The 259,378-nt window shown below is 52.2% G+C and overlaps 2 protein-coding genes across 2 annotated transcripts; both read right to left on the bottom strand.

Annotated features, from left to right (window-relative positions):
* Nucleotides 1-7,284: 7,284 nt before the first annotated feature.
* On the bottom strand, nt 7,285-35,262 carry VSTM2L (V-set and transmembrane domain containing 2 like). Its single transcript, XM_062202352.1, has 4 exons — nt 35,142-35,262; nt 15,715-15,884; nt 14,127-14,177; nt 7,285-7,557 (listed from the first exon to the last, which is right to left on the bottom strand). The coding sequence occupies exons 1-4, from the start codon at nt 35,260-35,262 to the stop codon at nt 7,285-7,287; spliced, it is 615 nt and encodes a 204-aa protein (XP_062058336.1).
* Nucleotides 35,263-58,542: 23,280 nt separating this feature from the next.
* Nucleotides 58,543-226,948, bottom strand: CTNNBL1 (catenin beta like 1). Its single transcript, XM_062204184.1, has 16 exons — nt 226,805-226,948; nt 187,168-187,356; nt 183,220-183,326; nt 171,574-171,713; nt 160,749-160,846; nt 153,187-153,280; nt 150,502-150,593; nt 140,324-140,396; nt 140,031-140,089; nt 138,571-138,719; nt 114,146-114,327; nt 81,602-81,699; nt 79,374-79,454; nt 65,097-65,234; nt 64,805-64,877; nt 58,543-58,756 (listed from the first exon to the last, which is right to left on the bottom strand). The coding sequence occupies exons 1-16, from the start codon at nt 226,832-226,834 to the stop codon at nt 58,668-58,670; spliced, it is 1,692 nt and encodes a 563-aa protein (XP_062060168.1). The 5' UTR covers nt 226,835-226,948; the 3' UTR covers nt 58,543-58,667.
* Between the last annotated feature and the right edge of the window lie 32,430 nt (nt 226,949-259,378).

The following is a 259,378-nucleotide window of genomic DNA, read 5'->3' as shown; positions in this document are numbered from 1 at the left end:
CACAGTACAGAGGGTTGAGACACGGAGAGATAATGTACTGAATAGCTAAGCTTTTGCTGTGTGGTTTTATGAATTCAGTATGATCCTAAGTAAAAATAACAATTGAATTTTTGTAACTAGATTATTCTAGTTCACATAGAAAAGCAAAGAAAAATTCAAGCAAGTTCTGGAACCAGATTAAACAAAGAGAGGAGCGAGAAAACAGCCTTGGGCTGTATTAAAGTACATTATAAAACTATAATAATTAAAGCACATGGAAGCGACTAGAAATGAGGTCAGAGAACAGAAGAGAGAGTCGAGTCATCATGATGGGGAGGGGGTAGGGATCTAACAATGGCAGCATTTCAAATCAGGGGGGCAAATAAATAGTTTTGAAGACAACACATTAAAAAATTAAATATTGGGAAAAATTTAAATTAGGGCTTTATCTCATAACCTTAAAGCTAAGTTCCTGAAAGGTCAAATTTATATTTAGACAAATGAAAGATAACACAAGTGTGATAAAATAAAAGATGAATAGATAAACCATTTAACTAAAACATTTAACCTGGAAGAGAAAAAAAACACCAAAACAAAGTCAAAAGAAAAAAAAAAGGCTGGGAAAAATATTTGCAATTCATCTCAGAGGGAGCTCCTATAAATCAATAGGATGACAACCAACAAGCCAATAGAAAAATAGGCAAAAGTTATGAGCTGTCAGTTCAGAGAAAAGGGAGCATAAATGGTTCTTAAACAGGCAAGAAGATGCCCTGTTTCCCTCATAAGAGAAATGCAAATTGTACCCAGTAGACGGACCAGGATCCACACGCTGGATCCTGGGGCTGGGGCCACTGGGGACCTGGGGGTCAGGTGCCTGTGCTCAGACACAGTTTGTAGGAGTGCAAATGGTCCTCCTCCTCGTGGAGAGTCCCTTGGCGATAGTCACCAAAATGGAAAATGCACAAACCCTTTGACCTGGCAATATATTTGTCCTCCAGACACATTTGCATACGCATGTGCTGATTGATAACCTAGAGACCCCCTGCAGCCCCATTGTTAGTAACACAAGACTGGAAACAACCTGGATGTTCATTTTGGGGGTTGGTGAATAAATCTTTTTCTTTAAGATTTATTTATTTATTTGAAAGGCAAGAGTTACAGAGAGGCAGAGGCAGAGAGAGAAAGAAACAGAGAGAGAGAGAGAGAGAGAGAGAGGTCGTCCATCCCATGGTTCACTCCCCAAATGGCCGCAGCTGGGCCAATCTGGTGCCAGGAGCCAGGAGCTTCTTCCAGGTCTCCCATGCAGGTGCAGGGGCCCAAGGACTTGGGCCATCTTCTACTGCTTTCCTGGGCCATAGCAGAGAGCTGAATCAGAAGTGGAGCAGCCAGGACTCAAACCAGTGCCCATATGAGATGCTGGCATTGCAGGCAGCGGCTTTACTTGGTACACCACAGCACCGGCTCCGTGAATCAATCTTGGCTTGTCTCTATAATGGGATATACTATAGCCATTGAAAAAAATCCACATGGGACCATTGCCAAGATAGCCACATGCCACATCATGTTTCCATCAACAGTGGACTACGAACCTAGGACAGCAGTGGTTCCATAGGATTATACCAGGGCATGGGGCGTGTACATTGTGGTCCTGCTGATATGCCTGGGAAGCAGCAGATGATGGCCTAAGTACTTGGGTTCCTGCTACTCACGTGAGAGATCCAGATGGAGTCTCTGCCTCCTGGCTTTAGATTGGTCCAGCCTGGCCCTGGCTATTGCGGGCATTTGGGGAGTGAAGCAGTGGATGAAAGATCTCTTCTCTCTCTCTCTCTCTCTCTCTCTCTGTGTGTGTGTGTGTGTGTGTGTCTGCCTCTCTGCCTTTCAAATATATAAATATTTAAAAGTAAAACAAGGATGACAGCATGGCTAAAAAAACCCATCACCTGGTGACATTGTAGTCACCATAGGGCCTGGGGTCACACATTACTCATTGTGTGGCTGCCGGTGTGCACTGCCTGTTGTGTAAAAGTTTAGCACATGGCTGGCACCGTGGCTCACTGGGCTAATCCTCCGCCTGCGGCACCGGCACCCCCAGGTTCTAATCCCGGTCGGGACGCCGGTTCTGTCCTGGTTGCTCCTCTTCCAGTCCAGCTCTCTGCTGTGGCCTGGGAGTGCAGTGGAGGATGGCCCAGGTGCTTGGGCCCTGCACCCGCATGGGAGACCAGGAGAAGCATCTGGCTCCTGGCTTTGGATCGTTGCAGCACACCGGCCGTAGAAGCCATTTGCGGGGTGAACCAACAGAAGAAAGACTTTCTCTCTGTCTCTCTCTCTCTCACTATCTAACTCTGCCTGTCAAAAAAAAAAAAAAAAAGTTTAGCACACACAATTACAGCACATCAGACTGGATCGTGCTGGTGAACAACCACGTTACAGGCTTGTGCATTTCCGGTACCGTAAATCACTAGCATGTACTCCTCCTACTTACCTGAAAGAGCTTAGCCCCCAGCACAGCGCCATGCCAGGCCAGCAGCAGCCTCGGGCACTCACGGATGCCCTGCTGAGTGCAGCAAGAGGCCCCGGGGAGGGCCCGGCCTGCACCGCTGGGTTTGGTTCCGCACACTCTGACACTGGCACACCCACCAAGGCGCTACTCAGAGCACCTCCCTGCCATCCGGGGCCGTGTGGCCGTACACTGTTCCCTCAGGGTCGCTGTTTGTTCCCCAGATGCTGGCACTGGGGAAACTGGAGGTCAACAGGGGCCTGGACAGCTAAAGCCACAAGTGCCTCCCGTCCTCGGGTTATCCCGTGCTGGGCACAGAGTGGGAAGCAGCCTTCAACGACCTTGGGGAAGCACCAAGGGCTTTCTGAGCCTTCAGGGTAGGGCCTGGGGTCCTTGTTTTGGCACCGTCCTCCCCCAGCCTCATGTGTCTCTAAGGACCCCTCCCCACCTTCTCAAGCCTTGTGGGGTGGAGCACAGCTTGTGGCTGAGGCCGGAACTCCTGCGTCCTGCTTTGTGCCTGGTGAGGCAGGTGCACACTGGGCGGTGGCTGGAGGCGCCCTGGTTCTTTAAACAGCTTTACTGAGGTGTAGTCCACGGCCCGTGTCATGCACTCTGAGCACACTCTCAGCCGCTGATGGGAGACAGGCACAGCTGTGCGACCATCGCCACGATCTCTGAACACTTCCGTCACCCCCAGGAGAAACCCATGGGCAGTCCCCTCCCACCCCCCTCCCCCCCAGGCTCAGACAGCCCCCATCTGATTCCAGTCTCTCTGGAGTGGCCAATTCTGGGCATTTCACACAAACGGAATCAATCAGGGTGTGGCCTTTCCAGTCTGTCACTTAGCACAAGGTCCAGAAGTGGGCAATATCCGGGCCGTATCAGGCGCATGGAATCGTTTGGCACGGTCCTGCCAAGGCAACCACAGGCAGGACTGGAAATTCAATAAATCTACAGCAGGCTAATATTTAAGTTGATCATTTTGTGTGGCCCGCGAATGATGCTATAAATATCCACACGGTCCTTGGCAGAAGAAAGGCTCCCCACTCCTGGAGCCCACAGCAGAACGGCATTACTCTGTATCACCAAAGAAGATCACAGTGTCCGACTATGCCACATTTTCTTAGCCATTCACTGATTGATACGTATTTTGAGTTGTTTCCAATTTGGGTTGGGGCTATTATGAAAAAATGTTATATGAATAATCATGAACAAGTTTTTTCTTTAAATACTTTTTTAAAAAAATGTTTGAAATTTTATTTGGGAGGGAAGGAGGGAGAGAGAGAGAGCGCGAGCAAGCGAGCTACCATCTCATCCATTGGTTCATTCCCCAAATGACTGTAACAGCTAGGGCTGGACCAGTGCCAAAGCCAGGAGCTAGAAATTCAATGCAGGTCTCCCATGTGGATGGCAGGGACCCAATCAGTTGTGCCAGCACTGTCCCAAGAGGACCACAGGTTGTAGATCACCCAGCCCTGGGACACGTGGATTTGCAACCAGTCCAGAGCCCTGCCTGCTCCCCAGCTGCCCATCCTGGTTCAGTTCTGCCTGCAGGCATCCACCCACCCCCAGCCGGCCAGCGCCCCATCCTCCTGCCTTCCTTCTCCCTCTCACCCACCCAGCCTCCAGCCTCCAACTCGCTCTTTTCTGAACCTCAGTGACTTCCTCTGACAACTGAGGGTGCAACACCCACCCTGGGGTTGCCATGGTGACTGGCGCAGGGCCTGGGGGCACAATTTCCAGTTCCTGCATGGTGCCTGTGGTTTCTACAGGTGCACAAAGGAAGGACCAGCTGCCCACAGTGGCTACAATGGCTTGATCTGAGAGCCCTGGCAGATTCCCAGCAGGTCATGGAAGGTGGAACCCTTGGCTGGGATGAACCAAGGGGGACCCAGAGCCCAGGGTTTGGGAAGGAAGCGGGGGGTCCAAGCCTGATAGAGCAAACAGACTTTAAGGCTAAGGGAGGTAGAGTTCAGCAGCTGTGTGACCTTGGGCAAGCTATTTAATGTCTCTGAGCCTATTTCTTCAACTGTAGTAAGGAAATGGTGCTATCACAGGAGAAAGCAAGATTGCAAAGTAAGGACCCAGACCTCTGGCCTGCAAGGACCTAGCAAACCCGCAAGTCCCTTGCTCATGCACCCCGGGAAACACCCCTGTGCTCTGTGCTCTGTGCCGGTTGCTACGGGCACCCAGGCGAGAACACACTCCTAGTTCTTGTCCGCAGCAGGACGGATAAGGAAGTGGGTGAGCTGCGGGATGGCCACACAGCAGACTATGACATAGCCACGCAAGTCAACAATGACAGGCACAGGCAGCAGGAGAGAGGATGCTCTCACAGTCACAGAGGGGATGCTGCATGAAAAGTAGATACTGCATGACTGCACGCATACACGGCTTAAAACCAGTCAAAACTCAAATCTATTATTTAAAATGACACACATCTAGGTAGCAAGACCGTATGAAATATTAAGAACGTGATGATTGGAATGGGCACTTGGGGCAGGGGTTAAGATGCCACTTGGAGCACCTGCATCCCGTATTGGAGTATTGGAGTCTGAATCCTGGCTCCGCTCTGGTTCCAGTTTCCTGCTGATGCGCAGTGCGGGAGGCAGCTGTGATGTTTATCCTTGTACTCAAGTGCTTGGGTCCCTGCACTCACATGGGAGACCCAGAGTGAGTTCCTGGCTCCCGGATTCCTCCTGACCCAGCCCCAGCTGCTGGAGACATTTTTGAGGAGTGAACAAGTACATAAGCAATCTCTCTCTTCCTCTCCCTGTCTTTGAAATAAATAAATAACAATAATTTTTAGGGTCCTGCATCGTGGCACAGTGGGTTAAACAGTCACACGCAGTGCTGGCATCCCATATCTGAGCTCCAGTTCGAGCCTTGGCTGCTCCTCTTCCAATCCAGCTCCCTGCTAATGTGCCTGGGAAAGCAGTGGAGGACGGCCCAAGTGCTTGGGCCCCTGCACCCAAGTGGGAGGCCTGGAAAAAACTCCTGGCTCCTGGCTTCTACTTGGCCCTGGCCTGGCCATCGTGGCCATTTGGAGAGTGAATCAGTGGATGGGAGATCTTTTTCTCTGTCTCTGTCTTTCATTCAAATCAATAAAGCAAATCTTAAAACACAATCTTTAGAAATTATCTGTATCTTTTTCTTTTTAAAAAAAATTTATTTATTTATTTGAAAGCCAGAGTTACACAGAGCGAGAAGGAGAGGCAGAGAGAGAGAGAGAGAGGTCTTCCATCACTGGTTCACTCCCCAGTTGGCCGCAATGGCCAAAGTTGTACCGATCCGAAGCCAGGAGCCAGGAGCTTCTTCCAGGTCTCCCACATGGGTGCAGGGGCCCAAGGACTTGGGCCATCTTCTACTGCTTTCCCAGGCCATAGCAGAGAGCTGGATTGGAAGTAGAGCAGCCGGGATGAGAACCGGCACCCATATGAGATGCCGGCACTGCAGGCGGCGGCTTTACCTGCTACGCCACAGCGCAGGCCCCATCTGTATCTTTCCAAGTAAGGAGACGCTTACCGTAACAGTCAGGATATGGTTGCCTCCTAGGGTGGGGTATGACCAGGAAGACACGGGGCTGGGCTTCCTGTCCTGGGTGCTATGCTTGGTAGGTGGTGGCCACAGGGCGCTGGTTTTCTAATGGCTCACAGAACTGCAGGCCTGCTTTCCACACTCTTCTGCACATGCGATGCCTTCAGAGCCAGAGACTCCAAGTGCCTGGTGAGTGGAGTGGACTGGACAGAGCCGCTTTGCTCGTGCCCCTCTCCCTGCACCCTCACCAACTCTCGGGCGCAGGTGCCAGGCTGGTGAAACTGTGCTGCACCAGCCAAGGCCTCCCCCACCTTGCCTGGCCCTGCCACACCCCAGGAAAACACTGCCCAGAGGGTGTTGAAACCGCTTTATTCAGGTTGGCTGGTAGTCACAATTGGATCATTTATACAGGGACACCCACTCACCCCTAGGCAAAGCCCCCTCCCCCATGCCCCACTCCACCGCTGGGGGCAGCCCAGTAGAAATATTTACAAATCAGTAGGGGTAGGTGTTCCCCACAGGGAACGGAGGGGACTGTTGGAGGGGAAGCTCTTGGCTCCCAACAGCCCCAGGCCCTCGGCTGGGCTTGGCATGGGTCCCAGGAGGGGCTGGGACATTGGGGGCTGGCAGAGGGGGGCTCCCAATGGAGCCTCAAAGACCCTCCCAGGGGTCCTGCTGGTGCAAATCTCTGCATGGAGCCGGGGGTCGACGATGCCTGGTTCCCCCTCCCTGGGGGGAGGGTTCTGAGAGCAAGCTGTAGGGGGCCGAGCAGGACGCCCCGGCAGGCTCTCCTCCCAGGGCCCCTGGGAGTGACCCTGCTAAGGGGCCACCATTCCCAGCTCTCCACCAGGGGAGGGACCCTAGTTCTGCTTGGAAGATTCAAGTCCAAACTGGGGAGGGGTCACTCCCAGGTCCAAGAGGGAGATGGCAGGAAGGAGGAAGCGTGGCTGGGAGGCCCCTGCTCAGGACAGGACGGGGGACAAGCAGGCAAAGCCAAACACCAGACTCCACAGACGCTGGCGACAGAAAGGGGGGCAGCCTGGGCTCCGGCAGGGTCCCCGCCCCAGCGCTCAGGGCGGCTGTCCCCTGGAGCCCAGGGCCACCTTCTCGCAGCTGAGCCGGGTCACTGCAGGGGTGTGAAGGGTGGGGGTGGGGGGCTTACATGCTGAGCAAGGGTGGTGGGCAGAGGGCAGGCTGGGGGCTGGGGAGGCGGCTGGCTGGCCGCAGGCAGTCCTTTCCCCACGGTCCAGCAGGGCCGGCCGGGCATCAGGCTAGAGGCTGCAGGCCTCCTGGTCCACCGAGCGCTTCCTCAGCTCCTTGCCTGGCTTGGGGGGGGGTGGGGCAGGCGCGGCTGGAGGGGCTTCGGGCAGGTGCAGGACCGAGTTCTCTCCCGGCTGCACCCGCAGGTATGCCTTGACCTTGTGGTGCCGGGCCTTGCCATCGCTGAAGTCGATGACCCGACACTCGTAGGTGCCTTCGTCCGTGGGCTTCACCCGGGACAGGCGCAGCTTGTGCGAGATGTTGCTGCCCACGACCTTGACCACCTGGGGGCGACAGAAAAACCATGACCTGTCCGCCTGGGCGGTGTGGGGTCCTGTGGGCCCGGGGCCACGCCCACGAGGGCGCACACCTGAATGTCTCCATGAGCCTCAGTCACACAGCAAAGGGGAAGCTGCCTGAGAACAGGACCATGCCCGGGACCCCCGTGCAGCTGTCAAAAAACCTCCTGGCAAAACTCCGCCCAGAAAAAGTCTCTGCTGTGTGTGGAGTTGAAACACCGGGAGCGGAGGGGCGGTTTAGCACAGAGTTAAGACACCAAATAGGACGCCTGTACATATCCCGTATCTAAGTGCCTGTGTTTGAGCCCAGCTCCGGCTCCCAGCTCCAGCTTCCTGCTAGCAGTGCTCTGGAAGGCAGCAGTGGGCGGGCCAGGTAGTCGGGCTGCCGCCACCCATGCGGAAGACCGGACGGAGTTCTGGGCTCCTGGCTTCAGCCCGGCCCAGGCTGGCTCTGGTGGACATTTAGGGAGGGAACCAGTGGATGGAAGACCCTCCCCAGCCCCCGCCACCTCTCCTCTCTGTCTCTCTGCCTTTCAAAGCAATAAATGTTTAAAAATGAAATAAGCAGGGATGGAGGAGGAAGGGGTGTCCACCCTCCCTAGAGACGCCCGACCCCACCTCCCGCAGAGAGCAGAGATCAAGCCTCATTTCTGGGATCCCAGCTTTACCCCAGGATCCTCCCACCCTCCGGCTCTACCGGCTCCCAGCCCCGCGCTCTACTGGCAGGGCCGCCAGCTTTCCTGTTTCTGCGGCCCCCAATGCCCAGAGCAGGAAGCCCAGCTTTGGGTCAGGTGGGACGGCCTGCTGGTCCCCCTGCCCCACGCGAGGGCGGGGATGAGGGGAGCAGGGGCCGCGGGAGGGCGCTGTAGGCCTGCCCGGGCCCAGCAGGACCACCAGTCGGCTCACCAGGCTGCCCGGGCTCCCCCCGGCCAGCTTGTCATCAGCTCCCTGGTGTGGCGCTCTTCTGACCCCACGGCCTCTGCTTAGGCTTCTGGGGCTGCCCGGGGGCTCGTCCCCGTCTCCCCTGCTGACGCCCACTCATGATCTCAACTCCCTGTCCATTCCCGCTGGCGGAGCGTTTCGAGCCACCCATCTGTTGACTTGGTTTGGGTTTCTCCCCCTCCCTAAACCGTAAGCTCGGCGAGAGCAGGGACCGGATCGATGTCGCCGTGCAGAGCTCAGCGCCCGGTAAACCACAACCGACAGGCGTCAAGGATCGCACTCGCCTCACTTCCTTCTTTCTCCAGCGGCAGACGCTTTCTCGTCATGGGTCACAGACACGTGAGGATGCCCACTTTACAGACAGTGACACGGAGACTCCAGAAGGAAAAGCCACCCAGCCAGGGGCGGGCACTCAACCTCCAAACGCTGAGACAGGCCCACAGAGGGTCCCCAGAGCTGCCGGGCCTCAGCAGGGCTCCTAAGGCTCTCGCTGGGGATTGGATAGGTGAGCAGCAGTGGGAGCCTGGCCCATTCTCTCGCACACCAAGCCTGCCACGCTGATCCTCATCTCCCAAGTGGCGGGAAAACAGGGGCTTATGGGTACAGCAAGAGGCACCAAGGTGGGCCATGGGCAGAATTTCCCAGTGCCACCAGCCTCTCTTGGCGTGGGGGCCGTGAACGCGGTGGCCCCTCCCCAGTGCCAGGCCTGGCTGCAGCCCACCCCTTCCTGCCTGCCAACTCCATCACCTCGGAGCAAGGGTGCGGAGCTGTCCCGCGGTCCTGCCGGGGAGGCGGGAGATGCCGCGGCAAGTGCGCAGCGGGAGCGAATCACCTCAACATCTGCTTCCCTCACGGATATTAATTATCCTTCATTTGTCAGCCCTACAAGGCGCTAATGGAGTAATAATGTGCAGCGGCTCGCGGGGAGGGGGCCACTGAGCCCGGGACCCCCTCCCTCCCAGCAGACACAGGTGGCTTCAGAAATAAGGGCTCCTCCCCCTCAGAGAGGAGGAGGGGACAGGGAGCCTGGAGCAGGCGCTGGAGGCTGGCACCGCCCCCCCCCCAAATCTCCTGTGCCCCAGCTTTGGCTTTCTCTGGCTGCATTCACCCATTCATTCGAGGAAAGTTTCCCGCGTGCCTAGGGCCGGCTGTGGACCCCCGCAATGCCCACCAGTCTAACAGAGAAGCCGCACGGAGGACAAGGGCGCAAGGTGACAGTCTCCTCCAGCCCCCATCTGCAGAGGGCAATCAATCAACCCCAAGGCAGCAGGAGCGGGGCTGATGCGGGTGTCGCTGGGGCTCTGCTCACCCAGAGATGTTGGGCGGACGCTGCTAGGCCCCCCACGGGCTGGGTACGGAAGCCGAGGATCAGAGAGGTGACGGGATTTTCCCAAGGCCGCCCAGCTGGTGACAGACACCAGGCCTTCGCCACGGTGGGCAGAAACTCCAGGCCTGCCTTCCCAGCCCCCACGGTGGGCGGCGGGAGCAGCCTGCCGGGTCTCAGCGTTCACAGGCTGCATGGCCAGCCCTGGCCCAGCCCTGCAGTGCGGCTGGAGAGGCCGGGGAGGGAGCCCCGGGGCGGCCCGGCGGTAAATCATCATCACCTGCGGCTCAGCATCGACAGGCCTTCGCGGTGCAATTAAGCACCTAATTACGCTGAAAGAGACAAGGCCAAGTCCTCGGCACGACCAGGCTCGGCCTCCTCCCGCTCACCCCACCCCCACCCCCGGCTCAGACCCTTCCAGGCGCAGCAGGGACACCCCTAGGCCCAGCTCTTTCCTCCCAGCCATGCCCACCTGTGCCCATCCTGGCCTCCTGGCTGAGATGCAGCCCCGGGAGCAGGGGTCACATGGTCCCTGCCCTGCAGCTCCCTGGCGGGTGCTCCACCCCTCCCCACCAAGGCAGGGCTCTCCAGACCTGGGTCCCAGATGGCCTAACCTGCCCGGCCACACCTTGCCCGCTCACTGTCCCTGTTTTCCTTCCTCTCCGGCTTAGCCCGTCCCAGAATGCCACGGGTCTTGCTCAGAACATCCTTGGGCCCCTCCCTCTTGTCTCCAGAATCCAGACTCCCCACACTGGCCCAGACAGGGTCCTGGCCTCTTTTGTCTAGGCAGTGAGCCCAACCTCCTCCCAAAACCACTCTGGCCCTTTCCTGGCCATTCCTCTGCGACAGACAGCTCATTCAAAACACCCCTGACTCCCTACAGACCCCTCACCACCTCCACCACAATCCGTGCTCTCGCTGCAGATGGCACCTCCTCCAGGAAGCCTGCCGGCCCCCAGGCTAGCTTGAGTCCCCTCTTAGCAGCTCTCAGAGACCAGGGCAGCTTTCATTTTGATGGTCACGGTTGTCATATTTCTATTTATCATGGTGACCACTGGATTAATGCGCACCTTGCACACTGGACTGTGTGTGACCTTGACCCTCCCAATGTGTCTTCTGCTTAGGGTGATCCCAGCCACCACCTGGTGGTGATGGAGTCCCCAGGAAAGGGGAACATGTGTGGAAATTCTCACCTTATCTTAAAATTGGGCCTTTGGGGATCATCTCTACTTGGAAATGGATTAAAGGAAATTGACCCAAATTCTAGCTCAAAAGACTTCAGTTAGATGTCAAAGAAAAGCTTCCAGGGGCTGACGCTGTGGCACAGTGGTGCAACTTGTAACGCTGCCACTTGTGACACTGGCATCCCACACAGGAGCACTGGTTCACTTCTCATCCAGCTCTCTGCTGTGGCCTGGGAAAGCAGAGGACGATGGCCCAAGTACTTGGGCCCCTACACCTGCATGGGAGACCAAGAAGAAGCTTCTGGCTCCTGGCTCCTGGCTTTGGATCATCCCAGCTCTGGCCGTTTCAGCCATCTGGGGAGTGAACCAGCGGAGGGAAGATCTCTGCCTCTCTGTAACTCTGCCTTTCAAATAAATAAATATTTTTTTGACACGCAGAGTGGACAGTGAGAGAGAGAGAGAGACAGAGAGAAAGGTCTTCCTTTGCCGTTGGTTCAGCCTCCAATGGCCGCCGTGGCCAGCGCGCTGCGGCTGGCGCACCACGCTGATCTGAAGCCAGGAGCCAGGTGCTTCTCCTGGTCTCCCATGAGGTGCAGGGCCCAAGCACTTTGGGCCATCCTCCACTGCACTCCCGGGCCATAGCAGAGAGCTGGCCTGGAAGAGGGGCAACCAGGACAGAATCTGGCACCCCAACCTGGTGTGCCGGTGCTGCTAGGTGGAGAATTAGCCTGTTGAGCCACGGCGCCGGCCGAAAATAAATAAATCTTAAAAAAAAAAAGACATGGGAATATTTGGCCTGGATCCCTGCCTGCTCAGTGACCCCCTGTGGTTACACAACCTGGATCCTTCAGGTCCCAAGGTCCCTAGCTGGGACCTTGTGTACATACATGTACATGTGTGTGCACATATATACATACCTGTGCACATACATGTACATGCATGGGCTCCGCATCACAGTGTATGTGACGTGGTGTGAGTGTATGTGTGTGATGTGGTCTGGGTCTATGTGTGTGTGTGTGTGTGAAAGTCACTTGATAAATATTTACTGGGCACCCACTTTTTGCCAGGCTCTGTGCTGGGCCCTGGGAATGCAACAGTGAACCACGCACAGTCCCAGCTCCCCGGCTCCCCACCTTGGGGGAAGACAGACAGGAAGCAGACTCACAGAGGGGTAACCACAGACGGAAACAGAGCCGGCGGGGAGAAGCAAGGGGCACTGGCCGAGCACAGGGCCCGGGTGGCTCCCTGAGCCGAGCTCTGCAGGAAGAGAGAGGGGAGCCGGTGCTGACCAGTTCTGGTGCAGAGGGCATGGCCTGTGCAGAGGCCTGGGGGCGGGAAGGACCGGGAAGCTGAAAGGCCGCCAAGGTTGGCAGGAACAGGGCAGTGGGGCTGGCCGTGGCTGCCCCACCTCTAAAATGGACGAAGGCTTGGCCCCTCCTGTAGAGGTGGCTGGGATGAAATGAGTGGGTGCAACAGAAGGGAAAATGCCACGGAGAGAAGTCTGAACCCTCTCAGACGGCCGGACCCAGGCGTGCCTCTGCTCACAGATGTTGGCCGGTTCTGCGTCTGTGTCTTTAAGAGCAGGCCTTTGTGTGGTGCTGTCTGCAGGAGCAGCTGGGCCCAGGACTGTGCATTTCCTACCCCGGCCCCGCAGCGCCCCTGCTGGCTGGAGAGGGAATGCACCGCGTGGGGGAGTTCCAACACAATCACGCCAAGCCCATTGGTTTCTTTAACTAATTAGCATGGGCGCGTTCCCCTCAAGTAGGGCCCAGCAGCCTCAACTTCAAATCCTCAAGTCAATTAGATTGTTCCCTCCTTTCCTGAGCTGCTCCTTAACCCCCAACAAAATCATGGGAGACAGTCGGGAGGAAGGGGGAGGTGTGGATTCATACAGGTCTCCGCCTGCCAGCGCTTCACCAATGGGTGTTTGGGCACGAGATGGGGCCCCAGACGTGGCTTGCGCTCGGCAGAGCATGGCGGTGTGGAGTGGACTGGCGGGAGCTGGAGCTGGAAATGGCTTGAGTTTCCAGACCCCGCCTGCATCCGGGCCAGGCAGCGCCCAGGGCGCTCTGAAGGCAGGTGCTTGTCCTCTTCTTGCTGGCGCGGCCAGAGCAGCCCTACCTTGGCCCTTCGCCCCCACGTCCCCCTGTGCCCACTCGCTATACCATGGCCTCTCGTTTGGTTTCTCTGTATCTAACTGGCCATGGCATCCTGAGTTCACCCACAAAGGCTTGAAAAATCTGTGCAAGAACCAAGCAGAGAAAAGCAAGTTTGGAGAGGTCACACCCCCCCGCCCCATCCTCTAACACGTGCACATCTGTGCCCCCAAGGGCACCCGCGTTTTCCCAGGGAGTTGCTGCAGCTCCCGACGTCAGCCCCACGCACAAGTCCAGCCTGCTCCCCGGGCCATGGCTATCCCCAGGTCGGCCCCCTCTCCTCCGTCTTCCCTCCACCATTGCCTCCTTTCTCAGTCCTGCCTGCCTCTCACAGGCCCGGCTTTGGGTGTCCGATCCCCCCAAAGCCATCACTCCCAGAGCACTGCTGGGCCCCAGCAGTAGGCCGGAGACAGGCCCCAGCAACACCCTTCACCCTTGGGGTGACCTCTGGCAAGGCTTCGAACCCCTGAGCCCCTTGTGCCCCACCTGGAGAACGGGTGACTGCTCGGCCTTCCAGGAGTCACGCACCCAAAGCTCCAGCCAGTCCTGAAGGCCCCACCCTGGCAGCCAGGTCACCAGAGCAACCCTGAGACGCCGGAGCAGTCAGCCATGATGAGCCAGAAAAAGCCGGCTCAGCTCCACTGATTTTGTTCCTTCCCCAAATAAAAAATGCTGCACGAGAGGCAGGACGCGCTGGGGCGCACACAGCCTCGGCCGACAGCAGGGAGCGCGTCTTCCCTCCCTGTGTCATTCTTTGCGCCCGTCATTCAATGAACTTGAAAAATCTCTGGCTTTTAAAACACAGAGCCAGACCATTTCCCCTTCGCCTTTTCTCCTCCTCCGTCTTCTGGCCCAAGTTGCCTGCTGCCCTGGACCAAAACCAATTTTTTTAAGTGACAGCTGCATCCTCCATTAGCGCCCGGGCAAGCAGTCATTATCAAAACTCACACTTATCTTGGTGGCGTCCTGTGCTGCGTCTTCCTGCTGAGATGCCTTTAGCTAGTGGGAGCGGGAGGGGCAGAGAGAGCAGAGACAAGGTGTTAGCAGGGTGGGGGTGGGGCGGGGACCTGGCAGGAGCTGAGGCTCCAACTACAGATGTGATGGGGGCGGTGGGGAAGGGGGAGGCGGAGGGGTCTGGGGTTAGGCCCCTCCGCTCTCTGTGTCCACTCAGAGGACGGTGGGGGTGGGGACAGGGTCAGAGCACAAGACTAAAAGAGATACCTGGAAAACCGTCTGCTCCTGCTACGCCTTGAGCCGCCTAAGGGGACCTTATATGAACAGGAGAAAAGGTAAGAGCCTGCTGGGTGTGTTCTAGGAGTGTCTGTCTATGAATGTTTGTGCTATCCGGTGTTCACACACACACACGTGAACGTGTGTTTGGGGAAGATGCCGTGGGAACCCTGCCCATGTACCACGCCCTTGCAAGCTGACCTTGGCGTTATCCTATCACAAACACCTGCGACTCTTTCTCCAGCCATTGGAGGTCTCTGAGGCTGTGCGTGGCTGGCTGGCCACCCCCAAGAGCCAGACAGGCTGCTGTGTCCTTGTGCGCGGGAGCACAGGGGAATGTGGGGGCCGCCTGCTGCGTGCACATGGAGGTGTGCAACTCCCCGTGTTCATAGATTGCTGAGGCGCAGGCGTGTCCCGTGTGTACAAATGCCCGCGTCTTAGATGGAGTCCCCAAAACCTGACTTTGAGGCAACGATTCAGGAGCAAATGGGTTATCTGGGAGGAGATTCCAGGAAATAGGAGTGGGGAAATGTGAGTGGAAAGGGCGGGCGTGAGTCCTGGGAGGTCTTTGCTACCCAGCAGTTAGCACTGCCGGCAGGTGCAGCTCAGTCCCGCTCCACGCTGGGCGCTGCTGGGAGAGAGAGAGGAGCACTCCTCCGTTTTGCCAGCAGAGGGACTGGGAGCTGGGGTGTTTATCCTCGCACCCTGTCTGTGTGGGGTTGGGGGCTGCTCCCCGGCTCCTCCCACCTGCCCTGCTGGCCAGCAGACACTGCTGTGTGGAGAAACCCTCAGGCAGAGTTGTGGGCAGGGGCATGGCGGGCAGGCAGGGCACACGCAGCATCCACGGTAGCAGGTGTGTCCACGTGAGCAGGTACACGTGGAGAGCTGAGCACCGGTGCAGCGGCTGGGGTGCTGGGGGCCTGTTTGTGAGTGAACTTGGGAATGAACTGAGCAACCACGTTGCCCTTATCTTCAGGGCCCTATACAAAACCACTGTCCGTGCAGCTTACGGGTTGGGGAGAGTGAGTCCCGAGACCCATGCTGCTGCGTAGCCTGGAGCCAGCTTCTGCCCCTCTGGCCTCAGTTTCCCCACCTGTACCCCCAAGGGGAAGGCCATTCTTGCAGCAGTTCCAGGAGCTCAGCCTCCACTCGGGGTGGTGCCTTATTCCCCATCATCAGCTGAACCCCTTACCCCAGGAGGAAGAGGAGATGGGGGCCGCAGAGGCCGCAGAGGACAGATGGAGGGGCAGAGACACCTGCCCGGGCCAGCACTTCCCCAGCCCCTCAGCATCTCCCAGGGGCATACCTGGTTGGAGGCCCAGGCCTGCTTGTCGGTCCAGTCCCGATGGCTCCGCACATACCACCACTGGATCTCAAGCGAGTAGGAGGGGGAGCCGCTGCCACGAAACGAGCAGGCCAGCTCCACGTCCTCGCCCGTCCGCGCCGTCATGTCATGGGGTGTCTCTGTAAACAGGGCTGTGGGAAGGACAGAGGAGTCATGGCCAGGGCCCGGGAACAGAAGGATCCCCGTGCAGAGCTCTGGCCAGGGGGGCAGGGGGAGGGGGCGCTGCGAGCAGTGGGCTGGAGGGAGGGGCAGCTCCCCAGGGAGCCAGGCGGGCACCTGGGGAGCTGGTGAAGCCAGGAGAGGGCCTGTGGCAGAGAGGCAGCTGGCAGGAGATCCCGGGCCCCAGTGCCACACCAACAGCCGGGCCTCTGCGGGGGATGCCGGAGTGGAGGCGGCTGGATTGGCATGGAAGCCTGGTGGCCAGGGAGGGGGCTGCCAGTTTCATCAATTCGTCTAGATTCTTCCAGTCGCTGCCCCCTCAGCGCCCCACCCCCACCTCTGGATTATTCTCAGCCCCAGGACACAGCAGCCGGAGGCATCTTGGCCCAGAACCCTCCCAACACACCCCAGTTGTTGGACCCAGGCTCCAGGTGGGGCTGCAGGACCTTCTGCCCCATCAACTTCCGGTCTGACCTGTGAGCAGGCCCCCACCGCCCGCCCGTCCACCGCCTGTGGCAGTTCTGGAACAGGAGCACAGAGCTCCTGTGTGGATGGGCGCTCCAGGTGAGTGGGGTGGAGTTAGAGTTCCCTGTCCGCTCAGGGCACCCAGGCTTTCCCCAACTCCCAGAGCAGGTGTCTCCAGGATCCCCAGAGGAGCCCTGCCCCACCCGCATGTCCCCTCCATGCCGCCAGGTGACCAAGAAAACAAGTCCCCCCCGACACACACTGTGGGCCTGGCCCCGCCCTACCTTGCTCTGTCTCTGTCTCCACCCTCCCAGCAGAGGGAGACTGTCTCCCCGGGAAACAGCGGGGGAAACCGCAGGCAGGCTCGGCTCGCTCGCCCAGGGACTGCTCTCAGCTCCACCTCCCCACCCCTCCCTTCACAACCTGGTGGCCCTGCCCAGAGCAGCAACATGCTGACCCCAGCCCCAGGGGCCTTTCCTGCCCCTTCTCTCCCTGCTCAGCTAAGCTCAGGACAGGACGACAGGCAGTCCTGGGCTGGGGAGGTGGTCCCTGCCTCGTCCCCTTCCCCTGAGAGCCTGAGGGCTCTGGGTGCTGGGCACTGGGTGTGGGGGAGCTCCCCTGGGGGCTCTGCCCTTCCTGCTCTGCTCAGGGGTTCCGTGTGCAGCCTCACCTGAGCAGCAGGTGCCTGGACTCCAGAGAATGAAGCATCCCTGAGCCCCAAGGTCAAAGGTTTACACAGCATCTCCCGAGGGCTCCCCATGTCCCGGGCAGTTTGGAAGGGCCAGACCCTCTCAGGCCCCCAGAGCCTGCTTGGTGAGAACGAGTCTGAGCTGTTGGAGCTGAGCCTGCCTGCCTGTGTGTGTGCGTGTGTATATGTGTGTGCATGTGTATATGTGTGTGCATGGGTATATGTGTGTATGTGTGCGTGTGTATATGTGTGTGTGCGTGTGTATATGTGTGTGCGTGTGCGTGTGTATATGTGTGTGCGTGTGTATATGTGTGTGCATGGGTATATGTGTGTATGTGTGCGTGTGTATATGTGTGTGTGCGTGTGTATATGTGTGTGCGTGTGCGTGTGTATATGTGTGTGCATGTGTATATGTGTGGGTGCATGTGTATGTGTGTGCCTGTGTATATGTGTGTGCATATATATGTGTGTGTGCGTGTGTATATGTGTGTGTGGGTGCATGTGTATATGTGTGTGTGGGTGTGCATGGGGGGCCTTCACACAGCCAGCCAGGGCCTGGGCCTGTCTTGCCCCCACTGGGCAGGAGGCAAATCCCGGCTCCCCACCCCACCCCACACCTGGGCATCCTCGGCTCCCCCACTCCTCCCTCCCTCTCCAGCACCCCGCCCAGCAGACCCTGAAGGTGCACCTGCCAAGGATTTCCGGAACCCAGTCCCTTCTCCCCATGGGGCCCAGCCGCCATCACCTGTCACCTGGAACAGTGCGGGGACCACCTCACTGTCATGCTCCACACTGCCTCCTCCACCATCTAGTCTCAAAACATCAGCCAGGTGCACGTGGGCCAGACAAGCCTGTCCTGTGCCTTCTCTACCCAAAATGCTTCCCGTGCTGTCCTTTTGCCCAGAGAAAAGCCCAGGCTCGGGAGGCGGGCGAGGCCCTCCTTGTCAGGCTGCTCGGCTCTGGGGTCAGCTGGGACTCAGCTCCCTAGTCCCACCTCCTTGCTGGTCCTAGAGTAGTGGACCTGTGGAGTGGAGTGGAGTGGAGTGGAGTGGAGTGGAGACCTGACCTCAGGACCATGGCACTCACTGCTCCCTCCACCTGGCACACTCTCCCCTAGGTTCCCACATGGCTCCCTCCTGCCCGTACTCCAGGACTCTGCTCAGACTTCGCCTCTTCAGTGGGGCTTGCGCTGCCACCCTCGCCTGCCCACGCGGTCAGCGCGGCCACAGAACGCTCTGGAATGAGCACAGGGGTGGACATCTGAGCTGAGGCAGCAGCCACCTGTGTTGCTGAGTGCTTGCAATGGGACTGAGGACTTGAGCTTTTAATTCTATTTCATTTTAACTCATTTAAACATCAATGAAAATAGCCACTTGTAGGTAGCGGCATATCGAATATACTTATTGTGTGTTTATTGTCTGCCCGCCCTTCCGGAACCCGAGGGACGCTGCCTGACTTGTCCATTGATTGATCCCCAGCCACCAGAGCTGGCCTGGCCGAGGGCGGATGTGCAGTAAGAACTTTGTGAATGAATGAATGGGTGCATGAGTGAACAGATGGGTGGGCAGTGGTGCAGAGGCGCAGGTGCCAAGGGGGCCTCACCCCGTGTGTCCTGGGCCAGGCCCAGCCCTTAGAGCCTTCTCTGATGTCTGCTTGACAACTTGAGCAGAGCCCGGCGGGGCCATGGAGAAGCTGGGTCACCAGGAGCAGCCAGGAGGCGATCAGAGTGAGTCCTTTGCCCAGGACACCAGGTTCCACATTGATGCCTGTCCCTCTGCCCAGCGCCTTTGCAAAGTGGGGATGGAGGAGAGCGGTGAGGCCCCTCATTGGATCCGAGGTGACAAAGCAGTGCAACCCCGCTGGCGAGAGACAGTGAGGAGCAGAGGACCGTGACCTCCTCCAAGTGCCATTGCCTGAGCCACAGAAACCAGAGCGCTCACCCCCGCTAAAGCGGGTGGGCAGGGCCCTGCTCAGCCCAGGTCAGCAGAGCCAGGCTGGGTGCGGGGCTCAACATTGCACCTCCACACACACAGACACATGGGCCAGCTGGGGACCACGCCTGGCGGCAGGGGCACAGGAAAGTTTGTTTGGGTCCCTTGGTGGCAGGAAGGGCAGAGTGAGCTGCGCTTGGTGGAGGCTCTGCCAGGGTGAAGTGGGGAGGGGCTCAGCCTCCCTGGGCACAGACCCCACCCGGACACGGGGCCACAAGCTCCTCTCACTCCTGCAGGAAGCAAGGCTCGGAGCAGGCAGTGCTGGGTCAGTGGGCCCGGCCCCAGGCCCCGCCAACCCCAGGCAGACCGGAGCCTGGAGGCTGATGCGGCCACTGGTGGCACTGCCCAGCGGAAACAGAACGGGAGCCACGCTGCGTGCCAGGCTCCCGTGGAATATTCTGTTCTCTGGCAGTCACGTGAGACAGAGTAAAAAAAAAAACCTGGTGAAATTAATCTTAATAATGTATTTTCTTTAACCCATGATATCAAAAAATTATCATTTCAAGATGTAACAAGAATTCTAACGAGACATTTTACATTCTTTTTTGTGTTGAGTCTTGGAATCCAGAGTGTCTTGTACGAGCTCACAGCACGCCTCCGTTTGGACCAGCCACACCCCCAGTGCACAGGGCCACCCCGCCAGGCGTCCTAGCAGGCCGTAAACGGTGGCAGCCTCGGGTCCCAGTGGCTCAGAAGAGGCAGCCGCGGCTCGGCTCTGGATCTGAACCCAGACCTGACTCCCAAGTTCGTGCTCTTCCCGGGAGACTCAGGTCCCTTTTGTTTGCAGAGCTTTTTCTAAGAGGAACAGTCCCAAGTGGGCACCCAGGGTCAGCCAGCAAGGCAGTCATGTGACACATGTGAGTGCAAAGGCCTGGACAGGCCCAGGCAATCAAGGAAGGCTTCCAGCAGGAGGCGTTGCCCCCACTTCAGCTCTAGGGCACAGGGAAGGGCTTTGTTCAAAGCTGGGCTTTGGGTGGGACACAGGGAGAGAATCAGGCCCCGTGGGAGGCGGGGGAGTTGGCTGTGGGTGCAGCCGCTGGCCAGGAGAAAAGCACACCCGGCAGCGGGAACGGCGTGAGCACAGGCGGGAAGGAGACAAGAGAACTTGTCCACTCTATTTATTGCGTCCCTACTGCATGCCAGCCACACAGACAGGGTCTTGAATACTCTCAGATCCCCTCCCATCTGACAGGTGAAGAAGGGGAGGCTCAGAAAAGAGTCACCCAGAGCTGGATCTGAACCCAGGTCTGAGCAGCAGCCCCAGGGCTGTGGTCCCCCACCAGGACTTGGTCTGAGTTATCAGGCCAAGGTCAGCCACAGGGCACCGCCCTTCTGCACCCCTCTCCCACAGGTCCTCTCACCTCCACCGCGAGCGGGCAGCTCTGGTTCCCTCTAACTCTGAGCTAGGATGCCACTTCAACACCCGGAACCGGAAGGCCGGCGCTGCCTGTTCGCATGGTGGCGGTGGTGGTGATGAGGATGAGAAATGCGGGCAGTCTGCTTGGTGCTGGCCAGTGTCCAGCCCTTAGCCCCCATTTCCTCGTGCTGCTGCCGTAACGCTGGGAGGGACGTGTGACCAACACTGTCCCCGCTCTTCAGATGGCAAGCTGAACCCCAAAGAGGCTTAGTGACTTGCCCGAGACCACAGAGTAGATTACGGTTAAACTGAACCCCAACTCCAGAGGCGTCTACAGCAGGAGCCCCTCTCTTCTGGACCATCCCCGGGCAGCCCTCGCTCCAGCCCCCATCCCCACGTCAGCATCACCGCTGAGCGTGGGCCACAAAACCCGCCTCTGACTTCCTCTGCCCTTGAACTCTCCCTGCCTGCTCAGGTAACCGCACAGCTGGTCCCCAAGGAGCGCAGAGTAATTAGCGACTTTGGAGAAGGAGGCCGTCTCCTCTCCAGCCCCAGGGCTTGAGCCGGGCTGGGCTTATGCAGAAGACAATTAAACTCAAGTCCACAAATTAGGATTCCCTGGAGAGGGGAGGAGACGGGGGCTTGATTGAATGCAACACCTTCTTTCCTTCTGCTTTTAACTGGGAGCGATGTATTAATTAATCCCGGCCGGGATCCGCCCATCAGCTGCAGGGAACCAACCGCTCTGTGGCCCCCGACCTGAGTCACCGGGTTTAGTTCCTGGGAAAGGCAGGAGGTGACCTGGGGACCTCCCCTGCCGGACGAAGGGGCACAGGCGAGCAGGCAGGATTAGGCCCCTGCTGCTGGCCCTCACGACCAGCAGCTGCCCAAGCCCACCTGGCCCACCTGGGCCCAGCCAAGGGGACAGACCCCCAGCCCGGCAGCCAGGCAGACTGAGGGATCCCCTTGTAAAACACAGTGAGCTGGGACAGCACACAGAGGCCGATGGTGTCGGGAGGGGCCGCGGCTGCTACCGAGGCTCCGTCCTTTGCATTGGAGGCCCCCAGTGCACCAGCAAGTCCACGTGCCCAGACCCTGCAGGGCTGGGGTCGCGGCCTCTTACTACAGGCAGGGAGGCTGAGGCTCAGAGACCTGTGTTGTGGGCCACACGGCAAGCTGGGGCAAGAGCTGGGACTCAACCTCGGGACCCCAGTGTCCAAACTCTTCCCCCGATGACACAGACAGAGCAAGGGGTGGCCACGGTCCCCTGAGCCTTTGCCAGCAGCTGCAGTGCCCAGGCCCAGAATAGAAGGAAGACGAAGACGAAGCCTCATTTCACCCTCTCCGAGCTTGGTGAGGAGGGACTGTGATGAGCCCCATTTCACAGAGGGCGCACCAAGGCTCAGAGAGGGAGCACACACAGTGCCTGTAGTCATACAGCATTTCAACCCCAGAGCCTGCTGCAAAGGTTTCCTAAGCCCCTCCCATGTCAGCTCTAAGAAGCCTAGCCCAGGCTGAATAGCAGGCCTAAGAAGGGGTTGCTCCTGCATTTCACGGGCTGCAGATCACTTGCCTGCAAATCTCCCTGGCTCCTGAAGTCAAGACACACAAAAGCTCCATGGGACGCAACCCCAGAGACCCGGGCCAGGGACCCCCAGGACCCAGGAAGGCTGGCTGTGTAAGGGCCTGCAGCAGAGGCCTCTCCTCCCCGGGGACGCGCCCGAAGCAGGTGCTGGGCGTTCTCTCCGGCTCCTCCCGGGCAGCCCCTGCCAGGCTGCCTGCAGCAAGGGCGAGCGAGGGTGCTTCGTTTTGGAACAGGCGAGTGCAAGTGGACAAGCAAGAGAGGAAGGCATTTTGTTGAAAAGCTTGAGGAACCCAGCGAGCCCTGGTGGCGAGATGAGTGCCTGCGTGGGCACCGGGGGGTCAAGTCCTCCCTGCAAGAAGAAACAGAAGCGATCCGTCCTGACGGAACCACTGCCTGGGCCCCGAGTCAGGCCCCACACAATGCATCGCCCAGGGAGGGTCAGACAAACACACCAACAACATCTGAGACTAGGCCTGGACCGCCATGGCCAGTTGCTCAGCGTGTGCGCTATTCACATGGCCATGAATCCGAGTGCCCCCTAGAGTTGTGCAGGACAAGCTGCATCTAGGATCCCTGGAGGGAGGTGCACGTTCTGGACGACCCAGGGGAAAGACAGGCCCCTGTCTTCCTGGAGAGCCGGGGAGCCTTCTAACTGGAGGGGCACGCTTGGATTCGAAGGCTGCCTGGGGTCTACACAGGAACCGGGAAAGGGAAGGGCATCCGGGAGCGTGGGTTTCCTACATGCAGCTTCCGGGGGCCAGCGACCCCGTCTCCAGGGGACCCCTGCCCAGCTGTCGTATTATTTACTTCATATGTATTTTCAAAGCAGCTTTCTCTTTTTACTTAAATAAATCCAGCTTAAAAGGAGATTTTTATGACGGCCATAAACAGAAAATCAGCATCACTTGCCATAAACGGAGGCCAGCTGTAAAAATAAACACCATGAAACCCCAGCAGCATTGGGAATTCTAGCTGGGGAAGGGGCCAGCCCAGGGGACCGGGCTGCAAAGTCCTTTTTCTCTCGTTGACAAAGGAGCCTGGCGAGGGAGGGGCGGGCGTGTGGTGCAGAGCAGAGATTTGTCTCCGAGGGTGACCGGAAGGGGCTTGGCATGCAGGCTTCCTGCAGGCACTGGTGCGATCCCACCTCTCAGGCTTTGCTCCTGCTGAGCCAAACCCAGAGGACCTTCCTGCCAGGCACCTGTCAGCTGCCCACAGCCTCTTCCGGTCCGGCTCTGGGGGCGGGTCCTGGCTCACTCACCCTAAGGTTCCCCAGGCTTTGCTCAGGGAGTGGGGACCAACAGTTACTTGAGGGACAAGGAGAGCCAAGGGCATGCGCCACGCTACTCGGAGAGCGAACGAACAGAGACGAATGAATGAGTCCCTTGCAGTCCGCGCGGCCCACACCAGGCAAGCAGTTTCCTGAGGCATCAACTGGCACTCCAGAAAAATGGGGAAAAAAATGTTACTTCTGTAGTAAAGCAAACACGAATGTATGCCGGAACTGAATACAGGATTCATGAATTGTGAATGACATCGGAGCCAGCAAGGCAACATCGCCCCTGGCGGGAGCTGGGCTCCCTGCTGGAGGGGGGCGGACACCCCCGTCAGGAGCCTCCTGTCCTGGCCAATCCCAGGCCTCACTCGCTCCCGCAGCACAGGCTCCTCCCCAGGGCACAGGAAGTGTTGGTGTGCAGGCTGAAGCCGGGAGGAGACCTGGAGGCAAGGGAGAGCCTGGGGGAGGGGGGAGCCCAAGGTTTAGGGTGGGGGCGGGGATGCAAATTGCTGCTCTCTCCGGAGAGAGCTGTGTGGCTTTCTGTGAGTGACTGCACTTCTCTGAGCTGCACTTCCCACCTGGGTCACCTGTGAGAGACTTATCTGGGCGATTACGTGAACTAACGCAGGTGCAAAGTCTGCTTCCGTGTACAGGATGCTACAGACCCACAGTGCGCACTGGTGAGAGCCGCTCATTGCTGAATTATATGTATTTATTTTTTATTATTTATTTAGTTTGAGAGAGGGGGAAATTTCCTATCCACTGATTCACTCTCCAAACGCCCACAACAGCCAAAGCTGGCCCAGGTCAAAGTTGGGAGCCAGGAACCCAGACGGGTCTCCCATGTGGGTGGCAGAGACCCAAGCACTCGAACTGTTGCCTACCTCCCAGGGAGTGCATTAGCAGGAAGCTGGACTTGGGAGCACAGCCAGGGCTCGAACCCAGGCATTCCAAGCGGCATCTTAACCGCTATGCTGGGCCGCTGCTGTGGTATAAAGGGCAAGCCTCTGCCTGCAGTGTCAGATCCAATATGGTTGCTGGTTCGAGTCCCGGCTACTCCACTTCCAATCCATCTCCCTGCTAATGCGCCTGAGAAAGCAGTGGAGGGTGGCCCAAGTAGGGGCGCCTGCACTCACACGCGAGACCCGGAAGAAGCTCCTGGCTCCTGGCTTTGGCCTGGCCCCTCTCTGGCCATTATGACCATTTGGAAAGTGAACCAGTGGCTGGAAGACTCTCTCTCTCTCTCTCTCTCTCTCTCTCTCTCTCTCATTCTGCCTTTCAAATAAACAAATGTTAAAATAAAACAAAAATGAACGTGTCAGTGCATTCACAATGTTGTGGGGCCACCATCCTTGTCTGGTCCCCCCCCCCTTTTTTTTTTGACAGGCAGAGTTAGACAGTGAGAGAGAAAGAGAGACAGAGAGAAAGGTCTTCCTTCTGTTGGTTCACCCCACCAAATGGCCGCTACGGCCGGTGCGCTGCGCTGATCCGAAGCCAGGAGCCAGGTGCTTCTCCTGGTCTCCCATGCGGGTGCAGAGCCCAAGCACTTGGGCCATCCTCCACTGCCTTCCTGGGCCACAGCAGAGAGCTGGAATGGAAGAGGAGCAACCGGGACAGAATCCGGCACCCCACCCAGGACTAGAACCCAGGGTGCTGGCACCGCAGGCAGAGGATTAGCCTAGTGAGCCGCAGTGCTGGCCTGGTCCCTGTTTTCATCACCCCCAAAGGAGACCTGGTCCCCAGGAAGCAGTCACCCGGCACTGCCCCAGCCCCAGCCCCAGCCCCAGCACCAGCACCAGCCCCAGCCCCAGCCCCAGCGCCCGCAGCCAGGAACCTGCACTGTGTCTGCAGCTTGGCCACTCTGGCCAGCTGGTGTGAATGGAGCCGCGTCATCTGTAGGCTTCTTCCGCTTCGCACGCTGTTTTTGAGGCTCGCCCACTCCCGTTGTAGTGCCCGTCAGTGTTGTCTGAGTTTCCACCGGTCGGCACTTCTTAACACAGTAAAATACCCTGCCTAATCCCCACCCCCACCAGGGAGGCGGGAGGCGGCACTGCCTGCTCCCGGGAGAGCAGGAGACTGGGGCCCCCTACCAGGCAGTGTGGCCGCAGCAGGGGCAGGTGGTGCAGTGCCTCCCGAGGCCACTGGTACAGCGGTGGAATTACAAAGATAGGCAGGCTTAAGGAGAGCCAAAGCATCCTGGTGCTGGCACGATGCTGGGAGTTGAGCCGGTTTCCCCGGTGGAATTCCCGCCTCCTCTTCCCCTCACAGCTGGACCATGGGAGCAGGGGGGAGTGGAGAGAGAAAGGCAAGCGTGGAACATGCAGGGAGCCAGGACCAGGCAGGGGCTGGTGCGGCAAGCCGTGGGCGGCCGGGGCCAGGCAACATGAGCACCCTGATGTCTGTGTAGATGTCAGCTCCCGTCACCCTCCTGCACACTGCAGGGCCAGCGGGTGGGCCCCGGAACTCAGGGCTGCTGAGGGGTCAGAGAGGCCGGGGTGTGAGCGTCTGACCCCGAGCTCAGGCAGGGCCCCATCCCTGTGCCGGCAGAGCCAGAGAGGAAGGGAGTGGGGGAACCCCAGCCCAGGAAGGAGGAGGACGAAGAGGACTGAGGGGTGGGAGAGGCCCTCAGGCTGCAGCCAGGGAGGGCCAGGCAGAGAGCACAGCGCAGGCTGTGCAGGGCTGAGCCGCAGGAGAGGAGAGTGCGGCGGGCGCCCCATGCTCCTCTGGAGAGAGACTGCGGCCCCACCCCTGCCAGGACCTGGCTTGTGTCAAACTGCCCATGCCCAGTGGTGTCTGGGAAACCTGGGGCTCCAGATTCAGGCTGCCCTGGGTTCGAATCCCAGCGCCCTTCGTGGTGGGCAGACCTCTGAGCCTTGATTTCCTCATCTGTAAAATGGGGTTGTGGGGATCCACCAGGATCACACTCGCCTGTCTAGGCCCCAGGGCGCATGATTGTGATGGAGGGAATTAGGCTGCTAGCCATACCACCTCTACTCCAATTCCTCCCCCTGCGTGGCTCCCCTCCCCCTTCTCCCTGCAGGTGAGACTAGCCTGGCCCCAGCTTTCCAAACACAAGAACTATCCTAGAACCGGAGAGCTGAAGGGGTTCTGCCCACCCCCAGGGCCTTTGCACTTACCCTTGTTCCCTGTGCCAGGAAGGACATTGGTGCACTGAGCGGGATGGCAGCAGCGCGGGGTTGGGGGGCTCAGGCACCCCACTGCGGGGTCCAGGGGCACTGCCTGACAGCCTGGGGGCCCTGCCTGGGGCGGCCTCCCCATCCCTGCAGCGGCCAGCCTGCCCCTCCCCCGCAGGGAGGCCATTAGCACACCTTTGTTGGGAGCTATTTCCACCACCAGGCACTCCAGTCGCCGGGCCTCCATTAGGGACCCTTTCCCGGGGCTGATGACAGGCGGCAAACAGCTCCCCAGCGAGCCGGCCATAATTGCTGCTGCCTCGGAGGCCGGAAATGATTTTTTTAAACCTCACAAAGCAAAGCAGACACCCTGCCGTCTGCTCGCAGCCTGCCCCTGCCAGCCGCCACCCGCCGCCCGCCGGGAAGCAAGCAGGATTCGGAGGGGATTCAGGCGAGACCCCCCAGCCCAGGAGACACCCTTATAGTGCCGGCCTGGGGGAAAAGCAGCCCAGGCTCTGCTCCCTTGCTCTGGACAGGGTGTGGGGCCCAACCCTTGCCCCGCTAAGCCTCAGTGGCAAGGCCAGCCCGCGGAGGCGTGCCCAGGGGCCTTCCCCACGAAGCTGTGACCCTAGGGAGAGAGCCGGGGGGGGGGGGCCGACAGCCCCTTCCAGGAAGCAGCCCCTCCCCCCAGTCCTGCTGGAGCGCCCCCTTCCCACTCGCCACGGCTGCACCACGCATCACCAGCCTGACCACGCCCCCGCTCTGCTCAGAAAGCTTCCAGGGCCGCCTCTGCCCCGGGCATGCAGCCTTGGCAGCTCCAGCTGCAGCCGGCTTTTCTGAACACCCATACACACTCTCCAAAGGAGGCCCCTGCCAGAGCTGGCAGCCGGGCGTGGCTCGGTACTGGTCTCTAAAGTCCCCCCTCTAAGCCTTGGCAGATTTTGGCTACAGACCCAGAAGGAGCCTCTCTCCCCCAGGAAGTCTTCCCTGACTGCACCAGGGCACAGTGACGGCTTAGGATGGCTCCCTGGTCTGCACCCTGCCCTCTGGGCTCCTGTCTCTGTCTTCCTATTCTCCCTTCTGTTCCCTGGTCCCTGAGATGCTCACCAAGGACTTGCTGGGAGAAGGGAAAGGAGCACTGTTCCCAAGGCTGTCCAGGGGTCCCCGGGGGGGAGAAGGGCTCCAGGATCCACACGTGGCTCAGCCAGACTCGCCCGTGTCCAAGGGCCAGCCCGGACTCCCCTCTGCCTCGCTTTCCCCTGGGGCACTGTGACCATGCAGGCAAAGCCGGGGGGGCAGTTTTCCAAGGAGCCAGCCATGCTTTCCACGAGGAGCCGCTGCTCTCTGCGAGCTGCAGGGCCCTGCCCACTCCACGCGTGGCCATGCGTGCATCCATTCAGTAGGCACTTACTGAGGGTCTGCTCTCTCACAGTGGTCTTGGATGTCACCCGAGGAAGGGGCACGCAGGGACAGGGCGAGGCAGAGTGGGGGAGGCCAACAGACAGGAAGAAAGAGAGGAAAAGAGGCAGAGAAAGATCCAGAGAGGGAGGTAGACCCGGGCAGAGAATGACCCGGGGGAAGGGCGGGCAGAGCCCTGGCCACAGACCAGCACTGCTGGCCGAAGGTGAGAGCGCTGAGCCAGGTCTCTTTCCTGGGCCCGGCCCCAATCTCACCTTTCTGATGTTCCCAGAGCCTCCAAACTTCCCGAGACACAAGTCTGGAGGGGCTGGAGCGGGGTACAGATGGCACTGAAGCAAAGACCACAAACACAGGGTACCAGCTGGGCCCCTAGTCTGGGCAGTTCAAGGACCACCCAGACTCCTCCCAGCCCGCCAGACTGGAACCACACGCAGGCACTCACCCAGGCAGGGACATGCAAGGACCCCATCCATGCGCCCAGGGTCCCACCTCTCCTCACCAACAGTGCTGGGCATAGATCCAGGAGCCCGGATGCTCAGATCCATGCTCTTTCAAGCATCACAACCCCCAAGAGAATCCAACCAAGACAAGGCACTGGCCCCAAACAAAGCAGCAGCCCACACACCAGGCTCAGGGCACAAGGACAGGAACTGGAGCTCTGGGGGCCCACAAGCTGGGCTCCAACCCAGCCTTGCCCTTTGACATCCGTGCATCCTCAGACAAGCCACATCCCCCCCCCCCCAGGACTCAGTGTGGCTGTCTGCAAAATGGGTGTGTCCCTTTCATCGGGTGGGTGAGGAGTAAATGAGAGGAGGAGAGGGAAGTGACAGACACAGAGAAAAAGCCGGAAGGACACTGGGTAGGTTCCCAGACCCCCGAGGGCCCCGGAGTTAACAGGCACACATGCTGGATGGAATTCACCATCTGCTCTGCCTCATCCTCACCTGCTGATCACAGGACAAAAGGTGGAAGAGGCTCAGCGCTTAGGGGAACTTGGCACCATTCAGGTGAGGAAACTGAGGCCCGGAGCCACCCAGCAAGGCAGGGAGTGGGGGCAAAGTCCTTGAACTCCAGGCTGAGGTCACAAGGGAGCCACCCTCACACAGCACAGGGGACTGAGAGGGATCCGTCCTCATCACGCCCCCTCGTGGCCCACCCAGGCCCTTGCACTGGTGTCTGCTGCCTTGTGAATGCGCTGTGCTAACGCCCATTGTGTTCTGGCTTTGCTGCCCACTCCGCCGGTCTTCGCCCCTTCGCCCCTTCGGGAAATAAGGCAGACAGCCCCTCTGTTACCTCCTCCAGTTGATAACTGTTGGGCCCAGCTCACAGACCTTTGCTGATGGGGAGCCCACGAGTGGGTGCCCCAGGGGTGAGGGACCTCTTCCGGGCCGAAGGTTGCCCAGCTTTGTTATGCTCACGTGTTCTTAACGGGTTGAATTGTCTCCCCCCTGCACTGGCAACGCCAGGGGCCCTAACAGCCTGGCCCCTGGCAGGTGCTCAGCGGGCATCAGTGACGGAGCTCCAACACAGGACAGCAGCCCCCACTAGGAGGCACTTCCCAGAACAGAACCTGAGTGTGTGTGGGGGCACCCCAGGGCTAGTGGTTTCCACACGGGGATCCCTGGGAGTGCCTGGGCACCACCCACACGAGTAGGTCCTCAGTGGCTTCTATCAGCTACCCTACGGCTTCAGGCGGCCCAGTTGTCATGTGGTCAGCAGCTCTGTCAGGGAAGCCACAGCGCTGATGTGCCGGCTCCACTTTCCTAGTGCATACAGCAAGTGCATACTGTGAACGGGGAGGGCACTTGTCGGCGTCTGCCTGAGCTCACCTCTCAGGCAGGACCCGATCTTGCTGAGGCCCTGTGTGTGGTGCGGAAGAGATAAAACTGAGGCTGGCGGGGCTGAGACCTAGGAACTCCCCCAACGCTGGCTTCGAGGAGCCAGAGGGGGACCTGGAGCAGCCTCCCACCCCTGCCTCACCTCCCAGCAGTACCGCGGAGGCTGCTGGGATGGGCTCTGGATCCCAGGGTCACCGACTGGTGGGGGGATGAATTTCTTCCCCTTTTCTGATGGAGGAGACTCCCTGGGGGTCGAGGAAGGAGGGCACTGCCCTTGAACCCCATTACCCTCACGGCCACAGGGTCTCACACACACCCCAAGGCGCCGGGCCCGGGGCCGCTCATCGAAAGGTGACCTCAGCCTTGCCCATCCCGGGACGTCCTTGCTGTGGCCACAGGGACAAGGAGGGGCTCCAACGCTGGGATTACTTATTTATTTATTTCTTTTTACTATAAACATGGATTCCTGACAAAATTATTTGAATGTTTAAAAATATATTAACTTGGAGTGAACAACAGTTTAGGCATTTGACCCACGCCTGGTCCTCCTGGCCACCCATCCTTTCCTTCACTCCCTGCCGGCTCCCTGGGCTGGGCACTGCGCTGGAGCCCGGACGCAAGGGAAGCCGCCTCCATGTCCAGGAGCGCCAACAGTGCGCTGTTTCAGGCTGCCCTGCCCCTCTTCCTGGCACCTGCCCCTCCCCTGCATGCCCCGTCACTATTCTCACGTGCAGGATTCGGCCCTGGGCATCCTCCCAGGTGGACAGCATGGGAGTCAGCGTGCTCCCTCCACCACGAGGCCAGGTCCTGAGGCCTCGCCCTAGCGTGCGACCTCAGGCCTCCCCCCACTTCTTCTCGGGCACCGAAGCTTTACAAGCCCCGGTGCTGGAGCCCGCGGCTGCCAGGTGTGTGGCCGTGAGCAGCCGCTTAGCCTCTGCAAGGCTCGTTCTTGTCATCTGTACTGGGGGCCTGGGGAAGGCCCCCACCCCCCGCTCAGGGCTCCTGTAAGAATCAAATGAGACCAGGAAGGTCCTTCTGTGACACCCAATAAACATCTGCTTCCAGAAGTCTGCCTCTCCGCGCCCAGAATGGGACCATGTGACCCCACAGCCAGGGCACAGCCCCCCGCCGGCTTGGGGCAGATCCCCCTGGCCCCGGGCTCCAGTCCTTCTGTGTATAAGGAGGTGGGGAGGGACAGGGTGTGCGGGACCCTGATGGCTCCTCCCTGGGGCTCCATCTCCTGTCCTGGCGCCAGGTGGGCCAGAGGGGACACTCGCCTGGCTCCCACCGCCTTGCCTGTTCCTTTGCCACAGGGAGACTTCGTCTATCACCCCTTGCCGTCACGGTGGCAGCAGCCCAGTGCCCTGCATCCAGCTGGCTGCCCGCGGCTCCCCTTGTTTGGGGGAAAGGCTGTGGGAGCAGCCGGTGGGCAAGATGTCACAGCCAATTGGCGTGAAGGACTTGGGGGCGACGGTGCGTGAGGGCCAGTTCCCCGCAGGAGGAGGGCGCCACAGCCCCAGGCACAGCGTCCATGGGCATAATTGACAGAATAATCGCGGAGCCCGAGACCAAAGCCAGTGCACTTTCACCATCACAACCTTTGGAAGACAGGACTCAATTTTCTCAGTGCTCCAGCAACCAAACCAGCGGCTTATTGATGGTGAGATACTAGCAGTCCAGTGAGGAACACGAGGAAGCCAGAGTCATTTTTCAGTGCACAGACTGCTTGCCAAATGGCCCAGTGCCGCCCCCCTCCTCCCACCGTGCCCCACTGCTCCCTGCTGGTCACAGACCACAGACAGAACCTCAGGACAGGGAATCACTCAATGGATGAAGCGCTCGGCCAAGCCAGGGCCTTTGTCTGCATTGGGGTGTATTAATAATTGAAGGTGTTAGCCTGGTGCCTGTGTGTGTGCATGTGTGTGTGTGCATGCTGGCTGCAACGTGAGGTTTCCTGGGGCTCCTCGCAGGATCCAATACACTTGCCCCGATGTGGAACTCTCCCTCCCAGGCGAAGTCAAACCAGGGCAGCCCCTAGACCCCGACAATTCTCTGCCCCCACCCCTCCAATCAGGCACGGCTGAATGAGGAGCTTATTAAACTGTAGGTTCTGGATCCTATTAAGAACCACCTGGGCCAGCAGATTTGGGAGAACCCTGAGGCCTGCACAGTTAGAAATTCCATAGTGGTGGGTGGCGCTCTGAGGCTGGGGGTCTGCAAAGCTCCTCACAAAAGACCCTGCCTCCTGGATCCCTGCCCTGGTCCAGCTCTGGAAAGAGCACTGGATAAGGAGTCCGGCCCAGCAGCCTGCTCCTAACTGGCAAGATGCTGTCACTTCATGAGCTGAGGGCTGCTCTCAGTGGAGCCCCCGGTGCTTTGTGGGTCCTCTGGGGAGAAGGAAGGGAGCAGGGTGGGCTAAGGGTAGGTAGGGGAAGAAGTTTTGTCAGGTCACTGGGCCAGTCTGCCTCCAAGCCGTTCTGCAGGAAGCAGACCCAGAGCTGCCGGAGATACCTTCTTTCTGAACGCCCGGCTCCCTACACACTCTGTGGCCTTGGGTAAATCGCTGGTGCCCCCTGAGCCTGCTTCCTCGTGTGGCCCACACCAGCCTTGCGTGAGGGATGCCAGCCAGAGGCAGTTACCATGGGCCAGGGGCTTGAGCACACAGTAGGTGCTTCCTATATCTCGGCTCCCTTTCCCCCCACCTCTGCTCAGCTCCCGGCAGGGAGCTAACCTTTTCTGATAAGGGAAAAGAAATATTAATACAGAAAGAATCCACTACCATTTATGTAACACCTACTGTGTGCAGGTGCTGGCTACCACCCTGCCCCCCCAGTGCCCGGCACCTCTTGAGAACCAGCACCGTTCACTCCTCATTCACTCCTCACACCTGGACAAAGCTTCTGAGTGGGTCAACTGAAGGTGGAGGAAGAGGGGCAGGGAGACCCACGTCTTTGCCGACCCGTCTGGCTGCGGGCTCTCCCTCTGCCCAGCCCGGGCCAGGCAGGCAGGAGGCACTACGCCGGCGGCTGTGCTGAGCTCAGACGGAGCTGGGGTGGCGACCAGCCTCCAAGCGGCTGGCTCAGTGGGCCCCTCCCCAGCCCGCCACCCCCGCCCCCAGACACACAGACACCTTCCTGACCTGGCCACATTTCCTGAATCAGCTGAGGACGCATGGAGCTCAGGAATAATGAAACGATCAGGCTCCAATCTGCTAAACAGCAATTTCTGAGCCTTTTCAGCACACACAGCTTTTATCAAATTGGTATTCTCCTCCTGAACACAAATGGCTTATTAGACATGACCCACTTATTCGCCGCGTCTCACTATCATTAATAACAGTTTCTCTTTGTGATTAAGTGAGTGGCTCCAAACCCTTCCTGTGGTGGCAGGCACTTGGCCCGGCACAGGGGCAGCTGTGGGGGCCCCTCGGCAGCTACAACTTGGTGACTTGAATCCAGCAATGTCAGGCGAAGGCAGCCTGGACCCTGCAGGGCAGCACCGCCTGTCGGTTCTTAAGAGACAGAGGGAGCCCGGGATGAGGGACTCATTTGCTCTGGGCCACACAGGGGGTCTAGGAGAGAAGCCAGGATGCCCCTGCAGCCAGCCCCTCCCCTGGGCCTTGGTTGGCCCTCTCCAGGATGCCCAGGGGAGAGAACAGCTGGTGGGGGGGAGCTGGCCCCCTCTGCATACCTGGCACCAGGGGGCAGGCGGGGACTGTCACACAGAGGGCAGACCCTACTTCCTTGGGAGCGACAGAGTGGCACCCAAATCCTGGGTCTGGTGCTCGAGGGATGGGTGACTGCAGAGCCCCAGTCCTTGTACCTCTCAGGCTGCAAACTCAGGGAAGTCCTTCCTTGGAGAAGCCTGCCAGTGTTCAAGTTCCAGCTACTCCAAGGAACCCAGCGGACCGGGCGAGGAGGTGGGGAGGGAGGAATTCGTAGTTTTCCTTTGAATGGGAGGGAACCTGACAGGGAGACGAATGTCCTGGAAGAAGCACTGTCTTCGCCCCACAGCCCCTGGGCCCTGTCCTGACCCGGCCGCTCTTTCACCGTGACCTTGGGCAGCTCCCTTCACCTGCCTGAACCTCAGTTTCCCCAGCTATAAGTTGAATAACTCTCCGTGTTCACCACTACTCCAGCCACGCCGGGAGAAGCGAGGTGCACAAATGATTCTTCGAGCAGTGCCGCTGGGTGCAGTGAGGCAGAGGGTGCAGGGGGTCGCAGTTCACCAAAAGCGGAGACCCTAGGATGGCTTTGGAAGCCCCCTTCTCCCTGCGAGCAATCCACTTGTCCGTCATGCTCCAGCAAACCTCCCTGTCTATCACACACCCCTCACTCTTTCCTGTTGGAATAAATCACCCAGGCTAGTGCAGCCCCCCTGCCCCCAGCAGGCAGCATTGGTGCCACAGCTTCCCCCGCGAGACTGGGAGCCCACGCAGGCAAGGCATGGCTGGAACAAGGGTTCTTAGGTTTCGTCTGTGCCCCAGTGCCCACTGCGGGGCCTGTCAGGGAGCAGGGGGAGCCCCCACAGCTGCCAGCCTCAGACGATGCAACTCTGCTGCCAACTTGGGCTCCTATGGGGAGAGGAGCTTCTAACAGGAGCCCCGTGCTGGGCATGCATGCTGGCTCCCAGCTCCCACGGTGGCTGGAATGGACACCTCCCACATTTCAGTCCCTTTGGGCCAGCGATGCAGATGGGGGTACCCAAAGGAAAGGTAGCAGGGGTTTCCTGCCCACCTCTGGAAGCAACATTCCTCTGCCACCCCCCGCTTGGGCTGGAAACAGCACCCCAACTATCCCAGTGCCTCGGAGTGGCTCCCACTGACTCCCTCCCTGCCTGGCGCTGGGGTGAGGAAGCCGCAGCTCCAGGCTGCCAGTTCTCAAGAGGCAGGGTCTCCTACTCCCCAGGCCCTTCCCAGCAATCTCGGGGCAGGGTGGGGAAGGAGGCGGCAAGGGCAGCTGTGGGGTTAAACCCACAGATGGGCAGAGAGGAGTAGGCGAGCAAAGTGTGTTCACAAGTGAGTGTGAGCGCGCGCCTGAGTGCCAGCAGGCAGGGCGAGAGCCCACGACGCACTGCTTGATGCGTGTGTGCAGTGGGCATAGGTGTGAGTGCTGGTGAGTGAGGAGGGGACCCGAGGCGTGTGCAGATGCAAGCCAGGAGTTGTGAGTGTGAGAAAGCCGCGAGTGTGGCTCTGCGCCTTTCCCGGTGGCAAATGGCTGTGCCGCGTGGAGGTGCGTGGATGGGTGAGTGTGTGTGAGGGGCTTCTCCGATGCGGGAGTGGGGGTGCACCCCGGGAGCCCCCTCCTCTGCAGGCCTGGCTCGGGTGCCAGGGTGGGTCTGTGGCCCCAGCAGGGGGCGCCCCGAGAGGTCAGCCTTAGCCAGCAAGGGTTCAAGCCTCAGGGCGGCCAAGTTGGAGCAGCGCGGCCCGGGGTGGGGTTGGGTGGGGAAGTCCGCGGGGGGGGGAGGCGACCGAACTCACCGTGGCCGGAGACGTGGTTGTCCCAGGGCGCGCGGCCGGCGGCTCGTGTGGCGCCACCGAGTTGCAGGAAAAGTGCCAGGTAGTGAAGGGCGCCCAGCGCCACCGCGAGCGGGGCCCCCATGGTGCGCGCTCGGGCCGGGGGCGCCGCCGCCTCACATTGGGGCTCGGGAGACCGCAGAGCCCGCGCCCGCCGTCCCCTGCCCTGGGTGGCCTGGCTGCCCGGCTCCCGCTGCGGCTCCTGGTGCGTGGCCCCCGCCCAGCCCCGGCCCCAGCCCTCGGCCGATCCGGCCCGGCCCCGGCTGCGGGCAGCGAGCGCACGCCCCGCCGGCCGCCTCCGACTGCGGGACTCTTCCCTTCCGCGGAAGGCCACGCCGCTCGCGCCGCCGCCGCACCCTCCCGCCCGCCTGGAGCAGGCGGCGGCGGAGGGATCCGCCGCTTGATTTATCATCAAAGTTTTGCCCAGGCTGGGATTTTTAAAGCGGTACCCGCAACTTTCCGCCGCCCGAGAGCGGGGGTGGGGCAACGTGGTGTGGAGGAAGCCACCCTGGGGACCAGCTCCACGCGGAGCATAATCCAGCCCGCTCGGAAACAGATAAATACTGGGCAGGGACAGGGCACAAGGCAGTGCACCTGCTGCCACACTTGGCGCGCCCCGAGGGGAGCCCCAACTTTGCTATCAGGGTGGTGCCGGGCTCCAGGGGGTGGGGGGCTGGAGGTGAGGGGGAGGAACCCGGTTATATGGCTCTGCCACAGCCTTTGTGATCATGTCCCTGTCTGAACCTCAAGGTCTTCATCTGAGAAATGGGGACAGCAGTAGCTGCCTCCAGGGGGCGTGGTGAGGCTTTGAGAAGTCGTGTATGCAAAGCGCTTACCATGAAGCGGCTTATGCGGCAGCAGCTCAGTAATTGTTGTTGTTGCTCCTTTCTCTGGGACTCAGTTTTGGCGTCTGCGTAATGGAAGCAGGGCAGGCCAGCTGACGAGGCTCCTGCTAGCTGAGATGCTTGGCCCCGCACGGGAGGGGGGAATGGAGCCACTCCAAGAGCAGGAATCCAACGAGATCCTCTGATTCTTTCCCTGACGTTTTACCCGGGCTGTTGGGACGACCCTCAGTACAGACAGAAGGCTAGACCTGCGGCCCCATTTAAAAGATGCTGCAACACCTCAATCAGACCATTAGCCTGTCTAAAGTCCACGGCTCGCGGCCCCCGACGCCCGGGCAGCGGCCCTCCTGCTGCCTTCCCTTGCCCTCCTGAAGGCCTAGTTCCCGATGAGGCCTTGTCCGCCGCGGGTTCAGTGCTAGCAGGCGGACAGCGCCAGCTGACGCCCAGCTTGTCGGTACCGCGGAGAGCGGCCCAGCCTGCTCTGTGTGGCAGAGTTCAGCACCACGGACAGATCACCGTGGTTCCAGTGTCTCACTTCGCGGTCTGAGAATGAGGTTAAAGCCGAGGGGCATGTCCGCTGCTCTGCTTTCTCTTGTTATTTGTTTATTTATTTTGAAAGACAGAAACAACACCCAATCACCCGCTCACTCTCCAAATGCCTACAGTAACAGTCGGGGTTGGTCCAGGCCAAAGCCAGGAGCCTGAAACTCAATCCAGGCCTCTCAGATAGGTGGCAGAGACGAGGTACTTGAGCCATCGCTTGCTGCCTCTCAGGTGTGTGTTAGTAGGAGGCCAGAGCCGGGCGTAGAGCAGGTCCTGCAGGCCCTCTGGTAGGCGATGTGGGCACCTTAGCTATGGTGCCCAGTGGCTGCCCCTCCTTCGCTATCTTCACTCGGCTCTTGCGCCTCCCTCCTTCCATTATTATGACAGGCAGCACACTGGATGGGGCCCATGATCGCCAGCATCACTCCAGGCCCTTCCAAACTAAGGACAATTCCCCAGCGTCGCGCTTACACAAGCCGCGTTTCAGCACCGCGGACAGATCCTGCTGGGCCGAGACGGTTTCTGCCTCACTAGCTTCTCTTCACTCTTCCCACACAGCAGCGGTACTTAGGTTATTCCAAGCTGGTCAGGTGCCTTGGACCCTATGCAAGCATTTTCTCACTCATTAATTCACCTGAGCCTCACTCCCAACAAAATGAGCACCGTCACTCCCAGGAAAGAGAGGAAGAGCTGATGCTCTGAGCTCACCCAGCAGCACCGAGCCTGGGAAGGACTCAGCCCCAGCTGCAGGTGGTAGGGGAGCCAGGGGTCAAACCCAGAGCTTTCTTCTCTTAAACCACAGGATGGAGTGAGTGTGGCCAAGACAAGGGTTACGGAGTAAACAAGGGGCTGCGTGGGGGCTGCACAGGGAGTGGGTCAGACTGCACTGCCACTGGCATGGCTGACCTCCAGGAATCTTCTCTCCCCACATTTGGAACAAGGTTAAACCTAGTAACTTCTAAGATCCTTTCAAGGACAGACCTCCAGGGACTGGAAGGCTTCGAAACATCTCATGACGTAACAACTCTTCTCAAAACCCTCCAGGGCCGGTGCTGTGGCTCACTAGGCTAATCCTCCACCTGCGGCGCCGGCACATTGGGTTCTAGTCCCGGTTGGGGTGCTGGATTCTGTCCTGGTTGCCCCTCTTCCAGGCCAGCTCTCTGCTGTGGCCTGGGAGTGCAGTAGAGGATGGCCCAAGTCCTTGGGCCCTACACCCCGTGGGAGACCAGGAGAAGCACCTGGCTCCTGCCTTCAGATCAGCGAGATGCGCCGGCCGTGGCGGCCATTGGAGGGTGAACCAACGGCAAAGGAAGACCTTTCTCTCTCTCTCTCTCTCTCTCACTGTGCACTCTGCCTGTCAAAAAAAAAAAAACCCTCCAATGGCCACGTTTATTTGAGAAACCCCAACTCCTTTACCTTGCACTCAAGGTCTCAGCCTCTCCTCCTGCACACACTCTGTTCCAGTCACTGTTCCCTCCCTGGGTGTGCCTTAGCTTCGCAATGTCATGGCCCTGCCCAGTGCATCCCCTGCGCTTGATGCCTGCTTTCCCCTCTGTCTAGATGTAGCTCCTATTGTCACCCACAGGTGGAAACACCTACTACCTTCTCCCATTTTCTGAGCCCCTGTTGGCCCATGACTGTGTATGCAGCACTGAGCTACAAATATAATCATTCCACTTCATCCTCAGAGCAGCCAGGTCATAGGGTAGCATGGTGTGACTATAAATGTGGGCTCTGGGGCCACAATGCCCGAGTTTTGGCTCCTGCCACATGGTAGCCATGTTCTGGTCTTGGTTTCTTTGTTTGTAAATAAGGACAATAGTACTTCTCTCACAACATTACTGTGAGGATTAAAGGAGTTGCTACCTGGAAAGCATTTTTTTTACAGAAAGCTCTTTTTTAAAAAATATTTTATTTATTTATTTGAGAGGTAGAGTTACAGACAGTGAGAGGGAGATTCAGAGAGAAAGGTCTTCCTTCCGTTGGTTCACTCCCCAGATGGCTGCAACAGCTGGAGCTCCACCAATCCAAAGCCAGGAGCCAGGTGCTTCTTCCTGGTATCCCATACAGCTGCAGGGGCCCTGCTTTCCCAGGCCATAGCAGAGAGCTGGATTGGAAATGGAGCAGCAGTGACTAGAACTGGCGCCCATATGGGATGCTGGCACTGCAGGCGGAGGATTAACCTACTGTGTCACGGAGCCAGCCCTGGAAAGCATTTAAAACAGTGTCTGACACATAGTAAATACCTGCTACTGCTGACCATGGCTGCTGTTAGTCTACAGATAAGCAACAGGCTCAGAAAGGTTAAGTGTCTTACCCAAAGTCACACAGCAAGGCAGTGGTAGAGCAGCTGCATGTTTGATTCCAGAGCCTGTGGTCCCATGTAACACCTGTGCATCTCTACTTCTGCCAATCTTCTTTCCAGACCCAGAGATGGGGAGTGACTTCCTCTGAGCCCACAGCTAATCATGACAAACTAGATTCAGGCCTGTCTCACAGCTCAGGGACCTCCCACTGTACCACACTGCCCCATTTGTAGTTGCTGCAACACAGCTCACAATTGCGTCCTCCATCTCAACTAATCCACACAGTTCCCGAGATCCATGGTGTTGCCTCCCTTCTCTTACAGAAGAGGAAGCCAAAGCTCAGAGAGGTGAGGTAACCTGCACGAGGCTGCCCAGGGAGGTAGGCCAGAGCTGGATGTGAAAGGACAAATCACCAGCCTGTGTAACTCTGTCTCTCATCTGTAAATGGCAGGCAGTGTGGAAATGGAGAGCCCAGGTGAGGCAGAGGGTAGCCAGAGACAACCCAGGAGGCAGCCTCCTGGAATTCACAAGGGTGGGTGAGCGTCACGCCTTTTGCTCCGGGCCTGCTCTGGGACAGGTGGTCTCCCATCCCCTCTAGCCAAGCATCTGGCAATCGTGTGGATGCCAGGAGGTAGATATCCCTGCCGTTTCCACTACACAAGTGAGGCTCAGAAAGGGACATCCTGTCAAATGCTTTAGTTGGAAAGATGCCCTTCTAAAATTTTTTTTATTTATTCATTTTTATTTTATTTGAAAGACAGATCTTTCACCCACTGGGAATGCCCAAATGCCTACAACAGCCAGGGCTGGGTCAGGCTGAAGCCAGGAGCCTGGGACTCAGTTTCAGTCTCCACGTGGATGGCAGGGACCCAGAAACTTGAGGCGCCGTCTGCTGCCACCAGGGTGCACATTAGCAGGAAGCTGGGTTGCTAGTGGAGGAGCTGGGACTCAAACCAGGTGCCAAACACCCACACCCAAAGAGGATTTTTGTTCCTTAAAGATTTATTCATTTATTTGAAAGTCAGAGTTATAGAGAGATATTTTCCATCTGCTGGTTCATTCCCTAGATGGCCCCGATGGCTGGGACTGGACCAAGCTGAAGCCAGAAGCCAGGAAATTCTTCCGGTTCTCCCACGTGGGTGGCAGGGCTCCAAATACTCAGGCCATCTTCCACTGCTTTTCTAAGTACATTGGCAGGGAGCTGGATCAGCAGTGGAGCAGCTGGGATTATAACCAGCACCCATAATGGTGGCCATTTGGGGAGTAAACAAGTATATGCAAGATCTAACTCTTTCTGTCTCTGTGTCTGTCTGTCTCTCTCTGTGTGTCTGTCTCTCTCTCTGTGTGTGTGTAACTATGCCTTTCAAACAAATAAATCTTAAAAAAATAAAGTGTTCCCCAAGGGGATGGCATTGTGGTGCAGCGGGGTTCAACCGCCACTTTCAGTGCCTGCCTCCCACACTGGAATGCCGGTTCGAGTCCCAGATGCTCTACTCTCCATCCAGCCCCCGCTAATGCTCTCATTTGTGATGCCTGGGATGATGGCCCCAGTACTTGGACCCCTGCCACCTGCATGGGAGATGAGGCTGGAGCTCCAGGTTCCTGGTTTCATCCTGGCCCAGCCCTGGCCATTGAAGCCATTTGGGGAGTGAGCCAGTAGATGGAAGATCTCTCCATCGCTGTCTTTCCCTATCACTCTGCCTTTCAAATAAATATAAATAAATCTTTTTTAAAACGTGCCCCGCCCCCAGCAGAAAATGTTGTGTTGCCTCTTGTGCCTGAGCTAAGCTCCCAGAAGAGCCTGCCCCTTCCTCGGACTCGGGGCGGCCGCACTCGCTCCCCTCCTGGAGAGGTGTCACTTGAGCGCCATGGCTCTGTCAGTGGTAACAGCCGTAAGATTTGTCCTTTTAATCCAGAATCAATAACAAATTTCATTTAAAAATAAATTAAACCAGGCATTGGAAATCATTTACCGTGTGGGCCGGGGCCTGTACAGCGCCGTCTAAATGGCTTCCTTTCGCTCATCTATCAATGCCAAGAGGGGGAAACTCCTAAGCTGCCTGATTCATGAGAAACTGCTTAAATGTATCAGGCTCTAACAATGAGCAACGTAAGCTGCGCTCGCAGCTTTTAACACACCAGTAACATGTGGAGCGAGCCTTCGCGAGTGCTTATCGGAGACCCCACGGTCCCCGGCTTCGAGGGAGCCCATTTATAAAGGGGAACAATGGCTTTCGTATGTAGCCGCCTAATTTCCAGCATGCATTACTGAGCTCCAAGGAGCAATGGAATTCTATTAAAGTCTTATCTGCCACGGGAAGGTATGAAACCGGCAGGGAAACCCAGGCTTGGCATAGACACGGCCGGAGAGCCGCGCTGCTGACCCCAGGAGGTGGGCGAAGCAGCCCAGAGGGAGAGGCGGAGGGCAGGCAGGGCCCCGGATGTGTGAAAAATATGTGTTTTAATAGAGCTCCGGTTTCCAGCGATTACGTTTACATCAGCGAATAAAACTTGGCGATAAAACATCGAAGCTACGTCTCCGACAGCATTTCCTTTTACGGCCTGGTGTATTTCACTCATTATAACAGGAGGCAGGGAGTGCGGAGTGTCCCTATTTCTCCCCCTTTAATTAAATTTCCTAAATTACTGCCCAAGATTTGGATACAGCTCCACAAATGGCCATCGAGGCTCGCGCCCCATCGCTGCGGCGGCCCGGGCTGCACCAGATTCCAGCATTATTAAAGTGAAGCACTGTGCCACTCCCTGCCTCTGGTTTGCAAGAATAAATGCAGGCCGGCGCCGTGGCTCAACAGGCTAATCCTCCACCTAGCAGCGCCGGCACACCGAGTTCTAGTCCCGGTTGGGGCACCGGATTCTGTCCCGGTTGCCCCTCTTCCAGGCCAGCTCTCTGCTGTGGCCCAGGAGTGCAGTGGAGGATGGCCCAAGTCCTTGGGCCCTGCACCCCATGGGAGACCAGGAGAAGCACCTGGCTCCTGCCTTCGGATCAGTGTGGTGCGCCAGCCGCAGCGGCCATTGGAGGGTGAACCAACGGCAAAAGGAAGACCTTCTCTCTTCTCTCTCTCTCACTATCCACTCTGCCTGTCAAAAAATAAATAAATAAATGCAGTGGGCCCAGGGGCAGAGAGAGACCTGTGCTCCCAGACTGGCTTGGCCACCAGCTCACTGTGTGACCTGGGGTGAGTTGCTGCCCCTCTCTGAGCCCCACAACTTTCCCTCCCCACCAGACTTCCTTCTGGGAGCTCCTAGGGCTGATCAGGTGCTGGCTCAGGTCTGAGACTCGAACATGATTGTTTTGGGGGTCAGGTCCTGGAATGGACATCAGGCTTTTGAAAAATCCCCCAGGGGGCCCCAGGGTACAGCGAGGTCTGGACACAGAGTTGTCAGTCTTCAGAGAGATTCAGAATCTCTGGGGAGACTGTGCCTGCGCCCAGGCCCCTTCCCAGGGTGTGGGGGAGGGGTCCCTTTCAGTCTGGTCCCGGGGCAGGGGCACCTGGGCTCTACCCACGCCCCACGCATCTCAGGCCACGGTGAGGATTCCAACAGGTTCCTTGAGTGGGGCCCAGGCAGCCTCCTGGGGTGAGGTAGCCCCTGCCCCAGCTGCCTGCTGGGGGCAGGGCAGGAACTCTGCTCTGATGACTCACTCCGTAACTGGTTCCCTGGGGGCTGGGCAGGAGCAGGAGCCGTGTGTGGCTTCTACAGTCAGACTACACACCTGTCACACGGACCTGCAGCCCCCGGCCACTTGCTCCAGCACTGATGCACACCCAGGTCCTCTCGCTGGGCAGACACAGTCTTCAGCAGCCCTCTGCCTCCTCCAGTGCTCCCAGGCCTCCCGGGCGGGCCTTGTGCAGGCCGAGGGCCATGCCTAGGCCTGGAGCCAGGGGCAGTGCGGGTGTCTTCCTGCCTCACCCCTGCCTCTGCCAGGCTATTAACCCATGGAGACCCAGACGGCCCCCCAGAGATTTTTCTTTGAGATTCCAGCCTAGAAGGACAATGAGGAGGGAAGACACCATCTAGAATCCAAAATTTATTTATTTAAATCTTGTTTTATTTGAAAGGCAGAGTGACAAAGAGTAAGACTCAGAGAGAAAGTGAGTGAGCGAGATCTTCCATCTACTGATTCACTTCCCAAATGACCCCAACAGCTGGACCAAGCTGAGGCCAGGAGCCTGGAACTCTGTCAGGGTCTCCCGTGTGGAGCTCAGGGGCCCAAGCACTTGGACCATCTTCTGCCGCTTTCTCAGGCGCACTAGCAGGGAGTTGGATCAGAAGCGGAGCAGTCGTCGGGACTTGAACAGATGCCCCTAAGGGACACTGGCATCGCAGGTGGCAGCTTAACCTGCTGCACCACCACACCAGCCCCAGTCCCATGTTTTTGAATTTTGATTTCTTTTTACTTTATTTGAAAAGCAAAGAGAGAGACAGAGAGACAGAGATCTCTCCTCCCAAACACCTGCAATATAGGACGAAGCCAGGGGCCCTAACTCAATTAGGGCCTCCTATGTGGGCAGCAGGGACTCGGCCATCAGCTGGTGCCACCCAGGGTGTCCATTAGCAGGAAGCTGGACTCGGAAGCAGAGCCAGGACTTGAGCTCAGGGGCTCGGCTATGGGATGCCCACCATTCCAAGCGGCGTCTTAACCATTGCACCAAATAACTGCCCCCTGGAGCACGTGGTTGACGAGATATTTTACCTTCCTTTTTACATACTGAGTCATCAAAGCCTGCTGTGGGTTTCACACTTGTGGCCCAGGTCTACACAGTCCACCCTATTTCCAGGGCTCAGCAGCCACACATGGCTGTGACTGCCATAATGGAGGGGGCAGTGCTGACCACTCTAAGGGCAGACCTGGGGCTAGGATGCCACGGAGCCCACAAGCATGAACATCTTCTGAGCACTTGCTTTGAGCTGGGCACCAAGATTTATTTCAGGGCCCAGCATGGTGGCACAGTGGGTTAAGCCACTCCTGCAATGCATCCCTTCTCAGAGCACCAGTTCAAGTCCCAGCTGCTCCACTTCCAGACCCGCTCCCTGATAATGCAATCTGGGAAGGCAGCGGAGGATGGTTCACGTGCTTGGGTCCCTGCCACCCACATGAGAGACCCGGGTGGGGTTCCAGGTATAGCCTGGAACTTCAGCCTGGCCCAGCCCCCAGCTGTTGCAACCATTTGGGGAGTGAACCAGCAGATGGAAGATTCCTCTGTGTGTGTGTATATGTGTGTGTCTTTCCCTCTATGTCACTCTGCCTTTCAAATAAATATATAAAACAATAAATAAAATGGGAGGGTACAACCCGATCAGGACTCAATCAAGAGCCTCTCCAGCTCAGTCCTCTTAGGTACGAGAAGGTAAGGAGATGGATGGAGACCCCGCCAGGCGCCCGGGACGCCGAGGCTCCCAGCACAGCCCACACACGCCGGCTAACATTCTCCCTTCTGAGTAAAGGCCTTTAAAACCAGGACTGGGGACAAGTGTGCATTTGACATTGGGGAGTGAACTAATGGATAGAAAATCCCTGTATCCATCTCTTTGTCTCTGTTTCTCTCTTGCAAATAAATAAAAATTAATAAATATCAAATCAAATCAGGGCTACCCGAGGAATGAAGCAATGACTTTCTAATGGTGGAATGTCAGGCAAGGTTGAGGGTGAGGACAAGGCTTGACCTACTTGATCCAGGGCCTGGGGCGGGGCAGGGCTTTCCCTTGAGAGGTCCTGGCTGGAGCCGAGGCCTCATCTGTCGGCCTGAGGCCCCCGCGTCCATGATCCACGGCAGGACCTGGACAATGGTGCTGGGAAATCACGCTGAAATGGCCCGAATCTGTTCCAGTCTTTAGTGGAAACTCGCCGAAGCCTGTCACTCAAGCCACAGCGACCCACAGAGGAGATATATTCCCCACTAAGCCGGGACCTTGCCAGCTGGGATCCCACATACTGCGCCCTTGGGCCTCCCCACCCCCAGGGGAGCAACCATGTCTGAGGCACTGCGGGCTCACCCGCTGGGCCCGGCCGCTGGCCCTGTGTGGCCTCGGGCATGTCTCTGGCCCTCTCTGGGCTCAGATTCCTTGCCTGAGAAATGTGCTCCTCCCCCTGGAGCCCAGGGTTGTCAGGGAGAGCAGCTGAGACAGAATCTAGGCACACGTTTAACAAATGGGCTCTGCACCTTCGACTTTAAATATGTCATCCCATTTAAGCTGTCCTCACGCGTGGGCTGTCATTCTCCCATTTTGCTGATGGACAAACTGATCCTGGAGGAGATTAAAGCGACTCGGCCAGAGTTGCACATTTGCTTATTCCCACCTACTTCTACCCCGTCCACTGTACTTTCCCTCCCATGCTCCCGGTACCCCGTACCCCAACCCCACCAGCCTGAGCTCTCTTTTTCCTAAGATTTACTTATTTATATATTTGTTTGAAAGGCAGAGCGTCAGAAAGGAGGTTGAGGAGAGAGAGAGAGAAAGAGAGACAGAGATCTTCCATTTGCTGGTTCACTTTCCAAATGCCTACAGCAGCCAGGACAAAGCCAGGAGCCTGGAACTCAACCTGGGTCTCCCACGTGGGTGCTAGGGGCCAAGATACTTGAACCATCACTTGCCACCTTCGCAGGCACATTAGCAGGGAACCAGATTGAAGTGGAGCAGCCGGGACTCGAACCCCTGCCCATATGGGATGCTGGCGTCGCAGGCAGCATCTTAACCCGCTGCACTCAGTGCTGGCCCTTGGCCTGTGGGGGTGACTCCCCACGCGTGTGGGGAGCTGCGTGCACCCTCATTGGAAGGCAGCAGGGGCAGGCTCGGATCCAGCCTCACCCTGTTGCACCTGCGCGATTCCAAGGATGCCGCTCGCCTGCCGGAGCCTCGGCCTCCTCTCCCGGGTGGAGACTGCCGTGAGAGCTTCCTTCCCGCCTCGAGGAAGTAAAGTGAGAGATTTTCGAGAAACACACAGTCAGCACCTGGCACACAGCACAGGCTCAGAGAACGCGAGCAGTTGATTTATTTGTCCTCACTCTAGAATAATCTATAGCTGTCAGGGACTCTGGATGTCATCTTGCTGCACTGTCTCAGTGTACAGGTAGGAAAAGTGGGGCCCAGGGAAGCGTAGAGACTTCTGTGGCCTCGTGTCCTGTGGACGGGCAGGACCGAGACTGGGTCCTGGGCCCCCTCCATCCTGTGCCCCTAGGGGCCCTGAGCAGCCACAGGAACGGGAAGCCCAGAAGGCCCACGCCCCCAAGGAGGCCACCTCTGGCCAAAGGCCCAGTGCGTGTCCTGCGAGTCCCCGCTTGGCCCCGGCCTCAGCTCCTGCCTCTGTGACTCCATCCCTGTGCTGCTGCCCTCAGCACTGAGGCCCCCACTGCTCGTGGGCAGCAGCTGTCTCCCGCCCACGCCTCCCCAGGGGCTGGAAAGGCCCAGCCGGGCACTCTAGAGGCAGCTGGCGCACTGCCTGGGTGCACGCTCTGTGCTGGCCTCAGAGCCCCACTCTGCCTCCTTGGGGCTGTGCGACCTGGAGTCCTTTCCCTCTCTGAGCCTCTGTTGCTTTATCCGTAGAGTGGGAGTAGGCCGAAGGTTGCTGTCAAGGTACACATCCGTCATTGTGGTGCCTGGCAACCTGGGCACCAGCTCGGTAGACAGGAGCAGGCAGGGTCTCAGCTGCAGCCCAACTCCCAGAGTCGGACTCAGTGTCTGTTCCCCAGCTGAGCCCTGCACATGTCTGGGGGAGCCCATGGGGTGAGGCTGGGCCCCCAGCTCCACCAACCAAGCACAGTAGGAAGGAGGCCACTGCCCACGACACGCGGCCTCTGCTGGCCTGGACAGGAGCCCGTCTGCTCTGCCCAGCCTTGGTCCCCCGCCCAGGCCTCTCCTGCCCGGCCCCAGAGGGATACTGCCTCGCTGGCCAGGGAAGGGGGCATCAGATGGGAGGGGCCTGCAGAGCACATGTGTTCACTCTGGGGAGGTCGTCAGTAGGTGGTGTCCCGCTGCGGCCAGCTCTGGCCTTCCCACCTCTCCTGAACACGCCCCACAGGTCTGGGCCTCCGCTGGGCTGCCCCATCTCGGGGAGGAGCCACTCACCCACCCATCCACCCCTGCCCTGCCCATGGCCCATCTCTCCACCTGCAGGGACCCCGCAGAGCCACAGGGCCTCCACCGATGCCAACGTGGCCGTGCTCCTGGCTTGAAACTCAGACCGGCTTGTTCCGCCAGCTCCATTGGCTTCCGTATGCCACCTGGGCTTCCTCACGTGACCTCACCTCCTACCGGCATCCTCCCACGCTTCCACTACTGGGTCTTCTGGAAGGTTCTAGAAGGTACCATGCTCTCTCCACTAGGAATCCCTCTGCCAGAGCTCAGCTCAGGGCCCCTCCGTAGCCTCCCTCTCCGGGTGTCCTCACGGTCCCTACCCCAAAGCCCTCACTATGGGCATCACCCCCCTCCAGCTGTGAGCCCACAGGTGGTCAGCCTGGCCATCTCACTCTCATGTCCGCAGAGCTGAGAACGTGGTCAGGCCTTAGTAAATCTTGCTGACTGAATGGAGCGGGGAAAGGAACGGACAGGTGAATCGCAGGGAGCAGAGGGTGGGCCCGAGGGACCTCAGCCCCGAGTTTCAGCCACAGGGGAGTCTGACCCCACAGCGACACTGGTTCCCTGTGTCACTCTGCTGTGCTGCATCCCTCTCTGGGCCTCAGTGTCCCCAGGAGAATGAGGGAGTGGGGTAGGGGGACCTCGACGGCTCCTCCTTACCCTGGGGTCTGTGACCTGGGGGATCCAAGGGCGGGCAGGTGACAGATCCAGCACTGGAGGCAGAGCTGGCTGGAGTCAGGTCAGAAGCACACAGGACGGATCTTGTCACAGCCACAGCCGTCCTGCCTCCTCGGGGGGAAGTGAGCTCACTGTTGCTGGAGGCATGTAAGTGGGTGCTGTAGAGGGCACGGCTGGGGTTGGACGCTGTAACCAAGCAAACAGCCTGGACCAGCACCACTCTCCAGGTCTGTCTCAGCTCTGTCCTGAGTAGCGCTGTGGCTTGGTGAATGGGTTCAGCCCTTCGAGTCTCAATCGCCTAACCTGGAAGATGGAGGTATGGGTTTCGAGGAAATGCACAGGCCAGGAGGGCCTTCCCCACCCCAGCCTGCACACCTGCACCAGAGTTCTGGCCACACCCAGGGTGGGTTGCCTGCTGCACCCGAGCCCAGCAGGGTCTGGCCCAGGGTCTCATGGAGCGTCCCACCTGGGATCCGCAGCCTTGACCGTCACTGCTCCCTGTAGAGCCGCCGCCTGTGAATCTCCTCCCCCACGAAGGGCGCCCCCATCCTTTCCACGCCTCCCAATCACAGCAAACTGCCTCATCAATCATGTTCTCTCTAATTAACTTCTAATTTACCTCTTTAGTCAAATCTGTTTACAATCAGAGACAAGAAAACACGCAGCAGCCCGTGGTACAGACGAGGGGACCAGCTCCTGGGACCAGCCCTGGGGGGCCGTGCAGGATCAATCAGCCTGGGTGGGAGCCCAGGACCCCCCGACCCTCCCAGGGAGGGCTGAGGGTGATGGAGGGCAGGGCCCGGGGAGTGACTTGGCTCAGTGCCCTGGACCCCAGCAGCGCAACATCCAGGGTCCCGCGCCAGCTCGACCTCCCCTGCCCTTCCCAGCCCCTTTGAGTCCTTCTCTGCCCTCCGGGAAGGTGCCACTCCAGGACAGACACCCAACTGGTTCCCCTCCCTCCCTCTATCTACCTATCTATCTACCTACCTACCTATCTAGAAAGCAGAGTTACAGAGAGGCACAGGCAGGCAGAGAGAGACAGAGATTTTTTTTTTTTTTCCTTTCTGAAAGAGAGATCTTACATCGCTGGTTCACTCCCCAAATGGCTGCAACAGCCATAGCTGGGCCCATCCAAAGCCAGGAGCCAGGAGGAGGTTCTTCCAGGTCTCGCACATGGATGCAGGAGTCCAAGCACTTGGGCCATTTTCTACTGCTTCCCCAGGCCATGGCAGAGAGCTGGATCAGAAGTGGAGCAGCCAGGAATCAAACCAGCGCCCATATGGAGTGCCGGCACTGCAGGCGGCGGCTTTAACCTGCTGCTGCACCACAGCACCGACCCCTCCCCTCCCTTTACTTTTAAATATTCATTTTATTTATTCAAAAGACAAAGTAATATAGAAATGGAGAGAGGGAGAGAGAGAGAGAGAGAGATCTTCCATCTGCTTTTTCACTCCCCACACGGGCCACAGTGGCCAGGGCTGGGCCAAGCTGCAGCCAGGAGGCAGGAACTGCATTGGGGTCTCCCACAGAGGTGGCAGGGGTCCAAGCACTGGGCCGCCTTCCACTGCTTTCCCAGGTGCGTCAGCAGGATTGGAAGCAGAGTAGCTGGAATTTGGAGTAGCACTCGATATGGGAGATTGCTGGCCATGCACGCAGGGGCTTAACCCACTGCATCACGACACTAGCCTCTCAACCTGCCCTTGCTGGCCGTGTGGCCTCAGGCAATGTCTGGACAACTCTGAGCCTCTATTTCCCCCTTTACACAGAGAGGGGTGACATGGCCTCCATCAGCTACCCGGCAGGGCAGTGAGCACTGCCCGTGTGCCTGCCAGCAGCCAGGCCCAGCCCCTCCTGCCTGGGCAGACCCTGAGCCTAGTGTGGAAGGAACACTGGCCTCAGTGACTTGCTTTTATGTTTTGTATTTTGGGTGTTTTTAGGTTTTTGATATTTGGAACTAATCTAAATGCCAATGCCGCCATTATGGCAGTGTGCATTTTCTAGAACAAAAACGCACGGTCACATGGCCACAAGACAAGTGCTGGAACTGGGAAATCCATGTGGCGCCATCACCACTGTCTCCTCTCAGCCTGCAAGCGCCTTAATCCCACTGCACCACTTCCTGGTCAGATGACCTTGACCAAGCCCTATCACTGCCCAGGCCCCCAGCTGCACCTGCTAGGGGGAGGGGTGGGTGGTCAAGGTCACCGTGCTACCCTGCAGGGGTGCTGTGTGAACTCAGCTGGTGCAGGGGAAGCCACGTGGGCTGGGTGGAGGCTGTGGTCTGGTCTCTGTTGTACAGGTGGGCGTGGAGGCCCAGGGACATGGCCACTCGTTCCAGATCACACACAGGAAGGCTGGAGTCGGAGCCCGTGGCCTTGGTGAGCAGAAGCCCAAGGTCATGATCAGGCCTTGTACTCTCCATTCAGAGAAGGGGATCCCACGGCACCCGGTCTCCCAGGCCCCTCGGCCCACGCGGAGGGAGCAAGCAGCCATGGAGCGGGGCAGGGAGGGACGGGGACTGTGAATGCACCGACAGCCAGGAGCCAGCGAAGTCACCTCCGAGGGTCAGTGCGGGGAGAGGGGAGGAGCTGCCACGGCGCTGAGGCAGCTGCCACAGAAGCCGTGCGCGCCCGGGGTCGGGCGCTGGGCGGGCGGTTGTGGCCACTGCTGGGATGTGGGCACCCTGCGTCGGGGCACCTGGTTCCAGTCCTGACCACCCTGCTTCTGACCCCACTTCTGGCTAATACGTGTCCTGGGAGGCAACAGCGGATGGCTCAGGTGCTTGGGTCCCTGCTACAGTGCAGGAAAGACCTGGATGCAGTTCCTGGTTCTTGGATTTGGCCTGGCTCAGCCTTGGCTGCTTTGGGCATTTGGGGAGTGAATTAGCAGAGGGGAGATCTCTCTCTCTCTCTCTCTCTCTCTCTCTTTAAAAACAACCTGAGGTCCATGCAGAGGGAGCCCGCGTCGGCCCCTGCCCGCCTCCTCACAGACTCCAGCTCAGCTCCCACTGGCCTGCGCCCTAGCTTCTCAACTCTTTCATCGGCCTGTTCAGTTTGCACCCCCTCTTCCCTCTTTCTGGAAACTTCCTCCAGCTCCTCCCACGGTTGCTTCCGGTCACTGTTCAAGGTCCCAGCTCAGAGAAGCCTTTCAGAAGACACACCCCCCTCTCTCTTTCCCGCTCTGTCTCCTTTGCTCTTGACCTCGTTACTTTGTTTATCTTCTGCCCCGCTCTTCTGTCTACCAGAAATGGCATCAGAGCTCTGGCGCTTCGCTAGGCTGTGGTGGCTGAGTGCCTGCCCCCTGCCCTGGCCGAGTTCCAGGAGGGCAGGTGCTCTGGCTGCTCCAACCATTGACTATGGCCGTCTCCCCAGAGCCCGCAGCCGGATGAACTTCACATCCCTGGTGCCGGTCCGTGGGGGAGCACGGAGAGGGGACCAGGCGCCCGCACCTGCTCACAGTCTGCCTGTGACACCATCGTGGACTCTCCCGGCGGGCAGGGGCGGCGGAGTCCAGCGTCCTGCACAGATGCTGCGAATGGGACGAAAACTCACAGACAGACCTCCGGCGGGCCGGCCAGCGGAGGGCCGGCGCCCATGGGAGGCAGCCCAGAGACCACGCCCAGCCCCCCACCCAGCCCCGGGAGCGCACACGTTTCCCGCCGTTGTTGGGATGCCCCTGCCATGGCCCGGAGGGCAGGTCTGGCTGCGAGCCTTGGCCTGGGGAGCGGGTCCTCCTTAGGATGGGGTGACGTGTCTTGTCCAGAGACCTCAGGAAATGACAGCGCTGGCGACGGGGTGGGCGCCACGGCTGCCTCGCTGCCTGGGTTGTGTTCGCTCCCTAACCTGTAGTTCTCTGCCTAGCCCGTGTTTCCTGATTCAGACTGCGCGGTTCGGTGTCCAGGGCGCCGCCCGGCTGCATGGGTCACGGGGTGGCCGCCTCTGACAGCTGTTTTCTCCCGGATTGAAAGAGGCTGCCAGGGACGGAGCGAGCTGAGAGGCGGCGGGAGGCGGGCTCTGGACTCGAGTCCACCTTAGCCGCAGACTTGCCCGTGCCCCGCGCCCGTCACTGGGCCCCGGTTTGCCCGTCTGTAAAGCAGGGGGAGTTGGCCCTCCTGATCTCTGAGCCGCGACCTTGAACTCAGAGTTGCCCGAGCACCTACTGCGCGCACAGGGCTGCGAGGGGGGCTGGGGCCGAGCGCAGGCAGCATCGCTCACCCGATGGCAGAGAGGCGCACTGAAGTCCAAGGTGGCGTTTTTATCGCTGTGTTCTTAATTGTAATGGCCATTTAATTAGATTAATGATAATTAATAACACTGATAACGTGCTGTCCTTTGTGTGGGATGAGGACACTGCAGGTCCACTGTGCCGAGGTGCGGCTGGGCGGGCCGGGCTCTGTCCCTCCTCTCCTCCCCCCTCCCCTCCACCCCACCCCCACTTTGTGCCCCCCATCACGTGTGCTCACTGATTCATGATCGCTTCCTGTCATCAGGTGTCCCTGTCAGAGAGCTGGGGAGCAGCCCAGTCATTCCTGGGCGCCCCAGACAGTTGAGGGAGTGGCCCCCAGAGGTGCCCGCTGCGTGCTGGGCGGAGGGGGCGCTAAGCGGGCAGATGGGGACCGACAGCGGGAGAGCTCGACGAGTGGACTGATGGACGACTGGTCTCTGGCGGGGCTGGGGAGAAAGGGCGCCCAAGCTAAGCCCTGCCCCCACCATGTTGGGCCCACTGCGACTCCATGGAGGCCCTCAGATTTGTCCCCAAGGTCAAGGACCCCATGGAAGTCAGCCCAGGGCTCCCCCGGTCAGCAGTGCAGCTGCCCCCGTCCGCCCACTGGGCCCCAAGCAGGAGAGGCTTCAGCTGGGCTCCTCTCGGGACCAGAACCTTCCAGGACCCCCTGGGCCTTCTAAACGGAGCGCAGGGCATGGCCTCCGTATTGCTGTCTTCCAAATCCCGCCCCCGCCCACCTCCCAGTCCACGCCCGCCCCTCTTCCCCCTGCTCCGGACACCCTGGAGTGGCACCTCCTCCAGCTGTCCTCTGGGCCTCTGCCCACTGCTCCTGCATTGTCCCCTCCCCTGCCATCTCCACACAGTACGAGCTCACTCGCCCCTGTGCCGCCTCCTCCAGGAAGCCCTGCCTGGTGCCCTGGAAGAACAAGCTGCCTGAGCTCCTGCTACGTCTCTGCCGGTGTCCTGACCCCTCGCCTGCCAGGAGGACACTCCGGGACCTTGTGTCCGCGCATGCTTCACTGACCGCTCTAGGGCTGGGAGCTCAAGGTGGCCCTCACTCAGAACATCCGGCTCCTTTTCCGAGCCTCAGTTTTCTCCTCTATAGAATGGGGATAATGGTAATGATGTGTGATGATGGTTCCTTAGCTTTGGGTCTGTAAGGAGGTCGCGCCCCCACCCCACCCCCCTGCCTTTGACTTTCTGGAAGCCTCTCCTGCCTTCTTCCCTGGGGAGGTTCTGCTCACAGCCTTGTGTTCCTGGTCCAAGGCCAGTGCCAGGGACCGCCCAGCCATAAGTCAGCTCAGGTGTTCCCTGGCCAGGGCCCGCCCGGCCATAAGTCAGCTCCGCGTCCCACTCAGAGCTGCTCCATCTGCTGAGAGCCAGGCAGGGGACCAGAAGAGACCCACGGGGGCCCAGGGTCTGCCCGACCGTGGCGGCGCTTCTCAGCCTCTGCCGCGCATCCCTTCACGCGGCTCAGTCATCCTGCCGCTCCCCGAACTTCCTGGGCGCATCCTCCCCCGCTGAGCACCCTCCCAGGCTTCTCTTCCCGTGTGGGAGAAAGTCTGGTCCTTCTTGTGGCCAGTGAGGCCTGGTGTGCTCTGACCCCTGCCCACCCCTGCAAACTCCTCTCCCACTCGGCTCGCTCACGCGTACATCTAGCTGCTCCTCAAGTGTGGGCAGCTCATTCCTGCCCCAGGGCCTTTGCACGTGCTATTTCCTCCGCCTCCCAACTTCCCTTGGCAGCTGTTCTCCTCAGTGCAGCTGCAGCTCCAACATGGCCTCCTGGAGAGGCCTCCCCTGGCCACTGAGACCACCGTAGACCCCTCCCACTCCGGCCAGTCTCATTTTCCTTACAGGCTCTTGGCGCCGTCTCCAGCAGCCCTGCTGGTTCACCGGTCACCCGTCCTCACAAGGCGGCAGGGCGGGGAAGCTGCCATCCTTGTGTGCTGCTCTAACCCCTGCGCAGGGCTGGGGCAGCGTGAGCTCTTGGGAGACGGCTACTGAGCACACGCTGAAGGACCCCACTGGGAGGGCGGGCCCACACGTGGCCCTGCAGGGCAGGTGTGGGCGGGTGCTCCCCGCTCTTAGCAGCCCCCAGGGGAGAAGCAGGCTCAGGGCGGGCTGGCTGGCCTGCAGGCAGCACATGTGCAGTTCCCAGGACCTCTGCTCACTGCCCTGGCCAATGGCCGGCTGTGTCTGCCTCAGTGTCCCCGGGGGGCTGCTGCTTCCCAGAGAGGCCGGCTCCACGGCAGCTGGCCTTGGACAAGCAGTAGGATCATCAGGGGATGGCGGGGAGTAGGCGGGCCCGAGGGAAGGATTGGCATGGACAGAACTGGGATGAGGGACGAGACTCGAGAGCTGGACTCGCTCTGCCTCCCAGCCCCTAAAGAGCGCAGGCCCAGCGCACCGCTCCCAAGGGACCTGCACTCCCATGTTTACTGGCCGATGGGAGGACGCCCTCGTGGGCTGGTCCAGCCGTTCACCTTGGAGACGCAGCGAGGTTGGCGCCTGAGGGGACTGGAAGATAAGGACAGGTGGTGTCGGTTGCCAGGGCCCCGCCCTCGCGTGCATGGCTCCCCGCAGGCCTCGGAAGCCTCTGGCCAGCGCTGTGGAGCACTTGCCCACTTCATAGAGGAACAAGTTCAGGGAGGGGAAGCGATTCGCCCAGGGTCCCACGGCCGGGGAGTAGCCGAGCTGGGCTTCTGCCCTGTGGCCATTGCCCAAGTGGGTCTGCCCGGCCAGCCTGGAGGTAGCCGCAGCAGGAGGGCCTGGCCAGCCTGTGTAGCCCGTTCTGGGCTGCGGCTTGTTCCCAAGGGGGCTGCAGTGAGGCGGGGAGGGAAGGCAGCCAGCCCAGGCCATGTCCTGTCACGGCTACTTAAGGAGCTGAGCTCATGTCGCCAGCTGGGCCGACTTCCTGGCCCTACACCCACGGGCAGGGGCAGCGGCAGGGGTCGGGGCGGGCCCGGTTCTCTGAGTTTGGAGGCGCGGTGGCACCACCTTGGGCAATTCCTTGAGTTTTCTGTGCTGCTTTTCGGGTTTGTAAAACTAGGCTAGACAGGGCGACCCTGGGGCAGGCTGCAGGGAGCACGGCCCTCCGTTGTTACCCGCACCTGGGGGGCTCTGGGCGACTTCCCATCCTGGTTCTTCCTTGCGTGATGACGTCAACAAGCCCCGCCCCACCGTGCTTCAGAAGACCTGGAGGCAGCTGCTGTGCCAGGGCAGAGGCCAGGGTCCGTCCCTGACTGGCGAGTGCATGGACCCAGGACTCAGGGCGACAGGGCACGCGGAGGGCCTGGTGGGGAGCACGGTTGTTGAGGGCTGGGCCACCGATCCCCATGGTCTTGGGTCAGGTCCGCCCTCAGGGCCTCTGGTTTCTCCCTGAAGAACTGGCCGCTCCGAGCTACACGTCCCCCAGCACGGTCCTCCGTGTTGAACGCCACTGCCCCAGGCCTCCTCCTCCACCTTGGACAGGGCAGGAGCTGGTGCGCCCACTTCCCAGCTGAGCAGAGTGAGGCCCCTGGTTTTCAGTGACAAGACACCCCCTCCCGGGCCCTGCTGGGGGGAGGGGGCTGAGGCTGCTCAGAGCCGAGGCAGGGCTGAGGGTGGGCGGGCAGATTTATTGCAGCCGTTCCTCTCCCCTGCAGCGCCTGCTTCTAATGAAATTTTACGGCAGGTGGAAATGATATGACTCCGCCAGCCCTAAAAGCACTTCTATTTATTCATTAAAGATATTTATATACTGAGCTGGGCTCTCGCCGGCCCCACCTGACTCCTGCTGGGCCAAGCTCCCCCAGCCCTCGGATCTGGGGGAGGCTCCGGGCCGGGGCGCTCCCCGCACAGGGCCTGGCGGGCTCCGTTCAGCACATCCCAGAGCCCCTGGTCCCCAGCCTGCGCCCCTGCCCACCCAAAGCACCCATCTCCTGCCGGGCCAGGCTCGCCCTGCCTCCTCGCCGGTGTCCCCGGGGCGTCCTGTGCAGAGCAGCTGAAGCCGTCTAATCAAAACTGTATCTCGGGGTGGGCACTGTGGCGCAGTGGTTAGGGCGCCGCCTCGGGATTCCCACATCCACATGGGAGGGCCTGGGTTCCAGTCCTGCCTCTGCTTTCAACCCAGCTTCCTGCTAACGCACACCCTGGGAGGCCGCAGGGGATGGCCCAAGTCCCTGCCACCCAGATGGTGGCCCAGATGGCTCCTAGCGGCTGGGCTGGACCAGGCTGAAGGCCCGGGCCCTCTGTCCCTGCGTTCTTGGGGTTTCCTGGATGGGGCCGCCTGGCTGAGGTCCTGGGAGCTGTGGCCAGGCCCAGCAGCCTGTGTCTACCCCAGGCACTGTAGCCAGTGGGTCAGGGAAGGGCCTCGCTTCCTGCGCTACTCTGCCAGAGGGTCTGCTTCTAGCACATTCTGTGCTCCCCTGGCCGCAGCCAAGCCCCCTGTCCCGGGTGGGAGGCAGTGTGGCTCTGAGGTTAGCGGGATTTGCTTAGGTCCCCCTCCCGACCGTGTCACTTTGGAAACCACCGACTCTCTCCATCCATGAAATGGGTTGATGAACGTGACAGCTTCGAGGCGGCACGCTGTGTGTGGGCATCTTCTTCCACACTCAGTGCCCAGATGCAAAGGGCGGAGCGGACGCCCCGTTCACCTGTGTGCTCCCTCTGTGCAGTGAGGGTAGTGGCAGGTGACGCTCGGCTCGCCGTGACGGGCAGAGGGCACGCGACAGTGTGTGTGACAGCAAGGAAGGCGGCTGCTCCGACCCGGCCATCCTGCCCGGGACCTGAAGCTCCTGCTTGTGGCCTTGCTGTGCCAGCCCAGGAGGACCTCGGTGGCGATGTCCTAGCCAGAGGTGGCCTCGGCGCCTGTTCACGCGATCTGCTACGTCACGGGGCAGCCTCGCGTCAGGGTTCGTTGGCGGGAGGGCCGGGGCGACGCCTCGTGTTTGATGGACGTGGAGGGAAAAGTGAGGCGCGGACCACGGAGCCCCGGGCGCCATCTTTCTGGGGAAAAGACTTTTGTTCACTTGGGCACACCTGGGCTTCCGCGCATTAGCCGCAGCTCTTCTGGGGAGAGGCGCCGGGGGCCAGGGCGGGGGGCAGGGGGCTTGTGCGCCCCCCCACCCTCCCGTACCTCCTGGAGTTTACGCCAAGGGCAAGCGCTACCCAATCAAGAGAAAGGTGACTGCAGGAACACGCCATTTTCCCTGGCCCAGATAACGAAGGCCCACCGCTGTGATACCAACCACTTCCCGTGTGCGCCACAGAACAAGACAGATTGAAAAAACGTGGGTCTGCTCGGAGCTCCAGTGTTGGGTAAGAAAATCCAATCAAGAAGCCCTGCCTTTAGGAACTGAGTCTGTCTCCCCTGTTGACACTAAATTGGCGCTCTCTGTAATGGCAGAAGATGCCACCTGGCACGGGGGCCACCGTGGGGACTGAAGGCTGCCTCCCGGCTTCCCTGACAATGCGTTCCCCCCCCCCCCCCGATAAAGGAGGCATGCAGCCTGCATGCAAATCTCCCTAAATTAGACACGGCCGTCTTGCTGCCCCGGAATCCAGGCACGCGGGCCAGCACGAGCGGAGAAGCAGGCGGCGGAGAACAGGGGCGCGGAGACCCGTGTTAGAGAGAAAGGAATTCTGCCCCTCTGGGGCGCTCAGCGCTGGCACCGCTCGGCTGTGGCCTCGGGGGTGGTCCTGGGGGAGAGCTCGTGGACCACCAGAGTGGGCAGACACAAGTCCAGCCCAGGCCAAGGCAAGGAGGGGCGGGCCACTGGGGGAGGCAGCCGGGGCCACACCCCAGGGGCCCAGGCGGGTAAGGTTGGGAACCAGCTCTCTGCGGCCTTGGGACGTGCGCAGTTGAAATGACAGCAGAGGCTGCTGCTCACCTCTGCCGTCTGCCCCGTGCCTCCGCTCCTGGAACGAAGCCTCTGGAGGGCTCAGACCCAAGGGATCACAGCCTATGTTCCCCTGAGCCCTTGCCACCAAGTCAGTGGAAGGGGGGCCCCTTCCTCATTTGAGAGACAAAGGCGAGTCCCAACCTGCACTCTCAGCTCTTAGGAGGTGCAGCAGGGCCAGGGCAGCGGCCACAGCTGAAAGGCGCTGGGTGGCCCACAGCTGGCCCCACCCTGCCCCCCTGTGCTGCCTTATGGCGAAGCCTGGGCTCCGCAGACCGCCGCTGAGAGCGGCAGGGGGCGGCAGTGGCTGCCTCGGGGGCCGGCGTTACCTGGCGGAAAACCAGAAACATCTGGGAAGGAAACAAAGGTGAAGGCCTGACCGTCTCCCGAGGTCCACTCTTCGCTCCAAGTCTGCGACACACTCCCTTCCTGTGAATTCATCAAGCCACTGACGGCCAGGCGAGCGGGTGGACGCCTGGTGTGGCCAGTGGCCATGACTGTCCCCATGGTAGAGGCAGCACGCTGGGGGCAGTGCGTGGGGACTGTAGCGCAGACAGAGCTTGCTCTGAATGTAGGCTCTGCCACTTCTCGGCCTCAGTCTACCCTTCCGGAAACTGGGGTTAACAAGGGTGGCAGGGCTGTGGTGTGGCAAGAAGGCTGTACAGTCGGAGACGCAGCGGCGCCACCTCCTGACCTCTCACGGGCCCTGTGGCTGAGCCTCAGCTGCTGGGTCTCCCGGGGAGCCCTGAGCCCTGCTGGGAGGGTGTGGGGAGGCTCTGCACAAAGGACGCTGGGCCAGGAATTCCAAAACTAGCTTTATTCTGTCCAAAAGCCAACAGCGCTGGGTAAAACCAGCTCCAGGGAGGGCAGCCAGCGCCGCCATCCAGGTCCAGGTCCAGGTGCCGGTGCCGGTGCCGAGTTCTAGAAGTTCTCCAGCAGGCCCAGGATGCGCTTCTGCTCGCTCTCCCGGAACTCCGGGCTCCGGCCGTCGCCGATGTTCTCCGCGTACTCTAGGGAATAAGGACAGGGTTAGGTGGGCCCCAGGTGACCAGGTCCCCCCAGGACTAGCTTCCAGCGAAGCACACACTGTGGTAGTGGCCCTGGGGCTCTGCCTGTGGCAGCTGGGCCCGGGTTGCCCGTCCCACACTGCTCCTGTTCCTCCCCCAGGCACGCCCCTGCTCAGCGCACTCACAGCGGACACTTCCTGCCCCACCGTCCAGGCCCCACCTAAGTCCACGTTGGAATGCAGCCCCCAGCGCAGCAGGACCGTGGGGTGGGGCCCTTGGGAGCCAGGTGGGCACCTTCACAGGAGAGGACAGGCCACAGGCCCTCGTGGGTCACTCTGATCTTGGACAGTGGGCACTGGGTACTTCGTTAGGGCAGCAGGAGGGGACCTACAGGCGCCCCTGGGCAGGCAGCGTTCTGCTGGGCCGGTGGTTGAGTGCGGACCCTGCCTGGCAGCGCCACAGAGGCAGGGTCCAGGCCCAGCCAGGACCCCGTACCCGGGAGTATGGAGACTTGGGTTCCTGCACACTCAGAGGCAATGGGGACAGAGTAACGGCCAAGCAGGTGAGGCCGTGCTGGAGGGTGACCGCCACCGAGTGAGGAGGCCACCCAGTGAGGAGACGGCGTGCGCACCTGGAGGGGGGGCGCAGCAGCCCCGCCTGCAGGTGTCCGGGCACCAAGTCCTTAGGGAAGGGCGGCCGGGATGGCCGGGGGCCACCCAGTCTTGTCCCGAGTCCCCAGCTCTCAGAACTTTCCCCGGCGGGGCCTGATGACTGGCTGGGGTCCCCAGTGAAGCACAGAGTCAGGCCCCTGCCCAGGTCTAACAACCGGGCCTCGTGGCCCTCCACGCCCTGCAGCCTGCGCCCACTCTGTTTCTGCTCCTATTCGGAGCAAGCCTTGGCGGTGCCGGCTACCTCTGGTTATTGTAGCCGCGGCAGCGGTTTATAAATATTGATCAGTTCTTCCCAGAGGTCTCGGGAAAGAGTTCTCTTGGCTGTGCGTGTGGGAGGGAGGGAGAGCGTGCAGAGGAGAGGTGCTGGGTGCTGGGGGCGGGGGCGGGGAGATGGGGAAGGGGGAGGGAGGGGGTGGCAGGAGACCACGCACACAGCGGCCCCCTCTCCACCCCTGCATTTCTAGGCTCACAATGAAAGCTCTGATGGAGCTCCAAAGCAGGCAGTGGTGCTGAACGCGTACATACGAAAGCAAACTCGCCAGACAGCAGGTTTACCGCTCAGACACGGCAGACAGGCCCTTCTGTTTATGTGGGGTGGGGGAGGGTGCGCTGGGGCCGGGGGAAGGGCAGAGACCTGGACCAGCGCTCACAGGCAGGTTCTGACCCCCGGACCTGAGGCCTTACACGCTCACCCTTTCACAAGGCAGGAGGCCGAGGGGGTGGGGTGCTGGCCTCCCCTCCCCCCCGGGAACCCTGAAGACACAGACAGCCACAGGACCGCGGCTGGGGAAGGAAACTCCTCGGGTTCAGGGATCCCTTGGTGTGAAGGCTGCACCTCTGCCGGACACTGTACTGGGCTGCGTTCAGGTGAAACCCGCTCAAAGGCGAGGGAACCTGCCCTTGGCTCGCGACGCTAACGCTAACAGGGTCACAGCCTGTAGGCGTCTGAAGTCCGTCTGGTGGGAAAGCACTCGCCGACGCCCACCCACCCCACAGGGCCTCACGTGTCCCGCCTGGGCGCTGGACCGCAAGTTGCAGGTGTCCAGGGCTTACGCGGGCTGTGCACCTCTGCCCCGCTAACTCCTGGGTCAGTGCAAACACCCAGTGCGACAGCACAGGCGGGCGTTCATCGAGCCCTTGGCGCTTGACACCCGGGCCTCAGCTGCCTGCAGCAGCCTCTCCCAGCTTCAAGGTGAGGGAGATAGGCTTATAGAGGGGGCGGCTGCAGCGTGCAACCATGCAGGGCTCCAGGAGCGCCCTCTCGGGCCACGGCAGCGAGCCCGAGCCGTCTTGTGCCTTGCTGAAAACACCCAGGTGTCCCTAGAATCCCTCCGAGCCCACCGAGGCAGAGCCACAGGGTTAGCACACAGCCCTCTCTTTCCTGCTTCCAACCCCCACCCACCCAGGGCCACAGTGGCTGTGACCAGCTGGGAGTCGCACACACAGATGTGAGTCCTATGAGCTCCTGCAGCCCTGGCACCCAGAGGCAAAGCCTGGGTTACGGAGCCCACATCGGCTTGGAACACACGTTGAGGAGCTTCTCAGAGATTTCAAGCTGTAAAGAACGAGGCAAATCAAAGGGCCTGCATCGCTTTTACCCGCAGGGAGACCTTCGGGCCCAGCATCCCCCCCACTTTCCCCTGAGACAGCCTTGGGGCTCCCCGGCCTCTGCGGGGTCTCTGACAATATCCCCTGCAGACCAAAACATTTAAGGACGGGCCAGGGTTTCCACCATTAAGTCTTGACCCAAGTTTTCCCACTGAGACGCGTTCCCAGGTCGCGGTTCCTCTGCCGCAGCCTGGGAGACGCCCAGTGGGTGGAGATGTTTACACCTGCCCCAGGCTTCCCCGAGCCCCCTCAGGCAGCCATCACAGGCCAGGAGACAGCAGGCAGGCCGGGGGCTGCCAGGAATGAGTGAGTGACGGGCACAGGCTCGCACTTCTGATGGGCAGGTATGGGGACGGCTGCTACGGCTGAACTAAGTTTTGTGTCGCGTATATTTTACCACAATTTTCAACAGTGAAGAAGCGGCCACGTCTCCTGTGCAGCTTTAAATCTCGGCAGTTCTCACCGCGCCTTCTGCCTTCTGCTGCACCCTGCGGCCCGGGCCTGACTTCACACCGCCTCTGCGTGGTCGCTTACTTCGCCAGGGGCCTCCGAAGCGCACCCAGAGCCCTGTGGTACCGGCAGGTGCTCTGGAAAGGGGGACGCCCTGGATTCTCTCTCCTAACACCTCCGGCACGGTGAGAGCGCTCCTTCTCCACGTGGTCCGATCTGCCCCTCTCTGTGCGGTGTCTCTGGTCCTTGGACCACAGTTCCCTAAGAGGGGACCCGCGGCGTCGGGCCGGGGCAGCCTGTTCCGGGAAAGGCTGGACTTGGGGAGTGCCGAGTAAGCAGACTGCAGAAGGAGGGACTTTAATGAGCCATCAATTACTCTCAGCTCTCTTGGCACTCAACAGAAAAGGAGGGAGGGAAATCGTGAGAAAGGGGACTGAAACATCACGTGCGAGTCCCCTGCTGGGCTGGCCTCATCAGCGATTTCCTGAGACCTCAAGGGACCCATCAGCTGTCATCCTGCCAGCAAAACTGGGGAAATATGTAGGCCATAAAATCAAAGAAAAAAGTCTGCATCTAATTAGTATGTTAAAGAAAAAAAGGAAGCAACCCAAACCGAAAAACAAAATTAAAATCAAAGGGGACAGGCTGGTGAGCTGCTCGGCTGCCGAGCCTTTGTTTTTTCAGGTTTCTGATGGGAGGAAGGGGAAGGAGAACAGGAGGACTTCTAAGAGGAGGGCCACGGCACAGTGGGCCTCCGCCCTCCGCGGCCCCAGGCCCAGCGACAGGGCCGAGGGTGCCCACTGCCAGGGCTGCTCACGGAGGCGCAGCCAGTGGGCGGGGGGGGCCCTTCTGCCAGCCGCCGTCTGGACGGGATGCTTTTTACTGGCCTGGGTCACAGTGGGGCCGTGCCGACGTGAGCAGGGGCGTCCACCTGCCCAGCTTTCACTCTCCCTTCCATGCTAAGGATGCCACACACCCCAGACCACTGTCTGTCCTCACCTCGAGGGACAACATCCATGTCGGCTGTCCGACAAAGGGATGCAGGCCTGCCATGTACCCCACACCCCTGAACACTGCCCAGCGGCACCCCTGGTCCAGCCAGCGCCCCGGCCTCCTGCCCTGCTGTGGGGACGCCGCTTGTTCTCTGGACAGGGCTGGAGTCGGGACCGAGGCCACGGAATCCCCTGCCATGGTGGCGCCTGTCTCTGTCCCGGGACTGAGAGCGCTCCAGCGCAGGAGTCCTGCGTGAGGAAGGTGGGCTGGGCGCCTGCCCCACCGCCAGCCCCACATCTGCGTCCCCTGGGAGACCACACGTCCAGGAGGGCAGGGGTGTGCACCTGTCTCCCGGTACCGTGAGCCTCAGGCATTCTGCGAGGGCAGGGTTTAATTCTGCATGCTGGGAGATATTTATTGGGTCCCCACTGTGCGCCTGGCCTCGCTCCAGGTGCTGAGGGGATGTGGTGGCAAGCCAGACGCTGTCCCTACGCCACGCAGCTTCCATGCTAGTGTGTGAGACAGACAAAACGAGGAAACACACACAGAAATAAGAACAACTACAGCCCACAACCGGGGCTCGCATGGAAATAAACAGGGGCTGTGAGGGGAAGAGCAGATGGGGAGGAGAGGATTCGAGGCGGAGTTGGGAGGCAGGACCGGCGGGGCTCCCCACTGCACCGCTGAGAAGGGCGCCTGGGAGCGGTGCAAGGGCCTGTGTGCAGCTGAGTGGGCAGGGAGGCAACTGGCAAGAGGCCCCAAGCGGGGGACCGAGGACGGCCTGTGCAGGTGTCCACCTGCTCCCTCGCCCAGACACTCAGTCGACGAACATCGACTCAGCACCCACTATGTGCCAGGCACCTTAACAGGCTCTGGGAATAAACGAGACACGGGCTGGCTCACACAGGGCAGATCTGGACAGTCTCAGGCGTGCGTGCTCGAGTTTGAGGGAGAAAAACACCCACCTACTACGCGGCAGCGTCTCTGGAAATCGCCTCCCTCCCGGGAGAGCTCTGTTTTGATTACAGGGATGGAGGTGTGGGGACAAATGCACGCCAGTGGAGCTGAGAGCCGTGGAAAGTTCTAATTAAACACGTGGGTGGGAAAAGCGAATGCTGTTTAGAGGCCGGAGCTGCACGTCCACACTGCTGCCCCTCGGGGAGGAGGCGGGAGGCGGCTGAGCAGCCACGCATGCGACCGCGACACCGGGAGGGGCAGGAGCGCTCGGGCTGGGCCGGGTTCATCCACGGGCTCCCCCTTCCCTCCCCTCTTTCTTGAGGCGCAAACAACCAATGCTAAGAACTCCACCTCTAAAACGGGGTTACCACCTGCTGGAGGGGGTGCACACCCTCTGCCTTCACTCACACGGTCCCTGCTCTGGACCGCCCTGCTCCCACTCACAGCTTCCCACTAGGAAGCCAGGACTCTCCCAGCTATCATCTCATTTAACCTCCTGCCCATTCTGTGAGGTCATAGAGCAAGTGGGGTCTTGCCAGAGCACAAAGCCAGGACTTGGAGCCAGCACCCGACCCCAGCATCTCCCTTCACTCATTATGCGTGTTCTCTTCACACTTCAGCGCCCACCCATAAGGTAACCCTCTTGAGTGTGTCTAGCCCAAGCCTTCATCTTAGAAACAGGTAGAGCAAGGGCCAGAGAGGAAAACGGATGTGTGTGTGGTCACCCAGCCCGCCAGGCTCTGTGAACGCCGGTGTTCCCAGGACCGGGAAGCCCAGTACAGGCCCCAGCCAGCCTCATGTGCTGGTCTTGCTCCCCAGTCAGTCCCCAGGTGGCCTGGGGGCCCTGCCTTGAGACCGAGGCTTGCTGCCTGGGGGCCTCTCCGCAGCCACTGCAGCTGGGTCAGGTGCAGCCAAAGATCCAACAGCACCCGTGGGAGGGAAGGAGACACACGGAGTGGGCACCGTCCATGAGCCCTTCCTCCCCAGGTACGGGCGCAGCTGCCAGCGCTCACAGGGCTGGAGGCAGGGCAAGGGCCGCCACACCACTGCCACAAATTCCCCACTTTCTGGCCTATACAGCGCCAGCTACTTCTCACCACGCTCTTGTTTTTTTCTTCCACTATATGCAGGTTTGGAACTGGAACTTTTGTTTTGCTTTTTTTTAAACAACTATCTTGGAGCCCCAGGGCTTCCGTTTGTTAGGTGTTCAGGTTCTGGGACTGGAGAGGCAGTGGCAGAGAACGGACTTGGTCTTCAGCGTTCAGACTGAGATGACCTGGGCACACAGTGCAGGGGTCCCGACGGCGGCTCGGCAGCTCAGTCAGCCCCACACAGCTCCCCAGAGCCCCAGACACACGGGCACCCGGCTTACCCTTGATGATGTGCCTGACGATCTTGCTGGAGCTCCCTCGCATGTTTAGGATCTGGTGGACTCTCTGGCGGATCTAAGGGAGGGAAAGAATGGGGAGGGGAGGAGAGGGCATCATTTACCCTGATAGACGCCAGAGCACCGCGTCCTGAGTATGCACCCCACCCCTGCCCTGAACACACGGCCCGCGGAGAGCGAAGGGAGGCAAGGAGAGCGCTAGCCACGCCTCTCCCCGGAGCCCCCCACAGGTGCAGGGAGGCAGGGAGGCGGGCCCTGCGCAGGGGCGCCCTCCCACCTGGGGCACGTTGGCGTTGCAGATCTCGGCCATGATGTAGCAGATGTGCTGCAGCACGAAGAGCCCGGCGTCCAGGCGCCGCAGGTAGAACTCATCATCCATGTCGTTGTCGATGATCTCGCCCCGCCGGACCATGTCCTAGGCACCGAGGAACACGGGGTCAGAGCCACACGGTCAGGGGTGGGGGAGAGCGGGCCTCGGCCTGGCCACAACACACCCAAGAACAGCAACCGCAACCACACGAGAAGACCTCCTCGGGGCGCCGCGCCCACCCCTCCCGTTGCTCGAGGCCACCTCTCAGCTGCTCCTCGTCCTCCATGGACTGCAGTGGCCCCAGGAGTAAAGCTTAGGGCTCGTTGGCTTCTAGCCGCTGAGTCAGTGCCAGGTGGCCCCAGGAGTAAAGCTTAGGGCTCGTCGGCTTCTAGCCGCTGAGTCAGTGCCACAAAGCTCACTCAGCCGAGGGCCCCGGACCCGAGCTGCGTGTCTGCCTCTCCTCATTGTGGACTCTGGTGCGGGCCTCCAGCAACAACCTCCTCACCAGGGGTGGAGAGCCCCCCTTCCCTCCCAAAGCCACTTGGGTGCGGGGAAGAAAGGGCCTTTTTCCACCAGCCCGTGTTGGTGCCCGGGAGGGACCTGCGGCACGGGCACTGCCTGGTGTGCACGCGCCCCTCTGGTCTCGGCCGTCGGCCGCACCCCTTCCATTGCATCTCACGGGGGCCAAAGCCCCAGTGATGACGAAGTCTCCTTCCCAGTCCTTTGCAACCTCACACCTGGCAAGCTCCACCTCCCCCATCCACTCCTCTCTGGTGGGCTCTCTGTATTTTTAAAAAACAAGAAACAAGCTGTATTGAGACGCAGTTCCCACACGACTCACTCACCCGTGCAGGGTGCACAATTCAATGGCGGCTGGTGTGTCTGGAGTTGCACACTCCTCCCTGTGACCCATTTTACAATGTTTCCATCCCTCCAGCGCTCCGCCCCAATCCAGCGGTTATGAACCACTGCTGGGAGATCTCTCCCCCACTCAGGGCCCTGCCCCCCTCCCCCTAGGGACTCTGGGCCATCGCTCGAGGCCTCGCTGTTCCGAAGCTGCCCCCACCTTGGCGCCTCTGCTGACTGTGGAGGGCCAACACCTGCTCCTTTCCACGCCGAGCAGGGTCAGCCAGCCCCTCCCTAGCACCACCTCGCCTCACACCTCAGTCACCTGGCTCCAGCAGCCTTCGCTGCACGGCGGTGGATGCGGGCACTGGAGGCAGAGCCTGAATTTACGGTCCTCACACCCCAGCTCAGCAAACCTCACACAGCGGCAGGGAGCGAGAGAACAGAGATGGCTGTCAGCAGCCATCAGTACTCAGGACAGCAGCGGGCGGGACCCGGTCCGCACGAGCCGCGGAAGGGCCTCAGAAGGCTGGCGCTTTGTCCGCGCTGCTGGTGACAACAAGCCATTTAATTCGGCCGGCAGTTTTACGGCCACAGTTCCTTCTGACAGCTCGGGCTCCTGTCACTGACAGAGCCCTGGGGACCCTGCTCTCCACTCCCCCAAACTGAAGGGGCTGGTGGCCGTGGTCATCAATCCACAAGGAGAACCCCGCGGGGACCACGGAGCCGAAGACAGTGTGCGGCTCACTGCCCAGGGGGCCGCTCTCCAGCAACCGGAGGCTACTTTTCACCTCGATCCTAAAGGCCCTGTCTGCGCCACACAGCGAGGGCTGAGGACGGCCAGGCCCGGCCCTGCCCGCCACGCCACCACCACCAATTCCTAGCTTCATTTAGTAGCAAATTCCTCGGTCGTCTGGTACTGGCGCTGCCGCTCACGAGCTAGTCCTGGGGCACGGACTGGTGTCCGAGCGGTTAGAGAGCGGGCCTCTTCAGTATCTCATTTACTCATCATCACACTTCCTGCTCCGGAACTCCTCAGCGTTCAGCAGCCGGACTCTGAGCTGGCCTCACGCAGACAGCACCTGGTGCCAAGACTGCGTTTCTAGAATGGCACAGGGTGGAGTGGCAGCACTGGCCAATGTGAAGAGGGCAGGGCAGGGCAGGGATGGCAAACCCCACTGCACACGTTGCTCATCAGCCCAGCATCACCCCGTCACGAGACGCTAGAGCCCTGGGCGGGGCGTCCTGTGTCACCCACTTCTGCTGTGCTGCGGCGCTCAGAGCCCACTCTGCGCTAAGTGCCAAGTGGTAGGGGCAACAACCACCCCGAGTGCTGGGCCGAGGCTGGTGGAGGAGGAACATGGAGGTGAGGGTGAGCTCTGGTCTTGGTGCCCCGCACAGCTGGCTGTCTGGGGAAGTCACAGAGACAGGGGAGTGACAGGAAAGCAAGGAGACAGAGTAGGCCACAAGTTAAGAATAACCACAGGTGGCAAGTGATGACCGGGGTGGGCTGAAGTACCAGGGCGTCCTGGAAGGAGTGACTTTGGGCAAGGTTCCAACGCTCGTGATGGGCACAGACAGCAGAATCGGTGTCTTACGGGAGTGGACAGTACGTTGCCCCAAGCCTCATGGAAGAGGCCGCTTGTCCGCCACTTTTCTGCTCACCAGTCCACACAAACAGGCCTCCTCACTCCTCCCTCAGTCTCTAAGCTACAATCACAGAGCATTTCCTGCGACCCCAAGCAGACATGGCTTTTCAGTCCTGGATGTGTGCCTGTGGTCATGCACCTGCTGATCCAGCCGTGTGTCTCTTCCCTCTGCACGTCCTATGGAAGCAAGAGATGGGCTGTACTCATCTCCACACCTGAGAAATCACCTCACACCGCACTTGTTGCTGCCAAGTGGACTCTCGGAAAGCATTTGCCAAACAAAGAGTGAAAGGCAGGCAGGCAGAGGTTTAAGGCTATCTCATGAGCCATGTGTGCAAAGGCTCCATAAGCTTGGGGCAGAGGAGAAACATGAGGCAATGGAGAAGGACAGTGACTTGGAGGACTGGCTGATGGGAGAGCAGAACGCTGGCCAGAGACGGAAGATCCCATGGGCTGCAGACGGCAGGTCAACACTGCAGGAATAAGAAACGCAACGGTGCTGGGATGGACACATTGGCTTAAAGCTTCAGGAAGAGTGCATGGCAGGGAGGGCATAGCATCGGCGCAGGTGAGAGGCAGATCAGAGGAAAAGAGAAGAGAAAGGGGGAGCAGGGAGGGATGGACACGGGAGATGGGCGCCAGGAGTGGTGGAACTCGCTCGCTCACTCACTCACCACTCCATAAAGATTTCCTGAACACCTAGCTGTGCCGGGCGTCGAGCGACGTGCTGGGGCAGCAAAGATAAAGAAAACGGTCTACACAGTCAAGGAGCTTACGGTGTAAAACGGTTAACAGACACGAACAAGTCTAAACGTAATGATGGCTATGATATCTCAAACCACCCTGAGAGCTGTGGGAGGCAGGAGGGGAGGAACGGGAGTCCGGGCTCCAGAGGAAACGTAACGTCAGAGCTGGGACTTGAGGCAGGCCGACAGGCTGGAAGGCCATTGCAAGCAGAGTGCGAGAACGTGGAGAAAGGCGTGGGAAAGTCAACTCGGCCAGCGTGGCGAGAGCAACCGTGGAATGCCAGCATCTCCGATGGAAATGTCGGGAAGGCGGGACGGAGGGTTTTTGGCCTACGTGGTTTCAGCTGTCGGTGGGTCATGTCATCGTTGATTATCACATACCCTGTATGAGGTGGCCAGAATAAGCAAAGCTCCCTTCGCTTGTCCACTGAAGATAGCTACTTGTGGCACTGAGGGCTTCCTCTGCGCTGGCCATGGGCCATGCTCCACCTGCACGAACTCCCCCTCCCTTGTCTACACTGGGAGGCGGGATTCCCACCCCCGCTGCAGAGGGGGAGCTGGGCTCAGGCAGCGCAACCGTTCCCATGCCTGTGGGAAGCCACTGGGATTCAGACTCAGGTCTGCTCTTTTCACACCACCATGTTTGTGCGTGTAGATTTCTGAGGTGTCTGCGAATAAATGGACAAATAAGAGTGACAGAGAGGCTCAAGGTCGGGCTTGGCGAAATCAAGTTTCTCTAATCAGGTCAGGGTGCCCCTGGTGCTTCTTTCCTTCTTCACACTTTGCCCCATAATCTGATTTCCTCTAATAGCCAGGCGCACGCTGTACCCTTTGGATTCTCAATACTGTCATGGGCTCAAGAGAGCAAGGTCAAACTCCAGTTTCTCCTCTTTTGCCTCCAGCCTCCGAACTTCTCTGATACTGTTGAATCCGACATTCTACTTTTAGACACACGGCCACATGATTTGAAAGTGAAATTTCCAAATGTGACTACGGCTATCTCCTGGAAAGGCGTCGCCCTCGCTGCGCTGAACACGCTAGAGATGAAAGGGCGATTGGCTTCTGAAGACCCAGTCTCTGCCCTGCCAGTTTTAGAAGCGCCATAGAAACCAGCCAGCAGCGGGGCTGAGGGCTGTCAGGATGGCCCCTTATCTGGCCTGTTACCACTCGGTGGTGTGGAATATTTACTGCCGGGCGGATTCCAGGAGGCTGAGCACAAATGTGTACTCAGTGTTTAAGGGGAAAATAAAAGGAGCAGAGAGATTATCTATCACTCTGATGGAGACTAAGGAAGGGAGGCAGCCTGGGCACAGCTTGCGCAGGTGCCACCTCAAGCTGTGGTCTGTTTCCAAAGAAGATGGCCCGTCACCCTTTCCTCTCCACCGCGGCTTATGATCTACAGGCAGCGTCAGTGTACTACATGCGGATGAGTGAACTGTTGCCTCCCTTTCTCCGCTTCCAGGACGCCACATGAAAAGCCGGTCTGCAGACAGGGAGCTGATATGGCTCCCTGGACACCTGCACGTGATGAAATAGAACTTCGCACAGCAAGGTTCGAAGGGTGTGGGAAACAGCAAGATGGCTCTCGGCACCGCTCTGCTCATAATCACAAGCTGGGATTCAGTCTTTGGAGAAATGATATAGAAATTCGAAGCCTTAAGAAAATTCCTCATGAGGCCTGCATTATGGCGTGGTAGGTAAAGCCACCACCTGTGATGCCAGCATCCCGTAACGACACCTGTTCGTGTCCCAGCTGCTCCCCTTCTGATCCAATTCCCTGCTCATGTGCCTAGGAGAGCAGCAGAGGATGGCCCAAGTGCTTGGGCCTTTGCACCTGTGTGGGAGACCTGGCAGGAGCTCCTGGCTCCTGGCTTTGACCTGGCCAGCCCTGGCATTGTGGTCATCTGGGGAGTGAACCAGAGGATGGAAGATTCTGTCTCTCCCCCCTCTCTCTGTAACTTTCACAATAAATAAATAAATCTAAAAAAAAAAATCATCACACACTTCTCTCCACCTTCTTTCTCATAGAAGTTTCCAAAACACTGGAGGCGCCTGATCTAGAATCCTGCTGGTTATGCATGAGCGCTACTAGGTAGGACCTGGGTTTGCCCAGCTCACCAGGAGTAGACAACAAGTGTAGCCAGCCAGAGATCAGGCTGCGGTCCAGCCTCTGGAGTACACGGATGCCAAACGAACAGGTCACAAGTATCACATTCTAAAGGGCGTACCGACTGCCACGCCTTCCTTCTCTCTCTCAGGACTCACCGACGGCACAAGAGGCACGAAAATCAGACCCTGGGACCAGTCTGAGCCGTGCAGTATCCGTTTCAGAGCAGCTCCCGTGCCACTGCGGGACAGGCAGCTGGCACCTTGGCCGGGCCATTTCACCATGACTTGGGCATGTGGAGAAAGCGTGCTTCACGTGGGGTTAAAGAGAACGTCCAGGAGAGCAGTGACCTCCTTCTGTGCAGGACCTGTATCTCACTTGAGCTTCAGAGCAGGATCGTGGCGTGTGCTGGGCAGGAAGGCGGGTGGAGGGGCTGCCTGGCCCTGGGGCACTGGGAGCTCCCCGGCACCAGCACGTTTCACTGCCCACAGCAGGGCACCTGCACGAGCCTCGCCTGCTGGACACGGCCCGGGGACGGGTACGTACAGCAAACACCATTTTCAGATTTCACAGATGGCAAAGTCGAGGCAGATGTCAAACAGCTGTCAGTGAGTTTCGGGAGATCTGATTGGCAAATGATTCCTGAGTCCCAGGCCTTTGCCATTCGTCCCTTTGCTCTGGCACGACACGGGGGCGGGAGCAGAGTTAAGGAGAGGGAGATTTCCTGAGCCAGGCACTGTTCTGAGCACCGTCACGGGTTTCTCACTTTTCCACACGCGAACTCTGGGAGGTGAGATCCATCAGGACGCCCACTCTCCAGCTGGAAGCTGAGGCTAGAGACAGGACTCTGCCAAGGCTCATGGTGGACACAGGACAGAACCCCCCAGACCTGGCTCCAAATCCGTGCTCGCTCCCGTAGCTCAAAGAAACAGTCTTTGTTTTATGGGCTGTCCCAGTGTAGCAAAAGGATGGGCTCTTCCTCCTTGTGCCGTATTTGGGGCTAATGCAAACCAGCAGCATTACAGGCCCCGGGGCGTCATGGCTTACCTTTTCCTTAAAAATTGAAGAAACTTGCAAAATCTATAGCTGGAGCAGCAAACTCCACAAGCAATTTGGGAAAAAAAATTTTTTTAAAAGAGAGAGACCGTGTTAGGTTTGGCTTTGTTCATTGCATAAGAGAGGGTGAGAATGAAAACGTGGATGGTAATTCAGCACATTAAGCAGAACAGGCTGCGATTCACGGCAGCAGAAGCCGCTAAAATAACCAGACCCATCTCCAAAGGCAGCCACGGAGGTGGCACGTGGAGCCGAGCAGCCATTTCTGCAAGGCTGTGTGTTGCCCTCTCCCAGCCACGTCCTCACTTCACATGTGGCTGTCTCCAGCAGCACTAGCAACTCTCTGCCTTTCCAGGGATAGGTTGCTGGCCTCCCAGCGAGCACGGGATGCCGGGATGCCGGGATGCTGTTTCCAATCTGCCCGCCAGAAGGGGAAGAGGCTGCTGTGAAGCCAGTACCGCCCCCTGCTGCCTCGGTGAGAGGCGGCGTGAGTCAGCTAAACACAACGCCCAAGAGACCGCACAGTCCCTGCCTGCAGTCCCGGGTGGAAGTGCCCAGACACCGGAACAGGGCCTTCCTGGTGGAGAAGGCCCTACAAAGGCAAGGCTTGCTCAGCCAGGGAAACTAAGGCTGGAGAATCAGAGTGAGGAATTTTTCTTTTGAGAATGCATTGCTAATGATGGCAGCTCTGGTAAAAGACCTGGGGTCTCAGGCCAGAGCTCTGCCCACACGGGGGCCGGCGAGGCGAGCATGTGCCAGGTTTAACAAGCAGTCTCATTCTTCCTCAAAATGACCCTGTAATGTCCCTACTGTGACACACATTTCCCAGGTGAAGAGAGCGTGTATGCCACAGAGGGGACGTCTAACCTTGGGCTCATGTTCTTCGTAGGTACCAAGGTGCCTCCATCACAGGTGTGGCCTCATCTCTACTTTTACTTAACACCTCCTCCTCCCGCAAAACAGAGCGCCAGACAGCTCCTCTGATCTTTGGTAACAAATAAGCCAGTCCCCAGAGAACCGCAGCCCCCAGGAGAGCAGACAGCACGCACCCCCAGCAAGTGGCGATCTTGTCGGGAGGACAGACAGACAGTATCTGTCCTACCCATGAAGATCTACAGCTGCTGTGGAGGGAGAGACAGACAGAACGCGGGCCAGGAGGACTCACAACCACAGCCGCCCCTCCGGCCCAGTCACTATTCTAAGTGGCTTCTATACACTGACTTAGTTCATCCTCCCCACAGCCCCACGATAGGCGCTATCACCCCCATCCTTTTCTGACGAAGAAGCAGAAGCACGGAGCTCAGGTCACTGGCTGGGGAGCCAGCACCCAGCGGGCGGGAGGCGGGGCCAGGGTCTGCACCCTGTGGTCTGGCTCCTGAGCCCCTCCAGGTTGTCTCAGGGAAGGCTCCCGGCCGCAACTGATGGGGAAGCCCGCGGCGGCCCGCTGGCTCCGCGGCCGACACTTGGCGTGCATTCGCTGACGAATCTATGTGCCAAGACCCTGAGATACACAGCCAGCTGCAGGACAGGGATGCGGGAAGATGGCACTGAGAGGGGTTCCTGGCAGAGCAAACAGCAGCAGGCCGATGTCTAGAAAGCTTGAGAAGGCACGCGTTCAGGGAGTGCGGCTGCTGCAGACCGGCCTGCCCATCCCAGAGCAGCAGGTGGGAGCCAACCCCAGATCACACCCTGACGGTAAGGCAAAACCTGCGCTCCTGTGCTGGGGTACGGAGGTGGCAAAGATGAACTTTCATTCTGGAAAAATCTCTGGCTGCTGTGTAGGAAGTGAACTGGAGGGCATAGACCTAGAGATGGGAGATGAGCTAGTTGTGAGGGTGCTGCAGTAACATAACACGGGAAGGGGGCGAGAGCCTCCAGCGAAGCCAGGTGAAGGCCAGGCTTCTGACCGGGTCAAACGCGGGGGCGGGAGGCGGGGGATGGGCTGCCAGCTGGGCCTGGACACGCTGAGTCAGAAAAGCCTACGGGCCATGGGCAGGCGCCATGGGCAGGCGGCGGAGACAAGGAGCCTGCGGAGGTCTGGGAGGCCTGGCGCACAGCCCTGTCTCACCAGACCTCGCAACAGGCCTGTGAGGTGGGTGAGAGAGAGCCAGGCAAAACAGAGTGCCCCATGCACTGGGCAGGGGTGGGAACAGAACCCGCTGCGCTTGGGAAGGGGTGAGGAGAGAGCAGAGGGGGTGAGTGGGCACCTGGCCGAAACAGTGGGTGTCTAAGAGAAGAAAACCCTCTCCATCACTCTTGTTCTGGCAAATTCCCGTACTGGGAGGCGTGGCTTGACGAAGAGGGGAGAGGAGGGCTCGGTGGGATTCTGTTTTTTCAAGTGGCACAGCTTGCAGAAGGGCCAATGGTAGGCTCACACCTCTGCCGGCTGCACCCTGGCCCGCACTTGAGGGCCACGTGCCTCCCACACCCGTCCCTGCGCTCCACCCCCATTCATGCAGATCTTAAGGCGAGCGTCAAATGCCAAGGAAACGGCAGAGTTGAAGACGGCAAGTCCTGGGGACACTGTTTCATTACAGAGTCCATCTTTTTCTTTCCAGGATAAAGCCTGGAATGATTTAACTGTGGCAAAATTAGCATGCAATTTGTAAGTCATTACGGCGCAAAGTATGTGGTGGGAACACTTTATTGAATCAACCTGCTGAGTGCAATTTTCCCAGGAACTAAAAACGGAAACCCTCTCTCAAGGCTCGCTCTCCCCCTCTCTCAGAAAGCCCTGCCAGCACCTCTGTAATTCCACCTCGCCCCCGACGCTCAGGAGCCAGGCGCGCTCTGCACACTGAGCCACCAGGAGCTGGAAGGAGCCGACGAGCAGGCCGGCGGCTGCCCCACACTGGGACCTTGGTGTGTTCTGGCTGTGGTAGTTGTGGGAGCCCGGTGAAACCTGCAGAGACAGCAGCTGGGACATTCACCCAAGGCCGGGGCTGCGGCTCTCCAGAAGCCCCGGAAGCAGTGCCTGCCCTTTAAACGTTCAGGTCAAATCTTGCTAACCAGGAACCCCTGGGATACATCCACATGTGCTGTCGCCCTAGAATCGCACGGTCACGGAGCAGAACTGGAAGGCAGCGGGCCACGGCCCCAGATGTGGGAGTGTCTGCCCTAACAGACTCCTCCAGGTAGGGGCAGTTTTCCTTAGGGAATGTTGCTGCAGTTACGCCAAGGAGTCTACAAGGTGGGGCTGGACCACTTCCCACAATGAGGTCAATCACAGAGAATACAAGTTAGGGTTGGAAATGAGAGCAAAGGAGTCACGTGGGAAGCCCAGGGTGAGCCGTAAGTCCAGGGAGAGACACGAACTCACCGACTGCGGAGCAGCCCTTCATTTGCTGAGTGTCAGTCCCGAGACTATGATGAACAAGAAAGATTATGGTCCCAGAGACGGGGAGTAAACAAACGAATGGAGTAATTACAGGCTGGCAGGCAGCCGGGGAGGCGGGGCTTCACAGGAGGAGACGGCTGGGAGAGACTCGCAGCGGAGGAGGCGACAGCGAGAGAAGAGCCGAGGTGGAGGGGAGGAGCGGAGGCGAGGGCCACAGGCAGGGAGGGCCACAGGCAGGGAGGAGGTGTCCAGCAGTGGGCAAAAGCAGGGAAGGGGGCTGGCACTGTGGCATAGCAGGTAAAGCCGCCGCCTGCAGCGCCGGCAGCCCATATGGGCACCAGTTTGAGTCCTGGCTCCTCCACTTCCGGTCCAGCTCTCTGCTACAACCTGGGAAAGCAGTGGAAGATGGCCCAGCTCCTTGAGCCCCTGCACCCGCGTGGTAGACCTGGAAGAAGCGCCTGACTCCTGGCTTCAGATGGGCACAGCTCTGGCCATTGTGGCCATTTGGGGAGTAAACCAGCAGATGGAAGACCTCTCTCTCTCTCTCTCTCTCTCTGCCTCTATAACTCTGCCTTTCAAATAAATCAATCAATCTTTAAAAAAAAAAAAAAAAAGGCAGGGAAGGGCTGGCCTTGCAAACTCCTGCAGTGTTAGGGAGTTAGGACACTCTGTGTGTGTGTGTGTGTGTGTGTGTGGTTGCTAACAGTCCCGCAGAGGAAAGCAAAGGTTCTCTGACCATCACCTGTGTGCAAGGCCCTGTGTTGGAGCTTTTGCATATGACATTTGTCGTCAGTGAATTCTCCACCTATGTGATGTCTCAAAGTACACAACTGGGTGCACACCTCAAACACAGAATGCCAGAGGAAGAGCGTGCAGCAGGGCTGGGGCCAGTCCAGGCTTCTCCACGGCTGGATAATTAGGGGAAGGCTGGCTCCACAGCCCAGGGTCTCCCACACGCCCCCTCACCCAAGGAAGCCTCCTATCGTTCCTCTGCGGACTCTCCCCAGCCTGGGATGCCTGACGCATCTACCTTTTAAGGCTTAGCATGGGCGTGGACTCATCCACAGGACTGTTGGGGTGACACCTCCTGCTCCAGGAGCCGCAGTCGCAGCCCCCCTCCCGGGGCCCACCCTTTCACTGGCACTTCCACTGCTCAGCCCGGCCAGCGCTGGCCCAGTGCCTGCAGAGAGCCTAATCAACATTTGCTAATGACCAGTGAGCCTTGGTCAACTGCAAACCCTGGACACTTGGCCAGTGCCCAGGGAAGTCAGACGTGACAGGTGGGGGGGGGCTCTGGGACACCGAGAGTGTCAATACCTTTGTCTCGGCGGCAGACTTGGGCAAGTATGTGAGACACTTATTTGGTCTTGACCTGACACTCACTGTCATCAAAATGCCTGAGGAATAAGCATGTAGTTCAAATCAACAATTATTTGCCTAGATCCCGACTGGTGTAGGCCATTCAGATTTAATGGGCAGGAGACAGACTGACTGTGCCCGGAGAGAGGCGAGGAGGAGGTCGTGTTGTGCTGTCACCGTACAGCTGGGGTGCCGGCAGCAGACGCTGCTCACGAGCGCGCCCCTCACCCCTGCCGCCCTGGCTCTCTGCTCAGCACTAACGGCCTTGGAGCGTGTGCCAGTGCTCAGCAAAACGGCCTTGGCATCAAGGAGACGGCTGTTTGTCAGGGAATGGCGAGGCCCCAGTGCCGTGGCACACAGCGGCTCTGCATGTGGGGGCGGGGCAGCTGCAGCGCTGGCTCTCCATCAGGGCTAATGAATTTCACACCTTCAACGACGATAACAGATAATCTTGTGGGAAGCAGGCCAAGCTGCCACACAGCCACATGCGAGGATGCCCTACACGCCAACATCCAAGCACTCACCTAGGCTTCCTCAAAGACAGCCCAAGCTTCACACCAAACAAAGCAGCGCATGTGTTCTGCTAGGGTAGCTCCTCTGGGACTCAGAGGATGGCCTGGCTTGCTTTCTTTTTATTTGACAGGTAGAGTTATAGACAGTGAGAGAGAGATAGAGAGAAAGGTCTTCCTTCCATTGGTTCACTTCCCAAATGGCTGCTACGGCCGGCGCTGCACCGATCTGAAGCCAGGAGCCAGGTGCTTCCTCCTGGTCTCCCATGCGAGTGCAGGAGCCCAAGGACTTGGGCCATCCTCCACTGCCCTCCGGGGCCACAGCAGAGAGCTGGCCTGGAAGAGGAGCAACCAGGACTAGAACCTGGCGCCCATATGGGATGCCGGCACCGCAGGAGGAGGATTAACCAAGTGAGCCACGCGCCAGCCCCGGCCTGGCTTTCTTAACACAGTTACACAAGGAGAAGACACAGCCTAGCAGTTAGGATGCCGGTGTGCCTCACTGGAGCACCTGGGTTGAAGTCCTGGCTCCAGCCCCTGACTCCAGCTTCCTGCCAAGGCTGAGCCCGCAGGCAGTGGGGATGGCTCAAGCACTTGGGTTCCTGTCATTCATATGGGAGACCTGGATTGAGTTCCCAGCTCCTAGCTTCAGACCCAACCCAGTTGGGCATTTGGGCAGCAAACCAGAAGATAGGTGCTCCCTGCCTCCCAAATAAAAAAAATATATATATGAAGTTATAACAAGAATTCCAAAGGAAGCTAGGAAAATCTAGAAACAGCAGCAGCAGCAGCTTCTGCATACTGAGCAAGGTGCTTCATGCTCTTTGTGCTCAGTCTTCATAAGAATTGGCACAGAGAAGTGTTACTTGTCCCATTTTAGAGATGAGCAAACCAGAGCTTGGAGAGGTCAACTCGATCACGCACCATCTCCGAGCCGGAGGTGGCAGAGCAGGAGCTGAAAAGCCCAGGGTCTCTGACTGCCCGGCGTGGGGGAAGCCTCTCCAAGCTGTCACTCCCCTTTCTAGAAGGCACTGAGTCACAGGTCAACTTCTCACTGTGCATTTATTCTACTATCAAAAAAGCCAGCAGAGTCACCAAAGGATGTTCCATGGAACCTGAGGGAGAACACGAAGTGGTGAGGGCACCTAAGGGTCCATCTTGGCTGATACCAACTCACAGCTGAGATTCTGGGAGCGCGGCTGGCAGTGTGTCCACAAAAACCCTAGGTCCCCTGCCTCCTGGCACTCCTCCCCGTCTCCCTGGCGGACACCACGGGAGGTTCTAACCGCCTCATGGCTGCTCCCTTGCAAAGGCCAGGGGAATCCCAACCTGTCCCTAATTATTCAGACAAGAGAAAGAGGACGCCAGCCCTCAATCACTAAATGTGCATCCACACAAATTACTACACCGGGAAGAAGAAGAGACAGACATAATCAAAGAACAGAACAAACGGGGGTGGGACGGGAAACCTCAGAGCTGTGTGCGCAACCTGCTGGTGTCGGGTTGGAGTCTTTGCCTTTTATCTTGCAGCGAGATCGCTGTATGAAAGCAGAAAGTCCAGTCAATCAATCCAATCAACCAACAAACATCTGAGGACTCACTGGGTTTAGAGATCACAGGGAAATCACGAGACGGAAGCCCGCAGTCACCTCTCTCCTGCTGTTCCTAGAGGAAGGCAGAGTTTGGGAGAGGAACGGGGTGCAGGCAGCAGTCACCGCCCCGGCCCACGCTCTGGTCTCTCCCAGTGCAGAGGCCTGAGGCCACGCCTGGATGGGGCGGCACTGCAACGGGCTCTCCTACCACGGAGGCTTGAGGCCTCAAGTGTGTCTTTGAGGACAGAAGGTTGAAAAGAAAATGAAGCAACCTGGCCAACCACGGTCACAGGGAAATGAGGTTTCTCACGGACTTGGAAAAAGGCAAGAAAGAGATCACTTGGTAACGTGACCAAGATGGAAGAATGTCTCGTAGGGGATGGAACACAAATCAGACAGGAGAACTACAAATTAGACGTGGGAACTCACCCTGATAAGGGAGTGCAGGTGAGCAGGCCGCAGAGGCAAAACGGAAGTGGATGGGTGAAAAACGCAGGAGGTAGGAAGCACGCCTCCACAAGAGACAACACCCAGCCCCTGTCACTCCCCCTAGCAGCCGGCAGCACCAGCAGGCGAGTGCCAGAACCCCAGATGTGCCATGCACGCCCGCTTCCCTTCTCCAGGCCAGGCCCCGCCACAGCGCCTCAGCTTCTCTGCAGCTCTATGCCGTCATCACCCTTTCTTACAATGCTTCGCTCGGGCTACAGAGGCTGCAGCTGGGGGCACCAAGACACACTCTGCCAAGGTGGTACCAGGTCACAGCCCTGCTCTTTGGCCAGATTTGCTAAGAGAAGCTCTTGGTAAGGGTACTTGTGTGACCCACCCGGACTCCCAGGTCAGACTGGGTCAAGGCTACATAGCCTTCCTCCTGAAAGGCGGTTGCTGAGACCGTCACGTGTTCTGCTCTTATGACATGTTAGATGGCACAGGGCAGTAGATGGCATCTCTGCCTCCACCTATCCCGGCACGCAGACGGGAGGGACACGAGAGACCCAGATGGGGCATGAGTCAATCACTGGCAAAAGGCAGGCAGGGATACGTACGTGTTTTTCCCCTTCGATCTTCTTGTCGGCCACCTGCATGGCACCCAGATATTTAAAATGCAGCTCCATGAGTCTGTCAACCTGCAAGAGAGATTTTCACAGGCCTCAGTGAGAAGGAGAGAGAACACCAAGGCAAGGGAGCAGAGGAACGCCTACACCTCTGGTTGTCACTCCTCTGCCACTCAGACACTGGAAGGGCTTTAGCTCAGGGACACAGCAGGACTGACCGCAGGCTGGGGCAGAACCGTCGACGGACGGACGGCACCCCAACACGCCCTTCCCAGCCCTTCTGGGCCTCCCAGGAATTCAAGTGGTTAAAGACAAAGAAAGAAAGAAATAAAAATTCAAGACTCTTCTCGCACAGGGAAGGAGCTTGAAGTCACACACTTGATATTCACTTAGAACTTGATAGGAATTTCTTTCTTCAAACTGAAACCTTTCATGTTTGGATTCTGCCCCAGAGCTGATCTTTTTTTAAAAAACGCCGGAGTAAAATCTTTTTAGTTGCTTTTGAGTTAGAAGAGAGTGCAATGAGAAAAAGTCCTTCAGCAACTTAAAAAAAGGCCCTGACTTCTGCTGGGTGAGAGCTCAAGAGTCAATGTTAAGCTCAGCAAAATCAAGCTTCAGACACGGCCTGAGGAACACTAAGACTTCCCAGAGGCTGAAGGTCGCGTGCTGCCAGCTCAGACTTCCGACCTGCCTCTGGGCCAGGCGGGCGCCCCCGTGGCGGGCGGCAACTCTGGTCGTTTTTTTTTTTTTTTTTTTTTTTTTTTACCCAGGAGCTAAGATCGATTAATTGGGGTTGATGCGTCAACACAACAAGACAGTCCGAGAAGACTGGGCCCAAACCCCCTCTAGCTAGTTCAGTTTGCAAAGGACTTTCATGTCCATTATGTCTTAAAAACAAGTCTTAAAAACATAAGTCTTAAAAACAAACAAAAAACCTGATAAGTTAGGCAAAGAAGTTGCATAGCAACCCTCCACTTTAGAAATGAGGAAACCGAAGTGCAAGAAAGAAATTAGTGTAGGTCAAAAAGGGGCTTTGAGCCTTAATTTTATGCAACTGGAACTGTTTACTCCTGCCTAGAATGAAAAAATACAGACTAGGGCTGGCGTTGTGGCATAGCAGGAGCCACCGGCTGCAGTGCCAGCATCCCATATGGGCAGTGGTTTGAGTCCTAGCTGCTCCACTTCCAATCTAGCTCCCTGCTAGTGCACTTGGGAGAGCAGAGGAAGATGGCCCAAGTGCTTCCTGCACCCAGATGGGAGAACTGGAAGAAGCTCCAGGATATTGACTTCAAATTGGCCCAGCTCCGGCCATTGCAGCCTTTTGGGGAATGAACTAGCAGAAGGAAGACCTCTCTCTCTGCCTCTGCCTCTCTGTAACTCTGCTTTTCAAATAAATTAATAAATCTTTAAAAAAAAAATACACAGACTTTCTAGATTCAGCAGCCTGTGTTCAAATTCCAGCTCTGCTACTTTTTAGCGGTGTGACCTTGAACGAGTCACATAATGCCCCTAGGCCCTTAGGCCTCAATTCCTTATCTGTGAGTGGGAATAACAGGTACACAAGGATAAACCAGACAGTGCTGAGAGGCTACACACAACAATGACGGGCCGGCTACTCTACTACGCACTCCACAGCAGCCACTCAGAAAATGGTCACCCCCCTGACTGCTAAAATCTTACGGTCAGACACGCCGGATAACATCACAAATACCCATCCAATGTCCTTTAAGGCTCTTTCCAGCTGCCCCTGACCACGGTTTCCTTATCACCGTCCTATTTCCATCGCCACTGACTTTTCAGGATGGGTATTAATGTCCCCATTTTAAAGTCAGGGAACGAGAGGCTCGGAGCAGCACACGCATGGAAACTGGCAAAAGCACGTTCAGCTCCAGGGCCCCAATCCAAAGCCAAAGCTTCCGGTCCCTTGGCTCTGCTGTGCCTCCCCCCCCCCCACACTCAGGATCCTACCGTAACTGACCCCTCCCTGCAGCGCTCACTGACGTCACCCCCAGATCCTGCTGCCAGTGCCAAGGGGAAACCCACGGGAGAGGAGGAGCAGAGTAACTGGAGACGCTGCCCAGGTCCAGAGCAATGGCGTCTGGATGCAGAAGACATTCTAGGGCAGGGCACTCAACCCAGGGCCCCTCAGAGGGCACCGGGCCAAGAGCAGTCCTAGCGCCCCAGGGCCGGGGCCCACCCCGACCGTCCCCGTCACCCACCTTCTCGCTGTCGTTTTCAGTGAATTTATTCAGAAGCCGTGTTCGCTGCTGCCCCCGCAGGTTCCGCAGAAGCGAGGCCAGAATCGAGCAGACGTGCTCTGGGTTGGGGAAGAGAGAGGAGAACATGCTGAGATCAGAGCAGTAATCATTACCTCTCGTCAAGCCTGCTCTGGCTCTGCGGCAGGGGGAATGAATAGGCCTTCTGTGACCGCTGCTATTGATTAAGGAGACAAGAACCTAAATGGTGTCATTGGAAAACTGCACCCATCTCCGCACGTGGCTCGGGGAACATCGTCAAAAGGGATGGTGTCCTCAAGGACAGCCTGAGCAGGTGAATCAAAACCAAGTTTGAATTTCTATTCTGCCCAGGACTGACTGATTTCTATTGTCCAAACAGAATCTCACAGTAATCTTCCACTTACAGAAATAACCTGTGAATAGAATAAGGATACCGGCTACGACATGAGCAAATAACGTGTAGGACGAGCTCGGCCAAACTCCCTAATTCCCTTCTAACCTTCCCCAAGTAAATATCCTGGAATTAAGTAAGACTCATGATAGGGTCTCGGCATGGTGCGGCAACCCCACCCCCAGCCCCCGTTTAAAGGTGGCTGGACTGTAAGCACATCAAAACAGTGGCGATAACAACACTCTTGGAGTTCACATAACCCAGAAGCTTCTATTATGAAATACTATTCTTCTACCCTTGGAAAAGGAGGGTAACGGAAGGGTATATTACAGGCTTCAGTCATAAAGAGATTCTTTTCTGTGAAAAGAATTTTTTCAAAATCAAGAACGATGACCTTGAAAGAGAGGCGACAGAAGTCTACTCATCGAGAAATGGCAAAGTGTATTTTGAAATAAAAAGCTCACAGCACAGACAACAAATATTCTCTTTGAAAACGGAACAGCATCTTTATATGCCAAAGTTCCCTTGGGCTCTCCAGGTCCCCTGACTGCTGGGAGCACAGGAAGCGGTCCTAGCGCTCTGCCCGCCCCGTCTCCCAGCGCTGGAGAGGGTCCGTCCTCAGCCCGTATTTTCCCTCTAGGCTCAAGTTCCTGGTTACCTCATCTCGTCCCAGGCCCTGGAAAGCCATCTGCACTGAGGACTCCCCGACCTGAACCTGCCCTCTAGAGGCCGACTCCTGTGTTCAGCCGTCTGTCGCGTGCTCCACTTGGTTGTCTACCAGCTCCTTTAAACCGAGTGTGCCTAAAACCGAGCTCCACACTGGCAACCTGGTCCTCCAGTTTCTCGAGACAAAACCAGAGCAGATGTCCTTGGTTCTCCTCCTTCTCGTGCATCCCACAGGCAACCTGGTCAGTTTTACCTTAAAATTCCATCTGGTATCACGGCCTTCTGACTGGCCCCATCACCGCCACTGCTCTGGCCCACACCCCGTCAGCTCTTACTGACAGACTCAACAGCCTGCCAGTGAGGCTGCTTCCCGCCGCCCGCTGTGGCCTAGCCTCCACAGAGCGCTCAGTGCGACTCCTCAGGCTAACTAACACCTTAAACGCCCATCTCGTTACTAGCCCCCAATGGCTCTCTGACTCACTTAGTCGAAACGGTACTTCTCATGCCAGGCTGCGCCTGCCCCAGGGCCTTTGTGCTTGCTGTTGGCTCTGCCCCCAGTGCTCCTCGGCAGATGACCTGCATGGCTCACTCTCCCAGTCCAGCCTTACCTGACCCCACTTCTCCAGGACCACCCTGTTCAAAGACAGAATGCCCAAGAGTGGCTGGTCTCCAGTCTTATCTGCTTGGTTTTTCTCTTCACCACTTGTTACCTTCTAAAATACTGGATAATTCATTTATTTTGTTCTCACCTTCCTTTCCTTAGAATATCAGTTCCATGAAGGAAGACAAGGATGTTAGTTTGCTCTGATCATTATCATATCCCCAGTTTCATAACAGTATCTAACACATGCAGGTACTTTGGAATTTGCAAGAACAGAAGAGGCAGGCTGGACACAAGCTGTCAGTGCTGGTGGGTGAATGGATGTCTTACACATGCCTCCGGGCGGCTTGCACACTGCTGTATAAAGCCCCTATCCCAAATCCGGGGTACTGCTACCTCTGCATTGCTAGTATGTTCCCAAACTATTCAGTTACCAAATGGCCCTTAAAAGTTTTTGTTTTGGGGAGTAAATGGATGACTTTTTCTTACAGAGCTCCCAGTTTCAATAAAATTTCTCTAATAGTGGATTCAACCTTTTATGTGAAAAAATACAAAGTTTTTCTTAAAATATGCTGTGGACAGAGGTATTAATACCTTCTCAAGAGCCCAGGTTCACTCCCAATATCTTTCTTTCAGTTCCTGTGTAAAGCTGGGAACTAAGGGACACAGTCTCCATTTCCATTTGCTGTGATCACCTCCGGGGGTGCTGGGGGGTCGGGTGAGGGCTGAAGGTAGAGAGTGGAGAGAAAGGACCCTGCCCTCACAGGAAGGTCAAAACCCACCAGGAGCCCAGGGCAAGGACAGTGAACTCAGCTTAGAGGAGGGGAAGCAGGACAAGAAAGAGCCTTCTTTGATGCGCAGGTCAGGGAAGCGTCCTCTGACCTCTGCGTATGTTGAGGACAGATTCAAGGCAGGAGGAGAGGGGACAATATCAGTTCTGGATCCTTGGGCTAAGCAAGTAGGATGCAGCTCTGACGTCCCCATCTGGCGAACAGATGTGGACAGACCGTTAGAAGTGCAGCGAATTCCAACAAGCTCAGCTCGAAAACTTTGAATTTACTTGGCACGACAGCTGGGAACAAGCTCCAGGTACACATATGACAATCTGACAAACCACGGGGGAAGGAAAAAGCCATCAGAGCCAGAGTCCTTATGGATTATCCAAGCCAAGTCTCTCACCGGACAGACGGAAAAACCGAGACCCACAGGAAGTGACTTGTCCACACAGCTAACTGGTGGAAGAGGAAGAGTTCAAACTTCAGCTACTCAGCACGCACTCATGGGCCAGCAAGTGCTCTTTGCCCAGCAAGGGCTGGGTGCTCAGGGCCCAAATAAACCACACAGCATACCTCGCCTGACAGAGCTCCTCATTTAGTGGAGAAAACCCAGCAATGACAGGGCTGTGTGGCAAGTTTCTTTACTGCAGCAGGCACAGGGGACCAGGGGACCAGGGGATGAACACCTCACCTAAAATGATTCCCATGGAGGGTAGTGAAGAACTTAAGATCTCAAAAAGCAAAAAGAAGACCCAGAGCATCAGAGACGGAACATCCCAGGCAGGAGGAACATTTGCCAAGGCCAGTTTGGGTGGTGCTGCCCACACAGCAGGTAGGGAGGCCAGGTAGGCGAGGCTGAATCATGGAGAGAGGTGGATAAGGACCCACCAGGGACTCTTAAGTGGGGAGAGGCAAGATCAGATCTGAGTTTAGATCAGTCTCCTTAGCGGCTATATTCCTTTTAGCCATCAAGATTAAAAAACGCTTCTCTTTCCTGGTGACATTTCTGTACTTCCTTCTCAAGGTTCCTTCTTTGCACTGGCTGTTAGGAAACCCAAAGGTGAATTTGTTCTCAACTACAGGAAACAATTCTTCCCACTGCTTTATTAACGACTGCCTCCACCTCCCACAAATGGATCTTGAATTAAAGGCAACAGATGCACATGGTAAATGCCAGACTATACAAAATCGTATAAAATGCACTCAGTATATTCCTACAGAGCACCTACCTTTGTATTAATTTTTTCCCCATAATTCTCCCTTTACCCTGTTTTTCTCTCCCAAGGAAAACTCAAAGTATATACATTCTTACATTCTTAGGGGGAAAATCCACTATATATATATATGTATATATATATAATATATTATATATCTTAATACATCATTCCAAATCAGGACACACACACTTTATTTAAGTGGCTATCTAGTATTGTGCTGAAACTGTCTCCCATCATTTAACTAGCATCCTGTTCGTGAGTATTTTAGGAGGTTTCCAGTTTTGGGTATACTGTAGGGACCATCCCTGTTCATATTCTGGCATACTTCTACATGTATGTTCTTACAGCGGAGACCTAGAAGGCCATCAGTGGGTCAGAAGGAATTTACATACAGAATGTTGACGGACCCTGTCAAAATGTCTTCCAAAGCGTGTGCTGCTAACACTTCCACTCCTAGTCCTCACTCAGGCTCATAACCCCTGCTAGAAATCATGACTGCTAGATGAAACAAGAATCCTCTTAGAATGCTTTCGGTCTTGTTATGTGTAAGGTTAAGCATCTGTATTAGGGTTCCCCAGGGAAGCAGAACCAATACGACAGAGTCGGCCCTGCTTGTCTGTGATGTCTGTAGTACCTGTGGCTTCAACCTACTGCAGATAAGAAATATTTGGAAAAAAACATTTTGTACGGAACACGCACAGACTTTCCCCCTTGTCATTACCCCTGAACAACACCGCAGAACAACTACGTACCTGGCATTAGGCATTACAAGTAAGCTAGAGAGGACTTGAAGTGTACAGGAGGATGTGCAGAGATTATAAGCAAATGCCATACAGTTCACGGAACAGACTTGACATCAGCAGGTCTGGGTTTCTGTGGGGTCCTGGAACCAATTCCCCGTGCATATGGAGAGATGCCTGCACACGTGTCATACAGAAGGATATCACGAGGGACCGGCTCCCGTGACTTTGGAGGGTAAGGGCCCGAGGACCTGTCTGCAAGCGGAAGGCCCAGGAAGTCTAGAGAAGCAGGGGAGCCGACTCCGGGGCAGAGGGGCAGGAGCAGCTGACATCCCTGTTCAGGAAGAGGACACCCTCGCCCTTCTCCTGCTCTTGGCTCTCTCTGGGCCCTCACGGGGCGTGGGTGATGAGCCCACCTGCACCCTCTGGACTCAGCCTACTGATTCAAATGCTCAGCTCTTCTGGAAACAGCCTCCCCACTAACATCTTACCAGCTACCTGGGTAAGCTGGTCAAGCTGGGTAAGCTTGAGCCCGGTCAAGGCCACAGGCAATGTTAACTGCCACCCTGTGTTACTGACGGATTGTTTTGCTGTTTCTGTGAACTGCTGGACCTTATCCTTTGCCCAGTTCAATTTCTAAGAGGTCTTTGTAAATGAAATTAAGGATATTCCCTCTTTTCATGTATGTCTGAAATATTTTCCCTAGTATGATGAATTCTTATTTAAAGCTAAGATTTAGTGCCCCCACAACGTTTTGTTGTAAGCTGCTTCACGTTCCTACTTAAAGGTAAGTGGGGCAGAATAACAACTGTCACCATTTTTACTGTTAATCTACGACAGCAGGCTTGTTTGAGTCTCTACACCATTTTCTCATCGAATCCTCACAACGAAGTTATGAGAAGGCACTGGTCTCTCTTGCTTTACAAACATGGACTCCAAGGCTCAGAGAGGCTAGCTCGCCCTCTCAGGACCACATGCTGCAGCAAGCGATGGGAGTTTCTGTTTGCATCCAGGCCATCCGACTACAGACTGGAAGCTCTGTCGGGTGATATTTCCCACAGGAAACAGGCAGTCATCAATGCGGTTAAAGAAGGAGGGAGGATGGGAGCTGGGGTCTAGTCCTGGTTGCTCCTCTTCTAGTCCTGCTCTCTGCTGTGGCCCGGGAAGGCAGTGGAGGATGGCCAGGTGCTTGGGCCCTGCACCCGCATGGGAGACGAGGAGGAAGCACCTGGCTCTGTAGTGGCCACTTGGGGGGTGAACCAACAGAAGGAAGACCTTTCTCTCTGTCTCTCTCACTGTCTAACTCTATCTGTAAAAAAAAAAAAAAAAAAAAAAAGGAGGCAGAAGACACCAGCAGTTAAATGCCTGAAAACACGCCTCTCGGAGGCCCACTGTGCCCAGAGACAGGCACCGTGAGGATGTGCGTTTTTGAGAACTTAAGTTTTAATGAGAGTGAAAGGAAGCGCGAGGCCATATGGAATGAGACACGAGTTAACAGCCCCTCTTCTTCAGTTTACTGAATTAAGCCTTTCTAGAAGCGATTTCTGTCAGAGTTAAATAAAGAAGAGACCTTGGGTTTCAGGCAGTTCCACAAATACTGAACCAGAACGTCTCAATAATTTTCCTTTTAATCTGATTAGGATGGATAAGAAAGAGCCGCGAGAGAATGGGCTTTATACACTAAGATGGAGCCGTGGGGGTGCAGGGGAAGGGTACCGCGAGCTGTCATTTCCGGAGAGGAAAAGGTAATGTATGGAAGAACCATCATTTTTTGGCTCTAGACCATATTAGCATTCACTTCCACAGTTCACCCCCGCTCGGAGCAGGAGCTACCCTGATCGATTGCAGTGTTATACTAAGAGCAAATGACATTTACCTATTTGTTTGAGATTTTAGGTAAAGGATAGACTGTCAATTTCAGAAGCTGCCTAGGTGTGTTCCTTCTGCCTCTCTATCTGGCCTGCCACAGGTCACTGGTGCCTGCTACTAGGGAAACACTTCAGCCACCCCAAGTTTTATACGCACAGACACACACACCGAGTTTCATTAGCTACTAATAAATGTAGCTTCTTTAAGAACAGATTTCAGCCCAAGGTGGTGTCAATTTTTCACGCACCAAGGAGACGGGGAGAGCTGCCGGCACACAGAGCAGAGCAGATAACAGGTTTATCTGCTGGCCAGCGCCGCCGAGCTGCTCTGTCATCTCGACAGGATACAATGGAGGTGAAGGATGGCTCTGGAGCTGTCACTGCACAACGTGTGGGTGCGGTAGCTCCACGGCAGAGAACAGCGCACCTCTAAGGCAGGGCCCAGGAAGAGAAAGAGAGAGGGAGGGAGGGAGGAGGGGGATGGGGAGGAGGAGAGGGGGAGAGAGAGGGAGAGAGAGAGAGGGAGAGAGAGAGAGAGGGAGAGAGGGAGAGAGGGGGAGAGAGAGAGAGGGAGAGAGAGAGAGAGAAACACACACAAGGCTCCATAAGGAGAAGGCCAAGCAGATCTACATTTTTAAATCCCTAGGGAGGGAAGCAGGAGGGAGGGAGGAGGAGGGAGGGAGGGAGGTGTCTTGGCTGGGCGGGAGAGCAGTATTGAAGCTGCGCCAGCAGGAGTCCCTGCCTGCTGGGCGCCCAGCTCAACAGTCAGACACCCCGGCAGTCTCAGGCTCCAATTACCGAGGCTGCCTGGCAGGGTGGCCGCAGACCACCCTCCCCCCAGCTCAAGGCTCCTCAGGGCTCCTCCAGGGCCATTAGCGATGCCTTAGAGCCCTGTGTATGTGCGTGGGGGCTACAGGTTTGCTTCTCAGGGGGCAATGAGACTTTTGCAGCGTTCAGAGCTGGAAGAAAGTTAGAAATCTTTGGTTCCACTTGCCTGGGGTTCTGAGCAGAGGGACAACAGGCCTGAGGAGGGACCAGATCTGCCTCTGGGCCACTGCGGTCTGGACCTGTGGCTGCTGCCCCCCAAACCGTGACAGACCCTTCCGAGAAGTGAGGGCCTCCTGGGCACTTCATCCCACCCAGACACAGTCACCAATGCAACACCTGCCACCAGGCTTCACGGCGTTCTCATCTCCTGGTGATGGCTCCTTAGCTAAGAACTCCTGGGGGCCGGGGCAGGGTGTGTGTGCCCCGAATGAAAGCTCTTGCAGGGCTGCACAGACTGTGCCAGTCGCTCCAATTTTTGTAAAGAGTGAGAAGACCTACCGTGTCTCATCCTTAATCTTAACACAAGTGCAAGGTCTGCATCCCAACAGGTGTTTGGTTAACATCACCTCTCTGTGAGGAGCTGTATATCCACAAATGGTTCTCCGGGCTCCCATGCTGAGAAAGATGCACAGGGATTTGCCCCACAGCCACTCCGTGGATGAGTTAACCATGTGTGGGCCATGAGGCCCAGGCAGATGCGCATCCAAATGAGCACTCAGCGTCTGGCTAAAACACGGCATGGTGCTTGCTGTGTCTGTTTCCCTACTTGTAAAATGAGGCTGCCCCTCCCATCTGTGACATTCCTTTAATCAGCTGAGCTCTCTGCCCAGTCTGCGCCCACCCGACGGTGGTTGGAGAGCTGCTCTAGTGAAAAAGTGTACAGCAATTCTGCACCTGTCACAGATCCCCATATTGCGTCCTGATCACACGGCTCTGATGAGTGTGTTTCAGTCGGCCTTGGGCACCCTCACCAGCCCCTGCTGAGAAAAACAGGAAGCGAATCGCTTGACTTTCTCAGCTTGTAGGGCTGTTTTCTATAACTTGGGATTTGTTCTAACCCTAAAATGGAGCAAGGCCAACTTCACTTGACTCTCTAATCCCACAATAAATTAAAAGTAAGCGCGGGTGGGTGGCTGTCTATACAGCCACATAATACAAGATTCTGGGAGACCTGCAGACGGCTCTGAGGCAGGGAGTGGCTATTTACCAGTGAGCTAAGCAGAGATGGTCCTACCTTCTAATAAAAATAAATGAATTTGGCCATGATAATCATTTGCCGTTTGATCTTGCTGTAAGAACTGAAAATTACAACATGGGATCTGCAGAGAAAATGAAACATCGTTTTTCTTTCTTGACTTTCATAACCTCAGGACAGTTACACGGCATGAAGTGGTACCTGCATCAGCCATTCCTTTACTCAGAATTCTGAGTGCCTACTGTGCGCCAGGCAACGAAGCAGGTCCTGGGACCGAGGAGACGAAGGACAGCCCACTCTGGGGAAGCTCACCACCTTCCGCGCCAGGCTGCGGAAGAAACTCACCGAGTACACAGCTGACTGGCAGGCACGGAATATACACAGCACACAGGACGATGCCCCAGTGCGGCTGCAGGAGGAGGGGGAGGCCTACGGAGGGCCGGCCACACGGCAGGAGATTGGGAGGTCAGGACTGAGACAAACGGCATACATTTTCTCAGACTTCTGGGAGAGAGGCAGAGCTGGAAGCACCACGTTGGCAAGCAAACGGCTGTGAGCTGACAGCCTCACATTTCTGGTGGCAGAGTTGGTAGATGGACAGAAGCCAGGATTTGGGGTTCTCTGGGCACACTTAATTCTGGAAGGCAGGGATAAACGGAACACTACCTATCCTAACAAGTCTTCCAAGGTGGGGAGCGGTGGGAGAGTCGGGGACAGAAGGAAGGAGGAGTCAGGGCACACGGTACCATTCCCATATTTGATTTCCTCATCCTTCTGTGCTAAGAGAGGGCTCCAGAGCTGGGGGGTGTCCTACTGGGACCTCTGTTGAAGTCCGAGTCTGTTGGGCAGGGAAAGGCTACGTGCCCCAGAAAAGACGACAGGTGCCTGCAAGGCTGGGCTGCAGGAGGGGCCTCCAGGAAACCTTGGGCAGAAGGTTCATTCACCCATTCACCTAATAGATAAGGGAATCCTACAAGGCACAAGATACAGTGCTGGGGGGCGGAGACAATCAGACGTCGATTCTGCTTTCCAGACACCTCTGGTCTAGTAGGTCTGGAGTTACATGAGGGAGAATGGTAAGGAGTGAGGTGATGGGTCTGTTAGCAAGCTTGATCAGGTGATCACTGCGGAATGTATATCAAACATCAAGACGTATACCCTGGACACATACACCGTTTCTGTATGTCAATGACACCATCATGAGGCTAGTAAAAGTAAAGATATAAGGACAAGTGCTGCATTGCATCTGCTGCTTGGGATGTCCACATCCCACCCTGGAGCGCCGGTTCAAGTCCTGGCTCCTGAGATGCTGATCTAGTTTCTTGCTAATGTGCCTGAAAAGGCAGCAGGTGATGGTCCAAGTCCTCGAGTCCCTGCCACCCGCATGGGAGATCTAGATGGAGTTCCTGGCTCCTGGCTTTGGCCTGGATCAGTCCTCCCTGTTGAGGGCACTCTGGAAGTAAACCAGTACAGGGGAGGTTTGTGTTCTCTCTAAGGAAAAAACAAACAAACTTTAAAATAAAATCACATTACAGAAAGTGAATGGGGAAGGTGCAAGAAGGACTGATGGAGCAAACACTCTCCCAGGGAGGGCGGCGGGGAAGACTGGTGGGAAGCAGGCATTTGAGCGAAGCCTTGGGGAACAGGTGCAGGGAGCAGAGAAAATGAGAGCAAGGGTGTTCCAGCCAGAAGCTCCAGCAATTCAGCGGGAAAGCTCGGGGCATGGACAAAAAACTGGGAAGAGACCAGTGTGGCGGGGGGAAGAGAGAAAGAAAGGTAATGAGGTTGGAAAGGTGGGGTGCAGATCGTGGATAAACGTGAGCCTGGACTATGATGGACCCTAACCCCATCCTGATGGCATGGCATTTAAACACTGGCCCACCCAGCTTCGGAACCTGCACCTGCCTTCCAGTAGCCCGAATGGCTAAGACCTACATCCACACGGGTCAGCCAGAGGTCTATACTTAGGATGGAAATGGTCCCTGTACTTCAATCATCAGCCCCCTATCTTGACAAGATCTTACAGGGCCACTTTAAAATTCACGGCCACGTGGCAGAGCTGCCTTTGTTTCCATGGAACATCTAGAGTCAATAGCTCTTTTGTTTTAAGGAAATCTTACAGCCGGGTTCTGTTCTCGCTTCTAAAATTACAGCTGTCTCTGTTTTATTGCAGAACCTTGCTGTCCACCGACCCTCTGCTCCCACAGACGGGCAGAAGTCCTGGGTTCTGGTAGGATTCTGGATGCAAACAGGATGTTTAAAACACCCTAATTAGATCGATCTTGACTTCAGCAGTGGCGGCTGGAATACAGATTAATCTGTTCCATGCGTGGCACCAGCAGCTGAAGTAGCAGGAGGCCCTGTCAAATCAAGCTCTAACATTACACTCCTCTGCCTTTATTATTATTTTTTTCCCCTTTTTACGTTTCATTATAATGGACATCTGCCTAGCAGGGGATGTGGCAACCCAAGAAGAGTCACGCTTGTGTGCTCTGCCACTCCAGCTGAATACTGATGTGAGGCAAATCAAACACTCTTCGCAAGACAGATGGATCTGTGTGAGCCTCTATATATAGCCTCTTTAACACACGCACAGAATCCATGCATCCCAATTCGTCACAGCCATTGGCTGAGTACTGAATATGTGGTCTGCACTGGGGCTGGACACAGGGGACTTCAGGAGGAAACCGGAATTGCACACCTACTATGTGCCTATGGGTGCTGCACATGCATTACCTCAGTCAAACCTCACAACAGTCCTGCAAGACCCATTTTATTAGTCTCCCCATTTACAAATAAGAAACTAGAGATTCAGGCAGGAAAAGAGATTTGCCTCACAGGGTCTCACAGCTAGGAAGTGACCCAGTTAGTTCTACTAGAATAAGATGACCATCTCCTCCAAGAGTTAAACAAACTCAGCGGGGCAAATACATAAACAGACACTTTAACTTGATGACAATGCAAATAAAGTCACAAGAAAAGTTTCATTTGATGAAGCCTTCAAAATAAACGAAGCCCTGGGCGGAGGTTTAGGGAAGGTGACCTCGCACCATGCTGACCACGAGCACCCGCATGCTCCGGACAAGTCTCTCTTCAGTTATCACTGGGTCTCTACATCCTTGTCTGTAAAATGAGGGGCGGCCTCAGTCATCTATAGGGGCTCCCCTCAATTCGATTATAAGATGCTCAAAAAAGATGCGGACATCCACCGAGTGGCCCAGCAATCCAGCTTCTAGGTATTTGCCTAAGGGACCGTGAAAACGTGATGACAAACAGACTTGTTCTAGAACATTCATGGAGCTCGATTCATTGTGATCAAAACCTTGAAACAGCCTGTCAACAGGAAGAATGGGAAACACATGTATATGACGGAATACTACTCAGCAATAAAAAGGAACAAATCATTAATGCACGTGACAGCCATGGACAAACCGCACGAGCGGCACATGGAGGGAAAGCCTTCCCCCAGAGAGCACGCACTGTGTGAGTCCACTGACGGAGGCTCTAGATGAGGCTGACCTCATCTGCAGACCCCGAACAGTGCTCAGCTCCGTGAGGCAGGGGAGGGATCCGACTACCAAGGGGCATGCGGGAACGTTCTGGGACGATGGTCATGTTCTGTATCTTGAAGAGGCCGCATTTGTCTAAATCCATCCAATGGGACAAGCTGTGCGCTCGGCAGTGTTATCTAAATTATAAGATGCTACGTAAACGACATCTAGAGCTATCACTAATGATATGCATGCCAAAGTGCTTAAGGGTAAAGTATAATGCTGTCTGCAACTTTCTTCCTGCATCAAAAAATAAAATGGATGGATGAGAGAGGTGGATAGACAGCTATGTGGCAACACAAACGAAGCCCAAAGCTAACTGTAGAATCAAGGTGCTGGATAAGCGAGTACAGGTATATTGTACAGATCTATCACTGTTGAGTTCTTTCAACTTTTTTGTATGTTTGAAAAATTTCTTAAGAAAACATTAAGAAAGTAAGAGAAAAGTGAGATGTGAACTTAGAGCATCAACAATAGGATTTCTAAAGGCTATTTTTCCAAAAAGCAATTCTTGTATGCCTATTGTTTGAATGCCTTTTCCATTGAAATAGGTCCACTGAAATTCACTTAACCAGAAGTACAGCTAAAATCAGCCCATTATTTTCATTTCCAGCTGTGAAGAGACTCCACACACATTGCCTGAGCACCTACTAGGCGCAAGACAGTATGACAGAAGTTGAGTCTGGTTGACCCATTTATCTTCATGGCTCCCATGGGATTCTTCTCTCTCTTTTTCAGAATGTCCTAGCAGCACTGGGATTGGAAAGTGGTGAAGTGCTACCTTACCTAATTTACAGCGCTGAGTCTGCGGGAAGATGTGCCTCACAGCAAGAACAGGGCACTGTACTCAGGAACGGCTTCTTTGTGCTCCACCGCTTTTCCCCAAGAGCTCGGAAGGAAAGAGCCAGAATGACGACAGCACCCAACACCGCCTCACAGGGCTGGGGCTGAGAGCATGAGGTTCCTTGGTCGAGAGTTCATCCATCAGGGAAGGCCCATATCTCTGATGGGCTGAGGAGAGACCATGAGGCCTTAACTACCGCGTGTGAGCAGCAGCCTCCTGGGGAAGACAGCTCTGGGTTGCAGGTTTTGTCTCATTTTCTGTGTGCTGACTTGTCAGTGAGACCAATGTCATCACTCCGGGGGCCGCATGTGGCCTGGGGAGCACCAGGAAGAATGAGCTGGGTCCCAGTGACTTGAGGGACTCAGAGGAGGCCTGACCAAACCCCGCCCAACAGAGGTCTTCTGGATATCAACCGCAGCAGCTGTCAGTCACCTACCCAGTTCCATTCTCCTTCCAGAAACTGAACCATTTTATCAGAGGAGATCATGTGATCAGATTAAGAAATCTACCAGCCAACCCCAAATCAACAATTCCTTCCCTTATAGCTGGGTCTGACCATTGGCTCCCTCTGGGTCAAAGATCCAGGCTACACTGGTATTTGAGACTTCCAGGAGGGGACGTGTTCCTTTTCTGCAATTCCCTCTCCCCTTTTTGCCTTCCTGCTGTTTAGAAAATAGATGTAATAACTGGAGTTCTAGTGGCCACCTGGGACCACGAGGCAATCTTGAAAATAGAAGCCAGGCACCTTTATAGGTGCTTGGGGCACATTCAAAAGCAAGTGAATGTCCCTGGCTCCGTGATAAGGACGGCAGAGCAGAAAGACAGGAACAGCCCAGGCTCCTGACGATGCTGGGAAGCTGCCAGGCCAGTCCTGCCGCCCCCTGGACTGGGTTTACCCAAGAAAGGAATAAGTCCCCATGTGTTCTATTTTGTTTAAACCGCTGCTATTTCTTTTCTTTTCTTTTTAAAGGTTCATTTATCTATTTATTTTGAAAGTCATCAGAGAGAGAAGCAGAGACAGTGAGAGAGAGCTTGCATCTGCTGGTTCACTCCCCAGGTGGCCGCAACAGCTAGAACTGAGCCAGGCTGTCTCCCACGTGTGTGGCAGGGGCCTAAGCACTTGGGCCATCTTCCACTGCTTTCCCAGGCCATAGCAGGGAGCTGGATTGAAAGTGGAGCAGCTGAGACTCGAATCGATGCCCTTATAAGATGTTGATGTCACGGGCTGCGGCTTTAACCACTAAGCCACAACACCAGCCATAACCACTGCTATTTCTAGTTTCTTTTTTAAAAGATTTATTTATTTGAAAGTCAGAGCTATACAGAGAGAGGAGAGGTAGAGAGAGAGAGAGAGAGAGGTCTTCCATCTGCTGTTCACTCCCCAATTGGCCGCAACGGCCGGAGCTGCACCAATCCAAAGCCAGGAGCCAGGAGCCTCTTCCAGGTCTCCCACACGGGTACAGGGGCCCAAGGACTTGGCCCATCTTCTACTGCTTTCCCAGGCCATAGCAGAGAGCTTGATTGGAAGTGGAGCAGCCAGGTCTCCAACCGGCACCCATATGGGATGCTGGCGCTTCAGGCCAGGGCTTTAACCTGCTGCACCACAGCACCGGCCCCTCTAGTTTCTGATAGTAGCAATCAACTGTAATCCCTGGCTGACCTGCTCATCCAATGGGGCCTAAGAGAGACTGTGTCCTAGGAGCTCCCGTGTTTACTCCCAGCAAAGCTGAGTACACAGTCTGGCTCCTTTGTGGAAGCAGCCATACATTCCAGTGGGGGAAAGCCTAGGCCCAGAAGTTGCTGTTGGTGGCAAGGCACATTCCTGCCTTCCCACCCCACTGCCTCCAAGGGTATGCTAAGAACACTTTCCCATTATTAAGCATAGACTCTAGAGAACCTGGCTAAGTTATTACAATGATTTTTTAAATGAATCTGCATACTTGTATCAGCAGGAATAGCTGTCCGGGTTCAGCACTTTCACTTCCACGGATCCTCAGCCTGGCAGCGCTGACCCCTGCACCCCAGGGTTACGTTCAAGAGCTGGCATGAGACAAGTGTCCCACCGCCCTGACGGAGTCTCCTCACGGCGCCAGTCATGCACCAGGGCAGCTGGCTCACGTCAGCTTCCTACATCACGCCACCATTAGGATGCTGCCTCTCAAAATTCATTTGAACTGATTGTGGCCCTGACGCTCCTCCGGGGTTTGAAAGTGCATTGTACGGTTACCATGCCTCTCCCTCACCCCACCAACGAAACACGTAGTTCTTCGATCCTAAAATGAGACAAGCAGCCTGAATCTTTGTGCTTTTCTCTTGCACGGAGAGACCCTTTCGATAGCTAGCTCATGGTGATCTCCAAGGCGGGGAGAGCATGACTCGCTGCGGCCTGGACCCTTCACTCCAGGTGAAGCCTGCAAACCACACTGCTCCCACCGCCTCCTCATCACCCACCCCTGCTCTCCCACCTTCCCACTCTGCAAGCATCCACCCGCCCAGGCAGGACAGCTGATCACCACAGCCCTAGGGCAAGGGGGTGTTTTGCACGCCTTTCAAAGCTTGTGTTAGACAGATACAGTTTGGAGGAGGCCGGGGAGCCTGTTTCCAGGGCCTTCTGGGAACGGTCTCAACCCACCTCTTCACAACTTTCATCTTATTCAACAGTCCTGCCTCTGCGCTCTTCAAACCGCCGCTGTCTCCTCCTCCTGTTCTTTCCACATTAAGCAGCAAAGTCCCCTTTGAGCTGCCGCAGCCGCACCGACTGCGCAGCTCCACAAACACTTCCTCCTCCAGGCTTCGGGCTTCGGCTGATTTCCACAGAAACCAGAAAAGGCTGCCTGCAGACCCACGGTGGCCCTCTGTTCATTTTCTTGAAGTCTGACTTCTTAACCCCTCTTCCCTTCAGCCAGGCACGCGGCGCAGTGAAAAGATGCAAGGAATTTCAGGGCTGTACTGAGGCCTTTCATGTCTCGTTGGAGACTCACAAGCTAAACCCTCGTACAACCTCTCAGACAAAACCCCCTGGAAAACCACACAGGCATCCCTGTCGTGACCATGCGCCGGGATCACGTCCAGCAGCGCCCAGACCCGTCATAGGAGGGGTAAAGAAAAGCTAGTTAATGCTGATGAAGACTGATCCTTGCTCCACTTTACTAAGGGGATATAATCAATTATGTATATTAGCAAATCATTGAGTTCTTGGTCCTCATCATTTGCTCACATGCTAATATTTCTGCAGCCAGTGCGACCACTTCACAGTTGTACAAATAAAGGACACGGTCTGTGAGACCTACATGTCTTTCCCCAGTGGGTCTCAAGAGGGCAAAACATTTACGGGTGGTCTGTGCTGAGACCATGCTAGGTGCTTCCCATATTCACAATGTGTGACCACTCTGGGAGTGAACTGTTCTCCCCTTTTACAGATGGGAAAAACAAAAGGTCCAGAGTAATAACGTGCTTCACCCAAGTTTTCAGAGCTAGAAAGAGCCACAAACTGATGGATGATACCCAAGACCAGCTTTGCTTCTACTGCCCCAAATCTACCTTTCTAGTGGTGAGCCATATATATCAGCACCTAGCTTTCCAGAGTGCTGCTTAGAACTGCGCTGTGAGAAATAAGCAGAGAGCCCATTTTGAACAAAGCTATAAACTCAAACTCCAATGTCCCTTCGCTTTACCCAAAACCGATGGCTCTGGCAAAAGCTGACTTCAAAGCAATTTCTGTGAAACAAATCCTACTGTCCGCCACTATGGACTCCATGATGCATTCCCAAGAAAGGAATTCCCCAGCCTGCTTTGTCATAACTATTTGGCAAAGGGGACCGATGAGCAGCCAGAGGAGGCATGGCTGCAAAAAGGTAGTGGCAGGCCCCTGCTGGGAGCGGTGCCCTGGGACTCCACCAGCCTGGCCAGTCAGTGAGGCACCCGCATCGGGGCCACGGGAAGAATTCCTGCTCCCAGGAAGCCTCCAAAATCACCCTGGGAGCTCCCAGAAACTCCGTGTGGCAGAGTGGGGCACGCCGTGGCACAGGGAGCAGAAACAGAGACTTGAGTCTCTAGCACGATGCCAGTGAGCTCAGTAATAACCAGACACGCACTCCCTCTCTGGGACTCGGTTTCCCCAACTCTGTGCTGAACAGTCCTCCCTGATCTCAACACTGATAAAATTCTTCTCCCTCAGGCCGGCACCATGGCTTAACATGCTAATCCTCTGCCTTGCGGGGCCGGCACACCGGGTTCTAGTCCCGGTTGCCCCTCTTCCAGGCCAGCTCTCTGCTATGGCCCGGGAAGGCAGTGGAGGATGGCCCAAGTCCTTGGGCCCTGCACCTGCATGGGAGACCAGGAGAAGCACCTGGCTCCTGGCTTCGGATCAGCGCGATGAGCTGGCCGCAGCGGCCATTGGAGGGTGAACCAACGGCAAAAAGGAAGACCTTTCTCTCTGTCTCTCTCTCTCTCACTATCCACTCTGCCTGTCAAAAAAAAAAAAAAAAAAAAATTCTTCTCTCTCCTTCGGTAGTTCTCAATGGCACGCATGTATGTGTGTTTGTGTGTGTGTGTGTATGTGTAGGGGTAGTCCACTGTCAGAGACATGTTGCAAATCTGATGTGTGCTTGTCATGACCAGGGCTACTACAGGGCTACTACAGGCATCCAGTGGGACATGGCCATGGATGCACAAGACAGTCCCCCAGGCCCCACAGTGATGAATTGTCCAGTTCAAAATATCAATAGAGCCAAGGTTGGGAAACCCTGATCTAAGCTATTTCTGACATCTAATGATGAGAGGCTGAACTATCAATAGATTCTAAAGTTAACAAATGTATTCCAGTTAAAAAAATGCTTAAATCCATGGCTCCTGTTCATGTCAATTATTGATTTTGTAAATTAAAAATTCCAGATAGGAGTTAAAAAATACAGGATATGTACCTAAGTTTGTGTTAAAATATTCTAGGAAAACATGAAACAAGATTGGCAAAATGTTAATCACGAAAGCTAGACACATAACAGCTCCACATGTAATTTTCTCTACTTCTGTATATTTTTGAAGATTTCAATGGGAAAAAAGGTGTTTTTCCCTTCTGATTGAGTCCATTTAAAGAGCTATAAAAGTTAAGAGGGATTCCAACTTGCCCCATTCCAAGTGTAAGACTGGTCCTTGCCTGGCAGAGCTCACAGCTGAATGGAAACAGGCAAGGCACACAGGGTGCTGCTGGGAGCATAAGACATGGACTTGCCCTGGGACAGAAGGGGACAACCAGGAAGGGCTTCTGGGAGGAGGCAAGACTGAGGGGTGACATTAAAGGACATATAATCAGTCTCACAGAGAAGGGGGTGGCAAATGGGTACCCCAGTCAAGGAAAGCGTCAAATGTGAAGCCATGGAGGTGAAGCAAGAATAACACAGGGCACAAGCACAATGGCTCAGATTAGTTGGAAACAGGGCCAGAGCGGAGGTCACGCAGATGAGCTGAGATTTTCTCCTGGACCTCTATTAGGAGGGCTTTGAAGGAAGTGTGACCAGATGTGTGCTTCAGGGGCACTGAGGCGGCTTATCTGTCTTCCTAGACTGTGCAAGGGACAAAGGGTAGACTGAAGAGAGGCTTCCAACAGCGAGCTGGGAGAAGGTGGTGGTGAGCATCTGGGTGGGGCGGGGAGGAACTGCAGGAAAATCAAACTCAGGAGGCATCTGTTATGTTATTCACCGCTGACGTCATCAAGTGAACTCCAAAGCGGCGACAGAGGAAGGGAGCTTTGCCTTCGGAGACCAAAAGCGCCATCGACACAGGAGAAGCGACGCAAGATCCTGCAGCAGAAAATCAAGGAGCAGCCCTGCGGAGAAGAGGGTGAACGAGCGTCTCCCCAGGAGGGCACCAAGTGCCAAGGAATGGCGGCTGGGAAAGACAACAACCTGCGGGCCGCGGCTCCCTCTCAGTTCCTTTTTTGAAGGTTTTAGGTACACACAAGAACCACGACACTGGGGCCATGGCCACAAGCCAGCTTGGGCTGGTTTAGAAGGCTGTCCTCATCCAGGTCCTCTGCCCTCGGGGTCACCCTGACAAGTCTTGATGCAGATGGTCAGCAGTCTGCCTCCACGAGCTCGGGCTCAAAAACCAGACTGACACTGGACTGACCCTGTATCAGGTCTGACCGCACTTGCACGGGCCTCCCCAGTGCCCCAAACTCCAAAGCTTCCTGCTATGTTTCCCCACTCTTTTCCTGGAAGCTCCCCTATCTTATGCTTTAACATCTCATCATATGCTTTCCATAGCTCCTGCTCTCTTAGGAGGCTGCTTAGCACACTAGAGCACTACGTCAGCCTGATTCTAAGCCCGGCCCAAGCACAACTCGCCTTGCCAGTGTTCCTCTTATCTAATCCAGAACCTTCTCCAGGCCCCGACTGGGGAGTGAGAGTTCAGCATTGTTCCGGACTCCTTACTTGGCCACCTTAGAATAAACTTCCTCTCCACACACGACCATGGCTTCAATATTCTGACCCTCTGACGAGCACAGGCAATGGACTCATCTTGGTTTGGCAACAAGACCATGCCACTGGAATGCTTGCCACGCTCAGGGCTTTGTATCTGCCACTCTTCCTCCTGCCCTTACGCAGCTCCATTTCTTGTCCACTTGGGAAATTCCTATTCACTTTCAATCTTTCTAATCATTTCAGGGACGTTTTCCAAGGCTCAGCCCACGCAGCCTGGAACACAACTTCTTCCTCAGTACTTCCAGGTGCCACCTGTACCCTCACATGCAGTCGATTTTTTTGCCTGCTGTGTCCCCACAGAAAGGCGAGCATCTCTGGGGCAAGGCCGGGGGTGCTCCTCTGTGTCTCCCAGGGCCTACCTCTTGGCCTGGCATGACCAGGTGTTCGATAATATTGGCTGCAGAGCGGGAGAGTGAGTGCACTTACGGAAGAGGCCAGTTGGCTCTCCTTTGTGCCACCTTCCCGGCAGGGGTTTTCAGACACTTCCTAAATGACTCCCAGTTCTGGCTTAACTCCGTGAGCTGTGCCTTCTAAGTTATCAGGATGCGTTTGGATGTGGGCATCTTTCATCTTCAAGCTTAATCCAGAGCTCATTACTTTCAAAATGCTTTCTGTCGTTGGGGTCTTTTGACAGAGATAAGACCTGCTGGGAGTAGATATTTCCAGATCCACTTCTTAAATAAAATAAAGGCCATCTCCAAGGGACTCCCGGGTATGTGTGTGGAGGAGAGGGGAAGGCTGTCTTTGTTAAGCATTTACTAGACACCGCAATAAATCGGTGAGGCAGATATCAATACCCCCAAATTACAGATCCCTGCCACTCAAATAGAGGGCAGAGGACAGGCAGCAGGGTTTGGCTGGAAATCCGCCGCCTACAGCCTCTCCTCAGCCCCACTGAAGCAAAGTCTGCGTGTGACGGCCCCGGCGACCTGTCTGACGGCAGACTCTGAGCGGCACCTCTGGAGAGGAGGGCTCGGAAGGCCATGCGGCTAACTGAGCGGCACCTCTGGAGAGGAGGGCTCGGAAGGCCATGCGGCTAACTGAGCTGCCCAAGGGGACCCAGGTGCTGGGAGCTGGGAGTGGAACTCCAGTCTGTGTGTGCTTGCCTCATGATACTGCTCCTGAGATCCATGCCAGCTATGGCTTAGAAAAAACACTTCTAAGTTTTTTTTTTTTTTTTTTTTTTTACAGAGTGGACAGTGAGAGAGAGACAGAGAGAAAGGTCTTCCTTTTGCCGTTGGTTCACAATCCAATGGCCGCCACGGCTGGCACGCTGTGGGTGGTGGCTTTACCTGCTATGCCACAGCGGTGGCCCCACTTAATTTATTTTTTAAGGTTTATCTGAGGAGCTGGCACTGTGGCATAGTGGGTAAAGCCACTGCCTGTAGTGCTGGCATCCCATATGAGCACCAGTTCAAGTCCCAGCTGCTTCACTTCCAATCCAGCTCCCTGCTAATGTGCCTGGGAAAGCCGCAGAAAATGGCCCAAGTGCTTGGGCCTCTGTACCCATGTGGGAGATCCAGAAGAGGCTCTTGGCTCCTGGCTTCTGATCGGCCCAGCCCAGCTCTGGTTGTTGCAGCCATTTTGGGAATGAATCAGTGGATGGAAGACCTCTTTCTCTCTCTGCGTCTGCAACTCTGTCTTTTAAATAAATAAACAAATCTGAACTCTGCCTTTCGAATCAATAAATAAATCTTCAAAAAAATCTATTTGAAAACCAGAGAGACAGACAGACAGAGACAGAGACAGATTCTCCAACCATTGGTTCATTCCCCAAATGAACTGGGATAGCTGGGATGGGCCAGGCTGAGGCCAGGAGTCTGGAATTCCATCCAGGTCCCCCACCTGGGTACAGGGGCCCAAGTATTTGGGCCACCCACCAGTGCTTTCCCAGGGGCATCAGCAGAGAGCTGGATCGGAAGTGGAGCAGCTGAATGCTGGCATCACAGGAGGTCCAACCTGCTGAGCCACAGCATCAGCCCCAAATTTTCTAATTTTATTAGTATCAACAGCTAACATTACATAGTCACTGCCTTGGTGATTAAGTCCTTTGACTTTTTGTCTTTGAATGTCTCCTTGAGAGACACTTTAGGTTCTGGCAGGCGTTAATATGAGCTGTGTGCACAATCTGAGAAAATACGTACCTTCTTTGGGGCAGTTTCCTCTGTAATAAAACAAGCTAATGACACCCTACAGGGAGTTGACGTTAGCAATACTGATATCGCGAGTATACTGGAACAAGGCAAACAAAACGTGAGGCACCACTCCCGTCGCCATCAGCCACGGCACCCTCACCCTGGAGACGCGTGGTCAGGAAAATCAGCCTGTTAACTAGGCGAACAAACATTGTTTTCCAGAAGTTTGCCAGCCAGCAGGCATACTTAACACGGACATGATTTATTAGTAATCAATACATTTAGGAACATTGTAGGCATTTTTTTTTAGTGATTATCAAAATGATATGCTTAATTTATTTTACAGTAACCCTGCAGCAAATAGGGAATGAATTAACAATCATTTTCTTTCTACTGTGGAGCCAGGGACCAGGAAGAAAAGCAACAGAAAGAAAAAGAGTAAGGACTGTGGGAGAGGCAGTGCAGGCGACTGCCCTGGGGTCCGCGTGTAGAACTTTCCCGCAGACAAAGCACATCGGCCATACGTTATCTTACCCACTCCCCTTGACACATCACTGTCTCCAGCTTACAGGTGAGGCAACAGAGGTTCAGAGTGAGCCAAGGACTTGCCCAAGCCTCAGGGCCCAAGCATCAGTTTCAGCAAAACAAGGCTACAATTCCACAGGCAGCCCTGGGCTCCTTTTCTAGGAGGCTACTGGAGGGATCTAAAGATGCTGTTCTCACCAAGAGATGCTCAAGCTGCACAGTCACCCCCGTGACCTTTTCACAGCCGGGCTCGCCAGCCCCATCCCCAGGGGTGACCTGTGGTGCCCAACACCAACACGCAGGCCCTGTAACAGATGGCGCCTAACAGACCAAAGGGCTGCTTCTCTCAAAGCCCATACCTGGGAAAAAGCTCTGCTTGGGGCTCCTTTGTTTGGCTACCTGGAAAGAATGTTCAACATCTTTCCAACCTCCTCCTTATGCTAATTACAGCTCATCAGCATCTGGACACCCACAAGCAAAATCAATCTGGCTACAAACGCGAGCCAAAGACATCTTACTATTAAAAAAACCAACAAGTAGGGCTGCAACATGATTAAATACACAGAGCATCCCCCCAGCACCCTGCAGGCTGCTGCACAGGAACACCACAGCCAATCTGACAGGGTCCAGGAGGGTGGGCACTCACGACCACCTCACACACGTAACCCTTCTCTCCGTGAGCTGGGAAATAAGTACAGGTTGATTTGTAGCTCATCCCCTCCCACCATTACCTCTTCTGTCAGGTGCCTGCATCTAACACATTACATTATTTTAAAAATGGTTTCAGAAATGTCCATTTGAAAGTTCCCCTTCTCATGCTACAACCAAATGGATGTGGCCGCGTTGGCCTTCAGTTCACAAGTCATCTCCTTACGGTCCTCAAGCCCCAGGGCATTCACAGGACTTGGAAGAGCCAACATCATCACCCAGACACAGCTCACCTCTCTGGACTGCTGTCACCTCCACACCTCATCACTGACCTGGAAGTGGACGCTGTCTTCTGAAGACACAGCCTAGCTGCCTGCTCTACTAGAACACTCACCTGCGACAACGATGCCTAGGACACAGCGTGTACAAAACAGAAGTCACCAAATCGCAAGTACATCGCGATTCCATTTACATAAAACCACACACACACACACACACACATACACAACCTCTGAAGGTGTCCTGATGTTCTCAGTAATTAAAGGGAGGGGGGGCCCTGGGGATGCTTTTCACTTTCCCTCCAGCCTTGAACATGAATTTTGAATTTTCTACATTAGTTAATTTTGTTTATATTCAGAAAACGCAATAAGGTTGCTTTTAACAAGTCTTCCCAAATGATCCACCATGTTGAGAATCTTCTCTTGGCACAGTGAGAAAGTAAAAAGTACACTTACAAGGCTTGTGCTCTAAGCCTTCTGGCTGGGGTTCTCAACAAGGGCCAAGCAACAGCATCGGGAGCTTTTTAAAACAGAGATGTTCCAGGGCCTGCTATGGCTTGAGTGTGATTTGGTTTCCCAACTCATGCAGACCTTTGAACCCCAAAGTTGTTAAGTTAATGGTACCAAGAGGGTGGAGGCTTAATTCAATTAAGATGTTCAGAGGTGGGCTTGGGGGGAGGTTCTTAGGTCCCTGGGGGCGTATCCTCAGAAGGTAACTCTCCAGAAGGGCTCCCTACCGAACCTGCATTTGGGCCCCTCCTCCCTCCTTCCCCCCACCTTTCTCTTTCTCTGCCTCCTGTCTCACCATGCGTATGACTTGTCCTCTACATGCTCCATGTCCCACCACTGCCGCCCTCTTCAGAGGGGTTCTTGATCTTAAACTTGAACCCCGATACTGTGATCAGAACAGACTTCTTTCTATTCTAAGCAGGCTGTGCCAGGTGTTTCATTGTAGTAGTGCAGGTTAAGGAACAGAGGTTCCAGTCGCAGGGTTTCTGGAAGTGGGGCCCAGGCACATGCATTTTGTTAGCGTCCTTTGAGTGATACCCATGGATCAGGGTGGAAAACTACAGATTTACACCTCATTCTCAAGAGGGGGCCGAAGAGGGAGAACACAGGCCGGAGAGCTGGGGAAGCGTTCAGCTCAAGTCAGCTGCAAAGTAAGGGATAGGGAACGGCACTGAGCAGCGAGCGTGGAGGCCCCGAGCAGATGCACACCACGGGCAGACACACCCGAGGTCTGTAACCAGGGGTGAACAAACGCGACAGCGAAAAACATTCAAGACTGAGAGACGAAGTTTATTTATGCAGTAAAGGGGGCAAAACTATTGATAACCTAGAGACACTGAATGGGAAAAGACACCAAGCAGTTTAAGTCAGGCCCACTACAGCTGAGCAACCTTGATTTATGACTTAAAAAAAGCAAAAACAAAACAGAAGAGCACTGCCTGTGATCCAGGTTTTGCAAAGCACAGGAGAACGCTAGTTCAGTTCCTAGTGTGGCCGAGGACTCGTGGTATGACACGCAGTGTCCGGCTCTCTGAGCCTCAGTGTTCTCGCTGTCAAGTGTGGGGAATAACACTCAGCTCAGGGTTACGGTGAGGATGAGGAAATGAGACAACGCAGGGCAAGCCCACCCCAGTGCTAAGGACAGAAAAGGCCCCCCAACGGTAACATCAGGAAGTATATTCCAGTAGAGGTGCTGTGCTGAATTTTAATAAAACAGGGTCCCTGGTTAATTACTGTCCACTTCCTAAGTTATTTCCTCATTTGAGCACTACCTAAAAATGCTGGGGAAATAATCCAAAAGGGCCTGGCTATTTTTCCACTATTGCTTCTACACTGCTGGTATTTGTTTTACTTCTTACAAGGGAGATAATCGCACACTAAACTCTTTCTATAAAATTTAATCAAGATTATAAATGAAAACTAACAGAGTCATATTGACAAAATAACAAATGCATCAGTGGAAAATTCTATTTCCACAATAAGAATTCTGCGAATGCTGCCACTAAGGAGCCAAGACTCTACCTGGCAAAATGAAAAATGCAAAAGAAAAACAGGAGTGATAAATGTTTCTTCATCTTCCCCACCCAAGCCCTCAAAACCAAAATTGAATTTGTGCTAAATTAGCTGAAATAGTCAGAATAACTGAAACTAGTACTAGACCTATGGCTTGTAAAAATTTGGGGGGCAGTCTTCCTAGCATAACAATAGAATAACCATCGTAAGAGCAATGACTAAGCACATCTAATGAACGCTTACTAGGAGCCAGTACTGTCCTAAGCACTGTCCATTGATTAGCTCAGTTAATTAACCCTCACAACAGCTCTGCAGGGTCCTTCCAGGCCTGGCTTTGCTTAACTACGTAATCTCTCACTCCACGCTCTATTCACCGAGGACTGGTGCCAGGCTGGTCTCAGAGGACACTCCTGGGAAGCTCCGTAAAATGCAGCTCCACTTCATGCAGGCTGGTGGAAGGGGGAATCTGAGCACACTCCGGAAGATGGACTGCATTTTCAACCGGATCCCAGCTGATGCTGATGGGCAGCTAGTTTTTAGGCTCACTGCAGCCTGCGCCTCCTAACTTCCAGTTTATCTGTGCTGCCTTCTCCCCTGGACATCCTCTACCTGGCTAACTTCTGCCAAAGCTTTGGCTCTGGGGCCACATTTCTAAGGGGGGGCTGTTTGTAACCTGCACCTGCCCTGTCACCATCCAGGTTAGACAAGAAGTGCTCCTCAGTGCTTCCACAGTGCCTCCCAGTCCATCCACCTCTGTGCCTTGTAATATAAATGCAGGTTTCTATGACTGTCTCCCTAGCTGAGCGGTGAGCTCACTTACCCTCCACTTCTACCTTGTACTATAAATGCAGGTTTCTGTAACCCTCTAGCTGGGCTGTGAGCTTGTTCGCCTTCCAGCCACAACACCAAGCCTGCAACAAAGCAGGGCCCGGTGGTTTGTTTAACGAAAGAACGAGCCACGTCTCACTGACCTTCCTGCGGGGCTCCTATCTGAAGAGAAGCAGACCCTGTGTGAGGGCAGTCGAGAATGGGAGCTTCAGATGGGAACAGAAGGCTAGGCAGATGCCTTGTCCAAGAGGTAACGAATTTTAACAGGGCTGGCATGGCTGGCATCACAACTGAGGGGCCAGGCTAACCGGCCATCGCGATACGCAGCAGCTGTCCCGTGTCTCTGGTCGCTGTCGCTTAGACCCAGCCTGTCCACATTCAGAGTCCTGGTTCACAGCTGGACTTCACACCCACAGAAGCCGAGGAGCTGGCATCCTACATGTAAACAGGAAAACTGGGAGGAGCAGGGAGCCTGGGCTATTTTGGAAAGGAGGCTGACAGGCAGGAACTATATTACCATTTATTCAGTGTCTCTGTGCCAGAGGCCACGCAGGGTCTCACCATCATTATTCAGCGCACAACACTCAGAGAAAGCTTCTAACAGGCCTGTTTGATTGAGGGGGAATTCGAGGTCCGGAGAGAAGAAATAACTTGCCCGAGGCCACCAGCTGGCTTGTGGCAGACCCGGGATTTGAAACGAGGTCTCTCTGCCCACAAAGACAATCCTCCTGCGGCTCTGTGCTGCCTCTGGGTCACCAGCCAGAGGACCACAGGGACCACTACTCAGCGTCTCAAGAAGCTTCAGAAGCAAACCCAGGCACGAATTCTGCGTCGCTCACTTGCTAAAAGGATTTTGGAAACTGAGATTCATTTGTAAAAAGAAGAGAAAATGGCTAATTCATAAAGTATGGATCCCTGCAAGGCCCAAAGCTGTCGGTAGGTGTCCAATAAATGTGAGCTGGTCGTGAGCCGACCCTTCCCCCTTGCCCCCAAAGCTGCTTTCAGGATAGAAGCTACAGCCACCTTCTGTCCGTGTCCTACTTCCACACTGTGCCCAACTCGGGGGACACCTGTGGGTAGGTAACTCCCTCCCACAACTTGAACCTGTTAGCAAACCAGAGGTGCAACACTCAAAGTCAACCCCTCTGGCCCAATAAGAGGAGCCCCAGAGCCAAACACACTGCTGACTTCAGCATCCCTACATTTTGTCATCCAAGGTCAGGAGTGAGACAACCAGCTGCAGGGGGTGGAGAGGAACTGATCCAGAAACCGTTCACTTATAAGGTTTTCAAAGAGCAACAAAACCCAGCAAGACATTTTCACCCTTGTTTAACACCAAGTGCCTGTCAGTCCACACGTGACGCCATTCTGGAAATACTGTTCACTCCTCTCTCACGTTCTGACCACTATAACCAACTCGTTGTGATTTTCAATCTTGGGGAACATAAAGATGGGGAGAGAAAACTAGGATTCCCTGTTTATAGGCTATTTAGAGGAAGAGCGCGGTCCCTCCGGGGAGGTTTTCATCTTAGATTCCCTGTGGGACGGCCATGCTTATGGCCCACGGGAACTGGCAGCTTCAGGGAGAAGAATTTCTTCAGGTGCTTTCTTCCAAATACCAACAGAGAAGGAACAGGAATACACACTGGAAACCTAGCCTCATTCCAGCCACGGATACTAAGAAAGAGACACTGTGCAAACCACTGATCTCTATTATTTCATCTATTCTGCACATGTCACCCTTAAAAGATAGATCCTAACAGTATCCCCATGTTACAATTGGAGACATATAAGCTCAGAGAGGTTAAGCAACTTTCCCAAAGTGACACAGCTGGTAAATGACCAGGATCAGGACATCAACCTGGGAGCTGGTGTTGTGCTGTAGGGGGTAAAGCTGCTGCCTGCAATGCAGCTCATGGTAAAGTCACACCTCGGTTAACACGCAAGAACACTCTGAGTTCTACAATGCTCCTGTCAGCACGTGGCCCCATCGTGGTTGCAGCCAATACCGTGGTACACAGGCGCTAAACACATTCATTCATTCATTCATTCATTCACCCAATAGCTACTAGTGCCTACATGCACCCAGCACTAGGACAGGCAGAAATGCCCAACAATTCCACCAAGCCATTTTGCTGTTTGCTCCTGATAACAACATGTGCAGTTTGCAAAAATAAGAAACTGTCAGAGCACCCAAAGTACAACCAAGGTCTTGTGATCAAGAACTCCTTCAACTTCACCAGCAATCTAGGGAAGAACAGACCATGAGAGTAGACACCAAAGGCAATGACTTTGTGAACCCAGGTTTGTGATTAGAAACTAAAGAGAACGGGAAGCCCCGTCAGTCATTCCCTGCCCTATGACCTGAAGTCAAGATGTCGTTCAGTCTCACAATCTCCCCATCTTCAGAACCAGAAGGGCCTGTCAGGCTCAAATCTCATCAGCTGGGTAAGGCCACGCCCACACACGCTGAATACAGGCATTGACAAGTGACAGGGACCTGGTTGGCTGAAATCCCAGCTCCTTTGTTTCAACTTGTAGCGTCTCCTTTTCCCCCAAAATGTCATCCTCTCCGAGCACTCCCATTCCCTTGCTCACTTCGGCAGTGACGTACTCTCGTCTGCTATGTTTATATAATGGCTGACACCGTTTTGTGGTAAATATCTGTGAAATTGCCTTTCTCTCTGTTCTTACACTGCGAATTTGCTGCAGGCTGGGAGTGTCTCTCTTACCTGGGCGGTAGCTTTGAGGGAAACTGAGAGACTGAAGCAGAGAGATTTACTAAGGCTCCAGTGAAGTTCGGGAGAGGTGATGAGGGCAGAGAGCACCAACGGTGAGGACTGATCCTAGGACTTCTGTTCAGGTAGGTGGGAAGGATTAGGGCTAAGCAGGGGCCTTGGGTCGAGGATGGTGCCACTTGCTGGGAAAAGGGAAGCAGAAAAGACTGGGGGCTGTAAAGGAATGGGTATGGTTTTGCACAAGCAAAAAAAAAAAAAAAAAGCAAGTGTGAATCTATGGTAGACTTGTCTGGTCTGCAGGTCATGACCTGTGCCAACTATAGCTCAGGAGAGGGAATGAGGTTGACCATCTGGGGGCAACGATGGCAGAGAAATGGAGTTACAGCTGCAGGGGAGTGTGAGGAGGGCAAGGAGCCGGGCACACATGGCAGTCTATGGGACAGTGAACACCAGAGGCCAGGCAGAGGACGAGGGTCTGCAGAGGGAACCCAGGAAGGAGCAACCCTCCCGCGGTGGCAGGCATTCCCCTCGTTCTGTCCCACAGGGTCTCTGTCACACTGGCACACAGCAGGAGCCCCAGTGAATGCTGGCGCCCAACAATGCCGTGGCATGAACACAGCCCACCAGAGAGACTTCAGCAGACTCTTTAACCCTGGAGGGTGGCCTGGGAGCTCTGGCCTGCACTTCTTGCTGTTAGGAGCCCAAAAAGCACAAGGCACCTCTGTGCTCTCCGACACGTGGTGTCCACCAGAATCGCTAAGAATTCTCTGCAGATGACAGAAAACTATTCCTGAAAGCACTGACCTGTGATCAACAGCTGTCACTGGTGATGAGGCAAAAATGTGTGCACACGCCCAGCACGTCCAGCGCACACCTACACACTGCTTGGGAGCTCACTCCCGTGAAGCTCGTAACAGCCTCCGGGGGAACCATGTTAAAACAGCGCAATTAACTAGAACGGCTACAAACTCAATAACTCACCTACCTAATGAGGCAATCCAAGGAAAATTGGACCTATTTTAATAAGAATTTCAGAGAGAGACAAGCAGGAAAGGTCAGATGCCATTTCTGGATCCCAGCTCTTCTCTTCTTCCCTCCTTTTCTGAAGCAGTTAATAGCGAGCACACAACAGAGACGCTGCTGTTCTTTACAAAACCTAGGAGGCCGCCAGTCACGCTGCTGCACCCCTGGGCAAACCATTTCTCTCCAGCCCATCCCCCACGCTAAGTGCTTTCCTGATCTATTTCTGAAGGTTTTATTATGCAAACCTGAATGGATTTCAATTACAGTAATTCTTTCCCTTCTCTACCCCAACTCTGGAAAGAGGGAATAAATTACTAGCAATTCTAGGTTAAAGGGTGGCTTTTGCTTCTTCCACCCCCACTCTAGCTCTAGAGTCACCTTTAATCTAGAAGTTCTCTTCTCTGGACACCCCCACCCCCACCCCAGGTGGCTTTGGGAGCACGGACAGCGGTCCCCACATCACCCTGCTATGTAGCATGGCACTTCTCTCCACATCCCCACCAAGAAGGGGTTGGCCCATTTTCATACAGTTATCACTGGACAATTTAACTGCAGGCCAGTAACCCTAGACGCTCCTAGCCCTTCCACAGTCAAGATGTGGGCAGACTCTGCCTGGCCTCCCCCTCACCTCTTGGAAGGCCAGGGAGACAGAAGTAGAGGCAGTTTTGCCAGCAGCAAGAACCCCCATTTCTGATGCGCCCTATCTACCCAGGGTCCATGCTGAGCGCCCAGACGCCACCTCCCTGTACCCTCACAATGCCCCGTATGGCAGACTCCTCTCTCACTATTTCACAGAGGCGGCAGCTGAGATGGGAGTGTGGTCACTTGCCCTGGACGGCAGGGTTAGATAAGCTGCTGACCCAGGCTATACTGCTGCTCCTGCAGGAACCTGGGGAAGCTCTGAGAAGTGACAGGGAGCAGACACCAGGCACACTGGAGCAGGATGGATGCTGAAGCAGGACGTGAGGCCAGCCCTGAGGCCGGACCAGAGAGACAGACGGGGGAGTATGCGGGCAAAGCAGGGATCTGAAGGGTGACGAAAAGGTAGCCAGGCAGCCAGGTCAGAGAGCATCCCTGAAAATGGAGGCAGGAGTGCAGAGAGGCGGTCTGGGGGCAGGAGTGGGCTGGGCACAGAGACTCCTGACCTCAGTCTCCTGTGCTCTGGCTTGGCACACACCTGCTGCACTTACATCAGAAGGTCCAGTGCACGGAGAGCCACCAGAGCACAGAACTTGCCCAGAGGGTGAGACAGGCCTAAGAAAGCTTGCAGTGGGCCCCGCCCCCGCTCACGGACCAAGGGCCAATTTGCCAGGAGCAGCAGCAGCTGGCTGGGGTGGCAGGGCGCATTCTCCTTGGGGTTCTGTTCTGCCGTCTGGGTGCTGGTGTAGTCCGGAGGCAGAACTCGTCGGCAGCAGCCGTTAGAGTCCAAACGTGCCTTCCAGGAGCTGTCTTACCAAGCCATTGCCCTCACTAATACAATGTTATCAAACTCCTAATGCAGGTACTCCAAAGCCAATGTACTGTTGCCAGCACGCCACCGGGCACATTTTTCAGGAGGAAAACAGCTGCTCGTTGAATCTGTCACTTCCCTCGTCCCAGCACCATGCACACAGAGCAGGAGCCTGCCAGGGGCTGCTTCCCTTCACACCCTCTTCAAGCTCAACGTGAAGCAGCAAGTGTCTCAGCGGGAGCCAGCTGGTCAGCCACAGCCCAGGCCCGGAGGAGCTCCCGGGCTCAGAGGGCAACCTTGGCAGCCAGGGCCTGGGCCTCAAAGCCTGACGGTGCAGATGTCAGAGCTTCTAGCGCACCACTCTGCTTCCCTTGTACTGACCAGGAAGGGCAATGCGGCGCAGGGAAGTTAAGCAGGGGGGTCAAAAGTCACACGCTAATTAGCTGCAGAACCACAGCGTGATCCTTCCTCATCCACAAAGAATGAGGAAACCACCCTCTACTCCACAGGCTGTGAGGACTAAATAAGACATTAAAAATTCCAGCAAGGCCAGCAATGTGCTGGGTTGGCAGTGAACCGTGACTGTCTGCATGATTTTACCTCCTGGAGCTCCAGGATCCCCTGGCTTCATGTTGCTGAATTACACTGGGGAAAGACAGAGACCCACGCAGGGTTTAGTGCGTTTACAGCTAATGTGTGGTCAGTACCGGAGCTGAATTAAGCTGGAGTCTCTACTTGCTCTCAGAGCTCTAGTCCACAGGTTTTTGCACCGCCACTCTCTGCTGCCTCTGATGAGCTGAGCTGATCAGACATGGCATCCCTAGAAGTGACCACCGAGGACAGGTCACATCACTTTCCCTTTAGCCACTCCTGGCTGTGAGAGACTAAGCCGAGTTGGTTTGAGGAGGCATAGACAGAGCTCTCAAACTTTGATCCGAGAATGCAAAAGACCCTGCAGATTACTTCTGTCAAACCCTGGCCACTGGACAACTGTGACTTCTGACAAGACAGGCAGAGCAGCCGCTACCAGCTCAGGTTCTCCTCCTGTCCTTGCACACGAGCCCCTTGCTCCCCTCCGTGTCCTTCTCACCCTTCAGAACAACCATCCCACCATGCAGATTCCTCAGCACAAGTGTCTGCCAGCCTCCGGCAGACCTGTCAACACTCATAAATCCCTGGCCTTCCAGATTGCACTGCGGCTGTCTGTCGGGGGGGGGGGGGGGGGGGGCGCAGCAGGTCACCAGACAATAGGAGGGCCAGACCGGCCTGGCAGTAACTACTCCGGTTACAGCGTCACAATTCATGGCAGCATTTTGCTGGGAGTGTGCACCATCGGGGAGGAGAAACATAAAAAGGGGAGCCTGGGCTGTAAATGGTTTATTTCGGCAATTCCTGATGTTGGCTGAATCATACTTTAATACAGAAATACATGAAAGCACCACTCTGGAGGTGACTTGTGCTGCCACCTCATTACTCTTTTCAAAAGGGTCTTCCATCAGAGAGACACCTCGCTACAAATTACGGGGAGCAAAACAAACCCTCCACACTCGGGCCGAAAGGAAACACGACCACCAGGATTCACACAGCAGCGAGGCCAGCAGTGCCCCAGGGGCTCAGGGCCACCTTTCCGTGTCTGCTCCCCGAGAGGCTGCTACGGTGGCTGTCACGTCCCCCTCCCCTCCTGCACCGACACTCAGCCCACCCGTCCAGTGAGTCCTACCTTCGTGCTCCTTCTCAGTGGTTCCAACTTTCTTGATCTTCCTGGGGGACTTCATGAAGAGAGGGAAGATGGTTCGCAAGCCAAGAATGTCAACGAACTTGTGGCAGTTGTCCGTGCCTTCGGGGCCAATCATGGCGTGGTCCAGCACTTTGAGTGCGCTGCTCCGCGAGATCTTCTTTTCCCTACCAACAAAAAAGGTTTCACAGATGGCATTTTGTCGGGGGAAGTTCTAGTGTTTAAAGAAAAGAAACCTAAAAAATAATTTGCTACACTGCTCACTATAATGGGGGAGAAAAAAGAAAACAGAAAACAACTTAAATGCCCACTAAGGAGAAAAGGGCTACCTGATGGTCTATTCAATCAGAATATTACATGCTTTTTAACAATCAGGGCACTCTGTAATAGGATGGACAAATTCTTCTGTGTCAGAATAATACACACAAAGGTAATTTTCAAAATCCTAGAGGAAGCCTTATAACAGTTCCGTGAAAAATATGCATTTAAAAAGACTGGGAGGAAATAGGGGCGGGGTCTGCCTCCAGAGTCAGGAGGCCTGTTTCCTGATCTGAGTGCCTGGGTTCAATGTCCAGCTCTGACTCCAGCTTCTTGCCAATGCAGACCCTGGAGGCAGTGGTGGTGGTGCAAGTGAGTGGGTTGCTACCACCCAGGTGGGAGACCTGGAATAAATTTCTAGGTAGTACCTTGGCACCTAGCCCAGGCGGGGCTATTGGGGATTGAACCAGTGAAGGGAACACACTCTCTCTCTCTCTGTGTGTTTATCTATATATCTCTCTGTATTTCTGGCTCTCAGATAAATAAATAAGACTGGAAAGAAATAAATCAAAATGCTAAGAGAGATCATTTCAAGATAATGAGATTAAAGATGATTTTTAAAATTAAGTTATTTATTTGAGAGGTAGAGTTTCAGACAGAGAGAGGGAGAGAAAGAGAGAGAGGTCTTCCATCCACTGGTTCACTCCCCAGATGGCTGCAACAGCCCGAGCTAGGCCAATCCAAAGCCAGGAGCCACGGGCTTCTTCCTGATCTCCCACAGAGTGCAGAGCCCCCAAGAACTTGGACCGTCTTCTGTTGCTTTCCCAGGCTGTAGCAGAGAGCTGGATTGGAAGTGGAGCAGCTGGGACTTGAAGTGGTGCCCATATGGGATGCCGGCACTGCAGGTGGCAGCTTTACTCTCTAGGCCACAGCGCTGGCCCCTTTTTCTTTGTTTGAAAACCATAAACTCCCATCTAAGGCTTTCCTCATCTCTCTAACAGTTTTACTGATACAATTCACCCATTTAAAACATACAACTCAGTGGGCTCCAGTGTATTCAGTCATGTGTAAGCCCCACAGGCAATTACAGTGCGTGTGCAGAGTAACAGTGGCCCCTTGAGCTATCACCCCCTCCCGCCCCCCCACCCCACCCCAATCCAGCCTCAGCCCTAAGCAACCACGGATCTACGTGCTGTCTACAGATCTGCCTATTCTGGACATTTCGGGTAAACGGTATCATAATAGGTGTTCTCTTGTGACTGGTCTCTCTCCTACAGGAGCAAGCTTGCAAGGTGCACCCACACTGTAGCGTGGGTAAGAACTTCATTCCTTTTCATGGCTGACTGACAGCTCACTGTATGGATGTGCCACAGTCTCTCTATCCGTTTACCTGTGGACAGACTATCAGCTTGTTTCTACCTTTTGCTATAATGAATAATGTGCTATAAAATTTATGTACAAGTTTTTGTCCGGACATGCTTTGGTTTCTCTTGGGCATGTGTATGCCCGAGAGTAAAACTGCTGGGCCACGTGGTGAACTCGTGTTTATCCCTGTGAAGGACTGTCGGACTGCTCTCCAAAGCGGCCGCTTCATTCTCCATTTCCACTAGCAGGGCATAAGGGTTCTGATGTTCCCATATTCTTGCCGTCACTATCATCTTTCTGGTTCTAGTCATCCCATTGGATGGGAAGTGGAAACTCATAGTGGTTTTTATTTGCATTTCTCTGATAGCTACTGACTACAAACATCTTTTCATGTGCTTCTTCACCATTTATCTGTCTTCTTTGGAGCTCTATCTATTCAGATGCCTTGCTGTTTAAAAAAATTTCATTAATTATCTTTTACTGAGTTGGAAGAGTTTTTTTTTTTTTTTAAACTTTTATAGCGGTTTTCCCCTATAACCACTCTGCCACCCGCAAACGATCCCATCTCCTACTCCCACTCCCATCCCATTCTGCATTGAGATTCATTTTTAATTATCTTTATATACAGAAGATCAACTTAGTATATATTAAGGAAAGATTTCAACAGTTTGCACCCACACAGACACACAGAGTACAAAGTACTGTTTGAAGACTAGTTTTACCGTTGATTCTCATAGTACAACACATTAAGGACAGAGGTCCTACATGGGGAGTAAGTGCACAGTGACTCCCGTTGTTGGGAAGAGTTCTTTTTAAGTTCTGGATACAATCCCCTTACCAGACAAACAATTTGCAAATATCATCTCCCATTCTAGGAACCGTCTTTTCACTTTCTTGATAGCATCCTTTGAAGCACCATCATTCTTAATTTTGATGAAGTTAATTTTATCTACTTGTTTTCTCTTGCTGCACGTGCTTTCAGTATTATCTCTAAGAAACCATTACCAAATCCAATGTCACGTCCTGTGTTTTTGTCTGAGAGTTCAACCGCTGTAGTTCTTACATTTAGGTCTTTGATCTACTTTGAGTTCACTCTTGCACACGAGGTGAGGAAACAGTCCAGTTCCGTTCCTCTGTGCGTGGCTATCCACCTGGACGGCCCGGCATCATCTGCCGAGGAGGCCGTTCTTTCCCCGTTCATGGTGCTGGCACCCTTGTTGAAGTCAGTTGGCCACAGATACTTGGTTTTATTTCTGGATTCTTAAAATTATCCCATTGGTTTGTAGATCTATCCTTATGCTAGTACCACAGTCTTATCACCACTGCTGTACAGTAAGTTTTCAAACTGGGAGTCTTTCCACTTTGTTCTTTTAAAGGATTGCCGGACTATTCTGAGCACCTTGCAATTCCATATGAACTCTAGGATTGGCCTGCTCATTTCTAAAATGAAGTTAGCGGGGCTTCTGCTAAGGGTTGTGTTGAATCAGTGGATCACAATGGGGGAGTACTGCCATCTTAATGACATCAGGTTTTCAACCCATGAACATGGGGCGTTTTTCCATTTATTTAGGTCTTTTTAATTTCCTTCAACAATGTTTTATAGTTCTCTGAGTATAAAATTTACATTTCTTTTGTTAGATTTATTCCTAGGTATTTTTTTCTTGATGGAAAATGCACATGATCTTTTAATTCCATGTTTCCATGAACGCTTTGAAGCTCCCTCATGCTATAAATAGAATGGTTTCCTTAGTTTCATTTCTGGATTGTTCACTGCAAATGTAAAGAAACAACACTAATTTCTACGCATTCATCTGATGTCCTGCAACACTGCTAAACTTGTTTACTAGTCTGAAAAACTTTTAGTGAGTTCCTTATTCTTTTCTATTTGTAAGATCATGTTATCTTCAAATAGAGATAATTTTACTTCTTCCTTTCCCGTCTGGATGCCTTTTATTTCAGTGTATTGCCTGATTGCTTTGGTTAGAACCTTCTGGACAAGCCAAAGGGAAGTGGTGAGAGTAGACATCCTGGTCTTGTTGCTGATGAATTAGGGGGAAGCACCCAGTCCTCCACCCTCAAGCACGGGAGCTTGTGGGGTCTCTGTAGCTGCTCTTTGTCAACAATTGAAGACACTGCCTTCTATTCCTGGTTGGCCTACTTTTCTCACGAAAGGATGTTGGATTTTGTCAAACACATTTTGCCATTAGCTTTTCTACTTTTCAGTATCTTTCATTTTTCCAAAATGAACATGTAGTACTTTTTTTTTTTTTTTTTTTGGACAGGTAGAGTTAGACAGTGAGAGAGAGAGACAGAGACAGAGAGGAAGGTCTTCCTTCTGTTGGTTCACCCCCTAAATGGCTGCTACAGCCGGCGCATTGCACCAATCCGAAGCCAGGAGCCAGGTGCTTCCTCCTGGCCTCCCATGCGGGTGCAGGGCCTAAGCACTTGGGCCATCCTCCACTGCCTTCCAGGGCCACAGCAGAGAGCTGGACTGGAAGAGGAGCAACCGGGACAGAATCTGGTGCCCCAACTGGGACTAGAACCGGGGTGCTGGTGCAGCAGGTGGAAGATTAGCCTAGTGAGCCGCGGCGCCGGCCCCAAAATGAACATGTTCTATTTTTTAGAATTAGAAAGGATAAGCTATTTTTGAGGAAAAGAAAATGTGATTTTATCCTGCAAAGCCAGTGGTCATGGAAAAACCTTGCCCCTAGTAACTTCTCTTGTGGATACTTCCCTAGGTAGTATAATTTGCTATCATCTTCCATTATTTTCTTTAGTATTCTCTTGTTAAAGCTAGTAAACCCACCAACCAAGCCAAGACATGGTCTTTACTGAACACATACTCAGCATTGCGATAGAAGAAAAAGAAAACAGATATGGTTTCTGTTTCCAAAAATGTTTAGGGAGACCAGTTCAATATGGAATAATCACAGATAAGTATGTTAGCTTTTTTTTTTTAATTTATTTCCAAGAAGAGTTACAGAGAACAGAGGCAGAGAGAGAGACAGAGAGAGACAGAGAGAGAGACACACACACAGAGAGAGGTCTTCCATCTGATGGTTCACTCCCCAGTTGCAACGGCCAGAGTTGTGCCAATCTGAAGCCAGGAGCCTCCTCCAGGTCTCCCACGCGGGTGCAGGGGCCCAAGGACTTGGCCATCTTCCAATGCTTTCCCAGGTCATAGCAGAGAGCTGGATTGGAAATGGAACAGCAGGGACTTGAACTGGCACCCATATGGGATGCCAGCACTGCAGGTGGCAGTTTTACCCACTATGTCACAGCACCACCCCAAGTATAAGTTAGCTTCTAATTTTCCTCTATGTATAAATTAATCTTCAAACATTTATTGGATAGTTCTCATGTGAAAGATGAAAGATCAGGTCTGGGTTCTCAATGAAGAAATTCCTTAGCACTGAGGGCTAAGGAAATAAAGTGATGTGAAAGGACTGGTGAGGGTGTTTTAGATCAGATCACTAGGGTCATGTGTTGAGATCTGAGTGAGAATATTAATTGGTCATCAATATTTTAGGGGCAAAACATTCAATGCAGAAGGAACAGTATGTACAAAGGCCTCATGGCATAAATGAGCGGATACAGTCAAGAATAAATCGAAGAAGCCCTCATTTGTGGCATGGAGGTTAGTTAAGCTGCAACTTGCAACACCAGCATTTGGTATCGGAGTTCCTGGCTGCTCTGCTTCTGATCCAGTTTCCTGTTAATGTACCTGGGAAGGTGGCACAAGAAGGCCCAAGTACTTGGTCCCTGGATGGAGCTCCTGGCCCCTGGCTTCAGCCTGACCCAGCCCTGGCTCAATCAGCAAATGGATCTCTCCCTCTCTGTCTTCCAATCAATCTTTTTTTTTTTTTTTTAAAGAACAGAAGGTGGCTATGTTTGAAGAATACCAAGGAGCACAGTGTTCGTAGTTTAGATCAGAGAGTGAAACATAGGCTACATCAAATTAGTCCTGCAGGCCACCATAAGGCATCCAAATAAAAAAACAGATTCTAAGAGCAAAGCAGACGCAATTCAACATGCTTGTTCTAAGACTACCAGGGAGAAGTCACACACACAAGGGACCTTCAAAAGTTTGCTAGAAAATGTGCACTGTGAAAAAGCTATGCCTGGATTTCAAACCTTTTTTGTACCAAAATAAGACAGCATCTTTGTCCTAGACCTGGGACTGTCCTGCTTATAGCACTGAAAGTACCACACCTTGGGAAACTCTTCAGTCCTAGGCAAGTGGATAGCTGGCCACCCTGGTGGGTACCAACCTCCAAGAATCCAAAGTATCCTGATTATTCCTACCTTTATTCCTCTTGCTGCAGAAGCAAAACGATCTATAGATACTTACAAGTGACCTTCAACCCAATTACTGAGCTTAAAATAATAATAATGACGATAATAAAAATAAAAGGCCATTAGCGGGCATTTGCTTTTTGCAGCAGGCATTACACTAACTGCTAGGAATTAATTACAAGGCCATTGTCTTTAAGCAATTTAAGACTAGGCAAACAAAAATAATTTCAAAAGCCTGCAGCAACGGAAATAAAGTCCAGGGCAGTGACAGGTAGAGAAAACTCACTTGATCTGTGAGAAGTCAGGAGAGGTGTCAAATGGCAGGTGACTTTGCAACTGGGTCTTATGGCTACTTGCCAGACAGAGATGGGATGGCAATGACACTGGTGGCAATGGTGGGCAAGGCGGGGTGCCAGTTGGGGGAAGAGGCCTCAAGCCAGGGGCAGGCACATGGTCACAACAGGCCCCAAATGAAGACACTGAGAAGGCAAGAGTGGGGTCGGTCAGGGAGGGCCCCTGGTGAATGTATTTTAGAAGGCTTAATCCAGCAGCAGAGTGACAGAGGGACAGGAGTGACAGAGTCTGGGGGCAGGGAGGACATCCGGAGACCAAAGCCACAGTGGAAGTGAGACACGATGCAAGGTCTGACTAAGGCAGGGGCATGAGAAAGGCATGCTGGAGAAGACGGAATTTTAACTATCAGGAGCAGGGTACACGGGGTTTCAAATTCAGTAGGAAAAGGTTTTGTGAATCAAGATGGGATTCTAACAGGAAACTAGAGCAAGAATATGTTTGTTTTCACAGCAGCTGGCCGTTGGCACCGTACTTTACGAGCATGATTTACAAAGGTTCTGACAAGGGCAGATAATCATATGAGCAGAAATTGGGAAACTGAGATGCAATATCCCCCTTGTTGCGTTGCTCCGGAAAAGGCCTCGTGAAATCAACAACGGTCACTGGTCATTTCCCAGGCGTCTCCGGTTTAACCATTCAGCATACATTCAGATCGTCTCGCAACCGAACACAGAATTGTTTGAAATACTAAAGGTCAAGGACTCTGGTTTAGTCGAGTCTTTTTTTCCTGCCTAAGCAAATTCAGCAAACAAAAGATTTTGAAAGTAAAACCCGTCTTCAAGGTAGGCAGTCTAAGACACGTTTAAAGGGGGCAGTAATTGCATATTGATCACCATTTAGGCAAGCTGCATGGAGGTGAACTTTCGAATATTCATTGGGCTGAAGTTCAGGCTTTTAGCGATCAATAGCTGTTTGGCCTGACTTTCTGGGGTTGACTTTATTTGAAATATTTATTCTAGTGGAGGACAAGTAGTTTGTCTTAGTCTTGTCTGGGTTCATCAGGTTGTCGATCATGCCAGGATAGATGTGATCCATGCCAGCCCCTGTAGAACTGGGGGGGGGGGGGGGTCTAGTGGGAAATGGGGGAGTCAGCCACTAACTCCTCTCTGCTCAGGGGAGCCTTCTGATGCACGGGAGACATTTTCTGTTAGTGTTTTAATTAGCTATTTTTCTTTGTCACACAAAACCACTTTTGCAATGAACATGGATTCTGACTATGATTTTCACTGTTCATTTGTTCTTTCATTAAATATTCATGAGGCACCTAACAGGTGCCAGATATTAAGTTAAGGGACAAGGCACAGCTCGTGGCTTCTGAGGAACCTGGTCCACAGCGGACACAGGCGTACAAGCCGTGGGGAGGGGGTGCTGAGACAGTGCAATCCTGCATGGAGGCAAACACAAAGCAGAACAGGAACACAGTAACGCGGGCTGACCATGTCTGAGGCAGGGTGGCCTCACAGGGAAAGGATGCCCAGAGAAGCTCCTGTGAACCTCTTTCCTGGACAGCGGACAAAGAAGCACTTCAGGCAGAGGGAAACACGCCACATGACAGGGCATGAATGAGCGTGGTGGTACGGCTAGAATATGGAGGACAAGAGGGCTGTGGCAGGACATGGAGCCAGCTGATTTACAAAAATTACACATGCCAGAGTACCGGACAGTGTCAAAGGAGGGGCAAGGAGAAGAAAGAGGGAAATGGCACTGAAGGCGAATTAACAGTAGACTGGGGGTGGAAAAGGCTGGGCTGTGACTGAACCTGAGATGCCTCTGGGACGCGGCTGTGACGTCCAGCTTGGACTAAGTGGGTCTACAGTCCAGGAATGAGTCCAGCGATGGAGGAAAATGTGGAAGAATAATTGAATTCATCACGCGAATAAGACTATCCTGAGAAGGTACAGAAAAAAATACAGGGAAGAGGAACAGAAGCCTGGCATAAACTTATCCGAAGGGCAAGTGAAAGGGTCATGTACTTTCTCTCCCTGGCCAACGAAAACTGAGGAATTAAAACAATCAACACGTGGCAGGTATTCTTTCAAAGATACCATGGACCAAAAATTAATTCCGGCAGGAAGTCTGGACAATGCCGTGAGATAATTTTTGCTTGCTTTACAATGTGCAGGACAAAGTTCACTTCCTTTAGAGGCCCCACAATAAGAGGCGGCTTCACAGGATGCAGCATTTCAATGAATTAGGCAGTGAGATCAATACGACCATGGCCGATCTCCAGTTACCAACACGGTGTCGCCAAATGGGGGGGGGGGGGGGGGACGTGCACACTCAGTTCTCAGGAGCCTGTGTGAGCCAAACACTTCACTGCTCAGGCCTTGCCTTCTCCCACCACAGACCTCAGGCATGGCCATGTGACTCTGCACAGCCAATGGAATGCAGTGTGACAGATCCATCTTCAGAGGAAAAGCTGTAAGATTTATTGCGCTGTGCAGTCTTCCCCTGTGCCATTAGAGATGCACGTCCCATTAAGCACTGCTCCTTCAGCTTAAACCTGGAATAAGGGAAGTGTGAGCACAGCCTCCTCCGGCCAGTGACGGATGCATCACGCATGGACAACAGCCGCTCGCCACTGAACGTCCTTGCGATTTAAGGTTGTTATTGCAACAACACTTCGCTGACAACTGATATGTAATACAGCAAAATTACTAAATATAAGATCAGCACAAAAGTTAATTGCATTACTACCCACTGGCAATAAAGAATAAGAAAATGTAGCTTGAAGTATAATATACCACTAGACTTCCACTCCAGGCAAAAATGGAGTAATGGACTGGATTGCCATCACCCCCATAGAGGCCAGTGGGGAAAAAAGTGGAAAAATTTGCAGAACATTGGCTTTCAGACACTTGATATCAGCCAGCACAGGACAGTGAACTGAGAGAAGTCCATGCTTGCCATGAACCTAACTGTCGCCCTGGAGACTCTAGTTCTCAGAGCAGGGAGGGGACGGGGCTGTGAGACGGGGAGGGCAGGGCAGCTGTGTCCATGGGCAAAGGAGCAGGGCGGAGTGCTGCACAGACCTGCAGGGGCCCCTTCCAGTCTTCAGCCCTGAGCAGCACGCGCAGCTGTGACGACTCTCTGGCTGCAGAGAAGATGCCCCGGGAGAAGTAGGGCAGCAACCCCCACAGCGCCGGAGAGCTGGGAACAGTTGGTGCTCCCACGGGTTACGGCAGAGACCCCGTTAATTCAAAGGGCATCAGACTGAGCACCAAGAACAGTACTGCTTCGGTAATGAGGCAAAGTTAGGCACACACTAAAGATCGGCTTGGCCCTGCCTAACACCAAGCTTCAATGACCAAACTATTTCCAGTCTCACATTCTAGACTAGCATTCAAGAATGTTTATAGGAATAAAAACAAATCCATCCAACAAGGTAAAAGTCACATCTGAATTTCAATAAAAAATGTACTATATTGTGAACCAAAAGATCTCTTTCTCTCTCTCTGTTGCTCTGCCTTTCAAGTAGATTAAAAAAAATTCATTCTTTATAAACAGGAGAAAAAACATCAGAAAATATAACAGATGACAAAATTGAAGACAAGGGTATTAACACAATTATAACTACATTTAATATGCAAAATGAAGCCAGAGAAAAGCTTCAACATGTTAACTGGAGACACAAAAGACATACAAAAGCCCAAACCGAACACTGAGAGAGGAAAAGTACAATGCTCAATGAAAAACCACAGTGGATGAGATTAATTGCAGATTGCACACTGCAGAAGCAAACAGAGTGAACTTGACCCAAAGTAAAATACAGAAACAAAGGTAGGCACAACTCATCAGAGAACTATGGGTGGACAATTTCAAACAGCCTAATATATATGTAATTACGTTAATCTATAATTATAAAATTTAACATTACATGTGCTTATAAAATATAATTATATACACGTAGTTATAGTCCCTAAAGGGTGGATTGAAGCTGAAAAAGTACTTGGAAAATACTGTGATGGACAAATGATCACCTCTGATGAAAATGATAAACCCACAGACCCAAGAAGCTCAATGAATTTCAAACATACTACTAAGGCACATTATAAATCAAAGTATTCAAAACTAATGATAAAGAAAAAAAATCCTAAAAACAGAAATTAAGGGACATATTCCACACAGAAGAACACATATGAATACATGAAGAAAGGTCACAGGGACCAGCATGGTGGTGTAGCAGCTAACACTACTGGCTGGGAAGCCGGCATCCCATACAGTGCCAGCTCGTGTCTCGGCTCCTCCATTTCACTCCAGCTCCTGCTGATGCCCTGGGAGAAGCAGTGGGGGATGGCCCAGGTGTTTGGGTGTTGGAGAAAGACCCAGATGAAGCTCCAGGTCTTCAGCTTGCTCCAGCTCTGGCTGTTGCAGTCATCTGGGGAGTATATGGAAGACCTTTCTCTCTGTCCCTCCTGTCTCTCTGTAACTCTTTCAAAATAAATTGATAAATCTTTTTTATAAAAGAAAATTGTGACAGACTTGTTGAAAATCAAGTAAGCCAGAAGGCAGTGGAACAATAGAGTAGTGAAAGAAAACAAACGACTTTTCAACCTAACATGCCACGTACCTGATGAAAATACCCTGCAAGATGAAGGCAAATACTGTTTCAGACAGGCAAAGGCTGACAGAAGTCATCACCAACAGGCTAGCGCTACAGATGTTAACAGAAGTCATCTGGTGGGCCGGCGCTGTGGTGTAGCGGGCTAAGCCTCAGCCTGCAGCACTGGAATCCCACATGGGCACTGGTTCTAGTCCCAGCTGCTCCTCTTCCGATCCAGCTCTCTGCTGTGGCCTGGGAAAGCAGTAGAAGATGGCCCAAGTGCCTGGGCCCCTGCACCCATGTGGGAGACATGGAAGAAGCTCCTGGCTGCTGACTGGATCGGATCAGCTCCAGCAGTTGAGGCCATCTTGGGGGCAAATCAGTGGATGGAAGACTTCTCTCTCTCTCTGCCTCTGCCTCTCTCTGTAACTCTACCTCTCAAATAAATGGATAAAATCTTTTTAAAAAAGAAGTCATTTGGGCACAAGAAACTGATACCAGATTGCAATATGAATCTGAACAAAGGAATGAAGAGTATTTGCAGCAGCAAATATGCAGTGCATATAAAAGACAGCTTTCTGGGATGGGGTGTGATGCAGCGGGTTAGGCCTCTGCCGGAGACCCTGGCGTCCCATATCGGAGCACTGGTTCAAGTCTTAGCTGCTCTGCTTCCAATGCAGTTCCCTGATAAAGTGCCTGGGAAAGCAGCTGAAGATGGTCCCAGTGCTTGGACCCCTGCCACCCACGTGAGAGACCCTGATAGAGTTCTAGGGAATCAACCAGTGGATGGAAAATCTGTCTCTTCCTTGATCTCTATAACTCTGCTTTTCAAATAAATCCATCTTTTAAAAAAGGGATTAGTTTTTCTATTTTTAACTCTCTTTAAAAGATAATAATTTAGGGGCCAGTGTTGTGGCATAGTGGGTTAGGTTGCTATCTGTAGTGTTGGTTTGGGTCCTGGCTGCTCCACTTCCGATTCAGCTCTCTGCTATGGCCTGGGAAAACAGTAGAAGAAGGCCCAAGTCCTCAGGCCCCTGCACCCACGGGAGACCTGGAAGAAGCTCCTGGCTTCAGATCGGCACAGTTCCAGTTGTTGGGCCATCTGGGGAGTGAACCAGTGGATGGAAGACCCCCCCCCCCCTTTCTCTCTCTCTCTGCCTCTGCCTCTCTGTAACTCTGCCTTTCAAATAAATAATCTTTAAAAAAAGATAATAAACAAAAGAACAAATAAACAGAAAGGGATTTATGACATAAGTTAAAGCAAAATGTATGACAATATGTCGCACAAAAACCCAGGAGGGAGAAATGGAAGTTGATTACTGTGAGGCTCTATACCATAGGTGTGTTTAATTTCATGCTGGTGGTGAGGACACAACAGGTCTATCTATACTGCAAAACCCTGATCAAGTCAAATTCTTGAATACATGCAGTTTAACAACGGTGGAAAGAAGAACAGCTGGCAATTGTGATAGAGGAGTCAGACAGGTCCGGCACCGTTGCTGCCAGGGGATTCCGTTCCTCTGACTCTCTGACACAGCACTCCCCGGTTGTGAGGTGGGAACGGCAGCCTGGAGGGCTGCTGGAAGGATTACACTGCGCTTCTGAAATGTTTTTCTGGTTCTGAGAGAACAGGTGCAAACTACCATTATCCATCTAAGAGAGAACAGTAATATTCCGCTTAGGGGAACAGGAAATGTCTGTTTTTGGACAAACAACAACAAGCAAGATCTGTGTGTGCACCTTGGGACGTAAGCTGTGAACAGCCCCATCAGGAAGCACAGCTGACTTCTCAAAGACTGGCACTATTATCTCGTACACTTAAAGGATGGCGTCCCGGGCTCCTGGCTTCAGCCTGGCACAGTCCTGGCTATTACAAGCATCTGGGGAGTGAACCAACAGATGAAAGACCTCTCTCTATTCTTTCTCTCTCTCTTCCTGCCTTTCAAATAAATTAGTCTTAGAGAGACAGAGAGACATGAGGTTAGAAGAGAAAATTCTAGTTCTTGAAAAACTCATAAAGGAGCACAAGAATAAAATTGTGATCCATTTGGACCTTGGGGTGTTCCCCTACTAAAAGAACCCATGTAGAAGGAGGTAAGAAAACAGAGGATAAAAATCTGAGTTCCCTGGGCTGGCCTTTCTACCTAAGCATCCTGCCACCGCTCACCATCCAGAAACGGGTCTGTGGAGACTTCCATGGCGCATGGTGTACCATTGCTGTTCATCGGTTTTCTTTGTCAGACACACGTTTCTCTCGGTTAAGGAAAACCTTACAGAAAAACCTAAGAGAAAAAAGGGAGGAAGGAAGAGATGGAGGGAGGGAGGGAGGAAGGGAGGGAAGGGGAGAGGGGGGAGGGAGGAAGGAAGGAGGGAGACAGGGGGGAGGGAAGGAGGGAGGAAGGAAGGAGGGAGAGAGGGGAGAGGGAGAAAGGGGGAGGGAGGGAGGGAGGAAGGGAGGAAGAGAGGGAGGGAGGGAGGGAGGAAGGAAGGGAGGGAGAGAGGGAGGGAGGGAGGGTGTAAAAGAAAAGAAAAGGGCAATTTCTGGAGAGGAAGTGGCCGTGTATCCTTCTCTTTCTGTCCGTGCCCTTACAGTTAATAACAAGAGGGGTTCACTGTATTTCTGCTACACAACCCAAAGTTGTATTTGTACACATCCCTTGGGATCACAGCGGTCTCTTCTCCTTCCAGCTGGAACGGAGTTTTACAGCACAAGTAATAAGCCTCATGTCAACATTTTCAGGGAAACTGACAATGTAATTCTTCTGTCTCCCACCGGCTTTGTTGCTTCTTAAAGAACATGGAACTATTCTGATACAAGGACATCCTGTTAAAAGGTGCTTTGTGGTGGTGAGAAGCAAATGGTCTGGAGCACAGGCTATAATTAAACCTGACCTCACGGGACTCTTCAACTTGCAGCAACCACCTTACCAAAGAGAGACATCTGTAACCCAAAATGTGGACCTGGCAAACCTGTCTCCATGGAGGGGAGACGAGAGCATTGTCAGAGCTCCGCCCTCGGTCCCTGCCAAATTCTAGATCAGCTACCTTGGGTGTTAGCTCTTAGACTCATTTCTGTGGATGGGATCCCGTGAATCTGATCACTTTGTTCAACTGCCAATAAGCTGTGACTTTGATTATCCTTTCAAATATCCTTGCCTATCAACATACCACTTTGAAGAGCCTGGTACTGTGGCGCAAAGGGTTAAATCACTGCCTGGGATGCTGGCATCCCACAGGAGCACCGGTTCAAGCCCTGGCTGCTCCACTTCTGATTCAGCTTCCTGCTGATGTGCCTGGGAAAGCAGCAGAAGATGGCCCAAGCCCTTGAGCCCCTGCCACCCACATGGAACACTTGGATGGAGTTACAGGTTCCTGGCTTTGGCCTGGCCCAACCCCAGCTGTTGCAGCCATTTGGGGTAGAAAATCAGCCAATGGAAGACCTCTAGCATTTAGTTCATTTTCATATCTTAACTCTTGCTCTTCTCCAAAGACCATGCACACACTCCCTCTGCACCCTAACTCAACTGAAACTGAAAAATGGTGCTGAGCTGCCTGACACGCCTAGGACCTGGATTTCTCACATGAAGGGCCCTGGCTCTTTTCTCCTAAGATTATACTTCTAACGGGCCCCACAGCTCTGCCCTTCCCCCCTCACTTTCCCTCTTTCCTTTCCTTATGAAAATGCTAAGTGATCACATGAGAAATACTGCCCCCCCCCCCCCCCCCCGAGTCCTGTGTTCCACAACAGCCACCTGCCGCCTTTTCCACAGTGCGGGCTCACTTTTAAATACCACCTCAACCACCTTTTCTTCTTTCCCAAGATGTCTTCATCTGCTCTTTGACAGGGAGAGGAAAACAAACCAAAACTGGCTTTTTTTCTTATTGATTCTGTCAAGCACTGTGAAATCCAGCACTGAACAGAGGAATGAAAAAAAGTCACCTGACAACTAAACTAACACTGGGAGACAGGTAAACTAGAGGGGGAAAGGCCTGTGAGGTTGGGGCAGAGAGGGGAGCTTTAGGGATGACAGCGTGGCACGGAGGATTTCTCTGATCTTGAGTCGAAAGGTTCTAAGAAATGAACACCTAAATCATAACCGGGCAATACCTGGTAGGATGATGGAGTGAGAGAACCCAGAGGTTCTAGTGCCCAAGGAGGGATAAACTCTAGTGGGGACACATGTGCTGGCTTCTGCTCTGAAGCCCAGCCAGAGAACAGGCCTAAGGCAGTGAGCCCCATAGTAGAGCCACCTCTGTTAACCTCTCATGAGCTTCAGGGTAAGGGTCACAAGTGTCCTTCATGTATTAAAAAACATGACGGAGAAAAACGGGACTGGAAATTTGAGTTTGCAACTGTGTGGCTTTTAATAAGTCACTCTTCTTTGTTTGGGTCAATCTGTGGGATTTGCCAGAAAGTCTATAAGGCAATGATTCTGGGGCCAGTGCTGTAGCACAGTGGGTTAAGCCATGGCCTGCAGCACCAGCATCCCATATGGCCACTGGTTGCTCCACTTCCAATCCAGCTACTTGCTAATGCACCTGGGGAAGCAGCAGAAGATGGTCCAAGTGCTTGGGCCCCTGCACCCATGTGGGAGACCTGGAAGAAGCTCCTGGCTCCTGGCTTCAGCCTGGTACACCCCTAGCTATTGTAGCCATTTGGGGAGTGAACCAGTGGAAGGAAGATCTGTCCCTGTAACTCTATCTTTCAAATAAATAAATAAATAAATAAGTCTTTAAAAAAAAAAAAAAAGAATGATTTTAAACAGCAAAAATGTTTCCCAGATTTTTCTCATTTTTCTATCGAATATCTGCCAACAACTGAAGGTCTGGCTAGGTAGTGGGAATGCAAAGAGAAAGACGACCAGGTCTTAGGGTACAGCTGGAGACACGGACGATGCTGAGCACATGGAGGGGTCACAGCCCCAATACACGTAAGCAAAGAAGGTGACAACCCCATCTTCAAATTTGTGGCTAGGGAGGCAGGGAAGTAAGGACAGTTAGAGAAGTGACAAGGGGGTGAAAGGCTGTTTAGAGAGAGGTTTAAGCCTAAATACTAAGGTTGCGTCGTCCAGAAAAATCAGTGAAATATGGGAGACACTTTGGCTTAGAGGGGCAATGAGAAGAGATGGCAGTGGCAGTGGGAGAATTAGGCAGGGGCCAGGTCCTGAAGGGATTTGGGACCGTTTCAGATATTCACAGATAGGACATTAGCCTGCTTTTAAAGAGGAAACATAATCACTAAAGGAAAAGAAATAGGAAAGCCGGTTATATGCTCTTAACCTGAGTTCTATGTAAAACAAAATGACACAAAGCAAGAGATAAAATGATGAGAAGGAATACAATAAATACAAAATTACCAAAAAATTCAAGACGAGTTTATGTGAAGCAACACAGAGGCATATTCAACATTGACAAAATATGCACTCCAACACTAAGATAGCAGTCATTAGCAATTACTTGCTGAATAAGCAAGTCAGAATATAAGAAGCACAAAATTCACAGAGGAATGGCAAAGGGGGGCAGGCTTTGTGGTGCAGCTGGTTAACTTGCTGCTTGTGACGCCCACATCCCATATGGCGTCACATGGGTTCTAGTCCCAGGGACTCCACTTCCACTTCTGGCTTCCTGCTAATGCATCCCAAGAGGCAGAACATGATTGGCCCAAGTTCCTGTCACTCACTTAGGAGACCCAGAGGCAGCTCTGCATTCCTGGCTTGTCTGACCCAGCCCTAGCTGTTGCGGGAATTTGGGAAGTGAACCAGAAGGGGGGTGGGGAGAGACTTAAAAAAAAAAAAAAAAAAAAAGCCACAATTACAGTTAGCCCAAACAAAGTAGTCCAAGAAAGGGGGCATGGAAGAGACAGACAAGCTCAATACGTGAATATCTACACAACTGATTCAGCACTTACACCACTTTATACCCAAGAAACCCAACTTCTAATAGAATGTCTAGGAAATCAGTACAAAAACTAGCTGTGTACAAGACCACAAATAGAATCTCAAATTCAGAAAAGTGGATATTTTACATGTTTTCCACTAATAGGATCAGGACACAATACTTAACCACTTGAAATTATGTGATGAATTTAAACAATACTAGAGGAAATTTTTAATCTCAAATTTTTTTTTTAAGTTTGGGAGTTATTTTTTTTAAAAGCATTAAGCATTTAATTCAGAAATATGGAAAACAGGTATCATCATAAATGGACAGTAGAAAAAATGGAACTCAAAGCAGGAAAAAAATCTCAGAAGGTAAAAAGTATAAAAACAAAATGATAAGTCAACTTATAAATGTATACTTATAATTATATACAATTTTGGGGGCCGGTACTGTGGTGTAGTGGGTAAATCAGTTGCCTGCAGTTCCAGCATCCCATATGGGTGCCAGTTGGAGTCCCAGCTGCTCCACTTCCAATCCAGTGCCCTGCTAATGCACATGGGAAAGCAATGGAATGTGGCACAAGTGCCCTTGGGCCCCTGCACCCATGTGGGAGATCTGGAGGAAGCTCCTGGCTTCAGATCAGCACAGCTCTGGCCACTGCAGCCATGTGGGGAGTGAACCAGCGGATGGAAGATTTCTCTGTCTCTTCTTCTCTATAATTTTGCCTTTCAAATAAATGAATAAATCTTTAAAATATATATATATATACACAATTTTTGTTAATTAGACTTTAATAAAAATAAATTTTTATTTTATTTATTTTATTTTTTATTTTTGACAGGCAGAGTGGACAGTGAGAGAGAGAGAGACAGAGAGAAAGGTCTTCCTTTTGCCGTTGGTTCACCCTCCAATGGCCGCCGCGGTAGCGCGCTGCGGCCGGCGCACCGCGCTGTTCCGATGGCAGGAGCCAGGTGCTTCTCCTGGTCTCCCATGGGGTGCAGGGCCCAAGCACTTGGGCCATCCTCCACTGCACTCCCTGGCCACAGCAGAGAGCTGGCCTGGAAGAGGGGCAACCGGGACAGGATCGGTGCCCCGACCGGGACTAGAACCCGGTGTGCCGGCGCCGCAAGGCGGAGGATTAGCCTGTTGAGCCACGGCGCCGGCAATAAAAATAAATTTTGAGTTGGCTTTCTATAAAAAGTTGTCCCACCCTCCAAAAACAGAAATTCAATCACTGTTAACAAGTAGGAGGAAAAAAGTAGAGCTAGTTAATTATGAAACATTGGGAATTATGAAAGACATAAGGAACAGGACATGAAGAGGAGGATGTGGAAAAGAAGTAAAATAATACAAGACAACTCAATGACTTGGAAGTCTGTATGAAGTTGACAAATGTCTAAACAATATACAATATCGAACTATCTAAAAACTAGAACACTAATGAAAGGATTCAAGAACGTGAGAAAATGGAGAGAGAGATCACGTTCATGGATATGAAGACTCACTATTACAAAGGCTCCATTGTCCCTAAAATAACCTGTAGGGTCAATACAATCCCAGTCAAAATTCCAAGCAGGATTTTTGCAAGAACGGACAGGCTGATTCTAAAATTCATATGGAAAGACAAACACAAACAAAAAAACTAAGGAACTAATATAGTCTAGCAACATTCTAAAAATATGAGCAAGGTCAGAGGACTCTACCTGATTTCAGGACTGGACTCCTAGCTTTACAGAGCTCTAATAATGCAGACATCATGGCACTGGCAAGCAGACAGACACACAGCACAGAGAAACAGAACCCCACACACATGCACACAATCAACTGATTTCTGACAAGGTGGAAAGGCAGTCACTGTACCACCTGGTGCCAGCAAGGGACAGCTAAATGCAAAAATAAGACAACATGTAAGTAAATAAACCAAGCACTTCAGCTCATGCTCCCCACCATATAGCAACACTTAAAAACGAAACTATGGGGGCCAGTGCTGTGGCCTCCGAGGCATCGGCATCCCATATGGGTGCCAATTCCAGTCGCTGCCTACCCTACTTCTGATTCAGCTCCCTGCTAATGCACCTGGGAAAGCAGCAGAAGACGGCCCAAGTGCTTGGGGCCCTGCATCCATCTGGGAGACCTGGAATAAGCTCCTGGCTCCTTATGGGCCCAGTTCCAGCCATTGCAGCTATTTGGGGAGTGAACCAGCGGATGGAAGATCTCTTTCTGTCTCCTCCTCTCTCTGTAACTCTGTCTCTCAAATAAATAAATACATACATTAATAAATAAATCTTTAAAAAATGGAACCTATGAACATAAAACCTAAAATGAAAACATCAAAAAGAAAACAAATTTTTTGAAACTTTGAGTTAGGAAACAGTTTATACATAATATCAAAAGCACAATTCATACAAGAAGGATTCATAATTTGAATTTCAGCAAAGAAAAACTTTTATTCTTTAAAAGACACAGCTAAAAAAATGAAAAGGTAAGCCAGAGATTAGGAGCACAGGTGAGAACTGATGGCAAAGGAGACCAAGGGAACTTTCTGCAGTGATAAAAACGCTTCTCAAAGTTTGTGGAAATGTGCATTATGAAAAACTATGGGTGGATTTCAAAATCCTTTGCACCAAAATAAGTTCACTCCATGAACTTCCTGAAACCCCTCATCACTGTGCATTGTCCAGTTACCCAACAGCCACATGCTGGTGCTGAGCATCTAAATGTGGCTAGCACAGTTAAGGAATCAACTTAATTTGATCAAATTTATTAAATTTAAAAGCTGGTAATCTGGGGCTGGTGCTGTGGTGTAGTGAGTAAAGCTACTGCCTGCAGTACCATCATCCCATATGGGATTTGGTTCCAGTCCTGGCTACTCCACTTCCAATTCAGCTCCCTGCTAAGGCCCCTGGGAAAGCAGCAGAAGATGGCCCGAATACTTGGCCCCTTCTTCTCGATAAAGCTCCTGAATCCTGGATTTGGATTGTCCCAGCTCCGGCCATTTGTGGCCATCTGGGGAGTGAACCAGTGGATGGAAGACCTTTCTCTCTGTCTCTGCCCCCTCTCTCTCTGTAACTCTGCCTTTCAAATAAATAAATCTAAAACAAAACAAAACAAAACAAAACAAAAAAACTGATATTCTATTCAGTTATTGGAAAACAAGTACGGGAACCCATTTTTCCAACTGTAAATTTCACAGAATCTAAACATTTAGCATGTAAGTTGAGATACAATGTAAAATACACACAGAATTTTGAGGAATATAAAACAATATAATGGTTCACTAATAATTTTTTCATATGAACTACATGTTAAAAGAATTTTTTATATGGTGAGTTAAGTAAAATACATTAGTAAACTTGTCCCTCTGAACCTTTTTAAAGTGGCTACCACACAAAAGAAAACCTCGTCCGCCTCCCAGTTCCCCTGGACAGTGCTGTTCTGAATCTTCACGGAGACGGTGGAGACAAAGGTGTGGACATCAGCCCAAATTAAAGCTGTACGCTTACAATGGTGCACTTTATTGTACATACATTAAATAAAATTGATAGACATATTAGATTGGGCACCACAGTGTATATCGTTGTACGAGAGAGATTGCCTGTGTGTATATAAACGACTCTTGTTCGTGACCTTTCCTTATCAGACATGATAAAAACTCATTGGTTTCTATCTGTAAAATCAACCATTGCTCTTACTAGCCAATGCATCAAATTGCATTGCCGTTAAATTCTGCCTCCCCCACTGGCTTCTGGAAGGCACCAATTCTGTCTTTCTCATCTCTGCCTAAGTCTGATACTTTACACAAAAAGCTAACAAGGTATCTCATCAATGTTTCCTTGCTGCACAAATGTCCCAGACACTTTATACAGTCTAATCCCCTCAAAATGTCTGCACCGTTTTTCTTTATAAGATGAAAGAAGGAGGGTCAGAATGATTAAAATGACTCCCCAACACCCAGAGCTAGGAACTGAGAGCGACGTGCTCCAGAGCCTTGCTTTGCTCAGTTCCAGGACACACTGTCACCTCCTGCAGACACTGCCTCGCCTCCCGGGGGCAGCTCCTCAGCGACAAACCACTGAACCAAAGTCAGGATTCATGCTGGGGGCAATGGGGCCACAGAAACTCGCCTGAACTTCTAGTGCTACAGCTTCCTAGTCTTAACTGGACTCTCTCTGGAGAGAGAGCAGCTTGGCGGCTCTTACCAGAAGATCAAGGAGGGTGGATATAGTAGGAAAAAAAAATTCCCTCCCAATTAAACTTTACATTTGGGAGTCTGAAGAAGAAAAATAACACAGAACAAAGAACATGGGGAGGAGAAAAAAGGAAGTGCTGAATCCGCTACTATAGCTAATTAATGCAAAGGAAGGACTCTCGCAACTTCAGCATCCACAAATGAAAAGTTGGGAGATCCGAGAGAGGCCCAGCTCCTCAGCCTTTTGGTGCTCCTCGTTAATTAGCCGCCCAGAACCTCAGCATTCCTGTTTGAATAATCCATATTTCTGGTTATTTATTCTGCTCCCCGCTGCTACGCATTACCAAGCCATACGCTGCAAGAATACATCACTTCATGTTTGCACTCAACCATCCAAAGATACTGGCAGTTGAGACCTTTAAGAGGCTTAGGGAAAAGTCCCTGCAGGGTGCAGTATTAAGGTCAGAACACAAATACATCTTCCTCTTTTATGTTCATTTATTTAGTTTTCATCAGGTTGAAAGGCAGAGTAAGAGAGAAAGGGCGAGAAAGAGAGAGGACAAGAGATCTTCAGTTTGTGGGTTTACTTCCTGGAAACAAGGCAAGGCTGGGCCAGGCCCAACCCAGGAGCCCTAAACACTATCTGGATCTCCCATGTGGGTGGCAGGGCCCAAGCACTGGAGCCATCAACTGCTGCCTCCCAGGATGCATCTCCAGGAAACTGGATCAGAAGTGGAGTTCCAAGACGTAAACAGGCACTTCAATACTGGCATACATAGGCACCCCAAGTGATGGCTTAACCCACTGTGCCACAACGCTCACCCCACATGCAGCTTCTTCATTTGCTACTTGCTTGAGAGAAGGTGGGTCTTTTCAACAACAGGACAGGCAATTAGAAGGGTAAAGAGCTAAACAAACAAAAGACTCAAGAGAGCAAAGCTAGCAACAATCAGATAAATGTTAAAGGCCTCTGAGGAATTTCCCACACTCTTCTCTGCACTTTTCAAAGAAATCTGTTTTAAAAGCAATTCCTCAGGGGTCGGCACTGTGGCACAGTAGTCTAAGCCTCCGACTGCAGTGCTGGCATCCTCTATGGGCGCCGGTTCCTGTCCTGCCTTCTTTTCCAATCCAGCTCTCTGCTAATGGCCTGGGAAGGCAGTGGAAGATGGACCAAGTGCTTGGGCCTCTGTACCTACGTAGCGGACCTGGAAGAAGCTCCTGACTCTTGGCTTCAGATCGGTCCAGCTCCGGCCTGGAGGCCAATTAGGGAGTGAACCAGCAGATGGAAGACCTTTCTCTCTGTCTCTCCCTGTTTGTAACTCTGCCTCTTAAAGAAATTAAAAAAAGAAAAAAATTCCTCAAAGGAAGACCTTCAATAAATCAAGATCTCACATACGCTGGACAAGCGAAAGGGTCCACTGGGCTCCCGGCCCTCCACAAGCCTTTCTGAAGACACTTCAGACACACACACCATGATAACCCTCAAGTCATCCTGAACACAAAAATGGTCATTGCTGACTTTGTCATAACAGCAAAACACTGAACAATAACCTCAAAATCAACAAGAGAAGGATCCTAAGAAGTTACAGTCTCCTGGAGTCTGCTTTGCACCTATTGAAAATTCGTGGAGACCCATCACGGTGTGGGGGACAGCGTGTTCAGTTTCAAAAGAAACTATGGAAAACCATGTGTGCAGTAAACCTAAGAAAGGGGTTAAAAACAAGGAAACAATTCTAGGAGAAAAGACTAGAAGAGAAGATACACCCAGAGACACACTGTGTTTGGATGATAGCACTCTTTTATTGGTTGCTTTGTTTTCTTTTTAGCTTTACGAAGCAGGAATTCTGTCTTACTTATTTCTATGTAAGCCTAGCACTTAACACAGAACCTTACCAGTGTTGTAACTGCAGTTCTATACGTCTATATTTCTCATTATAATTAGTAAATGCCTATCAAATTCATTTTTTTTTTTTTTTGACAGGCAGAGTGGACAGTGAGAGAGAGAGACAGAGAGAAAGGTCTTCCTTTGCCGTTGGTTCACCCTCCAATGGCCGCCACGGCCGGCGCGCTGCGGCCAGCACACCACGCTGATCTGATGGCAGGAGCCAGGTGCTTCTCCTGGTCTCCCATGCAGGTGCAGGGCCTAAGGACTTGGGCCATCCTCCACTGCACTCCCTGGCCACAGCAGAGAGCTGGCCTGGAAGAGGGGCAACCGGGACAGCATCCGGCGCCCCGACCGGGACTAGAACCCGGTGTGCCGGCGCCACAAGGCGGAGGATTAGCCTGTTGAGCCACGGCGCCGGCCTATCAAATTAATTTTTAAAAACTCCAAAAGAAGTACCTTAGTTTAACAGAGTTTTTGGTCATATGAATAAAAAATTTAAGACAGCAGACTCTGGCTCAGTCACATAAAGAATAGTACCAGCCGGTGCCGCGGCTCACTAGGCTAATCCTCCACCTTGCGGCGCTGGCACCCCGGGTTCTAGGCCCGGTTGGGGCGCTGGATTCTGCCCCGGTTGCCCCTCTTCCAGGCCAGCTGTCTGCTGTGGCCCGGGAAGGCAGTGGAGGATGGCCCAAGTGCTTGGGCCCTGCACCCACATGGGAGACCAGGAAAAGCACCTGGCTCCTGGCTTCAGATCAGCACAGTGCGCCAACCGCAGCGGCCACTTGGGGGGTGAACCAATGGTAAAGACCTTTCTCTCTCTTTCACTGTCTAACTTTGACTGTCAAAAAAAAAAAAAAAAAAAAAAAAGAATAGTACCATTGTGACTGCTGTCTTCTAAGCATGCAAATAGGCTCCAGTGTTTCTCAATTAAAATAACAAAAAAAAGCTACCCTTTGATCCTACGCCACACACCCTGGGTATTACTTCCTCACCCCCACCCACACATACCTAGTCCCCCAGTAGCCAGATATCTCAAATTAGTTATTTATGTAAACCACCTGTGTCTCTTTTGCTTTCAACTACAGCATTCTGTGAAATTAGCAAGACATCCTCTTTAAGGAATTAGAGCATAAAAATAAGATATACAGGAAAGAACTATAAACAAAAGTTCTAGAAATATCTTGCACATTTTCGTATTTCCTGTGCTAGGCATACAGCACACGAACAACTCATATTAAATGTAGAAATGAAAAATATGAATGACAGTATGTTGTCAATAGCAAAAACATAGGCAAACATGGCATAGACAGGTCTATAAGGTATTTGCAGAAAACTGAGCTAAATTTAGACAGCAACATAGGGTAAATTTAGAAGTTAATGCCAGATTTCCCCAAAAGCAACAATCTAAGAGACACAGTAAAAAGATACCACCCTTCAAGAGAATGGCTGTAGTACCAATGGACGCATCAACAGGACGTAGCAGACCAAAATCCATCTCTCATTTCCCACTCTGATTTTAGAAAAGAGCGCACCCTCACCCTGCAGCGACACCCCCACACCTACATATCTGGGGACGTCAGTGGGATCAAGAAGCCCAGCTGGCTGTCCTGCACTCGGGCTACCTGCGAGGAGGAACACACCTGAGCATGAGGTTCATGAGCTGCAGGCCCTCGCCCTTGAGGAAGCGCTCCCGGTTGGAGCTGAGCATCAGGCAGGAGCAGAGCGAATCAAAGAGATTCTCCATCATCTCCTGCTCCTCGGCGGTGCTGGGATTGTGCCTTTTAAACACCTGTCAGGCAAAGAGCACAAAATCACAGAGCTGTCAGAGAGTCTCTTCACAGCCGCCACCCAACAATGGCCGAAGCCCGTCTGTTCTAAGCCCACGCCTGAGGAAACCGAAGGTTGCCTAACGAAATCGCAGCTGGTACCATTTTGGGCTTGTGAGTGGCTGAAAGTTCCCAGGCAAGGTTTAAAAAAAATAAGAACCCAACCCGACCCAACCCTTTGTGAAACAGAGCACCGATGCATAGAGGGACCTCCTGTATGGACACGAACAGCTGAGTGAGCGAAACGAGCGCCCCTGAACCCATTCCCCAGGCCGAGAGAGAATTCCGCTTGCTGTTCTCAAGGCCTCCCCTGACACTGCCAGCGCATGCCATCTCCTTGCCTTGTAAGAGCAGCTACAATGTCGCAGGGAAAGTCAGGGCCCAGGACAGGGGCGCTTCCTACCAAGGGCCACAGCACTGCTTCCCAGCACAGCTGGGGCGCTCGGTCACGGGGAGGGCTTGAGACAGATGCCCTGTCTTTGCCAGAGGGACAGAGCACGCGGAGGGGAAGACTTTTAAGGCACGTGCATGCCCCTGCTGGCCGACTGGGAGCTCATCAATCATCTGGCAGAGGAGGCCTGCGCACTTTCTCAGAACTGGAATGTTCATGTTTCACAGCTCTGTTTTTGGGGCGGAGGCCAAGCCACCGCGGCTGCTGGCACCCAGACGGAAGCTGTATGCAAACCGACATCTCAGACGCTCCCAACACTCCTAAGATTTCATCCAAATGATCTATTTTCCAGTCCTGTTTTTGCAATAACACAGATGAGGTTTGGTAGAAGAAATCTTAACAGTGTTTTTGGAACGCCAACGGAGTAACATCTCGGCTGCATTTGCATTTCTGCCGGGCGCTCACAGCAGGTTCCTACTTCCCCCTCCAGCCTCCAGTGCCCCGGCTTCCCCAGCCTCCTCTGCACCAGAGCGCGTCTCCTCGAGCTGATCTGGGTGCTGGAACACAGGCTCCACTGTACAGCACACAGAAAGGAAAGGGGGACAATAATCTTGGGGGTGGGTCAAATGACAGTCATTCGGGATTCTTGACCCAAGAGGTTCGTCTCTTCTGGATGACAGGGACGCACTGAGACCTGGTCATGAAGAGCAAATGACCAAGACAAGAGGTCAAGCATGTGCGTCCAGGGCAACCTCCAACTGGCCAACCCACTCCAGTGGCTTCCATCACTTGGCTCACTCCTTCCCGCCATGCCCAGCTCCGCCTCCCATGTAAAGCAGCCCATGTATCTCCATGGCAGACAGGAAGTGCAAGAATTACTCACGGATAACTGCTGAAGAAGCACATCGATTCCGTCCAGCTCCCCAAGCAATTCCCTGTTTTCTAAAAGGGGAAAAAATAGAGGACGAAAAAAAATGAAGCTACCTGTCAGATTTTACAGCCGTCTAACACTGATACATCAGCAAACAAAATCAATACGGCCTGACAGAGTACAAAAGCTGCACAGAGCGCGCGAGAGGAAGCAGGCAATGCCAAAGGCAAGAGAGCCTGCCGTCATGATGTGAAACAAGGCCGGCTCCTGCCCTAACAGAACATCAATACCGAGAGGGGCCTCACCATCGTTGTCCTGCAGCAAGATGGCCAGCACTTCACTGCAGTAGAGCTTGTTGGCATCAAAAGGCATCTTTGCCTGTAGGGAAATGCGAGAAAGGAGAAAAGCATTATGGGTCTGGCTTCCTTTCCCAGGACAAATCTTTCAGGGGTAAGTAGGATCGGATTTAGAGAAAAGCAGAAAGGGAAGAGCCAAGGTAAGGATGAAAATGGACCACACAACAAACTGCAGACGGACACGATGGTTCTTCCCCGCTAACGAACACCAGCTCTACTGCGAAGTCTTCCCTGACTGCCTGCTGTTAGTCCAGAGACTATGCAAAGCAGATGAACGGTAGGATGTCCTGAACTTTTTAAAACTAAAAACTCCAGAAGCTTCATTCACAAGTTAATCGTAACACCAGACTAGAAATTAGCTGACACGTGATGAGAGAAGTGAAAAGAAAGCCATCTCTTGTTTAGATTAGCTGAAGGTATTTCTAACAAAGTAGTTCCTCTTGTATTTTTTTTAATGCTTAAAATTTAATTTGAAATCATAAACCTATCCGCTTGTATGCCATAATCTGCCTACTATTTAAAAAGGAAACCACATTAAATATGCAAAAATGTGTTAATATTTTAACACCCAAATTACTACCCACAATTCTCTCCCTGCTGCGTGCTCTGCCTCCTGGAGCTCAGAGGGCACGCCTGTGCAGCGCAGCCGGCCCGCAGCGTCCGCACTGCTGCTTCAGCAGTGAGCCTTGCAAAGCTCACCACTAACAAAGCCCCTGGATGGAGGTGGAGAGGAGCGGGCCTCATTGATGTGTTTTTATTTCTGGTATTCACGGTCCTTAAAACACAGGCGCACAGACAATGACTGTTGATCGGCAGAGGCCTTTGCTACGACCTAGGTTTCTGAAATGACAAATCATTTCTGCACCTGGAAAGGACAGGGAAGTGTTTATCTCGGAGCTAACACTTCCATCACCTTAGTGCCATCCGTGCTTCTGTTTGGACATTGATTTTGTACTTAACAGGAAGGAGTGGTGCCTAATCAAGCGACAGTTCGGGTTTCTGTGCACGTCTTTCGCGTCGAGACTCAGCGATCCCCGCAGGCTCGCAGGCAGCCAGCCAGGTTTGACCCATCTGAGGTTAAAAGATCTGTAAACACAAGGTCTTACATGTGCTGACTGCAAGGTGTGTTCCCCGGGCAAGCTTGAGGCCTTGTTTCAAGAAACGCAGAATAGCTGGGGCTTAAATGCAATGTTGTGCATTTCATTTAAGAAAAAGGGTTTTTAACACCAAGGTGGAATGCCAAGGGGAGAGTGTCCCTACTAGAATCAAGAATTGGCTAATATGGGGTCGGCGCTGTGGCGCAGCGGGTTAACGCCCTGGACTGAAGCGCTGGTATCCCACATGGGCGCCGGTTCAAGACCCAGCTGCTCCACTTCTGATCCAGCTCTCTGCTATGACCTGGGAAAGCAGTAGATGATGGCCCAAGACCTTGTGCCCCCTGCACCGGCATGGGAGACCCGGAGGAAGCTCCTGGCTCCTGGTTTTGGATCGGTGCAGCTCCGGCCGTTGCAAACAATTGGGGAGTGAACCATCGGATGGAAGACCTCTCTCTCTCTCTCTACCTCTTCTCTCTCTGTATAACTCTGACTTTCAAATAGATGAATAAATCTTTTTAAAAAATTGGCTAATAAAACTTTGTACTCAATTATTTAAGTGCCAAATTTTACTATTAAATATTAAATGACTTAAGCCACACCAACTCATATTGCCAAATATGTGTGAATCAACATACCCAGGGCCAGCATTGTGGCATAGCAGGTTAAGCCGTCACCTGTGACACCAGCAGCCCATTTGGGTGCCGGTTCAAGTCTCAACTGCTCCACTTCTGATCTGGCTCCCCGCTAAGGTGCTTGGGAAACAGCAGAGGATGGCCCAAGTCCTTGAGGCCCTGTACCCATGTGGGAGCCCCAGAAGAAGCTCCTGGCTTTGACCTGACTGAACTCTGGCCATTGCAGCCATTTGGGTAGTGAACCAGCAGATGGAAGATTTGTCTTTCCCTCTCTTCTTCTCTCTCAGTAACTCTTTCAAAATAAGTAAATCTTTAAAAAAAAAAAAAAAAAAAAACAAAAAACCAAACAACAACAACAACAAAAAAACAGAAACATACCCTTATCTGAAAGAAGCCAAAAGACACACGGCTTCTACAGCAATGGCCTTTCTCTGGTTCCAATGCCTCCTGTATTTGGCTTCATGAACTCCTGTCTCCAGGGTGTGTGTGTGTGTGTGTGTGTGGAGGGGGTTGTTCTCTTTCTTTCAATAAATAGTTATTGGGCACTTGCTGTATGCCAGACGCAGAAACATAGATTTAAGATTAATAGCAAATACATAAATTAGACCCTGTTCACTGTTAGGACATTGAAAAATGTTATATTGAGTTCACTGAGTTCAAATTAGTTTCATTAAATAGTGCAGTGAAGTATTAAAAAAAAAAATGTAGATCTGGGATCAGACACCTGAGTTTGAGTCATGAGCATGTTACTACCAATGCCACACACAATCTGCAGTTCCCACATGGTGCGCCGAGGCAGCTTGAGTGCCACACTCCATTCACTGCGGGCTGCGGTCAGTGCCCAAGGAGAGCACAGCGACACCTGACACCTGCTGAATATCACATGAACTTCCGGCTCCGAGCACATTTCTGTTAATGACACCACATCTCTACGGAGGCAAGCTTCGGCAGTTGCTATGACAGAAGACTCGTGTGAACAGTCAACATGGAATAGGAATGGGACTGGTGTTGGATCCGATGTCAAGGGTTCAAAGGTTGTGCAGTTCCCAAAAGATGCACACATCTATCAGGAAGTAACTGTGCTATTTAAGGCTCAAGTGCATTTTTTTTTAAATTTTATTTATTTATTTAGACAGGCAGAGTGGACAGTGAGAGAGAGAGAGACAGAGAGAAAGGTCTTCCTTTTTGCCGTTGGTTCACCCTCCAATGGCCGCTGTGGCCAGCGCATCGCGCTGATCCGAAGCCAGGAGCCAGGTGCTTCCTCCTGATCTCCCATGCGGGTGCAGGGCCCAAGCACTTGGGCCATCCTCCACTGCCCTCCCTGGCCATAGCAGAGAGCTGGGCTGGAAGAGGGGCAACCGGGATAGAATCCGGCGCCCCGACCGGGACTAGAACCCAGTGTGCCGGCGCCGCAAGGCAGAGGATTAGCCTGTTAAGCCACGGCGCCGGCCGCTCAAGTGCATTTTTCTGACTAGCCACTAAATTGTTAGGATATAAATAACATATTGTTGGGACCTAAAAATGTAATAAACAGGACCTAAAAACATGATAAACATGAATCAATAATGGGAGTCTAGGACTCAAGCAGCACTTTTTGGTCCCAGTTTCCTCGTCTGTAAAGTGGAAATAAAAACATAGTAACAGTTCTATGGAGAGTTACTAAGAGAATTAAATAAGATAGTATGGAAGTACCTAACACAGCGTTTTTCTTACAACGGGAGTCAGAAATATCCAAGTTAGAATGCCAGCGTAATAGTTGCCAGTATGGAAATGCCTCTGCCGCACTAACTAGCTTTCTCTTTGTCCGATGAGGATCAGCACCACCCTCCCCCAGAGGGTAGTGCAGCGAAAGAACTGGTGCGCACAGAGCAGGCGTCCAACAGCAAAGCGCCCCTCTGCAGAGGACGCTCGGCTCTCCTAGGAATTCTCTAGCATTTGCTGTATGATACTGTCAGCAGTTCCCAACTTACTCAAAAGTAAAACTTCAAAACTACAAATCCCAACTGTTACTTGTTTCTTAAAATGTAAGCCCTCTGAAAAATTTGGTAAACAGGAGACATTTAATTGGAAAACCAACATGAGGTGGCCACATAACTCCCTGACACTCAGCCCTACGTGGCTTCAGGAGCCACTGCAGACACACAGGCCTGACCCTCACAGCCTCTCCCACCTTCTGCCCGTGAGGCTTGGGAAAGGCACTTCCCCTTCTCCGGGACTCTTTCTGCACCTGCAAGCAGTGGTGGGGGAGGGGTGGCAGCTGCCCTCTCCTGGCGGCGCTGTGTGTGAGGAACCGGTGTCAGGTCCCAGAACAGCACACCGCCACGGACCAGAACACACCGCCGTGCAGGGGGCGGTCAACACAGGAGCCTCACATCGGAGAGGGGAAGCTTAGCGACGACGATGATGACAACCGAATATTTTAATCCAGTGGACCAGAAATCAAAGAAGCTAGGCCAGGTGGAAAGGAAGGAAACTAGTCTTTTGTGTCGAGTCAAAGACAAAACTGACCCAGGAAATTTTATTTCTGTTTAGATCTCAGCCAGAAATCACTCAGTACCAAGGTGCCAAATTATGACGACATCCAGTCACAAGGAGAAGGAAGGAGAATTCCTCCAGCGGGTCCAGACTCTGGGGCTCCTGGACCTCCCAGAGTGAACCAGTGAGACTGAGCTTGCAGGGCTTCTGCGCAGGCGCTGGCGATCCTCGGTCTTTCAGCTGTCAGGGTAATTACAGAGTCAAACCTAGGTTTGGACTCAGCATGTACCAGCCTCGAATAAAATTAAACTTCACCTTTTGGGGAGCCGCTGCTTTTCTGGAAAGTATAAAACAATTATGCTACCACCCGCAGCCAGGAGCTGTAGGTTACACCTGCGGCTCACCTCTGGTACCTGGAACACACAGGGCAGGTTGAGACACAGCTACAGCCGTGTACAAAACTGTCAGAGCAGATTGTGCATGGCAAAATCCCAACCTCTCATCCTTAGAGGTTAAGGACTTCAGCATCAACCAGTTGTCCACATATTATAACTTAGCCAATTCTCCATTAACTTATACTGTTTCTGAAGCACTCGCCTAACTGGAGAACAAAAGGAAATTTTAATTCTGTTTCTTTAGAAAAGTGAAATTTTAAAATTTTTGATGTTACTTTCAATGGTACATAATGTCCTAATAAGATTATATTCTCTATTCAAAAACATGAACTGTGAGGTAGTGTCCCTCACGCTATGGCTATCTTCTTACCTACTAATCCGTTTAATGCAATCATCTGTAATGGGCTTTATCCTCATTAGAACATTAGTTAGGTTTCATTTGGAGAATGAAAAAAAATCCAGGGATATCTCTATGTACTGTTAGGCTGAGTGTACAACAAGAAGTCCAAGACCAAACTGCCTGTCACCAAAGAGCCACTCACTCAAGAATTATGCAAGGAGGACTGAAACACGGGATTACCATCAGCGAGGCTTGTAATGAGCCATCTAGACATCAGTACTCTCAGGCCTTGCATCTCAGACTGGAGCTGCCATCGGAACCACAGGAGGACTTGTTAAAACAGACTGTGGGGCTCTAGACTGGCCTTACAGACTCAATGGGGCTGGGCAGGCAGAGGCCAAGTGATGCTGAGGCCCCCAAGTTGGGAACTACACTTTGAGAACTAGCAGGAGATGCCAATATGACAGATATCCAATCTTTGTTCTTATTTAGAGAAAGAAACCAAGCACACATAGCAATATGAAAGTCAGCCAAGCCGGCGCCGCGGCTCACTAGGCTAATCCTCCGCCTGTGGCGCCGGCACACCGGGTTCTAGTCCTGGTCGGGGCGCCAGATTCTGTCCCGGTTGCACCTCTTCCAGGCCAGCTCTCTGCTGTGGCCAGGGAGTGCAGTGGAGGATGGCCCAAGTGCTTGGGCCCTGCACCCCATGGGAGACCAGGAGAAGCATCTGGCTCCTGCCATCGGATCAGCGCAGTGCGCCGGCCACAGTGCGCCGGCCACAGCGGCCATTGGAGGGTGAACCAACGGCAAAAAGGAAGACCTTTCTCTCTGTCTCTCTCTCTCACTGTTTAACTCTGCCTGTAAAAAAAAAAAAAAAAGTCAGCCAGGTGATGGGATTATCCCCTCCTTACAGAGGCCCTGTGCGTGAGGGTGCCAAGTTGCAGGTACACAGTAGAACCCAGATCTGCCACTCCTCCTGAGAATCAGCAGGAAAAAAATAAAGGGACTGATCTGCAGGGAAAAAAGAACTCAGCAAAGGCTGGAGGCAAAGCAGTGGTGTAGAAAGGATGTAGGAAGGGTCGGTGATCTGGCACAGCAGGTAAAGGTGCCGCCTGCGTCATCAGCATCCCCTAGAGTCGCCGGTTGGTGTCCTGTTGCTCCACTTTCAGTCCAGCTTCCTGTTAATGGCCTGGGAAAACCAGTGGAGGATAGCCCCAGTGTTTGGGCCCCTGCACCCCATGGGAGACCCACATGAAGCTCCTGGCTTTGGCCTGGCCCAGCGCTGGCTGTTGTAACCACATATAAAGTGAACCAGCAGATGAAAAGGTGCTCTCTGTCTCTCCCTCTCTTTCTATAATTCTGACTTTACAAAAAAACAAAATTGTTTTAAAAAATAAAATAAAGGTGGCCAGCATCACAGCTCAATAGGCTAATCCTCCGCCTGGCGCTGGCACACGGGGTTCTAGCCCCGGTCAGGGCACCGGATTCTGTCCCGGTTGCCCCTCTTCCAGGCCAGCTCTCTGCTCTGGCCCGGGAGTGCAGCAGAGGATGGCCCAAGTCCTTGGGCTCTGCGCCTGCATGGGAAACCAGGAGAAGCACCTGGCTCCTGGCTTCGGATCAGTGCGGTGCGCTGGCCGCAGCGTCCATTGGGGGGTGAACCAAAGGCAAAAGGAAGACCTTCCTCTCTGTCTCTCTCTCTGACAGTCCACTCTGCCTGTCAAAAAATAAATAAATAAATAAAATAAAATAAAGGATGCAGAAACAAAGTTCAAAGGCTTGAGCTTTGATCTTCAACTCCATTTCTAACTGGCTACACTCACATAGGTTTGGGAAAGGCACTTCATTTCCACAGACCCTACTTTTCATTTTTTACTTGCAGCAGAACTAATAAATTTCTTTTTAGTTCTAAAAACGATGGAGGATGCGTGGTAGAATAGGGATGCAAGATGTTGCATGAAGGTTGTGTTTAACTTAGAAATAGAGACGGAAGAAAAGGGTCATTTTCTCTGTTAAAGACAGGAGTTTGAGCAAGCCAGACCCAGAGGTCAAAATAATTCTGACCTCTGCAGAGCAGGGTAGATAAAAGAGATTACCTAAAGGTAATAAAGGCCAATGCTTCAAAAATTTAGAATGGAAAAGGTCAGAATGGGTCAGGTGACTTAAGAAGGAGGCGGAGAAGGAGAAGGTGGGGTTCTGAGGGGAGGCATCTGCATCACTGCAGGTAGGTTCCTGAATGGGGAATGGACACTGAATAAAAATGGGTCACCTTCTGAGATAACAGAATGAAAGAGGGTTCACATTCTGAGACCAGGGGGTCTCCGTGAGGGTGGGGCCCTAGAATCACATGTAGAATTTTTCTAAGGTAAACCAAAGATGGACGGATTGCATAGCTCTGGAGCAGAGTCAGAATCTATACTTGTTCCAGTCCAGCTGGAGATACTAACACAAGATCATAGCTGAAATACATGACAGACAAACTGTGACAAACAAAAAGCATCATTGCAACGGATCTTCACAATAACCCTGTGACACAGGAAGGGCAAGAAATGTGATTCCCCCGAGGATTCTTTTCCAAGGAGAAAACAGAGGCCCAGAAGTCAAGGGACCACTGTCCCCAGGCACTCAGCTGGATCTGGGGCCAGCACGCAGCGCAGGACTCATCGCCATGTTGAACGTGCCGAGCATGTTAACAAAGCGCTTCCCCAGATTATGGGCAAGGCATCGCTTCTGAAGATGTACCTTCTTGCTGGCGGCAGCCACCCCGAAGCAGACTTTGTTTCAGTCATGTTCTGGGCAGCACAGAATTTTTCTAAAGGAACTTGCTTACTATTAAAATAACCAAATAGCATTTTATGCTTATAAACCCTGAAACCTTTTCAAACTGTTTGAGAGATAGCAACATGGCTGTTTATGCCTAGAGGATAACACAAACACTGTGCCTGTAAGGCCAGAGTCAATGGCTTGCTAGATTATCAAATAGGCCTCTTTATCACTATCATAAGGGTAATAGAATCCATGCCAAACACCAAAGGTCTTAATTTCCCTTCCTATGTTACCAATTCAAAGAAAAATACAGGACTCTGGAAAGTTCCAAAACCTTGCAAAAGGCCAAGGAGGTCTTACATTCTGGTTTAAAGAGGATCCTTGAATTGGTATTAAGTCTAATGTAACTGAGAAAAGTTTGTCCTGCCTTCACAGATACAAAGATTATTGGAGTTTTGTATATATTTCAAGGTCAGGGCCCCAGCCTGTGGTGACGTCACCAACAACTCGGGTCCCCACCACCTACTCCATCCCTCTAACTTGTGTTCTACTTTCCTTATCCTCATTCCTTACTCAGTTGGAGAATAAAAACATGCTGACTATTGGGGAAAAAAAAAAAAAAAAGAAGCCGTTTATGGAGTAGTGAAGGGGACTACACAGTTCCCTACACTACAAAGGGGAAAACAAGTCTAGTTCTAGAACCAAAGGACATCTAGAGTCCAGTGATGCCAAAGGCAGGAGCAAAGATGACAAAGCAACAACTAACCGCCGGCTGAGTGCAGGTTAAAAGGGCAGAGTGTGAAGGGAGACACAGTCCACTGAGCTCTGCCAGGCACATGTGTAGTAGTTGGGCTAGCTGAGTATCTTCATGTCAATATGTGATGTAAGTCCACGTTATAGATTTACTGGGAACAAATGATTACTAATAAATAATATTAATATATTGATATAATTAATTATATTAATATATTATATATTATATTAATTGTATATAATTATATAATTAATTATATTAATATAATTATAAGTTATATAATAACATAATGTAATACTGTAAGTAGGCCTGGGGGAGATGTAGACTGAGAGGGAGGAGTCGGGAGCACACGCTACCTTAGGCTCCCGAGACAACGGAGGCTAAACCTGACCTGCCACCCGCAGACCTCCTGGATCTCCGGGACAGTGAAGCTCAGCAGGGCGTGACTCCCCAGAGAAGCATTCCCTTAGAGCTGCGTGCCACCTTCTCAGCAGAAAGCTGGAACCCTTGCCTGCCCCACATCCGCTGTGGCAGAACAGAAGCAGTTGCAAACAGTCTCCCATCAGACCTTTGGCTAAAGCTCTCTGAGAAGCTCCTGCCCCTCCTCTTCTGATTTACTCTGTGAGACAGCACTCACTGTTTAGATGATGACCAAGAAGACTAAGTTCAGAAGGGAAGGGAGTGAACAGTTCAACAGAACTATGTTAATGGGCACACGCTGTGGCCTATCAATCCAGTGCCAGGAATTTATCATAAAGACTCGCTGAGACAGGTGTGTAAGGAAATAAGAGTATGTGTACACAAGGACATTCACTGAAGCACTAGTAACACTGGCAACAGTAAACAAACAAACAAAAACTATAACCACAGGAACTGCTGGATTAGTTTGGGTACATCTGTACAAGCGACTGCTAGGCGGCCATTAGGTTAGTGAAAAACCAACCTGCTTTAAAAAAAAAAAAAACAGTATTAAGTGTGCTTGTGGAAACCGCAGATACATTGTTGCCTATATTTGCACAGAAAACTTCTAGAAGAATAGACATATTGCTAACAGGACTGCCTCTGGAAAGCAGACCTAGAGGAGATCAGGAGAGGGGAACGTCGATGTTCTGTTTTATGCCCCCTGTGTCCTGTGAATTTGCTTTTATTTACAACATGTTTGTATTATTTTCAGAAGTACTAAAGTCAACTTTTAAAGGCTCTTCTTGGGGTGGGTGTTTGGCACAGTGGTTAACACACAACTTGCGACGCCTGCAGCGCGTATCAGAGTGCTTGGGTTCAAGTCTTCACTTCTGGTTCTAGCTTCCTGTAAATGTACATGCCAGGATGCAGGAGACAATGGTTCAGATATTTGGGTTCCTGCACCTACATGGGACACCTACATGGAGTTCCCGGCTCCTGATTTTGGCCTGGCCCAGCCCCGGCTGTTGGCATTTGGGGAGTGAACCAGCAGATGGAAGATCTTTGTCTGTCTCTTTCTCTGCCTTTCTAATAAGTAAAAAATAAAAAATAAATCAAATAAAGGCTTTGCTTTCAAGACAAAAAAGGGGAAGCAAAGAAAGAGGTAAGAGGTCCCAGAAGTTTCCCAATGAGACCCGACGGCTTGGGGATAAGAATCTATTCCAATAACCCAGCATCAACCAGGCCCAGGGCCCGCACAACCAGGCTTACCTTCAGCCTCTTCAACAGCCACTGCAGAAGCCCCTGCTGCGCAGCCTCTGTGCACATCTCGGGCCGGAACTCAGCCATGTTCTCCACGATCGCTGAAGGGGGACAGACACCCAGTTACTGGGAGGGCGGCGACTCCAGGACAACCACACCAAGCTCGCTTCCTGTGACAGCCACGTCAGTCCTCGCCCCACTTCCCTGGATCCCTCCCTGCCTGCTGCTGCGTTGGCACGCGTAGACTAACTGGGGAGTTGCTATGGCTTTTTTCCTACAAGTTATGTTACAAGCAAAGGTTGTAACTGAAAATGATGGCATTCATAAAAGGGAGAAGTGATTGATTTCCGGCGCTAATGGCAACAGCACTAGAGCAGAACCCACAGAAAGGTGGGGATCTGCCTGAGCAGCTCCTATCATTGGCACAGTCCCACAGGCCTCTAACTACAGCAACACGGAGATGGTCTGTGGCTGCAGCTGCAGGCACCCACCCGGGTGGGTCAGTGCAGGATCTCTTCCCTGACTCCTCCGTCTTCAGTCCTCCTTCTCTGCACCACGTGGAAACACGGACATGGCAAGGGAGGCAAGCCTGACCTTCCACTGAACAAGAGAACGAGCACAGAGGGAAGGCCATGCTGGCCGGGAGAGCCGCCAGGTGCCAGGAAGCAAATGTAACTGGTGCTGCTATGTCCGACGAGGGCCAAAGTGCAGCTCATCAGCAAAATTATAGATTTTGAAGAAACAGAAACATAAAGGAAGGCAACTGAATGGCTTTGATACCAGAAAGGAGGACATTAAACAAACAAAAGTCACCTGGGGGACTTTACACATCAAAGCTTTTGCTTCCTTGCACTCCACCTCCTAGAGTGCGCTGCTCTCATACAGCAGACCCGGCTCTCCCTTCCCTGAGCACAGTGTGACTGAGGAAGGGCTGAAGCAAATGCCACCCTCTCTCTCCCCACTGCCTCCTGTGCCTACGCCAGCCTCCCCAAAGCGAGTTCAAGAAGGACTGGGCAGTCCCAGGGGAGTGCGATTACAAAACTGCGGGAACACAGCAGCGATGAGACCCCTGAGAAATGGCAACCAGCCCGTCACCCTCAATGACTCTCCAGATTTTCTAAGAAAATCAACTCATTCATTGTAATCTCCTATGACTTCCTCTTGTTGTGTTTTTGGGCTAAACTTCAGATGGCTTCCTATTCCCCACTAGAGAAAAAACCCCAATTTCTTGTCCTGGGCTACAAGGTCTTCCCTCATTTGAGCACACATACTCCTCCAGTCCCACCTCCCGCTGCACCAGGACAGTTTGCATGTCCCAAAGCCCATGCCCACTCGGGACCTGGCAGGTGGCATTCTCTTCCTACAGTCCTCTTCCTCCTTCTCCCACAATGCACCTGCCTTTATATTCAGCCTCAGCTGGTTCCTAGCCAACAACTCAGAGACCCTTCCTCTCTACTCCCATAGTGCTTTTCACTGATGCCTATCACCCCATCTGTCACTGGTACTGCCCCTTCATTTCTGTTCAAGACTTTGCCACCTACCTGCCCCTTTCGGAGCAGAAGCAGGTCTAACCATCAATCACCATACTCTACCCCAGTGCCAGCACAAGGTGCCTCACAAAGATCAGGCACTCACCCAGGGACACAGGGAGGCATCTCCTGAGCCCAGGCTGACGCCAGACAGCTCTCTACAGATGGCCAGGCTGGCGCTTTTCCATGACGCTAGGTCCTTTGTATTGTCAGTCAGTTAAGACTTTTGATGAGTTTTAGATTCACCAAAGTCCAGTAATTAGATAACAGACAGTGATGCCAAATTGTGTTCCAGACCAGAGAGCTGACCTTCAAATTACAGACTGCTTTGTGCTCTCTCCCCCGGCTCCCGAGTGCCCATATTCCCCCTCTTTATGAGAATCCTCACTGCAGATAGTCAAGAACTACCAGAGGAGTCCACGGTAAACACACAGGGGCTGAAGGAAATCTAATCTCAGCAAAGTGTTTGCTCCTGCTGGGCCTCCCTCACTTCTCGAGCTCTGCTGAGAGATAGGTCATCTCTGCCGGCACCTTCCGGACAGCGAGTGGTGACAGAGACGAACCCTCCATTCTAGTAGGCTCTCGGCTCGGCAGCTTCCCAGAGGGGAAGACTGGGAGGTCTGAGGCAGAGCAGGAAGAAGAGAGTTTGAACAGGAATCCACTTAAATGAACATGTGAAGTAGGGACAGCCAAGTATATAGCCATCTACACACATGTCAAAGAAAACATTCTATCAAGGTACACAGCTGCCCAAAAATCTGTAGTTCCACCAAAGGAAAGTGATAAGAAAAACCAACAAAAAATGATGAAAAGAATTTTTAGAAGATATACTTTTCCAAAAGCAAAAAAGCAAAACAAACAAAAAATAAACAATGCTCAGATTTCATTCTAACTTCTGGAGGCAAGGGCCTGCTGGGGGAGCCAGCAGCTGCCATCTAGGTTACCACTTACGGGATCCCTGCTGTCATTGCCTGCGAGCTGAAGCAGAGCTGCAGCGGCATGGAATTTACACAAGGGTCTTCATTTCTGGAAAGGCAGTTTGGGAGCAGAAAGAAGAAAAGCACTGCTGCTGCTGACTCTCTCATGAAGGAGGAAGGGAAGGCAGCACTGGACCCCAACGCAAGCACTAAGAATCTCAGGGGGCAATGGGCACTCTTCCCCTCACCTAGAGTGTTGTGGACGCCGTCGGCCTCCTCTCTGACCGATTCATCCAGCCGCTCCAGGTTTTGCACCAGCAGTGCCACCACCTGCCCGTCCACCTGCAGGAACAGGGAAACAAAAGGAGAGAGGGGCAAGCATCACAAAACAGCTCGCAAAATGGCCCATCCCGAGATCCACAAAGTAAGTAAACGACAGCAAGCAGAGTTCACAACCCACTCCCCCATTGCATTGTCTCCCGTGAGCCCTCACGGACCTCCAGTCAGTGAGAGGGCAGGCTCCTATCCTAACTGAACCTAAGTAAACCGAAGCTTAAGGAGACAAAGCAGAGCCCAAGGTCACAGGGCCAGCGACGGACAGCACCAGCACTTGAACCTAGACCTTCTGAAAGCCAGCCTAGTATCTTCCTCCTCTGGGTGGTACTTAAACACCTCACGAGAATGCCATCACAAGCCAGGTGAACAGTTCACTCGGACCCAAACACGGTTCTGGACCCCGGCACCAAGACGGTTTCAGCTGGAATGTTTACTAGCCACACTGACCTCAAAATTTAGGGTTGAACTTAAACCACCCCTAACTCTCCATGCTAAGCTTTTAGGATACTATTACATCTAAAGAATTCCTAGTTCCCTCTTAAAAAGAATATCAGCATGACTAAGTACCTTATAAAACAGTGACTTTTTTTGTTATTTCATTTGATCAACAAAACATTTTTTGAGACAGGTAGGAAACTTCCAGTAGCCACAGCAAACAGCTGACATTCGAGAGGTTGGCAACTCAGCCAAGACCCCCAGCTACTGGGGGACGGGGGTGAGGGTGGGGGGACAACAAAGGCATATTCAGGCCTCCTCTTTCCTGCGCCATCTCCAGGGGATCTGGGGAATACCCTGAGGTGCACCAAGGAAGCTAACTAAGGAAGCACCTGGTTCTCTGCCCTAAGAGGTGATCATCCATCCTGGCAATCCGGGAGGCAAGTTCTAAGCAAGCTCGCAGTGTGCCTTCACTCTCGGGCAGGACGTGGACACGTGTAAAGATGAAGTAAGCACAGGTGACATGCCTTCCCGCACATCCGGCTCGAAGACCCACGGAGAGAGCCTGACTCTAGCTCTTAGCCCTCTGACACCTGATGCCTCACTGTTCACAACCCCACTGGCTTAGAGAAGGCCAAGTCCCCTAAAAGCAGGCACATCGCCTCATTCACCTCTGCACCCCCTTCAAGGTCTACTGTTAGACACAGCACACACACAGAACATTTTGCTGGATTTAAATAAACAGATGAAACACCTGTTTTATGTACAACTGGCTCATGTGATATACACACACACACACACACACAGGATGGGATTCTCACAGCTTTTATAGGTGAGAAAATAAAGGCTTGAAGGGTCATTAGCCTGGCCGCAGTCACAAAAGTGGTGACAGAGGTGATCAGCTCTGGAAGGCTACTTTTTCCCATTATGCCCTGTTCCTGCCACAAGGGGAGAGAAAAGAAAGGAGAGGGAAGAAAATGATCTCAACCAGATGACACCTCCCCAGGACGTGGGTGGGAGGCCCTCGAGGGACCCGGTCCAGACTGAGCCTGCGGAGGGAAGCAGTGGCAAGAGGGCAGGTCTGGAGAGGCGGTCTCTCCACTCGTCTCGGGGAGGGTGAAGGGGAACATCTGGACAAGCGGAGGCTGGATTACCGACTCGTGTGCCGCATCTGGATCACAGAGGACCTCCACCTCTCTCGGCCCTCCTCTGGGGCCCTGGTGTGAGGCACCACGTGGGGTGACTACGGGAGGGGACGGTGGTGCCAGGCTTGCAAGTGCCTGTACACACACTAACAGCCTCTCCCCCTCTCGCAAAAGCTTCACCAAAGAAATCCACTGCCATGTTTTCCTTAATTAATTGGACAATTTGGGTATGTGAGAGAAAACAGGAAAACATCTGCGGGGAAAGTGGGAGCCGTGTCACAGTTTGTTTTTCCCTAACCCACCCTGATTGACTTGTAATCTCCGTGCATCCGAAGGCAGCAGGCGCCGCGGCCCCACAGGGCATCACGCTGCCTGACAGTTCTGCAACTGCTTCCCCAGCGCCAACCGCTCGTCGCAGCTCTATCTGCGTTCTTTCTTCTCTCTTCCTTGATTCTTAGCTGTGTTTCCCATCTCTGCTGTCTAAAGTGCTGGGGACAGTGGCAGCCGGCAGTGTGTTGAAATGCTAGAGCTGAGTGGTTATGGATAATGGGTATCTGACTGCGGGAAAATCTTTCTTCTTGCTACGGAAATCTAACGTCTAACAGGCAGCCTTTTAAGCTTGCGAAGTGTGAAACTTTATGTTTAGCTGGGTTAAATGCAATTTTATCTGATTGCGGGACGGCCAAAAGCAGTCAGAATACATTTAGCTCACAAAACCCTTGGAAAAATATTGATAATATGCATAGCTCTGGATATCACCTCATAAGAAGCACAACTTGGCATCCGTCCCCCTCCCTCTCACCCCTTGGGTCTACCTCCAGTGTTTTGGACCTGTGACTAAGTCTGAAATTATAAACAAATCCCGCTCAGGGATTAAAGCATCAACCAGAACAACATTGGTCTTGGAAATCAGCACTGTCTTAGGCCTGACATTTTCTGATAAGTCAGTGGTTATTTCTGCTTGTTAGCAGGTTCCTCTAACAATATTCCAGCAGGTCCTCCAGAGATGAGGTCAAGGGCATGATCAGATCTCTTTTTCTACTTGACCAAAGAGACGGATATAAGAGAAGAGGAGGAACTAAAAAAGAGAGAGATGAGAGGGCTTGGAGGAGGATTCTTTTTCTAGCTGGCACAGTCTGGAATATGCTTTCTGAAGAGGTAGGTTGGAGTGTTTCTACCCACTAGGAGCTGAGACATTTCATATTCAAAAAACAATAGGCCAGTGCCATGGCTCAATAGGCTAATCCTCTGCCTTGCGGTGCCGGCACACTGGGTTCTAGTCCCGGTCGGGGCGTCAGAGTCTGTCCCGGTTGCCCCTCTTCCAGGCCAGCTCTCTGCTATGGCCCGGGAGTGCAGAGGAGGATGGCCCAGGTGCTTGGGCCCTGCACCCCATGGGAGACCAGGAGAAGCACCTGCCTCCTGCCTTCGGATCAGCGTGGTGCGCTGGCCACAGTGCACCGGCCGCGGCGGCCATTGGAGGGTGAACCAACGGCAAAAGGAAGACCTTTCTCTCTGTCTCTCTCTCTCACTGTCCACTCTGCCTGTCAAAATAAATAAATAAATAAAAATTAAAAAATTTTAAAAATTTTAAAAAAAAATTAAAAAACAAAACAAAAAAAAACACCTCACAACCACTGAGTGCAAAACTCAGGCCTGTTGCAACCTAGCTACTAACAGTTTAGCTTCCAATCTCACCCCTACCCAAAGCCTTTATCCACACAGCTGCTTCAATGGTATTTCTATCAAGTTCAGCCAGACTGCACTACCACTGTTGTCTCTCACCTGGCACAGTGCCCCATGTGGGCCAGCCTTGGCCTCATGCCGTCCCTCCTCCAGAGGCTGTCTGCCAGGGTGGTCCTTTCTCTGTTCCTTCACCATGGCAAACTCGTTCTGGACTTAACCCTTTTGCCCTTATTCCACCTTGCTCTTCATCTCTCTGGATGGCTGGTTTCTTCTCGTCACCCAGAACTTGGGGCTTTCCAGACAATTGACCCTAACCTGACTTCCTGGCCATGCGACATCACATCCATCTGTTTTCGTTCTCTGTGGAGCAGAGAATCACAGCTGATGGTTCCTTATTTACTTATTTACAGTTTCTCCCATCACTGGAACCGAAGCCCCACACACAAAAAAGCAGAGAATTTGTCAGCTTTGTCCACAGCTATACTCATCACACCAGTACCAGAACCAGGAACACATCAAGCACACAGTAAACAGCTGGTGAACGAATACACAAATGGAGTTTGCTTAGGAACGAACACAGATGAAGAGGAGACCATCCCTGGAGCTGGGAAGGGCTAGAATCCAGAAATTGCCTAAGTACCCTTATGGCAACACAAACCTGCAAAGCTGGGCCTCACATGAGCTACACAGCTCCTCCACGTTGCCAGCCCAGTCCAAGCCCTCAGAGTTCAGCAGCAAGGGGGGCTGGCTGAGGGCAAGAACAGGGGTGCAGGGCAGTCCCCCCCGGCTGTCCACATAGACACCTCTGTGAATATCCTCATAGCAAATGGCGGCCCCTAGCCATTCTGGCCAGCTTCACAGCCCAGCCACGCCACAGCTGCTCTGGCTGTGACGTCTCCCACACCTTTCAGGATGACCACTGTCCCCTGAGGCTCGGCAGTCTCTCCCTACCAGTCCCCAGCTGAGGCGACAGCACACAGAAGCTCACGGCCCTCACAGCTACTTCCAGCCTTCCGCCTCGTGTTTTAGTGCTTACGTCTTCTCCCCTCCTCGCCCCTCTTCAACTCTCGAACTAAACCTCCATCCTCACCTCTCTTATTTAGGTCCGTGCCATCCAAATTTTGTGGGGTTTTTCCCCTCTATTTGTATAAAATGTTTTCTAAAACATTTCCTGACCTAAAAAACACGTTTGTGAAACTTCAACACTGCAGACCTCTTACAGCGTGGCAGACGATGCAAGTGACTCTAAGTGGACATTTACTGAGAACTCAGTATCTGCCAGGCATAGCCCCTCTGCAGCAGGCACGGTGAACAGGTCCTGGGGCTTCACTCGGCCAGGGACGCAGGAAACGTCTCGCCTCGTCCTCACTCTGCTGCCGTGAGACAGGCACTGCCATCACCTCCATTTCCCGAGCAGAGCCCGCAGAGGTCAGGCAGCCTGCCCCAAGACACACAGCTGGGAGGTGACAGGGCACTGCCGACCCCTCCGCTGACGGGGACGACACGTCAGGAAAGACAGCTATAAGCAGATGTTTACAATCCAATGCGACAAGGGCCAGGACGCACGAAGTGCCAGGGGAATATGAAGTCTGCTGAGGCAAGGAGGCTGGAAACTCCTGAGAGACCAGCCCAGGCTTCAGCAAGGCTGTGAAGGAGCAGGAAGAAGCCATGCAGCCCTGAGAAGCCAGGCCTGCCAAGCGTGAGGCCAAGTGTGAGAAAGGACAGGGGGCTGCCTGCAACCCGCAGGTGCGCAGGCCAGCGAGGAGGAACATGACTGCATCTGATCACTGCCCGCCGGGAGTGCAGCGAGACGCGAGTGGCCGCCAGGGCCACACAGCCTCACCTTTCTGGCTCTCGCTACAAAGCACAGACACCCACCTTCTGCCTAAGTAACAGCGGTGGGTCTGAACCAAACTCGAAAACCCCAAGGATCCCCATGACTGCCACGCCAGCATTCTCTCCCCACGCACGTGCGGTTCTGTTGCTTGGGACTCCCGACTGGGAGAGGGAGCGAGCCAATAAACTGCGAGGTGCTTGCCACAATCACTTCTGCCACGTGCCCTCCAACCCCTGCTCATGCACTTCCGCATCCCTGACACTGGCGTCAAATTAAAATGACACAGACAACGCAACCCTGGTAACATGAGAACACGAAGACTTCTTCCTGAACGTGGCACGAGGGTAGAAGAAATAGATGGAAGACCGCCTGCCGGTTCTGCTCTGCTACTGACTGATGGCTTTGGACCGGCTGCAGACAGGATACAACGGAGCCCGGGGATGCCTGGTGTCTGTGATCCACACCAGCACCACCAGGATAAAGCTGTACCCGTCAAAATCTTAAAATAATGTAACAATAATAACAATAAAAACGAAACAAACAAACAGAAAAGCCTCTACTGCAGCTATACCTAATGGCTCCCCAGGCTGGGGAAGAACTGTTTCTTTCCAAACAAACAATAAAACCTGCAAGATTCAGCTTTTGTTGGTGGGCTTGGCAACACAGAAAACACAAAAGGGGCTTTTGTGGGAGCCGCTGTTCCTTGGCGCGTCTTACACGCAGCTGCCGGGCTGGCTGCCCCTTCTCATCTTCTCTATTCACACAGGCCAAGGGCGGGAATTACAATCAGCCCGGGAACCAGGCAGGAAGGCCCGTCCAGGGCCACTGTAATTAACCTCTGCAAGGAAAGACCGCACAAACGACACGGTGGGGACACGGGGCTGGAGCAAGCGCCACAGGCACCCCTCAAATGCTCCTCAAAACCAAAGCACCCCGACAGCATCCCTTCCACCCTGTACAGTGGTTCAGAGAGAAAATGAAGGCCCTGAATTCACCAAAGTGGCAGCTTGCTCTAGGCTGGGGCTCGGAAGAACGGCCCCAGAACCACGCATCCTGCTCAGTCACACACAGCCCTGCTGGTCTCTACCCGCTCTGCGAGAGAGAGTTCTTCATGTGGGGGTGCTCACAACACCTGTCACACCAAATGCCAGCAGGGGGCGTGGCAGGAGGGGGTGGACTTCTGGGGTCCAGGGCATTTAGAGGAAAGCTGAGGCATGGGTAGGATAGCAGTGGGGTCTCAGAATCATTTGGGGGCCCAGCCACTTGTTCTGATTCAGAAAGTGGCCTAACGAGTACCCAAGGGGCTTCTTCCACCAGCAGCTGCAAGGATCTTCGATGAATTCTGTGAACTGCATTGAAATCAGTCCTTGTGAACATTTCTTAGCCGGGAGAAAAAGCAGCAGAGGCGGAGGCCAGTGCCCAGCGCCTCCAAGAAGAGAGCCGCTGGGGACATGGACAGAGCTCCACAGGCGGTGTCAAGGTGCGGGGCTGGGCTGGACCCATTTCTCCCCCGGCTGGCTGTGGGGCCTTTTCCACCTTGGAGCCCTCTCTGATCACCAGTGCACTACAAGATCAGTGTGGTGGGAGCAGAAGGTACAATCTTGCCTCTGCAGTCCCAGGACTAGCTGTGTGACTCAGTGTGGCCATCTGGGTCTCTTTGCAGGCCACCCAATGAGATTCCTGGGACCCAACTGATGGGCTCCCCACACACACTGAGGCCTTTGGGCTGGCTGCTGCCTGGAACAACAGCTGAGGAAGATTCCAAGGCCTGGCAAGATCCGAGGATCAGCAAAAGGTATGCACAAAGCCAGTGGCCCAATCTCCCGCAGGCAGGGAGCCAGCCTGGCCTGGTTCTGAATAACCTGAGTGAGGACCTGCCTGTAAATCAGTGATCTCAAAAACAAAACTCGTGATTATAAAGCCCAGAAGAGCAAACAAACATCCAGGAAAGCCCAGGAACAACACACGGCGGAGGGGAGAACAGGAACTCGGAGGCAAAGGGAACATGGGCTCAGATCTCAGCAGCATGGCCCGGGCACCCCGTGTTGCCTCCCAAAGCCTCCACTTCATAGCTGTGCATGGGAGTGACAAGGGATGACAGCCAGTCACCCGGGGATGTGCTAAGGACCAAAGAGTGAAGAGAACGAGACACGGCCTGGCTGGCGCAGATATTTAATACACATTATGCATCTACAGTTAGGCATCACCTAACACAGTTCCAAAGACCACAGTGCCCCACAGGGTGCATCTCTACTTCCCTACTCCCCTTGCCTTTCGGAGTTCTACCGATGCCTTCCTGATGCCGCTCAGAGACAGCGGTGCCGCCGCCAATGCTGACCCACATCCCCAAAAGCCCGGGGGTCGTGCAACTTACCAGGGCGTCGATGAGGACTTCCGCTCCCTCTTCACTCTCGTGGAGCGTGTCGATGTCCGTGAGCTCCTGCAGCAAGTCGACCACCGCTATGGACACATGTGTAACTCGTTAAGGGCACCACGTGCACACTGACACCCTACTGACATTTGACACACGTCTTTTGTTCCCTTCTGTTTCCTCATCAATTGCTTTATCACCACTTCTCTTTAACACACTCCGGTTTCATTAACATCTCCCCAACACGCTTCCCTCCACAGTGGGGATTCACTAAATGCTGTGAGCATATTCGCTCAGTCTCCCTCCTTATACCGCCTTCCTCACGACTTAGCCTGTAGGAACTCTGCATTCTCATCAGTTTCAAAACTTTAACTGGATCACTTGGTTGCGCAGGGGGTGACATCTTTTCCAGTGAGAAATAGGCCGCCATCCTTCACCCTCTCTCCCAGTTGGAATTCTTGACACTCGGGATAATGCTGAGAGCCTCGTACAGGTCACCTGTGAAGGCAGTGATGACTTCGGAGGCGATGTGGCTGGTGCTCACCAAGGCGTCCTCAGAGATCAGAGCGCGACTGGCTAAAGATGTGGAGGGAATGATCTCCGGGAGATCGTGCTAGGCCTGCAGCCCCCCTGCCCTCCAATGCCATGATGGACTAAGAGGCAGGCAAACTATGGGGACACCAGGTGAAAACAGGAGAGACAGGAGCAAATGGGAAAGGGAGCACACGGGAGCGAGAGAAAGAGCGAAGCTTGGAAGACAAACATCCATCCACACTTCCCTTTCCTTATCTGCAATCTTGCAATCTCTCCCGCTCTTACACACATGAATGTGCGTGCACACATGAGCACATGCACATACACACACGTGCGCGCGTGCGCCTTGCTGGGTTAACCCATGTTTACTGAATGCTCACGATGAAGAAAGCACTGGGAAGCTGATAAAGCCAAAGCCATTCTTCCCTCTGGGCCTCGGTTTCCTCGTCTGTACAATGAGGAAGTTGGATCATCAGAGGCAGGTTAGAAACCCGTGTACCGCAGGCACTGACCAGCGTGGATCAAACGAGGAACACAGACAGTGCGAACCGCAGTGCTCCTGAGAAGCGGCCAGTGAGACCGAGCTGGGAAGTCAGAAGGATCTGCTGGAAGCCAACCAGCCACAAAGGAGGCGACTGAGGACGTGAGCGCAGCCGGGCTGGGAACCAAAACCGACTGACTGCAAGCAGAGACACTAGGGTGTGCAAAGGCACCTGCGGATGAGAGGGGAGAGAGAAAACTGGAACTACAGGAGAATACCCCTGGAAAACCTAGCTAACGCTGAGTGAGCAGCAGCTGGCAGAGGGTTGGGAGGCAGGCCTGAAGCAGGAAGACCTATTCCAAAGCTACTACAGACAGTGGAGCCCAGCAGGGAGACGAGGTCACAGCCAGGGCAGTTTCATTAGATCTGAGTGAACGTGAAAGATGCAGGACATATTAACAAGAGCGACAGGACTTGCTAACTGATGTTCTGCAAATTTTTATGAATGTCTTTTGCTGAAAAAAAAAAAATTACTCAGAGATTCCATTTACTCATCTCTAACTGACCAGCTGACTGGCATGAATAAGTAAATAAGTTTTCCAAGTCTTACTCTTTCTCTTTCAAATATTTATTGAGAGGAGGGGAAAGGGAGAAGAAAAAGAGGAAGGGTAGGAAGGAGGGAGGGAGAGGGAGAAGGAGGGGAAACTCCCATCCACTGGTTTACTACAAAACTGCCCAGGAGCCTGAACTCAAGCCAGGTCTCTGACATGGGTGGTAGGGACCCAGCTACTTGAGCTTCACCTGCTGCCTCCCAGGGTACTCAGTAGCAGGAAGCTAGATTTGGGTGCAGAGCAAGGACGCAAACCCAGGCACTCTGACATGGGATGTGGGCATCTGATGTGCTGTGTCAAATGGCTGCCCCACTCCTCCACTTGTAAAGAGAGTCACACAGAATATGAGAATGCTATACAATGAAGTATATGAAGAGCTCAGAGGTCTCGGGACAAAAATCCTTCCTGCTTAAAACCTTCATTAACAAAGCACCCAGAAAGCTGTTTACACAAAACACCATGTGTCACACTTGACACAAAAGTAAACCAAAACAAAAACAATTAGACTCAATTTAAAAAATATATCAACCAAGATACCAACTAACCCCTAGAAACCTTGACTGGCAGGAATTAGTAGTTCTTCTTTAAAGACCGAAATAGTCACCATCATAAATAGCCACCAGCTTTTAAAAAATAATTATTTATTTGAAAGGCAGAGTGACAGGGTGTGGGGGCTAGGGGTAAGGGGAGACATATCTTCCATCTGCTGGTTCACTCCCCAAATGGCTACAACAAACAAGACTGAACTAGGTTGAAGCCAGGAGCCAGGAACTCCATCCATATATCCCATGTGAGTAGCAGGGCCCAAGTACCGGAGCCATCCCCTATTGCCTTCCCAGGCACATTAGCAGAGAACTGGATCAGAAGCAGAGCAGCTAGGACTTAAACTGGCATTCCAATATGGACGCCAGCAACACAACACCTGCTTGACCCACTGTGCAACAACTCTGGCCCCCACCATTTTTGAAAGCCGTCACCATGCCAGATCCCATGCTACTGAACTTTCATGGCATTTTAAGGTCAAACGTCACCACCATATTAGAGGTAAAGAAGCTCAAGCCAGAGAGAAAAAGTTACCTAAAGGTCACTGTAATAGAAAAGGAGAGTGCTAGGCCCATCTAGGTCTAATGACAGCACTTTGGCGATTATACCTCGTATTAATGCACCAGGTCAAGCAAGGCTAGATTCAGGTGAATTCTAGCTTTGGATCCTGCCACAACCATAGGAAAAGCAGCTGTCCTAGGCAGGCATTTGGCACAGCATTTAAGATGCCCTTGGAAAACCTACAGCCCACATCGGAGTACCCGGCTGGAACCTGAACCAAACTCTCCCAACTCAAGCTTCTAAGCTCACCCCGAGAGGCAGCAGGTGAAATGGTTCCAGTAGTTGGGTCCCTGCCACTATGTGGCAGACCTCAACCTCAATGGAGTCCCCAGCTCCCAGCGTTAGCCTGGCCTAACTCCATCTGTTGCAGGAATCTGAGGAGTAAACAAGCAGATGACATGCAAGATCTCTCTCTGTCTCTCGCTCTGTGCCTTTCAAACAAAAATAAACTAACTGAAATGAAAAGAATAGCTGCCCTATATTTCTATGATAAATTATTAAAAGCCCTAGGAAAAAGAGCAAAATGTCTACACCTCCCTTTCATCCTCTTTTTAAGAGCGTTTACTTTTTGGAAAAGTTCTTGACTATGAGATGTAAAAACCTTCTAATCTATTCACATGCTTATCTAACATGCATGGCGACATTTCATCTCTCATCTATCCACTGCAGAGTCAGATGTGTAGAGGAAAGGGATGTGAACCAAGCGTGCACTAAGTGTTACATTACATCCCTTAGAAGAGTGCCATGGATGGTTAAATTCTTACCAACTTGCATGTGGTAATTATTAAACAGCCTCAACAGACAAGTGTTGTACAGATGGCTCCCAACTTAGAATTTTTCAGCTTTACCACTGTGCAATAGCAGTGTACATTCAGTAAAAATTGCATTTTGAATTTTGATCTTTTCCTGAGCTGATGATATAGGATCCTCCCTGGTGATGCTGGTCCACAGCTCCCATCAGCCACAAGACCACAAGATGAAACAGCCAACACCCCACAGCACTCTGTGTCACGAAGCTACCATGTTCAGTAGGTGAGAAGTATTAAATGCATTTTTGACTTATGCTATCTCCAACTTAACGCAGAGTTTAGTAGGCACAATCACTGTGTAAGTCGAAGAGTGTCCATCTGAAAGAGCGATCGATGAAGAGTCAGAGCGAGCTTGACCACGTGGTCAGGCAACCTTCACCTTTGCTCCGCGTTCCCATGCAATCTGGTACAAGCTCCTTTATCTGCTAACAGTTTAGCGTCCTCATCTGTGAAATGGGGGTGAGCTATGAGAAACAACCGAAGCCAAGTGTGTCAAAAGTCAAGTAAGTTACAACACTCACAATACAGATTGCCAGTAACAATTCCCAGAGAATACCCAAAGACCTCGCCACTGCCTTTGTTTTTTGAAAAGTCTCTAAAACCCAAGATTGAAGCTAACAACAGTACACTCCTCCCTCGCTGGGTTACAGCAGGTCGAAGGATCCAATTTTATTTCAGACGCACCTCACACATTCCGATTGATCAACTCCCTCTCCATTCTCTACTGTCTTGTGAGCGTTAATAGTGTGGTTTTCTCTGATTAGTCTTAACACTAAGCTCACCAAGGTGTCACATTAAGCCTAGGGACTTTTAACAAAAAAGAAAGGAAAGGAAAAGAGTTGACAATGGTGATAATTTTATATAGGAACAGGTACATATCTGTTACCAAGAAAAGTCATTTCTTAAAATGTTTGTTCCAGGGGCTAGCTCTTTGCCCACTTTCCTGCCTCAGGTGAGCAGTTGAAGAAGGAATCAGCCACCTACCAGGTCTGATAAACATCTCATCTCGCCTACCCCTAACTGATTTTACATAAATGTCCAGCTTTCACAAAAGAGCATTTCAGCAAGGCAATAACGAGTCCATACTTGTTATCACCAACTCCTGGGTAATGCAATCTGACCCAGTAGACAGGAGGTCACTTGAAGACCAGAAAGAGGAATGAGAACTGAACCCAGAGACAGACAGACGAATGCTGAGTCCTGATGAGAAAATTCAGCATGAACGGCCGCCCAGCTCGCATGTCCTCACAAGCGGATACTGGCCGTGGTGATGGGTTTTTCCACTGTAGTTAACAATTTCATTTCACAAGGTAAAAGGCTCTCCCATCCGAGTATAATGGGAAAACAGAGAGCCTGTCTTTCCACGAATTACTAAAACAGTTTTTGATAGCCTGTTTTGTCATGTCGAGTAGAAGGGCGACCCCACTCACTCCTTCTATACCTGTCCACTACTGGGCCAAAAAGCCAGCACAATACCAGAAAAGTAGAACAGAGCGGCCGGACACAGAACACCATGGTTTACGGAGAAAGAGTGGTGCTTACTTCTATTTTGGGGTGCTGGATATTTGTGTCTTGGCCTGATCCCACTTTGAGGCTTGGTACAGAAACTGAATGCTAATCTCATTCATCTCCAGTGAAATGTGTCCACAAGGAACAAAATTATTAAAACAAAAACCAAAAACCGAACAGAGAAAGGAACAAGACACATTAAACAGATTAAAAAAAAAAAAAAAGTCATTTCAAAAAGGCTTTAAGAAAATGAGCCAGTACAGTCAGAGGATATAACTGATTTAGTTGGGTTTTTTTAAAAATCTTCTTCCCTTTATTCCTAGACTGGTACCACGATCAAATATAGCTCAATTAATGCAGATGAATTTCAAAACACAGACAAAATGGTCTTTATCTCCTTTCAAAACAGCTGGCACACTGCTACCTAGAATGAACTGGGACTTTTATTTTTATCCCAGTCCTAGATCAAACTAATATAAAAGGGCAAATACAGACATTCAACACTCACTAAGTACTTGCTAAATGCTATGCTACGGGAGAATGTCCACAGCAGACCACAGCCACCCTAACCTTCCAAGAGCACGAACTTCACCAAAAACCCACGCGAATGGTCACAAGTCACACTGAGACGTCCTTTTCCCAATTGCCATTTTCATACTTTTTACTTACTCTGCCTTTCTCTAGAGCATCTTTAACTGGCTGGGGGAAAAAAATGGGTGGCTTATCAATACACATTATCAAAGAAGTCAGAGGACAGAGGAGAAAAAGAAGTAAATTCTCACAAATGTAATTTTCATTCCGGAAATATCAACATGAGTTGTTCCCAGCAAAACAACAGCTTAAGATATGCAAGACTTGTTAGCCAGCGTTTGTAGAAACGCAATGGAGCAGTAACCAACTCCCTCCCAGTCCAATTAGTAAAAGCCCCTTAGGAGGTTCAAACCCTTCCCAGCCCTATTCTTGTTCATTAACACTGGGTCTGTAACACTAGGCACCCCGACTGCTGTACAGACTCCCTGGGATAACATGGGATGTCTCAGTCAGTTTGTTCCACTTCAGCATTCTCGGGCTCAAATTGTTCAAGTACAATCGATCCCTACTGGTCTAAAAAAAACCCGTCTACTTCTTAGTTTCCAAACTCCTGCAGTAATCCTTCCCCAGATCCAGCTGGACAGCTCTACAGGTCCCCCTGGCTTCCCAGAGTCTGAGAAAACTCAACAGTAAATCAGAAAGCCCCAGCGCTCACGGCCACTCCTTGAAACTATTTCACACACGAAAGAGCTGTCCCGTCAGCACCAAGGAGAATCCATTCCGACACTAACCGATTTCTCCTTTCTCACCTATTAGTATGCAACCCACTGTCCCAAGGCCTTAAGTTAACATTACAGTGAGGCCTCGTTTTGCTGAACCACAAAGGGTGGAAAGAAAGCAGACTTTCAATAAACTGGGTTTAGATTACTTGATTTTTTTATTAAAAAATAGAGCATTTAGCTGGGAAGCAGGAATCATGATTACTAATTTTTTTTTTAAATAAAGCCATGGACCTGATATCATATCACATTTTTTTAAGCAGCCAGCATGACCATACCAGTTTCTAGCATATGAAGAATGGCGATTTCCATTGCCAAGGTCAAGATCATGAAAATAAGCCGGAAATGCTCTCGAATCTCCACATCTATCAAAAGCTCACCCGTCTCCACTCCCTGACCCCTTCCCAGCCAGAGGTGACCCCCTCTGGGCTCTGGACATGTGACACACACCAAGGGGAGGAATTCCGCTGTCCTGCTCTTGACTGCAGGCATTACTTCTCCTTTTCCCTAACGACACCCAACACACTTACACGAGGAGGAGCCAGTCAAAGCCAGTGACAAACCAGGAAGACTCCAGTGACTTGTCAGTCAGAACAGGGCGAATGCCACACACAAACAGAAAGCTAGGACCTAGCACGACGGGGAATCTTTTTGTTGGCAGCACAAGGGTGATCAGCTGCATCGCCTCCTTGTTTTTTTCCTCCTGTTCCTTTAGGAACACTGAATAAGTATGGCTTAAACAAGGGCACCCAGACTGTTGTTGTAACAATACCTCGAGAACGTATCTTTACATGTACCTCTGCTTTTATTTTTCTATAAAGACACTGCGAAAGGCTCACAAAAAATAAGGTGCTCAAAATATGTTTTGATGACATTCAGGGAACATTATTTTAAAAGAGCAATATTTTGAGGCAGCAGCAGCTGTTGGATTCCACCTCACGCTCCCTCTGCATGTATCTGGAGTGAGGGAGTCTTCAACGCTGTGTGAGGGGTGCACCCCTCCAAGGCCCTCCCCCAAGAGGTGCGCTTCTCAGATCAGAACTCCACCTGGCAGCCAACCGACGGCTGCGCTCCAGCCCTCAAGGGGGGAGACAAGGCCCAGAGGCGCTGACAAGCCCTCGCCGGTGGCAACGATGCAGAGCGCCAGAATCAACTCCGAAGCAGCTTCTCACGGTTGAAAGGGCCGGGCACAAGCTGTTTTCTCACATCCTCTGCCTCTTAAGGTTAGAAAAAAAAATTAAAAAATAAAAAAACCAGCCTATGATCCAATTAAAATCCCCATAGTCTATGTTTCCTCAGAAAAGGACAAAGCAAAGATGACCTGTGCTTGCTGGGAACGTAACCAGCCATGTACGGTCTTGGATGATAAATGAAGAGTTAAAAAAAGATGAAAAATTTAAGACAAGACTGCCGTGAAATTGTTTATTCATGGTAAGGTGTTTTGGGCAGTTACAGCTGTACAACAGTAAATTGTTAACAACCGTTTCTGAAGAAAAAATTTCCATTATAGATCACAGATAAGACAAGACGCCAAGCGCAGCACGGCGGGGAGATCAGGGTTCCAGCCGAGAGTGGCTATGTCAGGGACGAGTCCCCTTGCCTGCAGTCATTTTCAAGAAAAATGGTATTTTGAGGAAGATGACATTTACCCTAATTGCTGCATCTAATTAAAATTAAGGTAATTAAGAAAATTTCGAATGCACTTTAAATGTGATGTAGGGCGTAATTAAAAATCAGATTTTAAAAAATATCACCAGGGCAGCAGGGTGAAGGTCGGCACACAAGTGGGGGAGAAAACAGTTCAGCTCTGGGCAAAGAGGAGGGAGGTGGCAGTCTGTCAGACTGATTATGGGGGACGGGCTTTTTTCTTTTGTTAAAGACCAGAACTTTACAAGTCGGAACATCTGTGCCCTTGCCTTTGCTGCCGGAGCATGCTGGTGTCCAACAGTGCTCGCTGTGTCACTCTCGTCCCCCCGAGGAGCCGGCCTGGAGAAATCAGCACATCGTCAGTGTCTCGGGGAAGCTGCGGCTAGTACTTGGAGTTGAAAAAATAAGAATGAGGCCGGCGCCGTGGCTCAACAGGCTAATCCTCCGCCTTGCGGCGCCGGCACACCGGGTTCTAGTCCCGGTCGGGGCACCGATCCTGTCCCGGTTGCCCCGCTTCCAGGCCAGCTCTCTGCTGTGGCTAGGGAGTGCAGTGGAGGATGGCCCAAGTCCTTGGGCCTTGCACCCCATGGGAGACCAGGAGAAGCACCTGGCTCCTGCCATCGGAACAGCGCGGTGCGCCGGCCGCAGCGCGCCTACCGCGGCGGCCATTGGAGGGTGAACCAACGGCAAAAGGAAGACCTTTCTCTCTGTCTCTCTCTCTCACTGTCCACTCTGCCTGTCAAAAAAAAAAGAAAAGAAAAAATAAGAATGAGACTTGAGTTTCCGGAAACCAAATGGGTAATCACTGTATGAATGCCAGCCTGACGAGTGACCACGAGTGACCACGACTCTGCAGCTCTGTCGGAAGACTTGAGGGGCAGCAGCAGGACAAAGGACTAGAAACCAGGGGCCTGGAGTGCCAGCCTCAACCTCAACATGTAGTTGAGCCGCACCTGCTCTCAGACTTGTCACCAAATATGCAAGGCTCCAGGCTAGGTTATCACTAGCATCTGATTGACTTCTGTGGGTCAATGGAAATGTGCAGTTCCAAGGAGAACTCCGAGTCACTCAATCTGTGAGAGCCACTCAAGACCTCGAACAAGGAGAGCCTGAAGGCAAGTCCCTGCTACAGACACAGCATTTCTATCCCCCACCAAAGCTGCCACGCTGAGCCGAAGCCCCACTTAACAGCAGTTAGAGGGGAGCCTGCAGGAAGGGAATAGGAAGGCAAAGACCCGCAAAGGGGATTAGCGCCCTTAGAAAGCAGCCCCGGCCCCCTCCTTCCGTCCGTTCACCACGTGAGGACACGAGGAAAACACGGCTGTCTCCGAAGCAGGAAAGGCCCTCACCAGACACTGAAACTGCCGGTGTCCTGACCTCGGACCTAGGACTTCCAGCCTCCAGAGCAAGGAGCGGAAGCGGCTGCTCATCAGCCTCCCGCTTACACAGCTTTGCTACAGCAGCCCACTTGTGGTCACTCAGCGATGCTGTTTGGGCACCCAGGTCAGCGCGTGGTTCTTCAAGGCCTAGCACCGTACGCGATGCATCAGAAGCGCCCAAAGCATGCGAGCTGAACAAATTCAGACCCACCTCACCCAGAAACAAGCTAACCAGCCAGGGCTCTCACACAACCCAGAACCCCACGGCAGACACAGGCCTTATCCTGGACACCGGCAGCGCGGTTCTCTGTTCCACCTACCGTCCTACCAAGCATCAGAAGTGCCGTAAGATTGCCCTTCAGAAAGGCTGCAGTAGAGTTACGCCCTGATTTATTTCCGTGAGAATTATCAGGCAGGAAGAACCTAGTCAGACATGCTCTCAGGAGAGAGATTAGCAGCAAGATGAAAATACCATGGAGCAGCAGCAGTCTCCCCACGAATATCACTCAGGCAGGTGACGACGTTCGTCTCCTACCTCCTGAGAGCTGGGTTCCAACAGAACAACTAGCGGAAGAGAATGTGGTTAATGAAGGTAACACCGGCCACAGGCACATCAGAAACCTTTCAGGTGAAAGGCACTGCACGCATGGAAGTGGAGACAAAGTAGAAAATGGCTTTGGAAGTCATGAGCCAGAGTCAGTTACGGGGAACACTGGCTAAGTGCCTACTACGTACCAGGGACTGCGCTCAGCACTTACACCACTCCTTTGATCCTCTCAACAGCACTGAGAGGCAGAAGTCATTAACTCTACTTTTGCAGGTGAGAACACTAAGGCAGGGAGCCCCCCCCCCCCCGGTTTTATTCAAGAAATGAAACTAGGAGGTCAAACCCAGATCACCTGTTTAGGTCCATTGATCTTTCAACAGATATTTAAATGCTGTTTATTGCACACTAGTCTTTTGTCAGGACCTGAGAATACGGCCGTGGATAAAACAAACTCCCCCATCCTCCCGGACATGCCAATGTGTGCAGTCTACCACGGTTCACTGCCTCCTCCGGGCCTGCCTCCGCCAGGCCATCTGTTAGCAGAACGATGTCGACAACTACAAATTCCAATCTGCATGGCCTTGCCTCTGTGAAGGCCTCCCGATGCAGAAGCTGAAAATTAATGCTGCTAACGTATGAACAGATACATCAAGATAAATTCAAGTACTATTAAGAGCAAATAGGACAATTAAGGATTGCCCAAGATCTGTTAAAAGATAAAAACCTGATTTTCGAATGAGCAAGGAGCAGAGTGCATTTCAAGATGGGAGATAATTAGAATGGAAATAGAAGAGCGGACGTGACAGCACACATCAGCAGAGGCAGACAGGAGAGGAGAGGAAACAGCGCTTTCCCACCACGTCGGCCTCCCCGGGGCAGGCGGATCTGAAAGGATATCTGTGTTATCGTGTCCCAGCAGCCCCAGAAGCGACTGCACGGCGTTCAGCTCCACCAGAAGGTGGTACAGGTCTGGCATGGTGGCCACCACGTGCATCTCTTGAATGATATCGTTTAGGTCCAGCTCAGATTCCATGAACCTAGGAGGAAAAAAAAAAAGGAGGTTGGATCAGCACAGAGGAGCAAACAGCAACATGATCCAGACAAAGAGAAAATCTGTCAAAGCATCCACGCCAGACCAACCAAGACGTACACTCATCCAAACATCATCCTGTCACAGCATTTCCTTGGGAAATCGATTTCCTCATTACAAAAATCAATCCTGGATTCAGATCTCATTACTGAGTTCCCCTTATTTTTGCAGTCACAAGCTGCCTTTCAGAAGCTCCCAAAGCATTTTTGTGGCATTAAATGATCTGCCCACCAGTCCTATGGATTAGCTACCTGACCCCTCGGTGTGGCAATTCACTCAGCTGCCCTGACCATGGTTATCCCGCTAATCCAAAAATGGTTCCTCTTACTCCCCACTTCAGATCAATGCCCAATCATTCCCCTCACCCATAGGAAACAGTGAGATTCTGCAGCTATTCCAAACTGTCCTGCCCTTCGCAAAGCTCCTCCCAGGAGCTGAGTAACGGGCCAGAGTTGCCCGAGTCCGGCAGACCGAGCCTCACCATCATGCCTCACATGCCCTTTCTACCCCAGAGCCTTTCAGCAAAGCCACGCCTGCACTAAGCACACAGCTACCCTGCAGGGACCACATGCCTGCCCCCACAGCAGCCACGAAGCCTTGGACAGACAGGACAAGAAGGTCTACCTGAGAAGAGGAGCTAAGCCATGCAGAGCAATGGAACGATACCTGATTGAGAACACCTGAGAGGAAGCTGGAGCCAGACGGCCCGGGTGTGACCCTGGCTCAGCCTCTTAGCCCCTCTATGCTCGGTTCCTTCATCTGTGAATGGAGACGATAAAGGCACCTCACAGAGCTACTGTAAAGGGAAAATGATGACCACGGAGAGCGTGGCTGGAACAGCGGCTAACGTGGCTAACTGTATCCAGGCCTGGGCTCTCACTATGAGAGCGCTGCACCACACTGTGACGAGTGTGTCTAACCTCTCTGGAAGACAGCAACCGGATCTTTGGCCTCACACCCACAGATGCTTTCTTAACTGAACCAGGGCCACAAATCCTCGCAGCGTAAGCAGGGACTCTTGAAGTCCCACGGGATCCTTAACGGCCAGAGGCTGGGATGGGCGTCACCACTCCAGAAATCTGGACCCGTTAAGAACACAAGCCACACGCTGTTAATCCTTTAAGACCTGCCCCTTTCTTAGGTGATATTCCTTACTGTTGGTTTTCCCCACTCCTATTTTTAGTAACATTTACCTATTTTTCTCTGATCATAGAACACTATTTTTTTTTTTTTTGTAGAAAACTGGGAAAAGATAAGCCCTCAAAGAAGTAAATAGAATCCTATTAATCAGAAAGGGTTCGGTTTTCTCAACTTACAGACCTTCTCCCCGCTACCCGGTAAAAGTCAGCATAGGTGGCATGTAGTTCTATATTCAATGTTTATCATTGTCGTTAACACGGACTAAACACTTCCTGTATCATTAAACATCCTTCCACCACAGGAAGCCAACACCTGACACACACAGTCGTTCTCTCCTCCCTCACCACAGCACTCTTCCCTGCTGAGCCCAGATATGGCTTCAGAATCCTTCTCAACACTCTTTCAAGAGACTACCAGCCACAAGGCATGCATGGGAGCTGAAGTTTATCTGAAATTCTTGTTTTAAATAAAAAGTTTTAGGCAGGTGCCGCAGCTCACCAGGCTAATCCTCCACCTGCAATGCTGGCACCCTGGGTTCTAGTCCCAGTTGGGCGCCGGTTCTGTCCTGGTTGCCCCTCTTCCAGTCCAGCTCTCTGTTGCGGCCCAGGAAGGCAGTGGAGGATGGCCCAAGTGCTTGGGCCCTGCACCCGCACGGGAGACCAGGAGGAAGCACCTGGCTCCTGGCTTTGGATCGGCGCAGTACGACGGCCCTGGTGGCCATTTGGGGGGTGAACCAATGGAAGGAGACCTTTCTCTCTTTCTATCTCTCTCTCACTGTCTAACTCTGCCTGTCAAAAAAAAAAAATTAAAAATTAAAAAAGTTTTAAATAGTCACATAGTATTCCATTGTGTAGCTGTACCATAATTTATTTAAACATTCCGCTTTGTCAGATATTCAGATGGTCCCAATTCCACCCCTGTAACAAATGACACTTAGAAGAATGCATTCATAATTAAGCATTAGGATAAATTCCCAGGAAGGAAAGTGCCAAGTCAAAGCCACATATGCTGCCAGAAAGGTACCAATAGTGTATGGTTTCCCTATCCTCTTCACAAACAGTATTAACTATTTAAAATCTCCATTTCCAGTCCAGATGGGAATGAAGATTTTTTCCAAAAAAAAATTTTTAAAGATTTATTTATTTTATGAAAGGCAGAGTGAGAGAGAGAAAAGGAGAGACAGGGGACGGGAGATCTTTCATCCATGTGTTCACTTCTGAAATGGCTGGGGCTCCACACTTCATCCTGGTCTCACATGTGTACTCACACAAGTCTCGTGTGTACTCACAAGTCTCACAGGGGCCATCAGTCGCTGCTTTCCTGAGTGTATCAGCTGGCAGCTGAATTGGAAGCAGAGCAGCAGGGACTTGAACTGGTGCTCCAATATGGGATGCTGGCATGGCAAGCAGTGGCTTAACTCACTGCATCATGTTGGCAGCCTGTGGTTTTTTTTTTTTTTTTTGAGATTAACATCATTTCAATGTTTACTATTTGTATCTCTGCCCATTTTTACATCAGATTGTTTTTATTTGTTAATTTTAAAATGCTCTCTAAATTAAGAAAATTTGTTGCAAAACAAACCAGAGACAAGTGTTTGCCCTTTAATTTGCACAATATACTTTTGACGTAAAGGATTTTTTTGTTTGGTCTTGTTTTTTTGACTTAAAGGTGTTTAAAAGTAGTAGTAAAGGAGTCAAGTTTTTGCCTTCATGAACTCTGTTTTACAGGTATCCTGAGCAAGGTCTTTTCTATGTTAAGGTCAAATGTATCTTATGGTTCTTTTGTGTTTTCAGGTGTTTTAATAGTTAAATGTTTGGGGGCTGGCGTTGTGGCACAGTGGGTAAAGCTGCCGCCTGCAGAGCCAGCATCCATACAGACACCAGGTCGAGCCACTTCTGAGTGAGTTCCCCACCCCCTGAAGGGTGGAAGCCAAGTCAGTTGTTGCACAGGAGGGCTGGCATGGAAGCCATCGGATGTTCCGTGACGCAGCGGCTCCACGTCATCTCTACACTCGGTGGCCTCAGTAGAGCTCCACAGCTTCTCTGCCTAGCACGGGTATTTTATAAAAACAACTGGATTTCTGGAGAGTAACTTGACAGAAGATTTTTACAGTTCACCTAGAAGAACTGGCAAAGGAGACTGGCCACTACACAGTAATAAACACAATCACGTTGAGTGCAAGGGCAAGATTTGGGGATTTGGTGTTAATCGGTGAATGAATGCCAGCTTGGAAAGGCCCTCCGATGATACCCTGCAGGGCTCGTGCTCCCGCCTGTTTACATCAGCTACTTTTCTCTTGTTGTTATTTTTTGGTCAATGACTTGGGTGAAGATAAGTAAAAGGTAAACTTAGCGAATGTCACCTAACGCAAAGCTTAAAGAGACAGCAAACACAGCAGCTGACAGAATCAGTTCAAAAGCTCCAGGCAATGATAATGTGCCAAATCTGACTGGAGGAACATTAGCTGGATCCACACAGAAAACGGCACTAAACTAAAAAGTCTAGCACAAATGCAAGGGGCGGGCAAGATACACTTTCATAAGAGCACATGCGCACAAAGGGCTTGGTGGGTTCAGTCGACTGTAACTACAGTACAAATCAGAACCACAAGATCACTCTCACTCATCTCTGGGCACCTGGCACCCTCCCTGGTCCACCTCGGAAACTCAGCAGACATCTGCCGAAAGAAGGGGCAAAGGAAAGGAGCGGCCACAATCGCGACTGCGGTGTTTGGCTGCTTACAGGAGAGGACACAGTCACCGTGCTGATTAGATGACCCTAAACCTTTGTGGCATCTGTTACGGGAACCACACTTTAGAGGAGACATGGACACTAACTCAGGGAAACAACCCAGGTTATAAGAAGTCTATACGTTCTCTCTCAAATTGAATTTTTTGAAATTCTTCCCCATTCTGAGTGGAAATCATAAAGAGTCAGACCTGCCAAATAAATGATGGAATGGCTTTCTCTGGGAAGTCAGAGGGTGCTTAGTAAGAAGTGACATAAAGGAAAAACCCTGTAAGACTTAGATGAAGAATGAGTTGGCCCTCACAATTCCAAATTTGAGGTTCTTCTTCCAAATACGTGATCTTAGCCCAAAGTCAAAATTATCAGAACAAAGCAAGCAGAGAATCAAACTGTCCGCAGAAACATCACTGAAATACTACCAAGCCCAGTGACAAGTGAGTAATAAGATATAATAGACGGGGCCAGGACTATGGCATAGCAGGTAAAGCCACCGCCTGCAGTGCTGGCATCCCAAATGGGCACCAGTTTGAGTCTCAGCTGCTCCTCTTCCAATCCAGCTCTCTGCTATGGCCTGGGAAAGCAATAGAAGATGGCCCAAGTCCTTGGGCCCCTGCACCCATGTTGGAGACCCAGAAGAAGCTCCTGGCTCCTGGCTTCAGACTGGCTCAGCTCCAGCCATTGCAACCATTTCAGAAGTGAACTAGTGGATGGAAGACCTCTCCTCTCTCTCTGTGCCTCTGCCTCTCTGTAACTCTGCCCTTCAAATAAAATAAATAAATCTTAAAAAAAAAAAAAAAAGGGTATAAAGGGAAATACCTGGCCTTGGGAAAGACACAGCCCTGAGTCATACCCTCAGCCATACTATTCCTAGTTGTGTGACCAGGAACAGCGGTCAGCAAGTGCTTACTGGGTACAGAGTCAGTACCGCCACTAGGTGCTGAGGGTATAATAAATAACAAAATAACTCCAGTTTCTGGCCACATGGAGCATCTAACCAAGCACAAATACAAACAAGCTACAACATACAATTCAGTACAGGGACACCCAGTACTGCCCAAGAGATGTGTCACCGAAACACACAGCACAGGGTGTCAACCTGATCAAGGAAGACGGAACATTAATTTATCTCTAAACGTCAATGTCCTTATTTTGTGGCTGTACTACAGTGGGGCTAACACAGACTGTGCACATACACAGTGCCGAATAACAGCTGGAAAACCGTAAGTAACCAACAAACACGAGTTTTCTTCTGTTTTCGCTGATAAAGTGCTGCCTACTTTTAAAGCACACGGCACTATTTGCAGAGCGCTGTCTCTGGGGTTAGACATGCCTTGGGCATGAGATGACTCAGAGCTGGCAGCAAGGGTCAGGTGATGGGAAAGCAATAGGGCAGCACATTCAAACAGTAACTCAGGCCGAGATGGGGTCGTCAGTTCCACTGATGCGACCGAGAATATTCTCTCAGCCTGCCTTTGCACGCCTCCTTTGGACCAGGAGGATGATCTCCTGCAACCACAGAGTGAATGTTAGCAAGAGACCAGCAAAGTTCAGAAACACTGGGAAGGTGACACCATCCAGTGAGTCCTAAATGCAACCACAACACCAGCAATCACTGCTGGGAGCCATGACGCTTCTTCCACCCAAACTCGGAGTGTGGTCCGGGAACCCTGGGATGGGGTGAGGAGGCAGCAGGAGACCACTCCAGGGTTATGTAAGATCAAGACTATTTCATGGCCAGCGCCACGGCTCACTTGGCTAGTCCTCTGCCTGCAATGCTGACACCCCGGGTTCTAGTCCCGGTTGGGGTGCCGGATTCTGTCCCGGTTGCTCCTCTTCCAGTCCAGCTCTCTACTGTGGCCCGGGAAGGCAGTGGAGGATGGCCCAAGTGCTTGCGCCCTGCACCCGCACGGGAGACCAGGAGGAAGCACCTGGCTCCTGGTTTCGGATCGGCGCAATGCGCCGGCCCTGGAGGCCATTTGGGGGGTGAACCAACGGAAGGAAGACTTTTCTTTCTCTCTCTCTCTCTCTCTGTCTAACTCTGCCTGTCAAAAAAAAAAAAAAAAAAAGACTATTTCATAACAATTCTCAGACATTATCTGCCTTTTTCACTCCTGTTCTTCTCAGAAGTGGAATTTCCCATAACCTGTGATATCATTACCCTGACAGCACATGAATGTGTACTTGTGAATTTTTTCTTTGTAACTTAAAATAAAAATCTGCTTGTTTAAAGATTTATTTATTTACAAGGCACAGTGAGAAAAAGACAGAGAGATCTTCTACCTGCTAATTCACTCCCAAAATACTGAGACAGACTGGGCCAGGCCAAAGCCAGGAGCCTGACACTCCAACCGGTCTCCCACATGGCGCATCAACTGTTGCCTTCCCAGGACATTAGCAGAGAGCTGGATCAGAGACAGTGTGGCCAGACTCAAACAGAAGCTCTGATATGGGATGCCAGCATTTCAAGCAGCTGCTTAACTCACTGGGCCACAAAGCCCATCCCCACTTGTCTGAGAGGCAAAGACAGAGAAAGTAGCGAGGAGTGAGAAAACGGGAAGAGAGAGAGAGATGTCCATCTGCTGGGTTCACTCCCCAAATGCCTGCAAGAGCCTAGGATGGCCCAGGCAGAAGTCAAGAGTCAGGAACTCGGCCGGCGCCGTGGCTCAACAGGCTAATCCTCTGCCTAGCGGCGCCGGCACACCAGGTTCTAGTCTCAGTCGGGGCGCCGGATTCTGTCCCGGTTGCCCCTCTTCCAGGCCAGCTCTCTGCTATGGGCCGGGAGTGCAGTGGAGGATGGCCCAAGTGCTTGGGCCCTGCACCCCATGGGAGACCAGGAGAGGCACCTGGCTCCTGGCTTCGGATCAGCGCTGTGCGCCAGCTGCAGCACACAGGCCGCGGCGGCCATTGGAGCGTGAACCAACGGCAAAGGAAGACCTTTCTGTCTCTGACTATCCACTCTGCCTGTCAAAAAAAAAAAAAAAAAGAGTCAGGAACTTAATCCACGTCTCCCAGGTGGTTAGCAGGCACCCAACTACTTGATCCATCACCTTCTGCCTCCCAGGGTCTGCAACAGCAGGAAACTGGAATCAGAAGCAGAGCTGGGACCTGAACCCAGCCATTCTGATATAGGGCATGGGCAGCCCAACTGATGTCTTAATGGCTAAGCCAAATGCCTGCCCCTCGAATGGATATTCTTCTGTTTCTAGAATTTTCTAAGAAAAGCTATTTGGAGTACTCAATAATTTAAGAGTGTGAAGGGATCCTGAGACCAAAAATCTTGAGAATCACAAAAGAATTCTGCCCCTGCAGAAATACAAAGAACTATTACAGGGCTCACTAGGGAAATAGCACACTCTTCTCAACATGATGCTTGGGAGGAAGGCCACACGGTGCAAAGCCAAGGCTGCATGAGGAGAATTGTCAATTGAATCTGAAATGCAGCCAGATGAAAAGAGGCATTTGGGGCAATGCGATCAAAATGACAATGGCATATATGGGAAAATAAATTTGAATGTTTCTGATCTCAACTGGAAAGTTTCATTCAAACATGCTCTAGCAATTTTCATCTTAATTGCACCTTGCTTGTCTAGAGAATTATGAAAGACATCACACTAGTAAGAATTCAAGAACTCAAGGTTAAAACACAATGTAGCTTCATAACTGCTTTCTGACATGGGAGGAAAGGTGCTTTATGTGTAATTTCAGTGTTCACATGTTCAGATTTAAAAACTAAAATGGTATACAAAGTTTGTTGGAACGGAAAACACTGGATTTTTTTTATAGCCGGCGCTACACTGGTCCGAAACCAGGAGCCAGGTACTTCCTCCTGGTCTCCCATGTGGGTGCAGGGCCCAAGCATTTGGGCCATCCTCCACTGCCTTCCCGGGCCACAGAAGAGAGCTGGAATGGAAGCGGAGCAACCGGGACAGAATCTGGCGCCACAACCGGGACTTAGAACCCAGGGTGCTGGCGCCGCAGGCAGAGGATTAGCCTAGTGAGCCGTGGTGGCAGCCAAAAGCCCACCTCTTAAAGGAACAGAGTCTAATGCAGGAGCCACCGCTCAGAGAAAACAGTTAAACAGCCAAGATGTTCAAGACTGGTCTCGTCCATTGTGAGCAAGAACGCAGAGAAGGAGACGCTGCTGGAGGCAGACTGAAGGGCATTTGGCAGCGCTCTCCAAGTGAAAAACATCTCCACCCACAGTGGGTGTTAGGTGCAGGGGTGAAGTCACCAACTGGGATGGCCGCATCCCATGTCGGAGTCCCTGGGTTTGAGCTCAGCTCCACTCTCAATTCCAGCTTCCTACGGGCGCACACCCTGGGAGGCAGCAGGGGATGGTTCAAGTACGGGGCAGACCAGGAGGGAGTTCCAGGCTCCTTGCTTTGGCCTGGCCCAGCCTGCTTGTTGTAGGTATCTGTGGGTGAGTCAGTGGACAGAAAATCTCTTTCTCTCTTTATGTGTGTCTCTCTTTCTGCCTATCAAATTAAATAACGCAAGAAACTTTTTAAAAGTGTTAATATCCTTCAATGTGGGAATTCAACCTTAAGTATCCACCCTACAAGAATATGCGTATGACAAATGGACAAGATGGTTCACTGCAGCATTGCTCACAAATTCAGTATTTACAATAAGCAAATGTCCATCAGTAGAAAAATAATGAGGCCGGCGCGGTGGCTCAATAGGCTAATCCTCCGCCTTGCGGCGCCGGCACACCGGGTTCTAGTCCCGGTCGGGGCACCGGATTCTGTCCCGGTTGCCCCTCTTCCAGGCCAGCTCTCTGCTATGGCCCGGGAAGGCAGTGGAGGATGGCCCAAGTGCTTGGGCCCTGCACCCACATGGGAGACCAGGAGAAGCACCTGGCTCCTGGCTTCGGATCAGCGCAATGTGCCAACTGCAACGGCCATTGGAGGGTGAACCAACGGCAAAGGAAGACCTTTCTCTCTCTCTCTCTCTCTCTCTCTCTCTCTCTCTCTCTCACTGTCCACTCTGCCTGTCAAAAAAAATAAAAGAAAAATAATGAAATAAATCATGGCATTTCCAAACAAAGACATGCTATGCACCATTTAGAAAAACAATAGATAGGGGCTTAATTGTGGTGTAGCAGGTAAAGCCACTGCCTGCAACAACGCTGGCATTCCCTATGGATGACGGTTCGTGTCCCAGATGGTCCACTTCCAATCCAGCTCCCTGCTAATGGCGTAGGAAAAGCAGCAGAGGATGGCCCAGGTATTTGAGCCCCTGCCACCCATGTTGGAGACCAGAGCAAGCTCCTGGCACCTGGCTTCAGCCTGGCCCAGTGCTGGCCACTGTGGCCACCTGGCAAGTGAACCAGCAGATGCAAGATTCATATTTTCTCTCTCCCTCCGCCCCTACTCCTCCCTCTTGTAGCTCTGACTTTCAAAATAAATAAATGTTTAAAAAAAGGTGGAGGGCAGCATTGTGGCACAGCAGGAAGAGCCACCACCCGCAATGCCTACATCCCATATGGTGGCCAGTTAGTTTTCAGCTTCTCCACTTCCGGACCAGCCCCCTGCTATTGGCCTGAGAAAAGCAGCAGAAGATGGCCCAAGTATTTGGGCTCCTGCCACCCACATGGGAGACGCAGACTCCTGCCTTTGGTCTGGCCTGGCCCCAGCTGTTGCAGCCATTTGGGGAATGAGCCGGCAGATAGAGGATCTCTGTCTCTCTTGTTATAACTCTTTCAAATAAATAAATAAATCTTTTTAAAAAATTGAAATAAGAAGGAGATCTTTTGGGGAAAAAAGGTAGATATACATACACTAACATGGAAAGACCTCCTGTTATATGACCTGAAATATCAAGGGGCAGAAGATATGTAACTTGATTTGCATAGGAAGAAAAGTACTTGCTTACTTGGACACCCAAGTATATAAATACACAGCAAATAATCTAAAGGGATATTCAAGATCTGTTCCCAGCGTCACCTCTAGGAAGGAGAATAGGAACGGAGTCAGCACAGTGAAGAGCTTTCATTTTTCCTTTGACTTGTGCATAGTTGGTGTTTCTTACAATTCATGTATAGTTTGCCTACGTAAACACAGAGTGCGGTATGACAAGTACCAGCATGGGGTGGAGGTCAGCACAAAACCGGACAGGACCCAGGGGCTGGGCAGGCTGAACTCAGACCTAGCTGCACCTGCTGTCAGAAGGCGTGACCCTCCATCCAGGAAGTGGGTTTGCACCCTGCTGCTTCCCCATCCACGGTACAGGGAGAGCACAGTGGCCCACACCAGCCTCCCCGTGCAGCCGTGAAGACTCCGTGCCCTCAGACGCGTCTGCTGTTGTTCACGCGCTTCATGCTGCCTAACATGCCTGTCTGGGTTTTTCCCCCCTAACAGAATCAAAATCATTCTTCAAGGCCCCACTCAAACACCAGCCTTTCTGGAATGCCCTCACTAGCCCCCAGCTTGGTTTTTGCTGTCTCGTCCCCTTTGCTCCCACGACCCCTTGCTTCTACCTCTTTTAAGGTGTATTTTTTCTTCCACCTTGCATTTACTGTCAGTCTTCCCAGTCACCTAGAAATTTGAGTGCAAAGATTGTACCACTCAACTCTTAACTCCTAAGGGTCTCAGGCACATTAAGATTCATGAAATCTGTATGTCCAGGAAGGGAGACAGACAGGGAGAGGAGACAGAGTCACAACATTAACATCTGTATAAATAGGAAAACTCCTTTAGAGTGACTGGGATATCAGATTCCTCATTACAGCACTCCGACGTGCTCAGGCGCCAGTGCAGGAACGCCTTGCTATCATTTCCTGAGCACCTACTGTGTGCCGGGTACTGGACTTGCCATTATTCTCATTTTGTAGTCACAACAACCCTGTGAGGGAGCTAGTACTTCCTTAAACAGAGGAGGCTACTCGAGGTCACAAGGGAGTCACACAGGGTCTGACCCCAGAGCTTTCGACACTTGCTCGGCAATCAGGCTGTCACTAGTGGCAGCCACGGTCTGTCTTCCTAGGGCATTGCGAAGGCAGATGAAGGAAAGAGTTAACACAGCAGCCCTGCTCTTCTGAAGGCTCTGACTGCAAGGCTGGCAGCTGGGAACTTGGCTTGTGAAAGGCTCCCTAAGAGACAGGGTTGTTTCGCCAGCCCAGGGCACTGAACAGCTGCTTTCCTCCTGGGAGTCTGGAAGTCTGGTCGTTGTTCCTGGCACAGAACGCCTACGTCAACAGTCCTCAGAAAACGCCTGCTTCTGTGGACCAAGCACTGCCTGCATGCTGATGCACTTCAGTGCTGTGGAAAGGGGCCCACCTGACCCTTGCCAAGGTCAGGAGCAAGCTCAGAAAGCCTGCACACAAACTTGCCCAGACTCTGCCCCTTGTGCCTTCTGTCCTTGTGGATCCTACCGTGTACCCTTCCACCGTAATAAACCAAGTCCCGAGCACCACTGACTCGAGTCCTGGGGCTCCTGTTAGTGACTTCCCAGACACGCAGGTCATCCTGGGACACCAGACCTGCATCACAAAGCCAAAGCAAACAGAACAAAATCAGCAAGCAAACGTCACAGGGGAGAAAGGTACCAGCAAAGCAGAGCCTTACTTCTCCGGATTGTCGGGAAACTTGATTCGCAGCTCTTGGTTTTTGTACGATCTCTTCTCAAACGTGAGGATCATTTTCTTCACTGAGCTTTCATCCAGGGGTTCCTCCTGGTACAAAGGCACAAAGTGACAACTTCAGTCCACAGGGATTTCCCATTCACTGTCCCACGTCTTTCCTGTGGCTCCTACACTCCACCTCACTCTGCTGTGGCCGTCTGGGGAAATGAACACGCTCCACCTTTCCCACCAGAATGAGACTTAAGGGCCTCTGTGTCCCTCTGGGTATCTTCCTGGAGACCAGCGTCTGGAACAGGGTTCTGCTTAACGTGCTAAAGACTCATTCGTTCAACAAATACTTCTTGAGTACGCCATATAGCACAGTGAGCAACAATATTAGGTTGTTTTTTGTTTTTTGTTTTTTTTTTTTTTTTTGACAGGCAGAGTGGATAGTGAGAGAGAGACAGAGAGAAAGGTCTTCCTTTTTGCCGTTGGTTCACCCTCCAATGGCTGCTGCGGCCTGCGCGCTGCAGCCAGCGCATCGCGCTGATCCGAAGCCAGGAGCCAGGTGCTTCTCCTGGTCTCCCATGCGGGTGCAGGGTCCAAGGACTTGGGCCATCCTCCACTGCCTTCCCGGGCCATAACAAAGAGCTGGCCTGGAAGAGGGGCAACCGGGACAGAATCCGGTGCCCCAACCAGGACTAGAACCCGGTGTGCCGGCGCTGCAAGGCGAAGGATTAGCCTGTAGAGCCACGGCGCCGGCCCAATATTAGGTTTTTTAAATATTTACCTTATCCTTTTCCTCTGTTGTACACATAAGCTAAGACTCAGAGGTTCAGAAAAACTTGGTCAAAAGCTAAGCCTGAGTCAGTGACAGGCCTTTAATCTTTTTCCGCTCCAGGGTCAGCAACCCACTATCCATGGGCCAAATCCAGCCCACTGCCTACTTCTGCACATAGCGAACTAGCTATAGGCTCTGTCTTGCATTTTTTCTTATACATTTTGTGTCTGGACTGCACCAGCTTTGAGAAGGGATTTAGACCGCTACTTGGGTCCTGACACACATGGAAAATTCAGTGGCTTCACTCAGAAGCAGCATATGCAGGTAGCAGATCATACCCAAGGTTCCCACTTCAGTCCCTGGAATACCGAAAGTAAACAGAACGCATCGCTGAAAATTGTGCACCGAAATTTCTGATTCTTTTTTCTTTTTTCTTTTGAGAAGCTGAAGTGCACCAAAATTTCTGAACTTTTTTTCTTTTTTCTTTTGAGAAGCTGAGACAGAGAGAGACAGACAGACAGATGGATAAGAGATCCCATCCATGGGCTAACTCTTAAAATGCCCAGAATGGCAGGGCTGGGCCAGGCCAAAGCCAGGAGCCAGGAACACAATCCGGCTCCCCCATGCGGGTGGGTGGCAGGAACCCAATGACTCAAGCTATCACTGCTGCCTTCCAGGGTGCGTATTAGCAAAAGCTGGAGCAAGGAGCCCGAGCTGGGGATTGAGCTTTAGGCACGCCAGCAGGGGCTACGAGCTTCTCCGACACCAGGTCACATGCCCCCTTGGCCTGCGATTTCAGAGAGGTCCACCCTCCAGCTGACCTTCCGGCTCAAAGGCAGTGGGTAGGTGCTGCCATGCACCACCCGCTCTCACACTCTCCCCACACTGACAACTCACTCCTGAAAGCAAGAAACTGCTCCGAAGAAAACTTGAACTAGATCCTTCCAGAAAGCACAGAATCAGCCCACAATTTTCCAAGTACTCAAAAATGTTAGTTATTACTTGCTTATTAAACTTCAATTTTCATTTACTGGATTCTAAGTGGGGAATACCTATAAATTCGTATGGGGTACAACAATATTTGTGTCAGCAACTCCTGGATCCTAAGGGACTCTGTTGGGCCTGCAGCCCTCCCCAGGGTCTGCAGCCGAGAGAGAAGTCCCCTGAAGTCAGTGTTCTGGTTCAGTCGGGACCCAGGCCTCAGCTTCGCTACTTGTGGGCAATGTTACTTTGCCGAATATCTTCCTCAAACTCTCACCAAGTCCAGCTGATTCCAAGACATTAAGTCTTTCGTCAAGTCATCCATTTGGCACTGGGAACAGAATCCTACATCCCTCACCTGACCTATACGAGGCAGGTCTGGCAGGGCCCGGGTCGCTCCAGCCCCAAACCAGAGCAAACGCCCTGGTGCTGCCGGCCCATGTCTACCTGTTCATTGCTAATTCTGTAGCATCTGGCACATAGAAGGTGCCCAGTAAAGATCTGCTGAAGGGAAGTGGGGAGGGGTGCAGAAAAATGTTACCTGTGTCTTTCAAGGTCATAGAAAGAGTTAAAGAAAGGTTGTATATAAATTTGTTTTGTGCGCTATATTAAAGGACACAGTTATCAGTAGTACCCGACGTCCCACCCCACATTTCGAGGAGAGGGTCAGGCACTTCTAAGCACCATCAGTACCCCCTGCTTCTCTTTCCCTTGGCTAACATGTCACCACCACTGGTAGTGTTCCTCCAGCTCTCGTGGGATTCCCGAAGTCCTAATCTCTCCAGGGTCTGGCCTTCTCCCCTTTAATTTCCCTCCAAAACTGGGGAAAAAACGAATTATCAGTCTTAGTCATCGGCCACAGCAGTTTCTCCAATAGCTCAACGTCAGAAACCGGAGGGAGATTTCAGAAAGATGAATGCTGGGGATGTAGCACACAAAGAACAATAATATTTTACAAGCACACGTGACTTCGCGAGGGCAAACATCACTTGTTTTTCAACAGATGGGACTTTGGTGGCAGTGAGGAGATAACTCCCGGACCTGCAGCCCTCCGTGTGTCATGTGTATGAAGTGATCTCTTTTTCTCTGTCCCTTAACAGGAGGCCTAGTCCCACGTGACATTTCCGTCTCCCAGGCTAGAAACCACTTACCCATGACAGCTACCGCCATAACCCACTAGCACCAGTCTCGCCCTACACGCGAACTGTACCTGCCAATTAACGGCTGCTGCAGGGCTGAGAGCCTGAGCAGACGCTGGGGAGGAGAAGGAAGGAGGGTGCGCTGCACAGTTCGTCTAAATCCTGGCAAGGCTGCTGCCCTCAGAGGAAACTCAAGATGGTTTCCCGCCACGCTTTTCCAGAGTGCCACCACCTTTTAGGGGCAGACTCCAAACTAGCACTGGGACAAGGCCTACAAATCCTAACAAGAAAGAGCTACCGCCAGAACACAGGAAAGCCTTCGTGGCACACGAATCCATGTCTCTCTCCCCTCAGACTTGTGCGCCAGCCGCGTTTTTAAATCCAAACTTAGCAGCGTGACTTTGAGGGAACCAAAAAACAGCTGGCTCTTAAGAATCTATTTCCATAATTCAGCTTGAACAAAATGCCAACGTGAAACAACACACAAGCTGAAGCTTAAGGATTTACAAAGACACAGAGGTAAGGTCGTTTTGTTTTTAATCACTGATATTTTGCCTCTATTCTCCTCAGCTTCATTCATGTAAACATTCGATAAATATTTATTAAGGGCCAACCAGGAGCTAGGCACTGCTCGGAGGGCCAGGGATAGAGCCATGTACCTACCAGAGCCAGTCCCTGTCTTCGTAGGAGGTTGGGGGAAGGACAAGGGTTTCCAGCCACCACAGGCGCTATTAGGACAATACAGGGCATGAGGTGATGAGAGAAGGAGAGGACGGCTTTGCCAGGTGCCTGGGAGGCAGCCGGGACTTCTTGGAGGAGGCAACACCTGCACTGAGCCTGAATGAGACGCAGCTGCCTATGTGCCCTGAGGACAGAGTCCCACACAGCCTTCGCGTCAGTGCTAAGGAAGGAAAATTCTTAGGCCCATTTTACAGATGCAGCTGGCAAGTTCAAGTCAAGTATCTGGTCCCAACTGACCCTTTACAGACACAGGGTGGGGGCAGCCCAGTCGGCGCCCTCCCAGCTCCGCCTGTCGCCCGCTGCCCGTTACCTCTTCCTCCTCCTCCTCCCCCTCTCTGTCGATAATCTGAAGCAGCCGTTTTTTGTCGTCCTCGGCTTCCTCCACCACCGTCAGCTCCTCCTCCCGGTAGCGGCCCCGCTCCCGAGGGCCGGCCGGCTTCCGGCGCGTCTTCAGCTCCTCTTCTTCGTCATCCCGGGGACGTTTTGTGCCCCTGTTGGGCTGAAAAAGCGAGGAGAGAAACACGGGGATTTAGAGCTGGAAAAGACAGAAAAGCCTAGACGGGACATGTCCTAAAGCTTTCAGGACCTGCCCAGAGAGTGCCGAGGCATGGAGTCTCCCCGGGGCTGGGAGGGCGCTCCACGTCCCTCAGCAGACCCTCCCAAGTCTCTCAATGCCACGTACACTAGTGGATTTTTTTTTTTTTTACAGAATCTTTTTCATATGCATTTTTACCACTTCCTGAAAGTTCCTAATTGTACAGAAATCACAAGGAACAAAGCCACCGAGGGATGGGGACCCTGCGGTAGGCTCACTAAGATGCAACCCCCAGAACTACCCCTTAGCACGTGGTTTTGATTTATGTCTAAGAAAGATTATGAAGCCTTTTTTACAGTTACTCACAAGTAGTTCACAGACAGAATATCACCTATGTCAACCCCACAGTCTGTACGCCCAAATTTCACTTTACAGAAGAACTGAATGAGGCCCAGAGGCCCAGCAGAGGATCTCAAAAGAGGACACATAAATGGCCAACAGATCGGGTAGGAATGCTCATCACTAATGACCAGGGAAATGCAAATGAGAACCACAATGAGAACTCAGCGCCTGTTACCAAAGAGGTAAAAGATAGCGTGTACTGGGGCCCGTGCAGAGGAAAGGGACCCCCGTGTGATGTTGCAGGGAGTGTAATCAGCACAGCCACTCCGGAGCTTTCTCAGGAAACGACAAACAGAGTCACTGTGCGACCCTGCAATCCCACGTCTGCACAGGTATCCAAAGGAAGTGAAACCAGAGTGCTGAGTTGACGCCTGCACTTCCGTGTTCGCTACGGCATTACTCACAATAGCTAAGATACGGAAGCAACACAGATGTCCCGTCAGCAAATGGATGGATAAAGAAAACGTCCATGAACACAGTGGAATATTATTCAGCCTTGAAAACAGGGGAGGGGTCGGCACTGTGGCACAGCGGGTTAAAGCCCTGGCCTGAAGCACCGGCATCCCATATGGGCGCCGGTTCTAGTCCCAGCTGCTTCACTTCCAATCCAGCTCTCTGCTTTGGCCTGGGAAAGCAGTAGAAGATGCCCAAGTCCTTGGGCCCCTGTACCCATGTGGGAGACCCGGAAGAAGCTCCTGGCTCCTGACTTCGGATCAGTGCAGCTCTGGCCATTGTGGCCATCTGGGGAGTGAACCATCGGATGGAAGATCTCTCTCTCTCTCTGTCTCTACCTCTCTCTGTAACTGTCTTTCAAATAAATAAAATAAATCTTAAAAAAATAAAAGAGGAAATTCTGTCATTTGTGACAATATGGATGAATCTAGAGGACATTATGCTAAGTGCAAAAAGTCAGGCACAGAAAGACAAATACTGCGTGGTCTCACTTATCTATGGATTCTAACAAAGCTGAGTTCATACGGGTACAGAGTAGAATGACAGGCGGGGGGAATACTGCAGGTAGATGGAAAAGGGATGATGTTGATCAAAGGGTACAAAGTTCAGTTAGAGAGGAGGAACATGCTTTATTGAGCTACTACACAGAGTGGTGACTAATAAATAATGCTCTACAGATCTCAAACTTGCTAAAAAGTAGGTTTTAAACATTTTAACACACACACACACAAATATGAAAAGCAATGGAATTACTTAATCTGATCTTAAAATTTGTGTATTTTCATTTTATTTGAAAAGCAGAAGGAGAAAGAGAGAGGGAGGGAGGGGGGAAGGAGGAAGGAAGAGAGGGAGGAGAGAGAGAAGGAAAGGGAGAGATGGAGAGAGGGAGAGAGGGAGAGAGGGAGAGCGGGAGAGCAGGAGAGAGAGAGAATCTTCCATCCACTGGTTTACTCCTCAAAAGCCTGCAACAGCTACCACTGGGCCAGGCTGAAGCTAGCAGGCAGGAACTCCATCCAGGTCTACTTATGGGTGGCAGGGACCCAAGTACTTGAGCCACCATCACCACTGCCTGCCAGGGCATGCAGTAACAGAAAACAGAGTAGCTAGGACTCAAACCAAGCACTCTGCAAGAGGTGCCACCCACAGGTATCCCAAGCAATAACACTTGCCCTCAAATCATGCTGATTCGACCATTCTACAGGGTAAGCATGTCGAAATATCACACTGAATCCCATAAATACACAATTATTGCCTGTTAAAAATAAACTTTTAAAAAATGCAATCAGGCTGGCGCCGCAGCTCACTTGGCTAATCTTCCGCCTGTGGCGCCAGTACCCCAGGTTCTAGTCCCGGATGGGGCACTGGATTCTGACCCGGTTGCTCCTCTTCCAGTCCAGCTCTCTGCTGGGGCCCCAGAAGGCAGTGGAGGATGGCTCAAGTGCTTGGGCCCTGCACCCCATGGGAGACCAGGAGGAAGCACTTGGCTCCTGGCTTCAGATCAGTGCAGCGCAACGGCTGTAGCAGCCATTTGGAGGGTGACCCAACAGAAGGAAGAGCTTTCTCTCTGTCTCTCTCTGTCTAACTCTGCCTGTCAAAAAAAAAAAAAAAAAAAAAAAAAAAAAAAAAAGCAATCAAACAAAAGATGCAGGGGCCAGGTTATTTACCCAAAATCACAAAACCAATCATTAAGGCAGAGGTGCTAACAGACTTAGCACTTCCTGATTCCTACTCCAAGGCTGTTTCCTCCATACTCTGGACTCACTTTGCCTTTTATACTGCGATTCATGAAGGAGTCCCAACCGCTGCTTTCCATTAAATTAGAATGCGACAGGGCACTGCTGAAAAGAGTACAAGCGGTGCACCAGGCTCCCAGTGGCACAGTGTCTCTGTGCAGCTGAACTCACTTCTCGGGGCCATGCCCAGAACAGCCTTCCCCCTTTCTACAAATGGAGGTTGTCATAACCCTTTATCCTATTAACTCTAAAAGGCTGCTCTGAAAGTGAAAGAACTCTAAACTCTTAACAGTACTACAAATAAATAAAGTTCCCACCAAGGAATAATTTACACATGATCCTAACTTCCCTAGCAAAACCTTTCTGTTAGATTCTGCAGTGAGCCTTTTCTTTAACTGATGAGACAGTGTGCTGTGTGCTAGGTGCAACTTGTGTAACCACCACACAGACGCAAATGCCACGTTCACTGCCAGCCTGCTAAGTGGTTTGGTAATAACAGACAAATCTCTATTATTCACGTTACACATCTCACCTTGTCACTGTTACTGAACTGCACTATGCCAGCGGTGAAATCCAGTCCCATCTATATTCATGCATCCTGCTGCTTCCACATACCAGGTGCTCCAGCAAGTCTGAGCAGATGACGTTGCTTGGAAAACGCACATCAGACAATTTCGTTTCTGGGGTACCACCTGCTATTTTTCACTCTCTTGCTAGTCTAACTGGGATAGGTTACAATTTCATGTGAACACATCTTATTTCCACAAGCACAAAAATTACAAATATCTACTATCATCATCATCTTTTAAAAAGAAAGGAAGAATCAACACTGCTAGTAACCACAAAATGCAAGAAAAAGGAGGTGGTGATTTTCCCTTCCCAGGAGAAGAAGGGAAGGGAGCTTCAACCTAAAGGAGAGCAGGTTTCAAATCAGAAATCTGTAGCTCCCCAGCAGGTAAGAACTTCAACCCTCGGGGAACATCCACTCTTTCAGGCTCATAAAACAAGGCCTGCTGTGATTCTGATTAGCGTGAGCCTGCTGCAGCAGCCCAGCCAAGGCTGAGCCCCAGAGTCCCCCACGGAAAGGAGACTTCTGGATTGTTCTCTCTGAGGGCAGAGAGAAAAGGCAGTGGACCTCAATTAAAAGGAAAAACCTAAATACTGCCACAGTTAAGAAATGCAAAACAGAAGTAACACTGGCAATGCCTCTTGGAAAGATACCTTCCAATCAATCCACTTCCTGAAAATGAGCACTGCAAGGAATGGGCAGCAGTGTCTTGTACAACTTGGATCTCCAGGCCAGCTCAGGGGAGAAGGGGCTACCCGCTCTGCTACACAAGCAGGCAGACAGGATGCCTGGGATCCTCCAATCAGCTCTTGGAAAGATGACTTGACGCCTTCTGAGAGTTGACTATGATCTCTGGAAAGCATGCTCATCTAAAGTGACGCCAGGACCCTTACTGAGACAAAGTGGGGACATTTTCAGACAGGAACACATATTCCTAAGGACAGGTAAGTCGTACAAGAGCCTGGTTAAGGTATTACTTGTTAAATCATTAGTTCAACAAATAATTTAAGAATCCTAAGGCTTAAGGGCACCCCAGATGTAATCAGCAGTCCCAGGGTACCAGTAGGGTCATGTCTAAGTGGGGACACAAGGAGAGACGGGACCAGCGTGGATTCCTGGGAGACAAATCGCTTTGCTAACCGTCATAAATAGCTTAAGAAGTGCATCCCTAAGAGTGTAGCCTTTAGGTTCTTAACTCTCTGCAACCCTCTTCCTCCCCACTCAGAATTCCGAGGCAGGGCAGAGCTCATTAAGACCCTCGGATATGGCCTCTTCATCAACATAGCAGCTCTCCTCTCCTTCTCCAACAAGTGGAAAGGCCCTGCAGAGGCCCGGATGTATTTTGCTTCAGCAAAGAGCCAAGGGAAAATTTCAAAGAATGTCTCCTCTTTACTTCTCTCCTCCACCTTTAATTAACTCCTTTTCCAAACCCAAACATTGCAAACAGAGTTTCTACTCATTTCTCAGACCTGACCACGCTGAGTAAATCATGGCTAGACTTAGCTTCTTCAGCAAATACTTATTACATAGTGCCAATCACGAACAAGGCATTCTGCTCCGTTCTGGGCACACAGTATGAAGAGGACAACACTGCACAGGGTGGTATTATGGGGCAGAGGCTAAAACCACCACCTGTGATGCTGGCATCCCAAATGAGTGCTTGTTTGAGTCCAGCGGCTCCACTCGGATCCAGCTCCCTGCTAAAGCACCTGGGAAAAGCAGCAGAAGATGGCCCAAGTGTTTGGGCCCCTGTCACTGACATGGGAGACCCAAATGAAGCTCCTTGCTCCTGGTTTCAGTCTGGTTCAATCCTGACTATTATTGCCATCTGGGGAATGAACCAACAGATGGAAGATCTCTCTCTCTCTCTTTGTCTCTCCTCTCTCTGTGTGACTCTTTCAAATAAATAAATACATCTTAAAAAAAAAAAAAAAAAGACAAATACTGCCTTGCTACTACAGCTTAAAGGTCTAGGGCAGGGGGTTAGCACTATGGCGTAGCAGGTTAAGCTTTCACCAGCAGTGCCAGAATCCCATTTGGGAGCTGGTTCAAGTCGCAGCTGGTCCACTTCCAATCCAGCTCCCAGCTAATGTGCTTGGGAAAGCAGCAGATGGACCAAGTGCTTGAGCCCCTGCACCAACATGGGAGACCTGGATGAAGCTCCTGGCTCCTGGCTTTAGCCTGGCCCAGCCCTGGCTGTGCAGCCATTTGGACAGTGAACCATATGATGGAAGATATCTCTCTAACTCTTTCAAATAAATAAATCTTTTTATAAAAAAAAAACTCTAGGACAGAGTATACAATCAAAATACAGTGTAAGCCACTATAATTTAAAAAAACTTTACCAGCCACATTTAAAAAATAAAGATAAAATTAATTTTAATAGTATAGTTTATTTTTTAAAATGTTTATTTATGTTTCATTTATTTGAAAGGCAAAAACAGAGAGAGGGAGGGACAGGGACAGGCAGAAAGAGATCTTCCATCTTCTGGTTCATTCCTTGCAACAACTAAGACTGGGCCAGGCTGCAGTCAGGAACTTGAAACTCAATCAGGGTCTCCCACATGGATAGTGGGGACCCAAGTACTTGAGCCAGCAGCAGCTGCCTCTCAGGATACACATTAGTAAAAGCCAGAATCAAAAGTGCAAACCCAGGCACTCCGCTATGAGACATAGGGATCCCAAATGGCACCTTAATGATAGTACCAAATGCTTGGGCTATTATATTTTCTTTAATCAAAATAACACTTGAACATGTAATCACTATCCAAAGTTCCTAACTTGATATTTTACATTCTAACTTGATATTTTACTAGGTCTTTGGATTCTAGCGTGTATTTTACAGTTGTGGCATATCTTAGTATAAACAGCCTCAACTCCTAAGTCAACAGCCACAGGTGGCTGGTGGCGCTATTACTGAACAGTGCAAGAGGAAGGGTTTCCAGCTGGGGGGTTCCTATTCCCCAACAAAGCCAAAACAGAAGGGTCCTTCCAGCAATACAGACTCAGAACGCTCAAGTGCTGGCTGCGAAGGGCTCACACGAAAACTCATGGAGCTGACACCCCGACCGGGAAGTAAACTTCTTGCCTATATTTATGCAATGTTCACCTCTGTCTGCGTGACCCACTACAGAAAACACACCAAGAATTGTGAGTAGGGAAAAGGCCTGCAGCTGTCAAACTGATTTCACCGCCAGGGAGCCAGGAGCTCCTGATCCAGAGAGAGAGCCTGACGCAGGCTGTCAGCCAGGTCAGCAGCGCGGGCTGAGCGCTCCTTGTGTTGGACACAACCAATCCCAAGAGGCTTCAGCCACTGTTACCAGTCACCTTTGGAGATTAATTTGTTTTGATATCAGAAAGGTATCTGGAATCCCTCAAGATGAAGGAATGACAAAAGCAACTGTTCTTAATAAAGTCATTTCTCTGCTTCTGCTGCCCACAGGAGTAGAGAAAAAAAATGATTAACTCTTAACTTCTGATGTGCCAGAACATCCGGCTGCCCCCATTTTACAGCTTCCCACATTGCCTGTCTCACTCCCAACAGGTGAGGAGTGATGAGTGCTCACCAAGCTTTTGCCACCATCCAACCACACAACTGGTGGCCTTTCTGGGACAATGGAACAGTTTTACCTACTCCCAGCTCACAATGGGCTTCAAGACAATGCACAGGACACCTGAAGCCTATTGTGTGCAAGTGTGTGTCTCCATGGATCCCTCTGAACTAGAAAACACAACTATATGAAAGCTTTGAAAGGGTTAAAAAATTAAATAAGCAATCTGCCTAAGATACTCCCTGCATACCCAGACAATATCCAACCTAAGCTTTAGGTTTCATTTTTCCCTCTCTCTCTCTCTTTTTTTTTTTTTTAATTAAAAAGCAGTGAGAAGCTGTAGCTATAATGAGGGGCTGTGGGAACACGCAGTTATATTGGGCTCAAAGTAATGTACCATAGGAGGAGGCTACATCACCAGAACGAATCCTAAATTAAAACTCCACTATGAAACCAACTCCATTTCCTCTGAGCATGCAATCTATATTATCACATTTATGGTCTGTCTCGACCTCAATTAGACTTAGAGGTGGGGGGGGGGTGGAGAAAGGGAACTCCTATAATAAGCAATAATGGTATCACTATGATAAATTATGAAAACACATAAAGCAATTATTAACATGAAGAGCACATTTGTATCAGGAATAACAGTAGAAATGTGTGTTTGCCTAAGTAAGGCTCATCAATCCAAGCTACCAAGCTAAGGAAGGAGATAATTCAGAAAAGAAACTTTCACATTAAAATTAGAAAAACGATGTTCAATTCTAGAAAGTGGGAAAAGTCAAAGGAGCCTTGTTTCACCTAGAACGAAGGAGCTTAGAAACTTCTAAGCAGGATCTTCCAGGTGGGCCATGAACTCCTGTTTCCTAAATAGCAAACAACAGCAAAGACTCAGAAAGCTGAGTTGGAAAAGAGATAGCCTGGTTTCTCTCTCCATGGAACAGGGAAAGCTGAGCCCAGTAGGTTTAAGCAAAGTGCCTGCAGTGAGCAAGAATATAAGACTTCTCATTCCCAATACGATGCTTGTTCCTTCTCTAAACTCACTCAGGATTGCTTGGAAAGGAAATAAGAGGATGTTGAAGCAATCGCCAGTAAACAAAGTTCCATTTAAAATATAAGAACACAGACCAGTTCCTGTTTTAGATAGGAGAGTTCGAACTAGGAGCTATCAACAGGAAAGGCTTCTAATCCATTACGGCTACAGCCAGTGATCCCTAACCTGATCGCAACTGGCGACAGGCTATGTGGACAGTGAGTTTTTAAGCCAGATTTCCCTAAATTCACATCCTGGCCACTATACTTCTTTTTATTTTTTTATATTTATTTTATTTTTTTCACTATACTTCTTAGCTCTGGAAAATAACTTCCCCTTTCGAGGCTTGGACTTTTTCAGTCTGTGAACTGGGCACAATACTCTGTTTTGACAGAGACATCTGTATGTATGCATGCACACAAAGGCCCATGCTTTCAACGTGCAGAACACAGTTTGGCCCATAGGAAAAAAACACACAAAGCTCCCTCTCTCTCTCTGACATACCTGATTCAAAATCAAAACACTCACGGTTGGGAAGGGCCTTGCCATTAGTAGTTAGGTTTTTAAATATGATCCCTTTTACTTTACCCGACAAGTGGGTAAATTTACCTACCCAAGTCAGCTGTACTTTTTAGTGCCCTCTAGAGACTGAGGAAAGACGCAATGACAACAATCTACTCTGTACCACTTCTTGCTAAATTCGTTTTTAATGTCTACATTTACAGGAGAGGGAGAATTATGTGTTCATTCTACAGGAAATTCGTGTATACATCTGGATTCACAACCCCTTGCAGTAATTCCAAGGCACAAGAGGTAGTCAGATTTGGAGCATCCCTGATCTAATGCAATCATTTATAGGAACCCCCTTTTAAAATATCTCTGGCCAGGCACAGGCTAAGAATTTCCTACAACCACCAGAAACTTACCTTCTCCCTAAACTGTGCTTCCTCCCTCTTTGCATCACCATCTCCAAGAATTTATTCAACTGAGGAGGAACACTTTGTCTTAGAAGTTTCCTTTCTGGTCCCTAATCCTCCTTAAAACCAGCACAGGGTGCAGGGCTGGCACTGTGGCACAGCAGCTTAAGCTCCACTTGCAATGCCAACATCCCACATCAGATGCACTGGTTCAAGCTCTCCTTCAAATCCAGCTTCCTACTAATGTGCCTGGGAAGGCAGTGGATGATGGGCAAGTGGTCGGGCCCCTGCCACCCATGCGGGAGACTAGATGGATTTCAAGTCTCCTGGATTCAGCCTGGACCAGCACCGAGCGTCGTAGCCATTTGGGGAGTAAATCACTGGATGGAAGATCGCTCTCTCTCTCCTTTCTCCTTCCTTTCCTCTGTCTCTCTGTCCCTCTCCTCCTCTATCACTCTGCCTGACAAATAAATAAGTCTTTAAGAAAAATAAAAATAAAACAGCTCTAGTCTTGCTTTCACATTTCAAAGACATCAAATTCTTTCAAGACAGCAGCCCTGTTTATTTCTTCCTTTCCCACTGCCTTTTTCCAGAATAAACATGTTCACTGGGAAGGTGGGCAGGCAGCAGCACAAAGTACACATAATTAAATTCCTCCCATTATTTTGGGATTTCACCATCGCAAAGCTTTCTAATACCTCTGGAGATCGTTAGACAATATGGACTGCCACAAAACCACGCTTGTGGATGGATTGGCCTAACCAATCTGAAACGCTCAGAAATCATCTGCCATTAACCTCTCTTGATTACCTTTTGTCAGAATAAAAGGGAGTTTTCAAACATTCATTTTTACCAGATGGTAGTGAGTAACCTGACCCAGAAGTTACAGATGAGCTGCAGTAATGAGTTTTCCCTTGCCTTTCCTGGCTGCATATTCACTGGTGACATTTTACAACTAGGACTTCTGGCTCAATCAATATTTGCAGGCATGAAACCTGCCAAAGTTAACATCAGGGCTTCCTTGCAAATTTGCTTAAGGCACAACTGAAAATGCTCATACTCTCTAATGCTGCAACCGCCATCAGCCCAAGTTCATAATTAGAAACTAAAGTCATCAGAGCCAGAAATTTCCACCCACCTCAAAGGGCTGTTGTTGATGACCAAACACAACACCTTCCCAAGGGACCCAATGTCAACCAGAAAGGCCTACCCAAATCTGAGAGATAATCATCATCATAATTTAAGAAAATATGAGTAAAAATCCCAGATATTCATTTATTTATATACATATAAATCATGCCTTTGCAAATGTATAAGTCTTGAAGCTTCAAAACAAAAAATATCAATGAATCATGGCAACCTACTATCTTTTTTTCTGAAGGAAAAACCAGGTACTAAGAACTCAAATTCCAAAGCAAAGTCATTGCAAAACATAAAACAGAACCGCCATTTATTCTCAGTTTAAAAAAAATTACAGGAACTGAGACCCCAATAATGACTGGAGAATGTGGTTTTTAATCAATGTCCACAATAAGAAAAAATATCAATGCATCAAAAGTCAAAGTTTCTAACAGTCTCACTTAAAATCAGTAATCTGATTGGCTGACAGGTAAGACGGATGTGATTTATGATTTAAATCACTAGTCATGAAGACTCTCTTTAATCAATTTTTCCTACCCCAAAAAAATCTTATTCCTTGTTAACACTTGAATATGTATTCATCTCACCTCCAAACGGTGTTTAGATTTCCTTTTCAGAAGCACAAACTATACTTTAATGTCCATGATTTACTTTGACATCCTCTCTGATTAATTCTGCAACTGTACCAGAGAGCTGAATGTTGATGCAGTTTCTTTATTTGTCAAAACTAACGCAGGCAAAGATACTTGTAAAAATCATTGGAAGGTAAACCACCTCCATTTTAGCAGACTTACTATGAATATGTTTTGTCAGGTTCACCAGAACTATCATCATTCATTCATTCATTCTGGAAGTATTTACTGGGCTAATAGAACCTCAACATCACTCTATTAGGTGCTGAAGGGAATATGAAACATCAATCCAACAGTAATAACAACAGAATAGCACTGATGGAAAAAGAAGTAATATGCTAAAATGCAAACAGCAGCAGACCAATCATCAGAACAGCCTGGGTTTGAGTGAATCACTGAAGAGTCACGTGACCTTGAAAAAGTCATCTGACTTACCAGTGCTACACCCACATAAAAATGCTCTGCCCTTGCTCTGCTACCTCAAAGGACTTTTAATAAGATAAGGGATGGCAGGGTGAAACAAGACAAGACAAAAGCCTATAGGCAGATGATCACAAAAGAATAGTGAGTAGCCCAAAAACGTACAGTGGCCCAACCTCATTAGAAATCAGGGAAATGCACATTAAAACTATCAGGTATCAGCAGATGGACACAAAATGAAAAAATTAAAATCTGGCAACACAAAGTGTTAATGAGGATGTAGAGAAATAGGAGCTATTGTAACTATTATAACAAGAGCTAATTGAAGGTGCATATATTCTACAATGATCCCAGCAGCTTTACGCCTAGGTATATATAAAGTGGAGACATTCTCACACATATACACAGGGGATATCTAAAGAATATTCATTGGAAAATATTTGCATAAGCAGCAACAGTAAAAAAAAAATGTGGAAATAATAAATAAATCACCAAATTTAGGATGGTGATTATTTCCAAGGAGAATGAGAAGAAAACAGATCAAGGAGGAATGCACAAGAAAATGGGATTAGGGTAGGGAACACTGGAGACTACAGCTGCAGTTACAATATTTTATTTCTTAAAATAATCTGAAAAATCTGGCTAAATAGAATGGTTACGCACACACACAAGGGGAACAAAGGGAAGGAAGTAGCAGGGGATCATGCAGAGCAAGTCACGCCCAGCTGGTTGTGGTCCTTTAATCTTGGTACTTCGAAGTAAGGTTGAGGGCTTACAACATGCAATTGGGTACCTAAGTTTTGTTTTTGTTTTGTTTTGTTTTGGACAGGCAGAGTAGACAGTGAGAGAGAAAGGTCTTCCTTTCCACTGGTTCACCCCCCAAATGGCCACTACGGCCGTTGCGCTGCACTGATCCGAAGCCAGGAGCCAGGTGCTTCCTCCTCGTCTCCCATGCGGGTGCAGGGCCCAAGCACTTGGGCCATCTTCCACTGCCTTCCCGGGCCCAGCAGTGAGCTGGACTAGAAGAGAAGTACCCGGGACAGAATCCCCGGCGCCCCAACCAGGACTAGTGCCGGCGCCGCAGGTGGAGGATTAGCCAGGTGACCTGCGGCACTGGCCTGGGTACCTAAAATTAACAAGACTTCTCACAAAGTTATTCCAATGCACAGATGGAGAGATGTGGACAAATGTAGACACATAGGTGGAGCTGGTAGAACTGAGGATAGAGTCAACTGCTCAAATTCAAAACAGCAAATGGATAATGTACCTTCCTGGGGAACCATGTGTGGTTCAAAAACAGTTCATTCAGAAAATTGCTGCAGGTTTTGTACATCTCAAATTCAATGAGTCAACAGGATAGCCAGCTTTAAATTTATTTTGTAAGTAAAGACACTTAGAATCCAATTCAGCCACAGTACCACAGCACTGAGTTAGACACACTTTAAAAGAGGCAGGTATTTGACCTAGCAGTTAAGTTGAGTTGGGCTGCCCACATCCCATAATGGAGTGCTTGGGTTCAAAGCCTACTCTGCTCCCAATTCCAGCTTCCTGGGAGGCAACAGGTGATGGCTCACTCAAGTACCTGCATCCTTGCCACGCATGTGGGAGACTTGGATCAAATTCCTGGCTCCTGGATTTGGCCTGGCCCAGTCCTAGCCATTACAGGCATTTGGCCAGTGAACCAGTACACTTTCTAACAGTTCCAACAAGTAATATTCAGCAAGTAAGCATGGTAAAACTCAAAGAATATTAGTCCAGCCCTGTAATTAACAGAATATAAGCAAAGACTCAAAGAAGTGAGAAGACTTGAGCCTGAAGTCAAGGAACCAGGCCTGGAAAGTTACCTCCAACCTTTGCAGGAGCAGTAGTCATGGACCCCAGACCCCTTTCTGTGTCCTACTTCACAAACTATCACCTTAATGACGTACATTCTATCACCTTCCCTGATGCCACCATCTTGCAGCCAACATGAAAATCCTTCTGATGCTTTCCTGCCCATGCCTTTAGCCAGGTGAGCTTTCTGCAGGTGCCCTTATCTGTTGGAATTTTGCTACCCAGAAGAGCTTAGCATCTTTACAAGATTACAATAAGAACTCCCTCCCCTAGATTATCTGGAGAACTCACACTAAGGTCCAGTCACCCACAATTTACACCAGTCAAGTCTGAACTCAGTCAAATAAAATTTGTTTAATCAAAAAAAATTAGGAGCCAGCACCGTGGTGTAGTAGGCTAAGCCTCCATCTGCAGCACCATATGGGTGCCAGTTCATGTCCCAGCTGTTCCTCTTATGATCGAGCTCTCCGCTTATGGGGAAAGCAGTGAAAGATGACCCAAGTGCTTGGACCCCTGCACCAGCGTGGGAGACCTGGAAGAAGTTCCTGGCTCCTGGCTTTGGATTGGCTTAGCTCCGGACGTTGCAGCCTTTTGGGGAGTGAACCAGCAAATGGAAGACCTCTCTCTCTGTCTCTCCTTCTCTCTGATTGTATCTCTGCCTCTCAAATAAATAAATAAAATTTTTAAATTAAAAAAAAAAAAAGGCACCTTCTTCCACCAGTTGCTGGACACCCTTGGGTGCAGATGTGGAGAAAGTAATGTGCTTTTCTTAAAAAAAAAATTAGTATATGAGGGAGCTATTTTAAATTATTTACAGTTTTAAATCAACACTCACATACAATAAATACACTTACTACTTAGGAAGATATAAAGTCCGAATACAATTTAAGTATCTAAGGCAAGGAAGTGGCAGAGGCATTTGGCAAGCAGCAGACCTGTACAGTGGTTCTGCAAGTTACATGGCATACCTGTTCCACGCAAGTACACCGACAGGTGTGCAGCCAGCAGAACACTGCCGCTAGCAATAGACAATTTCATTAAGACTGAAGTTGGGCAAGGAAATCTTTAATTACTTTTTCTATAAGTTGCCTCTGAGGTCACTGCCAAGACCCAAAACTCCATTTGTCTTTCAAACAGAGAGGGTATTGGGAGGAAGGGTATATACCACAGATGAGGGGGAAAAAGAGACAATTAAAATGTTCTGAGAAAATAGGAAAGGAGGAAAGAATGATCCAGGGATGCATGAGTGGAAACTGGATCAGCAGTGAGAAATGAAGCACTTAATTCCTTCACAAACACTTGCTCTCTCCTCCCTTAAGGGTTCTCCAAAGCCCAGGACCTTACCTATTACTATTCTGTCTTGTAAAGCTTAGAACTCACCCATAACTCAGTTACCCAATAGCTGCCACTCTTTCTTCAAGGAAGACAGAACTCTCATGGAACTCTGCCCTGAGGATCTCGTTTAGAAGAATACTTTTCAACATTTTGAGCAATATTTGGTGTTTGAAAACTCAGCATGATTACATAAACATTTCCCAGCACCTGGGTGGCGATGTACTCCTCCCTCTCTCGCTGGCGCGTGCTCTCTCTCTCTCTCCCTCTCCCCTCCCTGCCTTGGTTGAATGAAGTACCTACAGTTACAATCTCAATACATACCTGCCTGTTGATGAGTCCATCAAAAACAATGAAGAGAGATGTTTTCATGTCTGCTTTTGTCTAAGATGCACTTTATTTTCCTCAGCTCAAAGCTTTTACTATTTCTGGAAGCGTTACAAACCACTAAAGGTAGCAAAATATCTCCATTCCCAATAAAGACAAGAAAGGCGAATGAGTGATTCTTAGATGAGACAGTTCAGTGGCAGCAGTATTTCCTCCAACAGAGAATCCTGACGAGCTGGCCGTGTGGAATATAATCAGACAGAATTCTCTGGAAGTCTGAGTAGGGGCCTGTGGGCCACCTATAAATTCCTCCTGTAAGTGCTGTCCCCATCACCACACTCCCTCTCAGGGAGGCTATAAGGTTGATTTCAAAGTGATTTTAAACTAACACCTGCTCAGGTCAAGAACATTTCAAGAAACTCAATTTCCCAGCAAAGGCATCTAGCAGACCAAATAGGAAAATGCATTCTTCTTTGCTGGGTAGGAAGAAACTCTGCCAAGGATAAGACTAAAAAATAAGTGTCTTCTACACAAAAATAAATAAATAATAGAAGCGTGGGTGTTGTGGCATGGCAGACTAAGTTGCTGCTTGGGACACCCAAATCCCATACTGGAGTGGCTGCTTTGAGTCCCCGCCACTCCACCTCCAAGCCAGCTTTGTGATAATGCATATCCTGGGAGGCAGCAGATGTTGGTTCAAGTACTTGAGCCCCTATCACCCAAGTAGAAGACCCAAATAGAGTTCCTGGCTCTTGGCTTTAACCTGGCCTGGCCCTAGCTGCTGCAGGTATTGGGAGAGTGAACCAGGGGGTGAAAAAAAATCTCTCTCTCCAGCCACCCATCTCAACCTCAACCTCCATCACTCTGCCTTTCAAACAAACAAATAAATCTATAAAAATAAATAGAAAATAATTGTCTGGAACCATCTCCTCCACATTTAACATTTTCTTTGAAGACTGGCAGACTTAAGGTACAAAAAAAAAAAAAAAAAAAAAAAAACCTGACTGTCTTTAAACAAGTTGTCTAGGGTTATTGTTGTGGTGCAAGGGTTAAACCCCAGCCTTTGATACCAGCATCCCATAACAGAACACTTGCTGGAAGTGTATTTGTGCTCCACTTCCAACCCAGCTCCCTGCTAATGCACCTGGGAAGGCAGTGGAGGATGGTCCAAATGCTTGGGCCCCTGACCAGACCTGGCCACTGTAGCCATTTGGGGAGTGAACAAGCAGATAGATTTCTCTCTCCTCAACTCAAAGGTTTTGCTATTTCTAGAAGCTTTACAAACCACTAAAGCTAGCAAACCACTAAAGTGGCTCTCCCTCTTTCTCTGTCACTTTGCCTTTCAAATAAATAAAATAAGACTTAAAAAAAAAAAAGGGTGTTTGAACAGTGCAAAGGCACCTGTTTTCAGCATGATACAGACAGCATTATGTGTTACTACAGCTCCACTTCCTGATAAAGGAAAGTGAATTTTCATAAGCAAGTTTCCTCGGTGGGTGAATCTCTGGTCTGTTACAGCCAACTCTGAGAGAGCCATCAAGGCAAACTACCCATTGGCTGTCAATTTAGAGACTTCAGGAAGGCAGCCCCAGAGTGCCGCTGATAGCTTCTCAACAACCTCTTAATCTCGTTCATAACACCTGTGTTAAAGCAGCCTGACATCAATTCTATTCACTTGTCTCAGACTGAAATTACTTGGGAACCTGAGAATTCCAGTAAACACAAAAGAGCACAGAGAGATGCAGGGCCTGAAACATCGTGTACTCAAGGGGTGGCAGCCACCTCGTTTAAGCAAAGCTGCCCAAGTGAGCCAGGATGGACCTCAAAAGGCAAAGCCAGACAGAAATCTCACAAAGAACTTAGGAGGCACTGAGGTCACAGAAGGGTGGGTTAAAAAAAAAAGTCACACAGATCTCCTGCAGCTCCCTAAGTAATTCCCACATTATGTAACAGTTACCATGCACCGGATGCCTACTCCATACCAGGAGCCTAAAAGTTCCTCATCCTTCCAACAGTCTCATAATGCTCCCAAGTCAGTGACCCCACTCCCCACTTCCACAAGTGAGAAGGCACAGGCACAGGCGGTGGGCACAGTGACTTGCCCAAGGTCAAGAGCTAGAAAATGGTGGCGACAAGATTCAGACCCTGAAATCAGCCTGAGCCAAAAGCTCCGGCACTGTCCAGGACAGCGCACTCCCAGCACGTGACTGGGGAATCGTCCAGCCCTAACTGATTGCTGTGCTTGCTACAGATACATTTCCTGAGGCTCCTTAAATGCAAGGGAACTATGAGCTCTAGAACTTTCCAGTTTAGAAACTCATGTGTCCTAGCCATGTGCAAAGCATAAAACCCATAAGAAATGGATGCTATAGATGCCACACTAATCAGGGAGAAGGGAATGGATTTTGGCAATCAAAATACCTGTGTACCTGGCGCTGTGGCATAGTGGGTGGGGTCACCGCCTGCAGTGCCAGAGTCCCATGTGGCCACTGGTTCAAGTCCCAGCTACTCCACCTCCAATCCAGCTCTCTGCTGTGGCTGGGGAAAGCAATGGAGGATGGCCCAAGTTCTTGGGCCCCTGAACCCGCACATTAGAGACCCAGGGACAGCTCAGCTCCAACCATTGTGGCCAGCTGGGGAGTGAACTAAGGGATGGAAGAACCCGCTACCCGCTCCCCCCTCCCCCGCCCCGCGTGGCTCTTTCAAATAAATAAATAAATCTTAAAAAAAAAAAAAATAAGTGTTTGTTGTCACCAGTGTGCAACCTTGAACAAATCACCCATTTCTGCCTTAGATTCACCCATAGAGAAAGCCCTACAGTGTTGTGGGATACCATGTGGAAGTGCCTAACCCAGAAAAGTACTCAGCAAATGTTAAAAGAGAAAAAAAAACAGCAAACTGAAATGAATATGCCAGATCCAACCAACACAAATAAAGCCAAATCTGCTTGTTCTGGGTGAGCTCTTGTTTTGGCCTATAATGCTGAGCGAAGAGAAAACAGCAATATGGCCCACAGCTGACTTGCAGAGATCTTTGGCAGATAAGTGAATCAAGCAATTTCTTGCTTTAGAGTCAGAAACAGCCGTGGTCTTTAAAGGAAATGCCAATCAACCCTTAGCTTACTACACTGATGGAACCGGGCTTTCTATGAAGCTCAGCCACTGTACTTAAGGCAACTGTCAGCCAACCCAGAGTCCGCTCTGACTAGGGCCACCTTCATTCACAAACACAGCTTAATGTACTCCTCACCAAGAAAGATGGTATGGAGCCAGCGCTGTGACACAGCAGGTGAGGCTGCCACCTACAGTGCCAACATCCCCCACAGGTGCCGGTTCAAGTCTCGGCTGCTCCACATCCAATCCAGCTCTCTGCTATGGCCTGGGAAAGCAGTGGAAGATGGCCAGGGTCCTTGGGCCCCTGCACCTGCATGGGAGACCCAGAAGAAGCTCCTGGCTCCTGGCTTCAGATTGGCCCAGCTCCGGCCATTGCAGCCATTTGGGGAGTGAATCAGCAGATGGAAGAACTCTCTCCCTCTGCCTCTCTGTAACTCTGTCTTTCAAATAAATAAATAAATAACTCTTTAAAAAACAAAGAAAAAGAAGAGGCAAGAAAAAGACACCTTGGGGAGGCGGTAACCTGAATACAGAGAGACCTAGAAGAGACCCGCCTTCAATCAGCCAATCACTGACCCACTGCTTCCTTCATTCAATCCGCACCCTTCCACTCTTCGGGTGAGAGCAGGCACTGATCCGGTCACTGCCCTTGAGGAACACACAGCCCAGTGAGGAAGAAGGAGGAAGAAGCCTTGCAACCAAGTCACTCCGGGCCGGAAGGGCAGGTGGCAAGCTGGCAGCCAACCGAAGCCCCAGGGTCTTCCCTTCCTTGGCTACCTTCAGCCCCTGGAGCCCCTTCCAGGAGAAAGATGCTACAGCTCCTTCCTGCTCTCTTTGGCCAAGCCACGACACCCCTTGGGCGTCTTTTCCCCATCTGCAGAATGGGAGTGAGGATGGACTGGCATAAACAAGAGGTTCTGGAGTGGGGTTTCTGCCAGACTCAGAGAAATGGTCCAAGGCCTGGCTCTCGGGGGCTTCGCACCTGGTAGTCCCCAGCCCTTAGCACAGGGAGGAGCACACATGGACTCTATTTCATTAAAAGTGTGAAACATTCCGTGCCCCTCAGTGACCTGCTTGTCACCTCAAGTGAGGAGCACCCGGGCCCTGTCCGAGACCCTCTTTTCCCACAAACACAGAGACAAGTTGGCAACTCAAGGGCGAACGTGCCAGCAATGCAGAGGCTGCACTCCAAGCCTGGCTACACACTCGCCTTCCAACACCACCCCGTGAGGCTCAAGGTCAGCCCTGAGCAAAACAACCAGCACTAAGGCGGGCCTTAGTGCCTCTGCCTCTCACAAAGGGAAGCATGGCTAAAAACTGCTCTTTATGAAGCCAGACTTCCTCTGCCTGCTGCTGACAGGCACAACTCGAACGGGGAGCCCGAGAGCAGACAGCCAACCAGGCTCCATCCTGACGACAGACAGCTGACTAGTCCCCACGCTGCTCTGAGCCCGAGAGCAGACAGCCGACCAGGCTCCATCCTGACAACAGACAGCTGACTAGTCCCCACGCTGCTCTGAGCCCGAGAGCAGACAGCCGACCAGGCTCCATCCTGACGACAGACAGCTGACTAGTCCCCACGCTGCTCTGAGCCCGAGAGCAGACAGCCAACCAGGCTCCATCCTGACGACAGACAGCTGACTAGTCCCCACGCTGCTCTGATGGTGGCTTCAAGCACGCGTAGGAGAGGGGGAGGGGAATTACTAATTCAAACAAAATGTTTAATCTTCTAATTACGGGAAAGGCTCAGAAGGACGGGAAGTGATTTGCAGTCTTCATTATGAAATCCCCACGCGACCATGGCACAAGTCATGCCAGCTAGAGGCAGATGCCATCTCTTTTCCCCCACTGGGCCCTCCATGCCCTTGTAAGTTCTGTGGGCCTATGGGGATAGAAGAAATCTTCGGCAAGGAGCGGGGGAAAAAAAAAAAGAGGAGGAAGAATCAGAATCCTTGTCTCCCCAAGTTCATTATGTTGAGTGAGGTGCAAGGGGCCGGGGAGAAGCCGGGGAGACAATCACCGGGGCAGGCTGAGCAGCCTGAGGCCCTGTGACACTCTGAAGCTGGGAGACAGTGGCCGGCTCAGGTGGTGCCTAAGCAGGTCTTTTTATTTGCTGAAAAGTGCTGTCAGCAGCAGCGGGAGCTGCATGGGGATGAGGGGCGCTGCCCACCCACAGCACCTCTGTAAGGAAGCAATCTGCTCCTCTACAGATGGGTTTGCATCACAGCTAATTTGTGTTCCCTCTGCCCATTCGGATCTCTGTGCGCTAACTCAGGAGAAAAGGACCCTGCCGACCAACTGACAAGTCTGATGGCACAACTCACCAGAGAGCCAGCAGACACAGCACAGGCAGGCAATTACTCCCTGGCGTTAGAGGCAGCTCTTTTTAAGTTTGCCTTTTTTTTTTTTTTCCCTAAATTTTTTGAAGCAAAAGGTAGCCATTCACAGCGCCTGCTAACACTTACACAACTGGAGGGGACATCTGCCCCCAATCCAATTGTGAAAGATGTCCTGGAAGCTGCCAGAGATGGCTGTGCCCCCTTAATTACCCACTGTAATAGAAAACCAGACACGCAGAGGACGGCCACAGCAGACCTGGGCAAATCAGCAGTGAGACGCAATCAGCAGCCCAGACCATCTGCAGCTGTTTTGCAGAAGCGCATCAAGCTGACAGGTTCCAAAGCTTCCTCCAAGTTCGCAGGCGCTGGAGGTCACTTGCATTGTCCCGGGGTCCCCCAGGGCCCTGTTTTCTTCATTCTCACCAGGCCAGGGTGCTCAACACGAGGCACGGTGCCCGTAGCTTCCGAGCCAAGCCTGGCGCTAGGAAAGAGTTGCTTCTTGACTAAAGCCAGAGCACAGATTAAATGTTTAGAACTGGGAGAGTCTGAAAACAACCGAGGTGGGAAAGCAATCATCCCGGGAAGAGCACGGCTTCCGCCACGGCTCTCTGCAGGTGAATCCCACTCTCGACAGAGGAGCCAGCCTGACTGCTCCCAGTGTCCACCTCCCTTCCGGTCACCCCATAGCTTAAACCCTCATGGCTTCCTAGACTGGAAATACGTTAAAGCCCTCCTCACACCCCCATCTCCCAACAGATCGCTCTGTCCCTATCTCAACCACCTCTCCTCCAGAGCTCCCAGCATCCTGACTCCAGCAGGGTAAGTTCGGTCCCAGCTCAGGGCTCCTGTGTGGGTTTTCTACCTCCGCCTATGCTGTTATTCCCACAGCTCTTCATGTGACTGGATTTTTGTCTTTATTCAGATCTCAGCCCAAATGTCACCTCCTCCCAGAGGCCTTCTAGAAACGTCTGAAATAAATAACCACGGCTCCTCCATCACTCTTACTACTATGGCCCATGTTTCCCTTCATTCCCTACTTGAGATGATACTGTTTAGGTGCACTTATTATTTGCACCCACTTTTCTTGTATATTGTCTGTCTTGCCTCTCTTGCTGTAAGTTCCCTTAGGGCGGGGACTGTGGCTGACTTCCTGTATTGCTCTGGTCCCAGGATCCTGTATAAGGCCTTACATTTACCAGGCATTTAATAAGTATGCGTAGAAGGGTTAAAGAATGACAGGTTCAATGTGGATCACTAATCCAAATGAAATTTACTAACTCTCAGAAGTCAGAACTGGCTCACAGCCTGCCTGACTTGTGAGCACATGTCACAAAGCCCTAGGAACAATGGTAAACTACAAACTAGTTCTCTGTCAACCCCCGTGAACGACTAGGAACCAACAGCAAAGGGAGACCAGCGAAGTTACAAAACTGGAAATTCTGCAAGCCTCTCAGGTAGGATTTTCCCAAGCTGTCCTTTCACAAAAGGACCAGAACACCAGTGGGCTGCGGCAAAGGTTGGCTCTGGAGGGTCCAGCAAGGGCAGGCTGCACCCTATGAGGCTGCTTCAGGCCTTCATAATGGCAGGTCAGCAGTCAGAAGCCAGAGAGCACAGACACACAACAAGTCCAAAACTGGTGTGTGTTGGGAGGAAGCAGGTAGTATGAGAGAAAGGGAAAGCCAAGAAATCAAGCACAAGATAGGAACGGGCACAGTCATAAACAGATCAAGCACACAGGGTCTCAGGTGACTGCAACAATCTAGATTTCACGGGCTGCTGGGTGTGTGAATTTGGATGTAAGGTTGGCCAAAGAACAGAATCAAAGCAGACAGGAAAATGGCTCCTGTCCAGAAAGATAAGCGACCAGAAGGAAAGGATGCTCCACGTAAGGCCAGGGTAAGCCCCTCTTTCTGAGTGCTGGTTTCTCTTGAAATGCTCAAGACTGGAGGCAGCAATGCTCTGGTGTTCTCCAGCCCCAAGACAGCGGTGATGGGTGAAGAGATGCTACTCAGCATCCAGACAAGTCATGCTCTGGTGACTTCTCTTGTCTAAAGGCTTCAGCATCTAAAAGAGCACTCAAGTTGTATAGTTCATCCACAGATGACCAAGGATGCTAACACTATTTGTCCAACAACCTCAACTCTTCATGACACCATTTTAGAAAAGCAGAAATAAAAACAAAGGTTCAGGGGTTAGATATAATTATATCAAACAATAACACTAAGGAGTAACAGCTGCTGACACCAAGGAGAGGAATTAAAAACTATAAAACTTGGACGTAACAACTCAGTACCCCAACATTGCATGGTGCAGGAGTAAAAGCAAATCCAGGCACAATTAACACATACGCAAGATGAGGATGCTCTCAGACCAAGGTGTGACCCACTGAGAAAGGCCAACAAGCGTAATCTCCATACAGGCCGGCGCCGCGGCTCACTAAGCTAATCCTCCGCCTTGCGGCGCACCGGGTTCTAATCCCAGTCGGGGCACCGATCCTGTCCCGGTTGCCCCTCTTCCAGGCCAGCTCTCTGCTGTGGCCAGGGAGTACAGTGGAGGATGGCCCAAGTGCTTGGGTCCTGCACCCCATGGGAGACCAGGAGAAGCACCTGGCTCCTGCCATTGGATCAGCGTGGTGCGCCAGCCGCAGCGCACCTACCGCGGCGGCCATTGGAGGGTGAACCAACAGCAAAAAGGAAGACCTTTCTCTATCTCTCTCTCTCACTGTCCACTCTGCCTGTCCAAAAAAAAAAAAAAAAAAAAGTATCTCCATACAAAATGATGAAAAGCAGAAGGCTTGCATGTGAAGAGGAGGCAGGACCATGGACAATGCACTACTCTCAACCCCTTTTTGTCACCAATTTGCTGGAATCCTGAGGCAAGTTCCCTTCCTTCCCTGGGTTCTGTATCAAAATTCCTACCACACCTTCTTTTAATTCCAATTTCTCTTCCCCATCAGAAAAAAAGAGCAGGTATGAAGAAATCATACCTTTCTTGTCCTAGCAACCCTTGCCCATCAGAAAAAAAGAGCAGGTATGAAGAAATCACCTCTAGGTTCTTTCTTGTCCTAGCAACCCTTGCCCTCCTTCAAGGCTTCGGTTATCTGGGAACTCTGTTTATGAGGGACACCACATTTTCCAGGGACACCAGATGAATGAGTTAGCACAATCCAATATAACCTGTACCACCTGCTTAAAAAAGGAGCCGCATTATGGGCTGCTGTCCACTACAACCGCCAGGTGATCAATGGTAACGTCCTTCTCTTGTCCTGCTTTATCGCTGGGTGTCCACGTTCTGTTGATTTGCTGGCGCTTCTCCCTTCCCTTGCCCCACATTTACTCCTGGCCAGAGCCTCCACTCCACCTTTCAGCTTCTCTGTAAGTCATTAGGAAGCCTTGAAATGTTCCAAAGCTTCCCTTACTGGAAATCTGCACAGCTATTAGCTGTTCCAGTGGAAGCACGAATGATCAGGGAGGCTGGGGAATTACAACAAGGTGAGAAACTCGTAACAATTCTTTTTTTTTAATCCAAAACTGCAAAGAAAATAGTATTCCACCATTATAAACCAACAGAGGACTGATGTGCTGCAAGGCTTAAGTCTATCAAAGGTCCCCCAAAAAATTTTAAACTCAGATGCTCTTAACTGGGCAGAGGAGGTTCAAATTAAAAAAATCACTGACTCTCAAGTTTATGAATATTATCAATAATACCAAGCAAACTGCTGAGTAACCAATCACTTTTTGGAGAGAAGCAGCATGACACTCAGCTTGGTTTCAGAGCCGTCCAAGTTTGGTCAAGCAACTTTAGACACTGCTAGGTAGTTAGCTGAAGAGAAGGCCAAGGAGCCAAGGTAGATAATCTGTTTATGAGCAACTGATCACCTAAAATGAGTTAAGAGATGGGAATGCACTGTGGGAGTCTCTCTGGATATCTCACTGAACTCCAGGATGAAGATAATCTGGTCTGTATTTCCTGGAGTCCTACAGTTTAGGCTGACACACTTTTCAGATCATCCAATCTTGAAACTCTTTGGGGAAAAATGGTTTTGAACAATTCAACTGAAAGACTAAAGAGTCAGGGGCACAGTGCTGCAGTGGTCAATCCTCCACCTGCAGCAATGGCATATGGGCACCGGTTCTAGTCCAGCTGCTCCTCTTCCAATCCAGCTCTCTGCTACGGCCTGGGAAAGCAGAAGATGGCCCAGGTGCTTGGGCCCCTGCACCCACGTGGGAGACCCAGAAGAAGCTCCTGGCTCCTGGCGCAGCTCGGACCATTGTGGCCATCTGAGGAGTGAACCAACAGATGGATGACCTTTCTCTCTCTGTATCTACCTCTCATTGTCTGTAACTCTACCTCTCAGATAAATAAAAAATTTAAAAAAAAAAAAAAAAAAAGACTAAAGAGTCAAATGGCTGGGGCCGGCGGTAAAGCCGCCACCTGCAGTATCGACATCGCATATAGATACCAATTCGAGTCCCAGCCAAAGTCTTTGGACCCCTGCACCCATATGGGAGACCTGGAAGAAGCTCCTGGCTCCTGGCTTCGGATCAGCCCAGCTCCGGCTGTGGAGACTATTTGGGGAGTGAACCAGCAGATGGAAGACCTCTAGACCTCTCAACCTCTTGACCTCTCTGCCTCTCTGTAACCCTGACTTTCAAATAAAATAAATAAATCTTTAAAAAAAAAAAAAAAGAGTCAAATGGCTGTCCTTGGAGAAGGTGAGAGCAGTTTCAGAATGCCTGCTACAACCTTCTCCTACTTCCAATTTCTCTACAGCTGTAGGAGACTCATACAAAGCCAACCATTTTCTTCAGGACACATAGGGAAAAAGAAAAAGGGGGAAGAACTCTGCAACGAGACTCCCAGCCCTGGAAGAGAGGAACACTGAGGTGTCTTGATAGCACTAAGAGGCCTGGGGGGAAGAATTATGGTGCTGATGACATAATTCCAGATATCAATGACTGCTAACTGCAGCGGGCAGGGCTGTGCTAACCTACTGAGAACACTTCTCTACCGCGGCATGTGGGCACGGCAAACCGTTCTCATTTCATTTCCAGTCTTCTAAACCTTTATCTCCAAGGGACCAACGACCTTGGGAACACTGAGGCAGCTCTGTAGAACTCCAGAAAAAAACTTTTTTTTTTTTTTTTTGCTATGGTGTGCGTGCTATTTGTAACAACATCAATACTGCAGATGAACAGGCAACAGTGGCTGGCTACTTGCCATGTGTCAGGCACTATACTACTTAGCACTACCCACACTGTCTCCTGTAATCCTCTGTTTTGAAAAAAGATAATAAAGTGGAGATATTTTTAAAGGTGGTGAGGCAGAGATAGACACTGTTATACAATCTCCATGTTAAAGATGAAAACCTGAGGCTTAAAGAAGTTAATTAACGGACCCAAGGTCACCCAGCCAGCAAGTAGCAGAGCTGGGATTCAAACGCAGGCAGGCTAACCCCCGGTTCATGTTCAGCCACTACACTAAACATTAAAAGACACCTAACAGGCACACTTAGAAGGGCATAAGCTTTGAACTATTTTCTCCAACCGTGCTGACAAGCTATTTTGAACCACCCACACTATCCAACACAGTCATTTTTATATAGGAACATCTCTCTGTTGTGTTAAACCTTATAAATGCAATCTCCCGGTTTAAACAATACCTAAACGATAGCTAATGAGAGACTGCAGAAAGGTATGGCTCTTGCTCAAGCTCACGTCCAGAATCACGGAGGCCACTCAACAAGAGCTATCTCCAAGGAAGCTCAAAGAGGCTTGACTGGAGAAGAGCGTTTCTCTTGGCTCTACAGGAAGCAAACCCACCAGTAGGGGTCTACAACCTACGTGACACAGCCTTCAGGCTCTACCCGCAAGTGTGGTCGCTGGAATAGAAAGGGATGGGGAGAACACTCTGCCCCTCCTCTGCAAATTGTTTCCCAACTCCGCTCTCCACCCCCAATCCCCACCCCCTCCCCGAGCTGCTCGTGCCTTGAGCCATCACCTCTGTTTGCACCTCCGTAACAGCCCTGACGCCCTGAACCTGGACTTCAAATCTGCGGAATGTCTCCCTCAGAATGCAAACTCCGCAGGCAAGAACTGGGACAGAATCATCTGCATATTCTAACACCTTGACTCCTGGGCAAGGAGCTGGCCTGTTCACGAGCTTGCACAGTGATCCATGAAGGAAAGAACCTGTCTTTCATCTCTGAGCCTTTCATCTTTGAGAAATAGCTCCAAGGCTTCTGTCAAGACTGCTGAACAGCTGCAACACTCCTGACTAAAATGCAAAGTTGGCCATCGGAGTGGGGAGAAGGAGGATGACATGCTACCAGAACATCTGGCCAGAGTGTTCCTTCGTCACAGAAACAAAGGTGCAGAAAGGGGAGGAGTTCTAAAAAGCCAAGGTACCAGGTTACAGTCAATTCCAGAAGGACCAAGATCAAGGAGATCCATGAAAATCTTTGGCAAAAGAGGGCACCTGGCAGCCTTCAACAACATAGATTTTAGACACTCTATAGAAGAAATGGCCAGTACTCCAGAGAGGAATGATGGGTCAGCATTTAGCCCAGCAGCTAGGACTCCAGTTAAGACCCCACATTCCGTGCTGGAGCACCCAGGTTCAGTCCTGACTCCGGCTTCCTGGTAACGCAGACGAGAAGCAGAGCCGACAGCCCAAGTCACTGGGTTTCTTCCACTCACATAGGAGACATTGCAACCTGGGGCATTTGGAGAGTAAGCCAGCAAGTAGAACTCACTCTCTGCCTCTCAAATAAATATTAAAAAAAAAAAAAATTTTTTTTAAAGGAAAGACTAAGGAAATGTGACAATTAAATGAAATGTGAGATCCCAGATAGGATCCTGGAATAGAAAATAGACCATTAGTAAAAATGCTGGAGGCAAGGTAGTCATTTTCACATGGAAATTAAGTGTGCGGTTTAGTTACCAGTATAATGTGAATGTTAATTTCTTGTCTTGATCATTAGACTATGGTTACATGAGGATAAGATGTTACCTTTAGGGGAAGCTGGACTTGGAGTAGAGTATATGGAAACTACTATCTTTGTAAGTTTTCTCTAACATTAAGATTAATTCAGAAGAAAAAGAAGAAAAAACAAAGAATGTAGCTTTTATGACGAAAGCAGCAAGATATGATGGTAAGGAAGGAGGAAATGATTCAGAAGCGAAAGTCTGCCATAAAACCTGGAGACACAGGCTGGCAAGCTAACAAGGTAGCAGAGTGGGGCGGAGGCTTTTCAAGAGGACAGCCGGCCAGCACTTCCCGGAAGGCATGCACTGGCTCACTCACTCAGTCCCTCAACAGTGGCCAGTGGCCCCAGCTGAGACGTTCTGCTCTGCGGAGTGCTAGTCCCCACCTCCAGATTCACAGTCTGGTCAGAAGGGGGTGCAAGGGAGCACATGAATCTGAGGCATCTTGCGGGTGTGAGAAGGACAAGCCAGAGAAAACGCAGAAATGAGAAGGCGGCAAAGGGAGGAAATGAACTTGAGAAAACTGCCCAGGGTAACAGAGAAAACACCATGACATGGGAATATCGACTAGAAGAGCCCTGTGTCCACTGTTGAGAGACACACACCAAACAAGTCACTTCAAGAAGCACTAATATAGACTGCCATGCAAAAAGAGCTGGGAAACAACATCACATTTTGGGTAATAGTCTTAGGACTGGGGTAAGACGAAGCCACCAGAGATGAAAGATAACAGTTGGCGGGCCGGCACCGCAGCTCAACAGGCTAATCCTCCGCACCCTGGGTTCTAGTCCCAGTCGGGGCGCTGGATTCTGTCCCGGTTGCCCCTCTTCCAGGCCAGCTCTCTGCTGTGGCCAGGGAGTGCAGTGGAGGATGGCCCAAGTCCTTGAGCCCTGCACCCCTTGGGAGACCAGGTTAAGCACCTGGCTCCTGGCTTCAGATCAGCGCAGTGTGCCGGCCACTGCGTGCCGGCCATTGGAGGGTGAACCAATGGCAAAAAGGAAGACCTTTCTCTCTCTCTCTCTCACTGTCCACTCTGCCTGTCCAAAAAAAAAAAGAAAGAAAGATAATAGTTGGCACAAGCGTTCAGGCTTTCAATAATGTTTCTTACATATTCAACAGCCATAAACACACAGAAAAATTTAATTACAAACCACACACAACTACTACATTAAGAGAAAGAGAAAAATAACAAGAAATACAAATGATAAACACAAAAAGGAAAAATGCATATTAAAGTTAACTTTAAACTAGCATTTAATATAACTCCTACATTAATGGAAAAAAACATTACAACAACTAGTACTATCAAGATTGCAGTAAAGACACAATACACACTGCCAGTAGCACAAGAAACTGACAAAGGATGAACTCCAAATTGCACCATGCATTGCTTGACCTATATGGTGGCATCTGAGTTGACGCCATCATCTCCTGCCACGCCCTGTCCATCTACTCAAGGCTCTGAACACTTCACTTCCGAGATTTGACTCTAATCCTCAACTTGCTTTGTCACCCACACAATTCTGATTCATTCATCAAAGATGAGATTCCAGTGTCAGCTCCCTTTTCTTCCAAGTCCAAACCAAATCCATACCCATCAATACATCCCTTCTCCACACAGATCCAATCATTCCTTCCATTATGTTCCCACAATATTATTTATATAGCAAATCGTTTAAATGCCAGTCTTGTTCCTTAGGTTGTACGACTTGCTTAGGGCTGAGGATCGTGTCTTAACAACTTTAGCACATGCGATCCTTAGCACAGGAGATAGCACAAGGCCATTACTAACGACAGACAGAAGGGTAAAAAGTGCCAAAGTGAACAAAGAAGTTCACTACAATATTATCTCCAAGAACAAAAACCTAGAAACAACCTAAATATCCAATTACAGAGGAGTGATTTAAGGAAAAATCAACTGTGACTAAAAAAAAAAGTATGCAAATATTAAAAATAAAATGAAGGCCATGTAGAAACTTCAAAAATATTTCTGGCAGTGCTAAGTTGAAAACACACAACACAGGGCGAGCAATTGGCCTGTGGTTAAGCCCCCAGTGGGGACAGCTGCATCCCATACTGGAGTGCCTGGGTCCAAGTCCCAGCTCTGCCTCTGATTCCAGCTTCCTGCCAGTGCACACTCTGGGAGGCCACTGGCAATGGCTCAAGCAGGTGGGGCTCTGGCACCCCTGCCGGAGACCTGGACTGAGGAGTTGGAAGCATTTGGGGAGTGAACCAGCAGGTAGGAGCTGCCTGTCTGTCTCTGCTTCTCAAATAAATAATGTGTTTTTTTTAAAATCACAGAACAGCATATATACAGTGGTTATGACCATACAAGATGCATAGACTGCAAGACTATATTGGAACAGGGATGGGGTGCAGCTGAATACAGGAGAAAAAACCTCGAAGGTTCTCTAGCACAGGAGGACAGCTACGGTTAACAATAACTAATTCTTTCACAATAGCTAGTAGAGAGAATTTTAAATGTTCCCAACACAAAGAAATGATAAATGTTTCCTGTGACAGATATGCCAATTATCCTGACTTGATCATTACTCGGTGTATATGTGTATTATGTTATACTGTACTCTATAAACACATAAAACTAATTATGTATCAATTAAAAATTTTTAAAATATGAAAAAAATATCTATTGGGTTAGGATAGTAGCTTTCCTCTTCTCAAATGCTTTCTTTAATACCATTTCTATCATGTTATTATCATTAAAAATCTTTTTATTTCAAAAGAAGGAAGAGAAGGGAAAAGAGCCTGGTCAGAAATTCCTATAAGCCCCTACAATCCCAGGAAATGCTACAGTATCACTGGCAGGGGACAAGGAGAGGGGGTGTCTGCAGTATTGCCAAAACCAAGGGTCCCTGACCCCAATCTGCCTCCAAGAGAAAACCTCTCCCAGCGCAAAGCAAGTCATTCCCTCTGAGCCAAGCTGCACTAAATGTGAATTCTTTATGCCCAAATTTCAGAGGCAAGAACTTGTCCCAGACATCTGTGGAACGAGTATTAATGAGAGCGCCCCGGAGTTCACATGGGCGCCTCTGCAGCAGAGACTGCCGCCCAGGAGCTGCTGGGCGCACTTCCTGATGAGACGGCTGTGCCTGAAGGCATCAGAAAAGTGCATTTCCATATTGGGAACATAACCAGTTTCTTCTTTAAGACTTTTCCCACCACCTCCTGTCCACATTGCCATTCTCCTGTCTCCTCTAATGAATACTTCACACATGTCGAGGATACAAGGCCCACACTTGGGCGTTCGGTGCCTAACACTATTACTAGAAGAACCAATCTCAGCAGAAAATTGGAATCTTCCCATCAAGTTGACCCAAAAATGAAATTAGTAAGCACCAAAAAAAAAAAAGTTAAATGTTTGGGGACTTCTTCCTTGTTCACCATGGTCTCTAAATATCAGGAGTGGACAGAACCACAAGTCTTAGAACCCATTTTACACGTGATTAACAAAAAAGACACAGACTCGTCCTGAGTCACCCAGATAAGCACTGATAAAGGTGGGATTAAAACCCAAATCTCCCAGCCTTTCAGCCCTGATTCATTCCACTACATCAAGCTTTTCTTTTCTCCCCCAAATGCCATGCAATCGCAGGAGCCCTTGGCCTAAATAATTAGTACCACTGCATTTTCGAGATGGAAGGGAACTCAGAGAGTCTTACCTAATCCCCTCATTAGGCATGTGAGGAAACTGAGGCCCAGGAAGATTAAGTGATTTGCTCTCAGCATCTTGAATGGCAGGGAAAAAAATATAACTTAAGCCCAAAGAATCTGCAGACCAACGCTCAGGAGAGGAAGGGCCGTCTCAGCTGGGGACCACTGTAAAAGGAACGCAGATCTTTCGGGACTGGGAATTTTAAAACAGTTCCAGGACCAGCAGCTCAGGGTCACCTGGGATCCAGGCAGGAATGCAAACCACAGCCCCCAGGGGAGCCAGGGGTGGGTCTCAAAGCAGACAGCTTTCTTCCCTTAGGTTCCTAAGTGAGGAACTTCAGGGGTCATCTTGGGTCCACTCTGTGAAATGAAGCCTACAATCAACTGCTCTTCAGAATGACAACGCTCTTCAATATGCATACCACACTTTAATTTTAAGGTTTTTAAAATCGGAAAACAAAATGCAAAGCTGCCTTCAGGGCTCCCATGTGCTCCAGCTCTGGCTCGGCCCCTCCCTGGCTGTTCCACATGGGACAGGTAACGTGACCCCATTCTCTTGAGTTTCCTTTTCCATAAAATAAGCATGCCGCTTAGCTCTGAGGGCAAGCTGGGAATTAAATGCCATAACTATTCCAAAAGCACTTTAGCTCGGCATCTGGCACACAGTGAGAACACAGCCCAGCGATCGGGAGCTGCCGCTGCGAAATAAGATGAGCTGAGAACCCTGGCTTCGCCGCCATCCTTAAAGGAGGCCCATTTCTGTACCTCAGTCTCCACTTGTGTAAAAGAAGGTTTAAAAACAGTATCTTCCTCACAGGGTTGTTACAAGGATTCAGAAAGAATAGCAAGTCACTGCCTGTAACACCAGTATCCCACATGCGAGCGCCAGGTTGCTCCACTTCTGATCCAGCTCCCTGCTAATAGTCGCCTGGCAAGGCAGTGGAAGGTGGCCCAAGTGCTTGGGCTCCTGCCATCCACATGGGAGACTGAGGTGGAGTCTGGCCTCCTGGCTTCAGCCGGGCCCAGCCCAGGCTGTTAGAGCCATTTGGGGAGTGAACCAGCAGATGGAAGACCTCAGTATCTCTCTATTACTCTGCCTTTCAAATAAAATAAATAAATCTCTTTTTTTAAAAAAAATGCATCTTTCATGTTTATAAAATATCACTGTTTTCAAAGAGATTTTGCATCTATAAACTCATGACTTTCCACAAGGGGAAGGGTACATTTGATTGATTGTGGAATAGATTCCAGCCTGTACCGTCTTCTAGACCAGGAGGAGCAGACACAGAGCTTACAGGAAGGAAACTATAGGGGCAGGTGCTGTGGTGCAGCGCGGGTTAAAGCCCTGGCCTAAAGCGCTGGCATCCCATATGGGCCCCGATTCTAGTCCTGTCAGCTCCTCTTCCAATCCAGCTCTCTGCTATGGCCTGGGATAGCAGTAGAAGGTGGCCTAAGTCTTTGGGCCCCTGCACCCACGTGAGAGACACAGAAGAAGCTCCTGGCTCCTGGCTTCGGATGGGCGCAGCTCCGGCCATTGTGGCCATCTGGGAAGTGAACCAGCAGATGGAAGACCTCTCTCTCTGTCTCTACCTCTCCCTGTAACTCTGTCTTTCAAATAAATAAAATAAATCTTTAAAAAAATAAAGTAAAAAACAGAAAGGAAACCATAAATAGTGGATGTGTGGCTTCCACTCAGCCACTCCCTTGGCCTACCACCTCAGGTAAATCCCTTAACCAGACTGGAGCTCACCTTTCATCTGCAAACAAGCGGGATGAATGCAATCATCTACATCTCTCAAAACAAAATTCCAACTCCTCCTCTTGGCCCATGAGGAGGGCCTGTGTAGTCTGTCATTCCTGCCTGCATCTCCTCTGGTCCCCCGCTCACTCATCAGCTCCCAGCTCCTTTCGGGTCCCTGACCAGGCTGTGCCAGCGACCACCTCCAGCCGCCGTACACACCTGCTGTGCCCTCCGCCTCCAGCACTTGGTCCCTTTTCCCATGACTGGCTCCTTCTCAACCCCTGTCCTTCCCCAACCACCTCATCTAAAGTAATAAATCTTTGTCCCTACTCCCAAGGGTCACTTCCTACAACAGCACTGTCCAACAAAAAAAAAAAAAAAAAAAGAAATGCACCCTGTTTGTAATTTTAAATTTTCTAGTAGCCATATATTACAAAACTTTTTTAAAGGTGATATTAATTTTAATGTGTTTTTTTTTTTTAAGATTTATTTATTTGAAGAGCAGAGAGAGCGAGCAAGTGCTTCGATTTACTGGTTTACTCCTGAAATGACCCACAACACCCCCATCTGGGTCAGGCAAGGCCAGGAGCCAGGAACTCCATCCTGGTCTCCCGCACGAGTTACAGGGGTCCAGGTACTTGGGGCATCTGCTGCTGCTTTCCGAAGCACATGAGTAGGAAGCCAAATCGGAAGCAGACAGCTAGGACTTGACACAGCGCTCCAATGTGGAATGGCAGCAACACACCAGCCCCAATAATATTTTTCTTGTAGCCCATATACAGTAAGGAATCAACACAAAACCTCAGATACCTTAAAATCATTTTTTCACACTAAACCCTTGAAATCCAGTGTGTATTTTACACATGCAAAAGAGTTCAATTCAGACTCGTCACATTCCAGGTGTCCCGTAGTCGATGTGCATAGTGGGTACCACACCAAGCCCCGGTACGGTCCGTCTGTGAGCGTACTCTGCAGTAACTCCTTCACGGCTCTTCTCACAATCTGAGTTCCTTATCCGCTTATTCACTCATTATCTTATGACTCCCCCACCAGACTTGCCTTTCAGAAGAAAGAACGTGGGGCAGGCATTTGGAACAGTGCTTAACAAGTCACTGACTCACAACAGCAAAACAAACCACCCAGTTAAGAGATGGGCAAAGGACTTAAACAGACATTTTTCAAAAGATGAAATCCAAATGGCCAACAGACACATGAAAAAAATGCTCAGGATCACTAGCCATCAGGGAAATGCAAATCAAAACCACAATGAGGTTTCAACTCACCCTGGTTAGAATGGGTTTCATACAGAAATCAACAAACAACAAATGCTGGTAGGGATGTGGGGAAAAAGGTACCCTAATCCACTGTTGGTGGGAATGTAAACTGGACAGCCATTATGGAAGATAGTATGGAGATACCTCAAAAATCTGAACACAGACCTACCCAGCCATCCCACTCCTAGGAATTTACCCAGGGAAATTAAATTTGTAAATAAAACAGTTATCTGCACCCTCATGTTTACTGCAGTTCAATTCACAATAGCTAAGACATGGAATCAACCTAAATGCCCGTCAACCGAAGATTGGATAAAGAAATTATGGGAGGGGCTGGCGCTGTGGCATAGCGGGTAAAGCCACCACCTGCAGTGCCGGCATCCCATATGGCCACCAATTCGAATCCCGGCTGCTCCACTTCTAATCAGCGCTCTACTATGGCTTGGGAAAGCAGTAGAAGATGGCCCAAATCTTTGGACCCCTGCACCCACATGGGAGACCAGGAAGAGGTACCTGGCGCAGCGCCAGCCGTGGCGGCAATTTGGGGAGTGAACCAACGGAAGGAAGACCTTTCTGTCTCTCTGTCTATAGCTCTACCTGTCAAATAAAATTAAAAAAATAAATAAAACTTGTCATGGGACCTCAAATCCCATTAAGTTGGGTGTGTGTGTGTGCACAAATTGTTGAAATCTTTACTTAGTATAGAGTCTTTTGGAAGGAGAGAGGGAGGAGGAGGAGGGGTGAGAGTGTGGGTGGGAGGGCAGGCATGGTGGATGGGACGAATAACTACATTCTTAAAGTTGTACTTATGAAATTTGTATTCCTTAAAAAATTAATTAATTAATTAATTTTTAAAAAAAAAAAAAGAAGTCACTTGGGATGTCCACATCCCATAATACAGTGCCTGGGTCTGAGTTCCCATTTCATTTCTAATTCCCACTTCCAATTAACGTGCACCCTGGGAGGCAGCAGAGGATGGTTGAAGTACCTGGGCCCCTGCCACCCATGCAAGAGACCTAAATGGAGTTTCAGGCTCCTGGCTTCAGCCTGGCCCAGCTCTGGCTATTATGGGTATTTGAGGAATGAACCACAGATGGAATATTTTTGCCTGTCTCTCTCCATCTCTCTGCCTTTCAAATAAAATGAAAATAATTTGTAAAAAGTTTTTGTTTTGAATCTTGTCTTATCCAGTGCTGTATACCCAGCACCTTGCACACAGTAGGTGCTCAACAACTATTTGTTTAGCAAGTGAATGAACTTCTCCTGGTATCAACATTCTATGTATGGGGGCTGGCACTGTGGCCCAGTGGGTTAAGCTACTGCTTGAGACACCAACATCCCATATCAGAGTGCTGGTTCAGGTCCCAGCTGCTCTGCTTCTGACTCAGCTCCCTGCTAGAGTACCTGGGAAAGCAGCAGTTGATGCCCGAAGTGCTCCCACCCACACGAGAGACAGGAATGACAGGCTCTTGGCTTCAGCCTGGACAAGCCCTGGCCATTGCAGCCACTTGAGGAGTAAAGCAGCAAATAGATGATCTCTCTGTGTCTCTCTAACTCTGCCTTTCAAATAAGTAACTAAATCTTGTTAAAAATTTATTCTGGGGCCAGTTGTGGCATTAAGCCATGGCTTGCAATGCCAGCATCACATATGGGAGCCAGTTCATGTCCTGGCTGTTCCACTTCTGATATAGTTCCCTGCTAATGGCCTGGGAAAAGCTGGGGAAGATGGCCCAAGAGCCTGGGCCCCTGCACCCACGTGGGAAACTCCTGGCACCTGGCTTCAACCTGGCCCAGCGCTGACTGTTGCAGCCATCTGGGGAGTGAACCAGCAGATGGAAGATCTGTCTCTTCCTCTAACTCTTTAAAATAAACAAACAAATAAATATTTAAATATATATATTCTATGTGTGAATCAATGACGTAGCACTTGCAAACTCCTAAACCGACTGTAAACAAAGGGGTGCAGATTGGTGCCTTCTCTTACGGGGCACCAGACATAAGGAAAAGGACACAGAACAGAGAGGAGACAGAGCACGTCCCACAGCCAGAATAAACTCAGAGGTCGACCAGCTGCCGGCATGCACACAGCCCCAACCCGTGGCAGAGAGCCGTCGTGTTCCTGAGGTCCCGGCGTTGCAGGTGGAGGAGGAAGAGAGTTGGGGAGGCACAAGTTGTGTGAAGAGATAAACAGGTCTGGGCCTCCTACCTGGCCAAGCCTTATGCCCACCTGATTATTTTCAAGCCCTTCCTGTCGGTTTCTGTCTGCCTCTCGGTGGGAAAATCCCCTTCTGGACCCTTCTTAGCTCCTCTAGTAAGGACTCTGTCCTCAGTTTTAGACCCTGTGTATTTAACCTGCTTGTGAGATTTGTTTGCTCCAGGCAATAAAATTCTAGATGGTCATGCACATGAACGCTCCAATGGAGACAGTTTCTGTGAGCTAGTGCTGCGGCCCCCTTAAGAGGCCACCTTCTGCTGGAAGCCTGAGGTCCCTACTCCGCCCGTACTCAGCTGGAAGAACTCAGCTTCAGTCCTCGCCCAAGCCCCTCAAAGCAGCCAGGGTTTCCACAAGCAGAGGGAGGAAACCAGGGAGCCCAGGACTAGAAGCAGGCCAGACTAACTCCATCCCACAGCACCTTGCCAGCACGTACACAAGAAACAAAACAGGAGCGTCCTTCCTCTTTGGCAGCCAGGCGTATGGACAGGACTCTCGCTTTCCTGTTTCCCCTTTGTCCTCATTTTGGTCATCTTTCCACCACGGGCAATGTTTCTAATTTCTCTTTTTATCCTCATAATCATAGTGCTCCCACCCCTGCCATGTATAATTAACATATTTCAAAAGTCCATACAGGAGCGAATGACTGCTAGACCCCAAGCCATCACACAGGAACAACACAACCAAGACTGCTCTTCTGCAGTCAACCCGATCCAGAGTGTGGATGCCCCGTCCTGCGACAATGCCCCGGATCAGAAGGAAGTGGCCAGAAAGAAACCAGCGCCCCTTCTCCTTATCTATACTCAGAGTCAGGACTGATGGAACAAGAACGAAGCCTCAGCCATGTTAGGTTCTCATTCTTTCAAGAGACCACTTCAGTCTCACATCCTGTATTGCTCCCCACCCCATCCCCTGCAAAGAACCAGTATGGAGCCACTCATCCCCCCCCCCCCCTACTGCCCCCCACCCTACCCCTAGCCAACCTAAGACATAAAAAGCCCAGCCTTGGCCGGTGCTGCGGCTCAATAGGCTAATCCTCCGCCTGCGGCGCCGGCACACCGGGTTCTAGTCCCGGTTGGGGCGCCGGATTCTGTCCAGCTCTCTGCTGTGGCCCGGGAAGGCAGTGGAGGATGGCCCAAGTCCTTGGGCCCTGCACCCACATGGGAGACCAGGAGAAGCACCTGGCTCCTGGCTTCGGATCAGCATGGTGCGCCGGCCGCAGGGCACCAGCTGCAGCGGTCATTGGTGGGTGAACCAATGGAAAAAGGAAGACCTTCCTCTCTGTCTCTCTCTCTCACTGTCCACTCTGCCTGTTAAAAAAAAAAAAAAAGCCCAGCCTGCTGTGGTCTGGGCCCTCTGCCACTTGTTCGGTCTGTGTGTACACTGGCAGTTGGTCGACCTCTGTGGATTTATTTTCTTTGAATAAATTCGGTCTGGTTGCGAGTTGGTACTCTGTCTCCTCTCTGTTCTGTGCCCCTTTTTCTTACACGTGATGCCTTGTGTGAGGAGGCACCCATCTGCACCCCGTTTTCTTTTTTTTTAATAACTTTTTTCAATTTTTGTTTTCTATTTATGTATTTGACAGGTAGAATTATAGACAGTGAGAGAGAGAGAGAGACAGAGAGAAAGGTCTTCCTTCTGTTGGTTCACTCCCCAAATGGCCGCTACGGCCAGCGCTGCACCGATCCGAAGCCAGGAGCCAGGTGCTTCCTCCTGGTCTCCCATGTGGGTGCAGGGGCCCAAGCACTTGGGTCATCCTCCACGGCCCTCCGGGGCCACAGCAGAAAGCTGGACTGGAAGAGAAGCAACCAGGACTAGAACCCGGGCCCCAACCGGGACAAGAACCCGGCGCCCATATGGGATGCCGGCGCCACAGGTGCAGGATTAACCAAGTGAGCCACGGCGCCGGCCCCCACCCCGTTTTCTTACACCAGTGCTCCCAAATAGGCACACCTTCTGCTGGAACCCTGAATGAATACTCACTCAACAACCCTCCTATTTCCTTCCTTCCTTCACAATCTACTCAACTGTCTTAAAGAACTCTGGGTTACGCATACCCCCACGTGCTCCACAAGTTCTTTCCCAAGATGTCTGGAATCCCCAGGGTGATGTTTGCTAAGGCAGTGGCATGAAAATAATTAGCAATTTATTGAACATTTACACTCTGTCAAGCATTGGTCTATGTTTCTCAACAGCAGCCCTATGAAAGGTTCCGTCATCAGCCCCACTCACAGATGAGGAAAACAAGGAATAGAAAGGTTAAACAGTTTCTTCAAGGTTACAGCAGCCAGTTAGTGGCAAAACAAATATTCCACACATCATGGGGGTACAGACACATGGCTCTTAATCACTTATTCTTGACTGCAGAGCTGCCTACTAGAAAAATATGGCCAATGGTATATGGAACTTTTTTTTTTTTAAATATTTATCTATTTATTTGAAAGTCAGAGTCACAGAGAGGCAAAGGCAGAGGGAAAGGGAAGGAGGGAGGGAGTGAGAGAGAAAGGTGTCTTCCATCCACTGGTCCACTCCCCAAATGGCCCAACGGCCAGGGCTGGCCAGGCCAAAGGCAGGAGGCAGGAGCTGCATCTTATCCAGGCAGCTGGGTAAGAAGTGGAGCAGCCAGGTCTCAAACTGGCGCCCTTATGGGATGCTGGCACTGCAAGCAGCGACTTAACCTGCTATGGTACAGCACCGGCCCCGTGAAGTGGAACAACTAGGACTTGAACTGGTGCCCATAAGGGATGCCACAGCACTGCAGGCGGCAGCTTTACGCACTTTGCCACAGAGCCAGCCCCTTAGAATTTTCTAGTGGCCACATTGAAAAGTCAGGTTAAAAACACTGCTTGCCATGATGGCATCCCATACCACAGCACTAATTTCACTTCTGATCCAGCTCCCTGCTAATGCGCCTGGGAAGGCAGCAGAAGACGCCCAAGTACCTGGGTCCCTACCACCCCTGTACAGGATGGAGTTCCTGGCTTCTGGCTGCCATTTGGGGAGTGAACCAGCTGATAAGAGATCTGCTGGTTCCGAGCAGACAGATCTGCTGGTTCCGAGCCTTCGGAACCCACTCACGGTACCCCTCAGCTCTGACTAGCCACACGTCAGGGGTCGGGACGACGTGCGGCTACCGACCCCGGACGGGCAGGGCGGTTCTGCGACCTCCCACGCAGAGCCTCTCAGGCAATCAAGGAAGCGAGGAAACCCGAGGTTGAAGTCAGGATACCTGCGCTCTCACCTGCTCAGGGACCTCGGCCCGGCCTCCCGTTTTCCCACAAGCACCCCAACAAGGGAGCCTTCCTGCTGCCCAGGGGCCCAGCCCATGCTGGAATTACGAGCATCTCCCAGCAAGGGCGGCCAACTCGGGCACAGCTCTGCACGCTCAGCAGCTGACACAGACCTCAAACAACTCTACTAAGTAGCGGATACCGTCTCCACTATGCAGGTAAGAAAACAGACTAGCGGCACAAACTCAACGACTCGGCGGAGGCGGCCGCTGGGAGGGGACGATGGGAACCAGACCTCCGGATGGGGTGCGAGTCAGGCAAAGGGGCTCAGGCCCGGAGCAGGCATAGGAAGGGACCAGCGGAGTTTGCAGGAGTGAAGTGAGATGAGAGGTCAGAGGCGAGGGGGCCCGGAAGGAGATGAGACGAGGTGAGACCAAGGCACTCTGGCCCTGCGATCTCCGACCGGGTGAGCAGCAGTCTCCCGGTCTCCCCAGTCCCTCATACCTGGTAGCTCAGAAGTTCGCCCACGTCCATAGTTCCCCGTCCAGGCAACAGCCGATCCGCTGGTTCCCTCCACTCAAACCCACACCGCGGGCCGCTCGGCAGCGCTTCCAGCCACACTGCCGAAAAGCGCTCTGTGCCAGGCGCCGCAGAGCCAATAGGGTAAAAGTGCGTGCGGCAGGCGCGCAGCCACACTGCGGAAAAAGGCAGCGCTACCGTAAAGCGCGCCGCACTGGTGCCCGTACGGCTTCCGCCAGGAGCCTGAAAGGGGCGGGGAAGGGGGCGGAGACTTGGAGGAGGGCGGCGCTGAGAGAGAAGGGGCGGCGGGAGCCAGGATTTAATGCGTTCCCTCTCTGTGTGGGGCGGGGTGCGGTGGCCTCACGCGTGCTCTCACAAGCCCTGCGGTGGTCCAGGCGATTTCCTCCAGGTAGGGAAACTGAGGCTCAGAACGGCATAGGCCAGCACCATGGTCCACGTAGCCACGGAGTAGCTACCGTGCGCTTGAAATCCAGCCAGAATGCACACGGGGTTTCCAAGTCTGATGACACGTCGAAATGTTTGGGCCAAATAAAATAGATGAGAAAATTAATCTCTCTCGTATCTCTTGACTCCTTCAACGTGGCTGCAAGATTTTTAATTACATCTGTGGGTCTCACGTGTATTTCCGATGGGCAGGGCTAGCTCCAAAGGTGAGGGGCCAGGGCCTACAGCCAGGACTGCCACCGCACCTGGGGGTGGTCGTGGATTCCTCCCGAGCTTCTGTGCATCCATGCAAGGCCGCTGGGAGCTGATCCAAGTGGCGCAGACGGGTTTTCTGGAGGAGAAATTGTCATTGGAAGACAATCAGAGTGCATCTCATCTTCTGAGACTTAGGGCTCCACCCGGGTAATCAGACCTCCCCTTAAGCCCCTGCCCTTCACATTCATACCTATAATCCCATCCCACTGTCTCCAGTTACACGGAAATTCCTTTCATTCTTCAAATCCTCTCTTCTGCCTGGCTGGTAGCGCCACGCCTCATCCAGCTCGCTGGTCCATCTGATACCAAGTGTCGCCTTCTGAGAGCGGGCTTCCTCAACTCACCGCACTCCAAGTGGGCAGCGGCTCCCCGGTCCCTGTCCTCCCTGGGGCCTGTTCCCTGGTCTGTGTCTCAGTCTGTAATTTGGTACTCAACGTTTGTCTGCTTGGTTCTTGTCATCAGCCTCTGTGTCCTGGAGCGAAGGCTGTTTGAGAGAAGGATCGTGGGGGTTGTGTGTGTCTCCAAAGCCCAGGCCAGGGCCTTGTGCGCCTTGGGAGACACTGGATTGTGTGCTCACAGGCGTGGGAAGGCAGTTCTGTGATTGGTTTGTTTTTTAAGGCTCGTCTGTACACTCTGCTTTGAACCGAGTTTGCTTCGGGTGACCTTTCTCCTCACTGACACAGAACAGCCTGGACACGAGCAGCCCTGTGTTCTAATGTACGATGTGTAGGGCCAGCTTGTGTAAAAAGGCTCACAAAATACGGCTCTATTTTCAGGAAGTTTGGGAGTGTACCCACACTGTGAACCAGTGACTGCTACACATCGGGGTGGTCACGGTTTGCTGTTGTTTTTACAGAGTCTGTTGTTAAACATCTCCCAGCACGCCCCTAAGTCTGGAGCTAGCCCAAGCTCTACCACTACAGCTAGCGTATGCCCTTGGGCAATTTTCTTTGTCTCTAAATTGCAGCTCCTCATCTGGAAAGTGCATCATTCATTCATTCCCTAAGTATTTAAGTATGAGAGCTACTCAAGGCCAGATGCAGTGCTGGGCTCTGAGGTTTGAGCAATTTATAAAATGAAGCTCCTGCCCTCCTGGAAGCTGCCTTGCAGCTGGAGACGGGGGCAAGCAGCTTCCCCTCTACCTAGCTGATGGCCTCGGCTGCCACAGGCGGAGATTCAGCTGAATCTCTCAGAAGGGGAGGAGGCTTCCTTTGCTACATGCAAGGCACCTAGCATGATGTCTGGCACATGAAAGAACTCAATCGATGTTTGATGTGACTATTAGGGCAGGAGAGCGGGTGGGAGGGACAGGAGCACTCCTTACCCTCTTCCTTTCCAGGCGTTTCATCTTGTCTATGCCTTTTTATTTATTCTTTAAAACATTTGTTTATTTATTTGAAAGGCAGCATGACAAAAAGAAAGTGAGAGTGAACCATCTGCTGGTTCATCCCCCAAAAGGCCTCAACATCCATGACTGGGCCAAGCCAAAGCCAGGAGATAGAACTCCATCCAGACTCCCTAATGGGTAGCGGGGACTTGAGTACTGCTTTCCCAAGTGCATTAGCTGGACCCTGGATCGGAAACCAGGTAGCCAGGGCTTGAACCGATTGTAAGCATCTGAATTGACTGCTTAACCCACTGTACCACAGCGTCAGCCCCTGTGCGTTTTTTGTTTTTGTTTTTTGTTTTTTGTGGGTTTTTTTGTTTTGTTTTGTTTGTTTGTTTGTTTTTTAAGAATTGTAAGGCAAAATGATCTGAGAACCAAGTTCGGTGAGCACCCTGGAATGAGAATAATCCGGTTTACCAGGGAAGGTTGCCCAGGGGAGGTTGCCGCTGGGCCAGGGTCTAAAGGAGGGGAAGAGTTTGTCCAGAGGGCGGGGTTGGGAGGATGGTGACCCAGTCGGGGAACAGCATGAGCGAAGACATGGCAGGGGGGCGTTTCCTGTGGATGGGCTCTGGGATGTGTGGAGGACAGGGTGTGGGCCAGAGAAGGCAGCTGGGATAGCACATTCAGGACGCCCAGCTAAACCTGCAGTTCAGGTCAACAATGGATTTTTAGCATAAATATATCCCATGTGTTTTGTTTTTTTTTTTAAGATTTATTTGAAAGTCAGAATTACAGAGAGAGCAGGAACGAGAGAGAGAGAGAGAGATCTTCCATCTGCAAGTTTACTCCCCAGATGGCCATAATGGCCAAGGGTGAGCCAGGCCAAATCCAGAAGCCTGGAGCTTCATATGGGTCTCCCACATGGGTGGCAGGGGCCCAAACACTTGGGCCATCCTCTGCTGCTTTTCCCAGGTGTGTTAGCAGGGAGCTGGATCAGAAGTGGAGCAGCTAGGACATGAACCAGTGCCCATATAGGATGATGATGTAGCAGGCAGCGGCTTTACCTGCTATGCCACAGTGCCGATCCCTATCCCATGTAATATTAGTATTAATAATATACTAGAGGGGCCGGCGCTGTGGTACAGTGGGTTAACGCCCCATCCTGAAATGCAGCATCCTATATGGGCGCCGGTTCGAGACCCAGCTGCTCCACTTCTGATCCAGCTCTGTGCTATGGCCTAAGAAAGCAGTAGAAGATGGCCCAAGTCCTTGGGCCCTTGCACCCGCATGGGAGACCTGGAAGAAGCTCCTGACTCCTGGCTTCGGATCAGCAGAGCTCCTGCCATTGAGGCCAATTGGGGAGTGAACCAGCGGATGGAAGACCTCTCTTTCTCTCTCTGCCTCTCCTCTCTATGTGTAACTCTGACCTTCAAAAAAAAAAAATCTTTAAAAAAAAATAACATGCTAGAAACTTTTTGTTGCTTCTTTGAAATTTAGATTTAAAGGGGCATCAGGTTTTTTACCTGACACCCTAATCATGGAGGCCCTTGAATGCTGTATTAAGAGATTTCAGTCTTATCTTGATGAGAGGGTCCATTAATAATTCCTGGGGAACCCCCCAGGGTAAGGCTTGGGGCACTCGCCCTTCAGCTGTCACACATCATGGCCACAGATGTTCTATCAGCATTCCTGAGCATTATCTTCAGAACACTGAGGACTTCCATTTCTGCGTTTATCTCTTCTTATTCATCTGGAGTCTGCTTTATCTTCCAGATTCTGACCCCCAAAGTCCATAGAAATATATTGCTCACCAGGTTAACCTAAGAGCCTAACACACTGTCACTTAATTGGTATTCACCCAATAGTCATTGATTTAATAAATGAGCCAATCAATCTACTGATCGGTTCATTCATTCCTGGCTGTAATATTATCAAACGCCTTCAAATTCTCACCCTAAGCCTTAAAAATGTGACCAGCCCAGTATTAAAGATGAGAAAATGCCGGTGCCATGACTCACTAGGCTAATCTTCCGCCTGCAGCACCAACACCCCGGGTTCTAGTCCCAGTTGGAGCACCGGATTCTGTCCCGGTTGCTCTTCTTCCAGTCCAGCTCTCTACTGTGGCCCAGGAAGGCAGTGGAGGATGGCCCAAGTGCTTGGGCCCTGCACCCGCAAGGGAGACCAGGAGGAAGCACCTGGCTCCTGGCTTCGGATAGGTGCAGCGCGCTGGCCATAGCAGCCATTTGTGGGGGATGAACCAACGGTAAAGGAAGACTTCTCTCTCTCTCTCTCTCTCTCTCACTGTCTAACTCTGCCTGTCAAAAAAAAAAAAAAAAAAAAAAGAGAAGATGTAAGTTCAGAAGAGCTGTGCGCCAATCCACCAGGCCTTCAGAAGCAAACGATGATGAAGGCTGCAGAGTGACATCCACGAGGCAGCTGGGGGAGGGAACCACCCAGGAGCTCCATCACTGGGCCGCTGCCTTCTCGACGTTTTATTTTTCACGTGATTCTTTTTAAATTTTATTTATGGATTCATTTTCATTTTATTTGCGAGAGCAAGGGAGTTTCTATCAGCTAATTCACTCCCCAAATGGCCACAACAGCTAAGGGCTGGAGCCTGGAACTCCGCCTTGGCCTTTCCCGTGGAGAGCAGAGACCCAGCTCCCTGAGTCGTTTCCTTCCGCCTCCCTGGATGTGCAGCGGCAAGAAGCTGGCTCAGGCGCGGAGGAGCTGGGGCTGGAACTCAGCGCTTCACCACGGGATGCAGGCATCCCAGGCAGCGACCTAACCACCGAGCCAAAATCCGCTCCCTGTGATCTTTCTAAAAAAATGTAATATGGAATGATTATCCCCTCCAGAAAGTGTTTAAACAACGTGTGGACTGCCTGGGTTCCTTAAACGTCAGGCTTCAGTTGCTCCGAGATGTAACTGGCACCTCCTCCGTCTTTTATTGTCCAGTAAATTATTTCTTGAAACAGCTTTTATGAAAATATTGTCATAAAAACATTCTTAAAGTATGAGTGTGCGTGTCCCAATACCGAGCTCCTATCAGGCCACGTTGGGCTGATCGGAAACATACAACACTGCCGGAGAAATTCGGACTCTTCCACCTAGGCTCTGAGGGGGGGAGGGAGGAGCTACCGGGCTGGCAGCGGAAAGGGGAGTATGTTTTCTGGGGAGCAAAATGCAATTTCTGGGGTTCAAGGGGAGCCTCTGTTCCTTCTGCCTCTGGTTTCCAAACCCAAGGTCGTGGATTCTCCGTACTTGAATATTTTTCAGTAGCTGGGAAAACTGAGAAGATACAGTGAGTCCAGTAACAGGCAAGACTCTAAGCCAAGTCTGTTTGGTTTTGTATTTCACAGCCGGGATTTGGGCTCAATTACCCTTTCAAACAGCACTGACACGTAATCCAGGCACAGGAGGTTATTGAACACGAAAGAGTAATTGTGTCTGCAAACTCAGAGGCTGCAGTTTTGGCTCAAGTAACTGGGTTCCTGCCACCCACATGGGAGATCTAGTTTGTGTTCTCAGCTCCTGGTTCCAGCCCTGGTGAGTGAAACAGTGGATGAAAGATTCTCTCTCTCCCAAATAAAATTTTTTAAAACTTTTTAACTTAAAAAAATAAAGTAAGTAACTCTCCCAGCAGGCACTGATATTTGTTGATCCAAAGAAAATGAATGTTCTTAGACACACTTTGAACCAGGTAAGAACTTAATATTCATGAATATGCAATGGTAAGAAATTATTTGGGGGGAGGGGTTAAGATGTGAATACGGACTTGTGATTGAGTTTTTTTTTTTAAGATTTATTTATTTATTTATTTATTTGAAAGCGTTACAGAGAGGTAGAGGCAGAGAAAGAGAGAGATCTTCCATCCGCTAGTTTACTCTACAAATGGCCTCCACGGCCGGAGCTGGGCCAATCCAAAGCCAGGAGCCAGGAGCTTCTTCCAGGTCTCCCACACAAGTTCAGGGGCCCAAGGACTTGGACCATCTTCCGCTGCTTTCCCAGGCCATAAGCAGAGAACTGGATTGAAAGTGGAGCAACCAGGACTCGAACCGGTGCCCATATGAGATGCCTGCACTGCAGGTGGCAGCTTTACCTGCTGTGCCACAGCACCAGCCCCATGATTGTGCTGTTAAAAGAGTTCTCATTTTTTAAAGGTACTGATGTCTACGCATGAAATACTACAGTGACTAGAATTTGCTTCAAAATAATCCGAGGTGGGAGTAGGTATGGATCTGGACAGAGGCACAGATGAGAGGACTGTTGGTGACTCCATGATTGTTGAAGGTGACAGGTACATTGAGTTCAGTATGCTAATCTCCTGGGGGCAAACGGAATGGCAGCCACAGTTCCAGGCCCAGCATCAAGAAGGACCAGCTTCTCCTGGGGGTCTCCTCCGAAGAAAGCAAAGGTCCTGGTAAGGGCCGAGTGCGTTCACGGCACAAAGAAAGGATTCTGTGATCAAGAACACTGGGCTGGAAAAGCCCAAGACCAGGAGAATGTAGCACATTTCCACAAGGTCCCCCCAATTCTGAGGAGCTCCCCTCCGCAGTGCCCCACCCACACCAGTGACCCTTATGAGCCGGGCCTTCCAGAGGGAGCGGGGAGAAGCATTTGTGCTATCACCGTTCGGGGTCAGTGGAAAGACCTTGGCCAAGGCCACTTTGAGCCTGGGCAGTCAGCAGGTTCTTTAGCCAGTGAGCTGAGGCAGCCGTTGAGCATCCAAGCTCAGAACTTAGGATGTGTGCCCGTTACCTGTTCTGTAACAAGTTACCCCAACACTGGTGGTCTAAAGTAACGATGCAATATCTCTCATAGTTTGTGTGCATCAGGCATTTGGAGGCAGCTCAGGCAGCAGAGTTTGAGCTCAGGGCCTCTCACGAGGTCATGGTCAAGATTTCATTCACTTCCAAGATGACTCACTCCCATAAACAGCAAGCTGACAACAATTGTTGGCTGGACTCCAGTTTCTCTTTCACCAGGCTGGGTTAGTGTTCTCATCACACGAGGCTGATCCAAGAGACTGTGGGAAGGCACAGCCTCGTTCATGAGCTCGTCTTAGAACTCACTGTCCATCGTTGCTGGAACAGCCAATAGACTGCCAGGTCAGATCTGTCCAGTGTGGCGGGGGCACTCTGGGCATGACCACTGGTCAGAATGACTGGGGCCATCTTGGTAGTGGAGCTTCCAACTCCAGCCAAGCCTTCCATGACTGCAACCTCTTGAGGATTGGGCAGACAGAACCATCCATCTAAGCCATTCCTAGATTCCTAACCCACAGAAACGTGAAGTAATCAGTGCTTTTGTTATTTTATCCTAACTTTTAAGTAATTGTTGTGCGGCAACAGTTATAACAGTTATACAAAACCAAGGCTGCTGGGTACCAAAGGGTGACGTTCCCGTCGCTGACAGCCACCATGACCGATGGATAAACTGAGCATTGGATGAGTACCCAGTAGATGTCGGGAACCACTCCCAGACCAGTCACTGAAGTTAACGCCAGCAACGCTGAAGGCAGAGAATAGCCCTGCCCACCCCACTCCAGAGGGGTACACAGGTGGTTGCTAAGTCTGCACCTCTTCTTGGAGGATCACAATGCACCTTCCTGTATTAAAAGCTCTGCGCAGCCTTATAGGAGGAAAACTGTGACTCTGTCTTGACTGATGTTTTCCAAGCTCATTTGATCACAGAAGCCATTTTTGTCAAGTAATACAAATAAGCATCGCGAGACATTAGTGCCTTGAGGAGAACTGATCTACTTCAGCCTTCACAGAAGTTTCAGAGACTCCTCCATTCATAGTGAAATCGCAACATCTTGCTCAGGAATAAAGGCTACCCCTACCATATATATTTATAAGACCTGCATTTTTCCAAGTCTCACATCCTTTGCAAATAAATGATGCTACATTGACATCAGTTACCATTCTCTGACTCAGAGCTCCCACCTGCACCGGTACCAGACCCTCAGGCCGGCTCTCAGGAACAAAGGAGTTATTTCTGGCCTTGCATATGCGCAGGCATAGTCCTGGCTGAGCCCCTCAATGTTCTCTGCTCTGGCACCTGCTGCCCCTATGTCACCTGAAAAGGGAGCCCTGCTCCTGCCACAGCCGGCCTGGCCTGGGCACTGGTGTCAGGTGCTCCAGGCGCTGCATCAGCATGGAGGTGCCACGACCTCCTGCGTGGGTCCTCCCAGCAGCCGAGCCGTAGGTGCGCCCTGCAGAAACACGGGGTGTGGGAAGTCGTCCTCAGTGCTGGGCCGCACCTGTCTGTGCCCCGGCAGCTCTGCCTGTTCCCTGCATCTTACCTGTGAGGCTCAGGTTTCATTTCTTTCTAACACTTCTGAAACCTGTCTCCAGTATGTATGACAGGGCATTTGTTATACTCCAGTATGGATTTTTTTTAAAGGTTTATTTTGGGGACCAGCACTATGGCATAGCAGGCCTGAAGTGCTGACATCCCATATGGGCGCCAGGTCAAGTCCCAGCTGCTCCACTATTGATTCAGCTCCCTGCTAATGTGCCTGGGAAAGCAGTGGAAGATGGCCCAAGTGCTTGGACCCTGCACCCATGTGGGAGACCTGGAAGAAGCTCCTGGCTTCTGGCTTCAGCCTGGCACAGCCTTAGCTGTTGTGGCCATTTGGAGAGTGAGCCAGAGGATGGAAGACCTTTCTCTGTCTCTCCCTCTCTGTCTCTCCTCTCTGAAACTCTGCCTTTCAAATAAAAAAATAAATCTTTTTAAAAAGATTTTTTTGATTTTTCTATAAATAATCTTTTTAAAAGATTTCTTTAATTTTTTATAAAAATCTTTAAAAATGATTTGTTTTATTTATTTGAAAGGCAGAGTTACAGAGATACACAGAGAGCTTCCATCCACTGGTTCACTCCCCAGATGACCACAACAGGCTGAAGTCAAGAATCCGGAACTCCGTCTGGATCTCCCATGTGAGTGACAGGGGCTCAAGGACCTGGGCCATCCTCCGCTGCTTTCCCAGGTGCATGAGCAGGGAGCTGGATGAGAAGCGGAGCAGCCGGGCTAGGAACCAGTGCTCATGGGTGACACCGGTGTCTCCAGAGGTGCCCTAACCTGCTGCACCCCAACAGCGGCCGAAGCTCGGATCTCATCCCTAAGTCAGACCTGCAGGCCCTGTCTTCTCCTCCGTCCACGTCTACCGTCAGAAATGCACACAAAACTTCAAGTTCTTTCCTTTGCCACCGCTCCCTCCTCTTCATCCTCATCCTTCTCTTCTTTCCCCCTCCTTCTCCCACTGCTTTCCCTGTTTTAGGGTCTGCTGAGGCCTCCCCTGGCCAAATCTTACACGAAAAAGACACGCGGGGCTGTGACTGCTTGTTGGTGGTGATGCTCTCTGAGCGCCGAGCTATCGGGTGCTTTAAGTACCTTTTTTTTTTTTGCTTATTTGCATTCTCTCAATTTCTATCTTGATCAAGTATTACAGAAGTAAGTTATAAACTAGATATATAGAATATACAAACATCTATAAAGGCAAATAATAAAAAACCAACAACATCTTTATGGCATATTTTTTCAGTTATTTAGAATGCCCATGCCTGGGGCTTTGCAAGATTGCACGATTGTGCCCTTTGCCCACCCCCCCATGCCCCCCCCCCCCGTAATCATCCTGTTTTCTCCACAACAAACAACTACAGCTGATATTTTAGGAATAGGATTTTATAGTGCTTGTTACAGTTTATATTTATGTTCCATGTTTTTATTTACATCACCACCGGCCTCCAGAAAAGAATTAAGGTGGTTTACCAGATGCATAAAGCACAGCAAGTTAGCACACGCGAAGGGAAAGTAGGAGAGAAAGAAAAAACATAACGAGGAGTCTGAGACAGGGGTAGACCGACGCTAACCCCAGATCACTGCACAGGTCCTGGTGGCTGGTGTGGGGTCTGCAGCTGCTAACCAGCAGGACGAAAACAGACGCCTGCTCCCCAGCTCCAGGCGGCTCCGCCCGTGGCTTCAGACTGCGCACCGGCAGCACAGAGCCCAAAGCGGCCCTCCGGCCTCTGTGTGGGAGGGGAGGATGGAGAGGTAGCCCCGCCTTCAAGACTGTTCCTCAACCTCCACACTTGTTTCAGCTTTGGAGGGTGGATCCTGGTACGGGACGGTGTGGGGTTTCACATAAAACCACGTCTTCATTCATTTTAAACGCAGTCTTCCTCTTCCCTGGTGTGCTGCAAGGAGGCCTGTGGTTCCGAAGCACTTCATGGCTGGTAGAGAAAAACCGGAACACAGTCCCTGACGTCTGCAAGAGCTCCCCTGGGCAGCCTGGTTCAGATACCCAGCACGTAGCAGGCGCTGGAAGGCACGATGTGAGATGCAAAAATGAGAGCAGGAAAGCAGATGCTTTCCAGAAACTTCCAGTCTAGTGGAGGAGACCCACAGTTTTCTTTTCTTGACAGGCAGAGTGGACAGTGAGAGAGAGAGACAGAGAGAGAAAGGTCTTCCTTTTGCCATTGGTTCACCCCCCCAATGGCCGCTGCGGCTGTGCACTGTGGCCGGCGCACCGCACTGATCCGAAGCCAGGAGCCGGGACTAGAACCCGGTGTGCCAGCGCTGCAGGCGGAGGATTAGCCTATTGAGCCACGGCGCCAGCCGACCCACAGTTCTTGATTTTGGTAGTGGTGGGTCACTGTAATTTTTTAAAAAATAGATTTATTTATTTATTTATTTTTTTGACAGGCAGAGTGGACAGTTAGAGAGAGAGAGAGAAAGGTCTTCCTTTACCGCTGGTTCACCCCACAATGGTCGTTGCAGCCAGCACACTGCGCTGATCCGAAGCCAGGAGCCAGGTGCTTCTCCTGGTCTCCCATGCGGGTACAGGGCCCAAGGACTAGCCATCCTCCACTGTCCTCCCAGGCCACAGCAGAGAGCTGGACTGGAAGAGGAGCAACCGGGACAGAATCCGGCGCCCCGACCAGGACTAGAAGCCGGGGTGCCGGCACCGCAGGTGGAGGATTAGCCTATTGAGCCATGGCACCAGCCAGATCTATCTATTTATTTATTTATTTAAAAGGCAGAGTTACAGAGAAGCAGAGGCAGAGAGAGAGAAAGGTCTTTAATCCATTGGTTCACTCCCCAAATGTCCACAACGGCCAGAGCTGGGCTGATCTAAAGCCAGGAGCCAGGAGTTTCTTCCAGGTCTCCCACGTGGTTGCTGGGCCCAAGGACTTTGAAAGGCAGAGCAACAGAAAGAAGGAGAAAGAGAATCTTCCATCCACTGGTTCACTCCCCAAGTGGTCACAACAGCCAGGGCTGGGCCATGCTGAAGCTCACATCCAGGAGCTCCATCCTGTTCTCGCACATGAATGGCAGGGGCCCAGGCACTTGGGCCATCTTCCACCGCCTTCCTAGGTGCATTCACAGGGAGATGGACCAGAAGCCGAGCAGTGGGACCCGAACCAGTACTGTGATGTGGGATGCCGGCATTCAGGTAGCAGCTTATCCCGCCGCACCATGATGCCAGCCCCTGAGAGTACTCGTGAGTACTTTTCCCAGGACGTGGTGGCGAGTAAGGGGAAAGTGAGGCGGGGTGGGGGAGCAGAGGTGGGCAGGAGCCAGCCCTCTGAGGCCTGGTGGAATGGAGAGGAGGATTTATCCCACGGCATGGAGGAGGGCGAGCGGGGGCTCCAAGGCAGAGCCACTGTCTGCACCACCCTTACTCCCTCAGCCTGGGTCTCAAGGATCTCAGCGTCTCTGGCTCCTCACCCGAGGGCTTTCTCCAACACCTGCAGCGCCTTCAGAAGTGCCAAGGGATGCAGCCCTCTCCCCGCCCCGCCCTGCTACTCCTTTAAGGCCGTCATTCTGATAGGATTTGGCTCCCTCCCTCAGCTAGGGGGACCCATAGGCTCCCTGAAGGCTGGGGTGGGACAGAAGCTGGCAAGGCTAACACCCAAGCTACCCACAGCATAACCTGAATGGGAGCCCCCAACCCCTCGACCGTCTGCTTTCCCACTCCCCTACTTCCAGGGCTTCCTTGGGCTCATACCTCCCAAATAACCTCTGTGCATCCGGGTCCTTAGCTTGGGCTTTTCAGGAGATCCCGAGTCGCAGTGTCTATTAACAAGGGCCATGGTTGGAGGGCAGCAGGGGAGAATGGGGTAGACCAGCTGTCCCGGCTGGAGGGGTTTGGGGTTCATGGCACCGGGCAGGGAGAAACGTGAAAGGACTCAGTGGAACCGGGGGAGGCAGGGGACGTGCAGCGGAAGAGAGGGCAACGTGAAGGCTGCCTCCTGGGCTTCCGTCTTCCCGAGGAGGGAGGTCACCGGGAAAGGTCGGGGAATACATATGTTAATATTTTTGTGCGTGTCACAGAACAGCTTGTAACCACCAGATTTTCTGGAACTCTCTGCCATCTTCACGCCCTGCCTTGACTCATCAGACTCTGGAACAACCCGGCTGTCATCGTCCAGGGAAGCCCCCATGCGCTCCTGCAGGGCAGGATCCAATAACAGTGTTCTCATCCAATAAAGGCGGCTGGCGCACAGGGACAAAATATTGAATTAAAAACAATACCAGAGCCGCCGAGCCCGCGCCACCCCTGAACTGCCTGTGCGTGCCTTCACTCTGCAAATTGCTAACGGGAGCCCCAGGGAAATACTGTCCAGGAGAGGGGGGGCGAGGGCGGGAGGGGAGGGAGGAAGCAAAGTCACCTCCCAGCCTCCGCTGGCTGAGCTGATGCCAAGGAGCAAGGATTCAGCGGCTGCAAACCCAGCCAGCCCTGGGCTCTTAGCCCTGGCCTTGGTGCTTGGCTGTGAACCTGCCTCCCAGAGGTAGGAGATGCAGTGGTTAACACATGGGGCTCTGGGGATTTGCACCCTCCTGCACCCCACTGGTTGGCTCCTTAGACCATCTGCACCTCAGTTTTTACTGTTCTTCCAAGAACAGACTAGCACTGCATTTAGCACCTACTTAATCCTCACAACCACTCAATTCCCATCTGACAAAGGGTGGAGCCAAGTCTCAGAGAGGTTAGGTAACCTGCCCAGGGTCACACAGCCAAGTGTAGCCAGATTTCAGACCACGGCAATGCGAGTCCTACACACACCGTCTGCTTTGGCTTGAATGTTTGTGTTCCCACAACCTGTTCCTGGGTGGAACCCAAAGCCGGAATGTGATGGTAACAAGAGGGGGGACTTCGTCTGAGTACAGTGGCTCCAAGAGTTGTTAACTCAGCGGCTCAATGAGGTCAGGCCTGTCTTCCCCGAGTGTCGGCACCGGTGCCGGTCCCGTCCACAAGGTCACACTTCTGGGCCTCAGGTGCGGGTGCGAGCGCATCCTGCAAAGGAGGAGACGTTTCCTTTCTGAGATCAAAAACCAACTTGTCCAGACGCAAGTGTTTGCCCCGGGGGCTAGGAGGCTGCTTGCAGCATCGCATCCCACACTGGAGGGCCTGGGCTCAGGTCTTAGCTTCACTCCCAACTCCAGCTTCCTGGAAGGCACCCTGGGAGACAGCGGGTCATGGCTCAAGTAGTTGGGTCCCTGCCACCCACATGGGAGATCTGGATTCCAGCCTTGATTCCGGCTTTGACCTGGCCTGGCCCCAGCTGTTGCAAGCATTTGGGAGTGAACTAGCAGATGAGATCTCTCTCTCTCTCTCTCTCTCTCTCTCTCTCTCTCTCTCTCTCTCCTCCCTTCAAATACATAAAGATATTTTAAATACATCTTCTAGAAACCCTTGAGCAAACATTCCTCATGTCTCCATTCCTATTTCCAAGCCAGTTGCTCACAGAGAATTGAAAGTTCATGAATGGCTCTGGTAAAATCCATGACCGTTTGCAAGGATGAATTAGCCCCTAAATCCTTGTGCTGTGGGAAAGGCGAAAAGAAGCAGTGGCTGGCTTGAGGGATACAAACCCAAATGTATGCAAATCCTCTCTTCTCATCCACAAAGACCTTTTTCTAATAATTGCCTCCTCTCAGTTAACATTTTACTCACCCTTCAAGGACCACCTTGAATGTCATCTCTTCTAGGCAGTCTTCCCAGATTTTCTCCCGCCAGATTCATTGTTCCTTTCACTATGCTTCCAAGGAATTTAACACACACTATTCCTATGGCCTTTCTCACCTGATATGGAGTGAACCCTTCAGAGTACTTGGGCCCAGGTTCAAATCCCAAGCCTTCCGCTTCCTCACAGGGGAGCTTTAGGCATGTTAGTTTCCCTTTTCAAACCTCATCCTCCTCTTCTGTAAAAGCATAGTTTTTAAAAAGATTAATTTTATTTATTTGAAAGGAAAAATTACAGAAGGAGAGAGAGAGGGAGAGAGAGAGAGAGAGAGAGAGAGAGAGAGAGAGAAGAGCTTCCATCCACTGGTTCACTTCCTCAAGTGGCCACAACAGCTGGGGCTGGGCTAGGCTGAAGCCAAGAGCCAGGAGCTCCATTTGGGTCCCAAGCACTTGGGCCATCTTCCACTGCTTTCCCAGGCGCATCAGCAGGGAGCTGGATCAGAAGCGGAGCAGCTGATTCCTGTTATGGAATGCTTGCATTGCAGTTGGCGGCTTAACCCACTGTGCCGCCGCACGGGCACTGAGGTATTCATTCTGTTTAAGGCCACTTTGCGAATTAAGGCAAACAGTGTGTCTGGGATGTTTATCAATGATCTTCTTGGGAAGATGGGGGAAAGGGAAGGAGGAAGAAAAACCATGTAGCTGGAGTAAGCAAAACTCAACTCTCAGGAAAGAAAAAGCTGAAGTCATTCCAAGGTGCCGACCACGCGGCCCCCTCGCCCTGAGCGTCCCCTCCCCTGCTTCTCCTAAGAAAGTCATTTTTCATCCCCAAAGTCATTTGGCTGAGAGGGGGGAGAGACGCAGTGGCAGGGTCTGTATTGTGCCTGCCCGCTGCCATCCATCACCCGGGTGACAGGAACTCACCTCCCACAAATAAAGTTATGACAAGCATCCCCAACCCATTCTTTCTGCTGTCGCCTCCCTGTTTCCATCATCTCTGACATTAGAAGCCATCAGCCAAGCTGTTTGTCACGCCTCTGACAGGACCTTGGCAGTGTGGGCAGGAGGGTGGACGCGAGGGTGGGTGTCCTCCCGCCACCCCCATCCACCCCGGGGGAACTTGAGCTGTTCACTTGTCGTCTGGGAAAGGGGCTGTCCCCTGTGGGAAGAGCACAACAGGGCAGTGACACCGGTGAGAGTGAGCCTGTGCGAGGTGCAGTGGCAGCCACAGAGAGAGAGGCAGAGCCCAGCCTTGCTTCTGAGCCGTGCCCGGTCAGGGGAGGCAGCAGAGGACAGGCCACGTCCACAGACGGTGCCAGATCAGGTGGGGCAGAGGCGGCCCAGGGGGCCACGGGAGCCCCGAAGGGTAGGGGGTGAGGACAACATTCAATGCACAGCAGTACTGGGCCAGGGTGTCTAACCGTGGATGGAACATTGAGATTCCTTCTCTGCCTCCAATGAGCCAGAGGACCTCGTCCAAGTCCCCTGATGTCTCTGAGCCCCGGTTTGCTCACGGGTTTCCCTGAACTCGCAGGGCTCTGGCAAGAGGGACATCATCATTCCATTAACCAGCCAGCTCCTCAAGGACAGATGTGAGTCGGGACCTTTTGGTTGCAAGACACAAAAACCAACCCAAACCAGCCTAGCCAAAAAGAGAATTTATTGGCTCCTGTATCTCAAAAACCTAGGAGCAGAAGGGCATCAGGCTCTGCTGGGTCCAGGGGCCCAGACAATGTGCTCAGTACCTGGTTTCTTGCCACTCGGCCTCTCTTATGCAGTGCTGGCTTTATTCTCAGGTCCCCTGACCAGGAGCTCCAGTTCTAACCATTGCAGGTTCAAATACAGCCAGGAAGAGCAAGTCTCCCCTCTTCGCACTTCCTGCACATGGCTTGGAGTTCACTCTGATTGGTTCTCCTCAGGTCATGTGCCAGCTAGGAACCAATTGCATGGTCAGGAGAACCTGATTGGCTCAGCCTGGGTCTCAGACTTCCTCTTGGAGCAGGCGGTGGAGTCTTCCTTGGACCACGGGGACTGAAAGTGGGGGGCAGGTGCATTCCTAAGGGTAGGTGGGGATAAGGGAGACTGGATGCTAAGGGTACTTTGTGGGAGCAAAACTCTGAGGAACTGACCGCTGGTGCTCCCCATCCAGCTACCATTTGCACAGGGACCCTCCCAGTGTGGAGGACTCCTTGGGTCCCGTGGTGAGGAGACCATAGAACTTTGGCCATGGACAGACCTAGGTTCAAGTTCTGGCTCTAACTCACTCTTTGGAAGCTGCACTGTACGAGCAACATAACCTTGATGAACTCATCTGTAAAATGGGTTTCTGCATTCCTGCCCTGATGGGTTGTGGAGGGGGTTAAGCCAGCTCATGCTGCTGTGGTGGAGAGATGTGTGGGTCCCCCTTCAAGGAAGCACTTGCTGCCTGGTGTGGGAACTGCACTCGGCGATACCTCCGGCTGTCGACTCTTTCGGACCTGCCTCAGCTGCTGAGAGCCACCTGGCTCAGGTGGGGTCTTTCCAGGGCAGCCTGGATCCGGTGCCTGAGCAAACTAGGGCTGACGTGTTCACTCCAGTGCAGAGCAGCTCCGCCAGGCAAGGCGCATCCCAGAGCTGCTGTGAGCCCCCGGGACTCTGCGGGGCCTGCTGACTTCCCTCTGACCCGAGGCCCAGCTGCCCCACTTCAGAGCTGGGAGGCAGCAGTGATGGCTCAAGTACAGGGGTTCCTGCCACCCACGTGGGAAACCTGGCTCCTCGCTTCAGCCTGGCCCAGACCTGGCTGCTGTGGGCATGTGGGGAATGAACCAGTGGATGGAAGCATTCTCTTTGTTTCTCTTCCTTTCTCTGGCTCTCAAATAAAATGACAATAAATCAATAGAATCAAAGTAAATAAATAAACAAATCGTTAAGGTCTCCCATCTCAGAGATGCAGCCAAGCACCTGCCCACCCAGATGGAGACCCTGGACAAGGGCGGATCCACACACGCTGCTCGCGCTCACCTTTCACCCCCAAAACCAGGGCAAGAAGACGCAGCCAACAGCCGTGTGTCCTGAGCCTGAGTCACAGTGCGGGACGGAGAGAAGTTCAGGGCAGACAACAAGTGCGTTTCTGATAAAGTTAAGTGCATCGCACATAAAGGGCTGGCACGTTCTGAGCTCATGTTCTTCCTGCTTTGAGGGGATTGGCAATGGCCTTTTGTTTGTGGAGCCATTGGACAGTAAATGGTCACTGTTGGTTGGATGTAGGGAGTGGGAGTCTTTCAATTCTAAACTGGTTCTCAAAAAATACTTTTATTTTTATTGTATCCAAAACCTCAAGTTTTCAGAGCCAGAGGCTCGGTGATGGGAGACATGTGTACTCCTCCCTCATCCTTTGGGCTCTGCTCTGGCCGCCCACCCAGAGTGACCCTCCTTGGCGGCGCTGTGCCCCCGCCCCCATTGCATCTCCCAGTCTGAACATCTACTCCCCAAGAGCATCTTGTTCATCGCCTTCTCGCTGATGTACCGTCTGCTTCTGAATCTGACCGCCAGCGGTGTGAGGTCGGAGGTCACGTTCACGCGCCCTCCCCGGTGCCTCCCCCAGGTCCTGGTGCCCAGAAGTACTCAGGAGGTGTTTGTGGAGTGAATGAGGGAAGGCAGGAACAGCTCTGAGGACTCAGGCTGGAGAGCAGCCGGGGGTGCCTCTGGCGGGACAGGCTATGGGCACCCCAGGCCCCTCGTTCCAGCTCAGCCCCCAGCTGCAGCCAGGGCGCACAATGCCCGTGCACAGGGCCAGTGTCCCATCTCTGGGCTGTTTTGGAAGTCCAGGTTCCTTGCTCAGGGGACACATAGGCATAGCCTCAAGGTGCAAGGGAGTTACTGCCCCTCACCCCCTGCCCACCCACCGCACCCTGCCACCCTCACCAGCAATGCTCAACCCTGAGGCAGCATGGGGCAGGCATGTGGCCTAGCCGTCCCATGTCCCAGGTCCTAGCACTGGGTTCAGCTACCCAGCTCCTCTCCTGACTCAGTTTCCCACTAATGCACACTGCGGGAGGCAGCAGTGAGGGCTCAGGTGATCGTCCTGCCACTCACATGGGAGATGGAGATCAAATTCTTGACTCCCAGTGTCATTGCGGGCATCTGGGGGCAAGTCAGCACATAGGAGCATATTCTCTCCCTCTCTCTCTGTGTCTCTGTCTCTGTCTCTCTCTCTCTCTCTCTCTCTCTCTCTCTCTCTCTCTCTTTCTCTCTGCCTCTCAAATAACTTTTGTAAAAAAGCACTGTCACATTTCTCTTCAAGCTCAGAGTCGGTGGATTGCTGATGCAGCCTCCCGTCCAGTGGGTGAACGCTCCCGAGCTGCGCGGTGCATGGGAGTCAGGGTGGTGCCCCAGGTCTTCCTATGGCAGCCAGCTCTGCCTGCTCCCCGCTCCTGCTGCCTGCGGAGCAGTGCCCCCCAGTACAGTCCCTGCACCCCAGCCTCTGCCTCGGGCCCTGATCGCCGTGTGGGGAGGACCCAGCAGGCTGGCTCCCTGGCGTCTCTGAAATTCCCCTTCGCTCCTGCGGTCTCCTCTCTGAACCCAGGCCTGCCCTCCCAGTGCCTCCCCGCCCCTCCCCTTGACTGGCAGATGAGCTGGCAGCTCTTGACTCTCGTCCAAGCCAGTGCCAGTGCCGAGAAATGTTAATGAGGGGACTTGGCCGGGCACTTGAGGGTCCAGGTGCTTTGGAGGCAGGAAGGGAGGGAAGGGGCCTCTCTAAATGAGTCTCGATAATTACATCATCTGCTGTCCCCTGGGCCCCTCCTCTCCTTTTGTTCTTGCCGCCAATCCATTATCTTCTCTCTCCTCTGCCTCCTCGCCCTACAGCTGCTGCACAGAAACGCTGAGCCGGCCTGGAAGGGCTCAGCCCAGTGTGGGCACCGGGCTTCGCTGGCGGGCACAGGCCCAGAGCCACCCCTAAAGCCTTGCTGTTGCTGCGCTATTATCTTAATTCTGAGGATTTGTTTATTTGAAAGGCAGAGTGTCAGAGCGAGGGACACACACACACACACACACAGGGGGGGGGGGGAGGTCTCCCATCCACTGGTTCACTCCCCAAATGGCCATAATGGCCAGGGCTAAGCCAGGTCAAAGCCAGGAGCCAGGAACTCCATTTGGGTCTCCCGCATGGGCACAGGGGCCCAAGCACTTGGACTACCACCTGCTGTCTTCCCAGGCACATTAGCAGGAAGCTGGACCAGAAGCAGAGGAGCTGGGACTCAAACCAGTACTTATACTGAATGCTGGCATCACAGGCAGCAGTCTAACCTGCTGCACCACAGTGCTGGCCCTCGTGTCATCATTTTAATGCTCAGACAGAGGCTTACTGACTCAGGAAGAAATTCCTCCCCCTTATGCCTCTTTTCTAAGTAAGAGGAGAGCCCCGGGATCAGTGCTGTGGTATAGTGGCTAAAGCCATCACCTGCAGCATCAGCATCCCATGTGGGCGACAGTTCGAGTCCCGGCTGCTCTACTTCTGGTCTGGCTCTCTGCTGTGGCCTGGGAAAGCAGCAGAAGATGGCTCAGGTCTTTGGGCCCCTGCACCTATGTGGGAGACCAGGAAGAAGCTCCTGGCTCCTGGCTTCAGATCGGCGCAGCTCCAGTCTTTGCAGCCAACTGAGGAATGAACCAGCGGATGGAAGACCTCTCTCTCTCTCTCTGTCTCTCCTTCTCTCTCTGTGTAACTCTGACTTTCAGATAAAAAGTAAATAAATATTTAGAAAAAAAGATGGAGTCTGGCTAGAAGGGTCATGTTATCAGGGGCCTGTGCTGTGGCATAGTGGGTTAAGCCTCCACCTGCAGTGCCAGCTTCCCCTGTGGGCATGGGTTTGAGTCCCGGCTGCTCCACTTCCAATCCAGCTCCCTGTTAATGGCCTGGGAAAGCAGTAGAAGATGGCCCAAGTGCTTTGGCCCCTGAACCTGTGTGGGAAACCTGGAAGAAGCACCTGGCTCCTGGCTTCAGATGGGCACAGCTCTGGCCGGTGCAGCCAATTGGGGAATGAACCAGGGGATAGAAGCCCTTTCTCTCTTTCTCTCCTTCTCTCTGTAACTCTGCCTCTCAAATAAATAAATAAAATATCATTTAAAAAAAGATCAAAATTCTTCCCTTCATTCATTCATGTTTGGGCAGCTTCTCTGTGTCCAAGCCTTGGGCATCTAACCTGGAGCCCGTGCCATGCGCAGCCTGCAGCCTGGGAGGGCAGTGCCTTGGTTAGCGTCTAACCAAAGAGAACCGCAGCGTTTACAAAGGAGGAACTGGGATCCAGAGCGAGGGAGCTGGTGCAGGAGCCGAGGTGCCACCCGGGGACTCGTCAGAGTTCAAAGCTACAACTGCCCTTAGAGCTGAGGGCCAGAGGGAGGCGGGCAGCTCAGGGGCAGGGTCCCTTGGTGGAACATGGAACCACGTGAGCGAGGGGTTGCTGGAGACGTGGAGGAGGCACAGCCTCTGCTAGAGATGCTGTCCAAGGCCAGGGAGAAAACTGCCAGGCTCCGCCCTGCCTCCTACCAGGGCCCCTGCGGCATAGAGCAGACAGCAGAGGGCTGAGAAGCGGGTGCAGGCCAGGCTTGCCGTCCTGGGGCGGGGAGCACACGCAGGGGAAGGGTTGTGGCTTTGCCAGGAGAGGCCAGAGAACCGGACAGTGGGCTGATTGGGGCTGGACTTTGCGGGATGCCCAGGAGTTTGCGAGCACTGGGAGAGTGGGGTGTATCCATGGAGGATGCTTTGGGTGAAGCCACCAGGCCCACACTCTCCCCGGCTCCTCTGCTGAGTCTCTCATCACCCAGGGGCTGCCGGCAGAGACAGCCGCATGTCCTTGTCCTCTGCTGCCTCTGTGCCTTGCACCGGGTCAGACACCAGGCCAGGGGCTGAGAAAGACATGTTGCGCGAATTAATACACGAGTTAATAGATAGATGGCTCCACGCTGTTCCCTCTGCTGGATACCCACCCCAACAGTGAACTAGCTTCTATGCTACATTGCATAAGGGACCCCTTGCATCCTCCCTGGTATCCAAAAGGTGACCACCATTTTTAATCCCATTTTACAGAGAAGGAAACTGAGGCTCAGAAAAGTTAAGCAACTGGCCAAGGTCATCCAGCCGTTGAGAGGCTGAGCCAGAATTGAAGTTCAACCCCAGTAACTGCATGAACTTGGGAAAGGTCATCCAAACTGCAGGCTACTCTAGGTCCAAACGGCTCTGCCTCCATCAGAAATGAGAATGGTGTCTTTGGTTGACTGAGTGTTTGTCCTGGGTCAGCGGGGGGCCCGGCACCTGGCACCCTCTCTACTGAAGACCGCTGGATCTTTGTGCCGAAAACATGGACTCCTCGAAGTAACCCTGCAGGGGGACGCTCTTGTCTTCCCTTGGCAGGTAAGGGAGCGCAGGCTGGAGGGTCAGAAACCAGGCGGACGAGTCGATGAGGACTTGTCACTCATCTCTGCGCTGGGCAGAGCTGGAGGCTGGGGACACAGGGTTGGCCAGGTCAGCCAAGGGAGCTGCCCACATAGAGCAGGCAGCCTTTTGGTAAAAACAGCCTCTGAGAAACTAACTAGAAATAGCTGTGTGAGCAGCCACAGTGGTAAGGTGCTGGGCCCCAGTCCATGCTGGTGTCACAGGAGAAACCAGCCTATCCCTGGGGACTAGAGAAGGCTTCCTGGAGGAGGCGACAGGCTCAAGGATAGCGATGAGCAGTCATTTCCCAAGCTCTCCCCTCACGCTCGCGGCATAGCCAGGCTGGGCCAATCCCCCAGCAGTCCCCCAAGGCTGCACCTCTGGCCGGCCACGTTCTTAGCTGGGATGGTGCATGTGGCCCATCGGGGCCTGGCCATGCCTCCTAGGTTTCCATCCGTGAGAGGTTGCTGCGAGGGCCAGGGCACTTGGAACACGTTCAGCTCCCGCACAAGCCAGTTCCTTCAGGAGCTGTCCAACAGGCACAGAGCTTGTCCAGCCAGCCCTGCTGGCCGCGTGCAGCCTTGGCAGCCAGTCAGGAGGAGGCGGCTGGAAGCACAGGACAAAGAGAATTCGATTTCCATTTTGCTCGTGGTTGCCTGTTTCCAGGCCAGATGCCTCCAGATCTAATTCCGAATAAATAATTGTACTGAGTAACCCGGGTCCCTTGGTGATTAAGTAAACACGCCAAGGCGGGTGGAAATTGAATTAGTGCAGTGTGCTCAGCCATTATTTCCCGCCCCCTCTCATGAATATTAATGAGGGGTTATTAAGAAATGTAAATGCTGCCTCAGGGGGTGGGGGGGCCGGGAGGGGGTCGGGGTGAGAGGCCTGCCCGTTCGGAAGGTGGCGCGGTGATGGACGGCGTTTGGGAAATTATGCCGTATCTTTCTGTTCTGCACCGTGGCAATGTTTCCAAACGTTTCACTTTTATTAACACGAGGGCAAGGGAACACATTTTAATTTGTGGATAAAATTAGCATTTGCCAAGCAGCCCTGGTGGAGGAGAGGACATATTTTGCCAGAAAATGGACATGCGGGGCGGGGCCATACAGGGCTGGGGGAGCCGCAGCTGATGGACGATTAGTTCTCTCAGTTCATCGCCAGCCAAGGGAGTAAACACATTCATCTCTGAGCAGGGAGCCGCCTGGCAGATGATGGAAGCCCGGAGGAGCCGGCAGTGGCTTTGCGGGGAGCCCAGGAGGTGCCACCCAGGCCCGGGACAGCCTGCCTGCCGCTCGGAGACCGACGGCTGTGGGCTGAGGCCGCACCGTCGGGTGAGGCGCTCCGCTCCGTCTGGGTTTGGTGGCCAGCGTGGAAGTTGAGAATGGGGCTGCTCCTCCCAGACGAGCCGGGGGCAGAGCTGCAGCCTCTGCTTCCTGGCCAGGATCCGCGGGTAGGTCACCTCTCGGGCTCCGCTCCTTCCCAGGCTCTGCGGGCAGCTTCACGTCCCCCACTGCCACCACCTTGCTTCCACTCTGCGACCTTCAGCGACTCACAGTTGCCCTTAGACGGAAAACCAGACGCCTCCTGACAGTCAAGCCCCCCCGGACCTGGCCACGATCCTCTTTCAGTGCCTGCTGCTCCTGGCAGCTTCAGGCAGGTGCCTTTAGGGAGGCAGAAAGGCGAGGAAGAGGAGAGGAAAGCGGGGAGACAGGGAAGGAGGCAGTGAGGGAGGGAGGGGAGGAAGGGAAAAGAGGAAATGAACGTCAAGTATGAAAATATTCCAGATTTGCTGCATATGCTCCATCTGGGGCTCCCACACGTGGGTGTCAGGGTCTTAGGCATCTGAGTCGTCATCCAGAGACAAAAGCTGGGAGTTGGACTGGACGTGGAGCCGGCAGGACGTGACCTGGCTCCGACGTGAGGTGCTGATGTTGCAAGCAGAGGCTTAGCCCACCGCATCGCCACGCAGGTGCTGAGTGCTCGGGAGGTGCCCGCCCTGGAGCTGAGTAGGCGTTGGCAGGGAGCTGGAGTCCGCAGCAGGAGTCAGGTGTCCCCCCCCCCCCCCCCCCCGCCCAGACACTCTGGTGCAGAGTTACAGTCGGCAGAGGGAGAGACAGGGAGAGAGAGATCCCCCACCCGCTGGTTCACTCTCCAGGAGACCACAATGACCAGGTCAAAGGTGGGAGGAGTCAGGAGCTTCTTGTGGGTCTCCCTTGTGGGTGGCAAGTACTCAGGCCACCTTCTACTGCTTTCCCAGGCCGTTAGCAAAGAGCTAGAATGGAAATGGAGCAGCCGGGACTCGAGCCGGTGCCCACACCCACTACTCCACGATGCCGGCAGAATTCATCAGTGTCTTAGCTGTAGGCCAAGCACTCGCTCCTCAAAATCAGAATCTGTAAGCACTGCTCTCCCCAACATTAGGCGGGCAGTTATTGTCATGGCCATGTTACAGATGCAAACGAGGAGGCACAGGAGGTTAAATGATAGAAACTGCAGGGCTCAGAAAGAAGGAAACAGGCACGAGCAGCCACCAGCCTCTCTGTCAGCCTCGCCCCATCTTCACAGCGCCTTCTCCAGGTAAAATTCCCCGAAGAGTGTGGTCCCGGCTGCCAGCAGTCCCTGGCGTCAGGTACCCTGGAGGAAACTCCCAGGCTCCTGGAGACCCCACTGAGCCACACCCCCAACAGTGTCCCCCGGACCTGCCGCACAAAGCCCAAGGGAGTTCCCAGGGACTTAGCCCCTGCTCTCTGGACAGGAAAGAGTGAACGTGATCAGACTCATGCATTTTAACGACTTCTTCCTCATGCCTCACTCCACCCGCTCGCAGGAATAGAGGCTGGCAGGTGCAGCTGAGTTAATCAGAGTGGATAATAGAGGGAGAGACAGGCCGTGCTGGCCAAATTGCAGCAGAGAAAAATGGACCAAATCATGAGATGCAAGTCAAAAGTGTCCAATTCACATATGATGGCATTTAAAGGCCAAGAGCCAGTCTAAGTGCACAGGAAGTTCAAACACAAATTTCAACTGGGACTACCTGATGTCATTTCTGCTGGGATACGGAACTTTTAAAATTTTTGAGCCTCAACAGGCTAATCCTCCGCCTTGCGGCGCCGGCACACCGGGTTCTAGTCCCGGTTGGGGCACCGATCCTGTCCCGGTTGCCCCTCTTCCAGGCCAGCTCTCTGCTGTGGCTAGGGAGTGCAGTGGAGGATGGCCCAAGTCCTTGGGTCCTGCACCCCATGGGAGACCAGGAGAAGCACCTGGCTCCTGCCATCGGAACAGCGCGGTGCGCCGGCCGTAGCGCGCTACCGCGGCGGCCATTGGAGGGTGAACCAACGGCAAAAGGAAGACCTTTCTCTCTGTCTCTCTCTCTCTCACTGTCCACTCTGCCTGTCAAAAAATAAAAAAAAATAAAATAAAATAAAAAAAAATTTTTTTTGAAAAGATGTTTTTAATGTGTATTAGAAAAAAATAGAACTAGGGGCTGGCGCTGTGGTGTAGCAAGTAAAGCTGCCTCCCTCAGCCCTGGCATTCCATATATGCGCCAGTTCGAGTCCCAGCTGCTCCACTTGTGATCCAGCTCCCTGCTAATGCACCTGGGAAAACAGTGGAATATCACTCAAGTGCTCGGGCTCCTGCACCCATGTGAGAGATCCTGAAGAACTACTGGGCTCCTGGCTTCAGCCTGGCCCAGCTCCAGCCATTGTGGCCATCTGGGGAGTGAACCATTTGGGGAGTGAGCCAGGAGACCTCTCTCCCTCTGTAATTCTGCCCTTCAAATAAAATAATCTTTAAAAAAAGAAAAAAAAATTAACTAGCCATACACTCATGGCTTGATGTACACCATTGCTTAAAATGAACCTAAATTGCCGGTCAATTAAAAGAAAAAAAATACGCAAGCCAGCACTGTGGCCCCAAGTTAAGCTGCCACCTATGATGCCAGCGTTCTATACGAGCACTGGTTCAAGTCTCAGCTGCTCCGTTTCTGATGCAGCTCCTTGCTGATGCACCTAGGAAAGCAGTGGAGAGTGAGCCGAGTGCTTGGAGCCCTGCCACCCACGTGGGAGACCCAGACGGAGCTCCAGGCTCCTGGCTTTGGCCTGGCCCAGCCCTGGCTGCTGCAGCCATTCAGGGGACTGAATCAGCAGATGGAAGATCTCTCTCCCTCTCTCTCTCTGTCTCTCTCTCTGTCTCCCTTTCGATCACTCTGCCTTTCAAATAAATAAATATATCTTTAAAACTTTTTTTTTTCAAAAATTGTAGAAATAGAAGAAAACCATGGCAAACAGCATGCAGTTGACACCAAAGCGTGGGCGACAAGGTGCCAGTTCCTGGGTCCTCAGTGTGGGATCCGCGGACCAGTGGTGTCAGCATCACCCAAGAGCTTGGGAGAAGTGCAGGCCTACTGAATCACCATCTGCACTTAGGAAAGTTCCTTGGGGGGTGACCACTTGGGACAGCCACGTCCCGTGGCAGAGTGCCCATCTGGGGTCCTGCTCCCCGCTTTCTGCTAATGGGCACCCCAGGAGGCAGCAGGTCATGACTCAGGTACTTGGGTCCCTGCCACCCACGTGGGAGACTTGGGTGGAGTCCCTGGCTCCCGGCTTTGAACTGGCCCAGGCCTGGCTGTTGTAGGCATTTAGAGAGTGATCCAGTAGATAGAAGACCTCTCTCTCTCCCTCTCTCTCTCTCTCTCTCTCTCTCTCTCTCCCTCTCTCTGTGTTTTTCAAATAAGTAAAATAAAGGCACAGATAAAACTTTAAAAAGGCATATTAAGACCCTGTACCTCAACATGACATTCTGAGATGTATACAATATCCCTTTTTTGTGTTATTCTTGCTAGAAATGCATCACCTCTATCTAATTGTGAGAAAATATCAGATAGGCCCAAACTGACAGGCAGTGTAGAAATTAACAGAGCAGAACTTTTCAAAAGTGCCAAGGTCATGAACGGCAAGGAGAAGTCTCAGGAATTACTGCAGGTTGGAGGAAGCCAAGGAGGCGTGATAATCGGATGTCGTGGAGGATTCTGGGTGGGCATCTGAGACAGAAAAAGGGTCTTCCTGGAAAAACAAGCAAAATTCAAATTAGATCTGAAGACTACTTGATACGATTGCATCAATAGAGTATCAATGTGAATTTCCTGGCACCTGGGATTAAATACTACTTTGATATTAGGGGAAAATGAGTGAGGAAGACCCAGAAACTCCTGCTACATTTTTTATAGAGTCTCTGTAAATTTAAAATTATTCCAAGATTAAAAGTTAAAGAGAGAGAGAAAAAGAGAGAGAGAGAGAGAGAGAGAGAGAGAGAAAGGGGCCGTAGGCCAAGGATGCTTCTTCTTTTTCTAAAATTTATTTTATTCATTTGAAAGTTATGGCCAGAGGTGGGGGGTGGGGAGTGGGGAGATTGTCCAACTGCTGGTTCACTCCCCAAATAGCTGCAACGGTCCAGGCTGGGCCAGGCTGAAGCCAGGAGCCAGGAGCCTCCTCCAGGTCTCCTGTGTGGGTGCAGGGGCCCAAGCACTTGGGCCATCTTCCACTGCTTTCCCAGGTGCATCAGCAGGAAGACGGATTGGAACAGGAGCAGCCGGGACTCGAACTGGGGAGGCCAGGACTTCTTAGTCGTCCTTGTGCCACAGACATTTTGGGTGAGGCCCACGAGCCCTTTCTCAGAAGAATAACTTTAAACACATAAAATAAGATGTTTAAGATTCCCAGGAAGACTAATTATTTTAAGATACTACTAGGAAAAAATTTTGAAAATTTCTGACACGGTGCTTTCTGATATATGTGCTTTTTTATTAACACATTCACTAACAAGATCCCGTGGCAGATGGAAGAGCCACTGTAATTTCGAAGGTGTGATGAGCATACACAGTGTTTCAAGATATCTGCAGCAATGGTAATTTGATATGAAAATATCCATGATCGCTCCGGCAGGGAAGTCACAGATACTGCTAGTGCTTCGGTAGCGTGGCGCCTACGTCAAGTCGAAGGAAATGAGAAATTTCAGCTAGAGGTTAGTGAAAATAAGGATATAATTTTTTCCCATTCGAGTTCACGGACCCTTGGAATTCTATTTGCAGGCTGGCAGTATCTATTAGCTCCCTGATGTAAATGTATATTTATTGGACTGGAAAGAAGCCCATAATATATTAGTAACGAAGGGGAAGCAGGCTATAAAGCAATAGGTACAGTGGGAGCCCACTTCTGTGTGTGTGCATGTGCATTGTGCATCTGTTCAACAAGCGTTCCTGATCAGCCCCCTCGAGCTCCATTCTGGGAGGATGACAAGGACAAAGGCTTGGTTCTCATCTGCCCAGAGCAGGGCGGTGACAGGCAGGTAGCAACTTGCAGCAAAATATTGCATGATTATTAGTTGCTGCTTCTTGCTTATCTGTATCTCCTAATTGTTCTAAGTAAACATGTCTTTTGGACAGAATGAATTTTTTAAAAATATTTATTTTATTTATTTGAAGGACAGGGTTACAGAGAGAGGTAGAACCAAAAAGAGAGTGGTCTCCCATCTGCTGGTTCACTCCCCAAATGGCCACATGCAATGGCCAGAGCTGAGCTGATCCGAAGCCAGGAGCCAGGAGCTTCTTCCGGGTCTCCCATGCAGGTGCAGGGGTCCAAAGACTTAGGTCATCTTCTACTGCTTTCCCAGGCCATAGCAGAGAGCTGGATTGGAAGTGGAGCAGCCAGGACTCCAACAAACGCCCTTATGGGATGCGGGCACTGCAGGCTGCTACACCACAGCGCCGGCCCCTTCAACGGCTCTTTAGTTTATTTTCAATTGAGGGCTGTGACGAACGCTGTTAAATGAACAAAGTACTGTATGGCAGCAGTGTTGCCTGGAGAAGCCAGCAGCAGCCAGGAGTGGTGCTGAGCATCCTATGTCCCTGGAGGCATGCAACAGCCACACAGTACCAGGTGCTGCTTCTGTGTCTCCACCACCACCCCCCGCCCCACCAGAGCACACGAACAAATCCTCCACTCAGCAGGGCTGGCCTCTGTCTAGATGGAGGGCAAGCGACACTCCCAGGCCAGGCCAGACCTGGTCAGGAATCTGCGCCCTCTGCTCCCTGACAGCTGATTGCCCCTAAGAGCTGAGCCAATGGGCATGGGGATGGCAAGGAACCAAGGAGGGGAAGTAGGGACCCCCTGGGGGTGGCGTCTGGGGAGGCCCCTCAGGACACAAGGAAGAACAGTGCAGCCAGAGGAACCAGCCAGGGCAAGCCCGAGGCAGCTAAGAGCTGAGGGGAGGCCCACGCAGCTGGAGGCAGCCACCAGGAGCTGGGGGTCCGTGCTGGGGTCCTGGAGAGCAGGGTGAGGGCTTGGGGTTCTGCTTGGAGGCTGTTGGGAAGACACTGGAAGGCTTCGGACAAGCAATACAATCTGATGTGTGTCTTTGAAGGATGACTTTAATAACCAGCAAACAGCCAAATCTCAAAAAAAAAAAAATTCTGGGTATTATTCTTTCTATAAGATTCAAAATCTCACAAACCTAACGTGTGCTGAGAGATATCAAAATAGCCATGAACTTGGAGGGTGTGCTCTGGGAGCAGGAATGCGGGCTTTCGAGGGTCTGGGACTGCCCCCCACATTGATCTGGATGGGAAGTATAAGAAACAGAGGACGTCCCCCAGGGGTACTCACGTGAGCAGGACACTTTATGGTAGAGGACACTGGGCACAGTTCCTCCATACACAAGCAGCGCGCTTTTGAAACCTAGCCCCCTTTTATTGAACAGGGTTATTTTTTTTAAAGTGGTGCTCTTTATTGAGGTGTAATCCCCATACCATTCACCCTTTCAAAGTGTGCAGCCCGGAGGGTTTGAAAGACGTGGACGCCAGCATCTCCACCATCATGATGGGGTTGGACAGGGTTTCCATCACCCCCCATCATTGCCTTAGGCCTCCGTGCCATGGGTCCCCTGCCTGGACCCAGCCCCCATTACCTGCTGATCTGATGCATGGGTCTCTGGTTTGCCCTCCACCAGTTGTCGTCAAACGGCCCCTTCTAGGATTCAGGCTCCCGGGAGCTGCTGCTCTCGCTTCAGCTGAACGCACCTGCGATCCTCGGCGTTGTGGATGCCGATGGTTGGTTTCTTTTCGTTACCAGTGTGCGGATTGGGATCTGACGCATGGGCGCCCTGTGCTTTATCGACCCATTCACCAGCTGGTGGATGTTTGGGTGGTTTCCAGCCTGGGGTGGCTATGGAAGAAGCTGCTGGAAACATTTGCACACAGGCCTTTGCTGGACATATGCTTTCATTTCTCTTAAATAAAACGTTAGTGTGGGTTGTTGGGATTTATGGTAAGTGAATGTTTAATGTTGTAAGAAATGGCCATTTGTGTTTTCCTTTTTTTCAGGTTTATTTATTTATTTATTTTGGAAGTCAAATTATAGACAGAAAGGGGGAGGGAGGGAGAAAGAGAGAGAGAGAGATTTCCCATTCTCTGGTTCACTCCCCAGATGGCTGCAATGGCCAGGGCTGTACCAGGCCAAAGCCAGGAGCCAGGAGCGTCTTCTGAGTCTCTTACACGGGTGGAGCGGCCCAAGCACTGGTTTCCCAGGCACATCAGTAGGGAGCTAAATCAGAAGTGGAGCAGCCAAGACTCGAATCGGTGCCCATGTGGGATGCCAGCACTGCAGGCAGCAGCCTCACCCAGTACGCCACACACCAGTCCCGGCCACCATGCTTTTCGAAGTGCTTGCCAGGCACTAAACATATTCTCCTATGTTATCCTCAGAGTACATGAGGACAGTGAGAATCAGGAAGCCCAAGGAAGCTGCCCATGGCCTCATGGTTCACCGGGAATCCCAGAGCCTGCTAGGGAGCCTCCCACACGCACCTCGTCACGAGCTGGCTGTGGTGAGCAGGGCCAGCGAGGGAGCCCTGGTGGGCCCAGGGACAGGCTCAGACAAGTCCCAGGCTGCAAGTGGGAGAGGAGATGGTGGCAGCCCATGTTACCCCTCCAAGTAGGAAAATAATGAAATCAGAAGAAGGAAAAAGAGCCAGGCGACATGAAAGCTAGAGGAAATTGCCAGCTACGAGCGAAGTATTAATTCATTTGAAGCCAGCCATTCTCCCCTGCTCCTGACATCCCTCGGTCCCCTGGCAAGCTTTCAAATTAAAGTGCTGAAGGCTCCTTCTCTCCTCTGACCCCCGGGTGGCCAGGGCAGGCAGGGCAGGTAGGGCTGGGCGCCACCGCAAGTTTATCGTCTGGGACCAGCCAACAAACACCCCCACCCGGCCTCCAGCCCCAGACACAGCTGGACCCCAGCCCGCTGGGAGGTGGCGCCCCCAGCCCGAGCCGGGCCTGACCCCTGCAGGGCCATGGGGAGAATGGAGGTTAATGGGATTTTGATGAACCTGCAGTTTCCATTTTGTGAGGGGAAAGGCTCAGAGCCCCGCTAATTAAAGGGAACTGACCTGGAAAATGAGTCTGGGGATGGAAGGCGGCCAGGAGGGAGGGGCAGAGGGGACCCCAGCAGCCGTGTCAGTGCATCCTCATCAGATGTGGAAGAGCAGGCCCAGAGACAGGGAGGAGCTCCCGGAGGACACACAGCAAGAGGGAGCTGACCCGGGTCCTGAAAGGAGCAGGGAGAGGGATGAAGGGGCTGGGAAGGCCGAGGGTATCGCGTGCTCCGTAACCACACCTGACACCGCAGAGGGTCCTCTGGGTGTCAGGCGCCATGCCCAGGGCCTTCGTGCCCTTGTCCTCTGCACAGCCCTGGAGGTTAGCAATGTTCCCTCCTAAGGGGAAACTGGGGACCAGAGCTCAGGAGTGGCCAACCTAATGGGCTCTGGGCTCTTGAAGGCTTTTATCCCACTGCTGGGGCTGACCCCACGTCTCTGCTGGGCTTTAAAGCCATTCCCCCCAGTCCCGTGTTGGACACTGAAGCCCCCGATTTTTCAAGTTCCCAGCTTTTGGAGGTGGGGCCCTGGGAGGTGATTGGGCCACGAGGGGGGTCTTGGGGGTGGATGCCCAGCTCCTGGAGGGAGCAGCTTTGCTGTGAGGCGAGCTCTCTGGGGCACACGTGACACCGTCTGCCACACTGCACACGGCCAGGACTCTGCCAGGAGGGGAGGGCCTTCCTGGAAGCTTACAGCCTGAGGATCTGGCCTCCGCAGGACTTCCTCCCGCCCTGCAGGCACTGACCCCTCCCACCATGGACCTGCCTCCTGCCTTGGCCTGGGAAACTCCTGCCCACCATCCACACCTTTGTTGGAACAGCACTTCCTCCAGGAGTCCCTCCCTGACTGCCCGGCCAAAGCCACGGCAGAGCTCAGTTCAGTTTGTTATTTTCTATCTGACAACTCCTCCTCCCCAGGAGGAGCGCACCCCAGGAGGGCCAGGGCCGTCTTTGTGTCCCTGCCATGGGACGGTGGCAGACATGGGGTAGGTGTTCAGTAGGTATGTGTGGAAGTGGTTGAGGAAGGGAGGGGGAGGGGAAGAACTAGGAGTTTCTTAAGGACAAGGGTTGTATTTTTTTTTTTTTTAAAGATTGATGTATTTATTTGAAAAGCAGACAGAGAGAGACAGAGAGATCTTCCATCAGCTGGTTCACTCCCCAAGTGGCCACAACAGCCAGGTCTGGACCAGGCTGAAGCCAGGACCCAGGCATTCCATCCAGGTTCCCCACATGAGTGCCATGGGTCCAAGCACTTGGGCCATCTTCTGCTGCTTTCCCAGGTGTACTAGCAGGGAGCTGGATCGGAAATGGAGCAGCCAGGACTCAAACTGGCACCCATATGGGATGCCTGTGTTGTAGGCTGTGGCTTTACCCCCTGTGCCACAACACCAGCCCCAGGACCTGCGACCTTAATTGTCCCAGGAGCCCAGCTGGGTCTGTCTGGCACACAGTAGGGCACTCAGCACCCGCTGTGTATGCGTGGCTGCATCAGCAGCTTGCTAGGCCCAGCCCCTGGAGACCCAGCCCTGCTGGCTGCCCGTCTTTCGTTTCCCACCACACCCCGGACCCCTCCTTTCTCCCTTCTCCTTTCTGAGATGAGGCAGTGAAATGATTTTTCTAGCTGAGCAGTTTTCAATTTAGATTAAGAAAAATGTGGTCTGCAGTCGCTCGGCAGGAGCCCCGGGGGCCTCATCCCTTC

This window comes from Lepus europaeus, chromosome 10 (assembly GCF_033115175.1).
Source record: "Lepus europaeus isolate LE1 chromosome 10, mLepTim1.pri, whole genome shotgun sequence".
Taxonomy (NCBI): Eukaryota; Metazoa; Chordata; class Mammalia; order Lagomorpha; family Leporidae; genus Lepus; species Lepus europaeus.
Note: the sequence above shows the minus strand (reverse complement) of the source record. Positions and strands in the feature narration are given on the sequence as shown.

Bases quoted from the DNA above. Each gene is read 5' to 3' on its own strand.
- VSTM2L (XM_062202352.1), bottom strand. From the start codon at position 35,262: ATGGGGGCCCCGCTCGCGGTGGCGCTGGGCGCCCTTCACTACCTGGCA. The intron at 14,178-15,714 runs GTATGCCCCTGG...CGCTCCCACTAG, and splicing joins AGGCCTGGGCCTCCAACCAG to CTAAAGGCATCTCAGCAGGA. The intron at 7,558-14,126 runs GTGAGTTTTGAT...TGTCGCCCCCAG, and splicing joins AGGACGCCACCAAGATAAGT to GTGGTCAAGGTCGTGGGCAG.
- CTNNBL1 (XM_062204184.1), bottom strand. From the start codon at position 226,834: ATGGACGTGGGCGAACTTCTGAGCTACCAG. The intron at 171,714-183,219 runs GTAAGGCTCTGC...TTTTCCTCCTAG, and splicing joins TTTCCCGACAATCCGGAGAA to GTTCATGGAATCTGAGCTGG. The intron at 160,847-171,573 runs ATATCCTTTCAG...AACGAGTTACAC, and splicing joins GCTGGGACACGATAACACAG to ATGTGTCCATAGCGGTGGTC.